The sequence below is a fragment of the Eretmochelys imbricata genome, chromosome 3 (genome assembly GCF_965152235.1).
Source record: "Eretmochelys imbricata isolate rEreImb1 chromosome 3, rEreImb1.hap1, whole genome shotgun sequence".
Classification (NCBI taxonomy): Eukaryota; Metazoa; Chordata; order Testudines; family Cheloniidae; genus Eretmochelys; species Eretmochelys imbricata.
The window spans coordinates 95773615-96061972 of NC_135574.1; the positions used below are offsets into that span (position 1 = coordinate 95773615).

The following is a 288358-nucleotide window of genomic DNA, read 5'->3' on the forward strand; positions in this document are numbered from 1 at the left end:
TGGGGTGGGGGGAGAGAAAACCTTTTGTAGTGGTAAACACCCATTTTTTTCATGCTTTGTGTGTATAAAAAGATCTTCTGTATTTTCCACAGTATGCATCCGATGAAGTGAGCTGTAGGTCACGAAAGCTTATGCTCAAATAAATTGGTTAGTCTCTAAGGTGCCACAAGTACTCCTTTTCTTTTTGCATTCAGCAGACATTTGAAGCAGTTGGTGTAGAATGCTGGCACTGTAAATATGCAATTTGTGTCTGAATGCATCTGTCTATGTTTAGTTTCTTTTTAAATTTTTATTGGTTTGAACTGAGATGCAACCGACCAGAATAAATGAGCATTTGACATTTGTGGAAATATTTAGTAATAAATGTACTTTCACCACAAAAATATTTATTTTTTTACAGGAATTACAGTCCCAAGATGATGGCCTCCATTTGGAACTCAAGCGAAAGGAAGCCAGTTTAAATATGCTGAAAACAGACAGAGAACGAATTAATAACCAGATCAATGTTGCAGTTGGTAATTGTTTTTCAGGAATCAAATGTCAACATCTGAATGTCTACAGTCTTTTTTTTTTCTTCTTAATACCTTGAGGGGCACAAACTGCAGAGTTTCAGGTTCCAGAAAAGCAGCCGAAGTTCTGTAGCAGTTGCTCTAGTGTGGACAATGGGTTCTTTCCTTTGGTGTCAGGTAGAAATGGATCAGTTAAGAGTTGGTGCCAATCCCTTGCTCTTTACAGGCACTCTGTATCTTGGTTGTCCAGTTCCTTTCTGTGTCTCAGTGAATAATTAGAGAGAGAAGATGTGTGAGTTAATATCTTTTATTGGACCAACTTCTGTTGGTGAGAGAGACAAGCCTTTGAGTTACACAGACCCCTTCTTCACGTCTGGAAAGGTATTCAGAGTGTCACAGCTAAATATAAGATTGAACAGATGGTTTAGCATAAGTAGTTAGCACATATTCGAAGGGTGAAGGTGAAGTGGCCTGTTAACACACCTGTAGTCATAGGTCTAAAAGGAGGCTCAGTGGGTGTCACCGGGGTCCCACTGGGGGCCAGCTGAGGTCACTCAATTAGGGTGAACTGCGAAGAATGGGACAGACAAACCCCAAAGCTGGTGGATGTGTCAATACTTATATTTACCAAGCCAGCACTAAACAGCTTCTGTTATACCTTACTGGTTACCCAGAAACCAACAACACAGTTCTCTTAAAGTAACCTAGCCTCAGGCCTCCATCCAGGTACCCAAGTCAAATATTATGAAGATTTCTGAAAATCTTATTTCATCATATTAAAGAAAAGGTTCTACCAATCCCAAAGGATCGGACACATTACCTCCAACGTAATTAATATTCCAGATCTTCCCCAAATACACACTACAGCCAATTCTTATTAACTAAACTAAAATTTATTGAAAAAGAAAAAAGAGACACTATGGTTAAAAGATCAATATCCATACAGACATGAATTCAATTCTTGAGGTTTAGATACATAGCAGAGATGGTGAGCTTTGTAGTTGCAAAGAGTTTTTAGAATTTAGTCCATAGGTTATAGTCCAACGTCCAATATCCTGTTCAGGGAGTACCAGCATAACTGGGATCTCAATCTGGCGACTCAAACTTCCCCTAATGAAGCTTAAGCAGATCTGAGATACAAAGGACTGGGTCCCAAGTATCTTTTATACAACTTCAGGCCTTCTTTGACAAGTTGGAGTCCCTTGGGGAACAATAGGCCCTCTTTTCCTAACCATCATCATTAATTATCACATAGATTAACATAAGGCAATTTATCCATTAGGCAGTCTATCACTGGTACTTAGCTACATGAATTAACAAAAGGCAACTGCCTGTTTTTCGACCTTTCACAGATGATTTGCTATGCATTTTAGAGATGAATGCAGTGATATCCCATGTTTACAATTCATTTAAATGTTAGGATGTTCTTTTGATCTCTGAATTATCAGAATACAGCATAGACAGGGACTGTTGATTACATTGTTGACAACTACCCATATATATGTCAATACACAAAAACACAAACATTCTCTCCCCATATGTCTTTAAGGGTTGAATTTCAGTCATTTATTTTGCAGGATGTTTAACCCTTTCTGGCCATGTGTCACAGTGGGTTAAAGATTATTGTAATAAGCCATAAGTCCAGTGTCTTTATTAAGACCATGATTTTCCCAGGCTCCAATATTCAGTTCTCTGGGAGAAAGCTACTCTCTACTACACTGGAAATTTCAGGTTTTTTGGCTTTCCTGACCAGAAGATACAGCTGTCAACTCCTCCTCCTAACAGCTTAATGGGCCACAGCTATCAGCTCCTCTATCCAGGCCTGGCACCTCCAGTAGTCTTTCCCACTCAGACCAGTCAACAATGAAGAAGAGCTCTATATAGCTCGAAAGCTTGTCTCTCTCACCAAAAGAAGTTGATCCAATGAAAAAATATTACCTCACCTCCCTTGTCTCTCAAATATCCTGAGATCAACACAGCTACAACACTCTCATTGAATAAGCTGGGAAATGCTTCATATTGAAAAATGATCTTTTGATCACAGTTTCAAGGAACCATAGAAGACAGCACAGGCAGAACAGGGCTCTGAGGGAGTTGGCTGATGTGATTGCAGAGCCATTGGCCATTATCTTTGAAAACCTGTGGCGATTGGGGGAGGCACCGGACAATTGGAAAAAGGCAAATATAGTGCCCATCTTTAAAAAAGGGAAGAAGGTGAATCCGGGGAACTACAGGCCAGTCAGCCTCACCTCAGTCCCTGGAAAAATCATGGAGCAGGTCCTCAAGGAATCCATTTTGAAGCACTTGAAGGCGATAAGGAACAGTCAACATGGATTCACCAAGGGCAAGTCATGCCTTACCAAACTGATTGCCTTCTGTGATGAGATAACTGGCTCTGTGGATATGAGGAAAGCAGGATGGGGATATGGGGATGTGATATACCTTGACTTTAGCAAAGCTTTTGATATGGTCTCCCACAGTATTCTTGTCAGCAAGTTAAAAAAAGTATGGATTGGATGAGTGGACTGTAAGGTGGATAGAAAGCTGGCTAGAGTGTTGGGCTTAATGGGTAGTGATCAGTGGCTCAGTGTCTAATTGGCAGCCAGTATCAAGCAAAGTGCCCCAGTGGTCTGTCCTGGGGCTGGTTTTGTTCAACATCTTCATTAATTATCTGGATGATGGGACGGATTACGCCCTCAGCAAGTTCACGGATGACATTAAGATGGGGGGGGCAAGGTAGGTACGCTGGAGGGTAGGGATAGGGTCTAGACAAATTGGAGGATTGGGCCAAAAGAAATCTCATGAGGTTCAACAAGGACAAGTGCAGAGTCCTGCACTTAGGAAGGAAGAATCCCATGCACTGTTACAGGCTGGGGACCAACTGGCAAAGCGGCAGTTCTGCAGAAAAGGACCTTGGGATTACAGAGAACGAGAAGCTGGATATGAGTCAACAGTGTGCCCTTGTTGCCAAGAACGCTAACGGCATATTGGGCTGCATTAGTAGGAGCATTGCCAGCAGATTGAGGGAAGTGATTATTCCCCTCTATTTGGCACTGGTGAGGCCACATCTGGAGTATTGTGTCCAGTTTTGCCCTCCTACCCCGAAAAGATATGGACAAATTGGAGAGTCCAGCGGAGGGCAACAAAAATTTTTAGAGGACTGGGGCATATGACTTACGAGGAGAGGCTTAGGGTATTGGTCTTATTTAGTCTTCAGAAGAGAAGAGTGAGGGGGGATTTGATAGCAGCCTTCAACTACCTGAAGGGGGGTTCCAAGAGGATGGAGCTAGGCTGTTCTCAGTGGCAGATGACAGAATAAGGAGCAATTGTCTCAAGTTGCAGTGGGGGAGGTCTAGATTGGATATTAGGAAAAACTGTTTCACTAGGAGGGTGGTGAAGTTCTAGAATGGGTTACCTAGGCAGGTAGGGGAATCTCCATCCTTAGAGGTTTTTAAGGCCTGGCTTGACAAAGCCCTGGCTGGAATGATTTAGTTGGGGTTGGTCCTGCTTTAAGGAGGGGGTTGGACTAGATGACCTCCTGAGGTCTCTTCCAACCCTAATCTTCTATGATTCTATGAAAGTGCAAATAACCCCCGACTAAGACAACTCTGTCTGTTCCTCTGTCAGAGGGCTGGTACACCTGAAATGTGTAGCCAAGCAGTGGCTCAGTGGTTTACCTGTCCAGCCATCCGCCAGTGACAATGGACCAGGACTGGGTAACCTCACTGCCCTTCAAAGCTCCCTCACTAAATCAAGATCTGGACAGGAGGCTCAGGACAGTGAAAAGGCAGAAATGGTAGGAGATTCTCTCTGATCCTTACTACAAGCTACCTTTTTTTTTTCTCCCCCCCCCGCCCCTTTCCCCCTGAGGGAGAAACAGAAATTCAGTTCAGAGGGCAACACTTAGATCAACAGGCCCTTTGAGACGTACATCTTTGACCCCTTCCTGGTTCATCTAGGAATGGACTTCTTTGTAGATATATATGGGGTATATAAATCCCATTACAATTACATAAAAAGTACAATATAGTAACTGTCAGCACTGCTCAAAACTAGATTTAAGACTAGGCTTTCTCATCTGTGGAACGTAGGCCTCTTTCTCTCTGAATAAGTCACTCCTCTGGGTTTCCCTTTCCAATAGAAGTTGCTATAGGGGATGAACCTAGTCCAGTATCCAGCAGTGGCCAGGACCAGTTGCTTCAGAGAAAGGTGCAAGAAGCCCTGCAGTAAGCAGTTATGGAATAACCTGCCCACAGGGAAAAACAACCCCAATAATTAGAGGATTGGCTTATACCCTAAAGGATGAGGGTATATGTCCCTACCAAAATTCTTGTTTGCTTATTTTTTTAAATATTTAGTGTTGTAACTAGAATCCTGCTAAACTCTTGCACTTGAGATATCCTGTGGCAATGAATTCAAGAAAGCTACCGGTAATTACGCATTATATGAAAAGGTGTGTGTGTCATTTTATCAGTTTAATATTTTCTTCTTTTGACTGTTATGATCTCTGGATTTCTCACCCCCCCTCCGCCCCCCACCCCGGCCAGCCTGACTGCTAAAGGCAGTTCCTCCCTCCCTCTCACCCTGGAAGGAGAGCCCCTGTCCTGGTTTGGTACTAGTAGTCATCCCCATCATCCACACTGGGGACCCAAACCACAGTAGAACAAGCATTTTTACCTACTAATTGGCAAAGCAAATGTAGACACCTGTTTAGGAAGTCCCTCAGGCTAATGCAATTGCTCTGGTTTGAAAGGGATGATGTCAGAATAATTACATAAGAAAGAGTGTTTCTTGTAAGATGTGGATTTATATTTTATCCTAGAGACTGCTGGAGGTGCCAGGCCAGGACAGAGGAGCTGACAGCTGTGTCCCATTAAGATGCTAGAAGGCAGAGTTGACAACTCTACTGCCTAGTCAGGAAAGCCATAAAAGCTGAGGTTCCCAGTGTAGAGTATCTTTTTCCCAAACAAAGAATTGAATTAGAGGTGCCTGGAAAAGGGATTTTTTTTTCCTCATTTTTCAGCCCAGTGAATTGAAAGACTAGAATTGATTGGCTACCTTGCTGATAGGGGAACCTCTCTAGTATAATTCTCTGTCTTTAGTTAGGTCTCTTAGCCATAAAAGAAATTCTGAGACCTTAATTTCTACCTGCAGCAGTCCCAAATACTGGGAGGAAGGGAGAGGCTGGGCTGTTTGTTTTTTGGTTTATGTTTTCAACCCTGGCTGCTTAAAGGAATGATGTTTCCAAATGCAAAGAGATAAGCAGTGGCCCTAGTCCAGTGGTGTTAATTCTTAATGGTAATATGATTAATTAGATGTCCATGAAGGATTTTAGACATGAAAAGGCAGTATATAAGTATGAAGGTTACTGGGTTTGTACATGAACATATGTAAATATTGCAGAATTCATACAGGTTAATGTCACTTTTCAGTGCATGATCACTAGAGTATAATTTAAATTTTCTATACTATATATATGAAGTATATAAATGGGTTCTGTACCTCAAGTGTTCCAAGAATATTGTTGAACAATTTTTTCATATAATAATAGAGGGCAATCAAATAAAACATTCACAAATACAGTATGCAGTTTACGGCTTGCTAAGATGATGTTGAAAAGATTTACCTTTAGTTTTTCTGTTAGTGAATATGGATATGTTTTGCACAACAGCTGTGAATACGGCAGTTTTAATGCATTCTTAGTTGCATCCAATTCTAGTCACATGAAAAAGGAAGAAAGATGATCATAGAGACGTAAAGAAAAAAGGGGATTGGTGAATTTCAAGCAAGTTTAATCTACAAATGTCTGTTATAGTAAACTATAACTGTACGTTTTTTCCATAGAACCACAGAGGTTCACATGCAGCTTAAACAGCATTGCAAAATGTGACTTTTTTGAAAGGCTTTTAAAAAATATATTTGGCACCATCAAGTGGTAAAATTGGGTATTGCCACTTCAGATTAACAGTTCATTGTGCTAAGCAGGGAAAAGCCAGATCAAACCTCATAGTTGGGGCCCTACCAAATTCACAGCTATGAAAAACGTGCCATAGACCGTGAAATCTGGTATCCCCCTGTGAAATCTGGTCTTTTGTGTGCTTTTACTCTATGCAGTACTATACAGATTTCATAGGGAGACCGGTGTTTCTCAAATGGGGGGGCCTGACGCAAAAGGGAGTTGCAGGGTGAGGGGTCTCAATTTTATTTTAGGGGGGGTTGCAGTATTGTCACCCTTACTTCTGCACTGCCTTCAGAGCTGAGCAGCTGGAGAGCAGCAGCTGTTGGCCAGGTGCCCAGCTGTGCAAGCAGCAGTGCAGAAGGAAGGGTGGCAATATCATACCATGCCATCCTTACTTCTTGTACTACTCCCGGCAGCAGCTCTGTCTTCAGATTTGGGCTCCTGGCCGGCAGCTACCGCTCTCCAACTGCCCAGCTCTGAAGGCAGGGCCACTGCCAGCAGTAGCGCAGAAGTAAGGGTAGCAGTACCGCAACCCCCCCACCCTTTCAATAACCTTGTGACCACCCCACAACTCCTTTTTGGGTCAGGACCGCTACAATTACAACACCATGGAATTTCAGATTTACATAGCTGAAATCATGAAATTTATGATTTTTTTTAATCCTATGAATGTGAAATTGACCAAAATGGACCATGAATTTGGTAGAGCCCCCACTCATAGTAATATGCAACATAACTATACATACATGGAGGACTTTTTGTTTTGTTTTGTTCAGCCCTATTTTCTGGGCTTTCTTATTAAATCAAACCGAAAAATTGCCTGAAGTAAAATGTTTCTGTTTTAAGGGTAATTTTCAGAAAATCTTCTTACATTAAGGGTATGTCTACATTGTAATTTAAAACCCACAGCACCTAGTCTCAGTGCCCAGGTCAGCTGACTTGGGGTCACAGGGCTATAAAATTGCAGTGTAGATGTTTGGGTTGAGCCTGGAGCCCAATCTCTGAGACTTTCCCACCTTGTGGGAGTCTGAGAAGTCAGGGTCCAGCCTGAGCCCGCACTTAGATGCTGTAATTTTATAGCCCAGCAGCCCAAGCCCTGGGAGCCTGAGTCAGCTGACCCGGGCTAGCAATGGGTGTGCCATAGGGTATGACTACACTTCCATAAAAAAAAAAAAACTAACAGTTTTAGGGCTAATCAAGTATGCTTTGTCTAGCTAGAGTAACTGGGCTTGGTGCTATGAAGATGCATGAGAGTGTGGGGCAGGATGAGGGAAGAAATCTTTCTCATTTTATCAGGAGACAGAGGTGAATGAGTACAGACACAGGGATGGATTACAGCATCAGGCTGCAACTTTATTCATGTAGCACCTCTCCTCACAGCTGTCTGTCCCATCTACCCATGCCAGACGTTCATGTGGCCCAGAATGGGTTTAGTGGGCTCCCACCACATAACCCATATTTCTCCTCAGCCTACCCCTAAGACTCAGTTCACTCTGCTGAATCATCTTATACACATGCCTCAAAGGGAGACAGAGGGTACTAAAAGCGGGACCTTGATCTGTGAAGACTTTAGGTATCCCCTTTTCTTAAGGTCCACTAGCCAAATTCCAGATCTGTTTTACTTCTGGTAGCTGGCCATTTTGGCCTTTTATCTGCACTGGGCACAGACTACAAGTTCCAACAAGCTAAACAATCAAACAAAGTACTGATATTAAATTCTAAGTCCTATTTCTGTTTAATCTAATTGTGCTGTTCTTGATGCTATGAGGAAAGTGGAAAAATCTACCTTGTCTCTGACAGTTTGGCTCAAATGGAAACCCCAAAACAGGTGATCAGTAAAAACCACAGTATCCTAACAGAGAGCAGGATGGAATAGGAGCTAAAATTGAAATAGGAGTTTCCAAAAATGGTAAAACCATTGGCCAGGGTTTAAATTAATGAGAAGGGAGAGGAGGAAGCTGATCAGCTGATCAGCTCCCCTCTCCCTCTGGCTGTCAATGGGAAGCAGAGAGCTCATGAGGCAGGAGTGTTTATCCCTGTTTCCCTCCGGTAGGCACTTCCTCCACCATTTTTTCACAGAACTTGCCCCCCTTCCTGCAGATTCAATTGAGTTTTCCACCTGTTGAGCCAGGTGGATGATATTCTACCTTTCCCCAGGCCCTGGGCTGTTCTAGCTGTTGCAGCTTTGAGACTGAAGGAGAACCTGTGGCCTTATCACTTGAGGATCCTGTGACCCTGCCCCCACCTGTTCTCTGGTCCCAGTTAGCTTCTGAAGACCTTAGCTACATGCTGTAATTGAGCCAGATCTTTCAAATTATTTGTAATGTGTTTGAATTGCAATAATGCCCTGAATGTGGTAGACACTATAGACACACTTATGGAGATGCATTGTCCCTGCGTTAAAGAGCTTATGTTCTAAAAAGACAAAATAAATATATTGAGAGGTAGCAGGAATAGGAAAAATGTATAATGTTTCCCTTGTTTTATTTTATTAAACTTATAACCAATTCCCAAGTGCCCCCATGTCATTATTAATTTGTAATTCTTATTCATGTTGTTACATGTATTTAATATCCCCCAAGTTCCCCTCTTCTCTTTGAACAAGAAAACATAAAAGAATCATATCTAGGACTGGAAGGGGCCTCTACAGGTCATCTAGTCCAGTCCCCTGCACTGAGGCAGAACTAAGTATTAACTAGACCATCCCCGAGAGCTGTTTGTCTAATCTTTTCTTAAAAACAGCCAGTGACAGAGATTTCACAACTTTCCTAGGTAACATGTTCCAGTGCTCAACTACCTGTACAGTTAGGAAGTTTTTCCTAATGTCTAACCTAAATTTCCTGTGTTACAGATTAAGGCCATTACATCTTGTCCTGTCCTCATTTGATAGGGAGAACAATTTATCACCCTTCTCTTTATATCTGCCTTTTACATACTTGAAGACTGTTATGTCCCCCCTCAGTCTTGTCTTCTCCAGACTAAACAAACCCAATTTTTTCAATCTTTCCTCATAAGTCGTATTTTCTAGACCTTTAATCATTTTTGTTGCTCTCCTTTAGACTTTCCCCAATTTGTCCACATCTTTCCCAAAATGTGGTACTCTGAATTGGATACAGTACTCCAGCTGAGGCCTTGCCAGTGCTGAGGAAAGTAGAAGAATTACTTCTTGGGTCTTGCTTATACGTCCTAGAATGATGTTTGCTTTTTTTTTTTTAAACTCATATTTAGTTTGTGATCCACTATAACCCCCAGATCCTTTTCTGCAGTACTACTTCCTAGGCAATCATTTCCCATTTTATATTTGTTTGATTATTTCTTCCTATGACTAGTGCCTTGCATTTGTCCTTATTGAATTTCATCCTGTTTATTTCAGACCATTTCTCCAGTTTAAGATCGTTTTGAATTCTAATCCCTTCCTCCAAAGCACCTGCAACCCCTCTCAACTTGGTATAGTCAGCAGACTTTATAGCAGTACGCTCTATGCCATTATCCAAATTATTTATGAAGATATTGAATAGAACTGGACCCAGGATAGATCCCAATGTGACCTCACTCGATATGCCCTTCCACCTTGACTATGAACTATTAATAACTATTCTTTGAGGGCATTTTTGCAACCAGTTGTACACCCACCTTATACTAGGTTTGTCTATGCTATATTTCGCTAGTTAGCTAATACAAGGTCATGTGAAACAGTATCGAAAGTCTTCCTAAAGTCAAAATACATCAAATGTACTGCCTCCCTTTCCCCACCATCCACAAGGCTTGTTATCCTGTCAAAGAAGGATATTAGATTGGTTTGACATGATTTGTTCTTGACAAATCCATGTTGACTGTTACTTGCTGAACATATAAACCTGTTTTATTTGTGTAATTTTTTTAAAATACCTTTTCGTTCCTCATTTCCAGTTCCTCATGTCGAGGAGAGTAATAAATGCAGTAATCATGCATCATTTCAGTTAGCACCAATCTGGATACATGTAGCAGTTAGTGTGTTAACTTGATTAAAGAAATAATTGACCCCCATTGGGTAAAATAATATGTAGTTAACCTGCATGACTGCTATATAAATATTGTAATGTAAGCAAACATTGCTGAAAAATAAAAATGTTGACCTATTTATGCTGAAAAAAACTTGAAACCATTAAAATCCCTCTTTCCTTTCTTTAGAACTTCATTCTAGAGAGAAGCAGACTTTAGTAGAGGAGATCATACAACTGAAGAGAAGGAAGGAACAGACAGATGGACAGGCCTCTGAAAAGGAAATGGAGCTATTGCGTGCCAAGCAGGAATTAGAACAGCAACAAACCAGCCTGAGTAATTGTGAACAGAAAATCCTTGTGATACAGTCAAAGGTACGCTGCACAGTATCATTGTTTTATTACATCAGTCAGCAGCATTTATGGGATTTTTATTTCTTGTGTATGATGTTAGGGGAGAGGTTTTAATAGGAATAAGTTATATATTTATTGCTGTTAATATAGCAGATGGAATTCAGTTGATCAGAAAAACATTTTTATTATTGTCTATTAGCAATTTAGATTCTCATTGTTAAATCTACAGCTATTATAATAAAAACTCTTCATAATACACTGAAAAATCATGCTATGAGCTTTGTGTGGAATCACTATTTATTATGACTAGGGGTCTGATCCTGCATTGTAGTGAGTGTCCTCAAACTTTACTGACATTTTTCTGAAAATGGTACAGAGGCTATGAATAAGGTCTAGATGAGCCTCAGGGGAACTGATTTGTACCACCTTGCACATCACCTCTGAATTCAGGCATCCCCATTCCCCCCCCCCCCCCCGAAATGAATTCACACCCAGCACATACTTCTTATTTCATTAGCAGTCAAACCACAATCAGCAGAGAGTCCAGCCTACCACACCTTGCCCCCTCAACATTTCCAGTACAACATGTTTTATGAGGCCTTTCCAAGTAGATTTATACCACAATGTTCATAGTATTCCCTGTACTTAGTATTGAAAGGTATACTGTGAATATCACAGTAACATGAATTACCTGCAGAGGTAATGGTGACTGCTATATGGCTCAAATGAGTGGATTGAGTTTTAAACCTTGATCCTGCAATGACCTTTGCATCCACCTGGGGCCTTAAAGGCCTAATCCTGCACCACTGAAAATATTGGGAGTTTTGCATTGACTTCAGCTGGCACAGGACTGATCCTGTAGAGTGTAAATTCCTTGAGGTAAGGTCTCTGACTTCTTATGTGTTTGTAAATTTCTTAGCACAATGGGGAACTAGTCTTGGTTGAAGCTTCTGAGTGCTGCAATGTTCTAAATAATAATAAATGACAATATTTGACTAGGAATATATTTCTTGAATTCAATCTGTGTATTTATATAAGGCAATAAAAACAATTTAAATATTTTAGGATACTTTTGTGATGTCAAAGAAACAACAAAAAAGCAACAAAAATGCAAAGTAGTATTAGCAGGGTTTAAAAGGTACTAATGCTTTATCTAAATTTTATTTCTCCAGCTAGTTTGAAGTTCACTACTTGCATATTGTAAATGACTGTATAGAAAATATGAAGAATGGCCCAGCACAATTTTTTCTTCAGGAACTGCCACTAGTTTATATATAATGCCAAGGCAAATTCAAATATACTATATAACTATTATATAAATCCCAGTCCATGAAATGTGTACACACACACATAGTCCAGTTGAGTTCAATAGGATTACTCGTGCATTAAATTACTGGCATGTATAAGTGTTTGCAGGATGCTAGTAACCCCTTTCTTATCTTCATTTTCCCCCATCTGTTTTTTCAGTATTCTGGTAAGTGGTTACTTCAAATAAACAGTAGTTCATTGATCAAATATTTGTATGTGTGGTGAAATTTGATAGAGAGACTTACTTGAATTGGAAAAAAAAAGTTTTTGTTGATCAGGAAATGTTAAAAATAATAGACATGTAAAAATATGTATTCCATACTCTCACTATAAGTAAATTTTCTCAAGCATCCATATAATAAACCCTAACCACATACATGCAAACACCACATTCATCAGCTGAGATTGAATTTAGAACTTTCAGCACCAAAAGCACAAGCCCCTACCACTTGAGCTTTATGTACCTGGTCAAGAGTCATCATATAAAGCTGGTAAGACAATAAAGGAATCAGACTACTGGACAGTTTTGCAGTAGTCAAACTAAAACCAGATTACTTTTTGGAACTACTTAATGAGTGATGTATTTTTTTGCAGTTATTTTAGAAATAAACATAAAATAAGCCTGAATCTCAGTATTCATTCTGCTCTAACTTTGTCTCCTTTTATGTATGTGGACACCAAGTTAAAGCAACGGTCAGAGCAGCAGACGGCAGTAGAGTTGCAGCTTTCTGAAAAGAGAAAGGAACTTATGAAAGTGCAGTTTGCTGTGCATGAAATGGAAGACAAAATATTTAAAAAAACAGCAATGATGCAAGACCAGATCACACATGGCATCAGGTATTAGCCAAAGTATTTGGCAGTTTTTTGACAGGTGGTCAGGTATTGATGATTTGGAATTTACTAACCCATTAAGCTTTAGGTTACTGGTTTCTGTCTTCACTACGGATTGGGTCACTTTAAGCTGGCACCCATTTTCTGACACGTTGCAGGAAGTCATGATGTACTGCTTTCAGTTCATCCTCATCTACCAAAAGATATTACACTCTGTTGGCTTTTCAGCAGAAAGACAACAGAGAAAATGGACATGTTGAAACAAAAGGTACTCTCTCTCTCATCCACAGAGGTAGTCCTTTCAGTTCAGGATTGACTAACACAAAGTGTAAGAGAGGTTGCACGGTAGCTCCACTTGTAGCGTTTTAAGGGATAAATGATAGTTTTAGTCCCCATAGTTAACAATTTAGCACCCTTCAGGAATTTGCTTGATTTTAAAATTAGAAGGTTCCTTCTGGGGAAGAGCAGCCAATTGGAACTACTGCAGGAAGCAAGTGGAGCTTTCTCCCTCTCCCCTCAGGAGCAGACACGATTCTCACAGGAAGGGAGGAGGGAACAAAAAGAGCCCAGCAGCTCAGGGCAGCTTTAATCCATCCCCTCCACTTCTGTGAGCAAAGAGACAGCTCTTCTCTGCACACTTCCCCGCTTCCCTCTAACATCTGGCCTGGGAAGGGGCATAGGGGCTGAAGAACTCCTGGGTCTGCCCCACTTGCTCAGCCAGGAAGGGGAAGAAAAGAACACTGCATCAGCCCTCTGCCTCTGGCTTGGGAGAGTGGGATGAAGAGCCCCAGGAATAGGAGAAGCAGTGGTGAGGCTGGGGGAATTCTTCTTGAGTTTCTCTAAAAGGCAACATTTTACTTTTCTTCTCAGCTATGAAAAATAATGAAAAAGTGAACATTAATCCTAAATAATTATTCTAAAAAGTAATCATTGCACCTGATTGGCTCAACAGAGATGTAGTAAACTAAGGGAGTATATGTGAACTGGGAAATACAAGGGACAGGATGGAGAAACGGGGGTGTGTGAGAGCAGGGGAACATGGGAGACATGGGGAGGGAAACTTTTCTGTGTAGGGGGAAACAGGTACAGGAGAAAGAGGGAGACTGGAGCTGTGTGTGCACGGGAATGTGAGGTGTAGGAGGGAGGGGGCAAGTAGGGGGTATGTGTGTGGGCAGGGAAAAGAGGAGTACATGTAGAAGGGGAAAACTAGGGTGTGCACTCCAGCTATTTTGTGCTGCTCTGGCAATGCAAAACAGCTGTAAACCCAGCTTAACTGACCAGTATTCTCTTGTTGCTATGCAGTGCTTGAGATGCCCCAAATCAGTCAGATCAAATCTGACCTCAAAATAGAACATAAAAATTATTTAAGATTGATAGTACAGACTTTCAGATCTTTAGAAATGTCACATGGTAGCATTCTGGGGGGTGATTCTTGTTAGTGTTCAGGTATGAAATTTTTAATAGTTGTAACTGATTTTATCATTTTTACTTGAGTGTCCTGAGGGCTTTTAAATTGTGTAATATATTTTGCTTGAGTAGAGCTAATTTCCTCAATTTCCTTGTTTTGAGAGAAAAAGAGAATATCTGTGTGTGCACACACATTACAGTAATTCTCCATTGTTACAACAGTATGCCCTTCTACAAGCAAGATGTGCCTTGCTAGTGATTCATCCTTGTTTTTAGAGTTAATTCTTAATAAACAGAGCTAGATAGATTGTATAATATAACTAACAATGTTAGGTTGCTTTTTGCCAGATTTAGGATACAAAGTATATGGAAAGGGCTGATTTTAATGAGATAATTCAGAGTATTCAGAAAGCTGTATAAAATGTCCTAACATTAAGATCCTATTATACAAACCTTAAAATTGGATCCTAATGTTAGGACATCTGATACAATTTTCAGAATAATGTCATATATATCTTTTAAAAATATGGCTTGTCATTTTCAGATGGAAAAATTTTTAACAATTAATAAATATTATTTTTTCTGCATTTTTTTTATCAGAAGTGAGATAAGTTTTCTTCATCAGCAACTGAGAGAGAAAGATCTACTGGCAGAGCAGGATCGTTTCTTAAGAAGCAAAATGATGGATGATTATGCATCCCTGACTGCAGAGAATGCTGTGCTGCGTTCCAACCTCTTGGAACTTAACAAGCAACTGAACATAGTAAGAATGGGATAGGGAATGACCAATTGGTCATATAAAATATATATTTAAAAAAAAAACAAAAAAACCACTAACAAACAGTTAATGCTATGAAGACAGCATAGATTAACATGATGTTCCTTTTCCACTGCCTTACATTAAAATAGCTAAGATTCTATATTTTTACACTTCAGTAATGTTCAGACTACACTCAGTTCACTTTTCTTAGTAAAATAAACAGTTGAGACTACAAAGGAAATCTGATCCAAATTAGAGAACATCTTAAAATTTCTGAAGGCACATGATAAAAGTAGGCAATTAAATTCTCTTTTTTCCTCCCTCTCTAGAGTGGTAAACTGCTACTGTTTTTTAAATATGAACACATCAGCATGCAATTCAAACTGAGAAATTAGCATTTTTATTTAAATATGTATGTTCTTATTAAATCAGCAGTTCCCTGAAGCTTGCATTTGCTATTTCTATCTGTAATGCTTTGGCCTAATTTTCACCTGAGATGTTGCTTAAAGACTTCCCTCTGCCTTTTAAATTTCATTTGATGGCTGTGACTTCTGAACCCTAAGCAAAAAATGCTACAGCAATCCTCCATATGTGGGATAGGTGTGAAAAAACAAAGAAGGTTAAGAAGTACTGAATTGACCTGCTCTCAAATATAGAATGAGTTTCAAGTCATTAATTGGAATGAGGTTGTAGAACATAACTGAAAGATGAAGACAATTTTTCAAATGATACATTGCATTCTTTTTCAACTCCTGAGACATTTGGGCCAGATTCATCAAAAGTTTCATGGAAGCGTCTTTGAGCCTACTTCTCATTTCTTCTCCCTGTATCTGGGTTCCTAAATACTCCATACCAAGCGGCTCCTGGGCTTTTTGTGGCTCTGCCAATATTGGCCAAGTGTATTTGATCTCATAGTAGGTGCATGTGTGCCCCATGCATGCGAGTTCAGAATCTATGAATAGCAGCACCTCAGCACTGCGGTTAGAGGAAATCTATTCTTTCTTCCCTTCTCTTGACTACGTTTTCTTGCTGCACCCCATCCCATCGAGCTGGAGATCTTCACCACCTTGCTCAACAAGATCAGAAGCTTGTTCATCCTTTCAGATCAAAACCACTCATTTCAGAGCCCCCAGCTTACCCATTGCAGAGATGGGAATGGCCCAGCCAACAATATCTTAACCAACCCGGTCAACCTAGTCAATCTTATCCATAACAGCTCTCCACCATGGCCATACGGGACTAACCAGGGCTCATCTTCCAGAGCCTCCAGAAGTGAGTCCCCTTCCCAGTATCTCCCGAACATAGAAGGTCTCATTCTTCTTTGGCCTTAGTTTCAAGACCTCCCACAGAAGCTCATAGGAATGGGAATGAAGAACTCCTGAATAATGAAAAAAAGAGTCCGGTTCCAAACCACTGGACTAGGGCCCTTCAACTTCTCCCAAAGACCCATCATTATCATCATTTGCCAAGGAGGCGGTCTCTTTATCTGTAGAACCAGCTCCTGATAATTTCGAGCTTTTCAATAGCTGCTGCCTTGAATTGCTGACACGGAGGACTGGGACTCTTGTGATCAAGGAAAAGCCCCATAAATTATTGGTTATTCTCCACAAGTTAGCAATGCCTATATATGAAAGCATTTTAGAGCCAGCTAAATATCTCTGGCAAACCCCTGCTATATTTACACCAACTACAAAGCAAGCAAGAAAAAAAGATACCAAATTCCAGTGAGGGGCTTTGAAAAATTCTGTACACATCCAATCTCTGGTGGATTGTGTGGTCTGGGAGAAAACTTGTCTTTGATAGGCTAGGCTGACTACTCCCCCAAAAGAGCTGACTACTCCCCCAAAAGATCCCAGTTGCTAGATCTATTCGGAAGGAAAGCTTCCTCCTCCATTTTGTTCAAACTACTTATAGCAAACTAACAAGTGTTATTTGCTAAGTATCTCCCTTTGTGAACAGCATTCCTCCAGAAGCCAGGGAGAAATGAAAGGGCAACTGGAAGCAAAAACATCTCTACATGTGGCTCTGGACGCTTCTGATATCACAGTTCAGTCCATGGCCATGGAAGTTATAACAAGGTATGACTGGTAGTTTTAAGTGTCATGCAAAGAGGCACAGAACACCATAGAAATCTTTCCCTTTGTTTGGCAATTCAACAAAAGGGGACTTACTCTGAAGGAAGCCCTTCAGATACCAATCTCAACCCAGAGTACCTGCTTACTCTTTAACAACAGCCTACTGATTATCCTCTGATTATCCATGTTCTTTCAAAAAAGGCTGTGGCATCATCAAGATAGCAGGGTTGGCATAAATGTTAAAAGTCACAACCTAGACAGACTAGAGTTGTTTTTGAACCCTATCTTTGGATGTCATCTTTCCCTATTCTACCAGACTTTGACTGGAATAACTACCTTAAAATAGATACTAAAAGTTATCTCTCATAGGTAAGGCTGTGTTTTAGTCACAGGTATTTTTAGTAAAAGTCATGGACAGGTCACAGGCAGTAAACAAAAATTCGCAGCCTGTGACCTGTCCATGACTTTTACCATACCCCTTTACCTAAAACTTGGGCAAGGGGGTCGCAGGTGCTGGGGTGGGGAGGAGCGGCCCGGGACTCCCACTGGTGCTGGGGGGCACGGGGGCAGACGGTGGCACTCAGCCTGGGACCCAGTTGGTGCTGGGGGGCTGGGATGGGCAACAGCACGTGGCCTGGGACCCCCGCCAGTTCTGCGGGGACGGGCTACAGCCTGGGAGAGTTGGCACGGGGAGGGTTGGGGGGGCTGGCAGGCTCCCTACCCGGCTCCAACTGGCATGTCCCTGCAGCTCCTAGGGGGGCTCTCTGTGCTGCTCTCACCATAAGTGCCATCTCCGCAGCTCCTGTTGGCCAGGAATCGCAGCCAAAGGGAGCTGGAGGGGCGGCGCCTGTGGTTAGAGCACCTAGCCTCCCCTCCGTCTAGGAGCTTCAGGGACATGCCAGTGGGAGCCAGGGAACCTCCCCACCCCAGGCAAGCACTGTCCCGCACCCCAACTCTCTGCCCCAGCCCTAAGCCCTCTCCCACACACCCAAAATTCTGCTGCTGGCCCAGGGGCTGCCCAGCACTTGGGCAGCCCCTGAGCCAGCACCGGCTGCTGCAAAAGTCATAGAAAGTCACGGGATCTGTGATTTCCATGACCTCAGTGACAGACAAGCACTTTCCTCATGGGTACTGTATTCACTACCAGTCTCTGCCTCCTTCCCATCCCCATCAAGCAAGACACCTTTATATGGAATCAAGGTCTCATGTATGTATTGCCTCTGATCTCTCTGATACCCAGAGTGATATGGAAAGTCAGACAGGATGTAGCTACGCTGATCCTAATAGCCAGAATTGCCTTGGCCAATAAGGAGCTAATGGCTCTCCTCCAAATGTCCATTCAGCCTTCAACTTCAGATTGTCCAGGCATAATAATCATAGAATCATAGGACTGGAAGGGACCTCGAGAGGTCATCTAGTCCAGTCCCCTGCACTCATGGCAGGACTAAGTATTATCTAGACCATCCCTGTCAGGTGTTTGTCTAACCTGCTGTTAAAAATCTCCAATGAAGGTAGATTCCACAACCTCCCTAGGCAATTTATTCCAGTGCTTAACTTCCCTGACCATTGGGAAGTTTTTCCTGTTGTCCAACCTAAACTTCCCTTGCTGCAACTTAAGCCTATTGCTTCTTGTCCTATCCTCAGATGTTAAGAAAAACAATTTTTTTTCTCCCTCCTCCTTGTAACAACCTTTTACATACTTGAAAACTGTTATCATCTCCCCCTGCCCCCGTCTTCTCTTTTCCAGACTAAACAAACCCAATTTTTTCATTCTTCCAACATAGGTTGTTTTCTAGACCTTTAATCATTTTTGTCACTCTTCTCTGGACTTTCTCCAATTTGTCCATATCCTTCCTGAAATGTGGTGCCCAGAACTGGACACAATACTCCAGTTGAGGGCTAATCAGCGCGGAGTAGAGAGGAAGAATTACTAAGTGTCTTGCTTACAACACTCCTGCTAATACACCCCAGAATTATGTTTGCTTTTTTTTGCAACAGCGTTACACTATTGAATCATATTTAGCTTGTGGTCCACTATGACCCCCAGATCCCTTTCCGCAGTACTCCTTCCTAGGCAGTCATTTCCCATTTTGTGGGTGTGTAACTGATTGTTCCTTCCTAAGTGGAGTACTTTGCATTTGTCCTTATTGAATTTCATCCTATTTACTTCAGACTATTTTTCCAGTTTGTCCAGATCATTTTGAATTTTATTCCTATCCTCCAAAGCATTTGCCACCCCTCCCAGCTTGGTATCGTCCACAAACTTTATAAGTGTACTCTCAATGCCATTATCTAAATCATTGATGAAGATATTGAACAGAACCGGACCCAGTACTCATCCCTGCAGGACCCCACTCGCTATGTCATTCCATGCATAATATTGCAGGTCAAATTCCTAATCCCAAACCCTGGATGTAGGCTTGTTAAGTGCTACTCAGAGAGACTTCACTACAGATACAAGGAAAATCCAGCTGCAAAGCAGGAAGCCCTCCATGAGAAAAACTTAGTCCTCAGAGTGGAAAAGGTTTTCAGTTTAATCATGTCAAGACAACCTTGATCTTTGGAGGCTCCTTTTCTTAAGATCCTTGATTACATCCTGCATCTTTGGACTCTGTCAGTTCCATTTAAGTCCACCTTGCAGAGATTTTTGGCATGCAACTCTCACATCCAGCCATATTTTCCCACCCTACTGTAACCTGATTTTTAAAAGGATTGCTTCACACTTATGAATCAATTAGGAGGAGCCCAATCTATGTGGGATCTTAATGTTTCCCTTTCAGGTCTCATTCTTTCTGGATGGTGTCTAGACTTTATTCTTGTGACTGACCATTTGGTCACCATTATGTCAGTCACAAGGGTCAGCGAACACTAAGCTCTCCTCCTTGTTGGAATTCCCTCAGAGACCTCTTTCACTCAGCTTCTCAAGAACTCAATTCGACTCTGGACTTCATCACTCATGCGTCTTTATTTGGCATACAGCAAAGCTACACTGAGTTGATCAGACTCAAACATAGGAGGTGGTTGCAGGGTACTTCACAGATCCAAAGGTACACAGAAACCCTCCTCCTTTATATACATTTGCACATCTCATTAAATTTACTGTACATTGCATCACATGTTTTGGGATTGGCTTGGTTACTTTGCAAGAACCAATTCTCATACAGCATGCTTAGTCCACATGCTATCCATGTATGACTTTACTCTTTACCTCATCCTTATGCTTTCCTGACACATCTTATCCATTTTTATCTTATTCTTAGTAAATGGTTCCCTCGGTGTTTCTCCTCTTATGTTAGCTAGCTCAGACATTCTCTCTCTAGTGCATTGACCCATTTACTTATCCTAGTTAGCAAAAACATTCTGTTTTCAGCCTGCTGATCTATTTACCTCCCTAATCTTGTCTTCCAAGAAATGAGGCCTCTCCTATGTTTAATTATTCATGTCAAGCCAGGCGTACAACACTCCTTACACAAATTTCAACAGAGATAAGCCGTTGTTGAGACCTCATTCTAAGTTTATTCCCAAAGTTGTTTCAGATTTTCACTTAAATGAATCTATTTATCTCTTCATTTTCTTTCCAAAACCAAAAATTGTGCTTCTAAAGAATGAGCCATTTCTTCCCAGAGAATATTTAAATTGATTACGCAGTATATTTCAATATTTTATCACATGGCTGATAACACTTGTCTCTTCAAATATCAAAACTCATTCTACTAGAACTCAGGCTGCCTCAGAAATCACCATATCTGAGATCAGCCATTAGGAATAATCCCCTTGACCTGGCCACAAAATCAGATGACAGATTTGGGTGGGTATTGTTAAAATGACAGTTTAGGTAGTGGCAGCTAGGACTCCTTAGTAACTGAGGGGATGGCAGCTGCTTAATCAGATGTGAAGGTACTAGATAAATTATTAGTTTTTTACATTTTCATTGCCAGTGTGTTGGTTTTTAAAAGAAAAATATTTTAGCATCTGAGAATATTTGCAGCAAGTTAGTAAGAATTTCCGGATATGTAAGATAAATCTTGGCTAAACTTCCTTGACTGACTCCCTTAAAAAGGACTCCTAAGAGTTTTTGTTTTTTCTCCAAATCCAGTTGTGTAGTTTATTTTTACCTTCTATAGAAACAAAATCAGTTCTTCTCAAGTCGTGTCCCTATGAGTGCTCTACTGTAGGTGTGTTTGTGTTCCTGCACTGCTGACTGGAGAACTTTGGTAGCTGTGTCCATTAGGCCCACACACGTGCAGTCTCTCCTTGTGCTGTGCCACAAAGCTATCCAGTTCATGCAGGCAAACCTTCCTCAGTTCCTTCTCAACTGCCCTAGCTAGAGACGGAGGCATTAGCAGTCCGTTAAGTCCATTGTTTAATTTTACATACCTATGGTTAGTCTCCTAGTTCTAGTTGTAGTCATAGTATTCTTCTCCTTCTCCTTATTTTACCCTTGGGAAAAAAACAACCCCGCCACCCTAAACCTTTAATTTCTTTTCCACTTTTTCTCCCCATCAGGAACCCTTTCCCGCAATGGGCTATGCCCAGTCCACCAGGCTTCAAAAAATGCCTTACTTGTAAAGTGGCGATCCCAGTTGCAGACAAGCACTCAGTGCATTTGCTGCCTCAGGGAAGGCAACATACAATAAAAGTGTGGTCTTTGCCAACAACTCCCGCCAAGATCCCTCAAAGATAGAGAGATCTGCCATGACATCATCATGGAGGCAGCTCTCTGACTCCAGTTGCCTGGTAGATGTGAGTCTTCCCCAAAGCCTTCTATAGCTAAGGGCTCTGGGTCAAGGAAACAGGCTATGGACCCCTCTCATAAATCCTCTAAGAAGAGAGTGGGAAGGCCCCACAGTGAGCCCCAAGATAGCCATAAGTGATCACCATCTTGCTCAGTATCATCGGCACTGCCAGCACCAAGACCATCTCAGTTCAGCACCCATGGCTCAGGGAAACCCACAACTGGCACCATTGACAGGCCCACGGACCTGATGGGCATGGGCACCAAGTCATCAGCACTGAAGGACAGGATAAGCACTCCTCTAAAAAGACGCTCTCAGTGTACGACTCCACATCAGCACCACCAGCGATGGCTTGCTCGGTACAGAAGCGACCAGTGCAGACAAGATTCTCCCTTCCCTTCTCCTTCCTCCCAGGCACCACCACCAACACTGGGACGTATTGGTACCCCATTCCAGGGACCTCTGCATGCCAGATGCACTAGAGTCTCTGCCCCTCAGTGCCGAGACCTCTGCACCGAGCCTCTGCTGAATGCAGGAAGTATCCTCGCTGCCATGCCATGCTCCTCCACTCTCTAGCAGGTGTTCAGACAGTGAATCAGAGGAGGTAGTGTTGCATTACTCCTCTGGAGCTCCATATGGTTGTCACTACCAGAAGAGCCCAAGGATATACCCGCAGATGGCCCCACTGCCACTATCTTGGTTACCCATGGGCACCACCACTGGGCTCTATGCCACCACTACTCCAATGGCCATATTGGGAACCTTGGGCAGCGCACCACCAGCATGCCTCTCAGGCTTCGAGCCTCACCTGAGAACCCTTGAGGCACATCCCGTTGGCCACAGCATCCAGGACTTCAGAACTGCCTTAAGACGTAGACAAACAGGAAGCCGGTACCGAGGAGGAAGTGACACCGAGGACCATATCCTCTTCTCCAGCTGAAGCTGTCATGCCTTCCCCACTATCTCTGACAGACGACTTTTGTCTTTTCCAAGAGCTGGCAAAGAGAATGGCAAAGACTCCCTAGACTTGTAGAAAGACCCAGCCAACATTTGCAAGGGGATCCCCTTTTCACAAGCATCGCCATTTTTGCTCCTCACCACCGACACATCATTCATAGGGTGGAACGTGCATGTAAACAGCCTCACGATGCAAGGTAAAGGGTCGCCCACAGAGAGAGCCCTTCACACGAATCTTGAGCTAGAGAGGTCAGGAATGCCTGCACCCATTTCCTCCAACTGATCACCAGATCATGCACAAAGATCCTAACAGACAACATAGCCTGCATATACTACATCAATCAGCAAGGGGGGAGCCAAGTCACCCTCCCTATGCACAGAAGCAATGAGGCTATAGAATTGGTGCATCTCCTACAACGTTACACTTTCTGTGGCTTACCTCCTGCATGCACAAAACTCGACAGTAGGCAGTCTCAGTCACAAATTCCCACATGACCACAAGCGGCAGATACACCCGACAGTACTTCACAACCTATTCAGACAATGGGGGACTCTGTCCACAGACTTATTCCCTGAACAAGAAATGTCCATGCTACTGCTCCAGAGCAGGGATGGGACAACGTTCCCTGGGTGATGATCTCCTCCTCCCCTGGGACAGGGTCCTTCTCTATGCCTTCCCCCCATTACTCCTATTGCTGAATGTCCTGCTGAAAATCAAAAGGGATGGAGCTCATGTCATTTTGATTATCCATTTGGTCGAGACAGACTTAGTGGTATCCTTACCTGTCACAGCTCGCGATGTGCCCGCTGATCTCTCTCCTGGCCATTCTGCATCTCTGTTAGAATAGAGGATGTACCTGGAATTCCAACTTGGGGATTTTCTGCCTCAAGGCTTGGCTACTGCTTGGTTCCAACACCTAGAAAGCTCCTGTTCGAGAGGTACAAGAGGTTCTATTACACAGCAGAAAGTCCTCGACATGACGTAACTTACCTGCAGAAATGCTCCAGGTTACAGATTTGGTGCATGTCCCAATAAATCTCCCCAACATCTGCGACTCTTCCACATTATTCTTTGACCCTAAAAAAGTCGGGTCTATCTCTAAGCTCTCTTAGGGTCCACCTAGAGGCTATAACAGCTTTTCACCAACCTGTAGAAGGGTACTCCATGCTGTCACACCCAACCACTAAGAGGTTCCTCAAGGGTATAGTAACCTCTTCCCTCAACCTGTAATTGCCAGGATCACCTTTGGAGCCTTTCTTAAAAATCAGCATTACCTTAGCTACCCTGCAGTCATCTGGTAGAGGCTGATTTAAGTGATGGGTTACATACCACAGTTAGTAGTTCCTTCAGAACTCTTGGGTGAATACCATCTAGTCCTTGTGACTTATTACTGTTTAATTTATCAATTTGTTCCAAAACCATCTTTGTTGACACCTCAAACTTGAGACAATTCCTCAGATTTGTAACCTTAAAAAATGGTTCAGGTGTGTAAAGACCAATGCAAAGAATTCATTTAGCTTCTTCACTCAACATCCTTGTCTTCCTTGAGTGGTCCTTTAGCACCTTCATCAGCACCAAACTGACTGTTTGGCAGGCTTCCTGCTTCTGGTTAAAAAATTGCTGTTGTTTTTTGAGATTTTTGCTAGTTAGTCTTACATATATTTTAGAAAAAAAGATTTTGAAGTGTAATATTAAAGTTATGTATCTATACTGAAAATTATGTTCTTAAGGTAAGCCAGGCCACCAGGAGGTGACATGCCTTGGACAGGTTCCATCAGGCAAGGAGTAATAGACAGTTATCTTTCTGTATATTGTCCACTTCGCAATGGAAGCCTATTTGTATTGAGCCTAAAGCTAATGAAGAGACTGTGAAATCATGAGAGAAAATCTGCATGAAAAAAATGAAACCACAAAGGGGTATCCTGTTTGAGTAAAGACTTTTGGGGAATAACTGGGGACTACTGAGGCACACCAAGGAGATGGACTGTCAGTGTCTTCTGGCTTATGAAAGGAGGGTTATAGCCAACCTGGCTGGAAAACACTGCGAAGACTTTGGGTGAGCTAAACTTCATTAGACAGGAAGATATCTTGTTAATTAATCCTAGGCTGTAGAATGCGTGTTACGATTTTTTTTTTACAGGTAATCATTTGTTTCCAATACTTTTACTTGTGACTTCTCAAATCTCTATTCTTTAAATACTTGATATTTGTTTTCACTATAAACATAGCTAAGTGCTGTGTGTTAAGAGGAGAAGTGACCTAAGGTCTAACTGGTAAGATGGGGGTACTGTTCCTTTTGGGAACAGCAAATCTCTGAATTCTGTGAGTGTCTATTGGAGTAGGGGCTGGACAGTCCAGGGAGATGCTCAGATAGCTCAGGTTTTGGAGAGTGCCTGTCACTAACTTGCAGAGGTTATAGCAGAGCCTGCATAGGCTAAGAGGGGAGTGCTTGCATTACCTGTGGCCAGTGGAGTCAGGGAATTGACGCATGGCAGGCACAGGCAAGGCTTCCTCATGCTAAGAACAGGTGGTAGCGAATTTCTTCATAATCCTGGGGGCTTCTAGGAAGCATCACAACAACCTTACTTCATTTTAATATATTTTGATCCAGTTGTGCTTTTATGATGTATTTCAGGAGAGAGCCCTCAGGGAAGAGAGTTATACATTTCAGTCTTCCAGCTTTACTCAGCTTCTCACAGTAAAAGACCAAGAAGAGCATCTGAAACATGAGATCAAGATGCACCAAGGGCTCTTGCAGCAGGAAAAGAAAAGCTTGCAAGACCTTATGGAAAAGGTTGTCTCTGACTACACTGGCTTTCTAAATGCATCTTCACTGTTCATCCAAAGATAGGGAATCATATTCTTTTCTTCTAGATTCGTTTGTTAAGAAGAGGTATACTCCACTTTGCTTGCAGGACCTGATCCAGCTCCCATTGAAGTCAACAGGAGTCTCTTCATTTATTTCAATGGGAAATGGAACAGATCCATAGTGCTCCGCCTTACTAATTGAAGGAAGGTCTAGTGGTAAGATTTATTTTTTTCATTTATGGTACTGCTGACCCAGCACCATGAATCAAAAGTGTACTGGTTCTTTCTGTTTGGAGCCGTTTTATTTATTATTCAGAGGTCACGGGCCTCCAGAAGCCATGACTCCAGACTCTTTCTCATGATCTGAAGTTGGAGTCATCTCTTCATGGCTGACTTTGCCATTCTGTGTTTGCCAGTCACTGTGTTTTATCCCAGTTTTCCTGTGACTCCTGCTATATGTAGCTACCATCGCAGCACTTTCCCACTTTTCAGAAAGACAGAATATGCAAAGACAGAATATGACAGCTCTAGGGATGCTGTCAGCCAGTTCGGGGGTTTGCCTTCAAGTAATAGCACCCTTTTTTTTGTTGTTGCCCTCAGATCTTGGTGTTTTTATATGATTGCATAATAAGTCATTAATACAAAATAACCAAGTCCCTGGATTGAATCTTCTTTCTAGCTCTGATTATAGCTAAGGCTACATTTTAGTCACGGGTATTTTTAGTAAAAGTCGTGAACGGGTCATGGGCAGTAAACAAAAATTCACAGCCCATGACTGTCCATGACTTTTACTATATACCCCTAACTAAACGTTGTGCTAGGGGGCTGTGGGTGTTCTGGGGAGGCGGCCCGGGACCCTCACTGGTGCTGGGGAGGGAGGGTTGGCGGGACTGGCAGGCTCCCTGTTCAGCTCTAACTGGCATGTCCCTGCAGCTCCTAGGGGGAGGGGCAGCTGGAGGGCTCTGTACGCTGCTCCCACCACCAGTGCCGGCTCCGCAACTCCCATTGGCGAGGAACCACAGTCAATGGAAGCTGCGTGGGTGGTGCCTGCAGACATGGGCGGCGCACGGAGCCCCCTGGCCCTTACGGCTAGGAGCTGCAAGGACATGCTGGTGGGAGCCGGGGAGCCCGCCCAAGGTATGCACCGCCTCATACCCCAACCCCCTGCCCCAGCCCCCTCCCACACACCCAAACTGCTGCTGCTGGCCCAGGAGCTGCCCAGCTCGGGCAGCCCCTGGACCAGCACCGGCTGCTGCAGAAGTCACAGAGGTCATGGAAAGTCATGGAATCCATGACTTCCGTGACAGACACGTAGCCTTAGTTATAGCTCTTGAAGAAAATCAGTGTTGATTTATTATTGTTGCAGCTAATGGCATTATGAGAACTGCTCCCTGTTATAATAAAGGTAACAGCAAATACCACTTCTAAGGAAGCTCTGAATATCACTTAACAAGTCTTTAGTCCTTTTGATATAGTAGTATTATAATCATAGTACCTAGTCATGGACCAAGTCCCCATTGTGCTAGGTACTGAACAAACACAAAATAAAGAAGTGGTATAGCAGCTCTCTGGGGATCCTAAGGATATGTCCACACAGCTGCTGGGAGCAAGTCTTGCAGCCTGGGTTGACAGTCACATGCTAGAGGGGCTTGAGTGAGCATGCTAAAAATAGCTGCATAGACATTGCTTTGACATTTAAGCTCGAGCTCACGCCCTGAAGCCCACCTCCCGCCCTATGCTGGAGCACAGGCTCTGAAGCCTGAGCTGGAACATCTGTCTCCACTGCTATTTTTAGCACGCTAATGTGGCCCCACTAGCACAAATCTGTAGACTCAGACTGCAAGATTTGCTCCCAGCAGCTATGTAGGCAGACCCTAATTGTCCCAATTGGATACCATGCAGCAAGTCTGTCTGAGGACAAAAATAGAGCTCTGATAACTGGCCCTGAGTTTGGTAATTAGTTGGCAAATAAACCCACTACTGCAAAGTAATTGTCATATATAAAACCAAGCTGGAATGGGAACGTAGTTCTGGATTCTCACACCCCAGGCCAGCAGAACACAGACTTGTCATGGAGGTGGTGGGTTTATTTGGTAAAGAGGTTGTAAGCTGCAGTTAGTTTAACATTCTGTTTAATTTATAGTTCACCATTCACAGTGCTCCTAAAAGTTGGTCACAGTCTGAAAGTAACATTTGTTGATGCTGGCGGCATGTGGGTAGGTGCATAATGAGAAAAACTATGTCTTTAGGCCTCCGAAGTGAGGAAGACCAAACTTTGATTGCAGATGCTTGATCCCAGAGAGTGATCCCAAGCTCAGAAATCAGTATCACCCTTTACTTAAATTGGAAATTGATTTTTTTGTTTGTTTGTTTTAGATAAACAAAATATGGGAGAGGTAATCCCAAATGTTCCAAAAGCTTACATGACAGGAAGCATTTCTGTAAGGAGTCACTTGTATTTGAAATTGAAAAATATTCCAGCTTGCGTGGGCTTGTGCATGTACATAGTTAGCATAAGTATATATTTTTGTCTTTTATGATCTTGACCCTGGCTTGTTCTTCTCACAGATTCATATTTTGGAACAAGGAAGCACATCTCTTGATTTAAATGTTGCAACAATATGTAGTCAAATAGCTGAAATGAAGGGTATGCTGGACAAAGAGGAACAGGATAATATTGAACTACAAAGAGATAAAGCTTTGTTGGTAGATCTTGTATCTAGTTTACAAAACCAGGTAAACTGCTTTGTCTAATCTATATGATGAAATCGAACCTTAAAATAAACATAGGGCCCAATCTAACTTTCATTGAAGTGAGTGGTAGACTGATTAAACGATTTAGTGCATTCCCACTGTCCCTGATAGGTAAGGCCCTACCAAATTCACAGCCATGAAAAATGCGTCAAGGACTGTGAAATCTGGTCTTTTGTGTGCGTATTTCACAGGGCTGACCAGAGTTTCTCAAATTGGGGGTCCTGACCCAAAAGGGAGTTACAGGGAGGTCACAAGATTATTTTTGGGGGATTGCACTATTGCCACCCCTACTTCTGCGCTGCCTTCAGAGCTGGGTGGTTGAGAACGGTGGCTGTTGGCCAGGCACCCAGCTCTGAAGGCAGCACCCTGCCAGCAGCAGCACAGAAGTAAGGGTGGCAATACCATACCATGCCACCCTTACTTCTGAGCTGCTGCCTTCAGAGCTGGGCGGCTGGAGAGTGGCGGCTGCTGACTGAAGACCCAGCTCCATAGGCAGTGTAGAAGGGTGGCAACACCATACCATGCCATCCTTACTTCTGCACTGCTGCTGGTGTCGGCTCTGCCTTCAGAGCTGGGCTTCCAGCCAGCAGCCACCACTTTCCAGCTGTCCAGCTCTGAAGGCAGCGCCGCCAGCAGAAATAAGGGTAGCTCTACTACAACCCCCACCTACAATAACCTTGTGACCCCCCCCACACACACACCCCACACAACTCCTTTTTGGGTCAGAACCCCTACAATTACAACACTGAAATTTCAGATTTAAATAGCTGAAATAATGAAATGTACTGTTTTTAAAATCCTATGCCCACAAAATTGATCAAAATGGAGAGTGAATTTGGTAGGACCCCACTGATAGGGCTTTCTGGAAAGCCCCTGGCACAGGTTCACACTTTCCCCCTTACTAAAACTTCAAATTAGGATGAAGTGGAAAGCCCTACTTTCCCTTTCCCTGGGGGAAATCCCCACTAAGCACAGAAGACCGTAAATCTATCCTCTAGTATTATAATTGCATCCGTTACATCAACTATTCTGTGACTGTTGTCTGCTGTAACTTGTAACATAGACATTTCCTAGGAACCTGTGTTTCTTTATTTTTCAGAACTGTGCTAAACACCACGTATACTTGAGATACAAAAATAAAAAGCAAAAGAACTTAGAACAAGTGAAAATGAAAACTACATTTGAGTTTTTTATTCTCATTTTGAATATGAATGTAAGGGAGTAAATTATAAGTGCTGTGCCCTAAAGTATAACTTAATATTTTCCCAGTCTCCTATTGGAGTAAAAGTAATCAAAGCATGACCTTGGCATTTCCAGCCAAAGCATGTGACTAAAGATGTGTCTACACAGAAAAAAAAAGAAAAATCACAGCTGGACCATGCCAGCTGGCTTGGGTGTTTCATTGCTGTATAGATTTCTGGCTCGGGCTGGAGCCTGAGCTCTCGGACATTCCCATTCTACAGGGTCTTAGTGCCTGGGCTCCAGCCCGAGCCCAGAGGCCTAGACCGCAATGAAACAGCCCCACAGCCCAAGCCTCATGAGCCTGAGTCGACTTGCATAGGCCAGCCTTGGGTTTTTCTTTGCTGTGTAGACATACCCTTGGAGTCTCTTGTCCCACCTATTGGTGGTAGATCTAATTTTTGGCAGGCCTAACAGGAGTTAAGGCTCATCTACTTTCATTGTGGACTGCCATTTTCCTCATGCAGTCTCTTCATGCCTATGCTGCAGCTTCATCCTACTATGTGATCGTTCAGCCCAGGGGACTGACAATCAGTGCTGATATTTTATTGTCATCCTTAGGGCTGTGTTGTGAACCATGCATCACAATCCCTCAGTATTAACTGTGGGAAGTTAATGGGATTCAAGAGTGCTCAGCATCCTGTAGAATCTTGCCCTTAATCTCTCTGCAGAATGGATTTAAGGTTGATCACAAATGACAGACAAACAGAGAACCACTTAAGGCTCTCACTAAACCAAATGGTGTAATTTTAATATATGTATCATCAGAAGGCAAAAAATAGCCTGTGAAATGTACTAAATATCTCTAACAAAATTGAATCACTGTCTTTGATTACTCGCAAAAAGAAAAGGAGGACTTGTGGCACCTTTAGAGACTAACAAATTTATCTGAGCATAAGCTTCCGTGAGCTACAGCTCACTTCATCTTTTTGCGGATACAGACTAACACTGCTGCTACTCTGAAACCTTTCATTACTCTGCTCTGTTTTTAAAACACAATATCAAATGTGTATATATCTATCCAATAACTCATAAGACTTTAAAAATCTTAACTCGCTTGCTTTTGGTTTTGTTCCATCTGGCGTTCTTTTTCAACTGACAATATTTTCCCTGTTACAGCTTGTTGGGAGGGACAATGAACTCTTGCAAACATCTACTAAGATGCTGCAGCTTGATCAGGATATGTCAGCACTGAAATCAAAGCATGTGTTACGTCAGTCTCTTCAGTCAGAAAAATGGCAGGAAATCTCCAAAATGGCAAGCTCGATGAGGAAACTTACCAAATCAGTGACAGATGTAGTGGATAGCATGGGGAAATATTAGGTTGGGTGACACAATTAGAGGTGCTATGCAGTAGATAGAAAATTAATCCTTTAAGTACAACATGACTTTAATTTCAGTGGGCTGTTTGGCTTTATGATCACTTTTGTTTTTAACAAAATTGATTTCAGAGATTTTAAATGCTATCAAAATACTTGTAATGGAGCAGTTTATTTTTCGCTATACCATATAGACATGAGATTGTCTTCATGAAGCCAATAAACAATATAGATTTGGTTCCTCAAATGTATTTGAAATCTAATAAATGTGGATCTAGCTTTGGTGATTGCCAAATATTGTAATTTTGGTGAGTAAAATGTTACTCAGTTTCTCTTTACACAGTAATTAATAAGATTTCTTGTGTGAAAAAATTAGTGATATGTGAGTGAAAAAGATTTCACCCGTAATAAGGCTTCATAAAAATATGAATAAAATAACCTATTTTTCAGCAGATTGAATGGATTTAGATGCATAATTCTCATTAAATTTAAAAGCAAATGTACTAATTGTGCTCTATTCAGTGAAACAGTTATATATAGAGAGGGGTTGCTCTGCCGTTTCACAAATTTCACTATATCCTGGCATTAGTGTATTTTGAATTAAAAATTTCAAAATATCTGTTCACATAAATTAGAGAGACAAGGTCGGTGAGGTAATATCTTTTATTGGACCAACTTCTGTTGGTGAGAGAAACAAGCTTTCAAGCTACACCAAACTCCTCTTCAGGTCCTGAGATACTACCTCACCCACTTTCTCCCTAATATCCTAGGATTAACACAGCTACACCAGCACTGCATATTGACTTAAATAGTATTTCTGTGCAGAGATCTATTTATGGAAGAATGTCTCCTTATTTGAAAAGATATGAAACACTGCAAAATCAGTTTTTCTCACATTCAGCATACTACTGTCACCCTTGCATAAGTAGTAAACTCTTCTGTGCAGTCAAAAGAGATGTATAAATCACAAATGGGGCGGGCTTGCCAGAAAAAAGCTATTCATATTTTACAATAATTCATATTCAAAAGCAGCAGTCTATGAATATTAAAAGGAACTTTTTTTTTTAAATGTATTTGAATTAAGGCTGCCTTGGGCAGATCTGGCACTTTCAAGTTTTGTCTTCAAAAAACAAAGTTGAGCTGTAATATGAAGTTTGTACTTTGCAGTGTTCTAAAATATTTTCCAATAAACAATCATTTTTCTTACTTATAAATCTTCATTTTAGACTATCTATAATCATTTTCATTTAGTTCCATTATTTTTTCTTAAAAATGTTACATCTTGTTGTTAGAGCCACAAATAAGGGTCCAATATGTTCTTTACCTCATGTTACCTTATTGCCCTGATATCTTTACTCTCTCATTTTAGCCTCCAACAAGTCCAGGCAGCAATGTACTGAATGCTAGAGCTGGCTGAATAACAGATTTTTCAGTTTGCTGGCAATTCTAGAAAACACAAAAAAATTGTTTCAGGTTGACCCAGAACACAATATTTTTGTTTCAATTTTCCATGTTATGTTTTAGCAAACCAAAAAGTCAAAAAATTAATTTCAGGTCAAACAAAACGCTTTGACCGGAAGCATATGTTCAGATGTTTGTTTAGATTTTGACCATTTTTAAAACATTTTAACATGTTAAAATAAAACTGAAGGAAATTTCAAAATGAAAAGTTGTTTCAAGTCAAAAAATTCTAACATTTTGTTTAGAAAATGTCAGAATTGTTTTGATTTTTTGGAGAATTTTTAAAAGTTTTTTTTTTTTAAATCAAAGCAATATGCAAAATTGACACAGATTTGCAAAGTGTTTCAGTGTTACCAAATCTACTTTTCTTTTTTTTGCGCAGTTCTGAGTGCCTTCAACTCCCGTCGTGCTCAGTTGAGGTCCACACAATAAGTAACAGTCTCTATCCAACAAATGCATATATAAGAAAGAGGCAACACCTAATTTCATTATATCCTAGCGTCACGTTAATTATGAAGAAAAAAGAAACAAGATTACCCTGGATACTGGACTCAGAAATATTCTGGCATTAGCATAAATTGAAGCATATGTGCAGTCTGCCTCAAACTATGTACTAACAATCTCCATTCTTTAATACACTCACACTTAAACGGGCCACAGCTGCCATTTTACACTAGAGCATATAGAGTGGTGTCCTGACAAACTTTCCATTTTTAGTTAAGATGCTAAATTTGGGTACTCAGCAGAGGCTAGTGTACAGCATAACATCATAGAGTAAAGAAGCTGTGGTTTTGTTAAATAGCTGTGGTGATTGGATAGTGTCTTATAGACATTGCAATAGCTCCATTAAGGAGGGAACTAAACTAGGAGAGTGGCCTTGTCAACAAGCACAGGAAGAAGAATGACTTTCTCTTGACTCTCTGAGCTATTTTACTGGCTATCTAGCACAGCTGAAATAAATGCAATGTAAAAGGGTTACTTTTTTGATATACACAATGCATAACCATTGAAAGGTTGGGTGGGAGAATAGTGTTTCCAAACATAGTTTACTAAACGTAGAATAGAAATTGAAGACCAAGATAATCTAGGCCATTCCCTGCCACTAGAGGATTTTACCAACACTCTATCTTTGAATGCATTATTCTGTCTTAGTTTTAAAGTACACAAGTGATGGGACTTTCACCATTTTCTATGAGAAATAAACTACATTCGAAAACAGTGTTTAAAATAGTTCACAAATGTGGGTTTCCATCAGACCCATCTTGAACAAGCAGAGGGGAGCTGATCTGGATGGACCTTAACAGAGTTCCCATCCTTGTGAATGGTACTTGACTCCTAGCCTTACGGTTTTCTTCAAAAATTGTTTTGAACACAGTTTGACCCTATACACACCAGCCATCTAACAGTGTTCAAGATCAGTGTAGTGGAAATTATGTGTAACTCCATTTTATTAACATTTTTCAAATAGACCTCCTTCTGTTGTTCGAAAAGGCTATTTCGTTTCACTTTTAGGAAATGTTTTCCTAGTATTCAGTCTAAATTTTCTTTGCTTAATTTATTGTATACCTATTTTTGAACTTTATACTGTACATGTATTCTTTTATCTTGGTGAGCAGTACTAGAAATGAGGAGCTTTTGATAGTCCGACTCCTGCAAAAAATTAAGATTTAACGTTATGTATAGATTACATGGGACAACTCATGTGCATAATTATTTTCAGGATTGGGGCCTAAATCTGTCATTGTTGACTGACTTCTGTGTTCCAGCCTGACTGCCTATTGGCATATTTTATTTGTTTAATTTGAATCATTTGGTCTTAAAGAGTCACTGGCAACTTAAAAAAAAAAAAAAAAGCAACTTTTTTTTCTTACTATTGTTACTTGTAGCACATACAATGACTATAACTGAAAGAAATTAGAAATATATGTTCTTTTTTCATTTTGTTTACTTTGTGCATTTGATAGCACTGCATATACTCACTTCCACTGTTTTCACCAGTCAATTTCCCCAAGGGTTTGTGAGTCTTTCACATAGCAACAAGGGAGAGAACTTAAAAAACCCTGAGCTTGTAAAACCACCCAAGCTGACAGTGACACTCAGGAAAGTGTCATACTTGAAATTACTTTTTAAGGAAGACCGTCACCTTGAGATTTGGAAAATTTTGCCATCAAACACCTAAATGACTTACGAAAATAGAACTTATGCTCCTATGTCACTTAGGGTGCAGATCTTCAAAAGTAGTTAGGCACCTAAGGACCTTTGAGGATCTGGGCCTTATGCTCCTAAGTCCTAGTGAAAGTGCTTCAGTGATTTAGAAGTATACGTCCCATTTTCAAAAGTGACATAGACCCATATCGCCACATTTTAAAGGTGCCTAAAGAGACATGTGCCTAGTGGGATTTTCAAAAGCCCATTTTCATTGTGGGAGTCAGGACCCCAGGCACCTTTAAAAATGGGACTTACATACCTAAGTACCTTATGCACTTTTGAATATTTGACCCCTAATTTTTTTAAATAGTTCCAGGTACATCTGCCCCTGAGTCCCCTGCCCTGCCAGTTTTACAATCAGATTTTTTTTTAAAGAGGAAAATTTATTCCCTTTGCTGAATGAAAGACTGGAAGAAACTGACTACCTATAATGAAATGGTGGGGAGGGAGAACAGCAACGTATTTACTAATCTCTTTCAGTCACAGCCATTTTAGGTGTTGCGTGTAACAATAATAAATACATAAAAATCCTACCGGAGTGATTTATAAATTGATAATATCTCTTTAACACATCCAGTGTCATTAAACAAAGATATGTCCTTTACGTGTCTTAAAATAGATTGAGAAAGCAGGTGAAACGCCAGCTCTTACTCCCTGCACAGGTCCCTTGTCAGCAGATTTGCTCTACAAGAGGACATTGGGGTGGTTTCCCGATAGCAGACTTCTGTCCAGGAACTCGCTTTTCATCTTGTGCTGGTGGTGGTTTTTTAATCCAAGCCTGGGGATTCCGTGGCTTCCCAGCTGTTTCCACTCAAGGCCGGAGTGACACCCGCATGGTGCAAGCACCTGTGGGGAGCGGACGGCGGAGAGGCCGCTCGGCCGGTGCCAGGTGAGCAGCATTAGTGTAGCGCGCCGCCCCCGGCCGCGTCTGGCCGCTAGGGGGCGTGGGGCTGCGGCTTCCGGACTCCAGGGCGGGCGGTCGGGCGGGGAAGCGGTAACCAGGGGCCACTTGCGGCGGTTACCGCAGCCGCGCTGCGCCTTTTCCTCTGGATGCCGGGCGGTGCGGGTGGGTGCCAGGCAGCGGCTCCTCCTCAACCTCGACCCGGCCTTACCGTCCCCTGGACAATGGAGGCGCAGCAGGCACAAGGTTAGTCCCTGGGAGGGCGGCGGAGTCCGCGGGAGGCTGGAGCTTTGGGGGTTGTTCTTGGGAGTCGCTTTGTATTTTGCTCTCTTCGCTTTTCCCTTCTGGTGCAGCAGGTCCAGGCTCCAGAGGGGGGAAATTTCATTCCCTTGGCCCCAGGGACGTGCAGCTCCGCCTTGGGGGCTCTTTTTGAGCAAGCGATGCTCCTTAAACTACAGAGATGATGCAGCCTCTCTGTCCCCACCCCTGCAAACAGACCCCCTTCCTGCAAGTAAATCAACTTTGGGTGAGCACCTGAGGGCTAGGAGAGGTTATTTCTGGTGTGTTTGTTCCCCCCTTTTCTTGGGGGAGAGGGCCCTCGTCGTGCCCCCCCCCCTTAACCCAATGCTACAGGTTAGATGAAGAAATAGATTTGGGTTAGTTTAAAACCGAATTGGAGAGAGTTAGGAAACCAGGGAAATGAGACTCTCCTAAAGCATTGGCTCTGCTCCCTCTCTTCACAGTGTTAAAGACCTTTCTGTACAAGAAATGTTTTTTTGTTTTTTCTTTCTTTCTGGCTATAATTTGCTGGGGTCTGCATTAACCTATACTGTACTAAATATATCAGAACATGCTATTTACCTTGCTCTGCAGCTTCCAGACCATTGTGTGGCTTCCTTTATTCCTTCCCCCAATCCATTTCACAAATCATTTGTACTTCAGTCTGTCTTTTATTAATCTGTTCACTGGAACTTTAAAGGTAAATAAAAGCCTATTGGTTACAATACAAAGCACACCCCCATTTTCTGTGTTTGGGGGGTGGTGAATGAAGCCCATTTTGTTGAATAACTAAAGACTTTATTTACCTCTTAGAGATTAAACAGTTCTCAAAGTAAATTGTGGGCTTTTGTGTCACTAATGACATGCTTGTCTGCCTTGTTTAAAAGCAGGGGGGGGGGGCGGGTATTGTATTCTCTCTCAAAGGTTTTGTAGGGATTGCTGTGTAACAGGATCCAAAATGTAGAGGGTGTCCTGATAGCTCCTTGAAAAAAATCTCCCTCCCCATCTTCATGTGTCCTGATTCCAGATCTGTTTCTTCTGGGATCACCATTTTACAGTCTTGCCACTCTAATTTCTGCTTTTCCTCTCACTTCTTCTATGCATCACCCATAGCTACAGTAAATGTAGTACAGCAACATATTAACAGAGACCTTTTTTAAAAAGCAAAGCACTATGTTTATTTAAAACATTATATATAAAAAGAATACTCAGTTTAAACTGGTTTCAGAGTAACAGCCGTGTTAGTCTGTATTCGCAAAAAGAAAAGGAGTACTTGTGGCACCTTAGAGACTAACCAATTTATTTAAACTAGAGCCTTCTGGTTCAGAGTTCACTTCTTTTTGAGCTTTCTTCACATAGAGGAATTATAATCCTGGTCTTGTGACACTGCCAATGCGTGTGAGAGTTGCACACAATAGGCCAGATCATGCGACCAGTTTTTAAACCGATCTCAATTGAGGTCAGTGGGGAGTTCTGTTTAAAAACTGATTGCATAATATGTCCCAAGATATTTTTGTTAGGTTTTTCTTTACACAGTTTTAGTTAATGTTAGTTACAATACTACCAGTAAGATTATTATTTATTTTTTAATTATCTCAGGGTCCAGTTATAGAAAGTATAATTTACACTGGATGAAATTCACCACTGTGCAGAAAGCCAGTTTATTTTGAAGGCTTATGCAGGATTTAAAAGGTGCCTGGGGTCAGCATAAGGCCTTCTTCACATGGATGCATTTCACTAATCTTTCTAACTCCCATTGGCTTTTTTGGGAGTTGTGGAATCTCAGCATGTGGCGGGACAGGGCTCTTAAAACACAAGGGGGAGTATTATCGTTCCACTGAGGGTGGCATGTTTAGAAAACACAATTTAATGGGGATGGACAGAGAAATGGAAGGGTGAAATTTACTGAAGTAAATATAGGCCGCATTCATACTTACCAGAATTGTGTTAAACAGGTGCCCCAAAGGAAGGCAAAATGTTGGTTGTGAACAGGATTGTATGTATTTTCTTGGAGTAACACAATGGGGAATTTGGCCTTTGTTTAGTTTTTAAAGAAAAAGGTAAAATGTCATTGTCGTTAGACGTTCAGTGCCTGCTGAGGAGCAGGGATTCTCAAGTAAAAGCATGTTCTGTAGGCTGCTATTACAGAAGCTGATTGACAAAATTAATGGATTTATATAGCTCAGCTCCTGGACTTTTCTAATGCTCTACATTGAGGCTGCAGTGTAATGTGGTTTATTTTGGATCCCTGTTTCCTAAATTTATCTTTTCAAATGCCATGTTAGGTGATCCTGTTCTTCGAAGAGTTTGATATGACAACATTGCTTATTCTTTTTCTGCTTTGTAGGATTTGTGTAAACTGTCATGTTCCAATTTGTCACTTACAAATATTTTCTCTGTAATTAATAAGACTATGTTAATGGGACAGTTCAAAAAGTCAGTGCAATAATATGTATTGCTAAAGTATATTTCACTTAGCAGCTCTTCATAGCATTCCCCCTGCTGCCATTGCTGACCCAGAAGAGACTGTCCTTGTCAAACTGGTCTTTTACTATGCCTTAGTAGTGTGTGTTGGGTACAGAGATTAAATTAAGCCACTTCACGTTGCTTAGTTTTGTTCTGTTCATGATTCGTTTTTAGCCCTGAGGTTGTCTGGGTCTTAGTGCACAGATACATTTTATATTCTGGTTATAAAAAAGGTACTGCAGTTAATCAGAAAACAAACAGGTGTGGGATGCCCCAAGGTTTCACCCATTTCTTTTTAGGTTACGTTTTCCCACTGTTTTCTCATTTGTATCTTGTGTCTCATTATCCCTCAGGACAGTGTTCACGGTGTAGAGGGAAAAAAAAATCTTCCAGTGATGTTAACATGCAAATAGATCCCATGCTAAAGCTTTTATATCTGTAAATCTTTTATTCTGAGACCTCTGTCTGACCTAACTTTTAACCCTTATTACTGCAGTTATAGACTTCAGTCTGATCAGCAGCATAGCGTACTGAACCTCCATGCTTTTAGCACAGTGGGATTCAATTAAAGACACTTAAATACTGAAAACTGAATATTTTTTGTCCATATTATCTTCTGCAGTTTTTCAGAACATTGCTACTACTTTGTTACCTGCTATAGCTGTTTACTTTGAAAAATCCATTGAGTTCAAAGTATCTGATTAATCAGATCAACATGCACTGCTGGGGGGGACTGCATTCCCACTGAAAGGAAGGTAAATGCTAAAAATTTGCAAGCACTCACAAATGCCCCATTATTTAACAACTTTCAGGAAATTAAATGACTTTTTGCCTGTTTCAAAAATGTCTTTCTACACAATCTAGTTCTTTGTGCCGTTTTATGTTGCCACAGTGTGGGGTGACATAAATCAGTAAAATGTGCAATAAGTCAAGAAATACATACATGCCCCCCTGATACACACATGTATATTAATATAAAATGTAGCAGAGAAAAGGGAGTTGGCCACCATCTTCAGTCTATCTGAAAATCAGCATGTGCTATTATTTGTAGACTATCTGAATTAAATCAGACTTTTGATGGGCTCTGTGAATTTTCATGAAACTTCAAAAAGCCCTTTTATTAATTATTTGCATTGTGGTAGTTCCTGATGGCCTCAGCTAAACTCAGGACTCCATTTCGTTAGGCACTGTATGAACACATACATCAGTAAGAGACCGTCTGTGCCCCAAAGACCTTACAAACTAAATCCCTAATCCCATGTTTATCTTTAAGCACTAGGGAAGTACCATTGACTTAACTTTAAGCACATGAGTAATCTCATTTAAGCGCACAAAAGCATTTGCAGGGCCAAGACAAGATAATGGGAGGGAGGGATGGGAGAAATTATTATTAAAATACATAATTAGATCCTTACTTTCAATTTAAGCAATATTAATTAATAAGAGCCCATCTAAATTAGAAAGGGATACAGGTTTATTCAGATAATAAACATCATGAAATACAAACCGTTCTTCTCCCAATCTTTGAGCCTCTGTCTGCTTTAATCTTTCATCACTGGCAGTCTGAATAAGCATAGGGCTGATGCTGGGAACCTCCCATTCAGTAACGGCAATGCTAAGTGCTGAAAATACCGTAGAATGCTTAATACCTATTTTCCAAATAGTCTGGCTTCAGAAATAAGCATATTTTCAGAGATCGAGGCGTCTGAGGAGAGGGACTTGTGTCTGGAGGGTCAGGCCTGCTTAGCCATCTACAGTTCCCATCATACAACACCAATCTTATTGTTTTGTTCCGACCCAGTTCACCTTCCCATCCTAAATCTCCTGAAATTACATTGTCCCATGAATCCCTTCTGTCCCTTTCCCTAAACTGAGCAGCCTACTTTGCCTTCTGTCCTACCTTCTGACATGGCTTGTGCATAGCCTTCTACCTCTACAGTCCTCTTTTGATTTCTTCTCTAATGGGACTTTGTTTCTAGTTCAGCTGTCTGCAATTTGATGCCTTCTGGCATTGCATATGCCCCAGAATCTTTTGCACAGGCTGCTGTTGCACTTCCATGTAACCACCTTGGCAACTGATGCAAAAGATTTTGGGGTACATAGAGATACTAGACAGGAAACAAGAAAGCTCCTTCATAACAAGCTGGATAAGAGCAAGGAAAAATGGCACTAACTACAGTGAGGTGCTACCAACACTTTAAAGAGGGTTTTCCTTTAATATTTGCCAACTCAGCTGGTGGTACGTGTGACATCCCCTGGGCAGAAGACTCCTCTACCCCAGTTGTTCTCTGTGTTCTCCTCACAACACACACATATCAATTCCATTCTCTCCCCACCCACATCCCATCAATCCAGTATTCTTTTCCCACCCTCAAATGCATTGGTCCTTCCACCCTACCTCTCTAGGCCCATCATGCTTCTTGTCCACCCTAACATCTCATGGAGGTTCTAGGTGGCTCCCCTGACCTGGCATCTCTCTTCCTTACAGCAGTGGTGGAGGTGTCCTGTAGCCTCTGGTAGGCAAGGCAGCCATCTCTCAGCTCCCGCCTGTGGGGTGGGTATGCAATGAAGAGTGGGTCCCATTTGGTGGTGGTTTTGAATGTCTATTCAAAAATGTTCTCTTTAGTTCCTGAGGTGGATGGGATTCCTGGTCAGTGGAGTGGCAGGTTGGCTTGCCTCCTTCTTCCTCCACCTCACATCTGGAGTGACTGACAGGAAAAAAGTGGGAGGACTAACTACATTGTGTCCACTGCTGTACTCCTAGCAGTGATGGTGGGCTTTTGAAGGGAGTGCCTCTTGCAGCAGCTGTTGCGGCTTCAACACTAGTAGGTACACCCTGGCTATGGCTATGAGGGGACTAAGCCAGCTGCTGTTCCTGTTTCCTAAAGGGGGCTGGAAACTTTAACAAGCAGAGTTGGCCTTAGCGTTTTTAAGTCGCCTGCAAAAGTTTTTTGCTGCCCCAAATGTAATCTACCTTGTGGACCATGACCACCCTATTAGGAACAGGGCCTGCCTGAGGAGCATGAGAGGGCTGGTGAAATCCATCTTTGAGAGACACCCCAACCTTTACGGATGTGTGTTATATAAAGTGTGTGTCGTGCGTGAGAGAGAGAGGATAGTGTAGGGTATCTAGCTTCCCCACCCAGCCTCCTGATGCAGAAGGGCAGCCACCAGTTACTTGTTCCTTTTAACCTGAGTGAGTGGCATACATTCCTGAGGCTACTTTCATAAGGAAGAAGGCTAGGTATACAGGGGTTTTTGTCTGGTTTTAATGAATGCTGAGATTTCTCTTCATGGGGCTCAGAAGTCAGCTCTGTTAACCTTGGGCATGCATGATCTACTGTGAGCTCTCTCCAGCTTCTCATTGCCTAGGCTGGGAAGAAAGCAGGAGAGGGGGAACTGCAAAAGGTCCTCCAGGTGGTTGGAGAATTAGCATATTTTCCCCTAAAACTGGATGTCTTGGCTGCTGTGTTAATAACATCACATGAAGATGGGGTGAGGTGAAATCGGTGGGGCTGTGATTTATAAGAATTGAATTTTAAAATATTTATCAAGGTGGCCTAGAGCCTGAGATAGCTGTTCTTTTATCTTTTAACCTTTTTGTACAACTCAAAAGAAAAAATAGAACTAGAACAAAATACCAGTGATTATCCTTGGATTTTAAGCAAATAAACGTCAATAAACCAAATGCAGTACTTTTCTTGCAAGCTTTTGAACCTGTGCAGCTTTTCAGCATGGCTAAGGTACTTGTCATAGAAGTAAGTCCAATTTTCTGAGGCTGAAGAAATTTGAGTGGGATAATGCTAATCCTGGGCAATGAGAATATAATCTGGTTGGATACCAGATATAAACAGACTTCCCCCATCTTAAATAGATTGCCAGTTATACAAGACTTTGCAACTTTGCCAATTTTATAAACAAAGATGATGATGGAGAGAAACAGAATGTGCTCATAAATGCTGGCTGTAATTGTTCTCTGCTATTTTATTATTACTTTACATTGGAAATACTTTTCATAAGAGCTCTTTCTGGGGGGGCAGTGCAAATATGGGTGCTCAATGTAGTTTAGTAGGGTATCAAGAAAGGTTTCTATTAATGTGCCTCCCAAATCAATAAAGTATAGAAATGTTAGCACTTGGTGTTCTGAGGAATTTTGTTTCAGGCCACCTCCTGCTTAAAGGTTGATTACAACAGAGCAGGCTTGGTACTAGAATGCAAAGCAGTAGAAATATGTGGCTATGTTGTAGATGGTAGTATTTAGGAATTTGGATGCTTGTTGTTTAGCAGCATTCTTGAAGGTAGAGTATTCTAGGAATCTTGGTTTAGAAAGAGCATATTCAATTTTCTATTTCAAAAAGTGCCTGAATGGAAAATTAGATCTTTCTGATTTAACAGATATACTCTATGCAGTAATATAGTAAAGGGACTTGATCTGGGTAAGCTAGTTTTATTTGACTTTATTTAAATGTCATAGTGAAAAAACCCAGTACAGTATACATGTAACAGATTAAATTAAAAGTAAATATTTCTTTTGTTGTTACACTGTGCCTCTCTAAAAGTGGGCTCTTTGTTCAAAGAACTTTTTAATGTATCTGGCACTGGAATGGGAGCCAAAAGGCCTGGGTTTTAATAGTAGATCAGTTACTGACCTTAGATATGACTGCAGGCAAGTCATTTTGTCTATATGTGCCTTAATTTTCCTATCTATAAAATAAGGATAATGATACTTAATCATCTTCATAAAGCCATTTGAGTTCTATGGGTGAAAAGCAGAACATAGTGATGAAGTATTATTATTGCAATTACATTTTTATATCCAAGATACAGTTACATGTCACTGGAGATGTGACCAAGGTGTGACAGTCTCTGTCTCAGATCCAAAATCTTTCTCATTTTCTCCTTGCCTTTCTTGTATGTTAGAAGAACATTAGTACCCTCCCCCCCACACACACACCAAGCTTCTATACTGATCAAAAGTAAATATTGAGCCCCACTGCTTCCAAACTCCCATACCAGCAAGTTCAGCATGTAGGCAAGGTACGAGAGAGCATGGTTTTAAGTGTGATCATCATGATAAGCTCTTAGGATCAGATTTGCCTGCACCCCTGCTTGTCACCTTTGCATATACACATAGTGCTCCTAGAAATCAATTTTTGAAGGTTACTTTCGTATACTTTTGTTTTTTTTATATAAAATGTGGTTGCTCCAGTAAAAGGGAGCGATGTCTATCATGTATTCTTTTTTATTTGTAATATGACAGAATTAAGGAACCCCAGTCATGGACGAGGACCCCACTGTGCTAGGCACTGTACAAACATAAAACAAAAAGATGGCCCTTGCAGCAAAGAGCTTACACAGATTTTACCTAGATTGTATGTTCTTTAGTTAGTTAAGAAAAACCTCAGATTTCTTTCACTGTACAAAAAAGGCAAACTTTAGTGAAGGAGTGCCTACTCTCTTTCACATCTCTGAGGACCAGGAGTAGCATTATTAACTTTAGCCAGGGCACTGGGTTCAAGAAGTGGAGGTAACACTGCCATGGATCAAGCTGACTGTTCTGAAGGAAAGAAGACTGATATGAAAAATAACTTGAGCTTATTTACTTTTAATAAGCTTGTCTTACTACCACCCCTGACATGTTTTGTTATGCCAATATTTTTGTTGTCCACCAAATAATCATCAGTGTTCATACAGGTAAACACTGCCCATACATATTGTATTGGCTGTCTACTAGAAAGCGATCTCCAGTTGAATCACCATGAAATTGGTCAAAAGTAAGATTTTGAATTTGGGTTTCGGTAGTCACTTATGAGTGGTGGGTGAAGTGACTTACCCCTCTGTTTCTACCACAGATGCTTCCACGTTCATTCTGTCAGGAAAAGCTAGTGACATTTCCATCTTTGGATCCTCAATGGAATTGTCCTGTAAGTTGTAAGAGGACTAGAAGTCACCTCAGGCTAGAGTGACCTCTGTTTCAGCATGACTGCTTCGCCCTTAATGACTGCTCACACCTTCAACAGGTATCTCCATGCTTTGATATACTCCTGTATAACTTCCTTGGAATAATTGTTGTAATCTTTTACTGGATGAATTTGGTAATAATTGGCCATGCTGTCGTTGAGGCAAATACTGTAAGTACTTGTTTCATTCCTCATTCGTGTTTCACACATTCTATTCACCTTTCTTAACTCCTTCTCACTGACCTAAACCAAGACACTCTGCAAAAGGCCTGTCAGTTGTAGCCATCCCCAGGAGCTCTGCACTATTTAATTGGCATTTATAGGCTATTTTCTGGTAGTTTCAAAACTCTTTGTGCGTGTTCTTTCTGTACATGGTGGATAAGTGCAAAAATTTCATTAAAGGGTGATCAGGGTAATTTGGGAATTTTCAACAAATTGTATAAATATCTGTCTTAGAGGCCTCTGAGACGAATATTATCTGTATATTTTGTGTTCAGAGGGGCAATCATGGCAGGCTCTCAGTGCTTTGAGCAGAAAACATAGTGTATGTCTACACTTCAATGCAAGGTGTGATTGCAGCTCGGGTAGACCTACCCATGCTAGCTTTGTTCACACGAGCATGACTAAAAATATCAGTGCAGGTGTAGTGGCATGAGCTTCAGCGCGGGCTGTACAGGCATGCCGGGAACCAAGAGTGTCTATTGGCATTGCTGAAGCCTGTGCTACTACAACTACACTGTTATTTTTAGAAAAAAGAAAAGGAGTACTTGTGGCACCTTAGAGACTAACCAATTTATTTGAGCATGAGCTCTCGTGAGCTACAGCTCACTTCATCAGAAGTGAGCTGTAGCTCACGAGAGCTCATGCTCAAATAAATTGGTTAGTCTCTAAGGTGCCACAAGTACTCCTTTTCTTTTTGCGAATACAGACTAACACGGCTGTTACTCTGAAACCTGTTATTTTTAGGTATGTTTATCTGCGTTGAAAACATACCTTGGATTGCACTATAGGCAGATGGTAGAAGTTATGGTAGCAGGGAAGAATCAAAGGCATAACCAGGAGGACTGGTATGCCATGTAATGAAACTACCAAATTGTTGCTTTGTGCTGTGCATGATGGATGTTAGTATTTGTGATTGAGGGCACATAGAAAAAGTGAAACATTTGGCATAGTGGAGTAAATGCAGATGATGAAGGAAGGGAACTTAAGCAGAGAAAAAGAAAGGTGATAGTGAAGGACTTGTTTCTTAGAAATATACACTTGCTAGCGTGAGAGGTGATCTTAACTATCAATATAGTGCAACTTTTCTACATAGTTTACATTTTCTCTTTTTACTGAATTTCAAAACAATTTGCAGGGTTAAATAACACCATTGCAGAGTTAGGTAATAAATTGTATCAGCTGGGAACTGAAATTAAGAGGTTATAGACAAAGGAGAAAAATCACATTTTTTTTACCTGAGTTTTGAAATGACTTAAGAGCATAAGAATGGCCATATGGGGTCAGAGCAATGGTCCATCTAGCCCAGTATCCTGTCTTCTGACAGCGGCCAATACCAGGTGCTTCAGAGGGAATAAACAGAACCGGTGGTCATAGTGATCCATCCTGTCGTCGACTCCCAGCTTCTGGCTAACAGAGGCTAGTGACACTCAGAGCATAGGGTTGCATCCCTAACCATTCTGGCTAATAGCCATTGATGAACCTATCCTCCATTAACCTATCTAGTTCTTTTTTTTTTTAATCCCTGTTATAGTTTTGACCTTCACAACATCCCCTGACAATGAGTGAGTTCTACAGGTTAACTGCATGTTGTGTGGAGAAGTACTTCCTTTTGTTTCTTTTAACCCTGCTGCCTATTAATTTCATTGGGTGACCCCTGCCCCCCCGTCCTTGTGTTATCTGAAGGAGTATATAACATTTTCTTATTCACTTTCTCTGCACCAGATTTTATAGACCTCTATTGTATCCCCTCTTAGTCATCTCTTTTCCAAGTTGAAAAGTGCCAGTATTTTTAATCTCTCATACCGAAACTGTTCCATATCCCTAATCACCTTTGTTGTACTTCTCTGTACCTTTATCAATTCTAATGTATTTTTTTTGAGATGGGGCAACCAGATCTGCATGCAGTATTCAAAATGTGGGTGTACCAGGGATTTATATAGTGGCATTATATTTTCTGTCGTCTTATCTATCTCTTTCCTGATGGTTCCTAACATTCTGATAGCTTTTTTGACTGACTGCTGCTACACACTGAGCAAATGTTTTCAGAGAAATATCCACAATTACTCCAAGATCTTTCTTGAGCGGTAACAGCTAATTCAGACCCCATCATTTTGTTTGAAGAGTTGGGATTATGTTTTCCCATGTGCATTACTTTGAATTTTATCAACATTGAATTTCATCTGGCATTTTGTTGCCCAGTCACCAGTTTTTTTTTGAGATCCCTTTGTAGCTCTTTGCAGTCTGCTTTGGACTTAACTATCTTGTGTAGTTTAGTATCACTTGAAAATGTTACCACTTCACTGTTTACCCCTTTTTCCAGATCATTTATAAATATGTTGAATAGGAGTTGTCAAAAAAAAAAGCTGATTTGCAGAGAGCAAATCAATCTTGTAGCAAAATGACACCTATTTTCTCATCTCCCATCATTCAGCCAGGACTCTGTTTTTTCTCTGTTACTGGCTATAGAAAAGAAAATGCCCCTTCCATTTGTGACACATTTTTTCTTTCCATGACCCTTTAGGAAGTTGTGAAGAATGATTAATAAATAGCAAAATGAATGGTACAATACTGTTATTACTTTCACTATTGATATAATGGAAAGAAACCTCTGCTGGCTTTGAACTGTTACATTTCACAATTGTATTATCATACCTACAACTTAAAAATCAAAGCCATCTTTGTTCCCTCAGGCAGCCAAGAGTATTATACTGTGCAGAGAGAGCTAGACGTGATTGCATAAGATGTTAACGGCCATACATGACTAATATGTACACTGGATATTTCAGAAAATGATTTTGGTTGGAGGGTTACATCTTGTGTTGAAGTCTGGTAATTGTTTTTCATTGGTAATATGTGCTCTTTACAGCAGCTGGAATTGTGCTACTTTTACCCACTGAACTGCCGCTTGATTTATCTGTGGTAAGACGGGAAAACTCTTTCAGAGTGCATATCACATCTTAGCATAGAGGTCATGTCATGGAGTATGTTCTGTCATTGGTTGTTGCACAAGCTACCTTCTATTAGGGATAGAATAACAGCCCTCTGGCATCTGCAGCAATTCCTTCTACAGGAAAACAATATTAGGAAAGTATTTTAATGTATTTTTAGCTTCTTTTAATGTGACTTTGTAGCTGAAAACGAAGACCAGCGCTTACATACTGTGACCAGCAAGTTGGCCAGGGACTACAAACAAGTGTTCCACAAACCGTAATTTGAGAATCGCTAAACAATGATATTTCTAAGGCTATTTCCAAATTAGGGCTAGATTGTGCTGCTTAGGAACAGCCTAGATAAGGGGTTGTAAAGAGTACTAGGAGGCATGTTCTGCCTTGAGAAGATAGAATGCCTCCTGGAGCATTGAGCGCACAGAGGCTATGCTCCCAATACTAGCCCCTATGCAACTAGCCAGTGCAAGGAAGAAATTAAAGCACTGGTCCCACCCAACCCCCACCAGTCCCTGCCTTCCTCAGAAGGCTGAAGCTCTAATTCTGCTTGGTCCTTGCAAGGAGTGAAGAAAAGGCTTCTTGTATATTTTCTCCTACGTGCACCCATGTACAAGCCAGGAGGAACCTGGCTTTTGATTTTTCATCCCCTACACTTGCCTCCACCTCTGCCTTCTTTCTTCCTTCAGTTCTGTAAGCAGGTCTAGCCAAGCCACAAAACAGCATTGGCTTCAAGCTTGGAGGAGGTGAGGAAAAATAAGGCAGTACTATCCACAGGAGAACGGACAAGTTCTAGGATGTTCTTCAGAATCAAGCATCCTAGGTCCATATGGTTAGGACCATGCACAGAAGGGAAGTCAGTCTGTGTGTGTGTCTGTGTCTCTCACAGAAATTGTGTGGTCCACATGGACTAGAATGAGCAATGACTCTCTTCCTGCTTGGATCCTCCTGGTGTAATTTAAGGAATGAAAAAATAAGAGCAGTGGTAATTGCTGCAATTTGAACTGGATTTTATGACCACTTTTTAATTTTTATTACAAGCATTTCAGATGTCCCTTTCCTGGCATTGTGTGTTGATGATGAGAAAAAGAATATGAATGACACTAATGCAGTATTACAATCTGGACAGCTCCAGTGTTCTTAATTACAGTTCCTGAAATCTGAATGCTTAATTAGTCTTTTCCCCCTGCTTAGTTTCCTAACAGAAAAAGAAATATAAATGTTTGCCTTTTAGACATTAGGTGTGGTGTAGTGTCTATCTTTCATTAAAGTGCTCAGGGAAACAGAAGATGTAGCTAATCAATATTTGATGCTGTTGTCTCTGGTTTTTATCTTTAAAATGTAACTGAGTTTGAATAATTTGAAGGTAAAACTTGACTGGAAACGTATTTTGGCTGATAATTCCAGCATGTATACTTGCGATTATAACATTTAACCTGACCATTCCCATTCGGATGAGTAGAGGGGTTTCCAAGACCATCTACAGGGAAAAGAGGCAGCAAATACCCAATTACATCATTCCAGCAGTCATAGCAGGATACTATTAAAAACAATTGTATACAATTGTCAGTTTCTTAGAGGCAGCAGAAATTCTGCATAAAAACTGATACTTCTCCTAGGTGACAGAATTGAATTCCAAGAGTAAGAGTGTAACATGAATAAACGAATAAAGCCTTGTCTACACTAGAAAGAGTTTACTGAAACAGCTATACTGGCACTTCCTCCTAGTGGAGATGCAGTTTGTAGTGGAAAAAATTCTTTTGGACTTTTGCCAGTTGAGCCAGTTCCCTGGGTGAAGTAGGCTACATTGGTGGTAGAACTGCATCCAGACTGGGGCATTTGCTGGCACAGCTATGTCTGGGAGGGAGTGATTTTTTTTTTCCAAATGCCTAGCCATGGCTCGGCCAGCAACACTTTTTAGGTGTAGACCAGGCGAAGTTTCAAACTTAAACTAGAGGCTAAGGGATTTTAAAACAACTGTTTGTGGTGGACTGGATCATGTCTGACCCTGCGCCACAGAATTCCCAGAGGGCCATAGAGGCTGATCCCATGACTCTATTCAGTGCAAGGCTGATTGCCATGGAAGCCAAAAGATAACAAATGTAAAAAGAACGAGGAGTCCTTATGGCACCTTAGAGACTAACAGATTTATTTGGGCATAAGCTTTTGTGGGCTAAAACCCACTTCATCAGATGTATGGAGTGGAAAATACAGTAGAGGTATAAATACACAACATATGAAAAGATGGGAGTTGCCTTACCAAGTGGGGGGGAGGGGTCAGTGCTAATGAGCCAATTCAATTAAGGTGGAAGTGGGCTATTCTCAACTGTTGCCAAGAAGGGAGGAAAAATCACTTTTGTAGTGCTAATGAGTTCAGTGTAATCAAGGTGGCCCATTTCAAACAGTTGACAAGAAGGTGTGAGTATCAGCAGGAGGGGAATTAGTTTTTTGTAGTGACCCATCCACTCCCAGTCTTTATTCAGGCCTAATTTGATGGTGTCCAATTTGCAAATTAGTTCCAGTTCTTCAGTTTCTCGCTGGAGTCTGTTTTTGAAATTTTTTTTTTTGTTGAAGAATTGCCACTTTTAAGTCTGTTTTTGAGTGTCCAGGGAGATTGACGTGTTCTAGTACTGGTTTTTGAATGTTCTAATTCTTGATGTCAAATTTGTGTCCATTTATTCTTTTGCGTAGAGACTGTCCGGTTTGGCCAATGTACATGGCAGAGGGGCATTGCTGGCACATGATGGCATATATCACATTGGTAGATGTGCAGGAAGTCACAAGCAATGTAAAAAGGGAAGTCACAAGCATAAGTTGCATAAATGATTGAGTTCTCACTCCATTTCCTGCTGTATAATTAAATGTGGGATTATAAAAATCCCACATAAAAGTTTCATTAATTTAAAGTTCAGATTAAGTGCTATTCACACCACAGGCCAAGTCCTTGTGTCCAGCTGAGAGAGGTTGGTACAAGATCGGAGAAGGGAAACAAAGGTAGATCAGAGTTATCTGTCCACTGCCCCAGTCCTGACGCTGATGGTTTCCTACAGACTGTTTCAGTGGCTGAGGATTGCCAGAATACCAGGCACATGCTTCTCCTGGTTTGCCTCTCAACGTGCCCCCTAGAGCAGGAAGTTGAGTGGGTGTAAGACCAGGCTAGAATGAATGCAGAGCTCTGGAAAGCAGGGGCAGTGACTCCAGTGGAACTCCCAGTAGCAGACTGCAGCCAGCAGAGCCCCGAAAAGCCGGGCTTACCCCTGCAGGGTATGTATAGTCCAGAGTTGCCTGTGCCTTTTGCTCATTAGGGCAGCTGAAAAAGGGACTGGGGAGTGGCATCCATTTCTCTCTCTCTTCCAAGCTATGGTTACATAGACTGACGCTTACCTTACCATCCAAGTCAAAATCACGTACACTATAACAGAATCATTCTTGCTGACCATCACCTAAAAAGCCTTTAATTCTCACACATTCTTAACTTGACGTGGAAGGATTTCATTTCCCTGAAAAGGCTGACTCTGAGCACTACAATAAAATACACATTTTTAAAATTCAAAATTTAGACTTTTTTTCTTATCTACCTTTTAACCCTCTAGACTTTCTCCACAGCTGTTAGGCTGTTTGGTAAGTCCTTCTTAGTTTGCCGTATTGTCTAGACAGAATATAAATTATGCTCTATCACATCACTCTGGTGTAGCCTGCTGTACGTGTTGCATGCAACCACCACAAGCAACTGTATGAATTTAAAAAGCCAGTAGCCTCACTACACATGCACAAAAGCTGATTTGTAAACTTTAACCTTATTGTTTGTTGTTCTACCCAAAGAATTAGGCTATGATACAGATGGTACATACACATTCACTGGATGAAATCCTACTCTAGTGAAGTCAACGGGAGTTTTGCAATTGACTTCAGTGTGGCCAGGATTTTACCCACAGAATTCACTTTAAATAAATAAAAAAAAAAGCAGCAGCCAGCTCACTTGAACTGTATTGTACCTGTAATAGTGCTGCTGAAGTAAACAGAACTACTCGCATGTCCTGATCTGAAGCCTGTAGTAGTAAAATAGTCTCTCAATTCACTTCTTTGGGATTTAGTTCAAGCCCACTGGGTGTGTTTCTTTTAAAAAAAAAAAAAAAAAAAAATCAAGCACATGCATAGATCTTTGCAGAATTTGGGCCAAAATTGTATAAATATTTGATTTTTTAAGAGTAAATACTCTATGTGCCAGGATTAAGTTTGAAGAGATTTTGTTGTTTTGCAGAGTTATCTACTGTTGACATCTCAGTGCATTAACAAGAAAGGGGGAGGGGGGGAAATCCACCCACCACAACTAATATGTCACTAACTACAGTATAATGGCATGACTTGCACAGCTGTAGTAAAATGTAACATAACATGATTATTGTGAAGATTTAAGGGTGAATGAATTCCAATACTGGCAGTAGTCAGCAAGTTATGCATGCTGTTTTTAATATTCAGTGACCAGAGATTATGATAGGAGATCTCGTAAATTAACAAATAAACAGTACAGAAAATGAATAAAGTAAAGTATGCAAGTAAATATTTTGTTGGACTACAGGAGAATTTTTCTATGGATTTCCTGCTTTTAACTCTACAGGTATTATTGTCTGTAGTGCATTATTACCAGGTCACTGTACGTGACATGGCTTGATATGGAGTACTCTACAAAATGAAATTTAAAAGAATGTCTCACTGCACACTGATTTAAAAAAAAATACAGCCAGTAACTTCCAGATACCTGGATGAAGGTTGTACAGCCTACGACAGGACCAGTGAAGCATCATACTTTTTGGATCATTAAAACTCCAGAATACATAATCTTGTTGTTTTAGTTAAATAAAACCATTTAAATGTCTGTCTGGTGGTGGTTTCCTCCTAATACAGCATGGCAAGAAAATCCTCCAAATATTAATGATTAACCTGTTGAATTGGAGATAGTTCACCTCCCAATGACTTCATAAATATCTGCTTCAATTACCTTTGGTAAATGAAATAATCAAACAATTATTCATTTTCTGATATAGCTGTAAACCTAATCTGAAAAGTTTTTTTCAAAATCACTTTAAAAATGTATAGTGTGTACCTTCTAAAAATGAAACCTACATCTGAGTTGTGCATAATATGTATTAAGGTTATAACAACCAACAAGAATGCACTTTTGTGTAGAAATCCATGATTAAATTGAGTCTTCCTGACTAGTAATTTTAAATCAAATCCACCCTGCAATTAACCCTCCAGAATTGACTCTAATCAGAGACTAAGGCAGAGAACGACTTGCTAGCCACTCTCTCAGCTACCTTTACACCAGACTTTGCAATAACCAACACCAACAAAACCATGTCTTCCCAAGAGTCAAAACTTACTCACATACAGGCAAAATAACTTGGAAGACTGTCTGTAACAGCACCATTTGGGTGATGCCTGCCCATGCACTATTATCTACTGCATAGAACAAAATGAAAAGGAGTACTTGTGGCACCTTAGAGACTAACCAATTTATTTAATCTCTAAGGTGCCACAAGTACTCCTTTTCTTTTTGTGAATACAGACTAACACGGCTGTTACGCTGAAACCAGTCATTATGCATAGAACACCGGACACTCACTTCATGATTTAGCAGATTCTATGCTTTTTCCAGGCCATTTTCAGACTTCAGGCTAGGAAGTGGGTAATTATCCTCTAGCTGTAGAGTTGGACTGACTTTCAGAATTTGAAATCAGTCAAATGTACAGGTGCCAGAATCCTAATATGGTCAATTGTTTAACGTCTTTAATTTTGTGCACATGCGGTTAAAACTGGTTCCATTTTGCTGCATGTAAAACCAATCAGTAATTTGGTAATGAGGTAAAATACATATCTGTTTGTTCATTTCATCTGAAAAACTAATTTAGGAATTCTGAAATGTCTCATATTTGTAAACTTTGTGCCTGGGATATATTGGAAAACGGGGCCTGAAATGAATTTAAGGCATAAATATCACAATCTATTTAAAAGGCATAATTTCAATTCACAGTCTCTCATTCTTTCATTAAACTCTAGGGGAAATGCAGCTTATTGACTCATGCTAAAATTTCATCTGGTCTTTTAATTTATTTAGGGTTGTATTCTACCACTTTATCTCATACTGAGTAGTTGCATACTCTGCGTATAGCTCTACTGAAATCAAGGGAGGTATTCCTAGAGTAAGATATTAGTGGATGTGAGAAAGGGGCAGAGTAAGATGCTGTTGAACTCCTAATGGTTTATCTTGTAAATAAGTGTAGCTTTTATAAAAATTATCACACACAAATTGCATAGACAGCCCATTGTGGAAAACAATCCTGGTTTCCTCAAGGGATATTTTAATAGCCAAATAATATTTAAGTAAACAAAAATTGACAGTCAATCAAAAACTAGGCAAAATGTGTTTTGCCCTAGCAAATAAAAGGCCATGTATTCCAATAGCAAAGGCCCTGTGCTTGGAAAGATTAGTCCCAGAAAACAAAAAACAGTATCATCCCAGTTGAATCATAGAATATCAGGGTTGGAAGGGACCTCAGGAGGTCATCTAGTCCAACCCCCTGCTCAAAGCAGGACCAATCCCCAACTAAATCATCCCAGCCAGGGCTTTGTCAAGCCTGACCTTAAAAATATCTAAGGAAGGAGATTCCACCACCTCACTAGGTAACGCATTCCAGTGTTTCACCACCCTCCTAGTGAAAAAGTTTTTCCTAATATCCAACCTAAACCTCCCCCACTGCAACTTGAAAACATTACTCCTTGTTCTGTCATCAGCTACCATTGAGAACAGTCTAGATCCATCCTCTTTGGAACCCCCTTTCAGGTAATTGAAAGCAGCTATCAAATCCCCCCTCATTCTTCTCTTCCACAGACTAAACAATTCCAGTTCCCTCAGCCTCTCCTCATAAGTCATGTGTTCCAGTCCCCTAATCATTTTTGCTGGATGTTTTCCAATTTTTCCACATCCTTCTTGTAGTGTGGGGCCCAAAACTGGACACAGTACTCCAGATGAGGCCTCACCAATGTTGAATAGAGGGGAACGATCATGTCCCTCGATCTGCTGGCAATGCCCCTATGTATACATCCCAAAATGCCATTGGCCTTCTTGGCAACAAGGGCACACTGTTGACTCATATCCAGCTTCTCATCCACTGTAATCCCTAGGTCCTTTTCTGCAGAACTGCTGCCGAGCCATTTGGTCCCTAGTCTGTAGCGGTGCATGGGGTTCTTCCATCCTAAGTGCAGGACCCTGCACTTGTCCTTCTTGAATCTCATCAGATTTCTTTTGGCCCAGTCCTCCAATTTGTCTAGGTCCCTCTGTATCCTATCCCTACCCTCCAGCGTATCTACCTCTCCTCCCAGTTTAGTGTCATCTGCAAACTTGCTGAGGGTGCAATCCACACCATCCTCCAGATCATTTATGAAGATATTGAACAAAACTGGCCCGAGGACCGACCCTTGGGGCACTCCACTTGATATCGGCTGCCAACTAGACATGGAGCCATTGATCACTACCAGTTGAGCCCGACAATCTAGCCAACTTTCTATCCACCTTATAGTCCATTCATCCAGCCCATACTTCTTTAACTTGCTGGCAAGAATACTGTGGGAGACAGTGTCAAAAGCTTTGCTAAAGTCAAGGAACAACACGTCTTCCGCTTTCCCCTCATCCACAGAGCCAGTTACCTCGTCATAGAAGGCAATTAGATTAGTCAGGCATGACTTGCCCTTGGTGAATCCATGCTGACTGTTCCTGATCACTTTCCTCTCCTCTAAGTACTTCAGTGCTTCTCCTCTAAGTTGGCTTTAATTGTTGTGATGAGGTGTAACACAAGAAGTGGTTTCTCTGGTAATTGGGCTTAAAGTACAAGGGCTGAATAATTTTTTTTAATTTTATTATTATTATTTATTAAAGGCTGAGGCCTAAATTCCACAGGGGAAAAAGATGTACCTTTGCACACCTTTGTTTACCTGCTCCATTACAGCAGGTGCATGTAAGAACTAAGTATTTGTGCTCGCATATGTGTAAATGTCTGTGTACGTATTTAATTTTGCAATTGGGGTACATGGTTTCAGTAAAGAAATGCACTCTTTGAAGTGCAAAAATGCACAACCATTTTCTGTGCATAGACCTCAGGTCTTCCACATAAAAGTCCTGGATCTTAGCTGCCTAGATCTGGTGATTTGGGCACATTGGAGCTTTCAGTGAAATAACCTCACCCTAGCTTAATTTACAGTACTGTAACATGGTGACAAATTCTAGGGCCCTTTCACTGAAAACATGTGGGATGGGGGGAAGGAAGTGAGGCAGGAGAAGATCTGATGAGGAACTTGCATGCAGGGGGAGAACTGGGACTGGCAGGTCAAAGACTGGAGCAAGGAGCTGAGTGTGAGTTTGGAACTGAGAGCCTATGAGAATGGAGAATATGGGAGGGTTATGGTGGGGGATTGAGTGGAGGCCATGGTGGCAGAGAGAGACAAATTGGATGAGGATCACAGGTAGCCTAATTCTGGCATTTCATAACTTTGAGTGCTGAACTTTGCCATCTTAATCTTTTTACATAAGTGTGTGTGTGTGTGTGTAACAAATAGATATACAATGTTCGTTCATGTTTGGTTGATATGATTTATAGCTACCAATCTGCTCATTCGCTTCCATTCAACTATCTTTGTTGTTGGGGCATTTCCTGTTATGCTACTAAATTCTGTGACGTCATCCCTCTAGAGCATGAGCTATGTAAATCTCATCCAACATTAAATGCTATTTCAAATAGGAAGCTAGTTGGTTCTCTCTTCATCCTTCTCTTACCTTCTTTTCTCGCTTCCCTCTGGATGCTGTATCTTAGATCAGGGGCCAGATCAGACTCTGGCTGCCCCAGAGTTCATTTTATTCTGCTCAAACTGTGCTGAATTCTGCTTAGCCATAGCTCTGTCTTTGTGGCAGCTGAGTGATGCACATTGTAAAGTATCTTTTGTCTAGGCTATAGCTGACCCAGAGATTTGATTTTTGGTCAGAAGTTACATTGGATACATGCGGCTGTGGATTGGAAGGATACTGGGTTTATCCAGGCTTCCAAGTCTAAAGTAGAAATTTACGGTAGTGGTTGTTTTGACATACTGGTTGATGATGGAGTATTTGAAAGACAAAGCCGAGACCCTTAAACAGTCTTTTTATTTTTTTTTTCTGCTGGAGTCTAACTTATTCTTTCTTTTTCTAAAGCACATACTGGAGCTATGAAAAAGCTGTTAGTAAGACTGTTTAAAATCTCAGAATAAACTGGAAACAATAATTGGCTCTTCTGGCTAATAAAAATAATTTGGAAATTATTTTCTTGCAGTTTGTGTGAAATATATTTTTTTGTTTTGTCAGGGCTTTAAAAATCCATATACCTAGCTTTTCCAAGCAAGCTGGCATGATGTTGTTTCTAAATGATCAATTTCTGCACAATTTAAGCTTTTATTTTTATTAAAAAGTTTCTGACCCTTATGGTTGCAAAGGTAAGCTTCCAACATGAATCAACACAGTGGTCTGTACCTGAGGGTGCCACCAGACAGGTCAGTGCTTCTCTTGCAATTCATTGCTTTGCCAAGCAGCACCAGAGTGAAGTTGTCAAAACTATGGTCCGGTTTACTTTTGCTATTCAGAACCCTGTGAACTGCAGTGTGAAATTGATAAGAAGCAGTTTTGTTAAACTTTGCTATACAACACACAAATGCCAGGCCCCCTAGGCAATGCACAGGGAAGGAGAGGCTGGGGAAGGAGGAGTCTGGTAAAGTTCCACGTTCTCTTTGCAACCCATAGGAAGCATCCACCAGTTATTTAAGCCACCAAATTCCTTGTGACAGTCACTGGATGCCGTTTTTGTAAAACTCTTTCCTGTTGGTGCTTATCGAATAAGACATGATGCCGCTGATCTTCAGCGCACCTGAGCATAAGAGACAAATCATGGCCCTGATCCTGGAAGCAGTTAAGCATGCACTTAAACACCATGAGTACTGTCATTGGTTTCATAGAATCATAGAATATCAGGGTTGGAAGGGACCTCAGGAGGTCATCTAGTCCAACCCCCTGCTCAAAGCAGGACCAATCCCCAATTTTTGCCCCCGATCCCTAAATGGCTTCAAGGATTGAACTCACAACCCTGGATTTAGCAGGCCAATGCTCAAACCACTGAGCTATACCTCCCCCCAATGGGACTACAGGTAGTAAGATTAAGCATGTGCATCAGTGTTTGTATGATCAGGGCTTAAGTGTGACAGCACAGTGAATTAAGCTATCAAGAATAATCAGAAGTATACTCTGCTCCAAGCTTCTGGACTATTCCACTCCCCATACCTGTTGCTTGTACTTCAGACTTACCAGCATTCTGAAACCTCCATATCGCATCATCTTAGGGCTTATCTTCACTGTTAAAAAAGCAGTGATGTTTACCTCAGAGTAAATAACCCATGTGAGCTCTCCTGAGGTAATGACACAGTGAAGACAAGGCACTTTAGTTTCACCATCAGGTAAATCTCAGATGGGGATCCAGAATCATAGAAATGTAGGGCTAGAAGGGACAGTTACTTCCAGTGCAATTCATATAACACTCCCGTTGTTCCCCATTTTGTAGTTGTATATTTGATATTTTTCCTTTCCTAAGTATAGAACTTTGTATTTGTCTTTATTGAATTTTATTTTGTTAATTTCAGACCAATTAGTAAAGATGGTTTTGAATTCTAATCTTGTCCTCCAAAATGTTTGCAACCCCTCCCAGCTTGGTGTCATCTGCAAATTTATAAGCATACTCTCCTCTCCATTATCTGTGATTGATTAATGAAAATTATTCATCCCCTGTGGGAATCCACTAGATATGTCTTCTCATTGTGACCGCAAACCATTGATAACTACTCTTTCAGTATGGTCTTTGAACAGGTTGTACACCCACCTATATAGTAATCTCATCTAGACCACATTTTCCTAGTTTGTTTTGAGACTGTCATGTGGGACTGTGTTAAAAACCTTACATCTTGATTTTTAGTATCACATTTACTGCTTTCTCCCCCCCCCACCATCCCTAGTAACTTTTGGCCAGTATAGGACTGCGCATGATAAGTTTACCTCATGGTAAAACTAAAATGCTTTGTCTTTACTATATTTTTATCTTGGAATAGCTCATGTGCATAAGTCAGCTGAGGTAAAAACCACACCTTTTTAAACAGTGAAGTCAAACCCAGAGGTACACTTTCCATAGTAGTAGTACTCAGTGTGACGTTGCATCCCATAATGCTTCATGGAAATATGCTTATGAATGTAAATATGACAAAACTGGAATATGTTTTCTTCTACATATGCCATGTAACATATCTCTGCAAAGGTTATGATCTACTGAATATATTCATCCTATTTGTATGCATGTATCATTTTTGTATTGTTTGATTTTAAGTAGCCTTAGTAAGGCATTTGGGCAGCTTCTTTAGAAAGGAATTTGCAAATTAAGTGCCCAATCAAGAAACACTTAATGGACAATGGATCTTGTAAGGCTCCAGTCCATATAAGAAGTCTACCTGAGGATGTTCAAGGTAGCTAGTGAACAATGGCTTCTACTTGTAAGTTCTGAGTCATGCATGGACATGTGTGTGACTTGCCCGTGTGACTCTAAAACTCCATCTTGTAGCTGGGATTCTACATGGGGAGAAGGGAGGGGTGTCCACTCACAAGAGAGTCTATTTAAACCCCTGCGAGACCCTTCCATTTTGTCTTCAGCTGGCTCAAGAGAGAGTCTCTCCAACCCCAAAGGATACCTGAAAGAAACTGGAATAAAAAACAGTAACCATGGGGGTGTGAGTGATTGCTGGACCCAGATTAGAAGGAGGCTAGTCTGTAAAAGAGGCTTTTTGGAACACCTCGGAGGGTGAGATTTTATCTGTATTCAGCTTCTTACTATATTAGGCATGGGCTTTCGTGTTTTATTTTATTTTGCTTGGTAATTCACTTTGTTCTGTCTGTTATTGCTTGGAACCACTTAAATCCTACTTTTGTCTTTAATAAAATCACTTTTTACTTATCAATTAACCCAGAGAATGTATTAATACCTTGGGGGGAGGGGGCGTCAAACAGCTGTGCATATCTCTCTGTCAGTGTTATAGAGAGTGAACAATTTGAGTTTACCCTGTATAAGCTTTATGCAGGGTAAAACAGATTTATTTGGGGTTTGGACCCCGTTGGGAGTTGGGCATCTGAGTGTTGGAGACAGGAACACTTCTTAAGCTGTTTTCCATTAAGCCAGCAGCTTGTGGACATTGTTCAGACCAGGGTCTGTGTTTGTAGCTGGCAAGCGTGTCTGGCACAACCCAAGCTGGCAGGGAAAGCAGGGGCAGTAGTAGTCCTAGCTCATCAGTTGGCAGCCCCAAGGGGGTTTCTGTGATCCAACCTGTCACACTCAGTTAATAGTGAGAGGCTCTGAAACATCTCGAACAAGACACACATGGAAAAATATAAAGTGTATATTGATCTACTGTATGACAGTGCTATACTGACCAGCAGTTACATTGTCATCCTTGTTGTGGACATCACACAGCAGTGATCGATGTTTATTTTTTAATTTGAAGAAAAAGCTAGGTTTTTTTCATGTTCTTTTCTTCTATACTGTATCATGCAGTAGTGTTGTATGCTGCATCCAGTGATAATTGATTTCTTGATCTTGTTGGTGCCTTCACGTCAATATTCTACAAAAAATACAATAAAATACTATTTTTCTCCATGTCCATCAAGGTTGGTGCAAGAAGTAATCCGCCTAGTTTCAGCAAGGGAGATCTAGGTTGGTGTAATGAGGTGTGTAAGCCTCACACTAGGACTGAAGGGGTTAAAGAACAATTTTGGGCCCAGCCACATCTGCAGCGCATGCTCCAGGTGGAAATGGAGCTTAAAAGGAAGCCAGACAGCTCAGAAAGGGGCTGACAAGGCAGAGAGAAGGACCTGTCCTGGGTGCTCCTATGAAAGGATGCTGGAGCAGCTCCTCTGGGAAAAGAGGAACCTACCTGGTAGGCCCAGACAGACTAAAAGATGCAGTCAGTACCTTTTTTTTTTTTTCCAGTTTTGCTACAGACTATAAAGCTTGGGCTATGGCATGGGAGGTAGTAAGTGTCCCAGAGATGGCAATCATAAGGCACTCGTGGGTGCCTGGCCTTTGGTAACCCTCATGGGGTCTGGGGCTGTAGCCCGGTGGAGTGGGAGGGCCTGGGCTCCTCTACCAATTCCCTGCTTCATTAAAAAAAAAATGACTCCCTAACCACTAGGTAATGCATCCATCAAGCTCCAGTCATCACAGTTGGATCTTAGGAAAAGCTTTATAACGATAAGGATAGTTAAGCACTGGAACAGTACTTAAGAAGTGGAATCCCCATCATTAGAGGTTTTTAAGAACATGTTAGACAAACACCAGTCATGGATGGCCTAGGTATACTTAACCCTGGCTCAGGCAGGGAGATGGACTAAATGACCTCTTGAGGTCCTTTCCAGCCCTGCATTTCTATGATTCTGTGATTATCTATCATTTGCAATAGGTTTATAAAAGCAAAAAAAAGAGGAATCCAAATGGGATGTATTAGAAAGACCTGGATAACTCTAGTGCATGTAACAAAAGTTAGCCTTTATTTAGGTTTCATACAGTTGGCCACCTTCTGCCCCCTCCCGATCACCACTCAGTGAAATGTATTGTAAGAGTTTTATTGACAGTTACTTTCTTATTTTCAAAGGTCTGCTGGAAACACAGCCATTGCACGAGACAGATGAAGAAACAGTCACTGATATTGATTTCACAAGCATTATTTCTGAAGAAGAGAAAGAAGAGTTAAAGATTGAGCTAGCCAAGGTAATGCTTTTGATCCCCTGGATATTAACTTCCAAATTCCAGAGGTATAAATAATATTAGCAGGATAAAGTGCAGATGTCACAAGTACATTATGTTTCCTTTAATTCTAGACTAGAGTAGTGCAAGATGATTCATTCTGTTGATTATTTTTGGAAAACTAATCATCTATTAGTAAAGATAAAGGCAGAGGTAAAATTAGTGGGTGTGCTATTTTAACAAATGAGCCATGTGTCATTAGTCTTAAATTTGCAGCACATATAATGAAAGACCCCTGAAAGAACCCATATTCTTTCAAGCCCATGGATTTGTGGCATGATGTTTTGTCAAGTGCCTCCTGAGAGCCCCCTCATGGCTTGGAATTGGCTCTGTGGCTCCCTGCCTCGGATTCCCCTCTTCCAGGCTCCCCGATACACCACAACTCATGCACAAAAGGCTTTCATAAGTCCAGTAACAATCACTCTTATTGAAGTATAGTGTGTTTTAAAACAAAGTTCCAAAACAAACATCAAAGGTCTTCCATCCTCCTACCCATTAAAGCTGGGCCCAACTCCTCCTCCCTGAGGTATTGGCTTGTTCTCTGTTCACAGGAGAAGACCTAAGGCCTGGCCTGGCTTGCCGCCTTTGCCACTCCCCAAATGGAAGAGACAACTTTCAGCTGGGTCTTTCTACCCAGCCACGACTCCCTTCCTGAGGGACCACTGCAAGAGAGTCTCTTTTCCTGCTGGTCCACTCTGGAGTGCCTCACTTTAGCTGTTCACAAGCTTCTGTTTTTCTAACCCTCAGAAACCCTGGTTTAGTCACATGACTGCCTGTCAAGTGACTTGACTCATTCATTCTTTCCACCTGGGGAGGCAAATCAGCTGTGTCACAGGTGGGCTGAGATCTCTCTCTCTAGAAGGGCCAGCCAGCCTATGACACACTTACTGAAAAGAACTGATTACATGGTTCTTAGAGAAAACGCCACTGATAGTGGTTGCAACATCATAACACAACTTCTTACAGTACTGCGAAGAGAATTTACAAAAAAATAAATCCCAGATGGCTGAAGGAAGTTGCGGGAGCTTGAACTGGATGAAATTACATGGCACTATTGATTTAGTTTTGGTGGGATTAGGAAGAGAGTCAACATCAGGCTTAAATCCAGTCCGAGTGCAGTCTTCCCCCATGGTGTCTGCTGTATGATACAGAAGAAATAGATGAGGTTCAGGGGCAGCCAGTTAGAAGCATGGAAAAACCTTCATATGGAGCCAGATTGAAAGAATTGGAATTGTTTACTTTAGAGAAGACAAATAAGAGGGATTGTGAGAAAAGTATTCACAGTAAGGAAGGGTAAAGAGAAGGTAGATTGCGAACTTCTATTCACTTTGCCCCTTTCTTATAGTATTATGAGAATCAGTGAAACCAGAAGGTGGGAAATTCAAAACCACTAAAAGTTCCAATTCTAAGGATTTTAATAAGCCAAACGTTTGGGAAGGGACAAAAACCTTCAAGCTTCAGTGCATGAGTAGACACTAACAGTTGGCAGGGTCATAGGAAAGTTTTTCTGTCATTGAACCATCTTCTGGAGCATCTGGTACTGACAACTATGGGAGGTTGATACAGGAGGATGATGTAATTCAAAGGACAATTATTAGCAGAGACTAGACTTTCTCCACTATGCAGTAAAAATATTTAAATTGCAGTTAATAGTCATAAGAACAGCCATACAGGGTCAGCCCGGTGGTCCATCTAACCCAGTATCCTGTCTTCTGACCGTAGCCAATGCCAGGTGCTTCAGAGGGAATGAACAGAACAGGGCAATTCTCAAATGATCCATTCCCTGCCATCCTGCCCCAGCTTTCTGGCAGTTGGTGGTTTAGAGACACCCGGAGCATGGGGTTCCATTCCTAACCATCTTGGCTTAATAGCCATTGATTGTCCTATCCTCCATGACCTTATTTGATTTTTGAACTTAGCCACTGAGAATTTTGTTTGTTTTTCATTCTGTACTCTGACTTGTGATTTCCTGGAGGAGTAAAAGCCAACTGTTTGTTTCTGCCCAGTTGGGCTTTTAAGGCTGTGGGAAGATCTAATGTCTCAAAAATGTTAGGTACATCTTGCTTCTATAGTGCATTTGTACACCTGTAAATAATAGGAAGGAAGCTTACGTATGACTATTAATTATATTTATATATCCGGCTCAGGACATGCAGATGGGGTAGGAGTTATTTCATGTTTAAAGAAAATGTGTGTAAGCTTGCATATTGTAGCTCTTGGATTCATTGATTTGCATGCTTTCCTGGCCAAACAGACTGAAAGAGAGAGAAGGAGGAAAATAAAGAAAACTCCTTATAGTTATCTGAGAATGATGAGTTCCCCAAGAGTCTCATCCTATGAGGTCCTGAGCACCCTTCACTCATTGATGTCAGCAAGAATTGAGGGCACTTGGAACCCACCACACGGGATGAGACCCTTAATTCAAGTATACAAAGACAAACTGAAAGTTGTTCTGTTGTCACTAGAATTACAGTATCTAGGTCGCTGGGCTCATAAGACTGTTTTAAATTGCTCATGGCATTCCAGTGGCATGTAATTATGTTCAAAGGGAAAACGCTTGAGCATTGCATTTAGAAAAAAAGTCTGGAGAATTTGGGGGAGGTTCTAAGACTAAAATTAAGATCAAGTTTCCTGGAAGAGATTTTTTTTCTAAGGGCTTGTCTATGCTGGCACTTCAGAGCGCTGCAAGTTTCAGAGTTGTCAAGGGCAAGTGTAGATAGTGCACCAGCACTGGGAACCATGCCCCTCATCGAGGTGGGTTCTTTTTTTTTTTTTAAGAGCACTGGGAGAGCTCTCTAAAACAGTGCCACAACAGCGCTTTAACGTTGCCAATGAAGACGTGCCCTAAGGCACACAAGCTTTTAGACTCCCAACTCCCATTGAAAGTAACTTCAGTGGGAGTTGGATGCAGCTGCCATTTCTGCTTTTGCCAGTCTCCCCTCTCTGCTTTAGCTTCACGTTCCTGTAGAGCTCTCTTCCACCTTACCTCCACCCTCCTCTCCACCAGTAATGCTAATCTTGACACACAAGCCCAATGGTACACGTCTTTCACAGTTATCTCTGTGCTTTATGCCACATTCTCCTTGTACATGAGGGGTTCTCCCTGTGTCAGTCAGTAAGGACACCTAGCCTCTTCTTCAAATCCTTCCTCAGGGCCCACTTCTTTCTTGAAGCCTACAAGAGATCAGTTAATAGAATGAGTGGCTTTCAGGTATGCTTGATGTGTATTTATTTAAAAAAACAAAATAAGATATGTAATGTGTGTATGCATATATCCGATTATATAAAATATGTGTTGTCTTTTTTCTTTTTTTTTAATTCCCCCTTGCCTTGTATGTTGCTGGTCTTGGGGATGGATCACACACACCCACTAGTTGGTGTGCTTTTCATCATACTTACCACGTTGCTTGTGTAGCGCCCCCTCTCCACCCGGTTACCTTCTTTAATGCCAATCTGCGTACAGGTTTTGATGGACAGGTCTGGGTTCTTCTGGATCCCGCCACCCACTCAGCAGGGTGTATCTTCTTTATTTTTTCCTATGAATTTATTTGGTGGTGCCTCCACCCCCCTCGTTCCTTCCTGGCAGGGTCACCAGGGCAGCTTGGGAGGAAAATTCTAACCACAGGGTAATCCCCACTTACTTGCCAGATAGTTGGAGACTTCCAAGAAATAACACAAACACATACAATATATTCAACGCAATAATTATATTAAACAGGAGACACACATAACCGGGTAAAACACTATATTTAGTTCATCGGTGCCCACGCTGTTAATACCTGTGACTTTCCCCAGTCACGTGACTTGATGTAGCAAATGTAAGATTAGTGTCCCGTTGGTACGCGTACTTTGTTGGAGCCCTTGATGACTTATGACCACAAAATTCTTCTCTGCAGTGGTTTAGCAGTGTGGCTGACTGGGTTCAGTAAAGCCCAAAGCACTCACAAGTGGGAGAAGGTGGTAAATCCTTCCACAGGTTTAATATGCAGCAGGTTATAAAATCACAAAACCCTTACTCCCTGGCTTGGGGACACAGTTCAGGGAGTTGGGGGGGGTCCCCACAACAAATTCCCTGACTGACTAAAAGGTGGTGCACTCTCAAACTCCATGAATGATCCTCAGGTTCAGAGATGACTCTGGACTCCTCAGTCACAGCAGAGGGGCTGATCTCTGCTGGCAGGGATTCTCTTCAGGCAGGAATCAGGTTGCTTTGGTCCCAGGATTTCCCCTCACCACAAAGGGGTGCAGGGCTCAAGGTGCAGATTACACAACTGTACTAAAATCCAAATTGTAATCTACTAGCCCAGCATACATACGTGTGTGTGTGTGTGTGTATATATATATATATATATATATATATACACACACATACATACACAGAGAGAGAGAGCAGGCAGCAGCCCTGAACTAGCTGCCAGAGCAGAGCTGACTATGTGGTGACTGGTCTCACCTAGGGAGCTAGAGGGCAAAATCAGCCTGGCCGGGGAAGTTTCCCAGCAAAACTCTACGAACTAGGAATCATCAGGATAGAAGAAAAAGCCCAGCTGAGGAAATCTTGCTTTCAGGTCCCTAGAGGCCAGTTCTCAGGGGGAACCCTGCATGCAGGCTTGGGACTTATCAGCTCCCCACACAGCAAGTCCTGCACTTGCCCCGGCTGGCTCCAGACTGACTCGAAAATGGCTTCTCCCCTTTCCTGAACTCACTGGGAGGGGCATCTCACGCCCTATTGGTTGCCAGGCAGACTCTGAGTTTGCCTTGGCTCCCCCTCCCTACCAGGACAGTGTGCCTCTCCCTGAGCTGCCAGCAGACACAGCCCCAGGAATTTGGGTAATCTCCTTGTGGGTTACACTTGTATGTTGTATTACACTCCTAACTCCCTTTCTCCTTTTGTCTGTTTTAGATGGTAAGGTTTCCAGGGCATGGAGTGTCTCTTACTTTGCATTTGTGCATTGGCTAGCACAGTGGGGCCCTGATCCTAACTGAGGCCTTCAGGCATTTCTATAGTGCACATAAAAATGATTGTATATTCCTGTAACAATCTGAAAGTGAAAATGTACCACAGGTCCACTTCACATCCCAAAATTACAGCAGACCTGCCCCAAAATTTCACATGGGATCAGGAGTTTCTGTCAGAACGTGGTTTTTGAAGGAAGTTCAGTTATGTACGTCACAAGGAGTCTGAGTTTCAGAAAAAATGTGGACACTTAGGGCCTCTTTCTGCAAACAAGTATGCACAGGTGTAATCTTACTTGCGTGAGTGCTCCTACTGAAGTCAGTAGGAAAGCTAATAGACTATTCAGGGGTAACATAATTTTGGTGGTCATCAGCTTCCTCTGATGGTTATGTGAGTCTCCCAAGTAACAACAGGGGAGAGAAAAAAATAAGATAAATGTGATTCTATAACCCACAAAAATGATCAGGGGGACTTTGTCTCCTCTCTCTGTGGTCCTGACCTAGCACACACTTCTGCACATGCTTAATTAGAAATCCCTAAGCCTTTCAGCAAGTTACTTACAAGTCCCCAGTCATGGTGGTGGTATCTGAGCAACTATCTGAAACTGTTTAACTTTTTTTTTTAAACTGTTGAGATTTCAAGTCGATGGTTTCCTTTAAGAATGGATGGTTTAAAAAACACTCTGCTTTCCTCTAATAGAGTGCATAATGTTGTCCGTGTTTCAACAGAATGCAAAGGGTTAGTGCTTACATAGAGCCTTGAAGACTTAGTTATCTCTCTAACGGAACAAATGGAAAGTAATTTTAATCAAAAAGACTTTGAATGTTCCCACAGACAGGTATGTAATGATCAATTGGTGTTAGTCCGTATGGTAAGCATTAATGTTTAAGTATCTGTAAGTAATATAAGATACTGGTTTTGGCTTAACCTTAAACTGTTTAATAGTGTTAGTGGGGTGAACTGATGCACCCGGAGTTTTGATTTTGGGTGGCAAGTAATTGAATTCTAACTTTCAACATCCAATCAATACATGCATAATCCAATTAGTTTTAAACCAGAATGGTTTATTTTCTTCTTTCTAGAAACACTTGCTCAGTTACTCCTTCACAGAACCTGGTTTCTTCCCTAGTGGTGTTGTTTCTTTGCGATGTTTCATTTTGCTGTTTCTGCAATGGCAAGAGGAAGGAATTCTTAAATTAGTTATTTACGATCCAGTGCCCACTAAATTTACTGGAAAAATGAAAAGTTATTCTGGATCATGCAGATTATAACACTTCGTTGCATCCATGGGTGAAATCCTGCCTGTTGAAGTCAGCAGGAGTTTTTGCATTGACTTCAACAGGGTAGGATTTCACCCCATGTGCCTAGAATTTCTGATTAATTCCCAAGCTTCTTGAATAACTTAGATCCCATGTAATGGCAAATGAGAAACTGAGAGGGTGGGGATTAAAGAGTGAGATTTTTTTAAAAAACCAGTGAACCTTTGATCTGTTTTCAGAGTAAGAGAATGCATTAGTGTGCAAGATAAAAACAGCTCTGGGATCAATAGTATGAAACCAGACTTGGAAGTCACTGCTTTATTCACTAGTGTTTGCCTCATTCTTTGCAGTTTAGAGGGTTAAATCATACAGTGTCCAATAGGATCAAGGGGATTCCAGAACACTTAGATAGGGTTCCCAGATGTCCGGTTTTCAACCAGAAAGTCAGGTTGAAAAGGGAACCTGGCAGAATCTGGTCCGATATACTAACTGGACACTAAAAGTCCAGTTACTGCAGGGCTGTGGGGCAGGGGAGTGGCAGCCTGTTGCCCAGCCCTGAAGTGGTGGCTCCTGTGGCATACATGCACAAGCTCAGGCCGCAAGCAGCTCCTTTGAGGAGTGTGGGGGTCCATGGTGAGCAGGGTGAGGGACTCCCAGTGTGTTACCGTGGTTCTAAACATCCAAAGCTCTTGGTAACGATTACTCTTGGTAAGGCAGTGGCAGGAAATAAATCAGTGGAGACAGGCCGTCTGATAGGTGGTTGGCATGAACAGTCCACCACAAGAGTGCTTTCACTTAAAGCTCCACTTTATTTAGTCTCAAGCGCTTAGACACGTCCGCAACAGGTTAGTAAAATGCCCCCAAAATCAATAATTACCAAAGTCTGGAGCAGTCTTCGAGTGGTACAACAACAGCTGTCCAATTGGCCTGTCACTCAGTTGCCACTCAGGACCCTACGATATGTCCACGAAGTGTTTCTGAAGAGTCCAACTACCCCATACTTTCTCTCCTTATTTATTCGGGGTTGTGTAACAATAACCTGTCAATCAAAAAAAGAACTTGTTAAGCAAGCAATTTCAAAGGTTAAGCAAGAAGCTTTTCTTAAACCATCAATTAGATGTGGTGTGTGTTTTGGTTTTGTTAGAGCCCACATGGTTTGAGGGCCCTCACAAACACATCCCACAGGGCAGATATGGATAAGCTTCCTGTTTTTCTAAAACACATACCTCAGCAATTTCAGATCTTATCAGGAAGGACAGAGGGTCAAATGGCCCCTGCCCCCAGCTGCTTGCTTAGTTATGCTAAGGCCGTTGCAGTGGCTTACTGATTTAGCTGCTTTTGGCAATAAGTATGATAATGCATATCCCAGTTATTGGTAGTGGTCCTGCATGTAGCTCATCCACCAAGATCTTCCCGTAAAAGCAGGCATGGAATGTTCCCCAGGAGGGAAGGAACGTGAGCTGTCCCGCCAGCTGGTTCTTCCCCCAGCCACTCTCTCAGGCAGTTCCAGGGCAGAGAGGGCTCGAGCATGTGGGGAAGGGGGCTGCTGGGCAGACAGCGCCGAGGGAAGCGGGGGCTGCTGGGCAAGAGGGCCGTGCCCAAGCTCACCAGTGGGGCTGCCTGGCTGCTCCTGTGCAGCCGCAGCACTCTTCTGAGCTGCACTGCCAGGTGCCAACTCCAGCTCCAGCATGCCAAGTCCCTTGGGGCTGTTCAGGCTGGAGTTGAGGGGAGAAAGCAGTGAGGGAGGCAGGAGAGGAGTGAGCAGGGCCTTGGGGAAGAAGTGGGGCAGGGCCTTGAGGGAAGGGATAGGTTGGGGGTCTAATTTTCAGACATTAGAAAGTTGGCCACCCTACACATAGATATCTATAAATAGGATACACAGGAAAAAACAAAACCGTTTTAATGGAAATTCTAATTGTGTTGTCAAGAATAACTATATTTGTCCTTCACCACGACTGCAACTTAATTATTACATGGGGCTGCTTGTTCTGTAGGGTAGAGATTGTAAGCCCTATGCAGACTAATGGCATAGAAGATTGAATAAATGGTGAACTGTTTCTAGTTGTCCTCTCCTTAGCCAAATGTCCTATTCGTATGCTAGGTAACCCCATTATTTTGTATAAAATGAAGTCTGAAAAATTGTGTTTGAAAAGATGTCTGCCAGAGTACGAACAGTAGCACCATAGATTGCTTTGGACTGAACATATTCTTTAGAACTTACTCATGCACAAGTTGGTTAGTTCAAGGTCAGTTCTTAGTTTCCTTTTTTCCCCCCTTAACTAAAATGTTACTAAATATTAGATGGCAGATTACAGGGCAGTGTCTGTCTGCTTGTTTTGTGTCTATGCAAGGAGTCCCACTGATTTTTCCCCCACAAGTAAAATTTAGTCTGTAGTTATCAAGTCCAAAAACTTTTCAGAAATAGAAGACTAAAGGCGTAGGCCTTGATTCTCTGTTCCTCCACTCCCAAGCTGGATGTGGACAAGCAAAGTGATTTTAAGACACCTTTTTGCCTTTGGTATTCTCAGGTCTTCAGGGCTGCTGCTCTAGCTTTTATGCTTGGATTGCCCATGGATCCCTATAGCCAGAGTAGAGAGGGCTCTTCAACCACTCCCTTTCTCCCAGCGCGTCCATATACCAGGGGATGTGAGGGAGATGGTATAGCTCTGCTCCGCCTCCTTTTATTATAAAGCAGGAATTTCTTCTTTGCTAGGAAAATTCCTGGTGAGCCCTTCAACTCTCTCTAGTCAGCCCCCTTGGCTGCTGGAGTGACATTAAGGGGCTGCCATGAAGCGGAGAACCAGGCCGATAATGTGTAGCCTGGTCTTCAGCACTATGTTTTTCTAGGCTCTATAGCTGGTACCTTAAATGTAGTGAAGTGTTTTTCTCTAGAAATGTCTCCTTCCCCTTTATCTTGGGATGGGTTGATAAATTACAGGCCAGATTGTTACTAGCCCTGAGGACGTGGCTAGGCTGGGCAGGGAGGTTTATGGCAATGTACACCAAACCCCTTAGGCAAGGGCCAGTTTCAATAGCAGTCCCTGTATCCACGCTATAAGAGTCTCTGTTGTACTCTGACTCATACTTGGCCACCCTTGGTAACATCTAATACTTTAAAAATATATATTTTTATTATTTCAACCATATAAAACAGCAACAGAGATTAAAAGTCTCACACAGAAAAAGCATAATGGTTTTTGAAAAACAATGTTCTTTATTTAAAACCTATTAAGCTGGGGAGCAGTATGTGTATTTTATATGCTCCAAGACAGGAGGACTGTGATACTTTTTAAGCGGCAGCTGTAAATAGGAAATGCAAAGCTCATGCATTCAAAGGAAGGTGGCTGTGTTACATGGTCTTCCCCTGCTACTGCCCATTCCCATTTTCTGTGTGAATCAAGTGCTTGTGTCATGTAAAGACTGGTGATGCCCCCAAGCAGATTTTGCTGCACAGTTGCTTCCCAATGGTGAGAGAACTCTCCCCTTTACTAGGTGTATGTGAGGAGTGTGGGGCCATACATTTAAGGAGATGTGCATTTTGACCAGAATTGTAATAATGGATGTGGTAGTCCAGGTAGCTTCCCAGGGACCAGCAAAATTGCTTTAATTCCCTTTCCCCCACATATGCCTCACTGTCAAATGCAGATTCATGTGAACCTCAGTTGAGATTTTTAACTCTGACCATGTGATACTTATTTATCTTTCCATGACTAGCTAACATTTTTTTTATTCTATTCAGCTAGAGGATGAAATTTCAACTTTACGGCAAGTGTTAGCAGCCAAAGAAAAGCACCTGGCAGAAATAAAACAAAAGCTTGGTATCAACCTGATGAATGAGCTGAAACAGAACTTTAGCAAAAGCTGGCACGACATGCAGACGACTTCTGCGTGAGTACAAAACCTGTACAAATTCATTCCTCTCCACTAAGTAGCATATTATTGTACTTCGTATTTTGGGGCCTCGTACAGTGCTATCTGCTGAAAAATGTGGCCAAACTTGAGCAAGCTGCAGGAATTGACATGGCAGGTTCTTCAAAGCACTTAAGTGGTTCAAAAAAATCCTATGATGACGACGACAAAAATCCTACAGTACCCCACCAAATGCTGCCCATATCACACGAACCCCAGATTAGTGGGAGAATATTTTTGATCTGATGGCATTATATTTGTTTTCCTACTTAGCTTTTTTCTGTGTACCAAAACAGCAGCAGCAACAAGAAACATACTTCTGCTTGAATTAAAAAAATTACTTCCAGTGCTCACAGAACTATTATGTATGACTCCATATGGGCATTTTCTACAGTTTTTCATAGTTTACTTCAGTAACTGAAATCGGGCAATAGCCATAGGAGAAACAGTGCTGTGTCTAGTGGTTAGAACAGAGGGACTTAACTTCATGATTTCTGAGTTTATTTAGAGCTTTGCTATTGGCTTGAAGTTTGAGCTTAGTTAAATCACTTTGTGTGTCGGCTTTTGTTTACCTGTGTGTAATATAGATATCAAGAATACTTACCTAGTTTCCAAGAATGTGGAGAAGCTCAATTTAGGTGAGATCCATGAATTAAAGGTACTGTAGAAATGCAGGGTATTGGTATACCACTTGCAATGTATAAATGATGGTAATTGAAATTCAAGTGTTAACAAACCAGCTCAGTAAAAGTCTGTCTGTAAATCTTTTAAAAAGCAAACCAATAATACTGTAGAACCCTCATGGTCTAGCTCGTTGTTGTCTGCCAAAAGGGTGTGTTTGAAAAAAGGGGTTGCTTGTTTTTAGGGTGGGGATTTTTTTTTGTTTGTGCTGCCGGGTAAAACTAACGTAGGCCTTGCATGGGGAAAGGAGTTACTGATGCATGTAAAGAAAACAGTGATAAGACCTAACCTGAGTCCGCCACAAAATGTGGAGACCTAGGGCAGGAGCAGCACTCTGACTGAATAACTTTTTATGTATGTGAGGTAAAAGCTGACTGGGAGAAATGGAATTTCAACAAAACAAGAGACAGACAAAACAAGCAGCTCTAAAACTGCGAGAAGGCCTACAGTCATTATTGAGGTGCAGGTCTCAGCTCCATAGTTAAGGTTGAGTTTTTCACTTTGAGTGGGAATTCAACATCAATATTTATGAACACATTGTATCTTCCCTAAAATTACAGCACTTGAGTACTGAATGAATAATAAATAAAAAGGAAAATCTAGTGTAGATGTCCCCAAACTGTTGGGTGCGCCCCGGTAGGGGGGCACAGAGGAACGATCCGGGGGTCATGGCCAGGGCCTGGGCCAGCTCTCACGGGGAGTGGGACAGGAGCACCACCCAGCTCGGCTGCTGGCTCCTGCCCTGGCTGCCAGCCCCTTTCCCCAGGGCCCTGGCCAAAGCTCTGATCTCATCCCTGTCCCGAGCTCCAGCTGGGGCCCCAGCCTTTACCCCTTTACCCCCTCTGGACCCGGCTCTGGGAGTGGTGGGGGGGGGCGGAGACAGGGCTAAAGGGGGGGGTAGGAGGTAAAAAGTTTGGGGACCACTGATCTAGTGTAACTGTAGTGTGGGGTGGAAGTTCTCTGTCAAAGCTGTTTTGTGATAGAAAATTGTTGTTTTGGCAAAATTATTTTTTAAAAAAGCAAAAACAAAAATTGTGTTTTCCATGTAAAGGTTTGGCTTTGTGTGCGTTTTTAATAAATGCAAACACTCCAAAACATGGAAGATGTAGTTCAGCCAGGCCTAATGAAAGAATGGGGACATGAGGCACCAGAACTAAAACTTCAGTGAGGCAGCCTGGCAGAATTTCTAAATCAAACTTGTCAGTTTTAAGCTTCTATAGACGGGGCACATAAGCAGGATGATTTGCATGAGACCTGATCATCAGGACAGTCATTACAATTAAAAATTAAGAGCGGTAAGGAAGAGTTTCCAAAGCACAAAGGGCAGTTTAGGCACCTATCTCCCACTGAAAGTTAACTGTAGATGAGTAATAAATTCCCATTTGTGCCTCCCCGTAAAGCGTCCAGATCTGCAAAGTGCTAAACAGCCTGGACTTCTGTTGGTTTCAGTGGGAATTCACATTGAAGGATCTCTCCCGGCAAAAATTTGGTGGTAGAAGATGACCGTAGGTTGAATAAATATTCTAATAACAATTAGGATGACCAGATGTCCCGATTTTTGGGTGTTTTTCTTATATAGGCTCTTATTACCTCCCACCCCCACTCTTGTCCCGATTTTTCACACTTGCTGTCTGGTCCAGGGCTGCCCAGAGGATTCAGGGGGCCTGGGGCAAAGCAATTTCAGGGACCCTTTAATTAAGTGCCTTTTTAATTTTTACTCACCCAGCAGCACTCCAGGTCTTCGGCGGCATTTCGGCGGTGGGTCCTTCACTTGCTCCGGGTCTGTTTGGCGGCTCTGAAGGACCTGCCGCCGAAGACCTGGAGCACCGCCGGGTGAGTGAAAGTGCCGCAGCGGGTGGCGCCTTTTTTGTGATCGCTTCCCCTGTTCGCTCAACCTGGCTACGCCATTGGCCCTTCCATAAAAAAAAGTTGGAATACTATATACTCGTGTGGGGGCCCCTGTGGAGCCCAGGGCCTGGGGCAAATTACCCCACTTTCTCTCCCCCCCCCCTCCCCCGGGGCAGCCCTGGTTTGGTCACCCTAATAACATTATTAATTCAGTGTGGTAGCATGGAGTCAGTGCCTTACCCACAAAGTTTCCTTGTTTATATTTGCCTTCATCCTTATTAAATCAGGAGCCAATTAAAGAACAAAGGCCAAAATATTTGGGTGCCCAAATTTAGGCTTGTAAATCCATACTTAGATATCTTAATTAAAATACCCTGATGTTCAAGCCGAGATTAATGGGATTTGTAGACGCTCAGCATTTCCAGAAATAAGGCTCCTTTTTTAATGTTGGGAGATTTTCAAAAGCGTGAAGAAAAATGCACCCAACCCATCATTGATTTTTAGGAAAGAGCCTAAATGGGCTCCTAGAAATGGGGGGTACCCAAAAATTAGTGGTAACTTGAGCACCTAACTATTTGTGCCTTTTGAAAATCTGCTTGTTGCCTAACTGTAGATATAGGCCCTAACTTTAGGCATCTAGATTTGAAAACATTTTAGATGTTCACCAGCTTCGTTGAAGTGTTACTGATAGTGCCAGAAATGTCACCTTCAAAGGATTCCGTCCAGCAGAAAATGTCCATGGCTTTTCTTCCATACTGTGGAAGACCATAAATATGGGCTACATGGACTAATGTTTCCTATGGATTCAAGCTGCCTGCAAGGTCGCCACATAGCTCTGGGACAGTAGCACACACACAGCTAAATTCTGCCCTCTGTGCACACAGGCAACTCCCATTAATTCCAGTGGGATGCTATATTTACAACAATAGCTCTGGCATTTTGCAGCGAAGTAGCTTTCAAAACGAAAACCCGGAAGGCTATTCAAATCTTTCAGCCGTGAATGCAAAATACCTTCTGTTTGAACTAACTTATTTACTTTTTCCCTTTTTGGGCACCACACTTCAGGAAAGGTGGACAAATTGGAGAAAGCCCAGAGGAGAGCAACAAAAATGAATTCAAGGTCTAGATCTATGAGGAAAGATTGAAAAACTTGGGTTTATTTAGTTTGGAGAAGGAAGACTGAAGGGGGATATGAGAAGTCTTCAAGTATGTGTAAGGTTGTTACAAAGAGGAAGGTGATGATAAAGGCTATGTTTTAGTCATGGGTATTTTTAGTAAAAGTCATGGATAGGTCACAGGCCGTAAACAAAAATTCACTGTCCGTGACTCTTACTAAAAATACTCTCCCTGACTAAAACTTGGGCAGGGCGCCACAGGTGCTGGGCAATGTTCCCTCTAATTTTTAACAGGCTGTGTGCACAAAAAATTTCTTCTGTGCTGCTGGTGAAGTGTGTAAAACAAACAAACAAAAAAAACAAATAAACAAAAGAAAAACCACACACACACAAAAAAGCCGCCACCGAAGCTGGAGCACGCATGGTGTTTCGCCATGTGCGTGGGGTTTAATATCAGTGTGCGCGCGCACAGCTTAGAGGGAACAGTGGTGCTGGGGGAGGTTGCCTGGGACCTCCACTGGTACTGGTGGCGGGGAGTGGCTGGGCCACACCACTGGTACTGGGGGAGGGAGAGTTGGCGGGGCTTCTTACGCAGCTCCGTGTCCCTGCAGCTCCGAGGCAGGGGCCAGGGCAGGGGCTCCACTGCTCCTGCCACAAGCGCTGGCTGCCGCAGCTTCATTGGCCCAGAACCACAGCCAATGGGAGCTGTAGGGGCGGGACCTGCGGGCGCGGGCAGCGTGTGGTGCGGACACCCTTCCACTGCCTAGGAGCTGCAGAGGTGCCATGCCAGGTGGGAGCCAGGGAGTCCCCCACCCTGAGGTAAGCACCCCAACCCCCTAGCCCTGAGCCCCTCTTACACACCCAAACTGCTGCTGCTGGCCCAGGGGCAGCTCCCCTGAGCTGGCACCAGCCACTACGGAGGTCACAGAAAGTCACGGAATCAGTGACCTCCGTGACCAACTACTTGCAGCCTTAGTGATGATTTGTTCTCCTTGGAGTCTGGTGGCACCTTAAAGACTAATAGATTTATTTGGGCATGTCATAAATATAAAGGGAAGGGTAACCTCCTTTCTGTATACAGAACTATAAAATCCCTCCTGGCCAGAGGCAAAACCCTTTCACCTGTAAAGGGTTAAGAAGCTAGGATAACCTCGCTGGTACCTGACCAAAATGACCAATGAGGAGACAAGTTGCTTTCAAAGCTGGAGGGGGGGGGGAAACAAAGGGTCTGTGTTTGTCTGTGTGATGCTTTTGCCGGGACCAGAGCAGGAATGCAGGTCAGAACTCCTGTAAAGTTAGTAAGCAATCTAGTTAGATTTGCATTAGATTCTGTTTTGTTTGAATGGCTGATGAAATAAGTTGTGCTGAATGGGATGTATATTCCTGTTTTTATGTCTTTTTGTAACTTAAGGTTTTGTCTAGAGGGATTCTCTGTGTTTTGAATCTGACTACTCTTTAAGGTATTTCCCTTCCTGATTTTACAGAAGTTTCTTTTATTTTAATTAAAATTCTCTTTTAAGAACCTGATTGCTTTTTCATTGCCCTTAAGATCCAAGGGTTTGGGTCTGTGTTCACCTATGCAAATTGGTGAGGATTTTTATCAAGCCTTCCCCAGGAAAGAGGGTGTAGTGCTTGGGGGGATATTTTGAAGGGGGGGAGGGAGGGGGAGAAGTCTCCAAGTGGGCTCTTTCCCTGTTCTTTGTTTAACACGCTTGGTGGTGGCAGCATAAGGTCCAAGGACAAAAAGGTAAAAGTTTGTACCTTGGGGAAGTTTTAACCTAAGCTGGTAAGAATAAGCTTAGGGGGTCTTTCATGCCGGTCCCCACATCTGTACTCTAGAGTTCAGAGTTCCTTCCCCCACTCTGATGCATCTGAAGTGTGTTTTTACCCACGAAAGCTTACGCCCTAATAAATGTTAGTCTTTAAGGTGCCACCGGACCCTTGTTCTTTTCGGGGATACAGACTAACACGGCTACCCCCTGATACTTTGTTCTCCGTATCCACTGAGGACAAGACAAGAAACAATGGGCTTAAATTGCAGCAAGATTTAGGTTAGACATTAGGAAAAACTTCCTCACTGTAAACACTGGTTAAGCACTGAAACAAATCACCTAGGGAGGTTGTGAAATGTGTCACTGGAAGTTTTAAAACAACCGGTTAGACTGGGGTGGTCTGTCAGGGATGGTCTAGATCAGTGTTTCTCAAATGCAGCCACTGTGGCTGCATGTGGATTTTTTGTGTGGCCACGACAGCCTCCAAAGCATAGGTGGATATTGGGCGAAGGGGCAAAGCAGTGCCCCTCCCTGCAGCACCTCGCTGTTGCTCCTTAATAGCTGTTACTAAGGATAGAAAGCTGCGCCACACAGGTGTTTCTGCTGGTACTACCAGCAGAGATTGGCGCCCTGCATTGGGCAGCTTCCTCGGGGGCTCTGGGCAGTGCTTCTGGAGACGTGGGGCTGGTGTGAGTGGTGCCAGAGGCAGCTCTTGTCTGTGAAGGTAGCTGCGGCCTTTGGTCACTTCGGTGCTCCTTTGGGCAGTTCCCCCGCTCCCATCCGGCCAGAGCACAGGGAACCTGGGATTCTGCAGGCAGCCAGTGAGTTCCCAACTCACCTTTCCTGGGGCTGTGTCTCGCTGACTGGCTGCAGAAGGCAGGGACAGACGGACAGAGGTCAGCATTTCCCCCTCCTGGGGCCACACTCGCTGTTTATAGTTGCTGTTTAGAGTTGCAAGCAGTTGAGTGGCCTCCGCATGCTGCAGGGTTTGGCAGCTCCCGGGCAGAGTGAGGGACTCCTGCTCCATTTCATGTGCTGAGCACAAGAATAGGAGCAAATTCCGGGTAGAACTGTTGTACAGACATCCACATTTTACTAAAAAAGCAAAAGAAACAATAACAAAAAAGACAATGTGCAAAGCACCTTATTGGTGTTTCTATGATGTTGAGGTCCAGTAAAGAATAGAGATGACTGTACATAGGGTTTTGGGGTTTTTTTGCAGACTCCATAATAAAAAATAATGTAAATAAATTACAGTGATTTGGATGTGTTTATGTGCACAATTATTTTTCTCCTAAAGTTAGTTAAGTATTTTTGGAAAAATTGTCAGCAAGAGTTGGTGGCTGCACTCTGAGTCCATCAAAAATTTTGTTGCGAGAAACTCTGGTCTAGATAATCCTTAGTCCTGCCTCAGTGCAGGGGTCTGGACCAGGAAGGTCCCTTCCAGTTTCTATGATTTCTGTCATGACTAGAATTATTTCAAATCTGTTCATAATCAATTTTCTTGTTCATTCTTTTCCTCTGTTATTCTACAATGGGTTGATTTTAGCATAACCTACATGTCTGGGGAGGTGAGCTTTATTTTCACAGGCCTTTTTGCCTATATAAAACATCTGATGAAGTGAGCTGTAGCTCACGAAAGCTTATGCTCAAATAAATTTGTTAGTCTCTAAAGTGCCACAAGTACTCCTTTTCTTCCTAAAGAATAGTTAATCAACTTCATTCATTTCATATCTGTGGTGGTGAGGAGGCATTCAGATAGAAAGATGATTTTCCTGAGCTCAGGTTTGCAGTGAATAGAGATTGCCAGGAATTTGGTTAGCTTAGAGCAGTATGTGCGATTATTTTTTTGTTTAAGTATAAATAATTGCACTTTTTAATGAAGCAGGACAATGTTGGTGGGTTTTAAAGGCAAAGCTAACAATTTTGGATTAAGGTATAATTTTTTTTATTTAGAATGTTCCACTGATAATTTTTAAAATTATTTTCCTAATTAGTATTTTGCTACCCAGGAAAGGGGCTTATGTAATCTGAATTCTTGCTTGGTTATAGGTATTTGCTTTGCATTTGGGTGGGTGAACTTCTTTTGCTTTCATGTTTTGAAATGAATTTTTTGCAGTTCCCAGTATACGATACTAAGCAATAAGAAACACACACTGATCATTTCCATATTGTAACATAAGTCATGCAATGAAACAGTCTGACCTGTACCCCATCGTGGTGGAGCGAGTGTAACATCTGAAGTAGGGGATTGCTCGTTGGAGCTATGCCATCAGCGATGAAGGCTTGTCCGAAATATCGCCTTGGGCATTATGCAAGGTGGATAGATCCAACATGAACCCTGAAAATGCACATGCCGCGAAGATGCAGGACAGAACTGCACCTAGCTACCCAAGTGAAGGAAATTGCTGAGAAAGACTCAACAGCTCGGATTGCATAGCATGAAGGCATTACTGTTAGACCAAGAAAAGGGTCACATTACTGTGCCTCCGTCTCATCGCAGTGGGAAGAGGTGGGGTGTGTGTGTGTGTGTGTGTGTATATATATATATATATTTTTTTTTTGGGGTGGTGGGGGAGAACAATAATTTGCTCTTGCTTTTGATTATGAATAACTTAGCACTCAGCACCAGGGTTAAAGCCCCTGCTTTATTCTCAGCTGTAGATGCCTTGCCAGTGCCCATGTCTTCTCGTTTACTTATTGCACATCTTAAACGTTGGCACAGTTACCTCACTGTCATAGTAGTCTGTGTGTTGATAGAGGAATCTGTTGATTCAGTTGAAGATCATTTTTACGATCAATTGGAACATCTAGTATGCACAGTCCCTCCACATGACAATCTTGTGATCCTGGGTGACCTAAACATACATACTGGCCCCCTGTGAATGGGTTTTGAACAGGTCATTGGTCATTATGGTTCAGGCACACTCAATGGTAACTCTTGCCACTTGCTCACAATCTGCGCCTCCTAGAATCTTTCCCTTCTTGAGTCATGGTTCAAGTGGCGACGCATATGCCAGATGTCATGGATCTCTCATGATGGCATCACTCAGAAGGAGCTGGACCACATCAACACATGGGACAGACGTCTCTTCGCCTCCTGTAGAGTATATCGTGGTGCGGAATGTGCTGAGGACACAATCACCACCTAGTGGTTGCCAATATGGTGTTTGACGCTCTGATGAGCAGGTAAACCCTCGGAGGAGGAGGAGGAGGAGGATGAAGAGGAGGTTTGACATTGACACGCTAAGTGCCAGGTTTAGTCAACAGGTTTTATGTTGACGTTAGCAATAGATTCTCAGCACTAGCCAACTTGCCGGACGACATGGAGGTTGCCTGGTCACTGTTCTCTTCTATTTCCTACCAATCTGCTGAGCAGACTGTTGGCTGTAGGCATTCAACATGTTGACCATGGCTATCAGAGGAGGTCTTCCAGATAATTAAATTGAAGGCCACAGCTTGCCATAGTGATAAGCGCGCTCGTAACCAGCTGAAGTGAAAATTTAGCACCCTGGCACTCTGTGATCGCAAGGCATATTATAATCAAGTGGTGGGCGATGTTGAATTTGGCTCAGCCAGGGGCGACTTGAAGCCAGCATTCCACGCCATTCGCAATATCAGCAGTCAAGAGGTAGTTGCTACAAACAGCATCCTGAACGGCAGCCAAGGCCATCCATACAAATCAATGATGACATCCTCTCATGCTGGGTGGAACATTATCACAGTGCCCTGAACCACCCTCTGGCTGGTGCTTGCTCAGAGCAGACCACTGCGGTTCCAGACCCAGACATTTGTACTGATGCACCAACATTAGATGAAGAGTGCCATCTATAAACTGAAAGATGGACATGAAGCTAGTGCTGATCGCATCCCCTCAGAGCTGCTAAAATGTGCTATTGACCCTATAGCAGAATCGCATCTGGCCATCTTTTATCTGGTATGGAGAACAGGAGCCTTGCCAGCCACCTGAAAGGACGGTATTGTGATCTCACTCTGAGGCAAAGGACCGCACAGCGAATGTAAGAGCTACAGGCTGATCACCTTGCTGTCCGTTCCAGGGAAGGTGTTTACGCATGTTCTGCTGGCACGTTTGGAGCCTCTGCTACATTGGAAGAATTGCCCCCAACAGTCGGGCTTTACGAGGAACAGGTCCATGCCATTTTGGTCCTCCGCCTGTTGTCGGAGATACACCATGAGTTCGGGAAGGCCCTGCACGTAGCATACATTGATCTTAAGGCTACATTTGATTCAGTTGACTGTGTTGTACTATGGAAGGCCTTAAAGGGCATAGGTGTCCCTACCACTCTGCTGGACTTGATCAGAGAGAGGCATAATGGAACCACGGCCCATTTACATCTGGGGAATCGGATGTCAGAACCTTTTAAAATCAGTATCTGGTCTCAGGCAGGGCTGTATCTTGGCCCTGCGCTCTTTTGTCAGGCAATAGATTTCATAATGCAGCATTCAGTCAGGTCCTAGGCATCTCAGACCTTGACTACGCTGATGATATTCTTCTAGTACAGAACCACAACAGGTTTCATGAGGCACTCCAGAAAATGTAGGAGGAGTGGGCTAAGATTGGCCTCCATGTTTTACGGTCAAAGACAAAGCTGCAAAATCTATTCACCCATGACTCCAATCCCTTTGAATAATGAAACTGTCAAAGCAGTCTCCAGCTTTTGCTATTTGGGTTCTATACTCACCAGTTCCTCCAACTCTCACACGGAGGTTCTCCATTGGATTGGCATTGCAACATCTGCCATGGGTTGTTTACAATGAATATGGAATCAACATCATCTCAGCATAACAACCAAGTTCAGGATCTATTCGAGCTGTATCCTCCCTATACTGTTGTATGGCTGCAAAATATGGACACTACGCCACTCAGACGGGGCAAAGTTGGAGGCTTTCCACCCAAAATGCTAACATCATACATTGGGCATAAAGTGGAATGACTTCATCTGTAATGCAGGTGTTTATGGCTGCTCCAGTCTACCGACTACTAGGGCCATTGTCTGCAGATGGCGCCTTACTTTTTCTGACATGTTGCAAGAATGCCACAAGACGTGCCAGCAAACGCCATTCTCTGGGTGGCTTGTAACATCCCAGGATAAAATTCCACCAATCGAGGGATGGAGGTGTCCCAGAGGCAGACCACATGTTATATAGGTTCAAGTCTGTTCCGATGTTGGACTCTGAGGCCATCAAGCCTTCACAGTTGTGCAGAAATGGACCAAATGGTGAACGATCACTACGGCCAACTGTCTGGCTAAGCGTTGAAGAGAGAGAAGAAAAATTATTTCAAGGAATCCCTGTTGAGGTTACAGGGACAAACCATCCCAATGAGTCGAAAGAATAGTAAATATGGCAGGCGACCAGCTTGGCTTAACGGTGAAATCCTAGCGGATCTTAAACATAAAAAAGAAGCTTACAAGAAGTGGAAGGTTGGACATATGACCAGGGAAGAGTATAAAAATATTGCTCGGGCATGTAGGAATGAAATCAGGAGGGCCAAATCGCGCCTGGAGCTGCAGCTAGCGAGAGATGTCAAGAGTAACAAGAAGGGTTTCTTCAGGTATGTTGGCAACAAGAAGAAAGCCAAGGAAAGTGTGGGCCCCTTACTGAATGAGGGAGGCAACCTAGTGACAGAGGATGTGGAAAAAGCTAATGTACTCAATGCTTTTTTTGCCTCTGTTTTCACTAACAAGGTCAGCTCCCAGACTGCTGTGCTGGGCATCACAAAATGGGGAAGAGATGGCCAGCCCTCTGTGGAGATAGAGGTGGTTAGGGACTATTTAGAAAAGCTGGACGTGCACAAGTCCATGGGGCCGGACGAGTTGCATCCGAGAGTGCTGAAGGAATTGGCGGCTGTGATTGCAGAGCCATTGGCTTATCTTTGAAAACTCGTGGCGAACCGGGGAAGTCCCGGATGACTGGAAAAAGGCTAATGTAGTGCCAATCTTTAAAAAAGGGAAGGAGGATCCTGGGAACTACAGGCCAGTCAGCCTCACCTCAGTCCCTGGAAAAATCATGGAGCAGGTCCTCAAAGAATCAATCTTGAAGTACTTGCATGAGAGGAAAGTGATCAGGAACAGCCAGCATGGATTCACCAAGGGAAGGTCATGCCTGACTAATCTAATCGCCTTTTATCATGAGATTACTGGTTCTGTGGATGAAGGGAAAGCAGTGGATGTATTGTTTCTTGACTTTAGCAAAGCTTTTGACACGGTCTCCCACAGTATTCTTGTCAGCAAGTTAAGGAAGTATGGGCTGGATGAATGCACTATAAGGTGGGTAGAAAGCTGGCTAGATTGTCGGGCTCAACGGGTAGTGATCAATGGCTCCATGTCTAGTTGGCAGCCGGTGTCAAGTGGAGTGCCCCGGGGGTCGGTCCTGGGGCCGGTTTTGTTCAATATCTTCATAAATGATCTGGAGGATGGTGTGGATTGCACTCTCAGCAAATTTGCGGACGATACTAAACTGGGAGGAGTAGTAGATACTCTGGAGAGGAGGGATAGGATACAGAAGGACCTAGACAAATTGGAGGATTGGGCCAAAAGAAATCTGATGAAGTTCAATAAGGATAAGTGCAGGGTCCTGCACTTAGGACGGAAGAATCCAATGCACCGCTACAGACTAGGGACCGAATGGCTAGGCAGCAGTTCTGCGGAAAAGGACCTAGGGGTGACAGTGGACGAGAAGCTGGATATGAGTCAGCAGTGTGCCCTTGTTGCCAAGAAGGCCAATGGCATTTTGGGATGTATAAGTAGGGGCATAGCGAGCAGATCGAGGGACGTGATCGTCCCCCTCTATTCGACATTGGTGAGGCCTCATCTGGAGTACTGTGTCCAGTTTTGGGCCCCACACTACAAGAAGGATGTGGATAAATTGGAGAGAGTCCAGCGAAGGGCAACAAAAATGATTAGGGGTCTAGAACACATGACTTACGAGGAGAGGCTGAGGGAGCTGGGATTGTTTAGCCTGCAGAAGAGAAGAATGAGGGGGGATTTGATAGCTGCTTTCAACTACCTGAAAGGGGGTTCCAAAGAGGATGGCTCTAGACTGTTCTCAATGGTAGCAGATGACAGAACGAGGAGTAATGGTCTCAAGTTGCAGTGGGGGAGGTTTAGATTGGATATTAGGAAAAACTTTTTCACTAAGAGGGTGGTGAAACACTGGAATGCGTTGCCTAGGGAGGTGGTGGAATCTCCTTCCTTGGAAGTTTTTAAGGTCAGGCTTGACAAAGCCCTGGCTGGGATGATTTAACTGGGAATTGGTCCTGCTTCGAGCAGGGGGTTGGACTAGATGACCTTCAGGGGTCCCTTCCAACCCTGATATTCTATGGTTCTATGATTCTATGAAAACAGCTCTAAAGAGTTCAGTGCTTGCTGGTGCTGTTTCTTCCATTAAATTTCATATGATGAAAACTACAGATGTCAGGTTAATTTATCCTGCTATGCCTGTGAACACCAATCTCTCTCATGAAGCACTGAATATATCTCAAAAAGATTCCTAGGTCTCTGGTCCACACTTTATCCTCACCGTGGTCATCCAGTCAGAGGTAACTTTGCCTGCAGTTTTGCCCCTCAGTGCCCTTCTGGGACTTTCTGGTAGCAGCAGCAGCAGGACACTCCAGCATCTTGGGTAGCAATAGCATCGGGACTAGTAAATTACCAGGGAATAATTTCTTATACTCAAACTTTTCCTAATGATGATGTGGTGGTAGCTTCTTTCATGTCGCAGTGTAGTCTGATGGCTCCCAAGGAACACCCCAGTTTTACTCCGTCTTATGATGCCTCCAATTGTCACAGAACCTCCTTTTACCTAAACCGCTCATCAAATCAGCTCCTCTTAAATGGACAGTAAGTCAACCCATAGGTCATGTAGCAAAACATGTATGGAGATTCATAGAGAATATTGGTGATTTATTGCATTTTATGAAACTGAAATAAAAAGCAGTAATACTGTTTTAAAAGCCCAAGTCAGTGATTATAAACTAAATTATTAAATAATGAATTATTTAAAATGTCACCGTAGAATCCCAGCTTCATCTTGACTCCTCCCCTTAACCACTAAAAGACAATTTACAGTATGTATTTCTCATTGCAAGTACAGAAAACTACAGAAAATGACTTTTAGAGAAGGGTTTTGAAAGACAAGTTCTTTAGGAAGTGACTGAAAGTTACACGCCTATTCTCTTGCAGATGCCTCATAACCTTTCTTCATGTTTTATTGCTTTTGACTAGAGTTAGTAGTGAAATGGGATCCCGCTCCCTCTCCCTCCCCCTCCCCCTCCCCCCGTGCCCTCCCATGGAAATTTTCAACTTTTTGGCAGAAATTAAAAAACCAAAATATTTTTGCCTGAAAACTGAAACATTTAGATTCATTAATGCAGCTGTGGTGTCTCTTGGGAGTTCTATTTCAGGTACCTCATGCTCCCATTCTTCTCTATAAGCAAGGCTCCCTGACTGGACTTCATCTCCCATGATGCACCATAGTCTGCCATTGTGGCAAGAGAACTTTGATTGCATCATGGGAGATGTTGCCTGGCTGAGGACAACAGACCATAGAGAAGACATGAGTAAACAGAAGTACAATGCCCATGAGGCACCATGGGTGAGCTATCCAAATCAAAATATTTCAGTTTTCAGGCATTTTGGGTGTTTGTGGAAAATTTCAGTTTTTTATATAGAGAGCCAACTTTAAAAAAAAAATTATAGTTAATACCCAGTTTTCTGTCAAAAATGGTTTCAATGGAAAATTTTCCACCAGCCCTACTTTTGAATGAGAAACACAGAGCTGCTTTCACCATTCCTTCTGTTCCTATATTTCCCCCAGTTAGTTGTACCAAAACAATTAGGGGCATAGCTATGAATGTCAATAACTTAAGCTTTGGAAAATATGGCTCTTAGCATGGACAGGATCTGTGGCTTGAATACTGAGCCAGGATGCTATTTAATAGCAAATACTGCTATATAGCATTTCCATATGCGCATCTATATGCCATTCCACTACATTAGACCTCACAAGGAAAAAACAATTTCTCAGGATATTTCACTATTCAGAATGAGGACTGCTCAGTGCAGCTGAGGATGGAAAGCGTAAAGAGTCTTGCTATGATCTACAATGGCTGTCAATGCCAAGGGGCTGTTATAGTAACAACAAAGCACAGAAAAGCTTTGGCCATGTCCCTTTTGGGTTGACACCTCCTGAGATTCAGAAAAACCAGCCACTGGCCAGCTCCAGCCCCAAACAACCTAGGGGAAGGGGAGTTGAAATCATTCTGCAACCCTGTGCCAGGGCACAAGACTGTACCGACAGCCACTCAACAGGCTTGTATAAGTCACAACAGGCTTGTATGGGTTAGACCTACTGCATCTATGTCCATATGAGTTCTGTGGTCTGCCATAATAGTCTCTGCTTCAGCCTTTCTAAAGCTGGCACTGAGACCTCTGACAGCACAGTCCAGGGAAGTCTGCCTACTGTCCCCGCCCAGAAGCCTCTGCCTTCCCCACCCTTCTCCTTAGCTTATCCTCCTGGCTGGTCAGCCTCGCCCTCAGGTGATGCGTCCGTCCAACTTCCTGGCCAGTTCCCAGTGCCAAGAAGCACTGCCGTGGTTTTGGCAGGTGAGGGCTCAGAATTCACACAGCATGGGACCTGGGTACTGGCTGGGCCATGGTGTGCTCCCAGGTGTCAGACATGCAGCTAGTAGTTAAGATCACCATGTGTGTGGCTGCATGTGTGCAGCAAAAAAAAAAAGTGGCATATTGCATCTTTTGACTGGTGACTGGCAAGGTAGTAGAAAAACTGGCCAGATGGCAACTTTAGGATACTTATGAGGGCGACTTTAGAGTTGGTGTTAGGAGCTGCTATCTTGGCTTGACATCACCAGAGGATACCCCTACTCAGGAGTGATCCTCTGAGGGCTGGATCCACCAGTGTAGGGCTGCTTTGTGCTCGTGTAGATCTGCCAGAGTGCCACCCAGGATTGGCCCCCTTGGTTTTGCCTTCCCAGAATTCATGTATTTCTTCTCTCAGCAGGGGCAGGGTTGTCACGTCTTGCGAAAGTGGTGAGAGGTGAAGGGATTACCCCCCTCCAAACCCAGAGTTACCCAAGATGTGCACACATCTCAGCAGATCTACCACAATCAAGGAACTGTGCTCACCACCTTTAGCTAACTGTTGCCATAGCCAACATGGTTCCAATAGGAGACATGGTGCCAAGGCCTCACTCAAATGCTAACTGTCCTTTGAAACCTCAGGGGGTGTTGCATGGTGCAAAGGATGACTTAACTGTCTTTCTGAAGGAACTTATGCCACTTACGTGTGAGTTGGGCAGGGATTAGAGAATCCAACAGACGCCTCTGGCCCTTACCCCCACCTGCAGAGATGGAACAAGGATACCTCCCCAAAATCCTAGTGAGAATCCATGTGGACAAGGTCTCCTCTGCTCACAGGGAACTTCAGGAGAATTCTCAATAATCCCGTGGGTGAGTCAGACCTTACTACTTGTGGGAACCTTTATTTCGTTGTGCAGATTTCCACCTGTTAATGTGAAAACATAAGGGCACGGTATTCTGTGTGCATTTGTAGGATTTAAAATCTGCAATACATGGAGTCCTTATTAATATGACAGTAACTATACAGTAATATGAGATAGAATTCTAATACTCTAGAACAGTCAGCCATAATTTATGGGCAATTGTAGTCCTGCTGTGGAATTTTGAGAATGCAGTGTTCTGAATTCCCACACAGGACTAACAACAAGCAGAAGTAATGATTAGAATGGAAATGTGGGTGTAACTGTAGCACCCTCGTGGCCAAGATGGAGTCTGCTCTGCAGACAGCTCCGGCCAAGAGAGGGCGCGCGCAGGAATGCAGCAGGAAAAATTCCTTCCACCACAGGGGCACCTGTTCCAAAGCCCCCAGAGTGAACAGACTTACCCACAGGGTAAGTACAGTGGATATAACAAAGGGAGATGTTTATTTACAGAGAGATGAGAGGAGAAAAACAACAAGGGGGAGCGGTAGAACAGGGCTGTATCCAAACCAAGGCCCCACAGTCCCAGTGGTAGCACAGTTTGAAAGAGCAGACACTGAGCAATGTCTGCACACAGAGTTCAGGAGTCCTGAGCAAAGTTCAAGTGCAGTGGTGAGTCTTGGGTGCTCCTGGTCGTCTTCGGCGCCAGTGAACTTTCCCCAACAAACCCCTCTGGTGCCGTCTGCTGCTGCTCTCTGCAAAGCCACACAGAGCGACAACCTCCCCACTTAACTAACTAGCAGCTTCCCTCCTTATTCCCAGTGCAGAGTCACAAGCCTCAGTACTCACAGCCCCATGCAGTTCTGAGCAGCAGTGATGCTGGGTCCAGCTCAGCCTGTCCTCCTCGGGCAATTCCTCCCTGGCACAGTGCTCCCCGGGCTCCTGTCCTGGGGTGTCCCTGATCAGCCACCCTGTCCTTCCCAGGCTTCAGGCAGGTTTTCTCTCCTTCACTTTGTCCCGGGCCTCCCGGCTGCAGCCCTTCTCTCCCCGGGCTCCAGAGCCACACCCCAAGTTTCCCTCCTTTCTCTCTCTGCTCCCCCTTCCCAATAGGAAAAAGATTTAAAGGGGCTATGCTCTCTAAACCCCAAGGGGTTACATGGGAATTTTTGCTAGCTATGTGTCACTGCTTTTAGAAGTGTTCTTTAAAATTTGCAAGTAAATGTAGTGCTCTTAAAAGTGATGGAATAATAATATTGGTTCCACCAGCACAAATCCCACTCTAAAGCCCAGTACAGTCATGGGTGTCCTCCTACTGACTTCAGTGAGCTCTGCATCAGGTCCATAATGCAGACAGCTGCTGTTTATACCTTTCTGTAAGCTACTTTCTGCCATCCTTATTCACAACACAACAGTGCCTTACTTAAGAAGTAGTCATGTTGAAATCAGAAGGGACTACTCATGGAGCAAGGCACTATTCAGCGTGAGTGAGGGTGGCAGTATCTGCCCCTATATTTCTATTCCTCTGCAGCTTCACTTCTGTCATGATTTGCCTCCCCCTTTCTGTTCTAGTCAGTCTTGAATAGTATCTGAGAGTTGTGCCAAATATGATGAAGCACAAACGGGGATGAGAATGAGATCACCAAAGGCATTTGAACTTACTTGTTACTTCAGGTCAAAATCAATCGCAAGCATAAACTCACTCTAACCCCTTTTAAAATGATGTTCACAGTATGGAGTATAGATCCTGGATCAGATTCTGCTCTGTTACTCCTGTTCAATCCTGTTGAAGTCTGCAAGGTTGCACAGGTCCGACAGCAGATCACGTCCTTTTGTGACTTTTGTACAAAGAAATCTTAATCACAGCACTCGACTTTTTTTGTACATTACCCACATTCTCTTTCTGGTGTGTCTCACTGCAAGTCTGACTAGATATAAGTTGTGCCTTGATGGCCAACTGCGTCTTCCAATTGTTTTCCCAAAACATTTCACAGTTTTAAATATGACAGGACAGTGGACAGTATTACATATAACAGTCAGTATTAATGTCTCAGTGGACCCTTCTTGATCCTGTAGATTCTCTCCCCACCCTCCCTCCTGCTCTGAGTGGAGATCCAGACAGATGTAATAGGTGAAATCTTGGTCATTTAAGTCAATGGCAAAACTGTTTTGACTTCAGTGAGGCTGGAATTTCATTCAGTGACTTCAGTGTAGTCATGGAGCCGAGGCAGGAGACCCAAGAGGCAGCGCAGAGTGCTGTATGCACAGTACTAGCCTTCGGCAGATCTCCCAGGATCTGCAGGTTTTGTGGGCAGAGCCCTCTGCCCATTTTACAGGGGACAAGGGAAAGGAACTGTACCAAGAGAACATCACAGGGTGTCTGTACTGTTCGCTTTAATGTAACTTGCTCAGAGTTGTAAGGCCATGGCGGTACGCACTTCGTCTGGGCAAGCCAGCCAAGGAATTACCCAGGGTTCTGGGAAGTCTTGTATAGACCACACTGAAGCACGCGCTGCTGCAGCTTCACTGATCCACCACCTAAGCCAGGAAGACAAAGCAAGCTTGGAGATGTGTGCCTGAGCTTCAGTCACACTCGGTGGTTGCTGTATGCACACCTCATACATAAGTCTCCAGACCCTCTGGCCTGCTCTTTAGATTTCTCCATGGGTGAGGGCAAACTGGGGCATAATTCCTTGGAATTATTTGAGGTGGTATTCTCCCTTCAGAGTGCCCATGTAATTTCCATTTGTCTTAATATATTTGGAGAGAGGCTACATTGTTAACAAAAATCCTGTCAGGCATAACTTTGGGGTGGGGGGGGGGGTGTTTGTTTTGTTCCAAATTACAGTTGAAGGACTATATTCTGACCTGGTACAAATGGATTAATTCAATTGATGCTATGAATTTGACCTTTGATAGTGTTGATCCAAATTATAAATACCTGAAAATAAAGGTTTATCCTGAAAGTGCTGATACAGCTTTAACTAGAGCAGTGCCAGTGAATGCTGATAAAAGGGTTTTCCTTTTCTTTAAATATAGATTTTTTTTTTTAATCAATCCCTGATGGGATGCTTCTGGGTGTCATTTTAGTGAGCTGGCCATTACTGGAGACAATTACAATGCTATATTAGGCAAAATAGTTACATTTTGGCTTCACTGCTACTGTAAATGCTATAATAGGTTTCAGGTAGGAAGAGGAGAGAAAGCTGCAACTGCTGTCACACAATTGCAGAGTCGGAATTAAGTTCAGGTCACTGATAAACCTTTGTGCTTATCTGCATGGATGAGATGGCAAGATACAAGCTCAGTCACTGACATTCTTAAGAACATGTTCTTAACTGTGGATTATTAGAATAGACTACTCTTGCAACGTATATCATTTACATGCATTTTAAAGCTCAAATGAAATGTTAGTTAATGCTCTAGTCAGCCCTCAGCTTTCACATGAAATCCCCAGCAAAATATCTATAAAGTCAAGTGTTTTCCAGAAACGCAGCTGCTTTACATTCATTCTAGAACATTTCATTCTTAAGCTGACTAATGCTTTAAACAGAAAAAGAAGCAAGCTCTGTAAGACGTGGCTTCTGCCACCAGGCTCTGTTCTTGTATGGTTTTGTTGTTGTTTGAGTCATCTTGCATCTCATGATTTATCATGGAGGAGAGCTCCTAATGGATTATTCTTTGCCAGAAAAGACCGAAACAGAACAACATTGAATGTCGTTAGCAAAATGAAGGTACATTAATTTACAGTATATGTTGTCATACACTTTACTGAAGCTGATTTTAAAATATTATACACTATTATTCATAGTTTCATAGAATTTAATGCCAGAAGGAATCATTAGCTCATTAAGCCTTCATAACCCAGGCCATTAATTTCACTCAGTTACCCCCTGTACAGTAAATTGGGTTAGACTAAGCATTTCAGTCTTCAGGAGACCGAACTGTTGTGTGCCACAGGAAGAGAACAGGAGAGACCAAGGTGTCACCAATTCCTGAGGCACTTGTAATGGCAGGGACTTGATATGATGAGATGTACATCTTGTTGGATTGTGACCACTGAACCATGCAATTTCAGATCATTCTGTAACAGTAAGCTGTTTTCTTTATTTACAGTCCCACCAATCTTTGTCACCTGCCAACTTTATCAACAAAGATTTCATCTATATCATTGATTTAAAAAAAAAATTTGAATGGCATTGGACAAAGAACCAATCCTGGGAGACCCATTAGAAACAGCCACACTCGCTGTATTTGAGATGTGTCAATGAGCCAATTCTTAATCTAACTAATATGTTGTTAATTCTATAGAATGCAAGTTTTTAAATCAAAATGTCATATCAAATACATGACTTGCCATATGAGATAGAAATAATATATTGATATCCTTTTTCTACTGGCTTATGTTTGAGTCTACAAAGGAAGGTCAAACTTCATTTGACAGTTGAGCAATTCCTTCCTGACATGAGATCAGCTGGTACCTTGAAGCATGAGATTTGATTATCCAGTTTTATTCTGTGTAATTGCAAATGTTGGTCATTTAAGTATCCAGTTACAGTATCTAACTTGATGACCTCATAAATATGTGCAGCCTGATGATACATTGTGTGAAGCAGTATTTTTTGCTGATTACATATTGTGTGAAGCAATATTTCCCTTTATTTGGTTGAATTAAGTCTGCCATAAAAATCAGCAGTAGTGCCTTGTTCTCATCATTCAAGACAATGCAAATAGGCGAGAAGGATTACATAATGTTCAAGCTTGTTAGGTGGTGATATGATCAAAATATACTGTAAGTCTACTTTACGTATGGAGGATATCTTAGCTCCCTGGGAGGTAAGTTTATCCAGCACCACAGTGGCACAATAATTCATTAAGTTTATTTTACTGTACATAGTTTGTGAAAAATATCATCTAACTACATGGTGCATGTCTGCTGTAAGATTGCCTCCAATAATATCATCATGAAGGTTATTGGAATCACTAAGTACTATCTCCTGCAGAGAAAAATGAACTGAGAATTTCATTTAAAAAAGAAGTTTTAAACTAAATTGCTACAGCTGAAGGTAACAAAAGGTAAATACTAGAAATACTCAGATTGAGGCAGTTCAGTTTAAATTACAGATTAATCCTGGTAGTGGTTCATGTACCATATTTGCTCAGGTGTCAAATTCTATTTAACCCCTTTTTGGATAAAGCAAGCAGAGTAAAAAATGGACAATTAAAAAAACAAAAACAAAAAAACCCACCTCCCCCTCCCCGACATGCATCCCCTCTTCCCTCTCCTCTGATACCATGAAATAAATGTAGATGCCTTAAATACAGGAGGCCTGATTTTTATAATTGAATGTAATTCAGGAGTAATTCTATTGAAATCAGTGTCTGATTCTCCTCTTACATAGGCTAGTGTAAATCTGGAGTAACTATTAAACTCAGTGGGTTTACATCAGTGTGAGCATGAAGAGAGGCCTAATAAATTTACCGTGTGAAACTAACACAAGTGAGTCAGTGTTCTTGAATATCTTCACTCTAAATGCATCTTAGGCTTCCCAATCTGAAGACTCAGGGTCATTTGGCCCTGTTTCAGCCAGCTTTTGACCATTTAAGACCTTGTCATTTATGTTCACAGATCCCACGCTGTCACTGCTTACCAAGTAATTATAAATAATGGTCACTTGAAGGCCAATAGTGAAAAGCTGTTATAGATCACATGACTCAGCAGATATGAGCATTCGGCAGTCCAAGGAGGTAATTAATAAACACTGTCTATTCTACACTTTTTTTCTCAGAGCAAATTTGAATTCGCCTTAGTAGTTCTTAACCTGAATACTGAATTTCATTGCTACCCTTAGAGGCTTCTGAAAATCATTTAAATTGTGGAGCGTATTTAAAAAAAAACAGCAAGTAAGTATATGTTACATAAGAATTTGAAAAGAGTTGGCTCATGCTGTTAATGCTGATGAGATGTAATAATGTCCCCAGAAGTCAGAAACACTGCTAAAGAGGTCACCACTTACCAGTATCAATGACATGGTCTAAAAAGAGAGACTTTTATGCATATAAATATGAGGCGCCAAAAGCATCTGAACAAATAATGTTTAATGTTTAACAAATGCACGGTTAACATAGAATTCAGTAACCATGTATAATGAGGCAAAACCACTAAACTGTGTGGACTTGTCATTTGTGAAAAATATTACATGCCTCCTAGTGATCTGAAAGGAGGATAAAAATATGAGGGGAGAAAGCTTTGATTTCATCCCTGTGTTAGATTGACCCTGAAGTAATTTTAGCAGAGTCCAAGTTAAAGTTCCTGTCTCCATAATGGCCAGTGTTGCCTGTTGTCTTGTTGATTTATTGTTTCGTTATTGTTCCTGTCAGTGTTTGACAGTTTCACAAAGCTTTCCTACTCCAGCCCTGCCATTTTTTCCACATCTGAGCTCAGCTTTCCAGAGAGTTGGTGGTGTCATTAGCTCAAAAAATACTATTTGTATAACCGTCTTAGATGGATTTAGTGTTATATAACATCTATAGTATTAGGAACACAAATTCTACCTTCTTCCTAACAGAAACATTAGGAAGGACAGAGTACTTATGGGATCTACAAAAAGTTATATTCGTCAGACTGACAATCTGCCTTATTCATCTGGTCCCTAGAATGAACGTGTGCTCTAAGCGAAGTAGTATTTTATAGACACAAATGAGAGAGTTTGTCATCTTCTATGTATTTATGTTTAACTAAAGTGCTTTTCTGCTGGACACAGGCATTTGGGGATTATCCTTTTAACATTTCAGTGCCATGTGTAGAACTTGCAATACATACATAGATAAGACACCTGGGTGGTTTGTGGCATAGAGCTGCTTATACTCATGTGAAAAAGAAAAGGCATGTACTAGCTGTTTTGTTCTAATATTCAGCTCTAAATTATAACAGTGAGATTTTTTTTGAGTACAGTCACTCTCTCTGTTAAATAACACACTTGCTATTTCCTAGAGGTTTCTTGCCTTGGCTTCCAGCTATATTAAACCCATAAATGAATTCCCTTGTGACATGCTCCTTATATGGCTATCAGGAAGTGCGGACCTTGTAATTATGCTCATCTGTATTATGGCCCTGATTCATTAAAGCATCCCTATTTAAGACAGCATGGAGCTTAGCATTGGAAAATGTAATCATTTAAGACCAAGGTAAGTTGATGGCAGAGAGAATGGAATTTATTTTACCTCTACTGAAAAGAGCCATCAAATTGCATGTTGCTTTTGGCTGGTCAGTTTGGGATAACCTCTAATCCCTAGAAATACAAATCAATTGTTGTGTGTGAATCTGACGAATTTGGGTTGTAGCCTCTGAATTTGTCTCTAATCAGCAGCATATTTATAAAACGTTATCAACTTTCCAGGGGCTTTTGAGGTGTATGTGATAGATCAGAAGTAGAGATTAGAGCAGAGGTGGGCAAACTACGGCCCGCGGGCCGGATCCGGCCCAAGGGATTGCCCCCTGTGGTGCCGCAGGCCCTGCACCGCTCTCAGAAGTGGCCAGTACCACGTCCCTGCGCAGTCCCTGCGGGTGGGGGGGCAGAGGGCTCAGTGCGTTGCCCTCGCCTCCAGGCTCCCGCCCCCCCCCAGCTCCCATTGGTCAGGAACGGGGAACAGCGGCCAATGGGAGCTTTGGGGGAGGTACCTGGAGGAGTGCAAGGGCAGCTCGCGGAGGGGCTGCACAGGGATGTGGTTCCAGCCGCTTCCCAGAGTGACACTGCGTGGGGCCAGGGCAGGCTTGCACAGAGCCTGCCCTGGCCCCAGTGCATGCCGCTGCCACCCCGGAGCCACTTTTCACCCCTCCTGCGCCCCTACCCCCAACTCCTTGCCTGCACCCCAACTCCCTGCTCTGAGTCCCCTGCTGCACCCTGCACCCCTGTGCACCCCAACTCCCTTCCCTGAGCCCCCTCCTACACCCCGAACCCCTCCTCTGCCCCAGTCCCTTGCCCTGAGCCCGTTCCTGCACACCACACCCCAACCCGCTGCCCCGGCCCTGCATACAATTTCGCCACCCAGATGTGGCCCTCGGCCCAAAAAGTTTTCCCACCCCTGGGTTAGAGTGAATTCCATGTGGCAGGCAGGTGTGTGTTTTGTTTTTTTGAGGGTGGGGGGAGCATTTGGTATTTATGTAGCAGGGGGGAAAACATACTGGTCACTCACAGCATCAACCTAGCACACAGTAGCAGTGCCTTGGAGAGGAAATTTAAATTTCTGTTGACTTTAACAGAGCCAAGATTTCAACCACAAAATGCAAAAATGCATTCTTTTGGGGTATATTTTGCTTCCACTGTGAAAGAATGAATCTTCCCATGATGCTAAAATGTTTATATTTGATTTTTTTAATAAAGACAATCCACATAGCTGTATGCTGAGAGCTGTAAAAAGTTATTTTAAGTCCCAATCCTGCTCTCTCTTGCACTAGAGAACATTCATTGATCTCATTTGAATTACATAGGTATAAAGCTGGCATTAGTGATGGGAGAATCACTTTTAAAAAAATAAGGCAAATTAGAAAGAATAATTTAATAAAATAGCATCTCTCAATTTTAAACACATACAAAAACACCCAGGTCTCATTAAATGATAGTAAAAGGTGCCAGATTGTCAGCGCTAAAGAATCGAACTTTCCAGTTATCTAAAGAAAAAAATCTTGTCACAGGAAGCAGCAATTTTTATTTATTTATTTAGTAGTGCTGAGGAGCCCTAGTCATGGACAGGACCCCATTGTGCTAAGCGCTATACAAACCAGAACAAAGACAGTGCCAGCTCCCAAAGAGCTTACAAGCTAATGTGATGGGGCAAGGCCAGATGGCTATAGAAGAGTAGTGGGAGATAGATATATTAGCTCCAGGCTAAATAAATCCCTGGTACCAAGATAAGTGAAATGGCAGCTGCTCCAGATCAATTAAGACACCTGGGGCCAATTAACTTTCCAGAAGGCAGGGAGAATGCTTGGCTTCAGGTGTCCCAATCAACCTATCAGGGGCTGACTGAAACTAGTTAAAAGCCTCCCAGTTAGTCAAGTGGGTGTGCATGTCAGGAGCTGTGGGAGGAAGTTGTGCTGTTGGAGAGACTGAGTAGCACACACCATATCGGTCACAAGGAAGGAGGCCCTGAGGTAAGGGTGAAGCGGAGCTTGAGGAAGTGAGGGCTGCTGTGGGGCAAGTAGCCCAGGGAATTGTACATGTCATGTTTCTAAAAGGTCAGCTACCATAGCTGATACTATTAGGGTCCCTGGGCTGGAGCCCAGAGTAGAGGGTGGGCCCGGGCTCCCCCCCCCACTTTGCCCCATCATTAATCACTGAGACTGGGAGACAACAGAGACTGTGCAAGGAAGGATAACTTCTCCTCACCTCCCTCGCTGGCTTATGATGAAAATGGCTCAGTAGACTGTGACCCTTGTCTCTAGAGAGAGAGAAGGGTTACGTGGAGGGTCACAGTGAGCCTCTGAGGCTAGCAAAATCCGCCAGGAAATGCAGGACTCACGAAGGCAAGGACAGAGCTTTGTCACACTAAGTGGAGCTTCCTTACTTTGCTCCAGCAGTGTGCTAGAACCCCTGGCTTTGGCACCACCTAAGGGTGGTGGTCAGCACTGCTGACCAGGCTATTAAAAGTCCAGTTGGCGGTGCAGCGGGTCTAAGGCTGGCTGCCTGCCCGCCCTGGCTTTGCGTGGCTCCTGGAAGTGGTGACATGTCCTGGTGGCCCCAAGGTGCAGAGGTGGCCTAGGAGGTTCTGCATGCTGCCTGAGCGCCGGCTCTGAAGCTCCCATTATCAGCGAACCACAGCCAAAGGGAACTCTGGGGCCAGCGGCAGGGGGCAGGGTCTGTGAAAAGGGGTGGGGGGTGGGGCAAGGGTGTTCAGTTTTCTGCAATGAGAAAGTTGGCAACCCTATTAAGATGAGGTTTCAGTCGCCATGGTTATTCAGTCCTGGTCTCGTTGCTGGGGCACCCCCTTGTGGAGCCAGTTTTGATGGCATTCTGTGAGGTGAGCATCTGTCTGCTGTGAATTTGAATGAGACCTCCAACTTATTTGGCAGATGTTATCAATCAACTGTCAAATAAAACCTTCTGTCACCAACTTGCAGTGGATTTGAATTGATGACCTGGAGGTTGAAAGGCCAGATATCAGGTCTGCTTAGCAAGCCTGGTTCCTGAATGTGCCTTTGAAAGGTGACCTAAAAATGAGGGAAAACAATGGATTTGTATCCCCCCCCCCTTTTTTTTAAAGCTTCTTGGTTGTATACAGAAGGCCTAAAAGGTTTCTTCATGGTCCACCTTCACCCCCAAATAGTTTATCATGTTGAAAAGTAAAACATTGTCTACCTTTTTTCCCTGAAAGGCTTTCTAAACAGCTGGGGCTCTATCCAAAGCCCATTCAAGTTACTGGAAAGACCTTCCTTTGACTTCCATGGACTTTGGAGCAGGTCTGTGGAGAAGTGCTGGGAAGATTATGGTATTAGAGATACCAAGCAATTAAACATAATAAAATGTGAGGGGAAGTAGTTCTTGTTAAAAATGTTTAAAACTCTCTGGCTTTTGTATGTTTTTGGTAACACCCATTTTACTCCAATATCTAAATATGCAGCTGGGAGAAAAGATTGCTTTGTTAAAGATTCAACATTCCCACCCGCCTCCTTTCAATACAGTGCTGAGAGAGCTCACAATACACATGTAAGACTCAAACCAAAAAATGTGACATTCTTGATATTTCTAAGGTGAAAAACAAGCAGGAGTGGGAAGGGGAGATGAGACCCTTTTAAAAACAAACTAACTTTTGCGCCTTCTTTACATATCATTAAAAAACCCCAGAAAACCACCACCAGGCATAATCCCTGTTCTTTCCTTTGCAAGTCGCTCTTTTCTCCAGCACTTGCAGTCATTATAGCAAAGTCACTTACTGAGAACAGGAGCAGAGCACTGAAGTTCTAGAACTGTCACCTGCTGAATCGTTTGGCAAACATTTGTCTTTGGGGGGACGGAGTATATATAACCAAAGTGTGTTCATTGGGAAAAAATGCAGTAATCAAGTTTGAGATTTTACCAGAGTAAGGAGCACGATTTGCCTGGCAATTCTTAATTCTGCTTCTTTTATCATTATATGCTATAAAAGACATAGCATGGAGGTAATGTGGGTAATATATATGACATACTATATGGTAAATGTGAATAAATTTTATTTTATTTTCTCTCTTTTGTCCCCATTGGCCCCCACCCGCCGAAGCTATATTATTTTCATATGTATAGGAAGTAAGACAACAATTTTCTGCTGAAGGAACTAGGCAATGAGGTTTCCCAACAGGTCTCCAGTGTATGGTTTTCTATGTTTTTTTCTGTTGCATGTGCTGAAAGGATAAATAAGACCAACAAAATAATGCTTTCATGTTCCTGTCCACCAACATAGACCGAGTATAAGGTAATTTATTGCAAGTGCTTTCATTTGTTGTTAGGTCATTATTCCTAATTTGGGGCTTATTTTGCTTCACTGAAAACGTCATGTTATACCCTAGAGAGGGCGGCTTTAATGTGATCAGAACTTGTCTGCTCAGCAAAAGAATTGTCAGTGCAGAAAAGTGGAATGATAAACTGTTTCACAAGTCATAGGTTAAACAGCATTGAGGGGGAATGAAAGCATGACAAGTCAAAGCATGTCCTATAAATCAGAAGTATGTGAATTAAGATGATTGTGTCTGAACACACATGCCATACATTACATGAGTGATTTAAGAAAGATTTCAGAACTGCTTTGAATATGCATCTGCTGTCCAGATTACTTCAGGAGCCTTTTTTCATCTTACTAGCATTTTTATTTCCTTCAGTATCTAATGAATAACAGAAAGTGCAACGCAAAAGATTGGCATTACTTTACCTAATTGAAAAGATAAGTAAAACATTTTAGGGTGTGTTTTAAATAAATATATATATACACACATATATAAAAGTCAAATATGAAGCTGTTATTTTGATAGTCCAATGATATAGAGTAGGACTGAGAGAATTAAGCTAATTTTCTGAAGCGATAAGTGTTTGCGCCTACTCCCATTGACGTCAATGATGTACTACCATTTACTTCAGTGGAGCAGAATCAAGCCCTAAGTAAGCAACACTTGAATTAAAAAAGTAAGATGTAAGGATTAAATACCAGGTTACAAGATTAATAGTTGCAGATAACAAAAAAAAAATTGCACAGACAATGACAGTGTATATGAGCAACTGAGGGGAGTTTATATATAGAGAGTGTGTGTGTGTGTGTATATAAAACTACACATGTATGGAGTGTGTGTGTGTGTGTGTGTGTACAGAGAACAATAAATGTGCTGGTCATCACCCTGATTTTTACTGGCTATGACATACTTAATAAAGGCAAAGTACAAGCTCTTTGTGGCTATGGACTGTATCTTCCTGTAAGTGTAGTGCCGACACACCTTATGTTTTCTATTGCAATATTAATAATATAGGTTGACATTTTTCAAAATTTGATTTTTCATAGGAACTTTGTATTTAGACCAAAAATGCAAGAAAAAGTGCTAAAATTTCAACTCAATTGTTTTTGTTACTTGATCAGCTCTGATGATGATGATGTGTCCAGGAATATAAATTATAAGTCAAGTTGTAGCAAAATTTACAACAGCTTTTGAGATTCCTTGCTTTTCCCATGCACTCAAACAGAAGATGTGTTTTGAGTCATACATTCATAGATTCATAGATATTAAGGTCAGACAGGACCATTATGATCATCTAGTCTGACCTCCTGCACAGTGCAGGCCACAGAATCTCACCCACCTACTCCTGCAATAAACCTCTCACCAATGTCTGAGCTACTGAAGTCCTCAAATTATGGTTTAAAGACTTCAAGGAGCAGAGAATCCTCCAGCAAGTGACCCGAGCCACATACTACAGGGGAAGGTGAAAAACCCCCAGGGCCTCTTCCAATCTGCCCTGGAGGAAAATTCCTTCCCGACCCCAAATATGGCGATCAGCTGAACTCTGAGCATTATGGGCAGTATTCACCAGCCAGATACCCAAGAAAGAATTCTCTGTAGTAACTCAAATCCCACCCCATCTAACATCCCATCACAGGCTATTGGGCCTATTTATCATGAATAGTTAAAGATCAATTAATTGCCAAAATCATGTTATCCCATCATACCATCTCCTCCATAAATTTATCGAGTTTAATCTTAAAGCCAGATAGGTCTTTTGCCCCCACTGGTTCCCTTGGAAGGCTATTCCAGAACTCCTCTGATGGTTAGAAACCTACATTGTATCTTCAGACTTTTGCTGGGATGTATATCTGTACAATACTATATCAGCTGCTGCTGAGGGACAATTTCCCCCTCACTTTACAATGATGGATTTAGTGAAATAGTGTCTGATATTTCTATAAACTGTTTTGATCTTCATTATATTAAAATATATTCCAGAATTTATGGTGTATAATGAATCACTGCATTTCACCTTTAAATGGATGGCACCAACCCACTTAAAGGATATGGTCTCTGAGGGGACCCAGGGAGGGATTCACTCCACTGGAGAGTAATATGGCCATATTAGGGCCAGCCTGCATTTGGAAAGCTGCGTAAGAATCATGCATTGCACACCTTAACCTGACAAACCATCTCCATTCTTAACCCTTCATAGAAATGGTTTTCAAGTTTAGAAATATGGAGAATGAAAATGAATTGCAGCACAGATGAGCATCTGTTGTCTCTTTTTATATGACCAACTTACCACTATTTTGCTTTTATTTCTAGTTATAAGAAAACACACGAAACTCTGAGCCATGCAGGACAGAAGGCAACAGCAGCTATCAGCAATGTAGGAACAGCCATCAGCAAGAAATTTGGAGATATGAGGTACAGAAATTCACTTCTGATTTTATTTTGCAGGGAGGGAGATAAAATACATGGCAGGTTTTTGTCTGCCTTTCTAAAATTAGGGTTTAAAGTATTACTACTGATACTGCTTGTTGTGGTGATTTTTATACATTTTTCAGCCTAAAGGAAAAAATTGTGTATTAAAATGTATTTCTGTTATGAATCCTGGTAGAAAGAAAAGGTATTGCAACTTGGAATCCCTTCTAAATAACTTTGCAAACCTAGGGAGGTGTATAGATAAAAGTGGGGGAAAATGCAGCTAACTTTTCACTACTCTAATTTATTCACAAATGGAATTTTAGAGACAGACCTCTTTCTACGAACACAGGCCTCAGTCTGAACTATTCTTGGAAACATAAATTGAAAAGCATTTTGGGCACTTTCATCAGCTCACTCCAGAAATACAGTGGGTGTAATATAAAAAAATATGGAGCCTGCAGAGAGGTGAAGGTACAAACCCTTTCTTCCACATGAGTCATGTTGACTTCAGTGGGACTCTTTGCAGGACACACACATGCACACGGATCTCTTTGCAAGGTCAAGACGTTAGCCTGAATTTAAAATTAAAGAATCCCAAATGTATCTGATATCTTGGGCCTTTCCAGAGCTAGAAGCAAGTACTGTTTGACCCATTGGGATTCTGGGAATCTTCCCTTTCCACTGATCTAAAACTCCTCTTTCTAGCCTGAAAGGGCAACAAGGCCCCTAGTCTGACACTTGCCACTAGTGCGGAACCTCATATTGCCCATCTTGGTCCTCAGACCCGTTAAGAATTACTAGTGGTACCTTTGATTTTTAAAACAAAGAATATTAAAATACTGTTTGTTTATTCTTTGTATTTCATTGGGCTTAATCGGTATATAAACCAGACTTTAATTTCAGATTCACTTTCCAGTTTTCACATGCTAGCACAAGTCTGTAAAATTTTGGTTGCAAACACTGCTGGGAGTGTTTAGATCCAAAGAAGTTTAATTGAAAATATAAATATTATGAAAATGTTAGGATCTGTGCTTTTTACCAGCAAAGTGTTGGGCTTTAGCTACCTGACAAGTGTATCTTTAAAAAGGTTAATTTCACTAGGATCTCTCAGAATAAAGGAACAAAGGAAGGAACTATAAACAATATGAAGTGTTTTTTTAAAAAAGGGTAGGCGCACAGAATTTCTCCTCCAGCATTTTTAGTTAATAGGCTTTTTGTAGTGATGTATTTTTCTGTATTGCAGACACTAAATTTCTTAACACTTTAGATTTGATGAGTCCTAGCACAAAAAGCCTTGTTCTGTCCTTTCAAAGGGAAAGTTAGTGGACTAACTCAAAAGAAATGTGTGCGCAAATCACATAATTGAGCAGAAAGGCTAAAGATCTGATAGCAACTCAGTTCACCAGCACTGAGATATTTACAGGGGGAAGAGCTCTGTAGAAGATACTCTTGTACTTTGAATCACTTACTGTATATTAGTTGTAAAAGGTAGCACTATTGAAAACCCCAAAATAGATCTATTTTTAAAAATTGAATCACTATACAATGGGGAAATCAAGTCTGCAGTATATTTTTCTCAATTGCTGGTAGACTAGTGCAACCAGATTTCATGCTTAACTGCTCAAGGCTCCAGTCCTGCCATTGGATCCACATAGACGCTTAAACCCTCACAGATGCAATTACAGAATAAGAGCCGCACAAATATTTTTGTGGTAATTGAGCAATGCATGACTAAAGCAAATATAGTTAAATTGCAGCATTAACCCAATTTACAGTATTTCAAATGCAGGCAGGTTTTGCTGTGAATGTTTTGTGTATAATTCTTTGCAGCCAAATAAGGGGTTTTATTTTTGTTTTTCTGCTACTTATTTGTTAAATTTGAAAGCTTGATAAATCCTGATACTCCCTTCTCAGCCCCCTCCCAGCACAGCAAGGCTTAGCAAGCACCAGAACCACTGCTGCTGTTCAGCATGAAGAGAGGAGAGGCCAGAGGCTGTGTAAGGGGAATCTGTACCCCTTGAGCTCTGCTTTGCTGTGACTGGGGCTGTGGCATGTTAGGCTTATGGCCAGGGTCTGGGCACAACCTCCGAATAATGGACAAGCCCTTTGCCACTGTTATAATCCAGAACGTAGAACAGTGGTGTAGTGTGACTATGCCAGTCTCTGCACTGGCACCTGATCACAGGTAGGGAAGATTCCATCCACTCAGCATCTCCCAGTCAAAATCCCTGTCCTTATGCTTTGCACTGGGTTTGAAGTTAGTCTCATAGGGATACTCATAGAGTACTGGAGATTCTACAGTAAAATGCAAGAATCTTGTCAGGTCTCAGCACAGTATGACTTTTCACAAATTCTTCCCTCCTTGTCTCTCAAGTCACTGTTCTCCATGTGTGAATCTGGCTGAGTGAATCTGGCCTTCTGCACTACAGATACAAATGGCTTATGTTCACCCAGTAATTATCTCCACAGCCAGGGCTGACAGGGTTTGTCACGTGTGTTATCTTTAACTGTCCTGGCTTTGTTCACAATGCCTCATATTAGCAGAACATGCCTCCCATTGGTTTCCTGAGCCCAGTGTGGACTGATCATTTTGCATGGCATTGTCAGAAGCCCCCACCCACTCTTTTTTTCCCCCTGAAGATGAAGGGTCCCAGTAGATAATCCAAAAGAATATTCCACCACAATTACCCCTGATGATATGGACAAAAAAAGTCACATATCAAAAGTAGTGCAAATAGCATGTAAAGTGGAGCAAGGTCTGTGCTAGACTCTCTCCTAAGTCATGTTCCATTATTGTCCTCAAGAAGCTGAATTCTCAGAGAAAGCACTGGGAAGGACAGCATTGTGTAGTATGTGGCATGTGTGGCAGGAAAAGGTGGAGTGGGGGCGGAGCAGCGGTGGAGCACCCATCCGGAAAAATATAAGTCAGCACCTGTGTCCGTATGGTAGTACAAGGTCAGGAGTCCAATTGTTAAACCGCAGAAGAGTGGAGAAGCCATAGAATAACACAGAAACAGTAATGGACACCGCCTCCCCAATGTGCAGGAGATCAGACTCTGTTAATAGTGCCTCCTGCATAGATACATGGTAGGTAGGTGTCTCGCTACTATAAGAATCCTGTGGGCAGGTCCTGGTGTTGGCAGCTAAACCAGTGCTATAGAGTGATTGTTTACTAAATCCGTCAGCAAGAGACTCCAGAGCCCATACATTTGGTCAGGATATGTGACATTAATGTCACATGCCAGTAACTCCCATGCAGTCATGTTCAATAACACACCCAAATCCATGAGCTCAGCAGTGGTTGGTTTGTCATGTGTGTTATCTGTAACTGTCCTGGCTTCGTTCAGTGTGACAATGAATGACCTAGTCTTTAATTGTTCTGCCTATATTCTAGCAATACTGGATTCTGTTGTGTGACTGCTGTATTGTACATGCAGTACATTCAGTGTTGTAAGGCGCAGTGTGGCTGATTCCTGCTGCTGACCAACTCTGTGTACTCTTTGTAGCATCTAGCCCCTGTGTCACTTAGCACTAGATTGTGCCATAAGGAAAAAGCCCATAGCAAGGGATAGCATGTTGTTCGACCACTCCAGGACCATGCCATCCCAATCCCCTTTGCTGTGAACTGGAGGAGTAGCAGATGCTGCTTCTCCCAGCACACCCACACCCACAATATGGCTAGCCCATATTCAGGAGCATAGGCATGCTTTTACTTCCCCTTTGTGCTGTGCCAGGGGTATGTAGTCCAAACTGCAATCTAGCCCTTAGTTTGTACACTAGCCATGGGTATGGACTGATGGGATGGTAGAGTCCGTCCTTTAAAATCTTGCATAAAGTGAAACAAGACATGTAGCCCAATAACATGCACTGAGCTACGTCCCTAATCATAAAGCCAACAGAGATCATTTGAGAAGTCTGTGTTGTTAGTATATAGCAGACTGTTTCACCACAGGGTTTATTTTGGTTGTACAGAATTATTTAGAGTAATACATTGGATTTTTAAGACCACTGACAAGAAACTGGCATGTATTTCTCTTTTCCAGTTGAAAATTCATTAATTATAGAATGTAATATCCCAACTAATTGATATGGGAGTTTACATCCTGCATCAGTGTGGAAGAATTATAGCCGTTTCTGGAGCAGTTTTCCTTTTCCTTTTTTATTGGTTTTGGCAGAATTAATTTTCTTTTTTTAGCGTTTTAAAAATTATTATTATTACAATTCTCCCTTAGGATTAAGTTAGGGCCGCTTTGTGTTAGGTGTTGTACAAATGCCTAGAATAAACTGGCATTTCAGAAATAAGGAAAAAATGTGCAACTTTTTAAATCCTTAAAGAATGGTGAATGTTCATCTTCGTTCAAACACACCTGTTTCTATTGAGTCTGCCTTTAAACATCATAATCACTGTGTGTATGGGAGGTTCAACACCGAATAATAGTCCCTTACAATACAGGGAAAAAGTTCACTCAAATTGTCACAGTATTAAAAATGGCAATAAAAAAAAATGAAGGCAGGCAGGAATGTAAAGAGGGGAAAGAAGACGAATACTACTTTACATTTAGATGTGTGAACTTTATATACTAAAAGCTCCAGGTACAGCTGATCAAAACCATTTCTGGTTGATAAGGTTTTCATAAGATAATAGGGTGTCATTGAAAAGGAAATTTTTCATTTTCCAGTTTATTTTATAAATGAAATATGTTGGGGGGGGGGTTATTTATTTATTTATTTTAATTTGTGGATTTTTTGTTGTTGTTTCAAAACTACAGGTTTTTCCCAATTTAATTGCCTTTTTCCAACTTTTGCCAGTTAGAAACCAGTCAAACTCAAGGGAAATCCACTATTTTGTTACTGTCGCCTAAATTTTGGCAGTTGGAAAGGAGTAAAATTGCTGATAATGTTACTTTTAAAAGCAAAAACCGTTTTTTCCACAATTTCCCCCACTGTCTTAGTGCTTCTGAGCCATTTCCAGCTGACAAACTATAACAAAGTGCAAAATGCATATAGTAGCAATGTCCCCATGTTCTCTCGTTTTTCTTACTGTTTCCCAATTGAAAAAAGTTGGGAAACAATAAGAAAATTTAGGAAAGTGGGAACTGAAACAGTTTTCCATATTTTCTAAATTTCGTACAGGGAAAATTTTTAAAGGGGATTTTTGGAAGGAAAAAATTTTTTTGAGGGGAAAAATCCTCACTTTTCAACAGCTCTAGCTACAATTGACATCTCCTGATATGGATGCTCAAAGTGAGGCACCTGCATCCATATTTAGGCTTTTAAATAAGTGGCCTGATTTTCAGAGGTACTGAACAGCTGAAACTCTCACTGACGTCAGTGGGAACTGTGGTTGCTCAGCATATCGGCTGAATTGGTGGAAGGGTGTTATCGTCTTTTACCGATACAGACCAGAAACATATTTGTACCCACCCACTCCAAAGTAAGTGTAAAGCCTAGAGAAGGGTATCTCTGAAGCACAATGCCTCCTGAGACTGGAATGGTGTAATTTAGTCCAAGGCAGTGCTTAAATGCAGTCTACTAGCTGTAGACTCAATGCCATCCACAGCCTCAGAAACAACTCTGACATCATAATCAAAAGGCTGACAAAGGAGGTGCTGTTGTCGTCATGAATAGGTCGGAATATGAACAAGAGGCTGCTCGGCAGCTCTCCAACACCACTTTCTACAAGCCATTACCCTCTGATCCCACTGAGAGTTACCAAAAGCAACTACAGCATTTGCTCAAGAAATTCCCTGAAAAAGCACAAGATCAAATCCGCACAGAGACACCCCTGGAACCCCAACCTGGGATATTCTATCTACTACCCAAGATCCATAAACCTGGAAATCCTGGGCGCCCCATCATCTCAGGCATTGGCACCCTGACAGCAGGATTGTCTGGTTATGTAGACTCCCTCCTCAGGCCCTACGCTACCAGCACTCCCAGCTACCTTCGAGACACCACTGACTTCCTGAGGAAACTACAATCCATCGGTGATCTTCCTGATAACACCATCCTGGCCACTATGGATGTAGAAGCCCTCTACACCAACATTCCACACAAAGATGGACTACAAGCCGTCAAGAACACTATCCCCAATAATGTCACGGCTAACCTGGTGGCTGAACTTTGTGACTTTGTCCTTACCCATAACTATTTTACATTTGGGGACAATGTATACCTTCAGATCAGTGGCACTGCTATGGGTACCCGCATTGCCCCACAGTATGCCAACATTTTTATGGCTGATTTAGAACAACGCTTCCTCAGCTCTCGTCCCCTAATGCCCCTACTCTACTTGTGCTATATTGATGACATCTTCATCATCTGGACCCATGGAAAAGAAGCCCTTGCGGAATTCCACCATGATTTCAACAATTTCCATCCCACCATCAACCTCAGCCTGGTCCAGTCCACACAAGAGATCCACTTTCTGGACACTACAGTGCTAATAAACGATGGTCACATAAACACCACCCTATACCGGTAACCTACTGACTGCTATTCCTACCTACATGCCTCCAGCTTTCACTCCGACCACACCACACAATCCATCGTCTACAGCCAAGCTCTGCGATACAACCTCATTTGCTCCAACCCCTCAGACAGAGACAGACACCTACAAGATCTCTATCAAGCATTCTTACAACTATACCCACCTGCGGAAGTGAAGAAACAGATTGATAGAGCCAGAAGAGTTCCCAGAAGTCACCTACTACAGGACAGGCCTAACAAAGAAAATAACAGAACGCCACTAGCCGTCACCTTCAGCCCCCAACTAAAACCCCTCCAACGCATTATTAAGGATCTACAACCTATCCTGAAGGATGACCCAACACTCTCACAAAACTTGGGAGACAGGCCAGTCCTTGCTTACAGACAGCCCCCCAACCTGAAGCAAATACTCACCAGCAACCACATACCACAGAACAAAACCACTAACCTAGGAACCTATCCTTGCAACAAAGCCCGTTGCCAACTGTGCCCACACATCTATTCAGGAGACACCATCACAGGGCCTAATAACATCAGCCACACTATCAGAGGCTCGTTCACCTGCACATCCACCAATGTGATATATGCCATCATGTGCCAGCAATGCCCCTCTGCCATGTACATTGGTCAAACTGGACAGTCTCTACGTAAAAGAAAAAATGGACAAATCAGATGTCAAGAATTATAACATTCATAAACCAGTCGGAGAACACTTCAATCTCTCTGGTCATGCGATTACAGACATGAAAGTCGCTATTTTACAACAAAAAAACTTCAAATCCAGACTCCAGCGAGAAACTGCTGAATTGGAATTCATTTGCAAATTGGATACAATTAACTTAGGCTTGAATAGAGACTGGGAGTGGCTTAGTCATTATGCAAGGTAGCCTATTTCCCCTTGTTTTTTCCTACACCCCCTCCCCCCAATGTTCTTGTTAAACCCTGGATTTGTGCTGGAAATGGCCCACCTTGATTATCATACACAATGTAAGGAGAGTGGTCACTTTGGATAAGCTATTAGCAGCAGGAGAGTGGGGTGGGAGGAGGTATTTTTTCATGCTTTGTGTGTATATATAATAAGATCTTCTACACTTTCCACAGTATGCATCCGATGAAGTGAGCTGTAGCTCACGAAAGCTTATGCTCAAATAAATTGGTTAGTCTCTAAGGTGCCACAAGTACTCCTTTTCTTTCTACTAGCTGTGTTTCAGTATGCTTAAGCTAAGTGCAAATGAGAGACACAATTATATATACTGCAAACTTTCTGTGGATAACAGTTTAATATTAACCTCTTGGTGGAGTTTGTTTTATGATACAAAACTAGGTCATGTAAATCTCGACTGTCTCAGACAGGATCTCCTTGAAGTCTTTAAAACCCTAGCACTCAATCCCAGAAATTCTTCCCTTTGGTGCTAAGGGGTTAATTGGAATATCTGTGAATGTGTGTTGGTAGAGCTGATATTTGGATATCTTCCAGAATTTTCAGATAGTGAATGATACATCTAGGGAAGAGAGAGAGTCCCTAAAGGATACAAGGGCTTTGGGAAGGCGATCACTTAGTTGCTCTTTGCTTTGACTATCTGGAAAGTGGATAATCAAACACCTCCTTTGAGAAAATATAAAGCCTTTGATTCTGGAAGTCCCTGTGCAGCACACAACAAGGAGCACTAGGGTAACCTATGTGTAGTGACAAGGGTAAAGTTAAGCATTGGTCACAGCCCTCCATGCTGAATGAAGGCCCTTGCATACCTGTTTCCTTACTCTTATGAGGGCATGGTAAAACAGGGCTGGGTTGTAGGAGGAGAATAAATATGAATGAGGAGACATGGCCCTAGATTCTCAGCTATGCCCCATATGCACAGGGCACAAGAGAGCCATATGTTGCTCCCCTGTCCTGGGACCAATTGTATGCCAGACCAGCTCCCAACAGTATTTAGGGCAGCTTCGTGGATTTAGAGACTGCAGATATATTCCTGTTTTCCTAAGCACTGTTCTGGCTGGCAGTTCTGAAAACACAAGCTTCTTAACATTAATGCTCATTATTATTATTTTACTATCCTTTAAAATTTCTTTTTTCTTCTCAGTAAAAATTATGTCCTATAACCCAGTCTTGTTGGCTGTAAGTGTGTTGTACTGTGCTGTCTCATTGAACCCAAGAAAGTCTGTTCAGACAGTGATTTAAAATGAAGATGAAACAGTCCGAGCCAGCACACGGTTTAGTGGACTAATGCTCTCAACTCTGGTACATGCCAAGTATTTGTTTGATTATGTAACACAGAGATAGGTGAAGTTTATTTAAAGAAGGTATATTTGAAGGACTTTCAACTGATCCACATTCTCCAAGTGTAAAAAAATGGATGCATATGACTTTTTTTCTCCCAAGGATTGTTTGGCATTTTAATGGGAGATTGGATTTTTTTTACCTATGTTTTGCTTCATAATATACCAACTCTTAACTCTTGCTCTTCTTTCTTTATGCTGTCCTCCTAGGTCACATTCGACTGGGTAAGATGTGTATTGCCCTTCATAAATACTGCCGTTGTCTTTGGTATGGCTTGTTTAACACTGTGCCCTCTTTCCTTTTAATATTATTATCCCAGATAAAAACATGTTCCAGATCAGCCACAACATCTTGATTTTTATAGTGTGATCAACCTAGTGGGGTTATGGCTGGAGTATGTGAAAAGACCTTCAGATTGGATTCAGAATGTTGTTTACACATTCTTGGATAGATTAGCCAGGGATCTCAAACTCAAATCACCACGAGGGCCACATCGCTGACACCGTCCATGAGGCCCTGCCTCTTCCCATCCCTTCCCTGCTCCTATTCCAACCCCTTCCCCAAATCCCCGCCCTGACCCTGCTTCTTCTCCACGTCCTCCCCTGAGCGCATTGTGTTCCCACTCCTCCCTATCCCTCCTGGAAAGTCCTAAGCCGTGCCAAACAGCTGTTTGGCGGCGGGCAAGTGCTGGGAGGTAGGTGGAGGAGCAGGGACATGGTGCGCTGTGGGGGGAGAGGAGCTTGGCGGCCGCAGGAAATAACTCCGGGGGGGGGGAGTGGGGGTTGGGGAGCTTTGCGGGCCACAGAAAATAACTCTGGGGGGTGAGGGGAGCTTGGCAGGTCGCGTGTTTGAGACCCCTGGATTTGATTCAAAATTCACATAATGGAGTTCAAAACATTGTTTCTCTCAGGCAAATCCATTTACATACAGTTCTGTTATCTCAGCTGTCCCTTGTTATTTGTAGAGGTTGGCGTATAAACAGCAAAAGCTCAGTACAAATTGTGTTTGGACAGCAGAGTTTTGTAACTATCATATCACTGATTAATTACCACCTTTTAAGTGAAACAATAATGCCCAAGTCCTGTCCTAAGATATACTGAGAAACTCCTGTTGCCTTCCACATGCGTCCTGAAGACACATTCAAGGGTAGAACATGGCCCTAACTAATAAAAATAAGCAGGTGCTGAGCCTGCAAAACACACACAATTGTGTTTAAGTTCAAAATGTTCAAAGGGCTTCCAGTAGAGTTGGGTTCCCTTTCACAGCAAATATCAAAATTTGGGGGCAGGGGGAGTGTTTCTGAATCAGACTGGAACCAAATATTGAAACCCTTTATGAAACAGAATTACCATTCTCCACCGAACTCTGCTCAGCACCTAACGGGTTGAAGCTCCCACAGCTGTACAGGCCCCTTCTTAATAAACTCACTAGAGTTCTTTGGTGTCTCATGTAACGTTAACAGCTGCAACAGTCACCATTCTAGGCCAGAGCTTCTCTCATCCTATAAATTCAATAATTTGGAGTGGCAAGAATACACTCTCCTTATTTTTCTTTAAAGAAAATAAAATTGCATTGGTATGAGGAACTCAGCAAATTTTCTCCATACTCATGGCATCCATCACATGGCCCCTCCCAATGAATCCTGTTTTAATGTAATTTTGGATTAAATAATCTTTTTGTTTAGAGCTTATATTTGGTACATGTCTATGATAGTTGATGAGCAGCCTGCTCTAAATTATTCGGATAGGAAAGGAGCAGAAAACTGGAGCTATGTGGCACAAGAACAACATGGAAAATATGCTTGTTTCATTTAACCTGGATTGTTAATTGTTGCAGGCATTAGTAGGGGGTTCAGGAAAAGTGTATGTGATCCATTGCATTTGTGGAATGCTTGGGCTGTAGGGTTTGTACTTTTTAAGGTTGAAAGCAGTGTGAAATAGTTGAATGTTAAAACCTTGTTTTGCGTTTATTACTGAATGGTTATTGGTGTATTACAGTATGTTAGGGTTTTTAAACTATCTTAACTAGAAAATATACAATAGAGAACATACCTGCATTGGCAGGAAGATGGGTTCATATGCCCAAATAGATCTTTCCACGTCTAATTTTTTATTTTATGTCTGTGTGTGTGATTTCTCCCCCTCCACTTACAGCAGTTTCATAGATAGACTATGTAAGTGCATGTCCAATTTATAAGGAACATTATAATGTACAATTTATGTGACTGTTTTTGTGTTTTTAATTGTTATAATCACTTTGGTTTATAAGGCTCAAATCCTGGTGCCACTTAAGGCAAAGCACCCATTGTAAGACCAGGATTTGGCTGTCAATCAATAGTGAAAGTAGCAATAAATGGATTTTTGGTATAGTACATACTCTTCCAGTATATGAAGTACTCCTAGCCTGCATATTTAAATGTAGTTGGGAGCCGTTCTTAATTTCAAATAAGAGAAAGTTTTATGTTCACTCTTAAATCCTAGAATTTCATTTATTCACCACCTACGGAGTTCTTTACAGGCTTTACTCTTCACAGGGACTAGAAAGGCACTTTCATACCCCTCTGCGTGATATTAGACTGCACATGCCTTGCTTTTGTGAACTGAAAAGGTTTGATTCCATTATTGGATTGTTAGCAGGAGATACTCTGTGCAGTTCTTCTGAGCCCTATTCAGCCTCTTGATCAGGTGCAGAGGTGGTGGTGCACAGATGTTCTGTGATCAAAGTGAGGAGAAGAGCTCTTTGCAGCAGGAGCTGAGTACCAGCGCTCTGAATTAATAAATTGCCGTGTAGACTGTGTGCTGATCATGTTGCAAACTGTTGCTCATAGTGCTGTCTTTTCTCTTTCCTCTCCCTTGCTTTCACATGGCAGTTACTCTATTCGCCATTCCATAAGTATGCCTGCTATGAGGTAATAATGTGCCAACATTATTTGTATACACTAAGCTGAAGTAAAACCATATATACTTTATTTGGGGATTTGCTTTTCTTGGTCCTGACCTTTCAGCTTTTACTTGCATAAGTAGGCTAGTTTAAATCAATGGGATTACTCATCTGAGTAAGGGCTGCAAGACTGGGCCCTTTGGTGGCTTTTAATTTATTAACTATTCGAGTACTGTACAGGCCGTTAGACAAATGAGAGGGAGCTGAGAAGAATTTGAAGTGGATGTTTATAGATCCATATTATCGAATGTGAAATTTAAATATTTTCACTGCATCTGGGAACTGTGCTATCATGTCAATGGGAGCAGTATCTGGCCCTTTTCTTTCTAAGTATATTTATTAGACAAATTTCAGTAAATAGAAAGGAAAAAATAAACCTTAAGGACTAAATACCTGATCAGATATCTGCTTCAGTATTGTTTGGACTTACAGGGATCAATAGACCATGTCTTCTCTTCACTTGTTACAGTAAATGAAGAAGGGCAATATGTACCCAAAGGAAAGTAGTGATGCCAGAGGAGTCTGTTAGACAGTGGGTCATGATTAATAAATCAGAACACTGTAAATGGGTGGCTAAGTTGTAGAGTTAGGAGCAGAAAATGAGGGCACTAACTGTGCCATTCTCTTACTTCTCCAGGATTACATCTCCTGGCTCAGCTGTGAAGGCCAACATGTTTCTTCCCACTCCCCAGGCCTGCTTGCCTATACCCCACCTATCTGCATGGATAGGGAGTAGTAGCCCCAGGGATGTTGCTGTAACCATGATGGGAGTAGTCCAACTAGGAGATCAAGGGAGCACCTTAATCCCTCTGCTTGGGTGACTATGATCCATGGTCTCACCCTAAGACAGAGCATATGCTTATCACATCTCTTACGCCCACAGCGTGATTGTGATCAATACATTTTTCTTTTCCGCTGGCAATATTAAAAATCAAAAGCATTTTAAAAAAAGCTATGTTCAGTTTTTGAATAAAATAGGCTGGCTGGCAAGAGGACTGTCACTTGTGCTGACTAAAAAATCAGACTCCTCATGTTCATTTTATTTCTTCTAAGGTATTTTCACACCCATGACTCTCACTCAAAGGGCTCATTTCTACCCTCTTTGGAGTCAGAGACAGAACATCAGTTGATTTGGTTAGGGGCCGAACTGGGTGTAGATAGATGCACACTAAGGGCTTACTGCCACTTAGGCACTTTAGGTGCCTAAATCCCAGAATCAGGCTCCATTGGGATTCAGAAACCTCCTGCTCAGCTGCTTCCAAACAATGCAAGTGTCTAAAACTGGTCAGCACCTACATGTTTGTTAAAAGTTCCATAGGCGCCGGTGTTTGTCTGTGTGCGTGCATGCATGCTGCAGCCGCATGCCAGGTGTCCCGACGCCCTACCAGTGATGCACCGATCAAGGGGAAATAGGCATTCTTCTGCTAACGTGCCTGCAGGCCCTGTTCTAGTGAGCAGGCTCAGCGCTCATCTACTGGACTGAGCCCCCACAAATGAACTTACACAAAAGTTATGAAGGAGGTTCTCCTTCTCTCTTCCCTCCAGCTTATTGCCAAAATGGCACAGGCGCCAAACACCAAGAGACAGCTGCCGCTGCGAATCACAAGCAGAAGGAGGAACCTTTCTGCAGCTGGAACTTAGGTGCCCCTTTTCTAGAGGGGGCAGGGTTTAGCACACACCTCGGTTTGGCATCTCCCATTGATTAGCTTAGTCAAGGAGCTCCCTAGCATGCTGGCTTTTGTGAACCCCATGAGGTGCCTGTCTGTTCCCATTCATTGTATTGGAAGCCAAGGAACCTAACCCAAGATTTGTGAATCCCAGTGATTTTCTAGATGCTTAAAAGTTAGGTGTGGCAATGTTCAGTGCTTCCATGCCTCAGCTTCTTTGTCTCTCTAGCCCCTAGGGCCTGATCTTGCGAAAGGCTGAGATCTCTAGTTTCCATTTGAAAGCAATGGGAATTGAAGGCGCTCAGCACTTTGAAGGATCAGGCACTAAATTACAATGATTTTTAAAAAGTCATTTTCATTGAATTTCCTACTATTCACAGACAAGTTTATTTCAGGGGGACAAAACAAATGGCTAAAATCAAGGAAATGCAGAATTAAGGCCAGCAGTCCCTTGGATCTTAGGAGGATACTATAAATGTATCACAGCATAGAGTAGCTGTCATAGAATAGTAAATATTCAGTTTAAATTATTACACAGATTCTGCTCTTGCAAATTTGTAGCTTAAAAAAATTCTCATCAGATTAGTGCAATTGGATTTGAATGACAGCAGCACAAGCGTCTGCTAGTAGTACACTACTGATGTGTGGTTGCACACTGATAACCAGTCTTCGCTCTGTGCTGGGATCATTGTCTAGCAGAAATTGGGAAAATAAACCATGCCATTACTGTACACAGGTTCAGAACTGACACTTTCCTTTTTATCGTGTTTTTCCTCTTAGGAATTCTCCAACTTTCAAATCGTTTGAGGAGAAGGTTGAGACCACTATCACAAGCCTGAAGGTAATGATTAGGAGCTGTGCTTGTTAAAGTGACAGCTTAGTCATCACTGTCACTTGTGTCAAAGGCAGATTGGATTTCATCCTTCCATGAAGGATTTCATAGAGCTGTAGTGCAAGGAAAGAAAAGGAAGGCAATATGCAGAGAAATATTCTTTCTTTGCTTCTGGAATGCCAAGTAACAAACTATATTGTCTGTCCGCTTAAATAAACCGTCTCAACCAATGCCCCCATTGAAACAGGGAGGGTCGGGTGCTTAAATGGGGTGAACTGATGGATGGATCTATGCCGATTTACACCAGCGTTGGATCTGGCCCAGAGTTTTGAATGTCAAGTACTAACTTCCCAGCTAACATCAGTCTTTTCTCTGGATTGCCTCAAAACTGTGTAAAAGTCTGTACTGAAGGAAAAGTAAAGTATGACAACCTTGAGCTACCCCAATGATTAACCGTTGAGAGATCAGACATGAGGCAGTAGCACCTTTCCGTGTTACCACACGAGCAGAGCAGAGCCGGGCACATTTGAAAGGCGCTAGCCTTTGCACCATGCGGAGGGTGAGCAGAGAGGCCATCTTCCAAGCTGTCTCGTGCTTCTGATGATGATGCGTGCATAAAAAATGCTGCTTGGTTCAGTGTGGTGTAAAGATTCAGTGGGATCACAAAGTGCATTCTTTCTTTGTGCTGACTAGAGCTATATTCATCAACCTTCAGTCTTGAGAAGAACTGAAAATGTTTGTTGCATGGGTGCCAGTGTCCCAGCCTCACTCCACAAGTGGGAAGCTAAGACGCACACAGTCAGCACTGGGAACTGAAGTCAGACCGCCAGGCTCCTAGGCCAGTGCCTTAAATATCCTCCCACCTCCTTCACTCCTACCACACTTTCACTTATCTCTCTATGCTCAACTGCCACAGTCACCCAAAAGAAACCCTTTTAAAATTGTACATTATGCATGAATGAGCTTGGAATTGCTGTCTAGTCGGGGCTGTGTGCGCATCCTGCTTAATCTTTATCCTCCCTGACCACATGCTTAATTTATAATGAAAGGCTCAAGCAATTAATTACAGGGGCTCAAGTAATTTTTTTTACATTCATAACTGATGCAGCAAGCCTAGAGGTGCCAGGGCTCAGCCCTGGCCCAAATTAAGTACTGCTCCCAGCATACACACCTGTATAAGGAGGTGCAACCATCACATGAGCCCCCATGACCCCCAAAGGCCATAGCAGGATTCTCTGGGGTTTCCATTGTTCTCATGTCAGTCCCCCTTATCCATCGAGTGGGTTTTGTACATAATTATTTGCTTATAGTGAGGGTAGTTACTAGAGCTAGTGTTAGGCTTTTTAGTCCTGTTCGGTATTTATACTCCTTGTTAAGGCTTCACTAAGCCTTTCCTGCAATGTTGAGGGCCTACCTAAGATGGCCAAAGCCAAGTCTACTGGTTGAAAGCTGTGCACCTCCTGCTGCTCCATCACTGTCAAATGTACTTAGGGTCTGCTTCAGCAAGGGGCAAGTCCCCAATCAGGGCCCAGTGTGTCAACTACACCAAATGAATGCAGGCAAGTCACCTCAGCTCACTTCTTAGAGGCCGTTCTGAAGGCATCAGCCTCTGACACTGATCTGCCTGTGGAACGGACCCTGAGATCCTGGTCTAATTCTGCTAAGTTTGGAACAAGTAGGCAAACAGGGTCTTAGCTAAATCATCCCATGTTATTGAGTGCTGAGGGTGCAAGTAAACCACCATCTAGGAGCTCTTCAGTCTCATAACTGAGGTCCTTAACCCTAGAGTCATGGGTAAGGGATCAGCTCCTATATCCAGAGAAACACTGAAGTCAATGCCAAGCCTTCACGGCAAACCTACTGCGACTTTCACATACATTGTATCTCAGCATTGTTTTTCTCCCTTGGCACCAAGGAACAAGAGGAAAAAACAGTCATGATTTTTCAGCACCATGGTGATCAGGGAGGTTGATGGTGGTGATAGCTGTGGCCACTGTCTCAGTATCAAGTGCCTCTCTTCCCATACATCTTGCTGTCTCTAGCCTCCCTACCTCTTCAGATAAGGCTAAGGCCTGCAAGGGGCCAGAACTCCTCTACTTTCAACAGCAGCAGACTTTCCAGGGAGTGGGTCTGGAGGCGAGCAGAGGTCATTCTCCCATGAAGAGTGACCTAATGAGGTCTTGAGGAGGGGAGAACTTCCTTATAAGCCTTCCTGCAAAGAAAGGGGATGGAGGCATTTATTTTATTGTATTTTAAAAAGCAAACACTGGTCTCCAGCAGTCTGATGATGTCCTGTTGTAAGATTGCCAGAGCTGATGTTCCTTGGTGATCTCACTAAATCAAATGTTAATAACCTTGAAATTAGACTTTAGGCTGGACAAAGGGGCCTGAGAGTTATTGCCCAACTCTCCCTGAAAATCAATAGGGGCTGGGCATCTAACTCCCTGGAGTTCCTCTGAAAATTAACCACAATTTACAGATGAGACACAGCGGTGGGGGGAGGTTGGAGTTGCTAACACTTTGGAGGATAGAGTTAAAATTCAAAGAGATCTTGATAAATTTGAGATGTGGGCTATAGACGACAAAATGAAATTGAACAGACACAAATGTAAAGTGCTATACTTAAGGAAGAAAAATTAAATGTGCAAATACAGAATGGGGGATAATTGGCTTGGCAGCAGCACTGCTGAGAAGAATCTGGGAGTTGTGGGGGATCACAACCTCAACAATGCGATGCTGTTGCAAAAAAAGCAAATGCAGTTTTGGGTTGCATTAACCGAGGCATAGTGTGCAAACCACAGGAGGCGATAAAACCACTCTATGCCGCGCTGGTTAAGCCTCTGCTGGAGTACTGTGTCCAGTTTTGGTCACCAATGTGTAAAAAGGATGTAGAGAAACTGGAAAGGATCCAGAGGTGAGCCACAAAGATGATCAAAGGGATGGGAAATACAGGCCATATGAGCAGAGGCTGAAGGAAATGAGTATGTTTAGTTTGGAAAAGAGGAGATTAAGGGGGGATATGACAGTGGTCATCAAATACTTGTAAGGCTGTCATTAAAAAAAAGAGAGAGAGAAAAATTGTTCTCTTGCCACAGTGGGCAGGACAAGAGGCAATGGGTTCAAATTACAGCACAGCAGATTTAGAGTAAATCTCAGGGAAAAACTTCCTAGCTGTAAGAACAGCAGGACAATGGAACAAACTGCCTAGGAAAGTCAGGGAATCTCCTTCACTGGATGTTTTCAAAAGGAGGCTGGATAGCCATCTGTCTTGGATGGTTTAGACGCACCAAATCCTGCATCTTGGCAGGGGGTTAGACTAGATGACACTTGTGGTCCTTTCTAAACCTATGGTTCTATGAACTACACACTGGATCTCAGCTAGGGGAATCCAGTAAAGCGGCTTTTATCTGTCACCTTAGTTCTGTTTTTTAGCTATTGTGGGCCAAAAAAAGAAAAGAATTGTAACTGGATTTAACAGCTGCATTTTTAGGGTGTCCAAATTCAGGTGCCCCATTGTCTGAGTTGCTTTAAATTTTGCAGAAAACTTCTACATCAGTCCTAGATCTCAGGCCAACGTGACTTGTGGCTTTCAGAAATGGGTCCAAAATAAGGCTTATAATGGAAAATCATTTGCAGGCTTAATCATGGAGCAACTGCTGCCTGTTCATAACATGTGTCCATATCTATGGTCAGCCAATGTTGTTGTTTTTTTTCTTAAAACATCATCTATTTCCATTTGCAAATATCAGTAAAGAGGGAATGTTTTGTAAATGCTCCTAGAATTCATAGAGATTTTCCAGCTGTGGCCTGTATTGCTCTGGGCAAGGTACTTACAATCCTGTACCTTATTTTATAGCTCTCTCAAACTAGACAAGCTGATCCTGTTCTTCATCATGTATCAGCAAATGAAACAAAGGATTACATGGGATTAACCCTTTGGAGACAAAGGACACAGAGTACATTTAATTATAATCATCTTCCTAAGCATTCACGTGGCTGAGCGTCTGGAAATGCTGTTTCAGCTGTAGAAAGGGGTAAAAATATCCCACTCTATCCACAGACCTGAATCCACTTGCAGAAGTGCTGCCACGGCCACAACTCAGAACTAAGGGACACTCTCAGGTTAATTCAAGGCAGCAATTACTAGTTTAATTAAGTCTAAATCTGCTGTTTGTCCAGCGGAGGAGTAGTTAAAGAAAGCAAATGCTTGGATGAGATGAGGGGACAAATGTGCTAGGGTTTGCCAAAGCTTTATTTACAGATTGAACATCCTAGCCTTTGCTAAAATCTTGTCAGGAAAATGCTGCTTCAAACAGTTTTATACATAGTTAGTTACTTATTTTTAGTTCTTACACTCACTGTTTCTCCATAATCCATGTCTCTGGAGACAGGTTGATGCTGTGCATTTCCCTCAGGTGCCTCATTCATGGGACTTACTTCAGAATTTATTCAGAAAGTAAATTTAAACAAACTTGGATCTGATTTTTTTAAAAGCCCTTAACACCGCTTTGTTTTCTCCAGTTATCAAATTGATTCTGTTGACTTCAATGGGTAACATCTACTCACTACTGCCCAATTCTGCCACCATTACCTACATTGAATGGTAACTTATTTTGCAGAGAGAGCCGTTGCTTTAATAACACAGTGAGCTGCAACTCAACATATTAAAGAGAGGAAGAATCTAGTCCTACTGAGAAATACAATAAACAAAACATACTCATTAAAACAACAACATACACCCCTATGCTAAGGCTGAAATTTTCAAAGCACCTAAATGATTTGGATGCTCAGTTCCCATTTAATGTAATGGGCACTTAATTTCCAAATACCAGAGGCAGCTTTGAAGAACTCAGCCTTGATATTTTAAAATGTTGTTTTTAAAAAAACAAAAGTATCAAAAGCTCTGAACACAAGCCCATTGTGTGCTTTGAAGTGCTACCTACTCTGCAGGGTATGAGAACATACACTTCCTCTATCTCCATAGAAAAGTAAGTCAAATTCCTTTTAAAACAAAACATTGAGTGTGTGAGGGGAGGGGAAATAAGCAGAATGGAATGAGAAAAAAATCACTGTTTTCTTCACTTATTTGCCATATTTCAGACAAAGGTTGGAGGGACAAGCCACAGTGGGGGGAGTTTTGAAGAAGTTCTCAGTTCTACTGCCCACGCCAGCACTCGGGGCTCTATCACAGGCACTCCGCTTCCTGAGAACGACGAGGAGGAACTTCAGTGTTAGACTGTAGCCCCTTGTGGCCAGCTGTATCCTACCTGGTGAGACTTAGCCCCATAGTTTTTTCTATGCTTCCTTTCTACAGCCAGCTTGAGACATATGGCTTTGTAACCTCTTGAAAACGGCCTTACCCATGTGATACTGTGGTCATTCTTCCAAATGTATTGGTATTTTTACCATTAAGCATTTTTATACTCCATAGAAATTGCACACACCATCATTTCTTAATGTTCCAATTTCTATAATGTAACCAAACAGTTCTTGCTTTATGGTATTTTTCTCTCCACACCTCTGATCCAGTTGTTAATTTCTTTGATTATTTATTTATTTAATTAAAGGACTGAATGTGTTTTTAGTATGCATGTTTCCACTGATGATGTAACCCCTCTCATTGACACAACAGACAGATGGGTCTAGGACTGTGTAAGGATTTCTGTTGCCAGCAATAGCCTGTCCACCAGCTGTCCACCAAATTATACTATGCTCTTTACTGAGAAGAATACAAACATGACCTGAGCTGCTTAAGGAGTCAAACAGAATCATTTCTTGTTATACTGGAGCCTCTATTCCTTTTTCACTTCCGCAGTCTGTCTTTGAATTTCCTCTCCTAAAGAGGAACCCAATTATTCAGATGCAGACTAAGTTGATCACAGTTACTGTCCCAGAGCAGGAAACGCTACAGTTGAAAAACATGTTCTGTTACTTGCTGTTTGATAAGACTTTTGATGCTGGGAACCAATTTCAGTATTAAACCAAAAACACAAACTACCTGTTTGCCTGCATACCATCTCACTGGATGAGTATGTGCTTCAGACTGGGCCAAATTGTCCTGGGTTACTGAACTTCAGGGCATAATTCAGATCCTTGAATGTTAATTGCTTAATCTCCAAGAAACCACAATCATCTCTTGGATTAGATGCAGCATGATTTGTTGCATTATTTTAAGAGAAGGAACAGTAAGGTTATTATAGTATTGTCTGCCAGCCAGCCATTGGTGGCAGCAAAAGAAAACTTTGTCTAATCTGCAGCCTGGTTCCCCAGACTGAGATGAGCACAAGCCTATCAAGTATGAACATGAATGTGGGGGAGGGGAGAGAGGAATTTAGCCTGCTTTTAAAATAGGCCTCTTTAATTTCATCATACTGCAAAGCTTCAAATCAACTTTAGCCATTCTGTATCCTAGGCTTTGCTAAAAGCTTGTCAGGAAAATCCTGTATCAAAATGGTTTTTACAGGTGTTCAGTTTTTTTTGTTGTGTTTTTAATTTCTTACACTTAAAATTCTCCCATGTGACAAGTTGATTCTGAACGCATCTCAAATGCCTCTTTAATGTGATTTAATTTGCTTTTTGTGTAACACATTAAAAAAATTTTGTGACAAATTGCAAGTTTCTGTTGCAGCATTAATTTTTATTTAAAAAAAAGTTCTAGTTTGTGTAAATGAGTTTTTTAAAATGTGTGTCTGCCTTGTGTGTGTTTATTAGCAAGATGCCCCTTGTAATAGTTTTGTTCTAATAAGATGTTACAATGGAAATACAAAAAAAAAAGTTGCAGACAGATGGTTTGGGCCAGCCACACAGTTTATAATATCTATCTGAAATGGGTTTATTTTTCCCCCATCATCAATAGTTAGAAACATATAAACCTGATAATAAAATTCATGCTTTATTATAGGCATTTCAAATAGGACTGTACTTGCTACCTGCACAGTGTGCAAGAGTTCTAGAAGGGCATTTTTATACCCAAAAATTTTGTGGATTTTCAACAGCATATTTAAAAACATCTCCCCAGCCTCTTTTCCTAACTATTAACAAAGAGTGGTAGCCAACTGAGACATCTCTATGGTTTTGTCTACCCCAAGCATTCCAGAAATTAAAAGCAAAAAATAACCCACCAGATTTAAAAAAATGAAATTCTTTAAATCCATTTGGATTTAATTATTTTACTTCCTCATTTTTCAACTTTAGGATTCACATGTTCAAGCCTTTCCCTCCAACTATGAGTGCTTGAAATCAGATTCTGGTGTATTCTCATGACTCTAGGGTCTAGGACTGTAAGAGAGAGTCACAAGATTTGCAGTGCAACAGTAAGTAGAAGACAGGGTCCCATTGCTGTAGGCCTTCAGGCTGGAGTTAAGTTCGTTCTTCTAATTCAGTGTATTTATGACAGTAATACATCTTTGGGAAAGAAGGAAAAAATACCCCTAGCTTCCTAATTATTGTTAGGAACTGTTACAAAGGTAGACTCCTCTTTTGCTAGACTCTGAGATATCTGTGGCTGGAATCAGAATTCCTTCAGACTTACCCTGGATAGTTAGTTAGGCTACATTTGGGGGGTTGGGGGGGAATAGTTGCTGCTGATTGGCTACAAAGTGTGCACCCACCTTATCTAGTCTTAAAACTTCCTATTGTTTTCATTGGTTCCTCTCCAAACCCGCTTGTTTGTTTCATCCACTTACATCTTTTCTTTTAGACAGCAAGCTCTTTGGCAGAAGGAACTGCTGCCATTCACTAGTAAAATAGGGCTCCAACCTGGTGCAGTCCCCTAGGCACTCCCACACTAGAAATGATTAATCAAGTTAAACTCATCAAAAATATTTAGCATGATGAATGTATTTGGCCTAAAAATTTTCCATGCACAGTCTCAGACCAAAGTTTTGAGGGCTTCAGAAACTGAGCAAAGCCACAGGAGAAGGCAGAGTACACTTTGCCAGCTCTGTTAAAAAAAATTCTTGAATAGGCCACAGCCAAAAAAAGTCATTGGGGGCCTTATCCCCCCGTATAGTGGTTCTGATTATGCTGGCTGTTTTTGCTGAGCTCACTAAGTGCACACCAAAGATAGAAGTGTGCATGGACCAACCTATTATATGTACACCTATACCATCCCCAGCACTGGCTGGAAGGAATACATCCAGTCAAAATTCGCAACCCTTTCAGTAGACTGGGCAGGGGCACCAGTCAACCTTACGTGTTTTGTGGCTGTTAAGAAAAAGTTAACTTACTCTCAGCAGAATGGGTACCACTGAATATATAACAAAGTGACTGTATTGCAGCCGTACCATGCTAAACAAGGAAATTATGACTTTGTTTCTAAGATAACAAGTAGTGGTTATTAAGAATGTTTTGTACAATAGCACCAAACAGTTATATAGCCTAAATTGGCCTATACCCTTACATTAGCTACATACTATAATCCTCTTCTCTAATGCTGAAGTATTATAGGATAGAGTAAACTTTGGCTTAAGTAGGTAGAAAAGTTGTCAGGGTCAGGACATATGATCATTTTACCCTAGGAACAAGTAGGGAGTTATTCTCACAGACCAGTACTGGAATATCCCAAGGGAATAGGACAAGACATATGATTGCTCTATGCTAGTACAAACCCAGGTGGTGCCATCATGCCCTTTGGTATCTGGAATGCATGTGGCGAGAGCTAAGGGGTACACCATGGTACTGGAAAAACAAGGTAGAAAGCAGCTTGGTTAAATCTAGTTTTAGATGACCTTTTTACTTGTAAATAATGTATAAAAAGATAGCATTTGGAGTGTAACTTTGGGAGCACACATGTAAGGTAAATGTAACAATGCCACATAAGATGGCTTCTTGGAGACTGGCATCATATGGAACCTTTTTCCATAAACCGGACTAACACTGGTTATTTGATCTCTTGAGGATACAGTAGAACCTCCAAGTTACAGACACCTTGGGAATAAAGGGTGTTCATAGCTCTGGCTCCAGCAGTTCACACTCCAGGCCAGGTTCCAGAGGCAGCGTCTTGTCCAGGCCAGCTTGTCCCCCTCCCGACTGGGGGTGAGGAGGAAAGGATGCTGGTGAAAGCAGCATAGACCCCAATGTTGCTTCTGCTCCAGCTGCCTTGGGCTGGCAGCAGGGGCTCACAGCTTTGCCTGCACATCTCAACTCCTACCTGGGAGTAGGTGCCCCACACATAGGGGTGGGGACAGGCAGCCCAGATGTGCCTACCTTTAAGATGCAATATGGGCACAGTACCATATTTGCTTTTTTTTTGGTCTCAAGTGGTGTCTGGTTGACCAGTCAGTCCATAACTCTGGTGTTCTACTGTATTTCATGATGAACCAAAACTGAATCAAGCAATTGACTAAACAGGTTGCATCAAATTAAAAAAAAGATACAGGATGCCAAACAGTATAAATAGGACGATGATATCAAATGCAAAATTTATCCTATTTTGCTTATCTAGATTTTTCCATAGATTCCAAGCAATTAATGGAAAGAAAAAAAACTGTAAAACTTAGTGATGCTGTAGCAGCAAAACACTAGAAGGAGTAAAATAAATTTTAGTTACAGAAGTTTTAAAATGCCTCAAGAGGGTGGCTCACTTGTTGTAGCAGCTATTTTTGCATTTCTTTCCATATTAATGGACGACACAAGTTGGACTACTTCTGGGTGATTAAATTTTCCTGTAAAACGAAAGAAAAGAAACAATTCATTATCATGCTTTTCCCTTTATGTAACAGATTATACTGTTTCTCCAGGCACAAACTATTATATCACAAAAGAAACCATTAGTACATATGTTCTCCCTTTAATTGTGAACACTATCTATGATGTTTCAGGAATAACTATAGAAGAGCAACTGTTCAACAGTTCATCCAAGTATTTCCCCAGAGTATGTCCTGTTCCATACACTATTTGGAGGGAGGAAGAGTCTGAATATGAAAAATTCATGCTATGGACCCTGATTCAGATCGTATTTAAACTTAAGGCTCATGTTTACATCTCCCTGCAGTCAATGTGCATTCGTTCCATCTTATCCTTTGGATTTGGAACTCGTGCTACTGGACAAGCGTGTCCAGTTCTGGTGCTCACAGTTCAAGAAGATAAACTGGAGAGAGTTGAGAGAAAAACCGCAACAATAATTAACGGATTGGAAAACATGCCTTACAGTGAGAGGCTCAATCTGTTTAGTTTAACAAAGAGAAGGTTAAGGGGTCACTTGGTCATCTGTAAGTACCGATATAGGGAACAAATGGTATAACAAGATGCAATGGTTAGAAGTTTAAACTAGACAAAGTCAGACTAGAAATAAAGCATAATTTATGAACACCGAGGGTAATCAATCACTGGAACAATTACCAGGGGTAATATTACCCTTCTTGCCCTAGAACCTATGAATCGTGATGGCATAAGTACATGATTTCTTTTCTGAACTGGAGCTATAATGACATGTAAAAGTGTAAAACAGGCATGTTTCATGGTATGTTATGCAGGCCAGTTGCCAAGAAAACTCATTGCATACAGACTTTCTGAAGCTTTCCTGGCAGGAGAAAAAATTAAATCTTTGGGTAAAGGCTTGGCAGCAAAAGCTTAAATTAAAATTTGTCCGATGATTGGGCAGAATATTTGATTATAAGAAACTATTTCATTTCTGGAAAGAGAAACACCAGATCAAACTGCAGGTTCACTGAAATAGGTGGTGAGGGGTAGCATCTCCAGTTTCACAATATTGAGTTTGGAAGTAGGAACACTAGTAAGATCACAGCTAGGGATATAGTTACCACTTACACTTTCAAATATTTCATTCTGATGTTCCCCCTCTATATACTGATCCAATGGGAGTCTTTCCACTGACACTGTGTCTAACTATATAGTGCCGGTTCTTTTATTCTTGTGTTCTTATTTTTCAAGACAAGTTGAGTTCTCTCTCTTTTTGAACACAGCCCTTCATTACTGTTAAACTCTGTATATAAAATTATCTATTTTCCCTTATCTTGCAGAGATTAAGTAAAATGAACAATAGTAAATACTATAGAAGGGAACCAAACACAATACAAGCACATCTGAAGCAACCTGTTCACTAGGCTTGATTCTCATTTATATTAAGACTATTTCACACGCTCTTACAATGTAAAGAGCCTTTAAATGTGTCAATGTAGTTTATCCCCACTTTCAGGCCTCTTTACACTGACAGCAATGTAAAGGAGACTCAGGCACCTATCTGCCACTTTAAATCCAAGAATCAGGCCCCACTGGTATTCAGACACTCCTCTCTCTCGTTTACAAAAATCAGATTTCATACCTGAAGTTGAATCATAAAAGTCCTGCAGTCTTCCAGGCATTTTTTCCAACTCTTCATACTCAGATGCTTGGAGTATCATCTCACACTGATCCAGCTCTTTTACAAATCTGGCTTCTGCTGTAGACTGGTGTTCATATTCCTGAACAGATGTGCAATTAGAGAGATTTGATTTGCTATGCTGGAACACACAGTGCCAGAACTAAAAGCCTTTCTTAGACTTAGTATTTCTTCATCTGTATCACAGATATTCAAGAGTACAGTAGACCTCATGTCTTTTTAAGGCTCTGATTCAGCAAAACATTTCAGCACATGCTTAAGTTCCATGAGACTTTACACTTGTTTATGTGCTTTACTAAGTAGGGATATTATTATTCACATGCTGAAATGCTTTGCTGAATCTGAGCTCATATAAAGAAACCCCAAAATTTACAGATTCATTAAAAATCCTTGGGATGCAGGCTTCAGAGAGCTTCTGGAACGTTGAGAAAGTAATTCCATGCCTCCTCCACTTTCAGATCCTCGACTTCTTTAGTCCAGTCCACTTCCCTAACTAGTTCCCTTAATTTTTTGAAGTTTGCCCTTTTGAAATCAGGGACCCTAGTTGCAGACCTATTTTCGTTTATCCTTCCATTTAGTTTAAACTGAATTAGCTCAGGATCACTTAGACCAATATTATCCCCCACAACTAGTTCTCTACGAGGTTGAATCTAAAATGACATCACCTCTTGTTGGTTCAGTGATTATCTGGTGAAAAAATCTGTCAGTTATCACATGCAGGACAATATGGGCCCTACCATTATTAGTAGCACTTGCCCTCCAATCTATTGCTGGGAAATAAAGTCTCCTATAATTATAAAACTTCCAGTAGTATTTATTTAATTAAAACATTAGAGATCTCTATCCATACCCAAATCACATCTTGAGGGTCTGTAACATATCCAAAGCACTATCCCAGGGGAGCCTTTGGCAGCCTTCTTCCCCAGTGATTTTGACCCAAACAGACCCTTTTATCTATTCCATCACTTCTAATTTCTTTACAGTCTACCTCATCATTACACTCCACCACCTTTACTTCTGTCTTTCCTGGACAGCAAATACTCTTCAATAACTGTACTCCAGTCATTACTACTATTTCATCAGGTTTCTGTTATCCCTGTAATATCTGGGTCCACTTCCTGCACCAGTGGTTCTAGTTCCTCCATTTTGTTATCCAGCTCCTTGTATTTGTCACTGTTCTCAAAAGGTATTTTTTAAACCTGTCATTCCTTCTTGATCATTTTAGCTTAATCTGTCTGAGCTGCTAATGTATTTCTCTCTCTTCCTATTTTTTTCCTTTTAAGTCCTTTGATTTACTTGCTATTTCCGCCCCATCTCAATTGCGTGCAACAACTCCCACTGATTTTGATGAGAGCTGTGCACAAGTGAAAGCAGAATTTCACCTACTGACCAGAGAATAGGTGCCTATTTTGGCAGAGCCTTGAAACAAACAAAGAGGAAAGTGGGCTACTGTTGGAACTCTCAGCCCTTAAAATAGAACTTCTAGTTCCCATGATTTGGGAAGCATGAACACTGATTAATATACATCATTTCCTGCCTCTAACAAGATAATAGTAGAGCTGTCATGCCTAATGGCAAGATCCTAATTTGTAATTCCAGCACAGTTGTGTTCAGATAATGAACTTGTCATGCTTACCTGGATGTGTGACATATTGCTAAAAATCTGCACATTTATTATGTTCTTTGCTGTAGGTTCCAAATTCGGGGATCTGGATTTTGACGGCAGTGAAATACTAGTGTAAGAATCAATTTGAATTCAAATTACATTTTGAAATTTCAATTAAGCTTTAATTATTAGTTGATTTGAAGTCTTCATTTTAACATTTTTTTCAAAAGATTTTTTGAAGTCTAGGGCTTTTCTTCAATTTACATTTTAATTTAAAATGCTGTTCAACACTGCCTCTTATTTTCGTGAATCTGTTTAATCCTATTATTTTCATATTCTGCATTTTATCCATTCTGTTTGTCAGTAAAGTTCACATTTTTTTTGGCAACATCATAAATGATAACTTTATCATGGTCGGTAAAGAGGGAAGTAACTCAGTGTGCTAATGTCCTCATTTGCCTCCAGTGAGTTACATTCACATCTTAAATTAGGTTACAAAGTGAAAACAGCTTTGGTGGTCTCTTTCTGGTACCCCTTTCTTCACGCTTCAAAACCATCCACCCGGTTGGCACAAATGGAAACAAGCGACGGTCGGTTCAAGGACCAAGCTAATGAGGATGTCACAAGTCAGGTACCAACTGTACTGTCAGAGCTGTGGGAGGATCTTCCACAGACCCTGTCCACCCTACCCCCAGCTCAAATCTGTGCTAATTCGTTCTCACTTTCCATAGGGAACATTGAAGTCCATGGTATTGCCTTTGTGTAATTGAGAGTAGATTTTTGATTGAATATTTCAGAGATTTTTTATTTTTTTTTTAAATAGAACTAGCTGCTTAACAGCAGTGAAGGCTAGGGTTTGTGTATATTTTCAGTGTGGTACACTGACACTCCTATGCAAGAAACCCCATGCTGATTAAGTTACCCTGAAGGTAGAAACAAATATAAATAATACAACTAACAATATGAACTAAAAAGTGTGCATATGAGAAATGATATTTAATGAGAAAGGTAAAAAGCTAATGTGTGCTGTAGTTAGGTTAGGTGGGGATGGGGAATCAGCTCCTGTACAAGTCGGGACAGGAGCCGAAGGCAAAAAAAAAGATGCGAGAAATCCCATGGTATAGTTTAACTCTTTCTGTAATGGCTTCCTGCCTCTCTGCTAGAGGAGCTTTCCAGTGAAAAAGGCTAAAGGAAAGGGCTAATTTTATGAATACTAACTACAGTTTTCCCAGATTCACTATTTTAACTTTGGAATGTAACTTTAAAAATCCAGTTCTGCTGTCACTTAAACCAACACAACTCAATTAAAGTCAATGGAGATATAACTGCGGGCAGAATTTGTCTTCAAATATCTGGAAACCTATTTAAATACAATCCAAGTGGAACAGGTAAGAATGTCAATATTAAATGCAGCCTCAGGTTACAGAGGTCAAGGCTTCACAGCTACCTGCTTACAATAAAATACACAAAAGCAGAAAATTGGTGAGGGAAAGTTACTATATAACGGAAACATATGTTGGCGGAAATATATCATTATTATTATTTTTTTTTTTTAAACACAAAGTTTTGGAGAAAGCAGCCTAATGTTTCCTGACTTGCAGATAATACAAGATCTTAGCCAAATAGCAAGAGGTCTCTTTGCAAGATCACAATATCCTAGCAGATCACCTCTGTATGTATAACAGATTCTCTAGTACAGTGGTTCCCAAACTTGTTCCGCCGCTTGTGCAGGGAAAGCCCCTGGCAGGCCGAGGGACGTACTGGCTGCTGCTTCCAGTGGCTCCCATTGGCCTGCAGCAGCAAACTGCAGCCACTGGACGCCGCGATTGGCCGAAGCTGCGGACACCGCAGGTAAACAAACAGGCCCGGCCTGCCAGGGGCTTTCCCTCCACAAGCGGCGGAACAAGTCTGGGAACAACTGCTCTAGCATAAAGATAAGATATTTTCAGGTCAACATGATCATTTTTCAATTTAATCCATAATTTTAATTTAATTCAAATATCACCTATTATTTCACTGTATTACTTCCCAATTCATATTTTCATTTAGTTGAAATTCTCATTTAAGACACTGTCAAAGATAAAACCATAGTCCTTTTTAAGGTTATGTTGCTTATGGAACAGCACTGTCTGACCAGGTAAATATACATACTGGGACAAATCCCACCCTCAGTTATGTAAATCAATCCCTCGAATGCAGTGGGGCTACACAGGTATAAGAGCACAATTTGGGTCATTATACTGAATTATTTTGTTTTCTTTATGAAAAAGAGTTGAGAAAGTTGCTGCCATATAAACATACCCCCAAAGAAAAATTCCAAACCCATCTTGCTCTAAAGGTTTTAGAATAAAGATTATGAACTTCAGTAGGCACCAAACACCATGAATATAAGACAATCTGTTGGTCCTGTTGCAAGCAATAATGTGGAATAAATGCATCAAGTGATGTATACTTACTTCCCAAAGTTCATAGACTTCTTTTCTCAGATCTTCTGATAGCAGCTGTGTCAAATGTTTCATAGCTGCCTGAAAGACAGACTCCTGCTTTCATTTGGCCATTATCTGAATATAATATCTTTCCCTTTGTTTTCCAGAAAACAATTTGTCCACCACCACCTTTGCATAAACACTGAATCATCTCTCGCTCCACAGCTGCACACGTACAGTACTAACTCCGCTGATGGAACAATAAAAGCAATGGGTACAAAATAATTTCTGCACACCAGACCTGCTCAATAAATTGTAGAGGACTAGCCCCAAGCAGCAGAAAATAATCTAAAGCACCATCCAATAACTGACTCCAGTAATCTAGAAATGACCTCTGAGCAAAATGAACAAACTCAGATGCCAGAGCACTGACCCCAGTTACCAGATACAGTTTAACACTGTTTTGATGCAATACCAAATTATTGGTATGAACAGCGGAATCCTCTTTGCATGTTGTTCCAACTAATCAATTTCATTCGAGTCCTACTCTGTTTCCCCAGTAATACTTAGGTCCTAATTGAAAACAACCAACCATAAAAGAAAGGCCAAGTTTTATGCCAATATACAGTTACGTTGAAACTTGCCACTCAAGGTGTTATTTTATACAAAGATAGCACTTCAGAAGTATAACTATTTAGGGCTCAATCCTGCTCCCAAAGAAATCAATGACAAGACTCCTATTTGCTTTAATGGGACCAGGATGAGCAACAGGCACCTAGGGCCAGATTTTTATCGGTATTTGGTGTTCTAAAGATGCAGACAGCTTCCTAGGCCTTTTTGAAACTTCCATTAGGCACCTACCTGCCTCTTTAAGCACCTAAATGCCATTAAGAAGTCTGGCCCTTAGTGGAGAAACATTCCCAGCAGGCATTAGGGAAACCATTTTTATTTTTTTTTAAAAAAGCACACTCCAAACAGGTACACAGTAGAACAGAACAGTCAATGTTACAGTGAATAAAGATAGCATTTAAAGAACTCTGAACAGCCCTTTAATCTTTTAAGTCCAATCTTCTTTTCACCAGGAACATATTGCTAGAATTTTTTTAAAAAATCTAAGCATAAGAGTGGCAGAGAATTCACTGTAAGACTGTTTTTCTTTTAGACTCTTTAAACAACTTATTTGTATCCATTGGAAAAGATTATCAAGTAAGGTGGTGCCCTCTACCTGTAATTGTAGGAAAACTTTTCTTTTAGCTTTAAATAACACAGAGAGCCAGAACTGACAAAACTGTGATTAATGGATATGTTTGTGGCCATTATTAAAGTCAAAGATTATGTACTCAGACAGTTGCATTTGTTTGTCAGGCTCACTGATTACCTGCCACACAGGGGTACGATAAGAATAATCAGGTAAAGTGTGTGTGATACTTTGGAAGTGTCTAGTGCAAGGGTTCTCAAACTGGGGGTTGTGACCCTCAGGGGATCACAAGGCAGTTACATGGGGGTCATGAGCTGTCAGCTCTGAGGGGCTGACAGCCCCGATCCCCCATTACATTAAATTACCCCCACCTCATTTTTAATTTATAAGGGGCAGTCACACTCAGAGGCTTGCTATGTGAAAGGGGTCACTAATACAAAAAGTTTGAAAAATACTGGTCTAGTGCCATGTGTCAAGTATTAACTATCTGTCCCTCTCTCTTCTGATCTATACCTCTGCTCCCCAGAAAATAAGCATGGACATACACGAGCAACTTCACTAACATCTCAGACTACTGAAAATCCACTCAATTCATTTGGCAGGTGCCTAATGTTTGGGTTCTTTCAAAAAACTTCCTTTTTATTATCTTGCACTTTGTGGTGTTACTTAGACAAGTCAAATTAGCAGGGGTTTGTAGTGCTACTCCTTGGCATACATGCACAAATACATGTTCTGTATTTTGTTGTTTTGAGGGTCTCCCCAATAACTAGTTGTTCACCTCTACAAATAAAATGCAAAGCCTTTACAAAGTTCTACAGAGTACCAACCTCCTCTCGCTGATGTTTCTCCTCTTTGGAGATGTTATCTGCAGGTGCTATATCTCCAACAATGCATTCAGCCATATCATGAACCAGAGCTAGTCGTACACATCTGATAAGGAGAGAAACACTGCATGATCAGCCAATAAACTTTATAGTTACACTTTGTTTATTAATAAGCAGTATTGATAAACTCTCCCTTCTCCCTTGTATTTAATAGATCGGTATTAGTGAAATAATTTTCTATCCCATAGTATATTTGAATCCCAGTTGCTAGTTACTGTTATGTATGAAAAGATATTTGGATAGATATCCAAAACCAAAAAGCCTTGTTTTTTTTTTGTTTTTGTTTTTTTTGGGGGGGAGGAGGGAGGAAGAAAGCAAAAGATACTAAGTGACAACAGTGTAGTTACCTAGCAGATCATTTACCAACCCCTACCACATAAAAGCTAAGGACATTATACACTACTCAGATGATAACAATGTTTGCATTTACTAAGTATAAAGATATATGGAGCCCTGACAAATTCAAAATGCCACCTGATAATATACACATATATTATGTAGCTAAGTTAGCAACTCATGGTCGTGGCACAGCCCAGCTTTCTTTAACAGAGTGCAGTAAAAAGTATTAAAAGCAATCAGCAAGGTAAGTGCAAGTTGCAAGACTAGAACACAGATCTAGGGAACGCACTAGGGCTCACAGGCTTCCAGCCAAGTCAGTGAACCTCTCTGTGCCGTAGCAACCTCTTCCAAAAAAATCTGGCTGTCAATGATGCTTTGTGCTCTGACCCTATCCTGTAGATCTCAAAGCACTTTACAATGGTGGGTAAGTATTACTAGTCTGATTTTTCAGTTGGCTTCAAGTTCATTCATTCCTCTGGCACAATGAAATAAGGGTGAAGCTTGTTCCTGCAGGAGACAGAGCTTCTCAGGGTCCAACCAAAGACTGTGGAATGAACTCCCCCAGAATCTAAGAATGATCACAAACCTCACCACCTTCCAATCTACATGCAAGGCACATTTTTTCCCCACTTTGCCTTCTCTAGCATATACCTATAGTGGCAAGGGGTGGAGGAAGAGGAGGGGGAAAAATGTATATTTTATTTTTAAAAAACTCCAAAACAAAACACTCCACTGCACGGTCTTCCCCCCAGGGAAAGAATGAGAAGAAAAACGTGACCGATGTTAGTAACGTTGCTTAATGCACTGAGATACTACTGTGATGATCATGCTAATAGAACAGGGCAATTATCAAGTGCATCCAGTCCCAGCTTCTGGGAGTCAGAGGTTTAGGGAGACCCAGAGCATTGAGTTGCATCCCTGATGATCTTGGCTAAAAGCCATTGATGGACCTATCCTCCAGGAACTTATCTAATTCTTTGTTGAACCTAGTTATACTTTTGGCATTCAAAACATTCCCTGGCAATAAGTTCCGCAGGCTGAGTGTGAGTTGTGCAAAGAAGTACTTTTTTATGTTTGTTTTAAATCTGCTGCGTATTAATTTCATTGGATGACCCCCCTGGTTCTTGCGTTATGTGAAGGAGTAAATAAACCTTCTTTATTCACTTTCTCCACACTATTCATGGTTTTATAGACCACTATCACTCCCCTCTCCCCCTTAGTAATTTCTTTTGCCTGGTACTGAAATTAGGCTTACCAGCTTGTAATTACCAGCCAGGATCACCTCTGGAACCTTTTTTAATAATCAGTATGTATTTTAGGTATCCTCCAGTCATGTGGTACAGAGGCTGATTTAAGTGATGGGTTACATACCACAGTTAGTGATTCTGCAATTTCATATTGGGCTTTCTTCAGAACTCTTGGGTGAATATCATCTGGACCTGGTGACTTATTACAGTTTAATTTATGAATTTGTTCCAAAACCTCTTCTACTGACACCTCAATCTGGGACAGTCCTCAGACTTATCACCTAAAAAGAATGGCTCAGGAATGGCAATCTCCCTCACATCCTCTGCAGTGAAGACGAATGCAAAGAATTCATTTAGCTTCTCCCCAATGGCCTTGTCTTCCCTGAGTGCTCCTTTAGTACCCTCAATCATCCAGTGGCCCCATTGATTAAGTGCATCAAAAGCAGGAAGCCTGCCAGTCAAAAAAAAGTTGCTAATAGTTTTTGTATCCTTAGCTAGTTGCTCTTCATATTTGTTTTGGCCCACCTAATTATACTTTTACACTTGACTTGCCAGAGTTTATGCTCCTTTTTATTTTCCTCAGTAGGATTTGACTTCCAGTTCTTAAAAGGTGTCTTTTGGTCTCACCACCTCTTTTACTCTTGTTGTTTCGCCATGGTTTTGGGGTTTTTTTGGCCTCTTGCTTTTTTGGGGCCTGGGAGGGGCAGCAGAAGAGAGGCGGGAAAATACATTTAGTTTGAGCCTCTATTATAGAATTTTTTAAAAGTTTCTATGCAGCTTGCAGGCATTTCACTCTTGTGACTGTTCCTTTAAATTACCATTTAAGTAGCTTCCTCATTTTTGTGTAGTTCCCCTTTTAGAAGTTAAATGCTACTGTGGTGGGTTTCTTTGGTACATCTCCCCTTCCTCCCTCCCCACCCTAGAGTTGTTAAATTTAATTACATTATGGTCACTATTACTGCACATCTTGGACCAGATCCTATGCTCCACCTAGAACTAAATCAAGAATTGCCTCTCACCTTTTGGGTTCTAGCACTAGCTGCTCCAAGAAGCAGTCATTATTTGTGTCTAGAAATTTTACCTGTGCATCCCACCCTGAGGTGACATGTTCCCAATCAATATGGGGATAGTTGAAATCCCCCATTATTGTCGCATTTTCTGTTTTTGTAGCCTCTCTAATCTCCCTGAGCATTTCACAATCACTATTACTACCCTGGTCAGGTTGTCAGTACAGTAGAACCTATAGTTACGAACACCTCAGGAATGGAGGTTGTTCATAACTCTGAACAAAACGTGGTTGTTCTTTCAAAAGTTTACAACTGAACACTGACTTAATACAACTTTGAAGCTTTACTTCAGAAGAAAAATGCTGCTTCCCTCCCCCCCCTTTTTTTTGTAGTTTATGTTTAACACAGTACTGTACTGTATCTGGGGTGTGGGGGGGTTTCTGTTCTCTGCTGCTGCCTGATTGCATATTTCTGGTTCCCAATGAGGTGTGTGGTTGACTGGTCAGTTCATAACTCTGAAGTTCTACTGTAGTATATTCCCACTGCTATACTCTAATTATTCAAGCATGGAATGTCTATCCATAGAGATTCTATGGTACAGTTTGATTTACCGTTTTTTTTTTTAACTATATTTGACTCTATGCTTTCTTTCACATACAGTGCCACTCTCCCACCAGCACGACCTACTCTGCCATTCCTATATATTTTCTACCCTGGTATTACCACATCCTATTCCAGCAAGTTTCTGTGATGCCTATTATATCCATATCCTCATTTAATACCAGGCGCTCAGGTTCACCCATCTTACTATTTAGACTTCTAGAATTTGTATACAAGCACTTATAAAATTTGTCAATATTTAGTTGTCTGCCTCCATGTGATGTAACTGAATGGGACTTTTCCCTTTGTTTCTCTTCAGTTCCTATCTGTATTTTGTCAACTACTATCCTCTCCTCTTCACTAGGATGTGGACTGTCCCCGTTAACAGAGCGTCTCCTAAGGGATGCCTCTGTCCACACGGTGTGTTCTTCTGCATCTGTCAGCTCTCCCCCAGCCCATAAGAGGAAATCAAGAATCTGTTCCACCTCTGCCACAAACTGGCTATGGAACTTCTGCCATGTCATTCAACTCTCTGGGCCTGATTCTACAGTGCCTTGCACCTCAAAGTTATTGACACCTGTGCAAAGCAAGTCTAAATTGCTACTATTATGATGCTATTGTTTTAGAACCTTTTCAATCTCACTTCTCACTGATGTCAATAACTTCACAACAAATAAGGCAGTAGACAATCAGGCCCTGTGTTTCTGAGTTATGAAAGTAGCCATGCATGTTCTCTGCTAGGCCAATGGACCATTGTAGTGGACAGTGCAGGAGTCAGTGTCAGTAACATGATTTAAAGTGGTTTATACTTCCTGAAGCTTCATTAGAAAAGATGAGTTCCAAGTTATAGAAGTCTATTATCATCACTTCAGGAAGGTGACAAAGCAAATATGATACTGTACCATTCTTGACAGGTGATACAATGCTAATTATGTTTTCCTTTATACGCTAAATTAATTACATTTTTTTTATTTCTCTCAAGTGTTAATAGAATCTCTATCAAAAGCTACATAAAATATGGATTTTGCTTCACCATGAACTTCAAACTCCTCTTTGAACGGGATTCTTCAGCCTTCTTATGTACATCTCTTGAGAGAAATCAAGCTGGAAGCTATTCTGTTTTAGCAGCCTGTCCAAGCCTCCACTTTTAGCTAATAAAACAATTCCTCAGTCCTCAACTCCAGAAGGCACATAGCAACTTGTGAAAGAATGGAAAAAAATATCAATTTTGATTCCCCCTCCATATTCTAAAACTCCTTGCCAGGGTGTGATGAATATTTAGTTCTCAGTTCCCAAATCTCGAGACAGGCCTGATCATCACCATCAGTATTCTTACCTGTCTTTATTAAGTTGTTTATCTTCAGTTACCAAAGCCATGACTGCCATCCTGTACATATGATCTGATACACTCTCTGGTTTCTCTACATTCCTGTACACCCAGCCTGTTCGTGGTACTCTCTGCTTGGAGAAAGTTTTAACAATAATATAAAACATTTGAATAAATGTTCTGAAGAATTTAGCTTAAGAGATACCAATGGAAATTTGTTCCATTAAGGGTAACCATTTCCTTCTCATGCATAAATGAAGCCTCAATTTAATTGGGGATTGGTCCTGCTTTTGAGCAGGGGGTTGGACTAGATGACCTCCTGAGGTCCCTTCCAACCCTGATATTCTATGATTCTATGATTCAAGGTTAGTGAAAAAATAAATGTTACAAAGCCAGAGTTAGTTTGAAAGTACAGATGATTGATCCTGTGACAAGAGTCTATTGCAATATACTACAGTCATAGCACACACCACCAGAAAATCTGTCCTTTTCAGCTTTCAGAGACCATTTCAGCTTGATTGCCCACACGCATTCAGTATAAATAAATAATATTCAGCATTTAAATAGCACTATACTTCTTCAAAGCATTGGTCACACATTAACTACTGTAATTAATCTTTATCTCTGCAATGTAGGTGTAATTTGTATTATCCCCATTTTACAGAGGTGGAAATTGATACTAGGGACAGTTAAAGTACTTGCTCAGAGGAACTAGAATTAGATGCAAGAGCTTCTGAGGTAAGCCCCAGGCTCAGTCAATGACATTTTTTGGATCAGCCTTCCATCCCTCAGCTGTCTGCCAACCTGCACCACTGGCAGTGTTTCTACTTCAAACGGTTTCTGCCAGGACTACTCTGTTCTCCACTGGGAGCAAAAATCTTTGGCTTTGGCTAAAAACATTAAAACAGGGACTAAAGAATTTTTCAATTGTTCTCATATCTTAACACAACCATGGTAGTTAAAGCCAAGTCCAGAGAAACGTGTGTGTGTAGCCATCTATAGGGACTTGAATCAAGGCTGTAGTCCTATAACCCCCTGAGGTATCACAAGACCAGTGGTACAGGCAACACAAATGAGTCAAGGAAACACAGGAGCAGCATATGCTTCAGGCAGGCTCAAGCAGGTAAACTCCTGCAGGAACAGAAGGTGAGCTGCTGCACTCAGCCTTCGCTGGAAGCTAACAAACTAACATACAAAATAAGATACAGCAGCAGTGGGGTTCTCTAGCAGAATTTTCTCTAACAGATCACAGACTGAGTTAAGTTTCAGAGTAGCAGCGTCTTAGTCTGTATTCACAAAAAGAAAAGGAGGACTTGTTGCACCTTAGAGACTAACAAATTTATTTGAGCATAAGCTTTCATGAGCTACAGCTCACTTCATCGGATGCATTCAATGGAAAATACAGTGGGAAGATTTATATACACAGAGAACATGAAACAATGGTTGTTACCATACACACTGTAACGAGAGTTATCAGGTAAGGTGAGCTATTACCAGCAAGGGGGAGGTACGGGGGGGTACCTTTTGTAGTGATAATCAAGGTGGGCCATTTCCAGCAGTTGACAAGAACGTCTGAGGAAAAGTGGGGAGTGGAAGGGGGGGGATAAACATGGGGAAATAGTTTTACTTTGTGTAATGACCCATCCACTCCCAGTCTCTATTCAAGCCTAAGTTAATTGTATCCAGTTTGCAAATTAATTCCAATTCAGCAGTCTCTCGTTGGAGTCTGTTTTTGAAGTTTTTTTGTCAAAGTATTGCCACTTATAGGTCTGTAATTGAGTGACCAGAGAGATTGAAGTGTTCTCCAACTGGTTTTTGAATAATTCTTGACGTCTGATTTGTGTCCATTTATTCTTTTATGTAGAGACTGTCCAGTTTGACCAATGTACATGGCAGAGGGGCATTGCTGGCACATGATGGCATATATCACATTGGTAGATGTGCAGGTGAACGAGCCTCTGATATTGTGGCTGATGTGATTAGGCCCTATAATGGTGTCCCCTGCATAGATATGTTCCTGGGTTAGTGGTTCTCGTGTGTGGTTGCTTGTGAGTATTTGCTAACAGAACGCCACTAGCCATCACCTTCAGACCCCAACTAAAACCCCTCCAACGCATCATCAAGGATCTACAACCTATCCTGAAGGACGACCCATCACTCTCACAGATCTTGGGAGACAGGCCAGTCCTTGCTTACAGACAGCCCCCAACCTGAAGCAAATAATCACCAGCAACCACACAACAGAACCACTAACCCAGGAACCTATCCTTGCAACAAAGCCTGTTGCCAACCGTGTCCACATATCTATTCAGGGGACACCATCATAGGGCCTAATCACATCAGCCACACTATCAGAGGCTCGTTCACCTGCACATCTACCAATGTGATATATGCCATCATGTGCCAGCAATGCCCTCTGTCCCCCCCCCCCCCTTGCTGGTAATAGCTCACCTTACCTGATCACTCTCATTGCAGTGTGTATGGTAACACCCATTGTTTCATGTTCTCTGTGTATATAAATCCCCCCCACTGTATTTTCCACTGAATGCATCCAATGAAGTGAGCTGTAACTCACGAAAGCTTCTGCTCAAGTAAATTTGTTAGTCTCTAAGGTGCCACAAGTCCTCCTTTTCTTTTTAGGCTGAGTTAAGTTTTTTATCCAGAGACTTGCACTGACATTTAGCTCCAGGGCTCTAGAGAAGACCCACCTACTGACATTTAAAATGGGAGTCGATGGAGGAAGGCATGTGGACTCAAGTGTGATCCTGCAGCAGGGGGTCTATTAACTGACAAGGAAAGCAGGCACCAGGGTTTGGTAAACTGAGCACAAGGCTGGGAACCTAGAGCTCCCGATTTCTAGCCTCAGCTCTGCCTCCCACTCGCTTCTGGGGCTTTTGGCCCAGTCAGTTCCGCGCCCCCCTGGCGGGCAGCTCCGGAGCCCGGCCCCGGCTTTGCTACAAGGGGGTGACAGCCCGCACCGCGCACACTGACTCCAGCGGGCACCTGGCGCGGCAGCGAGTCACGCAGCCAGTACCTGGCGGGCTGGGTTTGGTTTTCATCCCGCGCCCGGGTGGGTGGGCGGCTGAGCTAAACCTCGCCCCCGACCGGCCCCTCCCCGGCCCTTGGGCTTCCCGCCCCGTGGCCAGGGCCTGGCCTTGGCTCTTCACGGCCTCCCGTCGCCCTCAGCCCCATCACCTTGAGCTGCCCCACCAGCCTCAGGAACTGCAGCAGGCTCCCGGCGGCGCCGCCCAGCGGGGCCGCGGCCATGGGGCTGCCGGCGGAGCGGGCCGAGAAAGAAGCAGCGGGGCTCGCGGAGGCCGCCTCCCGGGGGCTGCTGCTGCTGCCGGGACCCGCCTCCCCGCGCTGCACAGGGGGGACCGAGCCCCGCCCCTGCCGCTTTGTTCCGGGCGAGCTGAAGCACCCGCCGGCGCCTTCTCCGCGCCCCCCGCTCCCGCTGAAGGGCGCTTGGCCCAGCCGCCTCCTGCGGCGGGACCTTGCTGCCTTGACTCCCGAGGAGGGGAGCCCAGCAATGGCTGAGACGCGCCAAGCGCTAGTGCAGGGATGGGGCGGGCCGGTGAGCCTCCGGGCTCGCTCTCCCGGCCCTGAGAAGTGGCTGAGCACGTTTTGCCCGATCTGCCGGGAAAGCGAACAGCAAGGGGCGGGGAAAGGTTGCAGCCCTGACCAAAGCAGAACGTTGCAGAAAAGCTGCAAGGGTGTAATAACGGAGCGTTATCATGCAGCTCGGAGCAGTGGCGAATGGACTAAACTAAACCAAAGTGAACTGTCTCCAGAATGTAAGATTTCGTGAGCTACAGCTCACTTCATCGGATGCATTCAGTGGAATCCACTGAATGCATCCGATGAAGTGGGCTGTAGCTCACGAAATCTTATGCTCAAATAAATTGGTTAGTCTCTAAGGTGCCACAAGTCCTTTTCTTTTTGCGGATACAGACTAACACGGCTGCTACTCTGAAACCTGTCTCCAGAATACAATCCCTAGAAACCTGGGTAATAAGAGTCAGGCCAGACGACTGAAGAGAAAATGGTCAATCGGCTAGAAGCCATAGTCAGACCAGATCCTCATCTCTCACTGCAGAATGTCCAAGGATGGAGAACTGGGGACATACTTCTTACTTTGGCTGTGGTGTGAGGCCTGTGGAGAATGCTGCTTTGGAAATACTGTACAGTTTTGCCTTGGAAGTTTCAGCACCCTCTCTCTTGCTCATGGTTAATTAGTGAGTTAATTGCAACTAACTAGCTACTAATTACTTAGTGTGTGTTTGCTCTAAAAAAAAGCTACAACATGAAGAAGCAGAGTAGACAAAAAAGGGCTGAGAAAATTAATTACATACATTGTTTTAATTTAATCAACCCCACCAGGCATTAATAGACAGAAATGCAGAGGTAGGGCTTAATTCATCTTTGTGCCAGTGAGGGTAATTACTGCATTGTTTCTTTAAGCCAGTCAGGATGCTCAGGCATTAAAATATTTAGGATTCTATGCACGTCAGAGTTTTGGCTCAAACAGGATGTGGGGAAAAACTGGACTCTTCTCATGTATGGTTGCCCCATATTGTAGTGTTGGCACCAAGACTGGGGAGAAGCTCATGACAGTCTAGTATATGTCAGCATTAAGTGTGGGATGTAATCCTCAAACTACAGTCCAGTGTTGGATACTTTAGGAGTGGCTATACAATTAATTGACTCTGGACTACATGATAAGTAGGCCTGCTGGGAGCCTGGGAACATCTAAATTGGCAGAAGACAACTGGGACAATAGAAAGGGGGTAACTTTAGATTTGGGACTGGTTATTTAATATTGAAATTAGCATATTGGTGGTATTCTTGGTGGTGGTTAGTGTTCTTCACATACAATGAAAGGTAACGTTATCACTAAGGTCATCCTTGTGTTTAAGTAGGGAAGATTTATATCAAACCCTGTAGTGCAGGGTTGGGCAAACTTTTTGGCCTGCAGGCCACATCAGGTTTCCAAAATTGTATGGAGGGCCGGTTAGGGGAGGCTGTGTGTCCCCAAACAGCCAGGGGTGGCCTGGCCCCTGCCTCCTATCCGACCCCCTCGCTTCTCACCCCCTGACAGCCCCCCCAGGACTCCTGTCCCATGCACCACCCCGTCCCCTGACCAACCCTGGACCCCCGACCCCTGACTGCCCCCCCCACCCCATCCAACCCCTCCTCTCATTCCTGACTTCCTTCTGGGACCTCTGCCTCATCCAATCACCCCTTCTCCCTGTCCCCTGACTGCCTCCGGACCCCCCACTCCTGACTGCCCCCTGCCGCCGCATCCAACCTGCCCCTCTCATTCCTGACTGCCCCCCGGAACCCCTGCCCCATCCAACCCCCCTGTTCCCCACCCTCTGACCGCCCTGACCCCTATCCAGAACCCCGACCACTGACCACACCCTCGAACTCCCCTGCCCTCTATCCACCCCCCCCCCCAGCCCCCACTCCCTTACTGCGCTGCCTGGAGCACCGGTGGCTGATGGTGCTACAGCCGCGCCACCCAGAGCACTGGGTCAGGCCGTGGTTCTGCAACTGTGGCACGCTGAGGCTGCGGGGGAGGGGGGAAACAGCAGGGGAGGGGCCAGGGACTAGCCTCCCCGTCCAGGAGCTCAGGGGCTGTGCAGGAGGGTCCCGCAGGCCGGACATGGCCCACCTCTGCTGTAGTGGGACTAGAGGAGAATAGCAGAACCCTTGTGGGAATACATGTTCTTGCATCTGGTCAGAGATTCAAAATCTAGAAGCTCGTTTCAGGAGTCTCTGTGGTCAAGGCTGACTTAAGGACTAAGGCCTCGATCCACAAAGGGATGTTGCAATGCTTTTAGGCACCTTGAAAGTCACTGGGATCCACAAAGCCTGAGTTAAGTGTACACAGGCTCCCTATACAATGCATAGGGAGATATAGGTGACTTTGGCTATGTCTACACTACCTTGGTAAATCGCCCTAAATTACACAACTCCAGCTACGTGAATAACATAGCTGGAATTGACATAGCTTAAGTCGACTTACTGGTTCGATAGGAAACACTCTCCTGTTGACTTACCTTATTCCTCTAGTTCCCAGTGGTGTACTGCAGTTGACCCAAGAGTGCTGTGCTATCGATTTAGCGGGTCTTCACTAGACCCGGTAAATTGACCACCAGTGCATCGGTTGCTGGAGCATTGATCCCAAAGTAGTGTTGACTCAGCCTTAGAATGGGATCCATAAAAGCCAGCAAACTAGCTGTCTAAACCAGACAGTGGTAGATTCCGAAGAAAGGGTTATGTCCTAAACCCTACCCCTCTCATAGAGTTAGATGCCTAAATAGGTTTCAGAGTAACAGCCATGTTAGTCTGTATTCGCAAAAAGAAAAGGAGTACTTGTGGCACCTTAGAGACTAACCAATTTATTTGAGCATAAGCTTTCGTGAGCTACAGCTCTGAAAGCTCACGAAAGCTTATGCTCAAATAAATTGGTTAGTCTCTAAGGTGCCACAAGTACTCCTTTTCTTTATGCCTAAATAGGACTGCCAACATTGTATTTCCGAAATATGGGACAGACCTCAGATGTCCTGACGTGAGCCTCTGAAGGCAAGTCCCTTCTCCTCCCTCATCCTTCCTAAGGGTTCTCTCTCTCCAGCTCTAGGATCTGCAGTGAACCCAGGGCCTCAGGCACTGGGCTGGGTAGCCACTGCAGCTCCTGTTCAGTTCTGTACAGGTGCTGGGAGCGGAGTTGGAGGCTGCAGTTGCTAGTCTCTGCCGCAGTGTGTGCATTGCTGGAGGTAGGGGTTGAAAGAAGGTTGCAGACTGGAGGAAGGCAGCATCTGGAGGAGGCTTTGCAACAACCAGCAGGGATACCATTTCAGATTTCGGGGAGGGGCATTCAGTGGAGATCCAGGGATGAAGGGGCTGGTGGGCCAAATTGAGTGGAGTTGCAACCCTATGTGCCATCGTCAAGTTGCCAGCTAGCAGCACTTTGCAAAGTGTCGGACTGCTGCTCCATCCTGGATTTCAGATGCCAGCTCGATGCTCCAGTACCAAAACACCCCTGGCTGAAATACGGGTGAAATGGCAGCCCATACTGATTTAGTAAGGGACAAGCAATTTTTTATTTAAACAAGGGACATCCCTTATAATACAGGACTGTTGGCAACCTGATATCTGGGCTGCAGGGAGACACCTATCTCTGCTTGTGATCCACAGCCAGGAGCCCCTCCCCTGGAGTCAGATGATTGCACCTAAGCCCTTGCAAGAAACAGCATAGGCACCTGCCCACTTCCACACAAAATGCCCAGGAGGAGGGGAGTTTAGCTCAATGGTTAGGGTAATTTTGTGTGGAGTTAGGCATGCTTTGAGCACTCCTACAGGATTTGGGCCCCGCAGACAAGCTGAACAGAGGAATTCCTATCTTCCCCTGCTTAGAGGGTCACGCTGGGGTTTAGGCAGGAGACAGGTGTCCGGATGCATACCCAGAGGCAGAAACTTAGGTGCCCAGGGACTTTTACAGTAACAATTTAGGCATGTACAGGGTCAGGTGGCAACTGAGCAAGGGTTTTGTAGATCACAGTGGTGACTAAAACTGGGACTTGGACATCTAAATCCCTTTGTAGATCTGATCCTATTGTTTTAACTAACTGGCTTTTGTCATTTGAGTTAAGGTTCCTTCCTTACAATATGTATGCAAAAAATAAGAACTGTACTGTTATTCTGAGCATAAAAATGAAATATGTTGGAGTCCAGTACAGTTAAACGCTGGGGACACAAAATGAAAGGGGAAAATCTTTACATGTCAAAGAAAGAAGGAGCAGAGGTGGACAGCATCCAGGAAGCAGAGTGGGACTGAAGTTAGAGGTAGTATTGTTTGAAGCAAATTACTGGGGGACTATACAATAGACCACTAAATCAGAAAGGGCAAGTGGATGATTAAAACCGCCAGTATGAAGTGTAAGGTTCTCGGAGCTGGGACAATATCTCTTTACGTTCTTTGTACAGTGTCAAGCATCAAATACGCTGGCACCTAGTTAATAATAATAATAAAGGGAAAAGACAGTATTGATGGGGGAACTTAAAACAGTTTAGATAAAAAATTAGGACATAAAGGAAAAAAGTAAGTGAGCAAGTGGTCCTTGTCTGTTTCCTTACACTACATTCCTTACAGGCATCCTTTTTAGCACTTCTATAAACTGAAATAAATACACACACTATTTTACTTCACACTCAATATGTTTTAAGCCCTCAGATTTCTTTGCTAAATTTCACATTGCTAATTAAAATGTCAGAAAATGATCTGCACGTGGCAATTTTTTTCAGAGTTTTAAAACAGAACACCACTAGCTTTCTGGAACAGTTTGATGAAGTTGGATCTGTTTTTTCTAAACATCCAGCCATCAACAGATGGCAAAGCATTTTTTTTTTGCTTGCATATTTAAACAGCACTCCTAAATGAATTATAAAAACCAAGTTTTTTTTTTTTTTTTAGAGTCAATCCTTTAAATGCTGTCACCAGGACTCCAGCAAGTAGAGGCCATGTGTCATAGACCCAAAGGCCATCATATTTGGCTTAATTTTCTTTAAACTTGTCAAGTACGTTCTGAATTCTAGGCTGTTATGAAGTGACATGGGAATTTAATAATATGAGGTTGGCCAGGATGATGTGTCCCATTCAACCCTGTTTTATCTTTAAGGGTAGCTATTAACAGCACTGTCACTGCTGTGACCAATTTCTCTCATCACTTTACAGAAGGAGATAAATCCATTCCCTTTAAGCAGCAAAATCACTGATTTTTTTAAAAGTGTTTAATGAAACTAGTCTTTCAAAGTTTGTATCAATTAAAACACATATGCAACTTATGTGGGATAAAATTGCCTTGAAAAGCATGTAAAAGAATTAATATTCTTTACAACTTGTATGTAAGCAAAATTCCATTCTTTATTTTGATCTGCTCTTTGCCAAATCACACAGATTTTAGCAAGTCTGTAGCTTTATGCATGTGAGTAATTCCATTTAACTGAATGGGACTTCTCAGATGCTTAAAATTAAGCTCATATACTTAAGTCTTTGCAGCATCAGGACCTGTACTTGTATTCAGAGAAAGGCAATGTAGAATCTTTCCCCAGTAATCATTATCCTTTTGAAAATCCCCAGCTTCTTTTCTTTTTAAGCTACCCTTATTTAATTCTACAGGCCCTGAATTTGCCATGAAAAGCACTGACCTATGCTAATGCGGGGGCTAAGTTCCAGGGGGACTTGTGTTTCGGGGGATGAGTCTATACTAGACATTTTTTTCTTTAAAGTCCTCTTCATTGCTACCACTGCACGAATGGTAGTGATGATGACAGCGCTAGTGTTGACTGTCCACTAGCACTTTAACTACTATGTCGTCTAAACCTGCTCAATCAGGATGACATGGTGGTTAAAATATCTGTGGTTATTAGCATCTTGACTACACTAGCCCTCAGGGGACTGGTACCAGCACCTGTGGGAAATATTAAGAAAAATATCTAGTGAAAAGAAGGCTGGGCAGGCACAACCTCTCTCCGAACTCCAGAGTGTGTAGTAGAGTGTACATGCTGCATTATCTACTGAGCACAGCATGCGCTCCTCTCTGCATGTGACAGCCCCTATTCATGTGAAACCCAATTTCTGAGCTGGGTAACCCAACAACAGAAACACAGTCAGGGTTTCTGGTTTCTTGTGATTACTGTGCTACTTAATGCAGAAACCTTGACAGTGGACTTTAAAGCTTTCCCTACAGGCAGTCAAGATAATTGAAAGGTTTAAGGCTCATTCTTGTTTGTTTAATTCCATTTTTTTTTATTTTTTGCTTCTTCTTGAATAAAGAGAACATCAGATAAAGAAAATACCAAAATGCAATATTCAAGTTTTTAACCCAGTGCTTTGTGCTGAGGTAATTCCTGTTTAATGATGACAGATGGCGCTCTCTGCCAACAGATCTTTACCTCAGACACCTACTAGCTGTCAAAAGACTACCAGGCTTAAATCACTTTTTAATCCTTGTAACAAAATAGGTTTGGTGTATGCTTTACACATTTCAAACAATAACATGGAAGCCCCAAAAGCCAGAAGCTAAAAACTCCTCATTTACTGCAATTATGGATATATTTAACTGTTCGCTGATGAGATTCATGAAAAGGCATTTGGAATCATTTGTTGCCAGTTGACAGAAAGGGAGGTTATCTAGTTCATTATATATCATGCTATGATGACATTTCATAGGCTTTAATAACCAGAGGCAATAGCCTCTCATCCTGCATTTAAAAAAGCATTGAAGAAGACACTCACCGCAGTCTTTTACTCCCCACAGTAGTGCTATGTTATTCCCTCTGTGAGGCAATCTCAGCAACAGTGCATAAGAGATTAATGCAAAATCTGATTATTCCAATAATCCCCAGGTGGAGACAGGCCAAGTAATATGGATACCAGGCCTTACACATACAAGTGATGTGGCTCTGGTCTCCCCGTATCCGCACCTTACTGCTAGTAGCATGGCTGGCCTTACATCTGTGGTGCTTCATGTATTGGCTCTTCCCTTTGAGGGCACTTCTGCATAACTCTGTTATGATGACTCCTCTGATGGGGGTGGAGGGTTGCACGGCAGGCAGGTAGGCAAAGTTACTGTTACTATGTGGAAAATATCCATGCCACATAAAACAGCTGCAGAGCATTAATGTAATGCCTTTTGTGGATACCAGGCCAAGTTCAGTCTTGATATAGATGGGTGCAACTTCATTGACTTCCATGGAGTTTTGCCCATTAAAGCTAGGGCTGAAGATAGTCAAAGATCCTGTGCAGTGCTTCAGTACAGTCAAGCTGTATATAGGTGATATATACCATTTAGACCTGTGTAAGTATAAGTATTGCCAACATATGTACATGTATACATTCACATTTTGCCATATTAAAATGCATATTGCTTTCTTGTGGCCAGCATACCAAGCAATCAGTGACCTGCCCTCTCATTATTTACCACTCCCCCAATTTTTGTGTCATCTACAAAATCTATTAGGAGTGATTTTATATTTTCTTCCAAGTCATTAATAAAAATGATAAATAGCGTGTGGGCAAGAACTGATCCTTTCAAGACCACACAAGGAATGCACCCATTTCCATGGTGATTCCCCATTTACAATTACATTTTGAGACCTATCAGCCAGTTTTTAATCCATTTCATGTGTTTTTATATCTTTTCTAGTTTTTTAATCAAAATGAGATGCCAAGTCAAATGCCTTACAGAAGTCTAAGTATGTTACATCTGCACTAATATCAATCAAATTTTTATCAATCAAAACTTTATCAATCAAATTTATAATCTCATAAAAAATATATCAAGTTCGTTTGACAGGATCTATTTTCCATAAACCCATGTTGATTGGCATTAATTATATTGGCAGTCTTTAATTCTTTATTGAGTCCCATATCAGCCACTCCATTATCTTGCTCAGGATCGATGTCAGACTAACAGGCCTATAATTACCCGGGTCATCCCATTTTTTAAAATACTGACACACATTAACTTTCTGGAACTTCCCTAGTCTTCCAAAATTTATTGAAAACCAACATTAGTAGTCCAGCAAGCTCTACAGCCAGCTTTTAAAACTCTTGGATGCAAGTTGTCCGGACCTGCTGATTTAAAAATGCCTAATTTCTATAGCTGCTGTCAGGGGTGGCAGGTTTGTATAATTTTTGGTTGTGCCCAGAACAGATCCAAGGCCCACTCTCTCCCACCTCACCCCCATGAGAGGGGTTTGGGGTGTGGGAGGGGCTCAGGGCTAGGGCAGAAGGTTGGGGTGCAGGGTGGGGCCAGGGATGAGGAGTTTATGGTGGAGGAGGGGACTCAGGACTGGGGCAGGGGGTTGGGGTGTGGGGGGATGAGGGCTAGGGGTGTGGGCTGTGGGGCAGGGCCTGGGATGAGGAGTTTGTGGTGCAGGCAGGCTGCCCGGGGGCTGGGGCCAGAGAGGAGGACTCTCCCCAGCCCTCTCCCTGCTGGCAGCAGCAAGCTCTGGGGGAGGGGCCCTCCTCTCCTCCCCGGCAGCACACTCAGCCCACACCTCTGTCACTGCACGTGCTCCTACGGCACCTCTCAGGTCCAGGAAGCCCCCTCGCCTCCCCTGTGGTGGGTGCCCAGGGGGAGGGCTGCCATCACATGTGCGCCTCCTCCCTCCGCAGGCAGCGGCTCAGCGGCCACCTCAGCCTGCTGCCAGCAGTGAGGGAGCACAGCGTGGAACGGCAGGGCAGCCAACCGCTGCCCAGGGCAAAGGCAGGGATGCTCCAGGGGAGGCGACGGGGGGTGGAAGGCGGGGCTGGGGGACGCTCTGGGGGAGATGAGCAGGGCGGCAGGAGGGGATGGGGGAGAGACCCGACCCCAAACATTGGTGGACCCAGGCCCCTGGGCCCTGAATGTTGCTGGACCATGGGCACCACGGGCCCATATAACTCGCCAACCCTGGCTGCTGTTTAACATCTTCCTGAGATCCTTGCCTGCATTTCAGACCTTCTGCATGTAGTGTTATTGTATCCAACAGTCATTTAGGAAACTGCATTACCTGCCAGTGACATAGTAACAGAAACATGCAAGATAACTAGCATGGAGCAAAGTGTCCTTCTGATCACTGCCACATGGAGGGGGAGAGGGGAGAATAGATGGGGTTTCTATCCCTCTGATTTTATCAGGACAGTTAAGGAGTAAGTTACCATGAACTATGAAAGAAAAAAAAAGTTGTCATTTCCTACGAATACATTGGAGTAACAGTGGAGTGGATAAAAGGTGAGGTTCTCAGAAGATCTTGAGAAAAGAGAACCCAAAACTCAAGAGCAAATCAATCCTACACACTCAGAAAGTTTCTAATGTAAAAAGACAGCTGAATTAAAGGATTAGGTCACACTGCCTGATCAACATCATTTGATCTTCAGCTATTGAAAAAGTCCCATGCCTTTCTAAGCCACTGGGCTTCTCACAGGATGGAAACAAGCACACTTTAAATGAAACTACAAATCTGACAGAAGAAAACTGTTAAACTGAAAACAACTCTCCTTGCTTCAGTAATGATCAGTTTCTCTTTGCTATGAGAGGTTGCATCCAAATCATAACACAGAAGGCCTCTGCATTTTGATATGACAAATAGAGGTTACAAGCTGAATGGAAGCATCTCAAATCTCTGCGAGGTTCACAATCTGTGAAGATTTTGTCTCTCTGCCTTATTTTTTTTAAAAGGTGACTTGCAAGGAACGAAAATGTTTGCATGTGTGATTCCTTCTTTATGGTACAGAGGTGGCTAGATTTTTGCTTTCTCTTTATTTTATTGCTTGTTTTATTAAACACACAAAAAGATCTAGTCCTGTATGGGCCACAAGAATATGAAGCCTGGAGAACTAGTCCATTGGTAACCTTTGTTAAGAGAGTAAAAGTTGCGCAATTGAGAAGGAAGGAAGTTTGTGTCAATCAGGATAGGGTTTTTTTTGTTTGTTTGTTTGTTTTTAAATAATACCTAAATGTTAATTACAAGTTAACATTTTGAAAAAAGGAAGCCTTTGTTAGAGCTTCAACTCCATCATCCCTTCAGTTAAGTTTGGACAATAAACATTCTATAGGCCTCCAAGTAAAACCAAGTGAGACCACACTTGCCATTATTGATTTTTCTAAGATAAAAACAAGCAGTAAGAAATCTTTAAAGGAAATTTAAGCCCTCCTTTACCTATGAACAACAACAAATCCTTTGCCAGGTCTCCTTGTGCAGTCTATAGTCCTTTCACCAGTTACATTTTAAAATGAGTTTAGAAGGAGCTTTTCAAAAGGCACAAATGGGAATTAAGTGCCCAACTGACACTGAAAGTCAATGAGACTTGGGCGCCTAACTGCACTTTGTACCTTTCAAAATCTCCCCTTTACTCCTGGTGAAATGTGCCAGTTTAGCAGCACTAGAAACTGAAGTTCTTTATCAACAGGAAAAAGCTCAATGCAGAAATGTACAAACCCCTTCCCCCCACCCACATGCCTGACATAGGGGTAGCTTCTATGACTTAAAAGTTAGTTCAGTCCCATTGTTTTGTTCAGTCCTTCATCTCTCTGCTAAGGCTGCCATTAACAGTGTCAACTGTGGTGGTAATGTGTGTATGGGTGTGTGTCATATTTGTGCTGTCTCTTTTTTTAATGTGCACTTGCCCCCTATGAGCTGGAATGAATCAAATTAATTTCATGTAGATCATCAGGTTGCTTTCAGATAGTAGCAACTTCTAGTCACTACCAAGGTAATACAAATAATAAACAATAATAATAATAATGCCCTTTAGGTGCCTGTTCTAAAATATTCTGTTTGTTCCTCTATCCTGCCCCAATGTGTTCACAGAGTAATGCAAGTTAGCATTTCAGGTGAATTAACATCAATGTGCCATATTATTTTCATAGTCTATTCTCACATTGTATAAGCCATGCAAACTATGGGCTATGATCTACCCACAGTCTTTGAGCACAACTCCCATTTATGTCAATAGGAATGCTACATATATTATTTGTCTTTAATACAAACATTAATGTAGTGCAGAGAGGCCTTGGTCAGAAACAGGGCCCCATTGTGCTTGGTGTGCCTGGGCTGCTCTTACCTGGGGCAGGCTCCAGCTTCCAGGCTGGCCGGGGCCTTTGGGGGAAGAGGAGGGGCAGGGGGCTGGGCCCTTGGCAAAAAGCGGATAAGACAAGCTAGGGTTGTTAGGTGTCCAGTCGGCAGCGCAGCAGAGCTAAGGCAGGTTCCCCTCAGCCCCAGCCCGGAGCCCCCTCCAGCACTCCAAATCCCCCATCCCTGGCCCCACAGTGGAGCCCTCACCCCCTGCACCCCAACCCCCTGCCCCAGCTCGGAGCCCCCTCCCACACCCTAAACCCCTCATTTCAGGCCCCGCCCCAGAATCCATACATCCAGCCCAGAGCCTGTACAGCCTCCCACACCCCAACCCCCTGCCTCAGCCCGGAGCCCCTTCCCCTACTCTGAACCCCTCGGCTCCACCCCCCCAGCCTGGAACACCCTCCTGCACCCCAAACCCCTCATACCTGGCCACACCTCAAAGCCTACACCCCCAGACAGAGTCCTCACCCCCTCCAGCATCCCAAACCACTGCCTCAGCCTGGAGCCCCCTCCCACACCCTGATCTCCTAATTTCTGACCCCACCCCAGAGCCTGCACCTCCAGCCAGAGCCCACACCCCTTCCCCCCTGACCCAGCCCAGTGAAAATGAGCGAGTGAGTGAGGGTGGGGAGAGCAAATGACAGTGGGAGGGGGAATGGAGTGAGTGGGCGGGTAGGGCCTCAGAGAAGGAGCAGGGCTGGGGGGGCCTCTGAGGAGAGGCGGGGCGGGGCGGGGCAAGGGTATTCAGTTTTGTGCAAGTAGAAAGTTGGCAACCCTAGGACAGGTCCGTCTACTTTCAAAAGTGGGAGGGCCATGGCCCTTTGCCCCGCCCCACATTCCAGCACCCCTGTGTGCCACTGTAAGGTCAGTAGTGTAGACGTAGTCTGAAACACTGAACTAATCATGCGGGGCCTATGTAGTAATTAGTTTTGCTGGCATTTAAGCCATACAGAGCTCAGTGTTAGGTCAAACAAAATTGTCGCACTATAACAACTTTTAAACAGTTGTTTCTGGCTCAATTAGTGCTGTATAATTCCTTAAGAAAAACATTTCTAAACTGACAGCTACAAAGAGAAACCCTGTATAGGATGTTTGGCTAATCCCATCCCTGTTGTCTGTTGGAGTTGGTGATTTTTGGTTTTCTTCTAACATTTCAGGGTGTAAAGTAACTGTTTAACTTCTCCATATTTTCAAACTTCAGTGCTCAAACTCCAAGGAAAACCCAAGGAGTTGCAGTAAGTAACTTCAAAGGAGAATTCTATGGTCTTTCAGGAAGTGGTTTTAGTGACTTAGGGCTGGTCTACACTAGAAGTACTGCTACTCCGATGCAGCTGCACCACTGTAGTGCATCTGGTGAGATGCTCTATACCAATGGGAGAGCGCCTTTCTGTCAGCATAATTACTTCACCTTTTTGGGAGGCGGAACCTATGTCAGCAGGAGAGCATCTCCTGCTGACATAGCGCCGGTGTGGACAGTGCTTAGGTCGTTGTAACTTGCACTGCTCGGGGGGGGGGTGTATTATTCACACCTTTGAGCGACGTAAATTAGATTGACTTAAGCTGTAGCGTAACCCTGCCCTCAGGAGGTAGCAGCTCTGCTGAGTTAATGTAGAACCAATGCCCATCATGGTGTTAGGGGGCACTGGGCTGCTAAATTGCCATCTTTAACTGAGACAGTGACCAATTGCGCTCACTGAAAAACCTGATGCTACAAATAGGGCTATGAAACATAGTATGCTGTTCAATTTCAGGCAGGATGCCAGCACTTTGCTATCTAAAATATACACTGTACATTCAGTGGGTTACAGTATTAGTCAATTCGTGGGTTACTATTATTGACAGTGTCAGAGGATTCTGTAGACCCCCCCCCTCCGTCATTCTCTGCCTCCTCCCCAAAGTCTTGCACAGTGGCAGTTTTAGATATCTTGCTGGGCTGCCACTTTCAACTTTGTCTTTCACTTTAAAAAAAATTCTCCACTGCTCAATTTTGGTGACTGACATGGTGGTGGTAATTAATGTCAATAATCAGCAGGTGACAGCATTTCCAAAGCTGACACTTGATTAGAAAGTAAAGTATTAGTGATCTACAGAGGGCTGTAAAAACAAGCAAGAAATGACATGTATAAAAGGGACAATGCAGACCTGTTTGAACCTGTAAGGGAATAAAGCAGAACTGACAACAACCTACCATACTTATTTTTCCCAGTGAAAAAGCTTGTTGCACCCACTTAAATCAGGAGTCATTTAGACCGTTATATTTCATAGTCTTGGTTATTCTGAAACATCTATTGATCAGACTCTTCTCTCATACAGGTGTAAATCAGGAGTCATTCCACTGAAGTCAATGGAGTTACACAAGTACAAATGAGATAAGAATTAGACCATATCTCTTTACCTTTAGCAATATATGTCCTGATTTCCCTCTCACTCACACAGGGAGATCAGAGTATGGAACTGATTGATGCTGAGGAGTGGGGGAAGCACAGAATTGGTGGATTCGGATTTGTAGAAGGGGGACTATAGCACTGATGGAGATTTTTATTGAGGGTGGACTATGGGTGGGATTGGCTGAGGTGGGCAGAAGAGTATTTTATTCAAGAAATACTACATTTATTGCTGACTAGGCCAGTGCCAGTTTTTCAGGGAGTCTTAAAATTTTGGCAGCATATCACCGCCTACTACATCTTGACCATTTGCATGAGTATTTGGGGATATCCGGGTGTAGGTTGCACACCTTATTCTAGATATAGCTTTGTACGTATCTTTTGCCCTCACAACATTAACATCACTTAGAAGGTTACAGTATTAGTCGCTAGAAACTATTGGGGCCTTTTTGGTTCTAAGTCTCTCTTATCATATACAAACCCTATATACATAAATGTAGATCTGTTAACATATACTTAAGATTTATGTGGTTTACTAATAAAATACGTGGCTTTCATCTCACCCTTTACCTGTTTAAGGGCATCAAGTCTTATGAGATTTGTTTGTTTCATCTATTTCCAGTGAATTTTTGCATAACTTACTTTGCTGAAGGTGGTTAGAAAATCCTTATTAATCTAACTCAATAGTACTAACCTGAGACTAGGCAAAAAAAGTGGGGGAAGACAATAAGCTTTTAGTTAACTTTCATTAGAATATATATTTCTTAATTTGATCCTTGGTGTTGCTTTTTGTAATAGAGCTGGGAGGCTTTATAGGTGCTATATAAAAATATGAATGATTGACTGACTGGTTGAAAGCCCTATAAAGATGTGAATATCCTTACCAAGCATGGAAACACCCCTGACTGCTGCCTCACTGAGGCTGCTGACCCTGCTTGTAAATCTTACTTGTAAGGTCATTTCCTTTCCTGATTAGATCAAAATAGTGGCACCAATGTGAATATGTCAACATGGAGATTTCCTACTGGGCTCATTTTCCTTTCAGTGATAAATGGATGTGTGGGCTTTTTTTTCAGTTGAGAAACAACTTTACTCACGTAGAAATATATCTCCAAGCTGCCAGAGGAGTATTCAGAATGATTTAACTTAACAGTTACGATCCATGGTAAGTATTGCATAGTCTTATATTAATGACTAACCAATTTATTTGAGCATGAGCTTTCGTGAGCTACAGCTCACTTCATCGGATGCATCATCTGATGAAGTGAGCTGTAGCTCACGAAAGCTCATGCTCAAATAAATTGGTTAGTCTCTAAGGTGCCACAAGTACTCCTTTTCTTTTTGCGAATACAGACTAACACGGCTGTTACTCTGAAACCTCTTATATTAATGCACATCGGAGAGCAGCAAGAGTCCTTCTGATCAAGGTGGGATGCCTTTCTGGAAGCTATGCTTTAACCAAACACAAACACAGGTTATTGGGCTCACTACAGGGGTAACTGAGTAAAATGTAATGGCCTGTGGTTTACAGGACATCAGACTAGGTGACCTAATGGTCCCTTCTAGCCTTAAACTCTAAGACTCTACTTGATTTAGCATTTGACTTTGCAACCAATATATAGTACAAAGGGTATATAAAGACTTCATAGAAAAAGAACGGTCACCATAAAAATCAGTAATTACAAATCCCAGTCCAAGAAATGTATAAACAAAGGCCAGATTCACTGCTGACATGGGACCAATCCTGCAAAGTTCTCTGTGTCTACAGCTTGCAGTGGGAAGCTGAACACTCTTAGCACTGTCCAGAATCAGGCCCTTGTGTCCAATGTAAGTCAATGACTTCAGACAGCAGCTCAATAGTTCTGAAACTAACCAGAGCAACAAAATGGTTCCCAATCATTTCTTGATTGTTAAAAAAAAAAAGGCAAGGAGTTCTGCTTAAAAGTTCATGGGACAACGTGGCACAAGCATTTGAGGAACGGGGAGAAAAGGCTTCTTGTACTCATAGCCAGGGGCAACTACCAATATGGCTAGGAAGTGCAGGTGCTGTGCTAGACTGCATCATTGTTGGTGTTAACCTCTTCTAATAAGGCAGGAATAAGCCAACTGCCTGGTGAAAGAGGGTGACACAGGTCACACCTGTTTACAAGCTGACAGTTTCCACCTCAGCATGCTTTTCCTCTGGAGTCTCAGCAGGAATTGGGCTGAGTGAGACAGAATTTCTCTTGCGGTGTTAAACCATCTGAGAGCTCCCCTGTGCAAAGCGAATTCTCCATTCTCCAGCTATGGCTAGAATCAGACCACTTTTGGGTACGTCTACACTGCAGCTGGAAAGTGTAGTTTCCAGCTCAGGCGGACATACACATGCTAGTTCTGATTGAACTGGCATGCTAAAATTAGAAGTATAGCTGTGGGGGCATGAGTGGCGGGATTGGCTAGCCATTCTGAGTATATGCCTAGGGACTCAGATGGAATTTTATTCAGGGTCACTTGCCCATCCCACTGTTCACACCACAATTCCACTTTTCTGCTTTAAGGATGTTAGCTCAACCAGTGCTTGTGTGGTTACATCAACTGAACTGGAAGTTACCCATCCAGCTTATACCCTTAGTGGACCAGAAAATCTGGTCCAGATAATGTTGAAAGAAAGAAAATGGAGATAAAAGTAAAGAATGAATGTGTGAGATGGTATGAGAGAGACAGAAGGGAATGAAGTGGAAAAGGTATCATTTTTAGCCAAGATGAGCCAAGAAGGGTGGGTTTTGATTTGTACAAAATTTGAGAATCCAATTTTGGTTTTGCAAAACCTAAAAATATCATCTTCATATCTTCAAATTTCATTTTATCCAAATTGTTAGCGTGTGACAAAGAAGGATAAGGAGGGAGCAGATGAAAGGAAATCAGTAAATACTAATAACAAAGGGCCGTACCTATATGACAATGAAAATAATAAATGTTTGAAACAAACCTCCTGAATTGTGTTCTTATATCTAAATTGTATTTCTTTGGCCAAGAGAATTCAGACAATGGAAGTGAAAAGGCACCAGCGAGAGTCTGTGGCGAAGCTTTGGGTGAGAATCTGCATGTTTGTTTTGTTCAATTCTCCTTTGTTAAACACACAGATAGACACAAACATTGAAGAGGAAGACAGATTTTTTAAAAAAAGTTATTTCAGGACAGTTATATTAGATCCGTATGTATGTGGACAGCAGTAACTCAGTCAATCACATTTAGTTAACTTTAGTTCATTTGCATACTGTACTTATTCTATTGGTTGAAATGCTTGGCAACAGCTGTCTTGATTTCATATGCTCTAAAGAGTCATATTTGATTACTATGATATCAGGTCATGAATTATATCTCTCAGATAATATTATGGTCTTTTGTTACTATCTGCCAATGGGGTTTTTGTTACATATATGTTTCATGCCAGGATGTTATCAGGGGGCTGTAATTTGTATGGCCATACCACAGCCATGAAATATAGATATATGTATTTTGAGGTGTGAGGAAAATCCAAGACAGCTTATTCAGCATTCATCATCAGTAGAACTGCAGTGTGCATGACAAACTCAAATAAGTGACTGACTGGAGTATAACTTCCAAGTAAGTTAATCAGCCAACAATGAGATGTCCTGAAATACAACTTTTAAAAATGTAAACTTGCCTCTCATTCTTCTGTGTTCACCATTCTTCCATAGCAAATAAACTTACAAAAAAATCAGGGGAAATTTTGTGTAAGTTCAGACTAAAATCGGAAAAGGGCTTTAAGTGCTCTCTCCATGAGGCTCTGCTATCCAGGTAGACACCACTGGAACTCTGGGAGTAGCTTCCTAACCAGCTCCCCTAAAGATTCTCTCCCCTCCTAAGCCTTTATTAGGCCCACATTCCTTACCTATAACTGCCATCCAACTACTTAGGCAATTAACTATCACAGGTGGAACTGGGTTGGCTCATTCTTACTGGCTCATTCAGCCTGTCACATGTAGGCTGGGTGCTTGACTCCCGCAGGGGCCAGCCACACAGGATACTATCACTTAAACTTATTTCAGTTGAGTACAGAGATATGAGTAGGATGGGTGGAGAACATAGTCAGGATGCATGCACACTGTAATGTTTATTTGGAAGTCTAGTGTATTAAAAATCAGACATTTATGCAGTTAATGCATTTTAAACTCTAGTCTAGTGGTGACGATGGGTAAATTGAACAAGATTTGTTTCACAAATTGTCTGGGAAAGGAAACAAAAACGAAAACTCCCTCGCCCACACTTCACCCCCCACAGCCTTGTAGGCCCTGCTTCTGCAAATACATGTAGTCAATGGGATTATGCACATACTGAAGTAAGCACATGCATACCAATCGAAGGAATGAGGGCTTTAAAGACTACAAGTAGCAGCAACTCCTACTGTCATCTTTATAAGGGGTCTCCACTACATCCCTACTCAGAAAAAAAAAAGTTTCAGGATCAGATGAGATATAATAAGATTTCAAACATTTTGACATTTTGTTTTTCTGACTCCATGTTCTTGGGTTATACGTAAAACTTTATGCAAGAATTTTCTGAAGAGCTTTCTTATACCGACATTCTTTACCGTTTCTTTGCAAGTGGATCATACATTTTCATTTGCTTTTAAAGCTAAGATATGCAGCCATGTAAAACAGAAATTCCCAGAAATTTCAGAATATGGATTGTCTTTTGTAGCAGATTTAAAGGGTAATTGTTTCATGTTGGAAATCAACTACAGTAATATCAACCAAAAATTCCTGCTGAACAGAAAGCTATTGATTTTCATAGATTCTAAGGCAGGAAGGGACCATTGTGATCATCTAGTGTGATCTCCCTGGATAACACAAGCCATAGAGCATCCCCAAAATAATTTCTAGAGCAGATCTTTTAGGAGAATCCACCATAAACCTTGGCAAATTGTTTCAATGCTTAATCACTCTCACTGTTAAAAATTTACACCTAATTTTAATTTATCTGCCTTTAAAACTAAGGTTCTTTACATGGAACAAGTATTCAGAGACCGAAAGAGACTTTGTTTTTCAAAATAATTTAAGCTCTCTATTATATTGATTGCCTTCCATTTCCCAGCCTTTGTTTGGTATTGTAATTTTAAATGTAAGTTTAAAATCATTGTACAGATTGCGTGGGCATATGTACACTTAGGAGTTGTGCTTTCTTGGTCACAAAATTTGGAGTGCTGCACATGTACCTTAGTGTGTGCCAGTTACATTTTATTCCAAAATAATATGTATTTTGTGGTTTTTGGTTTGGATGTCAGTGCATTTTGCAAAGGAATAAGAATACTGCATATCATCATGAGTATGGGCTGGGAGTACAGTGTTGGGACCTTTGAATGTGCTAAATTGCATTGCAAATATACAAAGACTCAAGAAAGCATTTCAAGACTGCTGGTATTCCATTGCAAGGCACTCCTTGATAAACTGCCATGCAAACATGTTTCATTACAGTGTACTGACAGGTCACTGTGGTGACATTAGGAAGATGATAGTAATGCTTGAAGAATGATCCAACATGAAAAATATTCATTGCTTGGTGGTTACTTGCAGGCAATTCCAAATAGTGTTACACAAGGGTCAAATTATAAAGCTTTTTCAGTGACATTCATAACTGTCTAAGATAATACAATTGGCTGACCTTTTGTCAACTAGTTACTATTAAATCCAAGACGTGATAAAGCCCACCACCTCTGACTCTCCGTAAACTAGCTTCGTTGTGTTACACTTTTCCAATAGGATAGACTTTTACAAACCATGTCAGTAAGATCCTTGCTGCCTAAAAGCAGAATATGCTCTCATTTTGAACAAGTGAAAATTTCAACCAAACCAAATATGACAATTTAAAGAATTGCAGATGGTTAGGAGGCTGGATAGTTCTGTTAGTCTAATTTAATTAACAAACAAAAGGCGTCTTCTGGTAGCTGACACCAGTTCAGACTTGCTAACTGAGGGATGGATTTTATTTTATTTTTTAAACTACGTCAGGCAGACAGAATTCATGGCTTAGTGTTTCGGGCCCTCCCTGGACTGAATTCTGGTTCTACTGATGGTAAGCATTTCATTTTACTAATTTTTAAAGGAGATTTTTATTGGAGAGCTTTAAATCAAAAACTGATTGTCCAAAGCAAGCACATAAAGCCATGATTCCGCTTGTTGGTTTTATAGAAGTTTTCTGTTCTTTGAGTTGTTTAAGGAACAAGTACTACCTCAGAGATGACTTAAACAATGGTGTCAATTACACTTCGGTAAAATTGTCTAATTTATTTTTGAAAGGGGCAGAAGAATGGGGTAGCAGGGAAAGAAACTAACAGGAAGGTGTAGGAAAGTGCAAGCTGAATCCCCACTGCACCCACCCACAGAAAACCTATTTTACACCCTCCTGTCAGCTGCTTTTCATGCTACCACCCTGCCCTTCTATCACCATTTATGTCCCTCCTGAATTTAGCCCCAAATATTTATGTTATGAATTCAGGTGACTTGGTGAATGAGAAGGAAACAATGGGGGAATCTTATGAAGAGTTATAGAATTGCAGCTCCAGTTCATCCTACTTTTAGCTTCATATTTGTGGCATGTCACATATGAGAGGGACAGTCTTTCTAAACAAATCGTCTTTTATATGGTGGTATATTCATAGCCGTAAATCATTCATTCAGATAGGGCTAATTGCTACCCCAGCTGTCTTCACCCTTGTGCTGGGCTGCAGGGAGCTCTTAGGAGCCCTGTGACAGTATTTTGCCACCACATAGAAGAGAAGGTTGGGATGATTTTGTGTCTGAGATGAACTGACCCATCTCTGCACACTGCTAAATAAAACTGAGTGAACACTACCATGTATTTTGCAAACATTAGTTGGAATTTTACTCTGCTTACATCACTTTTTTGTTTGCTTTGGCAAAATATTCTACCAAACCATTTGACTGGTTCACAAAAACAGCCCATATTAAGTGACTACTGGAAAATAAAGGTGGAAAGGGAAATTTGAATTCATCATTGCTAGTATTCACCCCGAAGCCTGGTTGTAAGTGTTATTCTTGTCCAGTCAGGGAACAGAAGTATACTCTGTGATCTATGTGTCAAATCATCAGTTCATATTTACAATATCAAATTTTCACAACTGCTCTTGAACAATCTACAGACCAAAAGTTATTTGTAGAAATGAGTCTGAATAATTTCAACTAATGAATATATTTGAGAAAATTGCAAATTCTTGTGGACAATTCACAAACACCAAAAGAGGCACCATGAATCAAATAAATTATTAATGGCAAATCATTTTCACTGCTCTCCTACTCAGTCTCGCTAGAAGTTATTTATCCTTGTGACTCATAAAAATACTTCTGAGGAGCATTTTTTCAGCCATGGAATAAACCATGTTGCACAAAATGTCATATTTTCAAAAATGTAACAAAGGAAAATTCTATGCCAGACTTTCCATAATGTCTGCAACCGCACTAGAATTTCACAAGTTGAACTCAGAACTATTAATATACTCCATGTATTTTTCAGAAATAAAGTATAAACATTTCCTGTAAAATGCTATGTAATATATTTGTTTGCCCAGTGGCACTGCCTTCTATTTTTCTTATAAGAAAATATTTGTTTAAATGGGAAAATAAATGAATAGATTCTCCAGTCTGTAATTCATCCTCTGCAAATGCACGCAGTTCTGTGAGCAGGGTTCTCTGACACACTAAAGGGAATGACATTTTTGTGGGAGCACATTGTTGCTTATGTTTGCGTATTAGAAGTGTGCCACTCATTTGTCCCATCTCAAAGAGACTTCAACTAATCTGAAATTTTTCAGACACTATTGCGTATTTCCTTTTTGTAGTAGGTGGGTAGATTTTATTGAAATAGCAATATTTTATCATTCCTCTTTGAATTGTCCAGAGAATATTATATCTATTGGTGCTGATTTGACACAAATGTTAGTTACAGAGGGGGATCCTAGATGCTAATAGTAATTAATTGCCACAAACACTTCTATAGCATTACCCATACCTTTTGTGTGCCTTTGTGAAGCCTGCAGTGTGTCCAGATAAACTAATTAACACTTTTATACAACTGGAATTGATTCCCATTCATTATTCCTCCCTGTTTATCAGGCATTTTGCTTGGGAATTATGAATGCCTCATTGGTTACCCAAACTCAATACCCCAGGGTTTCGTCTTTTGCCATTCAGAAGTGGTTTAATCAAAGTCAGAGTGATGACATACTGCGCTGCCTTTGTAATGCTATACTTGTGAGACAAGCATCTGGGGCATTACAATATAGTACTTTTACATATATAAGTAATAATAAAAAAGGGGTTGGGTGGGAGCCATAGCCTTATATAAAAGATCAAATACTCCACAATATTAGAGTATCTGTAATAAGGGTGGAGTCCACAGAAATGATCTCAGGTCACTAGATTAGCTCAGATGACTGAAGGAAAAAATGTGAGTACAAGTGCCCTGTATATGGGTCCAAACTAGGAAATACAATGGAATCTGTAACGTGATGTATTACAAGCAGCAAATTGGTGCAAACTTATCCTGTGACCTGGTTATCTACAGAAAGTCGGGACTCGATCCAGGAACTTTGATCTTCCTAGAAACAAGGGAATGCAGCATCACATACAGCTAATTTAGTAGAGTTCACCTAGAGTACAACTCAAGTCCTAACGTGGGCTTGACTGTGTGACCCCAGCTGCTGCGTGCAGAAAATCGCATGCCTTCCTAAGCTAGACTCCTTTATTCAGCTCATGAATTTTCTTTCTCAAGATGCAATTTTGGCCCTAGCAATTCTAGAAAGAAAGAAAGAAAGAAAGAAAGAAAGAAAGAAAGAAAGAAAGAAAGAACATTGTACTTTTCTGTCAAAAGAAAGACCCCACCTCCTTAACACAGTAGTTCTCTGTTTCAACAGATGTATTTGGAAATCTTTACAGCATTCCACTGGAACCAATGTAACTTTGATGCTTTATTTCTCTGAGGCACAGCAAGTATGGAACATATTATCTTACTGGGGAAAATCCTGACTTGTATTATTGCCTTGGCACTTTCCGCGTGGTCTTCATGCAGTGTATCCCAAAGTGCTTTACAGAGCAATAAATTATATTACTAACAGTCATTATGACCTCAGTAAGATCCACATACAGCCAAGAAGAGCTACATATTACTATCAGTTAATTAGTGGTGGTATTCATTAAATGAGGCAGTGCGATCCAGGAAGCTATCCTTTACTCTTTGTGAACAGTGTCATGGGATGGTACAAAAGCCATCCAAACTACTGGCAGCAGGCAGAAGGGAAGCTGAATATCTCAAAGAATTTGTTATTTTGGCACATGCTTATAGTACATGCATGTGCACACGTACATTCACCTACACACACTCAGACCCCCACACGCGTTCTCTCTCTCACACATAGGGCTTGATTAGCCACTGCCTTGCACCCTGTAATTGATGCCTGCACAGCTTGAGTGTAAATCACCCATTGAGAGTGTTAGTGTGCTACCCCCCTTTTCACAAGTATAAATAACTAGACAAGATGCAAGGTAGTGGAGAAATTGACCCATGTCATGCAACACAAGCTGTACCTGAGAGGACAAGGCACTGACTTCCATTATATACTAGATCCTTGAGTAGTACATAATCCACAGCATGCAAAGGGAGTTTTGCTGTTCTTTCCTTGTATACCCCATTGACCATGAATAGTATATGCCTTCAGGTTAGAGATACTCCAATCCTGAAAACAGAACTGTAACTGAAATGTATTAAAAGGGGTTTGGTTCTATACGAAGCTTTCACCGCAGTCAGTCTATGAGCCTGAATGCCATGTTCAGTTTCAGAACCTAGTATCACACACATTCAGATAATGCACTTCGGGATATCTCAACCTGACCTGATGGCCTTGATCCTTCAGCTCTCTCTTAACCACCTTCTTACACTCCTATCCAGATCCTAGAATACCTTCTTATCGCCATTCAAAGTTCACATACTTATTACAGTAAGGGACTGGAACTTAGGCCGTGTGGCCTAGCAGTCACAGGTGGGCTGGGATACACCTGTCAAGCACAGCCATAAGGTGGCAGTCAGCGAGCAGGGATCAGCAGGCAAGAGTCAGAGTCAGGCTGGGGTCAGAATCCAGAGGTAGTTACTAGGCTGGAATCAGGAGGCGAGAGGCAAGGTCAGAGTCAGACTGGGGTCAGAGACTGGAGATCAGAAAGCAAGGCAAGGCTGGAGTCGCAACAAGCCGGAAGCCTGCATGGTTGCCCAGACAACTTCCTGGGCCATCCTCCAGGGTTAAACAGTAAACATGGGCCAATCAAAAAGCTGCAGGATGCTGTCACTCTGGTCCCTTGGAGTGGTGCTTCCTGCAGTGCCTAATCTCCACACTAACATTAGATATAGCTCTGCATGGACTCCTCGTGGGAATGTGGAAACGTCAGCTGTCCCAGGCTCTGTAAACCCAGATTCTAGTCTCACGGATCCTTCCAACTACCCCCTCAGCTGCTTGAAACCCTCCTTATCCTCGAGTAGAGGACACCTATCTGATTTCTTCCTACTGCATTTTAAAGTTTAAGAAATGTCTAATACATTTCCTCTTTTCTAGCATTCTGCTCCATTTTGAATATTCTGGAAGTCACCTTCAGACTACTAGTTAGTGTTATCTCTATAGCACAGCACTGGGATTATGTCACAGCCTTCCTCTTTTCACTAGAGAACTTCAGATCTGAACTTCTTTAAAGCTCAGATGTTTGGCATCTGAGCTTTTGACTTGGGCCCCTCTCTATTTCTCACATCCGATCCCAGAAGGTGATAGAGGCTGTTCGCAGCACAGAAAGCCAGGCCTTCAGGATATAAATGACAAACAGTAAAAGAAAAGTCTTGGTACTTAATTTTTTTAACTGGCTTTTTTTTTTAGGTGAATAGCATCACTTTTTCATTTTTACTCCAGCCACAAATTAAATGGTGCTCACTTGGCTTTTGAAAATCTTGATGGGCAAAGTCACTCCGGGAGGCCAAGGTTAAACAATCCACTATCATGGCAAACTCTGACAAGTTCTTTTTGTCACTGCAAAGGACCAAAACTAGTATAAAGTGGATGAGGATATACATGCCGAGACATAACATTTGGCATTTTGCTGCTTTCCCTGCACAGTGGATATAAGAAAGGCCAGTTTAAAAACACATCTGGAAGTCACAGTGGGCTGCTGGGAGGTGGAGGGGTGAACAGAATAAACATTCTTGTTTCACCAAAGTAAGGCTGGACAGATCTGGTTTATTTTCAGGTCAAGATGCAACCTGCTCACTGCAGGCAGATGAGACTTGTTTCAGAGCATTCATCAAAGCATGGGCTGCATTCCATTTTGGTAACATGGCATCAGACTGCTCAGGATTACATTTTATACTGTTAGACACCTAACGCAAGGCCATCAAAGCTTTCAGCTCTCCTCAGTGTCCCCTCCCACACTACCACCTTAGGAGATATTTCTCTAGAGAGCCAGCAGCTCAGACTTGGTGTCTATCAGGAATGAATTGCTGTGCAAACTTCACGGGGCCCTTCCGTTGTCAAAACAATAATAGCTATAATTCTCTCTCTCTCTCTGTTTACAGGAAACAAGATCTTCCTTCCTGTCCTCTGTCTATAACAGAAGATCGGGCACTCTCTTGGTTTGTCTGACACAGCAGATGAGTAACAAAGGCCTCCGAGTTACTGCAGCTTTCTACGGAGCTGTTTTGGTGATAGATTATTTTTAGTCCATTTTGTTGCACACTGACAGTCACATCCCTTGCTTTCTCCCCTCTGTTTCTCTGTGTGTCTTTGTAACTCCTTCCTGCTACTGCGAGATGTGTGAACTATATATGGCCTGGGAAATCTGTGGCAGTTGCAGTATTTTTAAACTGTCCTGGCCTCCGGTTTGCACGCTGCTGTGACGCAGAGAAGTTAATGTTGCAGAGTTTCTCATGGGTATCCAGAGTGCCCAGCAGTAGTTCAGAATGGCTGGGTCGTGTGTATATTTTGCCCCTGACAATACAACCCTTGGGTCCTGATTTGACATCTTTAATCTTGGGAAGCAGCAAACCTTGTCTATGCACAGGGAAGGGTTTAAAGCAGGCTGTCGTCATGGTAGTGCTTCTGGATGTCAGCTGCAGGCCTGTGAAAAGCTGTAACTTTTCCATCTGGCCAGATGCTATGAACTAACCTGGCAGGCTGGTTACAGAAAAGATGTTCATGAACATTGTAGCATCTGTCATCCATCCTACTGCAAAAGCTGTATCTCAGATATAAGCCTTTGCTTGCTCCTCCTTAGGAGAAAGTATTACTTCAGCCTACTGCAGGGGATTAGAAGTCAGAACTGGGTTCTGTTCTCCAGTCATTAACCTACTGTGTCACTTTAGGCACATCTTGTAACCTTCTGTGCACCAGTGTCCCTATCTAAATGAGGATAATAAGACTTGCCCAGCGTGGCATAGTGCTTTGACATCCTTGGAGGAAAGGCAGTGGATGTATGTTCAAAAATTGGGGTTGGGATTTTGTGTGTGTGTTTTTATTAATGAAATGTATATGTAGTAATAGACATCCCTGTCCCACAGGTTTACTACCTCAACAGACCAGGCAGATGAGGGGTGTGTGGGGGAATAAAAGAGGAACAGAGAGGCAGGGAAGGGGATAAAATGCTAGTTTCCTGACCCCAGACAGTGCCCTCTTCACTGGACAGCACTGTGTCTCAAGAGTTAGAGCTGTAAGAATCGGAGGGGAAAAATCCCAGAAAATGGGTAAGGACAGCTTATCAATGTCAAAATACAAAGTGAGGCAAATGGGTCTGGTGGTTACAAGAGTCACATTTTCCCCACCTAACAGAACCTTGATATTGAAAAGAAAATATTTGGGCCCAGTCCCTGCAACCAACCCCGTTTACACAACAGGGCCACAGTTTGGCTTTGTGACATACAGGATCAGAAGTGGCACACTCAGAGAGGCCTTTCTGTATTTTCTAGTTGGGTAGGGACTGTAATATCTTACCATTTGGGGTGGGATAGGATGTGTTAAAATACTCTTTCCCCCTCCCCCGTTAAATATCACCTTCTAGGCAAATTCCTTCCTCCCTTCTTTTCATCACTAGTCCCCAGCTCTTACCTCTCTAGAACATTTGTCCTAAGTCTTGTCTTTGATTTGTCTTGTCATATTTAATTTGTAAAGCCTTAAAGGGAAGAAATATGCTGTATCTGTCTTCTGTACAGTATATTTAGTCATAACTGCCTTCCATCTACACTATAAGATTGAGGAGACCTAGGTACGACAAAATTATCCCTTGACACAGTTAAAACACAGCACCCTCTTGTAGCATGGAAAGAACTTACGTTTATTTCAACCAGACCCTTGGACTGCACTACAGCCCTGTTTGGCCCAAGGCTGTAGCACAAACTGTATACATAGTTAAAACACGTGAGTCCTATCTGCTGTTCACCACAAGACAGAACTCTATTTTAACCATATCAGGGGACAATCATCTTGTAACTAGAGCTATGTGAATAACTGATTTTTTTGGTTCACAGTCTAATTCAGAAAAAAATGTTTTCTGTCTACCTAAAACTAAATTTTAAAAAAGTTTTTGGCAAACCAAAAAGGAAAAAATGTTTATGGTCAAACAAAACATTTCATTTGAAACAAAGTGTTTCATTTTTGAAATTTAACTTTAATAAAATAGAAGCAAATTTTGAAATTAAAAGTGATTTCACATAGAACAAAATATTTCATTTAAAAATATGTTTGTGTTTTCAGTTTGTTTTATTGTTGTCTTTTGACCTAAACAACTTAGTGAAGTAAAACAAATTCACAACATGTTTTGGCTGATCCAAATCTACATTTATTTTATTTTATTTTATTTTATTTTGGGAGGTCTGAAAAAAGTTTCTGCCAAAAACTTCACCCAGACTTAGCTGTCACCCAATCTCCAACATGACAGGCCCTTGATATGGACTTACTCTTACATCTGCCTCTCTGGCATTAAACTACCACCTAGTGGGCCAGAATGACCTAACCACCACAGGAAAAAAAAAAGGGAAACAAAAATGGAGCCAGAAGAGGTATATAAAGTGTTATAAAGGGGTGTGTCAGAATTTAATTTATCATCATCTACACCAAAAAGCCTTTAGTCCCATTTCCCCATAGTCCTCATACATGTAAAACAAGCCTACAGTTTCCTGGGGAGGGAGGCCCCAGTCTGTACTCAACTCCCGCCAGACTCAATACCCTTTTCCCAGCAGGTGTTTGTCTCGTATCTTGCCCCTTTCTAGAGCTGTTTTCCTTCTTATGATCTATTTCAGCCTCGCAGTCTTCTAGAGTGCTACTTCAACCTTCTCTTTCTCCCCTTGCAATGATCTGGGTCTGGATTCCATAGGACCAGACTCCTCCCATTTCCGGCAGCCTCTGAGAGGACAGCTTATTTGGAGTCAGCTGATTTGATTTTTGTTGGTTTTCTCCCCTTTCCCCATGTGACAGTTCACTGTCATACTCACTCCACAGCCGGCCTTGGCCTTTGAAGATGGTGCTGCTATGGAGCGAAGGATCCCGTATGAATTTTATTTGTCACCCAGTTTTCTACTGAACCCCAAAAAAATGCTGTTTTGAGAATCTTTCTGCTGGAAACTCCCTGACCAAGAGCATTCCTGAAGCCTTTTTTCTGAAAATGCTGTGAGAAAGGGCGGGAGCCTTTTGCATTGTTTTCAGTAGCAGCGTCATGAAAACCCATTTTCTCATGGTATTTTGCCTAAGAGAGCTTTCCAAAGGTCAAGTATATGTCTAAGTCAATCATATCCCTATACGGTAAAAATTTCAGTGTATCAGATTGTTCTGTGTGTAGGTATAACTTCTCTCCTTCTGTTACTTTTGGATGCTCTCTCTTTTAATACTTTCGATATATTTAAAATCAAATGAAAGAACTCATTGGGTTAAGTGTGCTGTGCAATGTTGATTATACCACAGCAGAAGGACATGCTTTCCTTTTAGCATGTGACAGGCTTAAAAAAGAAAAGCTACAACTGTTATTGCTTCTCATGCTACACCTCATTAGTATGAGAGTAACGACACTGCTGAGAAAGCAGTTTGGGGCCTGATCCAAAACCTACGGAAGTGAAGTCAAAGGCCTATTTTACTTAAGGTGTCTGGTGCTAGCAACATGCAAGTGAGAGTAATTTTGTCAAAGTCATACTTACAAGGTGATGCAGGTTTATACTCCCTTCCCTCGTCTTTAGAGCCTAAGCTACCATTTGAAAGAGCTCTCCATGCAACCCATTTTAGCGCGCCAGCACAACCCTGCACTAACCTGAGTCTGGCATGGGAGGCTCATTGGCACAGGCTGCGTAGACATATCCTTAGAGGCCACCAAGCCTGACTTTAGCCACCTGAGAAGGTAAATAATGAACCCTGACTAAGTTATCTTGCTTCTGTTATGGAACTTACACGTAAAAACAAAACAAACAGACTATGCATTAACTGTATGCAGTGTTGTTGTAGCCATGCTGGTCCCAGGATATTAGTGAGGTAATATCTTTTGTTAGACCAACTTCTGTTGGTGAGAGTGACAAACTTAGAGTTCTGTGTAAGCTCAGAAGCTTGTCTCTTTCACCAACAGAAGTTTGTCCAGTAAAAAATATTACCTCACTCACCTTGTCTCTCTATGCATTTACTGGGTACTCTACACATGGGTGTCCCATGACTAGTAGCCAGAGAAGTCTCAACAGCATCCATTATTCTTAAGCCATTTAATGCTGTTCTTTGTGAATCAGTATCCCCTGTTGCGATAATTGGGCCAATAAATTTACTCTAATTGTGAGCTCAACTATAAAAATAAGTGAAAGTTCATAAGATGTCACAATAACAAATGTTGAGGGGAAAAGATACGGAAAGGCTGAATTAGTCTAAACAATGGCCTACTGACATGACTCATGGACCATGTCAAGGCTGGACGTCATAAACAATAAGATATGGTTCCAGAAATTTATGGACTAAAATTGGTGTAGCAAATATTAGGCCTAACTGGTGGACAAAATAATGAGGGGATGAACTATGCCACCCACTTTTTCCTTTTGGGGGGTTCTTAAACATAGACTTTGAAAAAAAAACTCATCCCAACACATCTCAATGAATCTGAGTGCTCTTGTCTCATCCCAACTGATCTCATCTTCCCCAAGACAGAGGGAGCAGACCAAACTGAAGGATTTCCTTCCAGAGAGGAAGACCAACAGGCCTTGCTCATGTTTAAGAACTTTGTTTTTCATTTGTAAGTCCCAAAAGTCATCATATCATTATGACATTCAGTCCTCAGCCCATCAGTGGGGATACCTAATTGCCAGCACCCCAGAGGCATGTAAGATCTTGTTGTCTCCCTTCCCTGTTGTTACTTTCTGTCCTTCTCACCTCTTTCTCTGCCTCTTGACACTTCATCGAATCCTGAAGTCTACTGTCCTGGATCAGCACGGAGAGATGAGATGTTTACAATCCTGCCCTGTCTAAGAAGAAATGACCCAACTGGATGACATCCCTGACTGGAATGTGAACAAGGGTCCAAGCAACAGCTGTCGTGGTTGATTTGCCAGCCAAAGAATCTATTTGCAATTGACCAGCCACCCAGCATTCCAAAAACATCCACAAAGGCTGTATTTCCCCCACCTTTTCTATCCTGTCTCTCCTTCACCTTGTTTCTGTTTATTAAAAACAGAAGAAGAGAATACCCTTCAACAGAGTAAAATTTACCCTTTCCTTTTCGTCAAAAAAGGTTGTTGACGAAAACAAGACACTGATATTTTTCCTCCAAAAGGATAGAGACTTTAATAGGTTTTGATTAAGTTTGTTTTGGATAACCACTCAATTTTGGTTTCAATATGAATGCTTATTTTAATTTCATGTTCTTATGTTTGCTCAATAAACTTTCAACTTTAAAATGAATGCTTTTCCATGATTGCTAAGAAACAGAGTAAACCAAGGCCTTTGTAGTATTCTGTCCCCCTCAACCTGTGTTTCGCTGTTCCAGTGTTGGACAGTTAAAGTATTATAAACTCTTTCACTCTTTTGGCTCTTGTGATCAATACCACACTGCTGTATCTACTTTTCTGCATAGAATTTCCAATTTTCAGTTATTCCTACAGATTGACTGTGACAGAGAACCACTCCGGGCTGCCTGTGTCAGATGCAGCTGTAGGGAGGAGTGCCCTGCAATGTATACTCAGGGTGTACTTAATATGGTCACTTTGGGGCTGTGTTTGTTCCAAGTAGATCTGCTACTGCACTTTCAATGGGGTTAAGAGAAGTCTACGGAGGTTTCTGGAGCTGTGGTGAATTCACAATTATTCTGTTATTGCTGATATTAGCCAGCTGGAAGTAACCACTAGAATTTTTATAAACTGGTCTGAAGAATTTATCCAGACTTATAATTACCTGATGACACATTCCCTAATGAGGAAAGCTCAGAAGCTGGCATTGATGCAGCAGCACAGCGGCAGCTAGGACTTGCATAAGGGTGAGGAATGGGCCATCTCTGCCTTATATTGGGATTGATGAAACAAGCTCAAGGTTCAACTTGTGTTTGCCCGAAAATCCCTCCCTAATGGAACTGAGCCTACATAAAATAAGGGGAGATTAGGCAACTCTAGGGTTATAGAGATGTTGGAAGAAAGTTGGTTTGTGCCAGAAAGTAGAATTCTCAGGTATTACTTTTCGTTCTGGGTGACTAGGACTACCCACAGGAATAACTGTAGATAGCTGTAGAGTATAATCCACATGTTTGTTGTTTTAACCTCTGCTCTTCTGTTTGTTTGCACCAATAAATCAACCCTTCACCTAAGAGAGAGAGTGTTGGACATCTGATTTTCTCTGGAACAACCCCAACAACACACTGACCCTCCACAGCCCTGCCTGATATTTGAGCTTGGAAACATTTCTGAGTTTTCTTTAATTAAATCTCTGATTTGGGATTCGTAGATTCATAAAATCAAAGGCCAGAAGGGACCATTGGGATCAATTGGTCTGACCTTCTGTATAACACAGGCCATAGAACTTCCCCAAAGTCATTCCTAGAGAGTTTCTTTTAGAAAAACATCTGATCCTGATTAAAAAATTGTCAGTGATGGAGAATCCACCCTTGTTTAGTTGTTCCAATGGTTAATTCCTCTCACTGCTAAAAATTTCCAGTCTGATTTTGTCTATCTTCAACTTCCATCCATTGGATCATGTTATGCCTTTCTCTGCTAGATTGAGGAGCCTGTTGTTAAGTATTTGTTCCCCAGTCCCCATGACTGTCATCAAGTCACCCCTTAACCTTCTTTTTGTTATTGCTCAAGCAAGAGAAAACAAACATTGTCCATGTCATAAAAATAAAGGGTAACCACCTTTCTGTATACAGTGCTATAAAATCCCTCCTGACCAGAGGCAAAACCCTTTCACCTGTAAAGGGTTAAGAAGCTAAGATAACCTCGCTGGCACCTGACCAAAATGACCAACGAGGAGACAAGATACTTTCAAAGCTGGAGGGGGGGAAACAAAGGGTCTGTCTGTCTGCGTGATACTTTTGCCGGGAACAGATCAGGAATGCAGACTCAGAACTTCTGTAAAGTTAGTAAGTAATCTAGCTAGAAATGCGTTAGATTTCCTTTTCTTTAATGGCTGGTAAAATACGCTGTGCTGAATGGAATGTATATTCCTGTGGTTGTGTCCTTTTGTATCTTAAGGTTTTGCTTAGAGGGATTCTCTATGTTTTGAATCTGATTACCCTGTAAGGTATTTACCATCCTGATTTTACAGAGGTGATTCTTTTACTTTTTCTTTAATTAAAATTCTTCTTTTAAGAACATGATTGCTTTTTCATTGTTCTTAAGATCCAAAGGTTTGGGTCTGTGTTCACCTGTACAAATTGGTGAGGATTTTTATCAAGCCTTCCCCAGGAAAGGGGGTGTAGGGCTTGGGGGGATATTTTGGGGGAAGACGTCTCCCAGTGCATTCTTTCCCTGTTCTTTGTTTAACACGCTTGGTGGTGGCAGCATACGGTTTAAGGACAAGGCAAAGTTTCTACCTTGGGGAAGTTTTTAACCTAAGCTGGTAAGAAAAAGCTTAGGGGGGTTTTCATGCAGGTCCCCACATCTGTACCCTAGAGTTCAGAGTGGGGAAGGAACCTTGACAGTCCACTACCAGCATTAAGATTCCCTATGTATTTTCAGTGTAACCCAGGTGTCATAGAGAAAACTGCTCTGAATATAGCAATCATGACCTAATAAAATTTGTAACAAAAATACAACAGTCAGTGATCTAGCCCAGTAGCTATCTTTATACATCTTGCTTTCGTATTTGCTTGCAGAATTGACTTGTTTCCCGGAATTTGATATTCTAATTTGTGGTGGGTTTTTTTAAATACTTCCCCCAAGCTTCAGAAAAGACTTGGCACACAGTATATCACTCTATGAATAAATAAAGCATACATCCCTTTGTTTCTAAGGCAACAGGTAATAGATCCAGCACACTGGCATCCTCTCAGCTGCTTACACTCAGTGTCAGAGCATGCTGGTTGCCTGAGGGGGCTGGTGGGAGGCTGTCTGTCAGCATTGATCTTGTGGAAATGGTGTCAAACAAATAAGCCTGACTTTTGCGCCCATGTCAGCCCATTGTGTGTGGGTTGCCATTCAGACTGCTGAGTCCTCTGTTCCTGTCTGCTGTGTGAATGGAGGAAGGTTAGTGCCAGGGCTGGTGAAAGATGAGGCAAAGGCTGGATTAGAAGGGGAATTCAAGGGCTGAGGCAACTTTAAACAAGAGGACTGAAATAAATAGCTTCCTCCTTACAGGACTAGAGCTCGATCATGCAGGAAGAGGAACAAAATTATCATCTCAGGAAAGAGGAAACATTTTTAGCAGTTGTAAGTTTTACTAAAATAGATGAAAGGAAAGGCTTTTCGCATCAGTTTCTACAGCCTCTGAATTCTCTCAGTCATCTTGCATAATTCTTGAAGTGAGATGGAAATGAAACTTAGAAGCTTAAGCAGAGTTAGAATCATAGAATCATAGAATATCAGGGTTGGAAGGGACCTCAGGAGGTCACCTAGTCCAACCTCCTGCTCAAAGCAGGGCCGATCCCCAATTAAATCATCCCAGCCAGGGCTTTGTCAAGCCTGACCTTAAAAACTTCTAAGGAAGGAGATTCCACCACCTCCCTAGGTAACGCATTCCACTGTTTCACCACCCTCCTGGTGAAAAAGTTTTTCCTAATATCCAACCTAAATCTCCCCCACTGCAACTTGAGACCATTACTCCTTGTTCTGTCATCTGCTACCACTGAGAACAGTCTAGATCCATCCTCTTTGGAACCCCCTTTCAGGTAGTTGAAAGCAGCTATCAAATCCCCCCTCATTCTTCTCTTCCGTAGACTAAACATCCCCAGTTCCCTCAGCCTCTCCTCATAAGTCATGTGTTCCAGTCCCCTAATCATTTTTGTTGCCCTCCGCTGGACTCTTTCCAATTTTTTCACATTCTTCTTGTAGTGTGGGGCCCAAAACTGGACACAGTACTCCAGATGAGGCCTCACCAGTGTCAAATAGAGGGGAATGATCACGTCCCTCGATCTGCTGGCAATGCCCCTACTTATACATCCCAAAAAGCCATTGGCCTTCTTGGCAACAAGGGCACACTGTTGACTCATATCCAGCTTCTCATCCACTGTAACCCCTAGGTCCTTTTCTGCAGAACTGCTGCCTAGCCATTCGGTCCCTAGTCTGTAGCGGTGCATTGGATTCTACAGTCCTAAGTGCAGGACTCTGCACTTGTCCTTGTTGAACCTCATCAGATTTCTTTTGGCCCAATCCTCCAATTTGTCTCGGGCCCTCTGTATCCTATCCCTACCCTCCAGCGTATCTACCTCTCCTCCCAGTTTAGTGTCATCTGCAAACTTGCTGAGGGTGCAATCCACACCACCCTCCAGATCATTTATGAAGATATTGAACAAAACCGACCCCAGGACCGACTCTTGGGGCACTCCACTTGATACCGGCTGCCAACTAGACATGGAGCCATTGATCACTACCCGTTGAGCCCAACAATCTAGCCAGTTTTCTATCCACCTTATAGTCCATTCATCCAGCCCATACTTCTTTAACTTGCTGGCAAGAATACTGTGGGAGACAGTGTCAAAAGTTTTACTAAAGTCAAGGAACAACACGTCCACCGCTTTCCCTTCATCCACAGAACCAGTTATCTCGTCATAGAAGGCAATTAGATTAGTCAGGCATGACTTGCCCTTGGTGAATCCGTGCTGACTGTTCCTGATCACTTTCCTCTCCCCTAAGTGCTTCAGAATTGATTCCTTGAGGACCTGCTCCATGATTTTCCAGGGACTGAGGTGAGGCTGACTGGCCTGTAGTTCCCAGGATCCTCCTTCTTCCCTTCCCTAGAGTTGCCTCATCAACACCTATTGGGAGGTTATTCCAGAACCATACCTCTCTGATGGTTAGACACCGTATTCTGAATTTGTTCATGGACAATTTATATCCATTTGGTCTTGTGCCAACACTGTCCTTTAGTTTAAATTGCTCTTCACCCACCTTGGTATTCCCCTCCTAATATTTATAGAGAGCAATCATATCCCCTCTCAGCCTTGGTTTTGCTAGAGTAAACAAGCAAAGCTCTTTTAGTGTCCTCATAATATAGGCCCTCCATTCCCCTGATCATCCTAGGGCCTCTTCCCTGCACTTGTTCCAGTTTAAATAATCTTTCCTGAACATGGATGACCAGAATTGTTCACAGTATTCTAAATGAGGTCTTACCACTGTTTTGTACAATGGCATTAATACCTCTCTATACCCCTGGGAATGCCTTTCCTGATATATCTAAGCCCTGGTCTCCCCTAAAAGTTGAGGTCGAATTTAGCAGCATTAAATCAATTTAACCCTGCACCCATCCACACGACAAAGCCCTTTTTTTCGACTTAAAGGGCTCTTTAAATAGATTTCTTTACTCCACCCCCAACAAGGGGATTAGTGCTGAAATCGGCCTTGCTGGGTTGAATTTGGGGTAGTGTGGATGCAATTCAACAGTATTGGCCTCCGGGAGCTATCCCAGAGTGCTCCATTGTGACCGCTCTGGCCAGCACTCTCAACTCAGATGCACTGGCCAGGTAGACAGGAAAAGACCCTTGAGGAATTCCACCATGATTTCAACAATTTCCATCCCACCATCAACCTCAGCCTGGACCAGTCCACACAAGAGATCCACTTCCTGGACACTACGGTGCTAATAAGTGATGGTCACATAAACACCATCCTATACCAGAAACCTACTGAACGCTATGCCTACCTACATGCCTCCAGCTTTCATCCAGACCACACCACACGATCCATTGTCTACAGCCAAGCTCTACGATACAACCGCATGTGCTCCAACCCCTCAGACAGAGACAAACACCTACAAGATCTCTATCAAGCATTCTTACAACTACAAATACCCACCTGCTGAAGTGAAGAACCAAATTGACAGAGCCAGAAGAGTACCCAGAAGTTACCTGCTACAGGACAGGCCTAACAAAATAAATAACAGAACGCAACTAGCCATCACTTTCAGCCCCCAACTAAAACCTCTCCAACGCATCATCAAGGATCTACAACCTATCCTGAAGGACCACCTATCACTCTCACAGATCTTGGGAGACAGGCCAGTCCTTGCTTACAGACAGCCCCCCAACCTGAAGCAAATACTCACCAGCAACCACACACCACACTGCACAACCACTAACCCAGGAACCTACCCTTGCAACAAAGCCCGTTGCCAACTGTGTCCACATATCTATTCAGGGGACACCATCATAGGGCCTAGTCACATCAGCCACACTATCAGAGGCTCGTTCACCTGCACATCTACCAATGTGATATATGTCATCATGTGCCAGCAATGCCCCTCTGCCATGTACATTGGTCAAACTGGACAGTCTCTACGTAAAAGAATAGATGGACACAAATCAGATGTCAAGAATTATAACATTCAAAAACCAGTCGGAGTACACTTCAATCTCTTTGGACACTCGATTACAGACCTAAAAATGGCAATTCTTCAACAAAAAAACTTCAAAAATAGATTCCAATGAGAGACTGCTGAATTGGAATTAATCTGCAAACTGGATACAATTAACTTAGGCTTGAATAAAGACTGGGAATGGATGGGTCATTACACAAAGTAAAACTATTTCCCCATGTTTATTTCCCCCTCTTTCCCCCCACTGTTCCTCAGACTTTCTTGTCAACTGCTGGAAATGGCCCACCTTGATTATCACTACAAAAGGTTCCCCCCCCCGGCTCTCCTGCTGGTAATAGCTCACCTTAAGTGATCACTCTGGTTACAGTGTGTATGGTAACACCCATTGTTTCATGTTCTCTGTGTATATAAATCTCCCCACTGTATTTTCCACTGAATGCATCTGATGAAGTGAGCTGTAGCTCACGAAAGCTTATGCTCAAATAAATTTGTTAGTCTCTAAGGTGTCACAAGTCCTCCTTTTCTTTTTAAATACCACTGTCCCTTTTTTTTTCTCCACCAGCTGCATGTGTTTCAAGGATCACTGGATCTTCTCCTTCCCAGAGGCTAGCGAAGATTAGAAAGCAAAAAAAATGCACTCGCAATGAAATGTTCTCTGACCTCATGCTGTCCTCCCACGCTGACAGAGCACAGACGAATCTGTGAAGGCAGACAATGACAGAGTGTAGGAAAGCACAAAATGACCAGGAGGAGAGGTGATGGGCTGAAGAGAGGGCTGAAGCTGATAGGTGCCGGCAGTGTGATGAGAGGAGGCAGGATTCAATTCTGAGGCTGCTGGAGGATCAAACTAATATGCTCCAGCATATGGTTGAGCTGCGGGAAAGACAGCTGGAGAACAGTCTGCTGCTACAGCCCCTGTATAACCAACCGCCCTCCTCCCCAAGTTCCATAGCCTCCTCATCCAGATGCCCAAGAACGCAGGGGGAGGAGGGCCCTCCAGCCTCCCAGCCACTCCACCCAAGAGGATTGTCCAAGCAACAGAAGGCTGGTATTCAATAAGTTTTAAAGTGCTGTGTGGCCTTGTCCTTCCCTCCTCCACCACCCCACATGGTGCTTCCCTCCTCCACCACCCCTCCTGAGCTACCTTGGCGGTTATCCCCCTATTTGTGTGATGAATGAATAAAGAATGCATGAATGTGAAGCAACAATGACTTTATTGCCTCTGCAAGCGGTGATCGAAGGGGGGAGAGGAGGGTGGTTAGCTGACAGGGAAGTAGAGTGAACCAAGGTGGGGGGGGTTCATCAAGGAGAAACAAAACAGAACTTTCACACTGTAGCCTGGCCAGTCATGAAACTGGTTTTCAAAGCTTCTCTTATGCACACCACGCCCTCCTGTGCTCTTCTAATTGCCCTGGGTTCTGGCTGCATGTAATCAGCGGCCAGGCGATTTGCCTCAACCTCCCACCCCGCCATAAACATCTCCCCCTTATTCTCACAGATATTGTGGAGCGCATAGCAAACAGTAATAACAATGGGAATATTGGTTTCGCTGAGGTCTAACCGAGTCGGTAAACTGCACCAGCGTGCTTTTAAACGTCCAAATGCACATTCTACCACCATTCTGCACTTGCTCAGCCTGTAGATGAACAGCTCCTGACTACTGTCCAGGCTGCCAGTGTATGGCTTCATGAGCCGTGGCATTAAGGGGTAGGCTGGGTCCCCAAGGGTAACTATAGGCATTTCAACATCCCCAACAGTTATTTTCTGGTCTGGGAAGAAAGTCCCTTCCTGCAGCTTTTGAAACAGACTAGAGTTCCTGAAGATCTGAGAGCCATGTACCTTTCCCGGCCATCCCACACTGATGTTGGTGAAACGTCCCTTGAGATCCACCAGTGCTTGCAGCACTATTGAAAAGTACCCCCTTGCCAGCTTGGTGCTCCGGTGCCAAGATAGGGATACGGGTTCCGTCTATGGCCCCACCACAGTTAGGGAATCCCATTGCAGCAAAGCCATCCACTATGACCTGCACATTTCCCAGAGTCACTACCCTTGATATCAGCAGATCTTTGATTGTGTTGGCTACTTGGATCACAGCAGCCCCCACAGTAGATTTGCCCACTCCAAATTGGTTCCCGACTGACCAGGAGCTGTCTGGCGGTGCAAGCTTCCACAGGGCTATTGCCACTTGCTTCTCAACTGTGAGGGCTGCTCTCATCTTGGTATTCTGGTGCTTCAGGGTGGGGAAAGCAAGTCACAAAGTTCCATGAAAGTGCCCTTACGCATACGAAAGTTTTGCAGACACTGGGAATTGTACCAGACCTGCAACACTATGCGGTCCCACCAGTCTGTGCTTGTTTCCTGGGCCCAGAATCAGCGTTCCATGGCATGAACCTGTCCCATTAGCACCATGATGCCCACATTGCCAGGGCCTGTGCTTTGAGAGAAGTCTGTGTCCATGTCCTCATCACTCTCGTCACCACGCTGATGTCGCCTACTTGCCCGGTTTCGCTTTGGCAGGTTCTGATGCTGCATATACTTCTCGATAATGTGCGTGATGTTTAATGTGCTCCTAATTGCCAAAGTGATCTGAGCAGGTTCCATGCTTGCCGTGGTATGGTGTCTGCACAGAAAAAAGGTGCGGAACGATTGTCTGCCATTGCTCTGACGGAGGGAGGGGTGACTGATGACATGGCTTACAGGGTTGGCTTACAGGGAATTAAAATCAACAAAGGAGGTGGCTTTACATCAAGGAGAAAAAAAAACAACTGTCACACAGAATGGCCCTCTCAAGGATTGAACTCAAAACCCTGGGTTTAGCAGGCCAATGCTCAACCCACTGATCTATCCCTCCCCCCCGTATTCCAGGCAGGACTGAATCTCCATTAAACTTTTCAAGGTGCCCCGACAGACCTCACCAAAATGATTGTCGGCCGTTGATTTCACAGAGGGAGGGAGGTGGGAGCAAATGAATACAAAACAAATCTGGTCTATTTCTTGTTTTGATCCACTCCATTTATATTTTACATCTTTGGCTTGCAGCAGATGGTGCAATAGGACTGCTAGCCATCCTCATCTCCTGGCTGCTCGCCAGAAGATGGTACAGGACTAAAGAGAATGACCTGGTCGAGTCGCTCCTATTTTAGTCCCTGCACCCATGTCTGCCCAGGCGCTCCTGACCAACCTTACCGAGGCAGCCATGAGCACCTCGGACATGATGATGATGGTTATCAGGCCTATTGCACGCACCACCTGCTGCCACAAGGCAACAAGCTGCTGCTGTGTAGCAATGCAGTACCGCATCTGCCAGCACCCAGGAGACATACAGTAACAGTGAGCTAAGCGGGCTCCATGCTTGCCATGGTATGGCGTCTGCACAGGTAACTCAGGAAAAAAGGCACGAAACAATTGTCTGCCATTGCTTTCACGGAGGGAGGGAAGGAGAGAGGGAGGACCTGACGACATGTACCCAGAACCACCCGGGACAATGTTTTTGCCCCATTACACATTGGGATCTCAACCCAGAATTCCCATGGGTGGCGGAGACTGCGGGAACTGCGGGATAGCTATCCACAGTGCAATGCTCCGGAAGTTGACGTTAGCCTCGGTACTGTGGAAGCACTCCGCCGAGTTAATGCACTTAGAGCACTTTGTGTGGGGACACACACAATCAAATATATAAAAACAATTTCTAAAAAAACAACTTCTATAAATTCAACCTAATATCGTAGTGTAGACATATCCTAAGGATCACATTTGCCTTTTTCACAGCTGCACCATTTTCATGACCCATACTCATCCTCTGATCTACCCACACGCCCAGGTCTCTCTTCTCCTCAGTCGCTTCCAACTATAAGCCCCAAGCTTGCAGTAGAAATTCTTATTAGACCTTAAGTACATGACAGAGCACTTTGTACAACTGAATTTCATCCCATTTCTATCACTCTTTTCTTCAGTCATCCAGATCTTCCTGTATAATATTCCAATCCTCCCAACTTTGTAACATCAGCAAATTTCATTATCACACTCCTACTTTTTGCGCCAATGTCATTAATAAAAATATTGAATGAGATTGGTTCCAAGACCGATCCTTGAGGAACATCACTAGTAACCTCCTTCCAGTCAGATAATTCTCCTTTCAGAACAACTGCTTGCCATCTCACCTTTAGTTTGTTTTCCACTTTACAGTTCTTGGGACCTTTACAGCACCTGGGACCTTTGCAGTTCTTGTACTGATCCCCATCTTCCCTATTTTAAATAATAATTTCCCCTGTGGTACCATGTCAAATGCTTTATTGAAATCCAAGTAAATTAGACCTAGTGTACTTCCTTTATGAAAAATCAGTTATTTTCTCAAAGAAGGAAATCAGGTTAGTCTGGCATGAACTACCTATGGTAAACCAATGTTTCATTATATTACCTTTACCATTTACCGCCATGAATTTGATTATTCTGTCTTTCACAATTTGTTCTAAAACCTTGCACTACTGAAGTCAGACTAACAGATTTATAATTGCCCAGATCACTTTTTTCCCTTTTCTTAAATGTTGGTACAATGTTCTCCAGTCACATAGTACTACACCCAAATTTATAGATATATTAAAAATCTTCACTACCAGAGTAGCAATCTCATCTGCCAGTTTTTTGGCATTCTGGGATGGAAATTATCCACCCACACCTCCACCCCCGATTTGAGTGTATTAAGCTCTTTAAGTTTTTCTTTTACCTCAGATGTGGTAATTTCCATTTCTGATTTCCATCAGCTGTCCTGACTGCATGCATATGTTCCAGATTATCATCCTTATTAAAAAGCGAGGCAAAGTATTCATTTAGTTTTTGGGCCATGCTTAGATTATCTTTAATCTCTTTCCCATACACACTGCATTATGGCCCAACCCCATCCTTCCTTTTTTATTAATAGAACTAAAAAACCTCTTATTATTTATTTTCATTTCCTTGGCAAGAGCTAACTCATCTTGACTTTTAGCAATTCTCCCTTTATTCCAACTATTTGCTGATCAACCCCCTTTTCCATTCCTGCTAACTTCTAATAACCTTTTTGAGGTGGTTATTCATCCAACTGGGTCTGGAGCCTTTCCCTACAAGTTTTTTTTTCCTCTGTTGGGATGCAAATTTCAGATAGTTTTTTTATAGTTGACCTGAAGTAATTTCAATCTTCCTCCACATTTAAGTTCTTGTGCTCTTCAGTCCAATTGACTCCTTATCTAATTCTCCCTAATTTCCAAAAGTCTCCCCTTTTGAAATCAAAAACCATAGTGGACAACCTGATTTTGATTATCCTTCCATTTAATTTAAACTGAATCAACTCATGATCACTCTATCCAAGGTTATTTACTACAACCAGCTGTTCTTTGATGTCCTCACTAGTTACCCAAACCAGGTCTAAAACTGAATCACCTTTTGTTTGTTCAGTGACAATTTTATCAAGAAAACTGCCATCTATCACATCCTGGAATAAGTGGTCCCTACCAATATTAGTAGCGTTTATTCTCCGATTATATCTGGGAAGTTAAAATCTTCCATTATGACACAATTCCCGAACATATAACAGGCAGGGAAACATCTAAGAGAAAAGTGGCATACTAAAATGACAGTGGCATTTTAGATTTTGATAAGGAATAAAAGATTCGCTGCTCATATACAGTAAAGTAATATAATTAGAATTCTATTAAGCTGTGTGGTCTAGTTCACTATACTCACCCTAATCCTGTCTGAGTTCTTGAGTTCCAATCCTGGCTGTGCCACTGACTCTGTAGCCATAGATAAATTGTTTAGAGCCAAATATTCAAAAAGCAGCCACTGATTTGTGGTGCCTCAATTTTTGGGTGCCTAATTTGGAATTGATGTTCAAATGTGCCAAGCACCCAGAGCTCCTACTGGACTGTAAGGAACAGGTTTCAGAGTAACAGCCGTGTTAGTCTGTATTCGCAAAAAGAAAAGGAGTACTTGTGGCACCCTTAGAGACTAACCAATTTATTTGAGCACAAGCTTTTGTGAGCTACAGCTCACTTCATCGGATGCATTCAGTGGAAAGAGTACAAGATCTTTTTATATACACACAAAGCATGAAAAAATACCACCCCCACCCCCACCCTCCTGCTGGTAATAGCTTATCTAAAGTGATCACTCTCCTTACAATGTGTATGATAATCAAGTTCGGCCATTTCCAGCACAAATCCAGGTTTTCTCTCCCCACCCCCACCCCCCACACAAACCCACTCTCCTGTTGGTAATAGCTTATCTAAAAAGAAAAGGAGAACTTGTGGCATCTTAGAGACTAACCAATTTATCTGAGCATAAGCTTTCGTGAGCGACAGCTCACTTCATTGGATGCATACTGTGGAAAGTGTAGCAGATCTTTCATACACACAAAGCATGAAAAAATACCTCACCCCCACCCCACTCTCCTGCTGGCAATAGCTTATCTAAAGTGATCACTCTCCTTACAATGAGTATGATAATCAAGTTGGGCCATTTCCAGCACAAATCCAGGTTTTCTCACCCCCTCTCACCCCCACACAAACCCACTCTCCTGCTGGTAGTAGCTTATCTAAAGTGACCACTCTCCTTACAATGTGTATGATAATCAAGGTGGGCCATTTCCAGCACAAATCCAGGGTTTAACAAGAACGTCTGAGGGGGGGAGGGGGGGTAGGAAAAACCAAGGGGAAATAGGTTACCTTGCAATAATGACTTAACCACTCCCAGTCTCTATTCAAGCCTAAGTTAGTTGTATCCAATTTGCAAATTAATTCCAATTCAACAGTTTCTCGCTGGAGTCTGGATTTGAAGTTTTTTTGTTGAAGAACTGCAACTTTCATGTCTGTAATCGTGTGACCAGAGAGATTGAAGTGTTCTCCGACTGGTTTATGAATGTCATAATTCTTGACATCTGATTTGTGTCCATTTATTCTTTTACGTAGAGACTGTCCAGTTTGACCAATGTACATGGCAGAGGGGCATTGCTGGCACATGATGGCATATATCACATTGGTGGATGTGCAGGTGAATGAGCCTCTGATAGGGTGGCTGATGTTATTAAGCCCTGTGATGGTGTCCCCTGAATAGATATGTGGGCACAGTTGGCAATGGGCTTTGTTGCAAGGATAGATTCCTGGGTTAGTGGTTCTGTTGTGTGGTATGTGGTTGCAGGTGAGTATTTGCTTCAGGTTGGGGGGCTGTCTGTAGGCAAGGACTGGCCTGTCTCCAAGGATTTGTGAGAGTGTTGGGTCATCCTTTAGGATAGGTTGTAGATCCTTAATAATGCGTTGGAGGGGTTTTAGTTGGGGGCTGAAGGTGACAGCTAGTGGCGTTTTGTTATTTTCTTTGTTAGGCCTGTCCTGTAGTAGGTGACTTCTGGGAACTCTTTTGGCTCTATCAATCTGTTTCTTCACTTCTGCAGGTGGGTATTGTAGTTTTAAGAATGCTTGATAGAGATCTTGTAGGTGTTTGTCTCCGTCTGAGGGGATGAAGTGAGCTGTAGCTCACGAAAGCTTATGCTCAAATAAATTGGTTAGTCTCTAAGGTGCCACAAGTACTCCTTTTCTTTTTGCGAATACAGACTAACACGGCTGTTACTCTGAAGCTTATCTAAAGTGACCACTCTCCTTACAATGTGTATGATAATCAAGGTAGGCCATTTCCAGCACAAATCCAGGGTTTAACAAGAACGTCTGGGGGGGGGGGGTAGGAAAAAACAAGGGGAAATAGGTTACACCTTGCATAAAAAAGCAACATCACTTGCCCCATAACCTCAGCCGTGCGGAACACAATGCCATCCACAGCCTCAGAAACAACTCTGACATCATAATCAAAAAGGCTGACAAAGGAGGTGCTGTTGTCGTCATGAATAGGTCGGAATATGAACAAGAGGCTGCTCAGCAGCTCTCCAACACCACTTTCTACAAGCCATTACCCTCTGATCCCACTGAGAGTTATCAAAAGAAATTACAACATTTGCTCAAGAAACTTCCTGAAAAAGCACAAGATCAAATCCGCACAGACACACCCCTGGAACCCCGACCTGGGATATTCTATCTACTACCCAAGATCCATAAACCTGAAAATCCTGGGCGCCCTATCATCTCAGGCATTGGCACCCTGACAGCAGGATCGTCTGGCTATGTAGACTCCCTCCTCAGGCCCTACGCTACCAGCACTCCCAGCTACCTTCGAGACACCACTGACTTCCTGAGGAAACTACAATCCATCGGTGATCTTCCTGATAACACCATCCTGGCCACTATGGATGTAGAAGCCCTCTACACCAACATTCCACACAAAGATGGACTACAAGCCATCAAGAACACTATCCCCGATAATGTCACGGCTAACCTGGTGGCTGAACTTTGTGACTTTGTCCTTACCTATAATTATTTTACATTTGGGGACAATGTATACCTTCAAATCAGCGGCACTGCTATGGGTACCCGCATGTCTCCATAGTATGCCAACATTTTTATGGCTGACTTAGAACAACGCTTCCTCAGCTCTCGTCCCCTAATGCCCCTACTCTACTTGTGCTATATTGATGACATCTTCATCATCTGGACCCATGGAAAAGAAGCCCTTGAGGAATTCCACCATGATTTCAACAATTTCCATCCCACCATCAACCTCAGCCTGCTCCAGTCCACACAAGAGATCCACTTCCTGGACACTACAGTGCTAATAAACGATGGTCACATAAACACCACCCTATATCAGAAGCCTACTGACCGCTATTCCTACCTACGTGCCTCCAGCTTTCACCCTGACCACACCACACGATCTATTGTTTACAGCCAAGCTCTACGATACAACCGCATTTGCTCCAACCCCTCAGACAGAGACCTACAAGATCTCTATCAAGCATTCTTAAAACTACAATACCCACCTGCGGAAGTGAAGAAACAGATTGATAGAGCCAGAAGAGTTCCCAGAAGTCACCTACTACAGGACAGGCCTAACAAAGAAAATAACAAAACGCCACTAGCCGTCACCTTCAGCCCCCAACTAAAACCCCTCCAACGCATTATTAAGGATCTTCAACCTATCCTGAAGGATGACCCAATACTCTCACAAATCTTGGGAGACAGGCCAGTCCTTGCCTACAGACAGGCCCCCAACCTGAAGCAAATACTCACCAGCAACCACATACTACACAACAGAACCACTAACCCAGGAACCTCTCCTTGCAACAAAGCCCATTGCCAACTGTGCCCACATATCTATTCAGGGGACACCATCACAGGGCCTAATAACATCAGCCACACTATCAGAGGCTCGTTCACCTGCACATCCACCAATGTGATATATGCCATCATGTGCCAGCAATGCCCCTCTGCCATGTACATTGGTCAAACTGGACAGTCTCTACGTAAAAGAATAAATGGACACAAATCAGATGTCAAGAATTATAACATTCATAAACCAGTAGGAGAACACTTCAATCTCTCTGGTCACACGATTACAGACATGAAAGTTGCGATATTACTATAAAAAAGCTTCAAATCCAGACTCCAGAGAGAGACTGCTGAATTGGAATTCATTTGCAAATTGGATACAATAAACTTAGGCTTGAATAGAGACTGGGAGTGGCTAAGTCATTATGCAAGGTAACCTATTTCCCCTTGTTTTTTCCCCCGCCCTCCTCAGACGTTCTTGTTAAACCCTGGATTTGTGCTGGAAATGGCCCACCTTGATTATCATACACATTGTAAGGAGAGTGGTCACTTTGGATAAGCTATTACCAACAGGAGAGTGGGTTTGTGTGTGTCTGGGGGGGGGGGGGGAGAGAAAACCTGGATTTGTGCTGGAAATGGCCCAACTTGATTATCATATACATTGTAAGGAGAGTGATCACTTTAGATAAGCTATTACCAGCAGGAGAGTGGGGTGGGGGGAGGTATTTTTTCATGCTTTGTGTGTATAAAAAGATCTTCTACACTTTCCACAGTATGCATCTGATGAAGTGAGCTGTAGCTCACGAAAGCTTATGCTCAAATAAATTGGTTAGTCTCTAAGGTGCCACAAATACTCCTTTTCTTTTTGTAAGAACAGTTTAGTAATATTCAGGATAATGGAAAGCTTCAGGGAATTTATTCCCAAGAAATACTAAGTAGTCTTAACTGCAGTTGCACCAAATATTGTATTCACAACTTGCAGCCTTATTATGGAATGCCTGATATAGCCCAAATCAACACATACTCCCCCCCCCCCCCAACACACAAAAGCTGGCTATTTTCAGTCTGCTACAACTCTCAATAATGATACTGATTACAATACAGACATTTAAGTTGTCAAAACTGGGCTTCAGAATTAATACCCCATTTAGATAAGTAGGACAAATAAAAATCTCTCTTGGTGCTATTGTCAAGGATAATTTTTCAACTAGAAGAATAAGAAACTATCTTCCTTAAACAAAAGGGTTGGGTTTAAATTACAAATAACATAAAAATCTGAGGATGAAGATTCAGGAAAATCCTAAATCCTTGGAGTTCTCAGAGAGTAACCTGGGGAGGGTGGAGGAGGTGGTACAAAAGTCCCTGACCCTAGACCAGCACTGTGCCATGAGGCTCCCAGTAGTTTAGAGCAGCTGGATGGCTGTTTTAGTTACACTAGCTGTGAAAGGGATATAGGGACTAGAGGGATGTGGGAAAACCCTATCCATGCTCCTTTTCCCATGTCCAAACCCCTGTGCTGGCTGCAGCAGATGGGCAGATCATTGGGTATGTCTACACTGCAATGTAAACCCAGGGTTAGTGGGACTTGAATCAGCTGATCCACGTTAGGGAATCCTGGGCTTAAGCATCTACATTGTATTTTAACTCTATGTTAAGACTTTTCTAACCCGTGCTCGAATGTGCGGCTCTGGAATCCACACTGCAGTGCACAGACCCGAATCAAAGGCCTGGTCTACAGTACGCGATTATGTCGAATTTAGTCACGTTAGGTCGAATTAAAACTAAATCCGTCCACACAACCAATCCGGTTTTGTCGACTTAAAGGGCTCTTAAAACCGGTTTATGTACTCTACCTCGGCAAGGGTAGTAGCGCTAAAATCAACATCACTGTTCCGGATCTGAGGTACTGTGGACGCAATTCAATGGTATTGGCCTCCGGGAGCTATCCCAGAATGCTCCATTGTGACCGCTCTGGACAACACTTTCAACTCAGATGCACTAGCCAGGTAGTCAGAAAAAGCACCAGGAACTTTTGAATTTCATTCCTGTTTGGCCAGCATGGCGAGCTCATCAGCATGGACGGAATGGGAGGTACTGGATCTGCTTGCTGTATGGGGAGAAGAATCCGTGCAGGCAGAACTCCGTTCCAAAAGACGAAATGACAATATATATATATTTATGCCAAAATCTCCAAGGTCATGGACGGAAGCCCGGGCTGGGCAGGGCTGGTGGCTGGGACCCCGGCTGATAGGAGCCGGCGGCCGGAACCCCAGACTGGCAGCGGGCTGAGCTGCTGAGCCCACTGCCGGACTGGGGTTCCAGCCGCCAGCCCCACTCAGCCCACTGCTGGCCTGGGTGAATGGAACAAAAATCGGCATGTGTGCTGCAGGTTGCCGACCCCTGCGTTAAATGAGTGCAATGAGAGGAGGTAGGAGTGCGATTAGAGGAGGCAGGATGCAATGTTGAGGCTAATGGGGGAGCAAACTGACATGCTCAGGCGTCTGGTGGAGCTGCAGGAAAGGCAGCAGGAGCACAGACCATCTCTGCAGCCCCTGTATAACTGCCTGCCCTCCTCCCCAAGTTCCATAGCCTCCTCACCCAGACGCCCAAGAACATGGGCGGAGGGGCAGGGGGGGAAGGGTCCAGGCACGCAACCACTCCACCCCAGAGGATTGCCCAAGGAACAGAAGGCTGGCATTCAATAAGCTTTGAACTGTAGTGTGGCCTTGTCCTTCCCTCCTCCACCACCCCACACGGTGCTTCCCTCCTCCACCACCCCTCCCGGGCTACCTTGAGTGTTTTCCCCTATTTGTGTGATGAATTAATAAAGAATGCATGATTCTGAAACAACAACGACTTTATTGCCTCTGAAAGCGGTGATCGAAGGGGGGAAGGTGGTTGGCTTACAGGGAAGTAGAGTGAACCAAGGGGGCGGGTTTTCATTAAGGAGAATCAAACAGAACTGTCACACTGTAGCCTGGCCAGTCATGAAACTGGTTTTCAAAGCTTCTCTGATGCGCAGCGTGCCCAGCTGTGCTCTTCTAATCACCCTGGTGTCTGGCTGCACGTAATCAGTGGCCAGGCGATTTGCCTCAACCTCCCGCCCTGCCATAAACGTCTCCCCCTTACTCTCACAGAGATTGTGGAGCACACAATAAGCAACAATAACAATTGGAATATTGGTTTCACTGACTTTTCCTTTCACTTTTTAACCATGGTCCTTGTATGATTCTTACAGAGAGTAAGAGATGGGGAAAAGGGAGGAAAGAAAGTGGGGAAAGGGGACAGAGGAGAAAAAGGAGTGGGAAAACACCTGCAGCTTCTTGTATAGCACTAGGGGCCCAGAGTGAAACTTCCCCAGGAGTGGAGGGCTCTCAACCTGCCCCTGCTGAATCCTTGCTCGAGGACTTGCTATAACAACGTCCACCTCTTTGAGACCTAGTCAGGAAAGACAACTCTTTCTGCAGCCCCTGAGACTGGAGATTGGGATTCCTGCCCCCTACTGCAAGGTTTAGATCCTGCTCTGCTCTCCTCTGATCACTGCTACACCATCCTCAGCAGCTTCTCACATTGAACAGCTGCTGGGTCCGAGCTTTGAGAGAAGTCTGTGTCCATGTCCTCATCTCTATCCTGATCGCGCTATCGTCACCTCCTCACCTGCTTTTGCAGGTTCTTCACATACTGCAGGATAATGCGCGAGGGGTTTACAATGCTCATAACTGCAGCGGTGAGCTGAGCAGTCTCCATGCTTGCAGTGCTATGGCATCTGAGCGGGCAAGCCAGAAAAAAGGGCGCAAAATGATTGTCTGCCGTTGCTTTCACGGAGGGAGGGAGGGGCGACTGACGACATGTACCCAGAACCACCTGCGACAATGTTTTTGCCCATCAGGCATTGGGAGCTCAACCCAGAATTCCAATGGGCAGCGGAGACTGCAGGAACTGTGGGATAGCTACCCACAGTGCACCACTCTGAGACGCTAGTCATGGTACTGACTTAATGCGCTTAGTGGGGACACACACAATCGACTGTATAAAATCGCTTCCTAAAAATCGACTTCTAAAAAATCGACCTAATTTCATAGTGTAGACATATCTACACCATAGTCACCATATCTCAGAGTTCCTAGCTCCCCCTCCCTCCAAAATGTGGCTTCTCTAGCCCTAGGACCATGGTGCACTGCAGGAAAACTTTACTGCCCACCCTGCACGTTACCAGGAAGAAGCTCACTTTGCAAAAAACTTGTTCAGTTCACATTCCATGGGAAACCCAGGAGGCTCTATGACAGTGTGTTTGCAGATCAGTGATCAGAAGAGACTGGGTTAAAGCTGACCTGATCTGCTGCCGTTTGCAAAGGGTGGGGGTGGAGGAGGGTGGCTTGCATTTCAAAAGAGTGGATTGCAAATAGTTGGGATAGAGAGGAGTAAGAAAGTTGTCCCATGGAATTGTAGGATACTTCCAGCTGACTTCTGGGACCCGAGTCAAGCAGGGTTGCACCTACACTGCAAAGCGATAGGGCTCAGACCCTGGGACCTGGCTTAACTTGAGCTCATGCCCTCCAGCTCTGCAGGGTCCTGGGACCCTGGGTCTGAGCCCTGGGTTGGCACAATTGCAGTGTAGAAACAAGGAGGGTTAGGCTTCAGCCTGGGCTCAAGCACAGGCTTACATTTGCAGTGCAGACATACATACCCATTGAAACCACTACACCTTCTCTACACTACCAGAGGATCCCTTACACTGCAGTGACTCTGTCACAACTGTAGAGTGCTGAAAAGACCCTAGCCTCTGGTCTACTGGCAAGGTGTTCCTGTCAGTCTCCTAAAGTGATGTTGCTTCAATAGGTTGTGGAAGACTTGTCTCCTTATATCAGTATTTATTAAACACCGACAATGTGCTCAGCTTTCTCCAGGACACTGCGAAAATACACTTACTGCCCCAAAAGGACAGACAGTCTACTTGGGAAATGTTGTTACTGTTACACTAAAGCTTGGAAAAGTGGCCAAGGGAGAGGGTGCACTGTAAACATCTGTAACAAATGATAATAAATGATTTTTCAAGAAACCATCTGGGTTTTTCCTCAACTTAGAGGGTTTTTTAAAATTATTTTAAAATAAAACAAGATAATAAAAGCAGCAGAAAAGATTTATTGTAGACATTACCAACATGAAAGTCAATATGGAAAAAAAAAAGGTAAGGTGAGATCCTGGTCCCATTGAAGTCAATGGGAGTTTTGCCTTTGACATCTATGGGGTCAGGCTTTCACTCATGGCCTGATTTTGAGAACTGATGCTTAAAAAGAGCTACATAAGTGATCCAACCTTTAGCTGCAAATAAAGTCCCATCCTGTGAACACTTATTACTCCTAGGGGGATTCTGTGTACTGAATGTGTGCATAGTTAATGAGACACACATATTTTTTGTGCAGAAAAAAGCTTCCGCTGAAATGTTGCTGCAGTTCTGCCTTTGGCCCACCAGCGGGAGCTTTGGCAATAGAATACAACAGCAACTCCTGGCCAGCAAGGGAAGAGAAAGAGCCTGCCTTCTTCACTTCGCCTGCCAGGCCAGGTCAGGAGACAGAGGCTATGGGGAGACAGGCAGTTGGGTTGCTGAGGGTGGGGGGGTCAGATAGGGGCTCATAAGGGCTAGTTGGGGAGGAGAGACTGGGGCAGAGGATGAAAGGGAGTGGAGGCACAGGGCCACAGGGGGAGGAAGGTGCAGAGCCACATGGTGATGGGGGGGTGCAGAGCTACATAGGGACAGGGGAGTGGCTGAGTAAGGACACAGAGCCACATGGAGACAGGGGGAGGGGGTACAGAGCCACATGGGGATGGATGTAGTGGATGTCTGAGTGGGGGTGGAGAGACACATGTGGACATGGGTGCAAGGATACATGGGGGTGCAGAAACACATGGGGACGCGGCAGATTGCCTGACTGAAGGGGAGAGGCTAGGAGTCAGCCAGGGTCTGCATGGGGGAAGCTCCCTAACGATCCCTCCTTGCCCCCCCCAAAGGAGACCTGTTCCATACTTTTCCCACCCATACCCAACAATCCTCCAAGTTTACACCCATGCTCCTTCCCAGCAATTTACTTCCCTCTCCCTCGGCTCCTCTCCAGTGAACTAATCAAGACAGGGGGTGAGGTTTTCACGGCTACTCCAGCCCCTTTACACCAAGTAAAGCAGCTGAAATGGCATAAATGGGTCATAAAACCCCCTATAACAACGCAGGGGAAGATTTGCCCATCTCAGGCATTTCAGGGACATCTGTAAGGCTTCACTGAGGACCCCTTTGCAAACTCAGGCATAGGGAATGGGAGAGGTTTGCCAGGGAATGAAGCTGTGGTGATTCCAGGCAGTGCTACAGCCCATAGGGTAGCCCAGGGAGGCTGACATAACTTAATACAGGCCCTCAAGACTGTTCAGTTTAGGCTGGGGGCCCTTAATTAACTTGAGTTAAGAACACACCTAGTGAAAACACACCCTAAGAGGGGCATCTCTGAAGGGGGTTCACCACCCCTACCCTTGCTGTGTGTTCTGTGCTGCCCCTCTTACAGCACATTTTTATTAGGAAAGAGGTGTTTTCTTAACTCAAGTTAGCTAACACTAGATAAAATCCTAGTAAAGACAAAGTAGACTGTATTTTTCAAAGAGTTAGCAAGTGAAGGCAAGACTATGGGGAAGAAGTCTAGGGTCCACCTTGATCTATTAACTCATGTGAAAACTACAAACCACCTTTTGTTCATCAGAATTTTATCTCGAGTTAGCTCTCATGCATCAGCTAAGTTGGAGTAAAGAACACACTCCTTTTTCCCAGGGTATGTCTATGTAGCCTGCTGCAGCAAACCTCCCAGTCGGGGTCGACAGACTGGGGCTAGCAGGCCTTGTGCTAGCGCTCTAAAAATAGCTGTGTAGACAGTGCTTTGAAGTTGCGTCTGGAGCTTAGGCCCCAAACCAGGGCCTAAAAAAATAATGCAGTGATATTAACAACATCCATTGATTTTAAGAACGTAGACATCAAGGGCTAAATTTCCAAATGATCTAATCTAGGTTTTCTAATTTTGCAAATTCAGTTTAGCATCGATTAACCGTAAACAAACAAGATGGAATTTAACTATTTACCTAATCCCTGACTTGTGGGATAGTTAGTTAGCTAAATCCTATCATCTTGACAATTATTGGGTAGTGCAGAAACACAGGTGCAAGTCATTGCTGGTGCAAAACTGCATGTGCAAAATGAGAGACTGTCTTTCCAAAAACAAGCCCTTTGCAGTAACTAGAGATGGGCAAAATTCTTCCCACTAAAACTTTTTTTGCCTTCTCCCCCTATGCAGATTTGGACTGGCCAAAACATTTTGCAAATTTGTGTCAAATTTGCCAAAAACAGTTGTCATCTAACAAAAATGTTTTGATAAAAATAAAAAAAATTCATTTTTATATTTTCTAAACATAACTTTTTTTATTCCAAAGGATTTTTCATTTCAACTTTTACCTCAATTTCATTTTTAAAAGGGTCAAGAAAACTCAAACAAAAAATGTTTGGTCCCAAATGAAATTTTTCAAAAACTTTTTTGGTTCAGCCACTGAACTAAGAAAATCAGTTATTTGCACAGTTCTAATAATAACCAGAGATAGCAGAAGTTTCTGGTGCTCCTTCTCAGAACCACCAGAATTGTGTTCCATTACATGCATGGATTTTCTATTGTCGCTTCCTACAGAGACTTGGAGAAACTTGAATGTCTGTTGCTTCCCTCTATAAAACAACCCATCTTACAAGTTGTTGCCAGCCAGTAAATTAAAGGTGTATTTTACTCTCGTTTCCCAGTCTAAAACTGACTACACTCTGCTTGTTGTAATATAGATGGAAAAATAGGGGATGGCAAAATAAACTTCTCTCTAAGGCCTGTTCTCGTGTTCATAGGATTTCATGCCCATTGGAACTCTAGTGAGTTGGGCAAGAATACACCCAGCTTTAAAGTTCTGAACATAACCCCATAAGTAAAAAAGTCTCCTTCACTATTGAGCTATCTGTCCAGTTGGGCTGTTTCTATATATCCTGTCAGGCAGGGAAAGATGTTCATCAATTGCCGTCTCCAAGTCTGGCACTTAAGGTGGCTCTGCATAATTCACTGAGTGTGTATGACAGGTTTCAGAGTAACAGCCGTGTTAGTCTGTATTCGCAAAAAGAAAAGGAGTACTTGTGGCACCTTAGAGACTAACCAATTTATTTGAGCATGAGCTTTCGTGAGCTACAGCTCACTTCATCAGATGCATACCGTGGAAACTGCAGCAGACTTTATATATACACAGAGAATATGAAACAATACCTCCTCCCACCCCACTGTCCTGCTGGTAATAGCTTATCTAAAGTAATCATCAGGTTAGGCCATTTCCAGCACAAATCCAGGTTTTCTCACCCTCTACCCCCCCACACAAATTCACTCTCCTGCTGGTGATAGCCCATCCAAAGTGACAACTCTTTACACAATGTGCATGATAATGAAGTTAGGCCATTTCCTGCACAAATCCAGGTTCTCTCACTCCCTTACCCCCCTCCAAAAACCCACCCCCATACACACACAGACTCACTCTCCTGCTGGTAATAGCTCATCCAAACTGACCACTCTCCAAGTTTAAATCCAAGTTAAACCAGAACATTTGGGGGGGGGGGTAGGAAAAAACAAGAGGAAATAGGCTACCTTGCATAATGACTTAGCCACTCCCAGTCTCTATTTAAGCCTAAATTAATAGTATCCAATTTGCAAATGAATTCCAATTCAGCAGTTTCTCGCTGTTAATTTAGGCTTAAATAGAGACTGGGAGTGGCTAAATCATTATGCAAGGTAGCCTATTTCCTCTTGTTTTTTCCTACCCCCCCCTCCCCCCCGATGTTCTGGTTTAACTTGGATTTAAACTTGGAGAGTGGTCAGTTTGGATGAGCTATTACCAGCAGGAGAGTGAGTCTGTGGGTGTATGGGGGTGGGTTTTTGGAGGGGGGTAAGGGAGTGAGAGAACCTGGATTTGTGCAGGAAATGGCCTAACTTCATTATCATGCACATTGTGTAAAGAGTTGTCACTTTGGATGGGCTATCACCAGCAGGAGAGTGAATTTGTGTGGGGGGGTGGAGGGTGAGAAAACCTGGATTTGTGCTGGAAATGGCCTAACCTGATGATTACTTTAGATAAGCTATTACCAGCAGGACAGTGGGGTGGGAGGAGGTATTGTTTCATATTCTCTGTGTATATATAAAGTTTGCTGCAGTTTCCACGGTATGCATCTGATGAAGTGAGCTGTAGCTCACGAAAGCTCATGCTCAAATAAATTGGTTAGTCTCTAAGGTGCCACAAGTACTCCTTTTCTTTTTGAGTGTGTATGGATGTTCTTGGAAGGCACAGCAGTGTAGTCATCAAAGAGGAAAGCAGGCAGAATCAGAGCACAATCAAAAGTAAAGCCTGACACCACCCTCTCCTCTCTTTCACACACACACACACACACACAATGTGAGAAGGGAGAAACGTAAGGCAACTGGGCTTGGAGGGTGTCATGGGCAGAAGAGGTTTTATTGTTGTATCTTCTTTACAACTATAAGGATTTAATGCTATGTTAATCTCTAGCACTCTTCTGATCACAGTGTTCTAGTTCCATTTGAGTCAGTGTTCCCAGTACAAACCTATTTTCTATGGGACAATTTACTCCATGCAAAAAGCTTCTCATATTAGATTTCAACTGGAATAATAATGTTTATTCTCTATTAAATCTATCTGTTTTCAAATTAAAAGCAACACAGAAAAAGTGATCACTGAGAGATTTTTAAGTTCCAATAACTAAAACACTTCTCTTTTTTTCTGAAATTCAAAAAGTACATATTTTGCACACCCCAAAATGCCCAAGTTAAATATATTTAGAAATAGATATTGTGCATAAGGATGATCAGCAAATAGAACAAGGGCCAAATCCTTTTCCTATTGAAGTCAATGGCAAAAGTCCAACTGGCTTGTACGGGAACAGGATTAGGCACCTACTCTACCTGTAGGCTGCCACCTTGTGCTGTACTCACATGAGATTCCACATATTTTGTAGGGTTGGGCTGAGAATACTTGGCTCAGAGACCTCCAAGAACACCAGAGAGGTGCAAGATGTGGTACTGTCTCCTTCTGTTAGTAGTAAACTAATCCCCCAGCATAAGGTCTGGGGGTACCATGCCGGTGGAAATGGTATATTTTGCATGAGGTGCAGATTATTAACATTTCTTATCTATACCATAGTGGTATCTTGAAGCTCAAGTCAGGATCAGAACCCCTTTGTGCTAGATACTGTAAAAACACATAGTCCAAATATGACAGTCCTTGACATGAAGGGTTTAACAGATGAATGTCCCAGTCTTGCAAGTTGTTCTGCGTGGGCAAACTCCTGCACCTACTTGTAGCCCAACTGATGCGAACTGATCCAACTTGCTGGATCAGGGCCTAATTTAAGACCAGACAACACTTGGGTGTATCAAAGAGTCAGAGAGAATGGTGGAAGGAAGATGAGGGAATAGACTCACTATAGGCTTCTCTGCATTAGGGGTGTATAAATTCTAGCCTGCACTAGCATATCACACACTAACTGGCCTGTGGGGACCCTGCTGGCACACACCAAAAGTTCTCTAGTATACATTAATGTCGTACTCTTTGCAACAGGACTACATTAACATGCACTAGGGAACTTTTAGTGTGCGCCAGCAGGTTCCAAACAGGCCAGTTAGTATGCAACCCATTGGTGCAGACTAGCATTTACACACCCCTACTGTGAATTAACACACTGTATAGACAAGCCCTCTGTATACACCCATATCCTTCTCAGTAAATGTTTAAAAGATTTAAAAACAGATAAATGAAATAAATATCAGTCATTCCTACTGGCTATCTACCTAGCTGAGAGTCGGACCATGTATATGGCTATTACATGGCAGTTTTTGTAAGACTAGGGGTCTTAACCTTAGTCCTGGTCAAATTTCATCTTAGGTACCCAGATTCTGCCCACTTCAATTCTCCACTGCAATTTCAGTTGGAAACAACATTCTACTATATTCCTCTTGTGTGGTGTTGCTTTGAGCCTTTAGACAACCATCACGCTCCACTGTAGTCAGGAGTCTGCATTTCCAAGGTGGGTAAAAGTGATGCTACCGCTAACATATGGATGTTTGAAGCTTGGTTACCTAATGTTTGCAAAACATTTTGAGACCTGCCTGATAAAAAGCCCAATAAAAGTGCAAAGTATTATGATTATTATTATTATCATCATCATCATCACCTATGGCAATAAGACTAATATACTAGCCTGTAAAGTCTCTATTTGGTCAACAATCTGCAAATGAAAAGAGCTGGTACGAAACATGGTAGACACACATGTATTAGTGTAAGTCCTTGTGCTAAAAAATGTGTCATTCACATACTAAATTGCAACAGCTCTATACCATTGAACTTATTTTACAATAAAAAAAAAAAAGGCTTTGGAGAAACGCCTGAATACTGGTTTACTCTAAAGCCAACGTTTGTTCCACATATTTACTGGGTAAATATGTGGAATTTACTGGGTAAATATGTCATTTTTGTGTTATTATGTAAAAGGGATTTAAAACCATTTGGAAAAGAATCCCAACTTGGACAAAAATAGTGGGTTTAGAGAGTAAACTGGGAGTGTAAAATCATTCCTCCTTCCTTCAAGCTGTGGTTTCTGGTGGCCTGTTCAAACACTGAAAGCTTTGGTCTTGTAAACCGTGATGTGTCTGAAGGCTCAAGAAAATAATGTGCATACTTACAATACATGTATCTAAATATTTGGGGCAAGTTGTCCCTTGTGTGAGTTCTCTTTCACATATGAAGTATGAGAACTGATCGCCTTTATGACTTTATCCCAGCTGAAATAAATGCTCATGTTGTTCTATTTGTACGAATGGCTAATCCAGTTTAATATACTTTTCTTTTGACGCACGCAAACAGGACTTTCGCAAGTTAACAGAAGTGCCTCAGCTGTGACCCTCACCCTTTTGTGGTCTCCCCTCCACGCCAGCTTAAGTTACAGACAGGGAAATTTATCTTTGTGCCATTGCTAACAGAAGGGAATTATTCAGGGGCTGCTGTGGACCAGTTTGATACCTTGATGGCTGCTGTACTTTGCACCGCTTCTGCACTGGCCCTATGCAGAATCACTGGGGCATAAGAATCCCTTAGATATTCCCCTTTCCAACCCCAGCCTACCCAACAATGCCCCCTTTGCTGGGACCTGCTGTGGGCAGATTATGGTAGAGAGAGCCTTTTGCACTAAGGTATTGCCCAATGGCGGCACTTGTGCAAAGGGATCATGGGGCAATGATGAATCGGGCAGAGAGTGACAGCTGTAACTTTGAGTCTCCTGGCTCAGTTATTTGTATCACATCTTTAATATTCTCCCTCTGAATAGTAGCAGTTTGTACTGAATGACAGAAAGAACAATCTAAAACTAGACATAAAATGTAGTAAATGTCACAGGACCTCCTATAGTACACTGACGTGAAATTTATTAGTAAGCTTTAAAAAAACCCCTATTTTTAGAGTAACTGCTTTAAAGAGATGACAAAACTTCAGCCTTCCAGAAGGTGACACGGCTCTCTAAAATTCCCCGAATTTTAATTTAGGGCAACTCAGAAGGAAACTACGTACTTAAACATTTCCAAAATTACCACATTCGTGCTCAAGATTGTCCTCAGCAATAACAACCAAGAACTCTTACTACATTTTAATTATACTCCGGTATTCTGGGACAGCAATGATGCAACTGTGGCCTCATGCAGCAAGAGGTTGCTGAAAAACATCAAGATAGCAGTCAGTAACCTAAGGTTTGGAGTTACTGATGGAAACTTAGCATTTTTCTCAGTACTGATTATTTCAACATGGCCTCTATCCTGAGCACCCAGCATGGGTTATAACCAACCAATGGGGTGGAGCGACCAATTTTCCAAAAAAGCTTTGCTTGCTGTAAGTAAACTAAATTTAGCAATTACTTTGTAGCAATGCAGGATTAGTTGGATCCCCTTTGCAGCATTTATATGCATAGATATTATTACGATAGGTATCACCAGATGGCTCCATTACACATAGTCTTCTAAGGTCTTTTTCTTAGTGTGCAAGCAAAGGCTCAGTCTTGGAAAGACATGCTGGGTGGTGGTGTTAGTTTTGTTGTGCAAGGTTCTTGGGAAAAGCAATTGTGCAAGTGGCAGGAGAGTTTCTGCCTTCGTCTCTGATTAGAATCAGTTCTTGAATGGTTTTGGGCCGTGGTTTCTGGAAGAAGGGATTGCCTTGCTTACTCGTTGACCATCTCTGCTCCTGTGTAAGTAAAACAAGTAACACTTAGCACATACCCAAACTCTGTGTCACAGATTTCTCCTCCACTGGCAAGCCAACATGCAAGGCCACAAACATTTGCTACTGCTCCTCAGACAGGCAATATTATTACATATTACAAGCTCCATAGTCATGTGTTATATGTTGTTGTCACTGGCACAGATTAACTGCTGTAAGAACAGGCAGCTATAGTCTTCCTCTCACTGTGTCCTGGAGGGCATTTACTCCAAGGCAGGCAGGCAGTGTTTCTAGCACTGCTCTCCTTAGTTATTCCACTGGGAAAGAACACTTCAGTTTCTGCCAAGGGCTCCATAGAAACCTCCCCACCAAAGGCTGCAGCAGGCTACACTGAATCAGAGCATCCTCAGAGCAGAGCTGTGCAAAATGTTCGTTGCAAGCTGTTGAGCAAACCTAGTCCAAACTGCAAGAGAACCTGGTCTGAATTCACAGGTCTGCACTGAAATCAGGCAGGATTCACTGTTTCACATGGTTTGACTGAGTTTTACATTGAAACTGAGAGTTTGTTTAAACTTAGCCTCAAAAAGAAACTCAGGAATGTGAGTCCACATAGGCTGAAATGAAATAAAATGGCTTAAATGCTTCACAGGTATAAACTGATCTCTGATTAGCCTCTAAGTTTACTAAAATGTCTCCTCAGGCAAGAGACCAGACATGGAAATATATATTTAAAGAAAGTTGATATGGAAGTGGGGTGGACTAAATCTCAGGTTTACGATAGAAAGTCTCATTGTCTAACCCTAGTTATTTCTTAGTTTTAACTCGGTCTTTATTCAGTCAAAGTTTCCATTAATTTCCATCAGCATTTGCCTGAGTAAGGACTATATAAAAACAGGACTGCAGGATTTGATTCTTTAACAAACAAACTTTCAGTGAATTTCAGCTTTGCTTCAGTCTTTCTATGCACTTTGTATTTCAGTGCAATATAATCAAGAATTTAAATGAAAGTACTTTCTTGATTATATGATCTCAGTAGTTATATTGTATGGACCATCAATAATTCTTTTCCTTCAGTTGTAGGCCTTGCATTTCTTTGTAGACTAAAGTGAGCTGCAGATTAATTTACAGTAATCCCTCCAGAGCAGGGGTTCCCAACCTTGGCTTGCAGCTTGTTCAGCGTAAGCCCCTGGCGGGCTGCGAGACACTTTGTTTACCTGAGCGTCCGCAGGTACAGCTGCTCACAGCTCCCACACCACATCAAGTTTGGGAACCCCTGCTCTAGAGAATGTTCCTCTTTATGTCACTCTGAGTCCCTCCGACTTGCAACCCACTTTAATTCACATATTTGAATTCCTTTTATTTTTCTAGTATCCAGGATCACAGCTCTTTTTTATTTAAATAGAATATTTACTCCCAAAAAGTTCCATGTGCCAGACTCTAATGAAATCCAAAGCTTTCCCTGTTAGTCCAACCAAACCTAATTTACAGTGGGCCAGATTTACCTCATGAACACACGGTCATGCTGTCTGGAGTGGCTCACAACTGTGAGTGGCTACCTCAGTGCAGACTGTCAGAAAACAAGGGCAGACACCCTAAACTATAATTAGATTTCACCAAGCCAGTAACAAATGTGAACTTCTGGACCACTATATCAATCTTACCATAGAGTCACTGACAGTCCCCTTAGACTCTCCAGCCTATCTTGCCAGACAGACAAACTGAACTTTGTAATAACGGTTATTTAAACCATAAATCACACCACATCAGGTTTCTCTCTGTCCCAAGAGACCAGTCACTTACCCCAGATCAATTGATACTCCAGATCTTACACCAAAGACAACACTGGCAGCCAATTCTATAGTAAACTATCTGAAGACTTATTAGCTAAAAAAAAAAAAGTATGAGAATTACTGAGAGGTTAAAGCAGGTAAAATATATGTACAGGTGAATCACAGTTTGTAGCTCCAAATGGTGTTAATGCTGTAATAAACTGCCAGTTTCCCAAAAGTCTTTCAGGGTACCCAACTTGTCTCTGGGGATCTCCACTATGCATCTGGTGCACTTCCCTGTAAGAGTCCAAACAGTTCAGAGAAGAAGGATCTTTCTTTGGATCCATTCTTATATCTTCTTCTCACAGAAGACAAGCCGACAGTCACTCGACCCACGAGGGGCTTTTCCTTTGATGGGGCTGCGTGAGAACTGCACTTTGAGCCTCTGACCTCAGGTCGTCACACACAGTGGCCATTTGCTTTGGAACTAGGTCCTTTTCTCATAAAGTCCTTCATTAGCAGTCCACAAGGCTTCTTTGATGTCCGATGAGTTATTGAGTTACAGGCGTATTTACAATGCAAACGTTTGCTATTACACTATGACAGGACACAGATAAGTAAAAACAATGCATGTAACATCCCATTAGTTTTATAATATTTAAACACTCAAAACACATGTACATTTAACAATTGCTTTGATCTAATACACAAGTGAATTGGCCTGAATACACACTGACATGACCTAGTCTGCCAGTGTCACACACACATTATGAAGTTACACTAAGGATGAATTGGTCCAACATACACAACAAATTCTGCCTCAATTTCTTCAATTCCAAGTGACTCACACACAAAAAAAAGAGTAGCGTTGATGTGAAAAAAGGCAATTTTCCAAAGTACAAAGAGCTTGTTGTGCCCAGTTGCTGTACAATAAGAAACAGACAGAACATTTCCCCAATCATATTACTTTAACCTTCTGAGGGCAAATGTTGTATATGGAACAGCCTTATAATCATTAGTTTCTCTCTGTTGTAGGGCAGGTATACCCCGTCACCCCTTGTGGGAGGAGAGAAGGGTGGTATAGCGCTGTGGCTGGGTCCAAATAACCGCTCCTTTCCTCAGGGTGGTATTGCCTAATGGTCAAAGTCAATGGGCCTGCCCCTTGATTCAGGGCAGTGGTGCCCAGCAGCCAGAGTCAGTAGGACTGGCCTTTGCCTCAGGGCAGTATCACCTAATGGCCAGAGTCAACAGGACCGCCTATCAATGCAGGGCAGTATGGCCCCGTGGCCAGGATCAGTAGGGCTATCTTTAGCTTCAGGGCAATCTTTGGCTACTCCTTAACGTGAGGATGATGTCTGCCAAGGGGGTTCATTGATCGGTTTTTAGGTGGCTGAGGAGCCCAGTTCGTGCCCTATAGATTTTCCCACAGAAGTGATATGTGTAATCTTGGAGGAGACATAGTTGTTGGCTGGAGTGTTGTACCCTTTCTTTCCTCCTTTGTCGCTTCTCTGTCTCATGAGCACGTCTGTTCTCCTCAAAGTGAGCTGTGGCTTGGCGTATGGTGTGGCACCACTTGTTCTGTTCTGCGCCAAGTCCTCCCAGTTTGTTGGGTTGGTGCCTCCCTTTTTAAGGTGTACTTTCAGTATGTCTTTGATATGTTTCTTCTGCCCCCCGTGAGCCCTTCTTCCCTGACTTAGCTGAGAGAACAGTACTTGCTTCGGGAGGCGAGTGTCAGGCATATGTACACAGTGAGCAGCCCAGGGGAGTTGATGTTTCATAATCTGTGCTTCTACACTGTTGATGTTGCCTGCAGAGAGAATGCTGATGTTAGTGCGTTGGTCTTCCCAGCTGATCCTGAGAATCATCCTGAGGCAAAGCTTCTGGAACCACTCCAGCCGCTTGAGATGTTGTCTGTAGGCTACCCAGGTCTCACACCCATAGAGAAGGCTGGGGGTTACAACTGCCTTGTAAACCAAGATCTTGGTGCCTATTTGCAGATGCCTATCATTGAAAACTTGTTTCAGTAGTCTTCCAAAGGATGTGCTGGCACAATGGATCCTGTATTCGATTTCTGTGTCAGTGCTGGCTATTTGGGACAGGTGGCTGCCAATGTATGGAAAATGGTCCACATTTTCCACAGGTTCTCCGCTGATGGTGATTTGTGGAGTATGAATAGTAGTTTGTGCAGGTGAGGGCTGGTAGAGTACCTTCAGAGAGAGACCCAGGCTGTGACAGGCATCTGCAAAAAAGATTTAGGGTGCTTTTCAGATCAGCCTCTGTGTGTGCGAGAATGATGCAGTCATCTGCATACTGAAGGTCAGTGATGCCAGTTCTCATGATCTTAGATTTTGTTTGGAGATGTCAGAGATTGAGGAGTTGGCCAGCCATATGATACTCAGTCTCGATTCCATCAGGAAGGTGGTCATGGATGAGAATCAGGATCATGGCAAGGTAAATGGAGAAGAGTACTGGAGCAATGGCACAGCCCTGCTTGGCACCAGTGTGAATGATGAATGGTTCGGTCTCTGAGCCGTTGCACAGAATGGTGGCGGTCGTCCCATAATGAAGTAGTCTGATGGATCTCAACCTTGCCATGGTGGAGAGGCTTGCGTGGGCTAAAGACCCTCAGAGCTATACTGTCCGGAGCTTTCATATTTCTGGTAGGGTCACCCTTGGTGAGCAGGTCTGAGGCAAGGCTCCTGACTAACTGCGGTCCAAACTTCACAAGACCCCAACAGTGGAACAGGCGCATACAGAGGACCTTCTAGTACTCTGTGGCTGTGTAGGCAGATGAGAACTGTAGCAGGAGAGAGGCCCCTGGTTGTCTTGGATCTCCTTGTCACTGGGTCAGGCTTTTCCTCCTGTCAAGTCTCATGTGGTTACCGCCTGCACACCAGTTTCCCCGTGTTAAAAGATTTCACATGCAGCCTCTGCCAAAGGGCTCACACCCGCACAAAGCCCTGCCACAACGGACGAGTGGCAGGGAAGACAGGAGCAGTGATCTCTGGGAGTCTTTAATCACAAATCTGCATGCAGGCAGCAGCCATGTGATGGTCATCTTGTGATTGGATGAAACAGAAGTGCATTTCAGCAGCAGCAGCACCTGGGATGTCCGCACCCTTATGGATTCTCAGCACAGTGAATGCCCAGAAAGAAGAACTGCCATAATTGCTAGAGAACTGGCAAGACTCAACATTGACATTGCAGCCCTTAGTGAGACACACCGGGTCAATGAGGGCCAATTAAAAGAGGATGGAGGTGGCTACACCTTCTTTTGGAAAGGAGCACCACCCTAAGAGAGACACATTCACAGGATTGGCTTTGACATCAAAAATAAGATCACCAGTCAGCTGTTGGAGCTTCCCATGGGAATCAACGAGCATCTCATGACTCTTCGGCTCAAGCTCAGCAACAACCAATAAGCCACAGGCATCAGCGCATGCATCCCAACACTCGATGATGAGGAAGACAATAAGGAGCAGTTTTATAGCACTCTCGATGCAGTCCTCGCAGTCAAACTCATCTTCCTGGGAGATTTCAATGCCAGAGCTGGATAGGACTCCCAACTCTAGAATGGCACAATAGGCAAAGATGGGGTAGGAAATGTAAACCCCACTGGTATTCTCCTCCTCAACAAACGTGTGGAGGATGACCTGCTCATCTCAAATACCATCTTTAGGTAGAATAACACATTTAAGACCACTGGAAACCATCCTCAGTCCAAACACTGGCACTTCCTCGACTAGTCAGAGCCAGAGATTACACTGATGTCCATATAACATGAGCTATGAAAGGTACAGATCACTGCTGGAAAGACCATCCATTAGTATGATCAATCGTGTATCTGCAGCTCGCTCCACCACACTGCAAACACCCAAAGACTAAACGAAAATGGTACAACGTCAAAGCACTTCAAGACCAAGCCAGCTGCGAGACGTTCCAGCAACACCTGTCTGAGAAACTCTCTAACTTGCCTGACAACATCAATGATATTCAAGAGCACTGCGATGAACTTAAAAATACCATTCACAGTGCATGTGATGAAACCATAGGATATTCCACTCAGTAGCACCAAGACTGGGTTGATGAAAACAATGAGGAAATTCTAGAATTAATTCAACAGAAAAGAAATGCATTCTGTAACTGGCAAAATGATTCCTCTAACCAACGAAAACATGAGGCCTATCACCTGTTCAAAGCCAAAGTCCAAAGGAGGCTATGTGATATCAAAAGCAAGTGGTGGCAAGAGAAGGCCTTTGAAATCCAGGGTTTCATAGACCAGGATTATATGGGAAGCTTCTTTCAGGCAACAAAAGCTATATATGGGCCAAGCTCCCAAAGGCCCAATTGCCTTGCATTCCCAGGATGGCTTCACCCTCCTCAAGGACAATGCAGCCACTAAACAACACTGGAAGGAGTGCTTTGAAAGCCTACTAAACCATGAATCCACGGTCTCTGAAGCCACCATCGAGTTTATTCTACAACACTCAGCAATGGAACACCTTGCTGATCCACCATCTTCTGAGGAAGCCCAGCATGCCATCACCTAGACAAAAAAATCACAAGGCACCATGCCCAGATGAGATTTTTAAAGCACAAATTTTGCCAACTCCTTGACAAAATCTGGACCTGAGAAGAAGTTCCACTTGACTTTAAGAACACCAACTTTGTAACAATATTCAAGAAAAAGGAAAAATCTGGCAGGAACTACAGAGGTATTGCCCTCCTCTCTGTCACAGGGAAGATCCTTGCCCGGATCCTACTTAACGCCTCCTCCCCCTTGCTGAGGAACTCCTCCCCTAATCACAGTGCGGCACTGACATGATCTTTGTGGCACGACAGATTCAGGGAGAAATGCAGAGAGAAACACCAGGAACTGTTCGTGGCATTCATTGACCTAACCAATGGCCTTTGAGTCTATCAATCATGATGCCCTATGCAAGGTGCTGTATAGATCTGGCTGTCCACAGAAATTCATTTCCATCATCAGACTACTCCATGATGGGATGACTTCAGGCCAGTATGGCCTAGTGATCAGAGTCAATAGGGTTGCCATTGTATGCAGGGTGGTGTGGCCTAGTGGCCAGAGTCAGTGGGGTCATCCTTATGTGTGGACAATGGGGCCTAGTGGCCAGAATCAATAAGATGGCCCTTCTAAGCAGGGCAGTAGGGTCCTGTGGTCAGGTAGAGGATAGGCTACTATCCAGGGGTGGGTTGGCATCCTGGGTAGTGGGACCCGGGCCCTCTCTACTGCATTGGGTCCCAGCCAAGGGACGTGTCAGCAGTGAATGTATTCACCACTAGATCAGCAGGGATCTGTCCTAATCACACTGCCTCTGTTTCTGGTTCTACAACTGGAACAATGTCTAGTTCCCCTGGGTTACTTCCTACCCTATCTTCCAGAGCCATAGTCCACAGGTCCTCTGGGTCATTGGCCGGTGAAGCTCCCAATGACTCCTTCCCCTTATGGGCTTTCGTGGGCAGCTGGGTATCCACTTGGGTTTCAGCATGTCTGGCCTCCATGGTCTGGGCTCCAGCAGCTCCTGGGAGGGTGCCTGCAACACGCATTCTCTCTCCTCAGCAGTCAGCATGGACTGAGTTAGACTGCTACCTTTTATACTATGGTTCCAGTTTGAGCTTGCCCAGCAGGGGTGAGGGACCATGGCTTCTTCAGCCCATAGTATGGGGTTAACCCCTTCCTGTCCAGTGAAGGGCAGGTATCTCCTATCACACTCTCTCAAGGATGACATGAGGAAAGGATTAGATAAATAATTTTCAAAACTTAGAATCATAGGACTGGAAGGGACCTCAAGAGGTCATCTAGTCCAGTCCCCTGCATCCGTGCCCAAGAGGAATTCCTCAAGAGTATACATATGGAGACATCCAGGGCTGAGGAAGCTATCCAGCAACAGAGGACTGCTGTCACGCCATCATGGGAAGAGAATATGGCTGTCACAGGAAGGACATCTTGGGCCAAATTTGTCCCTGATGTAACTTAGAATTGTAGTGTCATATCATGTAAACCAAGCCACATTTACCTGTGACATAGATGTTTTTTACAATATGCACTGGCAGTTTTAAATATATCTTGAATATTGTAGCACCTTCCATTCAAGAATGTGTATTTTTCTGTTAGTTACATATTTAGTCATTCTGTGTTTTACACAAAATTTTCCAGTTATTGTTGGAAACCTGAACAGATTTTAGAGATGCTCTTTATTCCTCATCCCTATTTCTTTTTAACTATGCAATTATCCTCAGTTTGTTTTTTGAAAAATTACAAATCTAGCATATGAGATGCAATCCCAAAAGTTGAGAAGCAGATAGTTTAGATCTGATAATAAGGTTTCATAAACGCTATTTTTACTGATCGGGCAAAGGGACAAAATTCATCCCAGGCCCATACTTGCCAAAGCTTGAAGTTGTTTGGATCTTGAGTTTTGGTTCAGTCCATTATAAAGATAGAAACCAACCACAAAATTCAGATCTAGATTCAAACTTTCACAGAATGTGGGTTTGAATCTGTCTCCATGTACAAAAATATTCATCCTGGGGTCTGTTGCTCATATCATATAATCCCTCAGCCTGGCTCTCTAACAGGACTCAAGGGAATATGTTAGCCTTTAGTAAGCTAAAAACTTTAATTTTGAAATCATATCATATTTATTACATTTAAATTCTATATTTTAGTGTGTTTTTGTTTGCATTGAAAATATACAATAAAATGTGGTAGCAGGAAGACTCACAGTGAGACATAGCTCAGTGGTTTGAGCATTGGCCTGCTAAACCCAGGGTTGTGAGCTCAATCCTTGAGGGGGCCATTTAGGAAATTGGGGATTGGTCCTCTTTTGAGCAGGTGGTTGGACTAGATGACCTCCTGGGGTCCCTTCCAACCCTGATATTCTATGAACATTCCAGGAAACTGAATCCTCATATTAATTAATAATTAGTTTGCTTTTTTAAAAAAACTGTAGAAACATGAATTTAATTAACCCAGAATAGGATGCAGATGAGATGTACAGCTGAGAACAGACTTTTATTAAAAGGCAAAGTTAAGAACCATATGCAAGAAGAATCCTATTTTCATGGTCTAACTGGTTGGACAGTGATAAGGAGAGAGAGGCAAAACAATGAAACAATCCAGGTTTTCACATCAGTGACAAGTATTGAAGTTGATGCTCAGGAAGAAATACCAAGTAATAGACATGATGTTGTAAAATGGACCTGGCAACTGTAAAGTACAAATGGCCCATTGAAGTACTCTTTCATTATGCAAGGACCAAAATTAGAGATGAAAAGTAATTTAAGAAAACAACAGAGACTGGGATTTCTGGAAATAGACACAAAAATGCAAAGGATAGTGTTTGCACAGGGAAACAATATGAAATCCATAACAATTACTTGAGACATGAAAATGACTGTCAGACGGACCAGGTGGCAAGATTAAAGACAAATTATTTTTATTGAGATGAAGAGATGCAGAACTGCTGCTACGGTTCACTTAGAACCAGTAACAGTCACAACATGTATAATATTTCAAAGAGGAAAAAAACCCCAAACACCTTAAAAGGTGACATGGAAAGGAAAAATGTGTTTTGCTTGTTGGTATGTAGAAAGAAAGAAAGCCTGATTTTTAACCACACACACACACCACACACATTTGCTTCCTGATCATTTTTATCTTAAAAATAATAGTATATCAGAAAAATAGGCCTCCCTTGCTTTTGATGAAAGTCTTCTTTGGCGCGGATTGGGTGCTTTCTCACTGAAATGAGAAACGAATGGCTCTAACAAATGAATCTTCTCTCTCAAATATTTATACAGCACTTGAGTTAAATAAATAAATAACATCAACAAACACCACCATCCTCTCTTCCCCTCTCACCACCCCCGCCCTCAAGTTTTAAACACTCTGAATGAAAATCACCTTCCTTCTCAATTCATCAGATTTCATTTTGTGATGTCATAATTCTATTTGTTCTCGAGTCAACTACATATTGTTTCAAGAAAAACATGATAGGCCAGTCCAGAATTTGTAATGTGAAACACATGAAGAAAAAAACCAACACCTTAAAATAAAGAAAAAAATCCAGCCCTTCTTTTATACACAATAAAAAAAAATCAAACCCATTTTTATTATTAATGAGCCATACTAATGACTGCCACCAAATTCTCTCCTAGGTTGTATGCATGGAGCTCTCACTTGAGTCATTGTGAGTTGCATGCATGCTAGCAACAGCAAAATTTGACTTACAGAGGTAGATACCATGAATGAGATCAAATGGAGCCTGAATATAAATATGACATAATTACAGTAGAAAAAAATGACCATGGGAGCCTTGTCTGTATCAGGGCTCCAAACATCGCTAACATCACTGCAGCATCACCAAGATTAGCAACAGGGAGAACATTTTAGAAAATTTTCCTAGTGTACAGAAGGCTACAGAGAAGTAAAATAACTTGTCCAAGGTCACAAAAGTAGTTCGTGGTAAATTTGGGAATAGAATCCAGATCAGCTGATTTTGAGTTCTATGTCTTAACCACAAAACCATTGGTACTTTCAATTCACATCCCTACTAAACTAAAACTAAAAAAATCTTGTGTAAAAGCCTGTCTCAGTTCTATACAACAGTCCCTGTAGTTCTTTTATGTTCTCTGCATTAGTAGGTGTAGTTGCTAATAGCAGCCTAACTTAGGTTTATTTCTGTACCACTTTGTGACCATTAGCCACTTCCCCAATAGAAAACCATGCTGAAAATATATGACCTCTATATTCCATTCCTAACACAAACAAAACATAGATTAATGTTATTTAAAGAGTTTATTATTACTGAAAAATAACCCCCTAACCACAATGAGGAAGGGGAAAGGAGCTGCATATGTTGCAATCCTTGAAGGAAATTGAAATCTGCATTTTGACAGAGACATGCTTCAAAAGAAAAAACTCACCAAGTGGTGAAAATGTCCTTCGTGCTATTATTAATGACTGCCAAAAAGTTAAATGGGAAATACTACTGATATTTTTGTGTGTTTGTTATTTAATAAAAGCATTTAAGCTTCCGCTATCTTCTCCAATGGATTAAAGAAGGACTTCACCCTGGATCAAATCTGATCAACTTGTTTTTAGTATACTTCATACAGTGGTTGACACAGAATGTCTTGTCTGGTGCCTTATTTAATGTTGCTTGTCTAGGAAAAAAAGTAGGTTGCAAAACAAGATTTAAATTTTGTACAAAATACTTCATACCCTTTATATTGTATAAGAAAACAGAGGATGCAGGATTACTATAAAGTTTTGTGTCTTCTCTAAGAGCCTGATCAAGTTTGGGCCTACTGAAGTCAATGGAAAGATTCACATTGACTTCAATGAACTTGGATGAGGCCCAAGAAGAAAGTGAATCAATTTCAGATCTTATTTTAAAGCTCTGGCTTTTCCAAACTGCCAGCCACATAAATGCATAGGAAGATGTGTGTGTGAGTGTACACATATCTCTGCAGCCTGCAAGGGGTTATACAGAAAACATAAATGAAAATCTTTATAGTGTTATTGAACCAAACATTTCTACGTCTCTGCGGATGGCTTGTCTCTATTGCTGAATAAGAGCAGTACAATAGACATTTGGTCATTACTGAAATGGGATGGATCTGAACGGTACCCCAAGATGAAAAGCCCACTGCCAATTTCCTGAGCAATCAAGTTCCTCTATGGATAACTATTTCTGAAAATTACCCTTTGGAAATCTTCCCTTTGAGGCTACTAAGAATACTTTGAAAATCCCTTTGTCTAAACCATTTTTTCATAAGTATTTTGTGTAAGACAGGCAAAGTTTCCTTTCCTTAAGTTTTAAGACTCTTGTACATATTAACATGTTTTCTTTCATTGCATTTCTCAAAGCCTTTTACTGTAGCCTGTGGCATGGCACTCTGCCAGTAAGCATTCCAGTGTCAGACACCAGTTTGGCACACAGACCCCAGCTGTCATCTTGTCTACAGGGAGAGACAGATAATGTACTACATGCTCCCAGCACAGTCTTCTGTTCCACATTGGTTTCAAAGCCCTAGGTACCCATATGTTAAAAGATATGAAAACCTCATAATAAAATTAATTTTAAGAGAAGAGAAACTAGGGAAGTGTAAAACAATTCCAGATCCTACCTACTGAGGATATATAAGCATGCTACTGTATTTAGTAAAGGATAATGATAATAAAATCTGCTGCCTGTCACCCAACACACTGTAGATGTATGAAAATATCCATAGAGAACTAGGAAACCATACCTGACATTCATGCTTAATATTCCCAGAAGGCAACACTTTATGCTACCAGTGCAGATTTCTGAGAGATGCTTGACTTCATTCAAAGCTCTAGGTATCTGTTTGTAGAATTATCATATAACAACAATCGGTCTAGTCCTGAACTCCTTACTCAGACACAAGCCTCAGTGAAAGCAGTCAATCATATTTTGGTCTGGGAAAGCAATTTTGGGATTGGGCACAATAAAGAAATAATAATTCATATTATTAACGTAATAAACATTTACACTTACTTACAAACATTCCACTCCATCCCTAACAACATGCAATCCAGCTTTTAACATTTCAGCACATAAAAAGTTAGTTACTTCAGTCTCCCTTTATATTTTTACCATGTCATGTCCTGTACCAAATGGGCAGAATTATTTTAACTAATTTCAGCCTAAAACTTCATGAGTTCTAAATTTCAACTTGAATTATATTGAGTTTGCATTGTGCTAATGGAGGGACTGAGATGAAAGGGGAAGAGAAAAATTCCAATGAAAAAGGATTGTGTATGTGTCTATGTAATGTACATACAATATAGATATTTTATATGGGGCACCCACTCATGTCATTGTCTGCTCTCCCTAATACAGCGATCCATGTATTTTTCATATCTAGACTGGATTATTGTAACACACTATGTCTGGAGCTGAGGTGGCAGCAATGCAGAGGCCCCAGATTGTGTAGAATCTGGCAACACACCTCTAGAACTGGATGGGCCTCCTTGAACACATCCCCCCAGTGCTGTAGTCTGCTTTTGTTACCGGTTCAAGGCCTTTCTCCTGTCTTCAAAGACCTCATCAGATCAGACCCTGGTACATCAGTGATCACTTCTCCATCCACAGTAAGCCAAGACAGCTATGATCCTCTGGGACTATGCAGCTCATAAAACCCAGGATGAAGTGCATGAGAACTGGAGACCGCTCTCAGTTGATGGTGTCAAAGTCAGATTCAAGGCTCACAGAATTTGTCAGACCACTCTGTTTATTAGCAAAGCGCTTTGCCAGTGCACCCAGATATGTGAGCCCTGAATCTGACTTTGACAATTTGGAGGTCCCACCGAGATGGCAACCGTCTTCACTGGGGCCGTGTGACTCCTGACCGTTCTTAGGACGGCCGTGGCAAGCCGGCACCTGAGCATTTGGCCCGAGCGGTCCTCCACCAGAACGGAAGGGTGCATGACCACAGTGAAGTCTATGCCATCGAACCTGTTGGTTCCCACTCTGTTCTGGTAGGGATCCCGGGATCTGACATCAGGAATCTGGTCAGGTAATTATTTCTGTGTTTTGTCCGGACTGAGGACTGTCTTGTCTCTGTGTCTATCTGTCCTCCCTGTGGTGTGTTTGAGTCTGGGCGCCGTCTCTGTCCAGGGATTGGCTGACCAAAGGGTTCCTGTCCCCACGGTCTGAGTGAGTGAAATCTGCACAATCGCAGCCGCACCGCGCCTTGGGTAAAATCCTTGGTATGAAAGCAAGGGCGATTGAGGCAGTAGCCTGTGGGCTCCTTTTGTGTGTTGCACCGGGCATCACTCTGACATACCCGACTTTCCTTCTAGTGTGATTGGTGTGTAATGTCCTCCTGTATTGGTAACCAGATGTCTAAGTCGGGACAGTTCCCTAAAGGAACACCGGCTCATTTTATGTATTTTTAGGAAGGGTCCGGACTCCTGTAAATTACTGAAAAAATGGTCTAGGCTAACTCAGGAGAATCCCAAAATTCAGTGGCCACTGTTAGGATCTTGGGACAAAGACCGAGTAGACGTCTTAAAAGACAAACTCGGCCAACCTAAAACTAAATTGGCAAAAGGAGAGGTTGACTGTTTCATGCAGTGGTGGGAAGAGGCAAATCATAGGTGAACAGAATCAAAACTTGCCTCTCTCAAAGATTCTGGCTTCTATCCCACCAGATGCAACTCATCGTACTGTTGTTGATTTGTGCTCTGCTTTCTTTTCTGTCCCGGTTCACCCTGACTCCCAGTTCCTGTTTGCCTTTTCTTACAAGGGGCAACACTACGCATGGATCACACTGCCCCAGGGATACTGAAAGCCCATCATATTTTTCCCAAGCATTAGCCCGAGACCTTGCTGACCTTGTTTTCCCGTCCAGGTCCACACTAGTCCAATATGTAGATGATCTACTCCTCGGTTCCCCTTCATTGTCTGCCTCTGAAACTGACTCTTTAGTGCTCCTTACTGCCCTAGCAAATAAGAGTCACAAAGCTTCTCGCTCTAAACTACAACTCTGTCAAGCTTCTGTCACATACCTTGGCTTTCTCCTCTCCCAGGGTTCCCGTGCACTTTCTCCCACTCGTGTCCAAGCTATCCTTAGCTTTCCCCGACCCCGCTCCCCACGCCAGGTCCGGAAGTTTTTAGGCATGGCTGGATTTTGCAGACAGTGGATTCCCCAATATGCCTCCCTTGCAAAACCTCTCCAGGAACTCACTCGGTTCTCTGTGCCTGACCCCATGCCGTGGCCCCCGAGGCCAGTTCTGACTTTGTTTCCCTCAAACAGGGTTTGGCTTCTACCCCTGCTTTAGGGCTGCCTGACTATTCTAAGCCTTTTACCCTTTTCTGCCATGAACAATCTGGGTGTGCACGTGGAGTTCTCACTCAGATGCACGGAGAAAAGAACCGCCCAGTGGCTTATTTCTCTGCCACTTTAGACCCTGTTGCCGAAGGCTTACCCCCCTGCCTGCGTGCTGTGGCTGCTGCAGCGCGCCTAGTCGAAATATCTGATTCCCTTGTTCTCCGCTCTCCTCTTACCCTCCTGGTCCCTCACTCTGTAGAAACTCCCCTGCCACAACGTAACACAGGCCACCTCTCCTCTGCCCGCCTTACCAGATACGAACTTTTACTACTATCAGCTTCATATATCACCATAAAGCGTTGTTCTCAGTTAAACCCTGCCACTCTCCTTCCTTTGTCTAATGACGGTGATCCCCACAATTGCCTTGCAACTGTCTCTGAGCTGTCACCATCCCGTGCTCTGACCCTTCTGATGTCCCTCTCCCTAACTCTGACCTTGTTTTATTTACTGATGGTTCCTGTTTTCAAGACGACCAAGGTCGTCTCCTTGCAGGATACACTGTAGCTTCACTCTCTGAAACCCTGGAAGCTGTGCCTTTACCTTCTGGAACCTCAGCACAAGTCGCTGAATTAGTTGCCCTCACCCGTGCCTGCTTTTTGGCGGAGGGACGCTCCACCACCATTTACACTGATTCCCGCTACGCTTTTGGGGTTGTACATGACTTTGGTACCCTCTGGCAAACTCGGGGTTTTTCTTACCTCTGCTGGTAACCCTATTAAAAATGGGCCCTACATCGCTGCCCTCCTGTATGCAGTTTTACTTCCGTCTGCCCTAGCTATTGTTAAGTGCCCTAGCCACTCAATGGCGGATACTGATGTTGCTAAGGGTAACGCATTTGCTGACGCCTCTGCTAAACATGCTGCTGCCATAGAACCTTCCCCAGATGCATTTCTAGGTTCCCTTTCTGTTTCTATACCACCGCCGTCCCTCACTGACCTCACCCTGCTCCAAGACTTTGCCCCAGAAACCGAGAAAGAATCCTGGGTTGCCCAAGTTTGCTCTCTACATCCCGATTCTCTTTGGCGCTCGCCTACTGGCGCCTTTGTAGCCCCCTTTTCACTCTACCCATCTCTGGCCGCCCTGCTACACGGTGTTTCGCATGTCGGAAAGGAGGGGATGGTCTCTGCTGTAACTAAGACAGGATCGTGGGCCCCCCATTTTAGCTCTTTTACAGCCCGCCACTGTGCAGCCTGTACCATTTGCCAAAGCCATAATATTGGTAAACCTGTAAAAGTGGCCCAGGGGTTCCGGGGCCTGCCTCAAACACCGTTCTTGCATTGGCAACTTGATTTTGTACAAATGCCTAAGTGTCAAAAATATGAATTTATATCGGTTATGGTATGTTTATTCTCTGGTTGGACTGAAGCCTTTCCTTGTCGCAAGGCTGACTCACTGTCTGTTGCCAAATGTTTGTTAAATCATATTATGCCTGCCAAGGGAATTCCTGCTACTCTGTCCAGTGATCGGGGTACACATTTTACTGGACAACTTGTTCAACACCTGGACCGTATATTGCATATCAAACACCTGTTGCACGGTCCCTACCACCCACAGAGTGCAGGTGCAGTTGAAAGACGAAATGGTGTACTTAAGAATAAGCTTGCTAAAATTTGTGACTCTACAGGATTAAGCTGGCCAGTAGCCTTACCATTAGCCCACTCCATCCCACAGGCATAAATTAAGTCCCTTTGAAATGGTTATGGGATGCCCTATGCGAGCTATGACTACCATTACTCCCGTTCCAGATTTGAACTTGACTCACAGTGCGCTCCTTCAGTATTACAAGGAACTAATGCAAGCTGTAAGTCTCTTCCATTCACAGGTTCGAGCCGCCTGGCCCACGGAACCCACTGCCGACGCTTGCCATAACCTCGAGCCTGGTGATTGGGTCTACGTACGGCACCATCATCGAAAGCACGCCTTGGAGCCCCGGTGGAAGGGTCCTCATCAGGTACTGTTTACTACACAGACGGCTGTTAAACTATCTGGCATCGCAGCGTGGATACATGCTTCATAGTGTGAGAAGGCACCATCCCCAGAGAACCAATCATCACCTCAGGACAACACAGAGTCAATTTTGACTCCAGAAGAAGACGTAGAGGAACAGTCTGCAATACCTTACAATCTACGCTCTCATAAGGATTGCCAGAAGCAGACTACGAACAAAAAAAAGCAGTAGCGAGCCTAGCGCCTACTGCCTGGTGGGCGTAAAACCGTGACTGCAGTTCCCTCAGTTGAGGTTGTCAGAACCAGAAGAGCCTTGCCTCCAACATGCACCTCTGCCTGTTCCTTGGCGGCTGGTATCTTACGGTCTGGGGAGACCATGATGACAATTCTTTTATCCAGCAGCAGGTGTGGATAGCTCAGACCCTTAATATTTCTAATTGCTGGGTCTGCAGCCACATCCCAGCCCACTCTCAAACTGGTGTTCCTGTCCTGGCTATCCCATTCAAGTCCCCAGACCTCACTGGAGGGCCTCGTCCATTTAACAAAATATGGAACAGCAATGACACTTGGGAAGCAGTGGGAATAAATGCATCTAAATGGATAAGTGTGGTGGAGGGAAAAGGTCATTGGTGTTGGGTGTGTAATGGGACGGGCTGGATCTGGGGAAAAGCCGTTGCCTTCAGCATATTGTGGCCAATGGTGTATGGGATTATTCAAACAAAACTAAAAAGTGGCGGGCCGGATATGGAGATATGAATTTTTTTCTCAACCTGGAATCAAACAGAGAAATTAATCTCATGTTCCCCCTACAGTCATGCAAATAACACCACTCCTCGTAAGGAGAATTACCCTGTACCCTTTGGGGGATACTCCTCCTCCTTTGCAAACACCTATATGACAAATGGGTGCAACCGACCCTTCCCGGCCTTAATAGGCCATCACTGGGTGTGTGGGACCAGAGCTTATACCGCACTACCAGCTAATTGGTCAGGAATCTGTTATCCCGCCCGACTCTTCCCGAAATTCCAAGTGCTAGGAACCTTCCCTCAAGAACGCCTCTGCAATTTCAGGCGAAAAAGAAGGGACTTAACAGATGCCCAATGGTATGTAAATAATATAAACCCCTTAACCTGGGAAGAGGCCATTGGCAGTTCCTTCATACCATTAGGGGGAGTAATACACCATGCAAAAAGGCTCCTAAGGTTACAAGCAGTAGTTGAAATAATGGCAAATGAAACCGGAGAAAGTTTAAGAGCCCTGGCCAAAGAAACAGGGGCAATCCGACAGATGGCCCTCCAAAACCGTCAGGCAGAGGACATAGCGCTGGTGGCAAAAGGAGGGACTTGTGCTCTCATTGGAAGAGACTGCTGTGTGCATATACCAGACAACACCAATGAGGTAATAGATCGTGCTAGCCACTTAGAACAAATTGCATATCTTCCCCACAAAGAGCCAAGTTCTTTATGGAAGTGGCTAAGTAACCTTTTCAATTTCTCTGGCATAGGAAACTGGTTGTTTCAGGGAACCCTAACTCTCCTGTTTGGAATCCTATTAATTTTTGTATGTTTTCAGTTACTTTCCTGTTGTATTGAAAATTGTGTCAGGCATGCTACACAGATAACTGCCCCAAACCAGAGTGCTAATTTGATGATTAAATATCACTGATGAACAAAGAGATAAAGAACGATTGATATGTGGAACCCAGTAATTGTTGGTCATTGCATAGCTTGACCAAAAGGAGGGATTGTGAAAGTAGAATGAATTATATTTAAATTATAATTCATTAAAGAAATGCTGCTTGAAGGGTTTGTTGAAATATAGTTGTCAGGAAGAGAAACATTAAGGAGTGTGAGACAATGGGTCCTCAAACTAATTAACTTAGAGCTCCTACTGAGCTAGGAGATTGGTAAATGTTAGTATGCAAATAAGATATGTATGTATATTTGTCAGTTTCTCTTCCTTTTGACTCTTATGTTAAATTGGCTTTCGCTTATCCGTATAAATAAGTTAGCTTGAGCTTTTGCAGGGGGCTCACATACCTGGGTGCATTGGCAAAGCACTTTGCTAATAAACAGAGTGGTCTGACAAATTCTGTGAGCCTTGAATCTGACTTTGACAATGGCATATGGCTGTGGTATGAAATTCCAGAAGAAATCGGACTAATCCAGTGTTCACCAGCTGCAGGACACACTGCAAGACCTTCATCTTTGATTAAGCTTTCCTGCCATGGCCAGAATATTAAAAAATGGAAAGTGAGAGAGAGAAATACTCCATGCACAGCTTCCTACATTAGGGAAGGGAGAGCAGAAGATGCTCTGAAGTGCCCAAAGTACCTGATCCAAAGTCCACTGCAATCAGTGGGATGTTTTCCATTGGTTTCAATGGCTTCTGTATCCGGCCCTATGCACCTTACTATGTAGATCTAATTTATGTGGAGAGTAATTACAAAACCTCAAACTCCATGAGGATCAACCATGTCTCACAATAAATAATCAACAAGGGGGATTGTTTGCTGTTCATGACCAGCTATGTTAAGGGACAGAGGTCATTTATTGCCTGACCCTGCACACTGAAGCGGGTGGGGGTTTTGCCATTGACTCCACTGATAACAAGATCAGGCCTTTACTTCCAGGATATGCTCTATCCATCAGTCACGACTGGGGAAAAAACATCTGTTAAACGAAATACTTTAGATAGGAGGGAAGAAGACTGCATAAAGCTGGGATAATGGAGTTCCATTGCAGCCACAGCACATTTGGTTTCTAGTGGAAGAGCTTTCCTGCAGCTTAGGCACTTGCAGCCAAAGACCAAAAAAAAAAAGTCCCCATTTAAAACACGAGAGACTAAAATCAGGAAATTCAAAATGAGGACATATAGATCTGTGCTTAACATATGTTGCTCTGAGAAAACAAGACTCATGTGCTGTGATATTTCCTGCATTTGTCTGCTGGTAGCTCAACATTAGCCCTACATAAATGCCATTTTTTCATATTCAATTTCCTTGTTTTAATAAAGGCCAAAGAAACTGAAGTTTTGCTAAAAAGGCCAGTATGTTGCATGTTTGTCTGACAGTCATCACTCAAATGCTTATTACTCGAATATAAGAAACTTTTGGTCATACACGTATAGTTGCTGGTATATCAAAATCAAGATTACAGCTGAGTTTCCATTAGAAACTTAGATCTTTCCCAGCTCTCTAAAAATCTGCAAACAAAGGAATATTGTCCTTAAAAATGACAGGTTACAAAAAGTCTGCCTCAGCCACAGACTTATCAAACATATTAAGATTTTAAATAACATTGTTGTGGGGGCCTTAATACCAATAGGCTTAAAATGGAGCATCAGAAGGCTGCTAAATTGTAGTTGTTGTTAAAAGTCAGTCCCGAACCCTATTCCTTGCAGAGAGAGAGAGAGAGAGAGAGAGAGAGAGAGACCTCAGAGTGTAAGCTGATCCCCTGCAGATGCTCATCAATGAAGAACGGGAAACATTTCCACCAAAATGGGAATTTGCAAATTCAGGCATTAAAACAATTGAGGTCACCACAACTACATTTGTTAACACCTTTTTGCCAGCTCCTTATCTTGAAGATAAATTATGAGGCATTTCAAGTTAAGATTAGCTGATTCATCTATTTGACAGAAGTGTGGGTGGGGTTGGCGGGAGTGTCTCCTCTCCACTCTGCTGCTTTCTACTTCCTCTGCTGTCCTAAAGATGCGGGTTCCATGACCACCGCTCCCAAGAGAAGGAGGCAGGTGGTAGTGGTCGGGGACTCTCTCCTCAGGGGGACTGAGTCATCTATCTGCCACCCCGACCGGGAAAAAAGAGAAGTCTGCTGCTTGCCAGGAGCTAGGATTCATGATGTGATGGAGAGACTGCTGAGACTCATCAAGCCCTCGGATAGCTACCCCTTCCTGCTTCTCCACGTGGGCACCAATGATACTGCCAAGAATGACCTTGAGCGGATCACTGCAGACTACGTGGCTCTGGGAAGAAGGATAAAGGAGTTTGAGGCGCAAGTGGTGTTCTCGTCCATCCTCCCCGTGGAAGGAAAAGGCCTGGGTAGAGACCATCGAAACGTGGAAGTCAATGAATGGCTAAGCAGGTGGTGTCGGAGAGAAGGCTTTGGATTCTTTGACCAGGGGATGGAGTTCCAAGAAGGAGGAGTGCTAGGCAGAGACGGGCTCCACCTAACGAAGAGAGGGAAGAGCATCTTTGCAAGCAGGCTGGCTAACCTAGTGAGAAGGGCTTTAAACTAAGTTCACCGGGGGAAGGAGACCAAAGCCCTGAGGTAAGTGGGGACATGGGATACTGGGAGGAAGCATGAGCAGAAGAGCGCGAAAGGGGAGGGCTCTGGCCTCATACTGAAAAAGCAGGACAAACAGCAAGTTATCTCAAGTGCCTATACACAAATGCAAGAAGCCTGGGAAACAAGCAGGGAGAACTGGAAGTCCTGGCACAGTCAAGGAATTATGATGTGATCAGAATAACAGAGACTTGGTGGGATAACTCACATGACTGGAGTACTGTCATGGATGGATATAAACTGTTCAGGAAGGACGGGCAGGGCAGAAAAGGTGGGGGAGTTGCATTGTATGTAAGAGAGCAGTATGACGGCTCAGAGCTCCAGTATAAAACTGCAGAAAAATCTGAGAGTTTCTGGATTACGTTTAGAAGCGTGAGCAACAAGGGCGATGTCGTGATGGGAGTCTGCTACAGACCACTGGACCAGGGAGATGAGGTGGAAGAGGCTTTCTTCCGGCAACTAACGGAATTTACTAGATTGCAGGCCCTGGTTCTCATGGGAGACTTCAATCACCCTGATATCTGCTGGGAGAGCAATACAGCGGTACACAGACAATCCAGGAAGTTTTTAGAAAGAATAGGAGACAATTTCCTGGTGCAAGTGCTGGAGGAACCAACTAGGCGTAGAGCTCTTCTTGACGTGCTGCTCACAAACCGAGAAGAATTAGTAGGGGAAGCAAAAGTGGATGGGAACCTGGGAGGCAGTGACCATGAGATGGTCAAGTTCAGGATCCTGACACAAGGAAGAAAGGAGAGCAGCAGAATACGGACCCTGGACTTCAGAAAAGCAGACTTTGACAACCTCAGGGAACTGATAGGCAGGATCCCCTGGGAGAACAACATGAGGGGGAAACGAGTCCAGGAGAGCTGGCTGTATTTTAAAGAATCCTTATTGAGGTTACAGGAACAAACCATCCTGATGTGTAGAAAGAATAGTAAATATGGCAGGCAACCATATTGGCTTAACAGTGAAATCCTTGCTGATCTTAAACACAAAAAAGAAGCTTACAAGAAGTGGAAGATTGGACAAACGACCAGGGAAGAGTATAAAAATATTGCTTGCGCATGCAGGAGTGAAATCAGGAAGGCCAAATCACACCTGGAGTTGCAGCTAGCAAGAGATGTTAAGAGTAACAAGAAGGGTTTCTTAGGTATGTTAGCAGCAAGAAGAAAGTCAAGGAAAGTGTGGGCCCCTTACTGAATGAGGGAGGCAACCTAGTGACAGAGGATGTGGAAAAAGCTAATGTACTCAATGCTTTTTTTGCCTCTGTCTTCACGAACAAGGTCAGCTCCCAGACTACTGCACTGGGCAGCACAGCATGGGGAGGAGGTGACCAGCCCTCTGTGGAGAAAGAAGTGGTTCAGGACTATTTAGAAAAGCTGGACGAGCACAAGTCTATGGGGCCGGATGCGCTGCATCCGAGAGTGCTAAAGGAGTTGGCGGATGTGATTGCAGAGCCACTGGCCATGATCTTTGAAAACTCATGGCGATCGGGGGAAGTCCCAGACGACTGGAAAAAGGCTAATGTAGTGCCCATCTTTAAAAAAGGGAAGAAGGAGGATCCTGGGAACTACAGGCCAGTCAGCCTCACCTCAGTCCCTGGAAAAATCATGGAGCAGGTCCTCAAGGAATCAATTCTGAAGCACTTAGAGGAGAGGAAAGTGATCAGGAACAGTCAGCATGGATTCACCAAGGGCAAGTCATGCCTGACTAATGTAATTGCCTTCTATGACGAGATAACTGGCTCTGTGGATGAGTGGAAAGTAGTGGACGTGTTGTTCCTTGACTTTAGCAAAGCTTTTGACACTGTCTCCCACAGTATTCTTGCCAGTAAGTTAAAGAAGTATGGGTTGGATGAATGGACTATAAGGTGGACAGAAAGCTGGCTAGATTGTTGGGCTCAACGGGTAGTGATCAATGGCTCCATGTCTCTTTGGCAGCCGGTATCAAGTGGAGTGCCCCAAGGGTCAGTCCTTGGGCCGGTTTTGTTCAATATCTTCATTAATGATCTGGAGGGTGGTGTGGATTGCACCCTCAGCAAGTTTGCAGATGACACTAAACTGGGAGGAGAGGTAGATATGCTGGAGGGTAGGGATAGGATACAGAGGGACCCTAGACATATTAGAGGATTGGGCCAAAAGAAATCTGATGAGGTTCAACAAGGACAAGTGCAAAGTCCTGCACTTAGGACAGAAGAATCCCATGCACCGCTACAGACTAGGGACTGAATGGCTCAGCAGCAGTTCTGCGGAAAAGGACCTAGGGGTTACAGTGGACGAGACACTGGATATGAGTCAGCAGTGTGCCCTTGTTGCCAAGAAGGCAAATGGCATTTTGGGATGTATAAGTAGGGGCATTGCCAGCAGATTGAGGCACACGATTTGACATCAGTGAAGCCTCATCTGGAGTACTGCGTCCAGTTTTGGGCCCCACACTACAAGAAGGATGTGGAAAAATTGGAAAACATCCAGCAGAGGGCAACAAAAATTATTAGGGGCCTGGAACACATGACTTATGAGGAGAGGCTGAGGAAACTGGGATTGTTTAGTCTGTGGAAGAGAAGAATGAGGGGGGATTTGATAGCTGCTTTCAACTACCTGAAAGGGGGTTCCAAAGAGGATGGATCTAGACTGTTCTCAGTGGTAGCATATGACAGAACAAGAAGTAATGGTCTCAAGTTGCAGGGGGTGGAGGTTTAGATTGGATATTAGGAAAAACTTTTTCACCAGGAGCGTGGTGAAACACTGGAATGTGTTACCTAGGGAGGTGGTGGAATCTCCTTCCTTCAAAGTTTTTAAGGTCAGGCTTGACAAAGCCCTGGCTGGGATGATTTAGTTGGGGATTGGTCCAACTTTGAGCAGGGGGTTGAACTAGATGACCTCCTGAGGTCCCTTCCAACACTGAGATTTCTTGATTCTACTTCAGAGTCTTGTGATAGCCTCTGTATCCCCTTTCTGTGGACCCCTTAAAATGCATGCTTCCTGTGGATCTTCAGATGTCAGCAGGAGATGTGTGTGGGAATGACTTGTGGTTGTAGGCTGGGGAGAACATGGAACTTGGGAGGTCAGTGGAGAAGGAGGGCATGGAAGGTGCCAAAAGAAAGTGGGCCCATAGAGAAGGGGGTCAATAAGATGGGACTTCCCCTATGGACCCTAGGTAGACTTGATGCCTCTCCAAACCCCTTGCGCGTGCGTGCGTGCGCACACACACACACACACAAACTGAAGCCTGAAGACGCTCATGGAGGTTCTTAACAAACAGCTTCATCCAATGGGAGCTTTATTAGGTTTAGCGGGTCTCAAAAAACTTAAATAGTGTCATGAGATCCTGGAAAGATTAAACAGGATCATGCAGTGATTGATTTAGGGTTGTTGGGTGGCTGACTGTCAATTTTAGTGTGACAGTCCTAAAATATCCTGGATAAACGTTACTGAATTAAATTAAACCTTATTGAATTAAGTTTAAAGAACTTTGGGGTCCATTATATTAAAAATGTAATTGTTTGTGTTATCTTGAGACTGCATGTAACTTCTAGGAGGAGAGGGTACACTAATGGAAATCCTGAAGCTTCACACTGAGGAGGAGACACATTGTCTGGCTGATTACCTATTCACTCTCTTCAAAAGATTCTCTGAGACCAGCAGACAAAGAAAGGACTTTGGGATAAATAACCTGTTTTTAAACTGCTTCAGGGCCTTCTTCCTGACCCAGCAAATGGACAGGACCTGTGGTCCATGCAGGGCCCCAATCCTTAGAGAAGAGTTGGCAAGGCTTAGGCCTACTGAGGCCCCATGAAACTGACTTATTGCTCAGAGCAAAGGAAGTTATGAACTTGAAACCACAGGAAAAGATCTGAGTGAGGTTTGAAGGAGTAATCACCAAGCAGAGCCCTTGTCACTTTAGTAAAGGGGGTGATCTCTGGAAAGCTTGTTAGCATGCATGTAGGTTCTTTTATTGTTTATGTTTTCCTTGTAATGCTTTATACCTTAAAAATAAACGTGCTTGCTTAGGGTTAACTGTGTAGTAATTTAAAACCGTGGGCAATCACACTGTTACTAGCCTCTGAAGAGAAAGCAAGCAGACCTGCTTAGGCAATCTGTTTTATGGAGGAACACCACAGAACAGGCTGGGACCTGCGTTGCCTGGAGATACAGTGGTCAGGATGGAGAGAGATGCATGTCTCCACACAAGAGAAGCAATGGCCAGGGGACCCAGAAGCCTGAGAGTGGGTGCCCGTGCCAGACCACTGGGGAGAAATAAAGGTGCAGTTGCCCTGAACTGTGACATGTAGCTCACTGTGGATTAACTAGCTGCCTATGACTTACGGTGAAGGGAGGGAAGGATCTGCTTGGGCTGTGAAGAACATCTTTTGGTTTGCAGGGAGGCAAAGGTGGGGGACCCACCAATAGAGCTGTGCCAAAACTTCATTTTTTGGTTTGACAAACTGAAAAATAAAAGTTAATTGTTTCAGATTGAAACTTACCAATTTGATGAATTAAAGAAAAAACCTCTTCAGTTTTTTAAAAATAGTTATACTGCAATTAAACTGGGCCCTATCTGTGGTTTAAGTGTATGTTACCTTTTAAGAACATCTGAATTAAAATAAAATAGAAAACCAGAAAACAAGGGGTTAAAGCTGCATTTCTCAAAAAAGTATTAACCTCACACAGATAACCACCACAGCCAGAGATCTGCCCCAGTAGAGATAAAACAATGTTCTATCATAATGAAGTGCAAAGTATGGCACAAGGTTTGTCTTTGGGAGTTTTATAATTGATGTTATGGTGTCTTATTGCAGGTATGGGGAATTCTGCCACTGATGACACGATATATAGCTGCCTTGCAGAACTTCAAAACTCCTTTACTGATTTCTCTTCCTGAATTCCCCAGAAAAATTCGACCCTAGGATAAGATCAGGCAGGTGACATTTCAGAGGAATTAAAAATTGGGCTTAATAAGAATCTAGCTTTAACTTTAAGAGTGTAGCAGGTACTTCTTCATCTTGTTAGATCCTGAACCAAAGCAGTGCCAGTGGGCATCACTAGAATAATTAGATTATACATTTTAAAATGGTTTTATTCAAGTGAATTAATTATAAATTCTGCCTGGCAGTGTATTTTGTCAGCTCACCTAATTAAAGGCCTAATTCTGCTACCCTTATCCTCACTGACTAGCAACTTAATAGTGTTTACATGTCATTCCATTGACTATAATGGAATTGCTTGTGTTAAACAGTAAAATATTATGAGTAGGGGTAACTGAATCAACCCCTAAATGAGAAAATCCTGTCCTTTGAGTCTACATAAAATTCTCTTTCACCTTCTACTGTTGGGAAGCGGTCTCCATTTTGATTACTGTAATTTACTAAAAGGCAGCAGTGAATGATGGAATAGCTCTCGTATCCTCAAGAAATTATTTCCATACCATTTAGATTTGCTGGTTTGGTCGCATTGGAAAGGGCATTGTCCCACCTGAACTCCTTGAGACAATAAAAGTCACGGAAGAAGACTGAAGGAAATTAGAGACCAAAAAAAGCTACTATCCTAAATCTAGTCCATATAAATTAATTTTAGGGCTGTCAAGCGATTAAAAAAATTAATCGTGATTAATCGCGCAATTAAAAAAAGTAATCAAAATTAATCACACTGTTAAACAATAATACAATACCATCTATTTAAATATTTTGGATGTTTTCCACATTTTCAAATATATTGATTTCAATTATAACAGAATATAAATTGTACAGTGCTCAGTTTATATTTATTTTTATTACAAATATTTGCACTGTAAAAAACAAAAGAAATAGTATTTTTCAGTTCACCTAATACAAGTATTGTACCGCAATCTCTTTACCACAAAAGTTGAAATTACAAATGTAGAATTATGTACAAAAAACCTCTGTATTCAAAAATGAAAAAAAGTAAAACTTCACAGCCTAAAAGTCCATTCTGTCCTACTTCTTGTTCAACCAATTGTTCAGACAAACAAGTTTGGTTACATTTGCAGGAGATAACGCTGCCTGCTTCTTGTTCACAATGTCACCTGAAAGTGAGAACAGGCGCTCTCATGGCACTGTTGTAGCCGGCGTCACAAGATATTTACATGCCAGATATGCTAAAGATTCATGTGTCCCTTCATGTTTCAACCACCATTCCAGAGGACATGCATCCATGCTGATGACGGATTCTGCTCGATAACAATCTAAATCAGTGCAGACATGTTCATTTTCATCATCTGAGTCAGGTGCCACCAGCAGAAGGTTGATTTTCTTTTTTGGTGGTTGGGGTTCTGTAGTTTCCACATTGGAGTGTTGCTCTTTTAAGACTTCTGAAAGCATTCTCCATACCTCATCCCTCTCAGATTTTGGACACCACTTCAGATTCTTAAACCTTGGGTCAAGTGCTGTAGCTATCTTTAGAAATCTCACATTGGTACCTTCTTCACATTTTGTCAAATCTGCAGCTAAACTGTTCTTAAAATGAACAATGTGCTGAGTCATCATCTGAGACTACTATAACATGAAATATGTGGCAGAATGTGGGCACAGTAGAGCCGGAGTCATACTATTCTCCCACAAGGAGTTCAATCACAAATTTAATTAACGCATTATTTTTTTAACTAACATCATCAGCATGGAAGCATGTCCTCTGGAATGGTGGCTGAAGCATGAAGGGGCATACGAATGTTTAGCATATCTGGCATGTAAATACAATGCCGGCTACAAAAGTTCAATGTGAACGCCTGTTCTCACTATCTGATGACATTGTAAATAAGAAGTGGGCAGCATGATCTCCCGTAAATGTAAACACACTTGTTAGTCTTAGTGATTGGCTGAACGAGAAGTAGGACTGAGTGGACTTGTAGGCTCTAAAATTTTGCATGGTTTTGTTTTTGAATGCAGTTATGTAATTAAAAAAATCTACATTTGTAAGTTGCACTTTCATGCTAAAGAGATTGCATTACAGTACTTTTATGAGGTGAATTGAAAAATACTGTTTCTTTTGTTTACCATTTTACAGTACAAATATTTGTAATAAAAATAAATATAAAGTGAGCAGTGTACACTTTGTATTCTGTGTAGTAATTTAAAACAATATATTTGAAAATGTAGAAAAACATCCAAAATATTTAATAAATTTCAATTGGTATTCTATTGTTTAACAATGCAATTAAAACTGCAATTAATCGCAATTCAATTTTTTAATCGTGATTAATTTTTTTGAGTTAATCACGTGAGTTAACTGCAATTAATCTACAGCCCTAATCCATTTCATACCCTTGGTGCCAAATGACTTCTACAGTCAGTGTACAGAGAGACACAAACCACAGCAGTGTCTCACCATACATTCCCCCACCTTTTCTTTTTTAAATGTTTCAGCAACTGGTGACTTAACTTTCCCTGGCTTCTGTTGCTGCTTTTCCAACTGACTGAAGGAGCCTCAGGAACTTTGTAGGCTCTTGGTATGGGTGATTGTAATGGGTTTCCACTCACTGCAAGAGCACCCCACCTGGTCAAGCATGGGAAAGCAGCTTTCTTTCGGTATGGTGCCCTGTGCCGATGGTCAGTCTGTTGCTGTGGTGATCTCTCTTCTTGTAATTCATAGTGCTCTCTCTTTACGACTCTGTCCTCCGGATAGGTCACTATATTGCTCCCACTTCTGGGATATCAAAGTGTCACCAAACCAGCTGTCCAGATGGCACCTCCAGCAGTCCTGCACCACTTCACAGTGGCTGGTAGGGTAAGCCAGGCCCTTCCTCTACACTGGGTTCCAGCCCAGGGACCCTATAACCAGCAGCCAAGGTCTACACAGTCACCCTCCATGTTGCTAGTTCCCTGGACTGCTTCCTACCCTTCCTTCTCACGATTTCTTTCTTCACAACTCCTCCGGGGTTGACCCTTGTTCCACGGCTAGGATCCCAGACTTATTCTCCCTCCTGGGTTTCTTCCCTCCACCTTTCTGCTCCCAGAGAGTGACTACAGACTCTCCCCTTGTAGTCCCCTCACTATTACTCTTTATATTCCTTACCCAGCTTTCCCCCAGGTGGGCTCCATCAGGAATTAGTTTTTATAAATCCCAGGGCCTCCCATCAGGTGCAACTGCAAAGGTTAATTGGCCTCTTCTGGGCCACCTTAATCCCTTCAGGGCTGGAGTGGGGTGAACACTCATCACAATAGTATTTGAGATTTGCTTATCTACTTTCTGCTATTTTTACCTTGAAATAGGCTGATCTTTCCTCCATTTTCAAGCTGATGTTATTGCTTATAGGGTCTTTGTCAAGTTTGTTTTCCACAATTCCTTAATTCACTTTCCTTGTTTAATCATTTCAGAAAAGTAACTCTCTTTCTAAACTTTTCACTTCCAACTGGCAAATATTACTACTCCCTATATCTTTTATTAAGTACAAATCAGCCTGACACCATTTATTTCCTTATTTGTGGCCCAGCACTACGGAATACAGCTGCATTACTCAGGGTACAGTATAATTATTGGTTTTAACATGTGTTCACTCTGACTGTGGTACAGGTGTGTGTGTACAGGTATGCAGGAGAACACAAGTCACTATAGGCCCTGTTATTATTTGTGGGGTTTTTTTTATTCCTCTGCAACAACTTAAAAAAAACCCTCAACTCTGACTCCAGAAGGCAGAAAATTGTAACATTGCTGAGATTAGGCTTTGTGCTGTGATCTGTTTTAAAGGTACGCTATACTCTGAATGCATGTGACAATCTTATAAACGACTGCATGTGGACAAGGCAAGGTTTAACAAACCAAACAGCTGAATTGTTGAGACAGTCAATGGTTTCTGAGTCAACAGTGTTCAGCTTGGGAAGATCTCTGGGGAGCTCACCACAAAAAGTGCAACCATCCAGTATGTGTGCAGCATCCTCCACAGCATGACAGATGCTCCAGACGTGGTCGGTCTTGACACAGCAAACCATGCCACACCTGAACCTATTAAGCTGCCTCCAGAATCAGTATGGGAGCCCAAAGCCAGATAGCCGTTCATGTCGTCTGGTGATGATGTGGGAGTTCCTGGTAGTGGCAGCAACTCCTCCCCCACCACAGTGAGCTGATGTAGTTATCAGCTGGTTGGAGATTGTGCAACACTGTCCAGATACAATTACTGCTACACAGTCAGTGGCAGGGTTCATCACATCCCATGTATCTCTGAACAGTAGCAAGTGTGGCATATGCTGTACTTGGTGATCAGTTTGTTGGTCGCATTCTGATGCTGGATGTTAGGTAGAGGAATATTGGCAAGGACTGGTGACCATACAAGTTTTGTTGGCTTCAACATGCCTGTCCAGGTATGATTAAGATGTGTGTCTACTAGTCTAGTGTGGGCAGAGTTTAACTAAATTGGGGCACAATATCTCCAAATGAGTAGCAGCGCAAGAGCCCCAAACTGCAGTGTTTGTGCATTGGTTCCCCAGGTGGATCCTACCAGCTTATTCAGTAGACAGTTTTTGCTCTTGATCTTTTGAGCTCCTTTAGTGAGATGGTATTTGCGTGGGAATGTGAGATCTAGGGTGACTCCTAGATACACTGGCTTAGGATCGTGTGCCAACTGCTGACCATTCAAACAGAAGTTAAGCTCAAGTTGGCTCTGAGCATGGTGTAAGTCGAAGTACGTTGACATGTCTGATGTACTTGGCTTGTGTCTCCATTTCTTGCAACAGTCAGTCATGGCAGCCACATCATTGTTCAGGTTCTCTTCAATCCTTTGGAAGTCACAGTCACTTGAGGCCAAACAGATATTGTCAGTGTGCCTGAATTTCCTGGAGATGGTGTTCAGTAGGTCATTGGTGAATACATTAGATAATGTTAAATTAAATGTCAATTAAATCATGTTTCTTAGTGCAGTACAACTAAATGGAGGTGACAGTAGTCTGAGTCAGTAGATGTGTTTATACTATAGGTATGTCATCAACCTGGAAAATCTAATTTCTAATACCAATGGACTAAGTCATTGAATGGTGCTGATTATCTTAGTTAACTACACTCAGATGGCTGCCACTGGGAGGATTCTACTTTGAGGAACACTGCAAAAATATTACTAAGAGTATGGCATCTGGGAAAAGGACTAAGTTCCCATGAATGCAATGATTACCACCCTCTCCCAAACACAAAGCTTTTAAAATTAAAATATAAATCAGAGGAATTTCAGTTTTTATTTTATGGTCCAGCTTATTGCTTTTTAATCACTCAGTCCAGAGTGGCTGGGAAAATAGCTCTAGGCATTTAAAAAAAATGTTTAAAATGTAGCTTTTGTATTCAAGAATGCACTCTACCGGCACTGCAAAATATGAAAATGGAACAAAATCTAAACTGAAACCCTCTGCCTCTTCTTTCTCCACCATCCATCTTTTTACCTGTCCTTCGTGTTTGCCACCTCCAGTTTTCTGCTTCTGCAGTTTAGTGTTTTCTCTTTTTTTCTATTTTCACTGTTTACATTTTTACTCTCATCTTTTCTTCCCTTAGCTAAATTACCTCTCCCTCTGCCTACTTTCTCTCTCTCTCTCTCTCCCCATTTCACCTTCCTCCTTTTCTGGAATGATGTCATTTTGAAGATGACTTTGTTGGGAACAGACTCCAAACCTGGCAAGCAATCTCTGAGCTGAATGACAGTGAAAGCACAGTTATTCATTCTGGGGCTGGGGTGACAGTAGGTAGCAGTTCCCAGTTCTGTAACTGTGCCACTGGTAGTTAAATTCAAACTGCCTGGTTGTCCTGTTTCTGCCTGTGGTCCAGATCTTGAATTCCTCCCTAGTCCATCATTGAGAAAGTGTCCAGATGCTTTCCCACCAAATGTCCATAGTTTGATAAAATCCTGGAATTCCCGTATGGTCTTCACAACCATTTTATGATGATTGGGCAATGAAAGGCTATTGTGCTAACTAAAGTCAATGAAAGCTTAGATGTTGTTAGCTGAAGTCAATAGGACTCTTGTGCTTGGAGTAGCTTCAGATAATAAGACTATACAGACATCAAGGAGGAAGAGTATTTTCACTTACATCTGTTAAGTCACTTGGATTTTTCATCTGTTGAAATTGTGTCCTCTGCCCTACAGGAAATGATTCTCTTCTTTTTGAATGGTGTTGTCTTTACCCCTTTCCCTCTACGTAGCACCATGCAGGCAAAATTCAATGGGGAAAGAAGTGCTGAGACTGACAGTGATGTTGCCTTCTTCAGAGCTATAACAAGGAACTAAGATGGTTATGTGGAACATGTGGTTACCCAAGTGAAATGTTTCTCCAGGACAGCCAGAGCAGGGAAAAGCACAGCCAAGACTCCTTTCTGATTTCAACATCTGAACGATTCAGTAAAGTAGGTTGAAGAGCCTGTTATCCATTATAAAGTAAGGAGAGTGGATTATGGTATCATCTGGTTTAAAGATCCAGAGTTGTTACCCTTTTCCATCAATGATCAGATGTGGGCAACATGAGGTTTTATATCATAAACAAACAAAAAAACATTGCCCACTGTGGCAAGAAAAGCAGGAGAGCTTTCATTGTGAAGGAGGACTGACTGCAGTGTCTTAAAGAAACTATTGTAAACAAAGAAGCAGACTGGAGAACATTTAACAGGAAAATAGCATCCTGACCCTCTCTGGGTTAAATGTTATCAATCAAGTTTAAATTTAGCTCCTACACAGTCCCAGATGAAAAGGAGGCAGCCAGGGCAAGGAAAGCTTAACGCCTGAGAATATTTTTACTGCAGGATAAGGAAAACAAGCCTAAAGTCAACAATGGGCGGCCTGTAAAAACAAATAGCGCTGATGAGAACAGCACTGCCACCAGAAAGCTCTTTAGCAACCAGATGCTGCCACCAGAGCTTTCTCTCTGCTGTTTCCTTGCTGACTACCCATCGCCCAACTGATACCACAGCAACTCTGACTCAGCTGCTGCTTCCCTCTCTGTGTAACTAATGAGCACTTGCCAATACCCACACAATGCACGCCCTCAATGTAAAAAGCGTTTCCCTAGGGTGGACTGGGCTGAGGTGGTTTACGTGAGAAATTTGAGCAGGAAATGTCTAAGCAGTTGCAATTATACATATATATGTAGTATGTGTGTATATATATTATAATACGTAAGTACGTACACACACACGCACAATATACTGGACTTTCTCTGAGAGTGTGTGTGTGTGTGTGTGTGTGTGTGTGTGTGTGTGTGTGTGAGAGAGAGAGAGAGAGAGAGAGAGAGATCTAACATAGATAACTGTCCTTACCTTCCCCTAAGATAAAGCAGAGGGAGGGGGAAGTCTGGACTTAAAATGATTACACCGAACACTGCAATGACCACCCCAGCTCCCCAGCAAACATGCACATTTTCAGAAATCATGTGAATTCCAAAGCAAAAGGCCCTTCTGTCACCACCTATTCATTGACTAATACGTTCTGTCAGAGCACACTATTATGGCCAGACGGTAACTTGATCCTCCACTTCCTTCTGGGGTTCCGCATCGTATTTTGTCCACCCCCTCAAGGTATGGGAGAAACACAGCCATGTTCTGGCATGGAGCTGGGATATTTGGTGAATCAGTAAAGAACAGGAAACTATTTTCAGCCAAAAATATAAATACTAAAAATCAGCATTGAGGTACCGCAACATTTAGACACCCAAGTGTCCATTTACACACTTAATTTTGAAATACGGGCCCTGTGGCTGTCATACCGAGTCACAAGTATTTCCTTTTTTGAGACCAGCATACAGTGTAGTATGGCTTCTTAAATTGTGGTGCAGTGTCAGGTCCTACACAAGTGGGTTACACCTGCAAAAGGTACTACTGGATACCAAGCATGTTATCAAATTCCCCTACCACTTTTGTCCATCCCACCAAACTCCCATGGACATGGCTGTAACAATTTCTCGGTAGGACCCCAAGTAACAAGAAATGTAAACTCCTTCTTGATAAACTACACAACTTCTCCGCCACTTCTCTATATTCCATGTCTTCCCTCTCTCTGCACAACCCTAGCAAAATATCGGTTTCATCTCTGACTCGCCACCCATTCATGCCCACAAGCAGACAACACCACAGAGATAAGACATCCTAGGGCCTTGGCATCTTACAACCCACACACCCATTCCCAGTCATCCTCTATAATCATTCATATCCACCTATTGGTAGAGCGCTGCGCGGATACAAAATTTGTATCTGCATTCGATCCGCAAACATGGTCTGAGGATATCTGCAGATTTGCTGGACTCTTCCCATTGGGTTTCTCTAAATTAGCAAAAACATGTTAGCTAACCTTGATCTAACCACAACATTTCCCCTCATGTAGACACAAGTTAATACCTTCTAACTTTGATTGAGCTGTTCAAGGTCAACCCTAGACATTTTAGATAAAGACATGGTTCAATCCTGTGCTGTATTTGAAATCAGTGTTAAAACTCCCATTGACATTAACAGAGTAGGATCTGCCACTAATTTTATCCTTGATTTTCATATTTGATGCCCTGATATATTAGAAAATCTAAGAGGAAAGATCACCTCACAAAAATACACTTGTTGTATCTCCATATGTATTATATACATGTACATATACTTTGTATGGGGCCATAGTCTGATTTTAGCTATATTGGTTGAAATCCAGAGTCTTACTGTGAAAGTCAACGGGGTTACTCAGGAATCAAATACACTTATTTATTTGTTTAGATTTATGCAATAAAAAAGGGGGCACCTATCCAAGGATTGGACCAACCCTGCCACAAATTACAAAAACAAATAAAATTAAATAGGGAGAAGAACAAAAATATAAGTGAGATCAGAATTTGACTTGTATCTTTTCAATACACTTGAAGTCAAGTTTATTGAAAATCGATCACTCTTATATATGCACCAACAATTTACTTTTTGGGAAAGAATTGTGTTGTAGCAGCCAGTTACAGGGTAGCTTAAGAAATACAGGTAAAACATTAAACACATTTTGTCATCAAAGAAGGAAGCCTACTATTCAAGAATCTCCAACTATACTTAATAGAGGCAGTACCTTAGTTTTTTTCTGCCTTCAGCTTGATTTTCTCATTAGTATGAGTTGCTTGATAGATGTTAACATTCTGCAATTAAATGCAGATTAAAATTAAGGGCCTGATCCTGGCCTCACTGATATGATAGTTTTGCTACTAACTTCAAAGGGAGCAAGAGCAATATCAGAATGGTATTTTCTCTCAAACTCTTTCCCTACCTCTGCTGCTTGCTTATCTCTTGGTTGCAATTGGGATACTTCTAATGTTTGCTGTGGGGACAATTAGGACACCACAAACTGAGAAAGGGCAGGGCAATAAAGAGCAAGACCAATGAGAAAGTTTAAAAAGATCCTACTGTTCCGCATATGTTCTTATAACATATGATAACAAAACTAAAAAAGAACCCTGTGATGGGTCTGGGACCTTTGGAGTGTCATCTGATGTACTGGGATGCCACTGAGTCAGCCTATTCTGCCAGCCTGGGTCCCCTTTACCTGGCTTGCTGGGTTAGGCTCAGAAGCCTCTTCCAGCCAAGCACACAGCAAGTCTCCACCCAACTGCACAGAGAGACAGACATCAACCCGGGAAAGATTCAGCCTTAGGGGCTTGCCCCAATGCTCTGGTGCCCACTCCCTTTAAGGGGTAGAAACCTAAAGGTTTTATTAAATTCGCTCCCTCCCTCAATGTGGAGGGAGATATGCACAACTTCTTGCTCCCCCCGACTCAGTTAAAAATTACATAAACTGGGTTATATTATAAACAAGAAATAAGTTTATTAACTACAAAAGGTGAATGTTAAGTGAATATAAGAGATGACAGAACAAAGCATATTACTGACCAAATAAAGCAAAATATGCATGCTAAGCTCAATATCCATAAGAAATAGGTTACAAAATGTAAATTCTCACCCTAAATGTTATTTTAGGCAGGTTGCAAATTTTCTGTGGTTTACAGTTCCAGTTATATTCCTTTTCAGACTGGACCCATCTCAGTCTGGACTCCCCCCTTGCCTTCCCTTCAGGTGGCTTCAGCAGTCTTTCTTCTTGGGCAGACAGGCCATGGAGAGGAGGAGTTTCATTTCCTTTCTCCCCACCCTTAAATAGGATTTACATAAGGCGGGAATCTTTTGTTTCCCAAACTTGACCCTCCCCCCGCCCTTCCCTTCCAGTGGAAAGTTACAAGAAGTCCCAGGTAATGTCTAGTATCAGGTGATAAGACCGCCTGACTCTGTAGTATCACAGCGTTCATGAGTCAGTGGCAGTATGGAGTGGCCGCAGGAAGGCCAAACCTTTTCACAGTCCATTGTCCTCACTGATGGACCATCAGCCCTGTCTGGCTTTTCCATTGTTGTACCTGAAGTACCCAAAGTAGCATAGTTGAAATACAGATACACAGTCAATATTCCTAACTTCAGGTACAGAAATGATATAGGCATACACATCGGATAATCACATTCAGTAAATTATAACCTTTCCAATGATATCTTACAAGACCCATCTTGCATAAAGTACATCTCAGATACGTCATATTCATATTGTAACAATATTTTCATAAAGACTATGGGGTGAAACGTCACAACCCTTTCCTCCCCAAAATATAGACTATCAGTAAATTTGTTCCTGTTCAGAATGTTTCAGTTTTCCACAATATAGCAGCAGCTCTTTAATATTCATCTTGCCCCAGCAGTAGAGCTATGGCTCTAGTCAAACTAACAGTCTCTCTCTTTTTTTTTTTTAAAAAAAAGTGTCCTCAGCTACTGAAAAACCGCACAAAGTTGACAAGGGGAAAAGGTTGAAACTTCCCCACATTATTACTGTGAAGAATGCGGGAAAACCGTAGACAGCACCAGACTGAATGTTTACTGTCAGGAGCATTTAAAAAAGAATCACAGTTGAAATGACATGAGAAACAGCTTTGTCTTCGTATGTCTAGTGGAAACAATGCCAGCAAAAAGCCTTCAGAAGGTCACAGGAGAGCTTTTGGGCACTGGTAAAATGAGACATGCATCAGGCAGCACCACACTCCCTCTTCACTTTTACACCTGCGCACAGGAGGACAGTAAACATGCATCTATTATCAGAAAGAAGCGTCTCTCCTCTCTTGGCAAATAAGAGGATCTGGAGCGGGGGAAAGATGCAAAAATGCAGAATAGGGGTAGTTTAGTCTCCATGCCCATCAATCCTTGACCCTAACTTTTGAGACTCTCAACGAGAGTGACAATTGACACTAGCTGCTGTGGTGATTTTATACCTTATAGGACACCTACACCTATGCCAAGTGGGTGTAAACCTCAATCATTCTGATTTCTTGGTAGTACAATGGTACTGGCAAATGACAACACTTGGTGTAGGGTAGCGGAGAATCAGGACCAATGGATTTACTCACCTTACACTGGAGCCCTCTCTCCAAAGGTGCCAGACTTTTTAGATTCTCAGTCTGGAAAACTTCTCTGGAAACTTCTATCATTTCGATTCAAACTCAGTATTTCAGAAAGAACATTATTAGAACCGTTGAAATCTCATATTATTTTGCATACATTAATTAAACCATCATTAACTAAAGATTTATCATTAATTTATCATTAAAGATGGGTAAACTGAGTCTTAGAAAGTTTAAGTAACTTACCCAAGGGCACAGCCAGGAATAAAACCTACAAGCCCTGGCTCCCTGCTCCATGCTTAAACCACTAGAAAAAACTTCCACATGGGGAACCTGCACTATGTGACCTAAGAGGGTGGATGTGTGAAGGGCATTACTTGCATTGAACTCCTGTTACAGGTCAGTTATTTCCCTATGCTGTACATTGCCTAAAAATATCCAAACCTTGTGGCTTTTATAGTTATGCAGCTTCATGTCTCTGTTACTCCTTCCCGGGAGGAATGAGGTATGTTGAATTGCTGGCAGTTAAGTTGTATTTAAAGACATTTTTATTTTCTGAATCAGATTCCGCATGATGCTTGTTTTAATTATGTTTTATGTGAAGTGCCTTAAGATGCATGCATGAAAGCAGGTCCATAAATAAACATGACATTAAAAGTCCACATTTATTTTTCTTGAGTTAATCCCTGCTGCTTTCTTGAGGTGCACAAAAGCTAAGATATATAGTCTCCAAAACCCAACCACAAAACCCAGACACCACACTATTTAAAACAAACCCTTCTCCCAGTCAACCACTTTGTTGACTGCTGCTGTGAGGTCTTGATTGTGACACCGTGCATCAGGGATGAATATCTTGGGTCTTGACTTTCTGGCATGGAAGGAAAAGATCCACTACTCTCTCTTCTAACTATAGTTGAAAGGAGCAAGGTCTGTCTGCCCTACAGAGCTGAGTGAAATAGTGCAAACTGCTGTACTTGTAGGACAGACAAGCACTCTCAAAAGGGTAGTCACACACCCTTAATTGCTACTGTATGAAAGTAAAAATCAGCCAGTGAAAAATACGTGGGTAAATACAATATAACTGACCAAATCCTACTCACCATATTCCTAAATAGCTACAGTGGGGCAACTTCTACAAGAAGTTGGTGTAGTACATAAGGCTTTGCTTTGGAAGCAAGTATTACCTTATAAACACACAACTGTAACCAGTGCAGTGACAAAGGCAATTCTGGTAGCATTTCAGTCAGTGGTGGAGGCTGAAAGCCCATTTGTCTTTAGGTTGTCTGGGGTTCATTCGAAGCACAAGGGGCGGGAGCAGACGTGAAAGGCTGACACTTGCTGGGAATGTCACCTGTTGCCTTGTTGAGGGCAAGCACTGCGGGCAGCGGAGGTCAGCTTCTCAAGTGGGATCAAATAAAAATGACAGGCGTAGGCCTGCCCATAAAAGGACCTCTTTGAGGTCAATAAAAAAAGCAATTCATTTTCTGTTCCCAGTTAGGCCCCTTGGAACAGGCAAGTATGAGAAAAGGCCTGTGAACAGTTCTTGCTGGAGAGTCGCCAACAGAGGCCGCCCAGCCATTTTTCACAGGACCTCTAGCTGCCACTGCTAACCCAGAGGCAGCTTCAATTGCAGCTAGTGCTGTGCTGCCTTCAAGGGTTTCGTCCTCCCACCCCACGCCCTGTACCCCCCAGAGCTGTCTGCTGAACAACACATGGCTCTGCCAAACCAGCTGTCTGCTGACTGGATAAAATAATCTAGGATCAAGGACAGGAAACTAGATTCACACAGGCAGGCAAGATGAAAAACTGATGTTTTGTAACAGCCACCCCATTGACTTGCTCCCTTCATTTCTCCCTTCTCCCACCCTGACCAATGAACAACCATAGAACATTTTCATCCAGTCCAGTTTTATCTTCCTAGCGAAATTAGTGGCATTTCTCTGACACAAGAGGCATTGTGTTCTCATGTTTGATTCCCACGAAAACCTGCTCTCTCAGAAAACACGTGGCTGTTCAAATAAACAAATGGGTGTGCTGAAAAGTGTATAACATGAAAAATAATCAGCAAAGGTCAAAGAGTGGGCAGCAGTCATCCATGACTGTGGGAAGCACCAGTGATTTGTTTCATATTCCCACCCGTGCGCATCTGTGCTTCAGCATTCCTGCTTCCACTGAATGACTCTTTCTACTATTGGTGTACCCCATGCAACTGGAAACATTTTGAGTGACAGTCAAGTCCACTGTTGCTTTAAAAACACCTTTTATTATATTTCATTAATAGGAATCAAAGCCACAGCTGTTTTGGAGGCTGCTAGCCCAATTCCAGGCTTGCTACAGGATGGTTCATTATGATAGGATACCCAATTGCAAGGAATGACTAGAACCATCTGCTACCTCTGTACTTCCTCCAACCCATGCAACCTTCAGGCGAATTTCAAATAGAGGTGTCTTGAGTGGTTTAAAGTTATTTTCCTAGCAAAAGAATTAAGTATTTGTCAACGTGTGAACAAGGTGCAGGGCTGTCTGAAACATTTGGATTGAGTGTATAATTATTATTCAGAGAAGCCTATTTTAAAATTGGTCTGAAAAATGGCCTGAATGGGAAGCTGGGATTTGGGAAGAAAGACTTCTCGGTTAGTTAAAAATTATGTTTTTCTTTTACTTACTTATATTTCACATGTGTTCTTTGTCTCCATCTCTGTACATCCACTTTACTTATTTGCATACGAATTGCTGACCCCACTTTCATACAGTGATGTGTGACAGTAATATCCTTGTCTTGTTACTGTATTAAATAGCCATGTACAGGAGATAGAATTCTGGATCAACCAATACCTCTTAACAATAGGCTCTTTTATCTCCTAACATTCATGAGATCATAGTGATACATTCTTATTTTGGTTTCATCACTTCAAAAGTCCTAAGCATATCAACCATATGTTCTTGGAAAACTTTTAAACATCAGAGGACTGGAGTGGAGGGGAGTTGCCTTTTGCTTCTCAAGAAAATGCGTTTTTAATGCATTCAAATACAAATGGAATGTTCATACAAAGCCATAAGGATGTTCCTAATTTCTTAAAGATGTTCCTTCATCTGAAGAAGAATCATCTGACCCAATAAGCCAACATTAGCTTGTGTTTGTATGTTCACAAAAAATAAGCATTGCCCAATGACCTTACCACTTACCACTTCCTTGCCTTTTGGTTTCAATGTGAATGAATCCCATTCAGGGGAAATGTTAAGAATGATATTTTTAGATCCCCGGACAATATAGGATCAGACCACAGAATTTAAGTATTTCTCTGTCTTAGGATCGCTTTCCTCTGTAAGTATTAAAAAATACTTGGATCAAATCAATTGTTTCCTTTGAATGGAGCTAGAAGTGAATTAAATGCTTAAGCATGCAATTCACTGATATTTTAATTTGAGAACATTTTTAATATGAATATTTTAAAAGGGTTTTATGTTATTTAAAGTACAAATTCTAATTATTACTCTGGTTTTGTATATACGTAGCGTTAGGACGTGTTTGGAATTTGTGTCAAAAAGTTCATATTCTCTTGGGTTTTATGTAGATGATGAGAATTTTCCCAAGTAGCTGAACAAGATAAAAGTACACTTCAGACTTCATTATTCTGCCTTGTTCCATCAATTGCACCTTCAGTCCATTTTCCATTCCTTTGCTTCTTTCAGGGTCAACACTAATTTTAAACAATAAAGTTTACTTGCAGGTGTGACTGTGTGGGGGAAAGGCAAATCCTTACTAACAATGGCAATTGTTTCTTTGTGGTTGTTGTTGTGCATTTCTTTGGCTATTGTCATTGGAAGCAAAGGTTGCTCAAACTAGCTAAAAGACTTCTGTTTGCAAACTGGTTGAAAGTTAGCCGTGACAGTTTGAGTCACTGGTCTTTTTGTTGGCCAGTGGTGCATTGGTAAGCAAAATGCTCAGGGAAGTGCTCACCACATGGGGATTTTGGGGGAGAAAGGATAGGAAGGGGGATTCATTTAGAAATTTGGATTGAGGGGTAGATAAAAGAGGGTTATTTTAAATTTCACCCTCAAAATGTAGGACCTGATTCTCCTCTCACACACTCCATTGACTCCAGTGAAGTCATTCTTGATTTATAAAGCTGCAGGGAAGAGGAGACTCACCCCCTGCGCGCCCCGCCCCCCCGCCGCCCTGCAGACACCATATAAGTTTTGTAACTAAAATGACAGTTTGAGATCCAGACCCTTCAGGAGAGCTTTCTACCTAACCCTCTGGCTATGCTCCATTACAGTACTAAAATAATCTATTTCTTTAGTCCACATGCAGCTCTGGATTAACTTAAAACAATATTAAAGCTCAGTGTCATAATTGGTATTTTTAATAAAATAGAAACTTTTTATGATTAATGATCATTTCAAATGGTGTTGTTTGGGTGATTAGGTGATTAATGCATTAGCCGTTTGCATGTGAGAACACAGGCTAAAAGCCTGGCCTAGGCAAATTTGGGGCAGCCATGGGCAGTAGTCCTGGCAGTGAGACTCTATTGGAGCAGGGGGCTTCACATCAGATGTGGAGAGGCCCAAGACCACCACAGAGTGCCCTGTACCTCCAGCAGATTCCTCAAGATCCAAACACTCTCAGCACATCCAGGGGTTTCATGAACTAACACCCTGATCATCCTGTGGCTCCCCCATCCCCTGGACAGAACAATTCAGTGAAAGTTTTACTAGGGGAATAACTATACTTTTCTCTCCCTACAAGACATCCTCCTTCAGTGTTCCCTGGAAGAGGGTAATCAAAGTGAGCAGGAGTATTACTGACTAGAATCTTCCTTCCTCAAGCAAAAAAATCTCTGTTGGCTCCAAATGGAAGAGAGAGAACACTAGCTGCCTTCTGCTGTGATTGGCTGCTCTTCCCTAAGAGGCAGGGAAGTAAGGAGGCAGCCTAATGGGGGCGGCTTTCCCCTGGCGGTCTGAAAATCATGTGAGAGCCAGAGCTTTTCAGGTCACGAAGAGGCTGCCTGCAGCAGAGGCCAAAAGCTGTTACTTGTGATTAAATGATGAGAGATGGCAACACTGAGGTGCATTGGAAGAGATCTATTTGAGTAATAGATGCACTTCACCTGGCCTGCACTATGTCTGACTGGGTCTCATGCTATCCATTTCCTATTTTCATTTGGACCAAGTATATATTTTTGAATGAGGGGGAAGAAGCATTTAAAATAAGTCAGTTTAAAGCTCAGGCTTTTGCTGAGGTTCTCTACTCTTCACTTTACTGAAAATATCACTGTGTAGTCTGAGAGATTGAGAGTGAGAGATTTCGCCCTCTAAGAACATATGTCCTTCCTGCTTGTTCAGACTCAGATTATAATCTCAGTTGTTTGTTGTCATAATGTGTAGCTATGGGAATAGGTACACAACTTTAATAAAATCTGAAGAGAATAATTATTACTGATCCAGTGTTAAATTGGGAGACGGTGCCTTGTGGGGTTATTCTGTGTCCAGTAATTTCATGAATGACTTGAAAGAGAGCACATTAATTGGATGTACCGATGTGCAGCTGGGAAGGATTGTAAACACTCCGGAGGACGGGAATAAACTACAGCACAACATTCCTAAACTGAAGAAAGAACATCCAACTGACTTTATGTTCAAAGTGTTACCTTAGGCTATTCAGTGAATACTTATGAACACACATTTACAGAAATCAGGACAGAACTGAGAATGATTCAGCAACAGACAAAAGGCCTAAATTGATGAGATAATTTGTTCTCGATAAATAATTGGACTAGCTCTATAAACACCATGAAGAAACTGAAGTGTTGTCAGAATTGGACATTCAATTCCCGAATTCATGTGATGGTGATGTAGATTTAGTGCTGTTATATTATGTGGTTATTTTAGCAGAGTATATGAGAAAGTAATATTTACAGATTAACTTGGTCCACGTAGTGTTGCCAATGTCTTGTTCTTGATACTCTTAGATAGCACTACTAATACTGAATATTTATATGGAGTTCTACATTTTCAAAGCACTGTTTAACATTAAACCAGTCCTCATACCACAACCCACTGGTCTTCTCTTATGACCTATGAGCAGCTTCTCCTGTCTATGGTCATATCTTTCCATTTTCGTGAACAGGCTCCTTTCTTAGAATCTTCTTAGTTATGAATACTGGCAAAATTGCAAGAATCACACATGGATGCTGCAATGATTAATGCAAGTCACGCACAAAGAGATAGCTTAGCTAAAGACATTTTTGCATACTCGGTGCATTGATCCTTGTATATATGATTCTTGCACTTTTGCTAGTATAGGTAGATAGAAAAGAGACCCAGTAGATCACATGCCCCATCTCCCTGCCTATGCATGATTGTCCTGCACAGTATATTCCTAACAGTGCTTTGTCGATGTAAGCAGAGTCAGGATGAGCTCCACCCTGACATCTGGTGGTGAGGTGTGGCAAGTTGTGGAAAAGAACTTCAGGGGCTGATCTCATTTGCATAGGCACACCCACCCCGCCTAGAATGAGGCTATAGCTGCCCAAATGGTCACTTTGGCTGCTGTGGGATCCCCAGTGTCTCTGTTATTGGGGCAGGAAGAATAAATTGTTATTACCCTGATTATGGGAACTGTACTTGGCCTTTTGTTATGATGGAGGTACTCACCATCAACTAAGTAGCACTCGCTAAGCAAGGGACATGGGTTCCAAAATTCTGTGAATTGTGAGAAGCTTAAGACAGGCATTAGTACTTGGTGGTGTGGGTCCCTTTGTGAGGGCCTGAAGCACCAATTGCACCTCTGTCTCTCTCTACTGTGGAATGTCAGAGCTAATTTTGGGTCTATTAAGAGTCTTGCTACAGGTGCTGTGCTGAATTCACTTTGGCCTTATGGTACACCAGCACTAAGGCTCCCACTATTATGAGCTGAAATCACTGAGAGCTGTGTCAAGTAGTGGGGAGCCGGAAGATCTAGAGTGCAGTGGTGCTGTTCGTGGATAGGCTGGCAGAGCGTTCGTGAGAGGGCGAGTGGAGCTGAGCAGAGCGGAGCCGTTCGTGAGACGGCGGAGTGGAGCCCTGTGGAGCTGTGGGGCAGTCAGTTTCAGGTCACGTAAGGTGCCCCTTACCTCTTCTTCCCCCCCGCTGCCCCCAGGCACATTTTTAGCCAGAATGGGGAGTAACGCTCTGCAGATGAACTTTTGAATTCTGGGGCTGGACTTTTTGGACTTTGGGTGATTTTTTTGATTGCTGGACTCAAGAGACCTTTGGGTTGTGGGACTCAAGAACCCGAGGGAAAGGATGTGGCCCAATTTGCTGGGGTAGGTCTTTGCTCATGGTTTGGTTAATGAACACTAGTTGTGGTGTTTTCCCAATTTAATGCTGATGTTGTTTACCTCATGTTATTACAGATTCTCTGCTACACCGGAACCCTGTGCTTGCAAGAGGGGAAGTATTGCCTCTTTGAGGTGCCCAGAGGGTGTGTAGGATTTTCCCAGGTCACTGGGTGGGGGCTCGAGCCAGTTTTGCATTTGCTTTGATGAGAGGGAACCCCTGTGTACTGAACCCGGCCCTTGCTGCTATCAACTTGGCCTGGCAGAAGGGTTACATCTAGTTCAGTTTTAAATGATTGAATGGAACTACTACTATATTCTTTGGGAGATTAGTCCACAGTGCAAAAGGCCTCACATTTAGGAACATTATTCGGTTCAGCCTGTTTTCTTTTGCTGAGTTTCATCCCACACCCCATTATACCATCCTGAACAATTCCTTTCCCTCCATGATGACTGACAGCTTTCAGATGTTCATAAACAATCACAGCCCTCTAAATTGTTGTAGTTTGCCTAAATTAAACATAGTCAGCACTTTTAATCAATGGCAGTACAGTCTGCAGAAAAGAGCACAGGAGGGCCTGAGTTCTCATTCTAATCAGCCACTGATTCATTATGTGGCTCTGGGCAAGTCACTTTACCTCTCTGTCTTTCTTAGATTCCTAATCTATAGAACGGGAATAAAAATACCCACATACTTCAGAGAGGTGTTATGTAGCTAGTGAACAGGAGCAGCAAGGGAGTTTCCTAGGTGAAGGAGAAGCAACTACATGACCATTGGGGTGAGTGTGTTGTCTGTTGTTGTGTGCTTGTTCGTTGCCCTGTGTCTGCCTGATTGAAGTTTATAATGTGGTTTCTCTAGGGGGCTGTGAGCTCAATCTTGGGGCCTGCTAGACAAGGCTGAGAGCTTTCTAACGAGGTTCTGGTCTCCCATACTTAGATCCCTAATCCCTTTAGGATCCATTGACAAGCCAGTGGGGGTTAATGCAGAGAGAACACAGTTTTAAAAAGCCAACTTATAAGTTATCAGAGGCAGGGCCAGCCCCAGCTTTTTTGCTGCCCCAAGCAGCGAAGAAAAAAAGGAAAAAAAAAAAACACCCAACTGAGTGCTGCCGAAGTGCTGCCAAAGAGGAAGGGAGGGAATGAAGGGCTCACCGCTGAATTGCCACCAAAGACCCGGACATGCCGCCCCAATGACGGACGGAGCGCCGCCCCTTTCTATTTGCTGCCCCAGGCACCTGCTTCCTTCGCTGGTGCCTGGAGCCGGCCCTGACCAGAGGAGCTAGCAAACAGGAGCAGCAAACAAGGGCATTTTACGAGGGAGTTTAGAGACCGAGCATGAGAACCAGATACACCAGATATACAGATATACACCAGATACACCAGATATACAGATACCAGATGCACTCTCCAAACTTAGGCCAGTACTGTCCCTCCCCACCCCTAAAAGAACACTCCCCTCCAGACACACAAAAAAAAACCCTGTACGAGTAAAAATAACGCAGGCAGAAGTCCAGCAGCAGAATGGGGGCTATCCATGTATGATTACCTGCTTTGTGGGCAGCTGGCATATATGTGAACTCAGAGCAAGCAACTCATGGCCCTCAGAGACTGAGTAGGGGATCTTGAGATCAGAGTGGCTGAACTGGAGGCGCTAAGGGAAACAGAGAGGTAGATAGAGACGACTTTCTGGGACACTGTGGAATAGTCCCACTCCCAGTCTGACAGCCTCTGTGCTGTTGAGGAGGAGGAAAGTCTCAGGGAAGGAGAATGTCAAGCTGGAATGGAGGGAAACTATCCCATAGTTGGGGCACTGCTTCCAGATGATGTCATGGTGTCCTCTCGCACTGAAGATGCCCTTCTGGGGAATGGGAGCCCTCTTATTAGGAAGAGGCAGGTGATAATAATGGGGGATTTAATTATTAGACAGAGATAGTTGGGTTTGTTATGACTAGGAGAACTGCACGGGTATGAAGATTGCAGACCTCTTGAGACATCTAGACAGACTTAAGGGGAGGAGCTGGTCATAGTGGTATATATAGGTACCAATGACATTGGGACAGGTAGAAAAGAGGATCTGGAGGCCAAAATTTAGGTTTCTAGGTAAGAGATTACAGTCCAGGACCTCCATGGTATTATTCTCTGAAATGCTTCCAGTTCCACATGCAGGGCCAGTTTTAGATAGACAGCACTACAAGGTCTCAATGCCTGGATGAGATCATGGTATTGAGAGGAGGGATTTAGGTTTATTGGGAACTGGGAAACCTTTTTGGAAAGGAGCAGCCTATACAAGAAGAATGGGCTCCACCTAAATCACAACACAACCAAGCTTCTGGCATGTAAAATTAGAAAGGACATAGAGGGCTGGGGTAAAGCTGACAGGTGCAGAATAGCACAGAGGGGCAAATCCCTTGGGGGAGGATCTATGAATGGGGATTCTCAGTTGATAACATATAGGTAGAAACTAAAGAGAAACAGTCAAAGAAAAAAGAATCCCATGAAAAAAAGAGTCACATGAAGTCAGACAACTGAATATTGACAAATTTCATAGTGCTTGCATACAACTGCTAGAAGTCTAAATACTAAAATGGGTAAACCTGCGTGCCTGGTATTAAATGAGGATATTGATATAATAGGCATCACAGAAATTTAGTGCAATGATTATAATCAATGGGACATAGTAATGCCAGGGTACAAAATATTTAGGAATGACAGAATAGGCCATGCTGGTGGGGGGGCACTATATGTGAAAGAATGCATAGAGTCAAATATAGTACAAAACTTAAATGAATCAAACTGTACCACAGAATCTCTGTGGCTAGAAATACCATGCTTGAATAATAAGAATATAACAATAAGAATATTACCAACCACCTCACCAGAATGGTGACAGTGACTGTGAAATGCTCATGGAGATTAGAGAGGCTACAAAACAGAAAACCCAATAACAGGGGATTTCAACTATTAAATATGTCACCTCAGGATGGGATGCAGAGATAAAAATTAGTAGACGCCATTCATGACTGCTTCTTGGAGCAGCTAGTCCTGGAAACTAAAAGGGAAGAGGCAATTCTTGATTTAGTCCTAAGTGAAGCACAGGATCTGGTCCAAGAGGTGAAAATAGATGAACTCCTTGCTAATAATGACTATAATGTTGTCATAAATATAAAGGGAAGGCTAACCACCTTTAAATCCCTCCTGCCCAGAGGCAAAACCCTTTCACCTGTAAAGGGTTAAGAAGCTAAGATAACCTCGCTGGCACCTGACCAAAATGACCAATGAAGAGACAACATACTTTCAAAGCTGGAGGGGGTGGGGGGAAACAAAGGGTCCTCTCTGTCTGTGTGATGCTTTTGCTGGGACCAGAGCAGGAATGCAGGTCAGAACTCCTGTAAAGAGTTAGTCAGCAATCTAGTTAGATAAACAAAACAGAATCTAACGCATAACTGGCTGATCAAATAAGTTGTGCTGAATGGGATGTATATTCCTGTTTTTGTGTCTTTTCGTAACTTAAGGTTTTGCCTAGAGGAATTCTCTTATGTTTTGAATCTGACTACTCTGTAAGGTATTTCCCTTCCTGATTTTACAGAGGTTTTTCTTTTACTTTAATTAAAATTCTCTTTTAAGAACCTGATTGCTTTTTCATTGTTCTTAAGATCCAAGGGTTTGGGTCTGTGTTCACCTATGCAAATTGGTGAGGATTTTTATCAAGCCTTCCCCAGGAAAGGGAGTGTAGTGCTTGGGGGGATATTTTGGGGGGGAGACGTTTCCAAATGGGCACTTCCCCTGTTATTTTTGTTAGACACTTTGGTGGTGGCAGCATAAAAGTTCAAGGACAAAAGGTAAAAAGAGTTTGTACCTTGGGGAAGCTTTTAACCTAAGCTAGTAAGAATAAGCTTAGGGGGTATTTCATGCAGGTCCCCACATCTGTACCCTAGAGTTCAGAGTGGGGAAGGAACCTTGACAAATGTAATTAAATTAAACATCCTTTTTGTGGAGGAAATACCAAAGAAATCCACCACAGCAGCATTAAACATCAAAAAAGAAAACTACACAAAAATGAGGAGGCTATTTACATGGAAATTAAAAGGAACAGTCACAAGAGTGAAATGCCTGCAAGCTGCATGGAAACTATTTTAAAACACCATAACAGAGGCTCAAATTATACATACACCCCAAATTAAAAAAAAACAGCAAGAGGACCAAAAAAGTGCCACCATGGTTAAATACCAGTGTAAAAGAGGCAGTTACAGACAAAAGACATCTTTTAAAAATTGGAAGTCAAATCCTACAGAGGAAAATAGAAAGGAATATAAACTCTGCCAAGTCAAGTGTACAAGTATAAGGCCAGAAAAGAATTGGAAGAGCAACTAGCAAAAGACACAGAAACAAATAGCAATTTTTTTTAAATACATCAAAAGCAGGAAGCCTGCCAAACAATCAGTCAGTGGGGCCACTGGATGATCGAGGTGCTTATTGACACTCAAAGAAGATAAGGCTATTACAGAGAAGCTAAATGAATTCTCTGCATCGGTCTTCACTGTAGAGGATGTGAGGGAGATTGCCACACTTGAGCTATTGATTTTAGGTGACAAATCTGAGAAACTGTCCCAAACTGAGGTGTCAATAGAGGCAGTTGTAGAATCAATTGATAAATTAAACAATAATAAGTCACCAGGACCAGATGGTATTCACCCAAGACTTCTGAAGGAACTCAAATATGAAATTGCAGAACAACTAACTGTGGTATGTAACCTAGCACTTAAATCAGCCTCTGCGCCAGATGACTAGAGGATAGCTAATGTAATGCTGATTTTTTAAAGAGGCTTCAGAGGCAATTCTGGCATTACAGGCTTTGCATCAGTACTAGGCAAATTGGTGGAAACTATAGTAAAGAAGAAAATTATCAGACATATGGATGAACAAGATATGTTAGGGAAGAGTCAACACAGCTTTTTTAAAGGGAAATCATGCCTCACCAATCTATTTGAATTCTTTCGGGGGGTGGGGGGGAGGGTTCAACAAACGTGGACAAGGATGATGCAGTGGATATAGCGTAGTGTACTTGGATTTTCAGAAAGCCTTTGATAAGGTCTCACACCAAAGGCTTTTACGCAAAGTAAGCAGCCATGGGATAAGGAGGACCAGAAACTGGTTAAAAGGTAGGAAACAAAGGGTAGGAATAAATGGTTAGCTTTCAGAGTGGAGAGAGATAAATACCAGGGTTCCCCTGAACAGTTCAAAATATTCGTAAATGATCTGGAAGAGGGGGTAAACAGTGATGTGGCAAAGTTTGCAGATGATACAAAATTACTCAATATGGTTAAGTCCAAAGTTGACAGGGGAGAGTTACAAAGGAATCTCACAAAACTTGGTGGACAAGGCAACAAAAATAACAGATGAAATTCAATGTTGATAAATACAAGCTAATGCACATTGGAAAACATAATACCAACTATCCATGCAAAATGAGGGAGTCTAAACTAGCTATTACCACTCAAGAAAGAGATCTTGGAGTCACTGTGGATAGTTCTCTGAAAACATCTGCTCAATGTGCAGTGGCAGTCAAAATAGCTAACAGAATGTTAGGAACCATTAGGAAAGGGATAGAGCATACAAACTATAATACCATTATATAAATCCATGGTACGCTCACACCTTGAATACTGCATGCAGTTCTGGTTGCCCCATCTCAAAAAAGATATATTAGAATTGGGAAAGGTACAGAGAAGGGTAACGCAAATGAGTAGGGGTATGGATCAGCTTTGATATGAAGTGAGATTTAAAAAAACCTGGGACTGTTCATTTTAGAAAAGAGATGATTAAGGGGGATATGATAGAGGTCTATGAAATCATGAATGGTGTGGAGAAAATGAATGGGGAAGTGTTATTTATCCCTTCACGTAACCCAATAACCAGGGGGTCATCCCGTAAAATTAATAGGCAGCAGGTTTAAAACAAACATAAGGAAGTACTTCTTTACACAATGCACAGTTAATTTTTGGAACTCATTGCCAGAGGAAGTTGTGAATGCCCAAAGTATAACTGGGCTTAAAAGGAATTAGATAAATTCATAGAAGACAGGTCCATCAATGGCTATAAGCTAAAATGGTCTACACTATGAGTTTGGGTCTAATTTAGCTGCGTTAGATCGATTTAACTCTGCACCCATCCACATGACTAAGCCATTTTTGTCAACTTAAAGGGCTCTTAAAATCGATTTCTGTACTCCTCCCCGACGAGGGGATTAGCGCTGAAATCAGTATCACCGGGTTGAATCTGGAGTAGCGTGGATGCAATTTGACAGTATAGGCCTCTGGGAGCTATCCCAGAGTGCGCCATTGTGACCGCTCTGGACGGCACTTTCAACTCAGATGCACTAGCCAGGTACACAGGAAAAGCCCCGGGAACTTTTGAATTTCATTTCCTGTTTGGCCAGCGTGGCGAGCTCATCAGCAGAGGTAACCATGCAGAGCTCATCAGCACAGGTGACCATGCAGTCCCAGAATCACAAAAGAGCTCCAGCATGGACCGAATGGGAGGTACTGGATCTGATCGCTGTATGGAGAGATGAATCCATGCTATCAGAACTCCGTTCCAAAAGACGAAATGCCAAAATATTTGAAAAAAATCTCCAAGGGCATGATGGACAGAGGCTGTAACAGGGACCTGGCTGCAGCAATGCCGCGTGAAAATTAAGGAGCTCAGGCAAGCCTACCAAAGAGGCAAACGGCCGCTCCGGGTCAGCACCCCAGACATGCCGCTTCTAGGATGAGCTGCATGCAATTCTAGGGGGTGCCCCTACCACTACCCCACTCCTGTCCATGGACACCTGCAAATGGGGAGTCTCATGCAACAGAGATGAGGATTTGTGAGATGAGGAAAATGATGATGAGGAAGAGGTTGAGAATAGCGCACAGCAGGCAAGTGGCAAATCCCTTCTCCACGACAGCCAGGAACTGTTTATCACCCTGGAGCCAATACCCTCCCAACCCTCCCAAGGAGGGCTCCCGGACCATGAAGCCGGAGAAGGTACCTCTGGTGAATGTACCTTTGTAAATATAATACATGGTTTAAAAGCAAGCGTGTTCAATGATTAATTTGCCCTGAAGACTTGGGATGCATTCGCAGCCAGTACAGCTACTGAATAAGTTTGTTAACATGTCTGGAAGATTTCTGCTCCATCCCCAGAGACATTATTAAGGGGACATTCAGAGGTAGCTGTTCCTGCTGGGCTGTCTGCCTGTGGCTGAAAAGAAATTATCCCTGCTTTTAACCACATGGTGTGGGGCCGGGGGGGAGGGGACATTCACGCTGAGCTGTTTGCGTTTGGCTGGCAGGGATCTTTCCTGATCCTAGTCACTAGTTGGAAGGAGAGGTGAAGCCATCATTTTAAATGGCCAACCCAATGGGTGCTTGGTATGGGAAAGGAGGGCACTGGTGTTAGAAACCACTCCCACATGTTATGAAGGTTGAAGAAGCCGAAAGATTGTGGCTTACCTTGGCTGCCTGCAAGCCGAATACTGTTGCCCGGCCCTGCGTGTGTGATCGCTCACACCAAACCGGCAGGCCCTCAATATAAGAGGCAAAATGCAACCTTGTACCGAAAGCACATCTGCTATGTAATGTTAACAGCTTGGTTCACCGTGAAAGAGTCTACCCATTGTTTTCTAAAATGTGTCTCTTTAAATACTACTCTCCCTTTTTCAACGCTCCCCCTATCATCTCCGTCCCAGAGGCTAGCACAGATAAGAAGGCGAAAAAAACCGCACTCGCAATGAAATGTTCTCTGAGCTCATGCAGTCCTCCCGCACTGAAAGAGCTCAGCAGAATGCATGGAGGCAGACAATGGGAGAGTCCAGGAAAACAGAAAATGAACACGAGGACAGGAGGGACGAGCAAGATGAGAGGTTGCGGGAGCAAGAGGAGAGGAGGCAGGATGCAATGCTGAGGCTACAGTGGGATCAAACTGATATGCTCCGGCGTCTGGTGGAGCTGCAGGAAAGGCAGCAGGAGCACAGACCGCCGCTGCAGCCCCTGTGTAACTGCCTGCCCTCCTCCCCAAGTTCCATAGCCTCCTCACCCAGACACCCAAGAACGTGGGGTGGGGGGGCTCTCCACCACTCCACCCCGGAGGACTGTCCAAGCAACAGAAGACTGGCATTCAATAAGTTCTGAACTGCTGTGTGGCCTTGTCCTTCCCTCCTCCCCTCATCCACCACCCCACCCAGTGCTTCCCTGCTCCCCCACCCCTCCCGGGGTACCTTGGCAGTTATCCCCCTGTTTGTGTGATGAATTAATAAAGAATGCATGATTTTGAAACAACAATGACTTTATTGCCTCTGTAAGCAGTGACCGAAGGGGGGAGGGCAGTTGGCTTACAGGGAAGTAGAGTGAACCAAGGATGTAGGTTTTCATCAAGGAGAAACAAACAGAAGTGTCACACTGTAGCCTGGCCAGTCATGAAACTGGTTTTCAAAGCTTCTCTGATGCACAGTGCGCCCTGCTGTGCTCTTCTAAATCGCCCTGGTGTCTGGCTGCGCATAATCAGCAGCCAGGCGATTTGCCTCAACCTCCCACCCCGCCATAAATGTCTGCCCCTTACTCTCACAGATATTGTGGAGCACACAGCAAGCAGCAATAACAATGGGAATACTGGTTTTGCTGCAGTCTAACCAAGTCAGTAAACTGCGCCAGTGCGCTTTTAAATGTCCAAATACACATTCTACCACTGTTCTGCACTTGCTCAGCCAAGAGTTGAACAGCTCCTGACTACTGTCCAGGGTGCCTGTGTCTGGCTTCATGAGCCATGGCATTAAGGAGTAGGCTGGGTCCCCAAGGGTAACTATAGGCATTTCAACATCCCCAACGAGTTATTTTCTGGTTTGGGAAGTAAGTCCCTTCCTGCAGCTGTTCAAACAGACCAGAGTTCCTGAAGATGCAAGCGTCATGAACCTTTCCCGGTCATCCCACATTGATGTCGGTGAAATGTCCCTTGTGATCCACCAGTGCTTGCAGCACCATTGAAAAGTACCCCTTGCGGTTTACATACTAGCTGCCAAGGTGGTCTGGTCCCAAGACAGAAATATGTGTTCTGTCTATAACCCCACCACAGTTAGGGAATCCCATTGCAGCAAAGCCATCCACTATGACCTGCACATTTCCCAGAGTCACTGCCCTTGATAGCAGCAGCTCAGTGATTGCATTGGCTACTTGGATCACAGCAGTCCCCACAGTAGATTTGCCCACTCCAAACTGATTCCTGACTGACTGGTAGCTGTCTGGCATTGAAAGCTTCCAGAGGGCTATCGCCACTCGCTTGTGAACTCTGAGGGCTGCTCTCATCTTGGTATTCTTGCACTTCAGGGCAGGGGAAAGCAAGTCACAAAGTTCCATGAAAGTGCCCTTACGCATGTGGACGTTTTGCAGCCACTGAGAATCATCCCAGACTGCAACAGTATTCGGTCCCACCTGTCTGTGCTAGTTTCCTGGGCCCAGAATCAGTGTTCCACGGCATGAGCTTGCCCCATTGCCACCAGGATGTCCAAATTGCCGGGGCCCGTACTTTAAGAGAAGTCTACGTCCACGTCCTCATCACTCTCATCACCATGCTGCCGTCACCTCCTCACCTGCTTTTGCAGGTTCTGGTTCTACACATAACGCAGGATAATGTGCAAGGTGTTTACAATGTTCATAACTGCTGCGGTGATCTGAGCAGGCTCCATGCTTGCTGTGGTATGGCATCTGCAGGAGAGCAGAGTTGCAGTCGAAGCGGTGGCTGACAACAGATGCCACAAGAATAGATATTTATAGAGAACGACGAGAGGACCTGCGAGGTGGATTCATGAGAGCAGGCGAGCAGAGTTGCAGTGGAAGCGGTGGATGACGACGGTTAGCACTGGGCACATTTCCAGAGGAAGAACACACATACCCGGGAGCCCATGACAGACAACATGGAGAAATTTGCTATTGAGACAATAGCAGCAGAGCAGAGTTGCAGCGGAAGTGGTGGATGATGATGGTTAGCAGTCCTACTGCACCGTCTGCTGAAAGCTGTATGGCGTCTGCATGGAAAAAAGGCACGAAACGATTGTCTGCCATTGCTTTCACGGAGGGAGGGGCGATTGATGACATGTACCCAAAACCACCCGCGACAATGTTTTTGCCCCAACAAGCATTGGGAGCATAACCCAGAATTCCAATGGGCAGCGGAGACTGCGGGATAGCAACCCACAGTGCACCACTCCATAAGTCAATGCTAGCCACGGTAGCGAGGACACACTCCACCAACTTAATGTGCTTAGTGTGGACATACGCAATCAACTGTACAAAATCGATTTCTAAAAATAGACTTCTATAATATCCACCAAATTTCACAGTGTAGACATACACCCAGGCTCTCGGTGTCCCTAAACCTCTGATTGCCAGAACATGGGACTGGACGACAGGGGGTGGATCACTTGATAAATTGCTCTGTTCTGTTAGTTTCTAGTGAAGCATCTGGCATTGGCCAGTTTCTGAGGACAGGATACTGAGCTAGACGGACCACTGATCTGACCCAGTATGGCCATTCTTATGTTCTTATGATTCACTAGTTAATGTCTATACTGTGCTTTGAACACAAAGTACAATATAAATACAAAGTATTGATCTCTCCAACTCTTTCTTCAATTTTCTAACAATCCCTTTTGCCTCTCTTATCTAAATTCTCTCTGTTTTAATGCCAGCTTTCTGATATTGAGGTGCCTAGAACTAAATCTGATATTGTAGCTGCAGTCTCACTAGACCCAGAAAGAGAAGGACCATCATCAACTGGGACCATATTGTCTTGTTCCTTTGTATACAACCCAGATCATATTGGTTTTTATTTTTATAAACCCATTAACATTTCTAATGAAACTGTCACCTTCATTTTTCCTCATACTCCCTGTATCTCTCAGAGTTACTTTCTCCTCTGCCCCGTCTTGATTTTTTTCTATCCATTGGTTCACCTGATAAACTGTATACTAGATAATCATAGCACTGAACTTAGCATAAGAGTACAATTACTACTGCTTGCTATATGGTTAATCAAGTCTAATGTACGTTATGCAGGAGTAAGAGCTCTGTATTCTCTTTGGCTTAGATACTTCACTTGTGACTTAACTAAGCTAAACAAGGAAAATCTGCCCAAATGAAGAAAGATGGAATGCGTTGTTTCCTAATAGTTTTTATACAAATTTAGCTTCTGTGGTGAATGTTGCTGGTTTCTCTGTCGCCTGCTCAAAACAAAGAAGGCACAAGCGGTATGAACAATGTCCTCAGCTTTGAACTCATTGACTTAACCTCAGTGCACCAAAAAAGGAGAATCACTTTTTTGGCATGCAAATATTGTTGTGAAATAGGAAAAAAAGACTAACGGAAAAAAACATAGGCTATGCATGGTTGCTTTTAATGGAAACGGTATGATGTCGATTCTCCTTCTCCTCATGGTTTGCAGTCAGTGATCGCTGGAGAGAAAAGTCTGAAGTTGTAATGAAAAGGCATCATTTCAGAATGCGTAAGTTCCCTCGCCTTTTATGTTCTAGGAAGGGAAAATGTTTTCACTGTATGTGGGTTTTTGATATATGGCTTTGAAAAGAATACTCAGTCCTTCCATGAAAAGATTGAATATTCTGCTCTTTGTTGCGCAAAGGGACTTTTCATTCCTGAATTACATTGAAATCCCACTCCCTAGTTATTCATAACTTGTAGCAGCTTTCTGGGAGGCTTAAATATGTAGCATTTACAAAATATCAGCTTACAATAAACACTGTATTGCAGAACAAGCAACACTTGGAGGATTGGGGCAGGGATCTTTTTTTCTCCAAGGAGAGCATGGTGTGTTTTTATGGCAGTAAAAAGGTTTATTTATGTGAAAAAAAGGTAGCTGGTGCAATGCTTTTCAGACTGGAGGAACAGCCAGAGAATGTGATACATTCAAAAGGCTGAGAAAGATTCGTTCACATGACGCTGTTATTCATTTTAGCAAACCTTAGCTCAGATAGTTCTTAGCAGCAGATTGCTCTTTGGTTAAACCTCCCTAATTAGAAACATGGTTCAGTCACTATAGCCATGTCTGTAGAGCCTTCATCATTTACCCCTCCTGAGTTGTCAATGAGATTTTTAATTGACCAATATAAAGAAACAGAATTTATAAGGAAATATAAAGATAAAATGAATATTGGATCTCAGATAAACAAGAAAGAAAGAGTTATATGACAGAATATAAATATTCAGGAAAACTGGGCAAATACTGCCAAAATTGTTACAATCTACTCCTTCCAGTCCAGCTTTTTTCTGGCTGCAAGTCAGGTGGCTTCCTCCTCCATGCTGCCCAGGCACCAGCAGGGGTCATGGAGAGCACAGCAGAGACAGGCTCCCTTCTATCCGTTCAAGTGCCCAGCATCACCCTGACCCAGAATAGCCAAGAGAAGCAATTACAGGGAAAATCCAATTTCACCTCTGTATCTCTGGGGTGCAGCATGTTCAGTTGCTCTGTGGGAATGAGATATGCATAATCCAGTCACATGGAGGAGTGCTGAGGAAATGGAGCATGGTCCTTTGCCATGTGGGGATGGTAGATGTGCAGTCCAGTCAGCACTACTAGCTGTGAATGGCTTAAGCATGCTCAGTGAAAATGGAATCTTTGGCAATTTTAGCGGCTACATTTTTCTGAAAAGTCTCTACTGAGCATGTGCAAAGTGGTATTTTTCAAAGTCTTATAACTTGGCATTTGTGTAAATTTTCAGAGGAACAGCACAAGGCACATACCTGACACCCCCCCTGCCAAATTTAAAGTCCCTGCTCCAAAGCATGAGTGCATTACAGGTTCTCAAAGAAAAGGTCACCAGAATTTTTTTAAATGGCAAAGCAACATATTTTCCCCAAATTTCACTCTCAGAAGTGGCGAACAGTTTTGATGGATATTTCCAAACATTGCAGACTGAGGCAGACACCCAGCATGGAAAATTTCAGCCCATTATGAACAGAATTATTTCAGCAGAATTATGAACAACTGAAAGCAGGGTAACTGTCACAGAGCTCTTCATCTGCATAAGCTGTTTACCTAGAACTCCAGGTGGACATAATGACCTGGAAGAGAACAAAATCTTTACTGATAAAGTCTGTAGATGACACAGAGATTGAGGGTGTAGTAAATAATGAAGAAATAATGATAGGTCACTGATACAGAGCGATCTGGATCTCTTGGTAAGCTGAGTACGAACAAACAATATGCATTTCATCAGTACGGCCAAATGTAAGGTCATACATCTAGGAAAAAAAGAATGCAGGCCGTACTTACAGGATGGGCAACTCTGTCCAAGGAAGTGGTGATCTGAAAAAGACTTGGGCATCATGATGGGTAATCAGCTGAACATGAGCTCCCAGTACAATGCTATGGCCAAAAGGGCTAATGCGATCCTTGGATGTATAAACAAGGAAATATTGAGTAGGAGAAGAGAAATTATATTACTGCTGTATTTAGCACTGTTACGACCACTAGTGGAATACTGTATGTGTCCATTTCTAGTGTCCACAATTAAAGAAGGATGCTGAAAAATTGGGGAGGGAGTCAGAGAAGAGACTAGAATAATTAAAAGATTGTAAAACAGGCCTTATAGGGATAGATACAAGGAGCTCAATCTATTTAGCATATCAAAGAGAAGATTATGGGGGTGTCTTCATCACAGTTTATAAGTACCTAAATGGGGAATGGAAATTTGATAAGAGGGCTCTTTGATCTAACGAAAGTATAACAAGATCCAATATCTAGACACTGAAGCTAGATAAATTCAGACAAGAAAAAAGGTTCAAACTTTTATCAGTGAGTGTAATAATTAGCTATTGGAACAAATTACCAAGGGTTGTGGTGGATTCTCCATAACTGGCAATTTTGAAATCAAGACTGCATGTTTTTCTAAAAGATATTCTGTAGTTCAAACAGGATTTAATTCAGTGAAGTCCTATGGCCTACTTTATATATGAAGTCAGAGCAGATGATCCTAGTGGTCCCTTTTGGCCTTATTATCTATTAATGTCTGAATAGGAAAAGCTGTGTTTTTCCTGTTATTACTCTTTTTCAGGAAGAGATCACTAATAATAGCATATATCAGTCTCCTACTATCACTATACACTTCATAACCATTGACATTTGAACCTCACCAATAATTCAACATTAGCTCAGCCTCAGCCAGTAAAATGCTTTCTGGGCAAAGCTCTGGTTTCTGCATCTAGGTTTGGACTACTTTATATACTTGTCAATTAATTAATTTTGGTAATTGAGTCTTGGTATACATTCAAGAGAATGTAATCAGTCTCAGAGCCATTTTATCACAGAGTAGCATAACATTACACCATTTTCAAATATCCCACCATGTATATGACTAAAATTAGAAGGCCTCATGCATGAAATGCTGCAGCAGTTAAGTGGTTAAAGGAATCCAGTAAAGTCAACTTGCATTTGGATATTGGAAATTTGAGTCAGCATGCTCTGGTAAGCAAAAATCATGTACTGTATGCCAACATAATATTAAGGCTCAGAATGCAAAGCAGAGAAGCATAACAACTCGATTACTGACTTCCTTTCTATAAAGGAAATATTGTTTTAAGAAAGCTGTTCCAATGATCAAGTGTACCACAGGAATGTGCCGGCAATTATAGCAATCAACGCAGAGCACTTTTTCAACATTACTTTATCTATCATCCACTAAATACTAAGCGTGGCAATGTCCTATGGCCTTGGGCTACACAGATGAAAAAAATGTTGGAAGCCTACTTTTAATTAGTCCACAAAGAACAAAGAACATGCACACTCAAACTGCATTCTCCAATCTTAAACAATGGCAGGTTTGAGTAAGGATGGCCTATACCAGAGGACCATGCAATGTAAGTGGCATTCAGAAATCAATTACTTATAAGAGAATAAGGCAGCTGTCAGCTTGTATTGACATACTGCATCAACTATGAAAGGGTTACCAGAAAACTAAGAGTGCCAATAAAAGTGGAGTGGGCAGCTAAAGAAGGTGTGTGCTACGTGTGTGTGTGTGTGTCTCTGTGTGTCTAATTTAGCTGTGTAATGAAAATTATAAAAGAGTGCACAATTTAAGGTGGATGTAGTTCAGTCTCTATAAGGTGTGAAGAGGTTAGGGAGGGCTCCTACACCCTTTGGAAGAAATGCAGGGGGTAAGCCAAGGGTTTTGCAGGAATTGGGGTCCTTGGCTTAGTCTCTGAGACCCTTGAAAAATATAAGGGTGACAGAGAAAGCAACTACACAGTTTGTGAGGAGCACAAGAAGGGAAAAGAATTAAGGCTGCTATAACTTCCAGCAATAAGGCAATCTGATTTCTTAGGCGCGAGCTGACAAGTAAATACCCCAACTTCATAAAGGGCCTAACTATCTGCAAGCACTATTGAGAGATCATGCTAGAGGCTTCAGTCCTGCTCCTTCCCCCAAGTAAAAGAGCTTATATCACCTTGCACTTTGTAAAAATTTTAAACTAGGTTAGTATACCACACGGGATATAGAGAATACTATAGGTCTTTTCCAACTTTAATTACTATTATATTAGGCAGCTGCTGCAGAGAGATTACCAACTGTGCCAAATATGCAGTGGCTTTATGGTACTGATCTTGACAAGTATTTACTGGCAATTTGGATGATATTATTTGTGACTTAATCAGGACTGGAACCAAGGGTTCCACATGAGAGGATTCTATGGCACTGTCTACAATAGCTATTTAATATAACTTTTTAAGGCCCTTTTAAGGTACATCTTTCGTAATGATTACCCAGTGAATTGCATAGACCTATCCCCTCATCTATTACCAATCCTCCTTAAACCAATATCTTTGAGGTCCCAGGTTTTCAGGCATTCCATAGAAATATTGAGGACATTTAAATAATTGTAATAGCATTACAGTATTCAGGAGCTATGGTACTGTACTTCACACCCAGAGCTGATCAGAAGGGAGTAACAAACAAATACTTTATTCCCCAAAACTGGGATACAAAAGAAAATAATTCAAGGTTATGTTTTGTAATGAGTAAAACTGAATGTAGGTCATGCTATTTGAGTCTGGTGGTGTTATAGGAGTCTCAGGTTTCATTCTTTTATAAATCTTAAAACTATCAAATTATTTTGACAAAAGGGATTTTTAGCATATGAACAGACATGCAGGCGAGTGAATAGGTGAGCAAGCGAATGAACAGATGGCTGAATGAATAGGTAGACCACCATACAAACTCTGAACTGGTGGGTATTTCAGATTTATGCCACAGAGTTGCTGGAATGCAAGAAATATTTCCGGATTAGCTCACTGAATCATCATGATTCTTTTCTTTGGAAGTCAGGGAAAGTGACAGGAGCCTCGCATGGGCAGCAGAGAAACAAAGAGGAAGAGGGAATTAGGCCTCAAAACATCCCTTTCAGTTTTTCAGCATTTCCTCCAAAAGGTCTCAAAGTGGAAACAGGGAAGTATGTATTGAGCCCCAAGGCAATGGGCTAGATGTTCATCTCAGCTATACTGGTGTAAAGCAGGAGTAATTCCATTGACTTGTCACAATTTACAATAACATAAATGAGAACAGAATCTGTCCCAATGCCTTTTGCTTAATGAAAAACTTGCTGCAGAAAAGAGAATGATAGCGATTAGCAAGAATTAGAAAAATAAATGCTAAACACTTATAAAAATTACATGTGATTAGCTCTAAATATTTTCTGTGGCTCACTGTAACTATGTCTCAGTACAGAATATGTTTTTCTTTTCAGTTTTATATTGATAGATAGTATAATTTCTATCAATTAAAAAAACCACACAGAACTATTCTCAGTTCCCTCAACCCTAGCTATTATTAGTTGACAATTTCTTGCTGACATCATAGTAGATATGGATCTTGAGGAGGGATTTGAAGAAAGAGCGGGTAGTCACCTTACACACTAATTGAAGGAAGGCATTACAGAAAGTGGCATCCCAAAAAGCAGGAAGACTGTTACAGGAAAAGTAGACAAAAGATGAGACCAACACTAGGCTTGTTCTCATAGCTCTGACAATTTTTAATCTTTCTCTCAGGGTCCATCTAGACCTAGAGGTGTAATGTCTGGCTGGGGTAGATGCACACATAAATCATAGGACTGGAAGGGAGCTTGAGAGGTCATCTAATCCAGTCCCCTGCATTCATGGCAGGACTAAGTATAATCTAGACCATTCCTGACTGGTGTTTATCTAACCTGCTCTTCAAAATCTCCAATGATGGAGATTCCACAACCTCCCTAGGCAATTTATTCCAGTGCTTAACTACCCTGACAGTTAGGAAGTTTTTCCTAATGTCTAACCTAAACATCCACTGCTGCAATTTAAGACCATTGCTTCTTGTCCTATTCTCAGAGATTTAAGAACAATTTTTCTCCCTCCTCCTTGTAACAACCTTTCATGTACTTGAAAACTGTTATGTCCCTTCTCAGTCTTCTCTTTTCCAGACTAAACAAACCCAATATTTTTAATCTTCCCTCATAGGTCATAGGTTTTCTAGACCTTTAATCATTTTTGCTGTTCTTCTCAGGACTTTCTCCAATTTGTCAACATCTTTCCTGAAATGTGGTGCCCAGAACTGGAAACAATACTCCAGCTGAGGCCTAATCAGCGTGGGTGTAGAGCAAAACTCCTGCTATTTATATCCCAGAATGATGTTTGCTTTTTTTGCAACAGCGTTACATTGTTGACTCATATTTAGCTTATGGCCCACTATGACCCTGAGATCCCTTTCCGCAGTACTCCTTCCTAGGCAGTCATTTCCCATTTTGTACGTGTGCAACTGACTGTTCCTTCCTAAATGGAGTATTTTGCATTTGTCCTTATTGAATTGCATCCTATTTACTTCAGACTATTTCTTCAGTTCGTCCAGATCATTTTGAATTATAATCCTATCATCCAAAGCACTTGCAACCCCTCCCAGCTTGGTATCACCTGTAAACTTTATAAGTGTATTCTCTATGTCATTATCTAAATAACTGATAAAGATATTGAACAGAACCAGACCCAGAACTGATCCCTGCGGCACCCCACTTGTTATGCCCTTCCAGCATGACTGTGAACCACTGATAACTACTCTCTGGGAATGGTTTTCTAACCAGTTATGCACCCACCTTATAGTAGCTTTATCTAGGTTGCATTTCCCTAGTTTATTTATGGGAAGGTCATGCGAGACAGTATCAAAAGCTTTATGAAATCAAGATATACCACGTCTACCACTTCCCCCCTATCTACAAGGCTTGTTACCCAGTCATAGAAAGCTATCAGGTTGGTTTGACATGATTTGTTCTTGACAAATCCATGCTGTTACTTATCACCTTATTATCTTCTAGATGTTTAAAAACAGATTGATTAATTATTTGCTCCATTATCTTTCCAGGTACAGAAGTTAAGCTGACTAGTCCGTAATTCCCCGGGTTGTCCTTATTTCCCTTTTTATAGATTGGCACTATATTTGCCCTTTTCCAGTCATCTGGAATCTCTCCTGTCTTCCATGACTTTTCAAAAATAATCACTAATGGCTTAGATATCTCTTCAGTCATCTCCTTGAGTATTCTAGGATGCATTTCATCAGGCCCTGGTGACTTGAAGACATCTAACTTGTCTGAGTAATTTTTAACTTGTTCTTTTCCTATTTTAGCCTCTGATCCTAACTCATTTTCATGGACATTCACTATGTTAGACATCCAGTCACCACCAAAATGCTAGCTTTGATCGCATTAAAAATAGCAGTGTACCCACAGTGGCACAGGCATTGAGACAGGCTAGCCACCCAACATACTCAGTCTCTAGCTAGTGAAGACTACACAAATATTTAGAAAATAATAAAATAGCTATTTTTCTTTCATATCTTCCCTTCTCAGTCTTTCTGATGCTCATGCCTCCATCCACAAGTGCCAAACAGAAAAACCACACTCAGAGCCACAGAATTTAGAGCTGAAAAAAGACCTCTTACATCATCTTCTAGAACAACCCCTGCCAGTGCAAGATTGTTCTTACAATATATCCTGAAGTGTTTTGTCCTGTCCAGTTTTAAATGACTCAAGTGACGGGTCTTTCACAACCTCTCCCAGCAGGTTATTCCACAGTCTAAGAAAAGTGTGGTACAGTGATTTCATTGCGTATATTGCTGTGATGAGGTGGGACTGTTCTTGATGTTTCCTCTGAGTGTTGTAGGGGTGCCTCAGTTTCCCCTATGAAGTTCTTAAGTATCTAGGTGGTGGGGTAAGGGTGTATGATCATTGCAGAGCCTTAGAGGGCAGGTGTGTGCAGGAGTCTGGACACAGAGAATGTTTCCTGGCAACTGATGGCCTGGGCCCTTCCCCCCTGCAAGGTGAGAGCTAAAGGATTGGAGAACAAAGGAATCAGGTGACCTCCTGGCCTGGGAAAGCCCAGAGGAGGAGGGGCTGGAGGGAGTTCCAGTTTGGGGCTGGCTGGAGACATGGAGTGAAGGGCAGATGTGGTTGTCTGGCTCACTGCCCCCAAAATGGACCCAGCTGAGGGGTCTGGTTCTCTGCACCTACAAACTGTTTTAGACCATGTTCCTGTCGTCTAATAAACCGCTGTTTTACTGGTTGGCTGAGAGTCAGTCTGACTGCGAAGTTGGGGTGCAGGACCCTCTGGCTTCCCCAGGAGCCCCGCCTGAGCGGACTCGCTGTGGGAAGCGCAAGGAGGGGCAGAGGATGCTGAATGCTCCGAGGTCAGACCCAGGAAGGTGGAAGCCGTGTGAGCTGTGTGTCCTGAAGACAGGCTGCTCACAGAAAGGAGATTTCCCCAGAGTCCTGACTGGCTTCATGGGGAGCAGTTCCAGAGCATCGCCTATGGACTCTGTGACAATTGCCTTAGTGTTTCTGCAGTCATATTGGCTCCAGGCTGCATCTAGGACAGTGTGAACCATTTCTGGTGATTCCATGGAGAATTCTCCTGTTCAGTTGCCATCATGAAACTTATGGCCTAGCCACAGCAAGCCAGGGCACAGATGAGCCAAAATCATAAGTCAGCTGGGTTGGAATAGATCCCACTCTATAATGTGACCCTCAAGTGAATAGCTCCCTGTAGCTCTATGTGAGTTTGACCCCGCTCTCTTTGAAGCCAATGAGTGCAGGAGCAAGACCACATGTTGTAAGTTCCAGGGCAGCACAACGCCTACCCTTGTACTGTGACTAGCAGATTGTGGGTGCTACTTTAAGCAAGTAAATAATAATAAATAAAAAATAGTTGTCATAATGATTTACGTAGTTCTTTCAGGGTTCAGAGTAACAGCTGTGTTAGTCTGTATCCGCAAAAAGAAAAGGAGGACTTGTGGCACCTTAGAGACTAACCAATTTATTTGAGCATAAGCTTTCGTGAGCTGCAGCTCACTTCTTCGGATGCATGCAGTAGAAAATACAGTGGGGAGATTTTATATACAGAGAACATGAAACAATGGGTGTTACCATACACACTGTAACGAGAGTGATCAGGTAAGGTGAGCTATTGCCAGCAGGATGTGGGGGGAGGGGGGGGACGACACACTTTGTAGTGATAATCAAGGTGGGCCATTTCCAGCAGTTGACAAGAACATCTGAGGAACAGTAACTCATTTGAGCATGGGGCAACACTCACTTTCTGTCTTGTGTATTTGCATGTGTAAGTAGGTACATGACCAATCTAGCCAGTCCCTTGACAATTGAGTCTAAAGCATCTTTTCTTTAACCGCAAAGGCACAACATTCAGAACTCTGAAATGTTGGGTGTAAGGCCATGTCTACACTAGCACTTATGTCAGGAAAACTTTTGTCATTCAGGGGTGTGAAAAAACACATCCTGAACGACATAAGTTTTCCCGGCATAAGTGCTTGTGTGCACAGCGCTGCATCAGCTGGAGATGCTCTCCTGCCAACAAAGCTACCACCGGTTGTTGTGCTATTTTCATTTCGTTGACTAGAGAGCTCTCTCCCATCAGGATAACGTGGCTACACGATCACTCTTACAGTGGCACAGCCGCATTGGTACAGTTGTGCTGCTGTAAGCTTGGAAGTGTAGACATGGCCTTAGTTCAGCTGGATCAACAGACATAATATTAGTTCAGTCTTCTTAAGGTCTAAAGTAGGCCTTGACTTAATTCTGTTAATTCTGGGAGAGTTAGCATTGACTGAAACAGGCACAGAACTAGGCAAATGTTGAGCGCTTTTGAAAATCTCATCCTTAGTGACTTATCTCTATGACATGCTGTAGCTAACTTCCACTGGAGCAGCCTTGGCTACTAGTACATTGGCCATTTTCAAACCCTTTTACTCCCTTCATCTGTGCATGAGATCTATAAATAAATTCAAGTATTTTGGTTTCAATAAGCTCCATTCATAACGGCACTATCCTTAAATGGCCTGAATTCTCTATAGTTATATAATGAATTCTTTTCTGTGAATTGTTTGCAAGTCGATTAAGTGCGATCACAGTGACTTAGTTCAGTATTCTTCCACTATGGAATACATTAAAAAACAAAACACTGTCATCCATGAAGGACTTCATAAAATGTCCAGCCTGTGAAAGGCAGTCAGCAATCTGTGCAAGTCACGTTACAAACTATTGTTTGACAGACTTCCCCAAAGATTGGCAGAGTGTTAATAGAAACTGTATGTGGCATTAGAAAAGGAAGAGAGTCAGCTGATGTATGGGAGACCTGAACGTGCAATTCTTCCCACAACCTACTAGATCACATAAAATTTGCTAAATCTCACATTTTTAAGCACCATTTAATGTCTGATAAAAATCTCTCAGGCACTGAATATTCATTACTCAGTAATTTATTGTCCCTTACAATAAACAGGTCAAGAGAGAGATATTTGAACTGTACAAATGGCATGTTTTTGTATAGAGCCATTAAGCATTCAGAAGTTTTCAGTGCAATATTCTACTTGTGCCAGGCATTTAGTTCACTCTGAACAGGATACAGAAGGATTTATTTTTGTTTATACTTCTTCTGGTGGTGTCATTGTTTTAAACACTCACTCAGTCTTCTCTCCACTGTCCTCACCTACACTAGGCGGGGTAGTTCAGACAGGCTTCCTCTGGATTTAGTTCTTGATTTGCAGCATATCAGGCTCTGTTGACTCAACCACAACAATAATCACTCAAGCCAACCTGAGTGAAATTGTCCATTTACAGAACAGTTTTCTCCTTGCCATCTATTAGTAATGTAACATATTACTTAAAGAATTGCAAGATGCTCCTTGAAAATCTTTAGCTGAGATTTTCAAAGCTAATCAACGGATGTAAATGCCCAAGATCCAATCCCCTAATGTAGCTTTAAAAATCTCAGACTTTGCATCCAGTCCCATAGCCCGGATATCAGTAAATCTCCCATTGACTTCAATGGGAATTCTTCCCCGGTCAGGACTGCAGAATCAAGCTACAAACATTTGCTTTATGTTAGAGCATTAGCCATAAGATTTGCAGGATTTACTGATGAAATCAACTGGTTTTGCTTTTGAAAACTTTATTATTTTGCTTAATTTAGCATCAAGTTAAAAATCATGAACCAAATTCTTCTCTCAGTTACACCACCACTGAAATCAGATAACATAAGAAGCAGACCAAACATTATTCAGGTCTCAGAACTATCCCAACCTCTTTTGAACTGTTCTTGGGAAAAAAGTTAGGTTTTGCTTCTTCATTCTTCGTGTTCACACATCTCTGCACTTTCTTTTTCCAGAAAGAAAAGGAAGCAGAAGAGCAAAAATATGGAATGAAAAATCAATTCTCATGACAGACAACTGCCAGCACAATCTCTTTATCTAAAATTTAGAACAATTAAAAAGAAGGATATGTATTTTTTCAGTGTGATCTGTAGGTCTGGATGTAGGATTTTTTAAAACAGCCTTGTAATAATGTGTTTTTAAAGTTTGCACACTTGCTATCAAGTCCCCCCAAAACAGTAAGGCACCCATCACAGAACCTTCCTGTAAAGCCAGTGTGAAGAGTTTCTCATGCATATTTTATACAATACTCATTCTCTGTCTACAGTGCAGACTTTAATACTTCCCTCAGGTCCTATTGAATCTGAGGACCAAGGGGAAAAAAGGAACAAATCCTCCTTGGAACTGGCCTTGGCAACCTCTTCTCTGCAGTGCCCTGATGCAGCAGAGGACTTTAAGCACATGCCTAGCTTTAGGCATGGACTTCTGTGCTTTTCTGGATTGGGACTCAGGAGTGGGACAATGCTTCTTGCTCCACCTCAAACTTCATGTATCAGTGGCATATTAGCAAGACGACACTGAACTCTGCAAACTTTTAATTCCACACGAAAGCACAGTGTGACGGGTTCAGTCACAGAGACCCACTCGGGATTGTCACCTGATGTGCTGAAGTTACCTCTGAACCCATTTTCCCTGCCAGCTTGGGACTCCAGAACCCTCTCTTGTTGAGCCAGACACGCTAGCCTGCTACAACACAGACCCATGGTCTGGACCATGCCCCCCTAAGCTGCAGGCTTTAAGTGAAAACAGCTCAACAGGTTACTTGCCTCCAGCACCCAAACACCCAGCTCCCAGTGGGATCCAAACCCCAAATAAATCCATTTTACTGTGTATAAAGCTTATAAAAGGTAAACTCATAAATTGTCTGCCCTCTATAACACTGATCAAGAGATATGCACAGCTGTTTGCTCCCCCAGGTATTAATCACTTACTCTGGGTTCATTAATAAAGTGATTTTATTAAGTATAAAAAGTAAGATTTAAGTGGTTTCAAGTAATATCAGACAGAACAAAGTAAGTCACCAAGCAAAAACACGCAAGTCTAAGCCGAATACATTAAGAAACTGATTACTGGTAATCTCTCTCTCTCACACACACACAGAGATGTTCCAATAAGCTTCTTTCACAGACAAGGGTTCTTCCTAGTCTGGGCCCAATCCTTTCCCCTGGTACAGTCCTTATTACTTCCAGCAGACATCTTAGGTGGAAAGCAGGGGCTCTCTCATGACTGGCAGCCTCTTTTTGTTCTGTTCTACCCCCTTCTATAGCTTTGGCACAAGGCAGGAATCTTTTGACTCTCTGGGTCCCCACCCCTCCTTCTAAATGGAAAAGTACCAGATTTAAGATGGATTTCATTATCAGGTGACATGGTCACATGTCACTGTAAGACCTCATTCGTCATTACCCACGGCCTGGCCCACACGTACACAGGAAGGCTAGCAGGTAAATAAACCATCCACAACCAACTATCCTAGTCAATGGGAGCCATCAAGATTCTAAACCACCATTAATGGCCCACACTTTGCACAATTACAATAGGACCTCTGAGTTATACTTCATATTTCTAGCTTCAAATACAAGAATGATACATGCATACCAATAGGATGAACACACTCAGTAGATTATAAGCTTTGTAAGGTACCTTACAAGAGACCTTTTGCATAAAGCATATTCTAGTTGCATTACAGTCACATTCATAAGCATATTTTCATAAAGCATATGGAGTGCAACATCACACACAGAAATTTCCATGCCATATATTTCCAGTGGCCCTGCAAGAACTCTATACACACTCAACTATCAGACAATATTCATGCAGAAATCCACAGCAACATCTAGTAGCCTAGATTGATCACTTCATTTGTCTGGCACTGCATAATAATTCATTTTTAAACAGAACTCAACCACCTACTTTAATATTTAATACTATTTTAGATTTATTTATCTTAGGCATTTATATGGCCTCCATCATCATAAGATCTGAGCAGCTCACAATCTTCAATGTATTTATCCTCAGAAAACCCCTGTGAGGTGGGGAATTATTATTAGTCCCCTTTTACAGATGCGGAAATAAGGCACAAAGAGACTAAGAGTTTGTCTACATAAACATTTAGTTCGCTGCAAACTGAAATGTGAATCTTTCCCACATTGTACTGCTGCAGACTAACTGCCTCTGTGGACCCTGCTGACGCACATTAACAGTTTGTTAGTGCAATTTGATCTACTCCTCTTTGAAACAGAAATAAATCAAAGGGCAGGCAGCTAGTCCTCAGCAGGCTAGTGAGGGGCAGATTCACACCCCAGCTTGCCACCAACTAAATATTCCTGTGGACAAGGCCTTAGTGACTTGCCTAGGGTCACACAGCATGTTTGTGGCAATAAAAATGAAGTTGGGTCTTCCAGAGCCCAAGCTAGTGCTTTAACCCCTGGACAAGCCTACAGATCATATACCCCCTACATGATGAGTGCGCTTCCCACATGGTGAGGGATATTTTTGGGCCAGGATCATGGTTCAGATTATATTTTTGGTATTATTAAACTGGCCCATACAACTGCATCATCTACATCACTAGTAGGCTCTTCTGCCTTGCCCTTCTAACAGCAAATGTGTATGAAAAGTCATTCCATTTCTTTTCCCTTGGTTACAGCAAATCTATGGATACTCTACTATCATCTGTAGTTATGGTTTCTACTCCTTTGCCAGCAGAGTGATGTCTGAGGTTCTCTATTCTTCAGTGTTCAAACTGAACAGGCACATCCCAGAATAATGTAGACAATTGGTTGGATTCTACATATAAGGCTTGGGTAGGGTCTCTCTGCCTCCCCTACGCAATGTATTTCAAAAGCACAGTATAGCTGTTGCTCTGGAAGAAATTTGGTAGGGAAACACGATGAGTTTCCATTCTCAAGTGCTGTAATTACTACATACAGTATCTACACTGATGGATTTGAATGGAATGGGAGTAAAATACTGGGACTATAAAAAGCTTACAGATATTATGATATATTTCTTCAATAATGGAGGTAACTTCTCTATTCTGTGAACAATATTTTACACAGTCCTAGTTAAAACTTTCAATATTTCATTTACTAGCATCTTTATTTGTAATAAATGGGATATCCATCTCCCTGAAGGTGTTCTGTGCAACAGAACAAGGGTGCCGTGTTATCCTGTTCTAAAGTCTGAACATGTACATACACTATCGCCTGATTTTTCCAAATATATTTCCAGTTTTATATTAATGTATACACACATGCACATGAGAAAGAGATGCAAATATGGGTGCTGTAACCACTGAACTGTGTGATATTCTGATATGGTGCCCCCTCAATTTCTCCTGTTGAAACTATTCTACTTTGGATCAAATACTTAGAGTCACTGGACCCAAGAGACTAGGGCACCCACCTGCAAAGTTGGACACCCACAGTCCAGTCCCCTGCTCCAAAGACTATTTATTTCTTCAAAATGGAACAGCTTTAACAGGAGAGACTTAGGGAGCCCCACATCAGAATAGACCATAGTTCCGTGGTTACAGAGAGAGGTGGATTAAGATATACTGGGGCCCCGGGCACAAAGAACTTTGGGGCCCACACATCTCCCCCCGCAATGCGGCCCTTCCCCCAATTCCTCCTCTTCCCCCCACAAGGCCCCATACCCTGGCCTGGCCAGAAGCTGGAGCCAGACCATGGAAAGAGCTGCCCAGGGAGCCCAGGACCCTCCACCTGCCCTGGGGCCTAGGGAAACAGGCCAGGGGTTGCTCCTGGGCACCCTGGTCCCTCCATCCAGGGCAGGTCATTTGTTCCATTTGCTCTTGCCAACTGATTATCAGTTGGCAAGAGCAAACAGAATAAATGCCCAGTTTTGCCAAAAATGGGCTCGGAGGGGTGAGCGGCAGGGCTCCGTGCATGGGAGTGGGGCGTGGGCCAGCTCCAGGTGGGTGGGGGAGGGAAAGAGGGCATCCTTTACATGGGGGGAATATGGTCACCCTATCACATCTAGGCTTCAGCTTCTGGCCTGGCAAGGGCCTCAGGGGGAAAAGGAGGAGCAGGTTGGCGGTGCCCCCAGGTGGGGAGGAACAAGGGGTGAGGCCAGAGTTCTGGAACTCTTGTAGGGGTCCCCAAATTAGTCAGGGCCCCATGAGCTAATGCATTAATCCACCACTGCTTACAGAATTCCACTGAGAGGTATGGGAGACCCCTGTTCAAATCCTTTCTTCCTCTCAGTCGCAGGGGGAAAATAAACTTTGGTATCTCACATCCCAGGTGAGTGATCTAGCCACAGGGCTAAAAGTCAGAAGGTGGGTGGCAGCACCTTCTTCTCCTTCTCCTGTCAGACCTTGAATGTGATCTGGTCTGGTAGGCAGCTTCTAAGTATACCTACTGGATTGGGTCTGACGGTGAGATAAGTGGAGGAATGCCAGTCTATCTCCAGACTGAGGATCATTCTGGGGCTTAAGTAGGAGATAGGCATCCGATGCTGCATTGACAGCATCTGCTGCAGTCCCTTGTGCATGGAATGGAATGGTTATGCGTCAAAGTAGCTTTGGGAAGCTTTATCTTTCTCGCTTTTCCACTTCTTTTTGGAGGGGAGTGTATTAAGTAGAACTGGATTTAAAACGAGCTGGGGGGGGGGGGGAAGAAGTGTTACAAACATTTTCTTCAGATTTGTGTAGATATTTCATTTCAAAGGAAAGTTGCTGAGCAGCTGTAAGGCTTTACATGGCCCTGCCCATTTTATCTACAGTGCACCCTAAAAAATGATGTGCACTACATAATGCACCTAGCACTCCTCTTACAGACTCCCGTGTGCTTCCATTATGAGTATTTTGCATTTATTTGTTTTAGAGGAATGGATACAACTTGCTCAGTGTTTGTCAAATGAGTGCTGTGCAACAGATCAGAGAAACAGGCCTCTGTGACTTTATGTTAAACGGGAATCTGTGTCTGTCAGCTTTTTTATTTCTAGTGCCAGTGATAATGACAAGGCAGATTAGGAAATTGAAGGAATAGATGACGAGGAGTTCAGACAAAGATGAATAGGAAAACATCCAAGCAAGAGGCAGCAGCAAAGGATTTCATAATTTAATTAAGTAATGAAAAGAGTAATGGGTCAAGTGATGAAAACAACAATACAGTCTTTCAAGGCAACAGGGATTCCAGAAACCGTTTTCCAACTCAGACAAATCAGTCTTTCACAATTACTCTACTGTTAGCAGAATGACTTCTGTTGATTAAATTAGCATGCATCAGGACATTGGACATGCTCTAAGATCTGTAATTGCAATATATTTTAGCAACTATGGCAAATTTGAAGAGGAATGTTCACTATAGTTTTATGCCCATGAGATACTTATGGAGCACCAGTGTGGGATTGAGTTTGCTAAACAAAAATGTATATTAAGAGAATGACATTAAGAGAAGGTTGTACATTTCAGCACAGAAAAAACAGGAAATATCAAAAGGCTGCACAAGCAACTTGACAAATGGGAAGAGTTGTGTATACATTATGATACAGGCTGTCAAATTTAGTATACAGACCAGCAGCTGTTGTATAGACATTGCAGTACCAAAGCTTGCACTGATTTCTGACAAGAGCTCTTCAGCTGCGTTACTGTGCCCCATCCCACTCCTTACTGTCCTCCAAACAAAGATGGTAGGTCCACTTGGCATTTTAACCTTTTCTTTAATTGGGCCTTCTCCCTTTATAGGCACTTTAGACATGACATGGCTCAGACATTGTCTGGTTTTAATTAATATAGGTGTTTTAATTCCCTTATGTTCAAAGAGCTCTGAAGAATAAAGCTTCCAAACCTGCAGAGCAATATTTGTAGCTTTGAAAAAATGGTTCTGAGGTCTGCCTCCTTCTGAAGTTTGTTCTTAACAAAGATGGCTACCAAAAATGTTGTTAAAAGGGAATACAAGGGTCATCTAGTCTAACCCCCTGCCAAGATGCAGGATTTTTCAGGTCTAAACCATCCAAGACAGGTGGCTATCCAGCCTCCTTTTGAAAGCATCCAGTGAAGGAACTTCCATGGCCTCCCAAGGCAGTCTGTTCCATTGTCCTACTGTTCTTACAGTTAGGAAGTTTTTCCTGAGATTTAATCTAAATCTGCTGTGCTGTAGCTTGAACCCATTGCCTCTTGTCCTGCCCTCTGTGGCAAAAGAGAACAACTTTTCTCCATCTTTTTCTATGGTAGCCTGTGATGGGATATACTCTCCACACTGGCCCTGAGAGGGTAAATTAGGCCCAATTACCTGCCAAACTGCACCTGGAGGAGGAGCCAGAGAACAGGGGTTGATTAAATGAGGCTCAGCTAGGTAGGAAAAGGAGGGGCCTGAATAAAGCCCAAGAGCAGCGAGCAGAAGAGGGCTGCAGGAAAGTAGGCTGCAGTCACTCAGAGGAGTCAGGCAAATCCAGACAGGGAGGAAGCCAGGAAGGTAGGAAAGGCTCAGGGGCAAAGCAGCAAGGTAGGACAGTGCAAGCCTTGGATGCTGACCGGAGGGCCACTGAGCTGGAACCTAGAGTAGAGGGCAGGCCTGGGTTCCCCTACCAGCCACTGGGGATGTGGCACTGACCAGGCAGAGGACAGTTGCCTGCCTGATTTGTTGTGGAAAGATTTTGTTACATACCTCCCTAGAAGGGGGAACCATGTAGTGACCAAGCCAGAGGGCCGAGTCACGAAAACAAGGCTGCAGTTCCTAGAGCAAGAGTGGTCTACAGAACGATAGGAGGAAGGGAGAGACTCCACTGGTGGAGGGCACAGTGTCTGGCCAGAGCTAACCCCAGACGGAGCCAGACGGAGGCGCCACTAGCAGTGACTAAACATCATGGCACAGTCTTTCAAGTGTTTGAAGATTGTTATCATGCACCCCCTTAATGTCCTTTTTTCTAAACTAAGCATACCCAGTTTCTTCAGCCTTGATCATATGGTTGGCATCCCATCCCCCTGATCATCTTCGTCACTCACCTCTGGATCCTTTCCAGTTTCTCTACATCCTTTCTACACATTGGTGCTCAAAATTGGACACAGTATTCCAGCTGAGGCCTAACCTGTGCCAAATAGAGTGGTACTATCCTCTCCCATGACTTGCATGCTATGCCTCTGTTAATGCAACCCAAAACTGCATTTGCTTTCTTTGCAACAGCACCACATTGCTGACTCATGTTGATGTTGTGATCCACCACAACTCCCAGATCCTTCACAACAGTGCTGCTAAGACAGTGCCTCCCCATTCTGTATTTGTGTATTTGGTTTTTCTTCCCTAAGTGTAGCACCTTACATTTGTGTCTTTGTTGAATTTCATTTTGTTGTCTATAGCCCAGTTCTCCAATATATCAAGATCCCTTTGTATTTTAGTTCTATCCTTCAAAGTGTTTGCAACCCCCCCCCTGCTTTATATCACCTGCAAATTTGATCAGTATGCTCTCATTCCTACATCCAGATCATTAATAAAGATGTTAAACAACACAAGACCCAGAACAGATCCCTGTGGAACCCCACTTGAAACCTCCCTCCAATCTGACATCATTCCATTAATAGCTACTTTTTCCATCACTAGATAGATCAGCAGTTGCCATCAGCTAGCACATAGAGTTATCGCAGGTAGCACAGTCATCTCAGGTCCTGTGGTAACTTTTGGCAAATGTTGACTTTTTAATGGGGAACACTAACAGGAACAAAAGACATGTTCTCTCCACCAACAGAGGCAAATGGCAGGAGGATATTAACAGGAAAAAATCCCGGTTATCTAGTTTTTTGTAACTGTTGTTTTTCGAGGTGTTTTGCTCATGTCCATTTTATGTTAGATATGTGCATGCCCATGTTCACAGTTGTCAGAGTTCTGCCTCAGCGGTACCCGTAGGACTGGCTGTGGCACCCCCTGGGGCGGTATATCAAGCGCCGCTGGCCTTGCACCCTCTCAGTTCCTTCTTGCTGGTGTGGCCACTACATGGACCTTGATTCATGAGAGGGGCAAGCCTTGGAGCTTGAGATGCAGGAAGTAGTCTAGAATGAGCTGCAATCTTGATCAACAATGCAGCAGGTGAACCACTTCCATTTGGCCATGTAAGTTGCTCTGGTGGAGGGCTTCCTACTTCCCAACAGAACACGCTAAACTTCAACTAAGCACTGCTGCTCCTGCACGTTTAGCCACACAGCAGCCAAACCATCAGATGTAACGCCACCAGGTTGGGGTGCAGAAGACTGCCATGGTTCTGGGACAATAGGTCTGACTGGAGTGGTAGTTGGAATAGGGTTGCCACCGAGAGGCCCAGCAGGGTGCTGAACCATGCTGGCACTATCAGTATGACCTTTGCCCTGTCCTGCTTGATCTTCATGAGGACCCTGGGCAGAAATGGCAGTGGACGGAAGGCGTACATGAGATCCCCCAACCACGGAAGGAGAAGGGCATCAAACAGGACTCCTCTGTCCAAGCCCCCAATCGAGCAGAAGACGTGGGCCTTCCTGTTCTACCTGGATGCGAACAGGTCCACCCGGGGAGTGTCCACCTGTGGAAGATGGAGCTGACCACCTGAAGGGACCACTCGTGGAGAGATGAGAGCGTCCTGAGGAGGTGATCTGCCAAAGCATTCTTGGACCCAGGAAGGTGAGTGGCTACAAGATGGATATTGTACTGTAGACAGGAGTCCCAGAGCCAGAGGGCTTCCTGGCAAAAGGCCTAAGACTTGGCCCTGCCTTGCCTGTTGATAGAGAAGACCATCACCGTGTTGTCCATCAGGACCTGCACCACCCTGTCTTATATGAGAAGTAGAAAGGCCTTGCAGGCCAGGCAAACCACTCTGAGTTCCCTAAAGTTGATATGCAGGGAACAATAGAGGCTAGACCAACATCCTTGAGTGTTGAGGTCACTAAGGTGGGCTCCCCAGCTCAGGTCCAAGGCGCCTGAGACGAGGGTCACCGAAGAGGTTGGGGCCACGAAGGGACTCCTTCCAACACCGATGCAGGATCTTGCCACCAGACCAGGGATCCCAGTACATTGTTCGGAATCCTGATCACCCAGTACATGCTGTACCGGTTGGGGACATAGACCAATGCCAGCCATGCCTGGAGAGGTCTGAGGCGGAGTCATGCATGCCGGACCACATAAGTATATGCTACCATGTGGCCCAGCAGTCTCAGGCATGAGTGGGCGGTGGTGAGCGAGTGGGCCCACAGGCCCGCGATGAGGTCCACCATGGCCTGAAACTGAGTTTCGGGGAGGAAGGCCCTGGCCAGAGTGGAGTCGAGGACCACTCTGATGAAACCTCTGTGTTGCACTGGGGTTAAGGTTGACTTGGTCTCATTTATTATCAACCCCAGGTCGCGACAAGTGGAACATACCAAGCCAAGATGCCTCTGCACCTGATTCAGTGATCGGCCCCATATCAACCAGTCGTTGAGGTATGGGTATATTTTGACTCCCCGACGTCTCAGGTAGGCATCCACTGGTGCTATACCCTTTGTGAATACCCTCAGGGCCGACGAGAGGCCAAAGGGCATTGCTTTTAACTGGAAATGGTGCCCTCCCAACATAAAGCAGAGGACACGCCAGTGCCCCAGAAAGATGGAAATATGCTTCCTTCAAGTCGAGGGCAGCATACCAGTCTCCTGGATCCAGGGAGGGAACAATGGAGGACAGGGAGACCATGTGGAACTTCAATTTCTGGAGGGACTTGTTCAGGCGACGCAGGTCTAGGATAGGCCGATGCAGCCAGGGAAGGCTGGGTGTAATAGACCAGCAACACCAGCACCCCCACACTGATTCCAGTACTGCCACTGGGGAGGGGGCCATGGGCCTTGCTGCGCCAGGACCATGGCAGGTGCTGCCTCAGACTCCCGCGTCAGGGGGAATCGCCTCGCCTCAGTGACGGGCTGAAGTCATGGGCCGACCCCAACCACTGACCCTCTGGTGATCATGGTGGAGCCATGAGGCCTGAGTCTGCCTACTGACTGTCACAGGTGAGTGACAAGGTGATGGGGAGTAGCGCCACTTGCCAGAGGAGCAGTACAGAGGTGAGTGCGACTGACGCTGTGATCCCGAACAAGCCCTCCAGGACAGGGACCAATGACAAGGAGACCTCCTGGGAGGGGCTGTTTGGGGCCTATGCCTTGGCAACTGATGGCCAGACGGTCATTGGTACTGGTGACATGGCGAGTGTCTCCATGATTCCGGCTTCCCACTTCTGGAAGGTGGGGATCTTGACAGAGATATAGGCTGTCTGTCCGGTGAGCTGGGGCGCAGCACTGGGTCCCAAGGTCGCAGTGAGAAGGACTTGCGTCTGCGATCCAGCAACCTGGGGTGTTCTGCCAGATCATGCTGCAGCAACCTGGTGGCCTTCCCCTTTAGTGCCGCCAGCAGAGCCATATTGGTGACCTGGCGCAACATTTGTGGAGTCGGTCAGCCTTGCTCCTTGGCCACCGAGACCGCTTCGGGCACTGCGGCCTCCTTCACATGCTGTGGTCCTCTGCCTGGGGCAGGGGACGGGTCTCTGGCAGGGCTGATGGGTCCAACCTTTGCAGTACCCCTGTGACTCCCTGTAACAGGCGCATGGCCTGACAAAGGTCCTTTGCCCAGAGCACCTCCCTCCATCCATGCTGAGGGGCTTCTTTTCTTAAGCACCGGTGAGACAGAGGGGTGCCTGGCTGAGTCCGCTGCCAGCGGTGCCGCTGCAAGCCAAGGCCAAAGTTCTGGGAGTGGGTACCACGGTGGAGGGTTCCGATGCTGGACAAAGAAAGCAGCCTCCATCAGTAATGCCCTCAAGCGGATATCCCGCTCTTTCCGAGTCTGTGAGCAAAAGTTCTTACAGACACGGCACCTGTCCTTGCGATGGCCTTCCCCCAGACACTTAAGACAGCTCTCATGCAGATCGCTGATCAGCATCAGCCAGCTGCATGATGCATGTGGCTTAAAGTCAGGGTAGCAGGGCATGCCCCACTCGGGGCAAAATCCCAACTGGGAACTCTCTGGCTGACTAATACTAATAATGAACTATAGAGAAAATATGTACACCACCACCACCACAAAATCAAGGGGTAAACTGCTACTGTTCCTGCAAAGCAAGACAAGGTGCTCCAGCCATCAGAGGTGGTAAAAAGGAACTGAGAAGGGTGCAGGGCCGGTGGTGCCCGATATACCACCACATGGGAGAGCCTCTCCAGGGGGTGCCACAGCCGGCCCTATGGGTACCACTAAGGCAGAAATCTCGACAACTGCATGTGGGTGCCCACACAACTAAAATGGAATTGACATGAGCAAGCACTCAAAGAAGAACACCACTTGCTACATTCCACTTGCATGAATCTGTAGTTTTGTTAAATAAATTGGTCCACCATCAAATTGAATGAAACAAATACACCTCCTTCTCTAGTAGTAACCGAAGTGGATCAATGAGCTGGTGCTTTCTCCTAGAGGCTCTATGTTGTGTTCCAGAACCTAAGCTCTTATATAAAAAAAGATAAGCCTCTAGCCTTAATGGTTGCAAAGATATCCTTCAAAATGTAAAGACGTAAATTAGCGCAGTAATGTCTGCTTGAAAGAATATTTTTAGGAGGTCTGAATTGCCCCTATCTATGGCTAGGGGGTGATAGCTCTGATGCCTAATGATGCTAATCTAAACAAATTTTGTTAATTATTTCATTGTTAAACAAAGAACTCAAGAAAGAAAAGTAGTATGGTAATCATAGGGTTTTACTTTGATCAAAATAAATAAAACTAATTATGCAACGATAATACAATAAAGTACTTAGAGACAAGGTAGATGAGGTAATATCTTTTATTGGATCAACTTTTGTTGGTGAGAGAGCCAAGCTTTCTGAAGAAGAGCTCTGTATAAGCTTGAAAGCTTGGCTCTCCCACCAACAGAAGTTGGCTGAATCAAAGATATTATCTCACCCACTTTGTCTCTCTAATATCCTGGACCTGCACGGCTACAACACTACATGTAACAGATACATGACTGATATACAACGTTGTACGTCACCTTAGTCTCCCTCACAGTTTTTCCTACATCAAAAATACACCGGTCTTGTATTTTTACATCTACAATTCAAGCTGATAAGATACAAGAACAAGACATACCTAAAAGTGAAGAGGAACAGCAAACAGCACTGTGTTTAGTGCACACATGAGCTACAATTACTGAACAGATAAAGGAAGGCTTCTTATCTTTTACTTTGGAAGCCTGAATATGCTATGAAACTCAAGAGTTTAAGTACCATACTAGGAACAATCTAGAGAGCAAGAAACACTCCCACACAGTGCCAGAATTATCATTCTGTCACAGTCTTACCTGGACTGGGTCTGAGACAGAAGACTTTGCAAGCCTGGGAGTGCCAGATGTGCAATCAATATTTTTGACTGGAAGCAGTTTCAACTACAACATTAAAACTGATACTCTTTTCAGTTACCTTTTTTAAAATATAAAATATTGAAGATTACTAACCATCATTCCCTTCGAGCGGGCTGACTTTTTTTTTTTTGAACAAGAAGTGTTTATTAAAAGACCTTTTCTAAACAAAAAAAATCATGAAAAACAATTGACATTTTCCAATTTTTTCCTCTCTCATAAAATTTTTTTTTATTATTGACTTTTTTAAAATGTTAATTTTGATCAACATTTTGGTAAAATTTCCAATTAAAAATGCTACTTAAAAATACCAGGGGTGAGAAGCAGTATTTCCTGCTGTCCAAAAAGAACTAACTATCCTCACGTTAAAATAACTGTAGAAGAGTCTCTGTAGAGTCCTGAAGTTAGGAGCCAGATTCATAGCTGTTGTAATCAATGTAGTTCCACTCAAGTCAATGAAACTCTTCCAATTTACACCAATTGATAATCTGCCTGTCATGAATTGTGTAGCAAGTGTCCTCACTTTCTCTGCTCACCCCCAAAAAATACCATTTGCAATTACTGGTCAGCCAAACATTTTCAGCAAAACAGGGATCTGCGTATTGTAGAATCACTTATGCAAATATCTTTGTCCCAGCTAACAATATCTTTAACACTGAAGAATTTTAAAGTTTGATGATATGCTACCATGTGTGAAAGCAACTCATTTTTACTAAGTAATATACACAGGATCTGGAAATGCATCATCTGAGCTTTTAAAACATGTTTTTCAACAAAGATCTTGACTTTTAAGATGGGGGTGAGCAGGAGTGTCTTTTTAGGTTCTATGATTCTGACTAACTTTTTTCCCTTCAGTTCCCAAGCTATTTCCAGTTTCACAGTATTTTTTTTCAATCCCCCCTGCTTCTTTTCTAACACCCCCTCACTAGAATGTAAGATCCATGGAGTCAGATTCTGTTCTCTTCTTTCCAGCAATACAAAGGAGCAGATTTTTTTCCATACTTTATCAGAATTAATTCTATCCTCTTAAAAGTTCAGCTAAAAAAAAACGGCAGTATAATTAGCATACTGTGGAAACACTAAGACAGTCTACATTTTTATTACTCACTATATACAGCAATCAAGGTGGGCATGGAACCTACAATCAAAGCCTCAATCCTGCAAGTACTTATCCACATGATTAACTTTAAGCAGATAAGTAGTTCCATTGAACTACAGGACAACCTCTGTGAATAAAATTAAGCATGTGTTTAAGTGTTTGCCAGATTGGGCCCAAAAACCCAATCCTGCAACCTTTACTCACTCACATGTTGTCGTTTCTTAGATGATAATTTTAAACTATGAAAGGCCATCTCTTAAATAGAAACTGAATTAATTTTTAAAAGGGAGAGAATGTCCACAATCTGAATGAAAGCCAAGAATGTCATATATAGTCCCCTAAAAAGAAAAAAAAAGTCTTATTGAAGAAATTTGTGTTTAATGGTAAATGCCTAATCTTTATGGAATCCCCGAGTTGAAGGCTAATTTCACTCTTTTAGTTAAATATATAAATTATAATGTTAGCTTGAAGTCCTCACCCTTGTATCAGGGTGAAACAAAACCACAAACACCTCCAGGAGAGAATAAGATTTTAAAATGAGGGGCACTGTGCTTTGACATTTGCTCTTGAGGACCCACAGGAAGAGCACAGTATTACTAAGCAGAACAGCACATTCCAGTAAACTGCTTTGTAATTTAAAGTTGCATATCTATGCTTGTAATGTTAGTAACATGCAATTGTAGAAAGCAGGGATGACACCAGACCAGTGTGGGAAGGAGGGAAAGTAACCTCCAAAAGGTAGGATTGTTTGGCTAATTGAAAGACTGTTGAGAAGTAAATTGTACCCACGCTCATTTTTTATGAATGCAGGTAATTTAAACCTGTGACATCTTTAGATGAAACTCACTAGGCTTCCTGTTAGACTTGGCACTCAAGGTTGCTATTGTGCACAAATTTACAAGAGAAGCAAATTCCGTGGAGGCAGCAAGCAGTCCTTGCTTGTCGTTTTCAGTATACACCTTAAGACCTGTGATTAGGTCTTCTCTTTCCAATACACAAATCCTTTCCCTATGAAAATTCTTGTAAGGTTTCCAGAACCAATCTACTGACGCAGTTTGCTCCACTGATACTCAATAGAACAGTCTCATAGCTTAGTGTGCAACATCTCCTAATTAAACTACCAAAAGCTGAAAGCCATTTGCTGTAAAGGAACAGCGCCTACTGCACTCATTATGATCCAAAGTAGACATCCTGACATTAGAGTTTGCTATTTTCTCCATAGCACTACTGCTGATATCAGTCCCACTAGGACGAGGACTTAAAAGACCTGTCTGAGAGAGATGACAGAGGGAAGCACTAGAGATTACTTCCATCATCAATCTAGTCAGTCTAACACTATCATCTGGAATTTTTTTAAGCATGATGGATTCTTTAATTAACTTCAAAAAGTGTATCTGTTTCTCAGGTATGTAAACATGGCAGGGCAAGAGTCTTCATGGTTTTGCTTGGGGAATTGTCAAAACATCAATTAGGAACAGGGAGGTTTGTTTAATGAATTCCCAATTTGACAATAGGAAAAAATATACTCTAAACAGTTTTTCTTCCCTAAATGATCACACCAAGCAGCTTTTCCACACTTAATCAACAATATACATTTTTGGAAATTGATGGAATTCCATTCAGGTTGGTGGCCGTGATTCAAACCAAATATGCACTGGCTTCTCCCAATATATTTCAGGACTTAGTGAGCCCCAGGAGTGAAAAGTTTGCACAGAGTTGGGTTACAGTGACTCCCAAGATGCAACCCAGCCCTGCTGATTGGCTCCAAAAGTGGATTTGCACTGCTTAAGGTGGAAGCATTGCCAGGGCAGATGGAGGATGAGCTGATTCAGCACACTTCATGGCAGTCTCCATCTGCAGGAGCACTGGACGTAGTTTCAAAGCTGCCCCGGTCTAGTGGAAACGCTAGGGAGGACAGTGGTGTAAACATGATTTGGTCTTCTCGCAGGGGTGAAGTTGCCTGCAGTATAGGAATGTAAATGCTGTTTAAAAAGTGAACAGTTTAAATGATTAAAAAATATTTTGTTTAAACAGCTAACCAATTAAGCAGCCACTGTGGCCAGCCAGCCTGGAGGTTAACGGTTAAGGCGGGTTAACTGGTAAAACTAATGCTTACCGGTTAACATTTTACATCCCTACTTCAGTAGCAAAGAAAGTGCAATTTGTAACCCGCTGCAAATTGGGGGGGGGGGGGGGGGAAGAGTCAAGCCCTGTGATTTTGATGGAACTGCAGCAGGTTCTATGGCTCAATGTGTTCATTACTAAAACATGAGTAGGAGTTGTCCTTGTTGCTGGAGGGGCTTTGTGATTAGGCTTCTTAAATTGATAAAACTGCTCAAAGACCATTCTATAATAAAATCTCTGTATGATCACAACAATAAACATTTTGAGACAATTAACCAAAGGATCCGGGGTTTTGACAGAGGAGTATGATGTGTGTTTGTGTGTGCGCACATTCATGTTTTTATTCATTAAACATTTTAATTCATGTTTTTAATGCAAATACAGCCATTAGACTATTAGGCACATACTTCCACTACTATCCTCAACATGATGTTTTCTAGCCTCATTCATTTTTAGGTCTGTGGTTTCAATGAAGGAAGTGCCATTTATTATTGTTGTTTTACCATGCCCAAAAGTATGCTAGCCACTTTGTGGAACCAATAAAAAGAGTCATGGGGTGAAATCCTGGCTCAGCTGAAGTTAATGGCCAAACTCCTACGGATTTCAATGGGGCTGGCATTCATTCATAGTCCCTGTTCCTAAGCATCTGTAATCTAATTTGAGATGACGGGATAAGGGAGAGTAACAAATAGTAGGTAAAAGATGGGAAAAGGAATGTTGAGGGTCACAGCAATAAGATCACAGGATTATTCAATTTAGGCACATGCACATATTGATTAATATGTTCAAGGTGGTTGTTGTTCTGGAGCAAGCACTGAGACACTACCCCTTCTGGAATCTCAGGGAAACGTTGCCGGAGGTCATGGAGTACCTGCACATCAAGTTGCTGACTACCCTGCGCCATACCAGACTGATGTTGTTCTGGGATTCTCAAGAATGGAAGTCAATAAGCCTTCCAGTGGATACGATCTTCTGATGCTTCAGGCATTTTTCTTTAAAGAAAAGAATAAATCCCCTTAATATCTTCTTAAGTCGTCATATTTCCAGGAGTGCATCTCTGCTGATTCACTAGCAGCATCGTTCATCCTGATTTTACAGAGGTGTTTCTTCTACTTTTTTTTTCTTTATGACGATTTCACAAATATTAGTTTCAGTTACCATGTGGTGGGGGGCGGCGGCGACAGCAGCAGCATGCCCGGCTTCCCCTCGCTCTCTGCAGGAGAGGGACAGGGACTGCCGGGACGCCCCCCTCTTCCTGGGTCTGGCGGGGGTGGGTCCCCCCTTTCCGCTCGTGGAGGCAGGGGGGTGGGAAACTGGTCTCTGGGCAGTGCAAGCTCAGAACAGGGGGGAGGGATAGCTCAGTGGTTTGAGCATTGGCCTGCTAACCCCAGGGTTGTGTTCAATCCTTGAGGGGGCCATTTGGGATCTGGGGCAAAAATTGGGGATTGGTCCTGCTTTGAGCAGGGGGTTGGACTAGATGACCTCTTGAGGTCCCTTCCAACCCTGATATTCTATGATTCTATGAATAAATGAAAAAAGTGTTTAAAAAATAGTGTTAGATCCACTGGCTGTTGCCAACCTTTGTTCCACTAAGCAAAAATTTGTGTTAAGGAGCTAAATACTGTTGCATTTTATTTTCCTGATCTTAAAACACATCTTATTGAACAGCACAATACAAAGCTATCAGAGATTGGATATTTAAGTAGCACATGCCTCAGAAAAGATAAGATTAGAGTCACGGTACAAACACTGTACATTTACAGACTTAAGGTGAGAAGAGAACGAAAAGGCATCTCAGGAAGTCTGTCAAAGGAATTTGAGTTTGACAAAATAATTCAGAGAAATGAAAGTCACATCAAGCATAGGTCTCTGTAATAGATGAGTACATAGCTTGTACGTTTTACTAGATGGGCTAGATTCCTTAAACTGGCATCCATCTTTTACTTTTTTATACAGTAACTCCTCACTTAAAGTCATCCTGGTTAACGTTGTTACATTGCTGATCAATTAGAGAACATGATCATTTAAAGTTATGCAATGCTCCCTTATAACACTGTTTGATAGCCGCCTGCTTTGTCCACTGCTTGCAGGAAGAGCAGCCCGTTGGAGCTAGCTGGTGGGGGCTTGGAACCAGGGTGGACCGGCAGCCCCCCATCAGCTCCCTGCTCCCCGAAGTTCCCTGTACAGCAGCCGCCCAGCAGGCTATCAATTGCCAGCAGTTCAGCTGTCCCTCCCCACACTGCCATGTGCTGCTCCTGCCCCTCTGCTCTGGAGCTGCTCCCTGGAGCCTTCTGCTTGCTGTGCGGGGTGGGGGGGAGGGGGGCTAATGTCAGGGTGTCCCCCTCCCCCCTGCTCCTGCCCCCCACTTACCCCTTCTCCATACAGAGCAGGGTGGGGATATGACAGGGCTTAGGATGGAGGGAGCTTGCTGGCCGCAGCTGCTGTCTACTTAAGCTTCCTGATCTACTTAAAAAGGCAATGTACTTAGAGTGATGTCAGCGTACTTAAAGGGGCAATGCGCATCTCTCTCTCTCACACACAGGGTGTGTGTCTGTCTGCCATGCTATCTCCCCTCCCTCCATTCATGCTGCCTTGTGGAGTGTGAGGCTACATTAATAACGATCTGTTAACCCTTGAGGGCTCAGCCGAATGCTAGTTCATCATTTAGCAGGAAGGCATTCCCTGAGAAATATCCCACCCTCTAACTTCACCACCTCAACCAAGCATCATCATCATCATTGCTGTGTACAGTATTAAATTGTTTGTTTAAAAAAAACTTATACTGTGTGTGTAGATATATATAATATAGTATCTACATATATAATATAGTTTGGTGAAAAAAACTTCCATGAAACTAACCCCCCCATTTACATTAATTCTTATGGGGAAATTGTATTCGCTTAACATCGTTTTGCTTAAAGTCACATTTTTCAGGAACACAACTACAACATTAAGCGAGGAGTATTACGGTATTTTAATTCTTAGTTTATTTATAATCATACAGTAAACTGGTGCAGCTCCATTGACTTCAGCAAAGCTATGCTGATTTCACACTAGCTGAGGAGTGGGACCCCAAGTGGGATCTGGGCCTATAGAAAACTTCACATTTAGTTCCACTGACCACTCAACTGAATTAGGGGAAATTTGACCTTGTTTAAATGTGCATGTTTGGTTTAGTTGTTAAGTATCACACATTCCCCCTTCCATGAACAACCTCACAGTACTGAGCCATCGTATCTAATAGATCACCTAAAGCTTGAGGATGAAGACTCTGGTCAACAGCTCTCTTCCTCAAGCACAATGACACTTTCTACCAGAAAGGTAACGTTCACCCATGTAGGTGACAGAGCTTTCTAGGGGGGCCAGTCTGAGACTGTGGAACAAATTCTTACTGGAACTAAGGACCCTCACACACTTCACCAGCTTCCATTCCACATACAAGGTACACTTCTTTGACCTTGCCTTCTCCAACATGAACAAATAGCAGTGTGTTCATTTAAAACCAAAAGCCTCTATCAAACCAAACACACACAATTCTCCCCCTAAAAGAGGGGACGAGAGAGAGAGAGAGAACGAACCACACATGAGAGATGTTAGTCACATTGCTTTATGCGCTGCTGGAAGGCACTCGACCTCATTATGATGAGGGTAGTATAAGAACTTATACAGAATAAAATATATTCTGTTACTGAAGTTTACCAGATCCCAGAAAGAACAAAAACAAGCGTATCATAAGGAAACTTTCCACTGACCTCACTGGGAGCTGGACTGTGCCCTTATTTGGTTTCCTTCCCAACCGGTGAAGAGGGCAAAGACAGCAAGGTATCTTCTCCCAGGAGACTGAAAGCATCATGTCTGCCTCTCCTTCAGAGTTCTGAAGTATATTTAAAAGCTTTTAAATTAAAATTCTCCCATACAACAGTATGTCATTTCCTGCTGAGCCGGGGTAGTTACAGATCCAGGATTAGAGACTCAGCTGGTGTAAATTGGGATAGTTCTATTGAAGTCAATGGAGTTTAGCCAGGTTACATCAGTTGAAGGCCTACCCCATAATGTTGTTCCCCAAGTATAAATTTCACTCCACTTCTCGATCCACCACCTCCATTCTCAAGAACCTGTATATTCTAAAAAACAGAAAATACAATAATTTGGGGCATGAACTGTCTTTCAGTATGTGTGTTTACTATGCCTAATATAATGGGGCTCAAATACATGATGACGGGCTGCAGACACTAAGTAAATATTTATTCATGTCTGAATATTGGTGACATCAAAGCAAAATTTTCAGAAGCCTTCATGATCCATTGCTAATTTTGAGTGCTCAGCAGCTGACCTTCCAATGATCTGCTGTACACCATCCATCTATCTCCTCGCTGGTCATCTGCTACTGTAATGACCCACCACCATTGCTTCTGTAATAATTTTCTCAAGGATTTTTTCCATTTCTACACCTAATGTGACCAAAGTACATAAATTTGCATCTGTTGATTTTCAACATCAGGATTTGATTCTCTCCAATAATACTTCTAACATAGGCATTCATCTTTTTTCTATCCAGGAGATATACAAGAATCTTTGCCAGCACCACATTTCAAAAGCTTCAGTTTTCTTCTTGTCAAAAGCATTAAACTTCCCATGATTCACATCCATAAATTGCTAAGGAAAAAGTTAGGATTTTTTACTAGTCGCATCTTCGTACATTTCAAAAAGCCACAATTTGTCCACGCTTTCAGGGAGGCCATAGTCGGGCATTACCACAATACAACTAATAAATAATTATATTTGATCAAAGCAATTCCTCCATATGTCATGAGATATTAACCATGGGAATTATTTAAAGTCTGAAAGATGCAATAAATTCACTCAAGTCTCCGTCTCCTTATATATAGGATAATCTGGAGATTAGAAGGGACTCCTAGTGAGTCATTCACCATCCATTCCACTGCTTCACAAAAGCTAAATAAAATTCATATCTCCATCTGGGGTACGCTATATGGTAGGTTCTTGGGAATCAGGGATAACAATTTTATTATTACATTGTAGAACTTTATACTAACTTTTTTATACAGCTATGAGTTGAGCATCTTGAACTTCATGTGATATTATTATTTACTGAGCACAGTCAATGTGCTCTGCAGTGTACGCTCAGATAAGACAAGATCTTTGTTTCCAGGAGCTTACAACCTAATTTAGACACTTTTTAAAAAAAAAAAAAAAAAAAATCATTGCTTCATCTAGACTCTTAGAAAGCTGGCTAACTAGCTAAACACTTGCTATTGCAGCCACACCCACATCTCTGATACTTTAGCTAGACCTCTTAAAATCATCACAGTTGCATAAATACAGATATTAGGCATCAGACAATATAAAGCTGTGCACAATTGATATTTGCCCTGTGTTTTTTCTCGACAGAGTGCTAACAAAAATATAGCCTTCCCATTTTTGTCTTGGAGCCAGGGATTGTAAGT

General features: G+C 42.6%; 3 protein-coding genes and 1 long non-coding RNA gene across 5 annotated transcripts in view; 2 read left to right on the forward strand and 2 right to left on the reverse strand.

The window, feature by feature from the left end:
* Window positions 1-236: 236 nt before the first annotated feature.
* LOC144262384 (uncharacterized) lies at window positions 237-31373 on the forward strand. Its single transcript, XM_077812144.1, has 9 exons — window positions 237-515; window positions 10639-10823; window positions 12793-12947; window positions 14949-15111; window positions 17068-17186; window positions 23720-23858; window positions 25513-25671; window positions 28254-28421; window positions 30798-31373. The coding sequence occupies exons 1-9, from the start codon at window positions 308-310 to the stop codon at window positions 30999-31001; spliced, it is 1500 nt and encodes a 499-aa protein (XP_077668270.1). The 5' UTR covers window positions 237-307; the 3' UTR covers window positions 31002-31373.
* A 4343-nt stretch (window positions 31374-35716) lies between these two features.
* TPD52L1 (TPD52 like 1) lies at window positions 35717-120715 on the forward strand. The gene is made up of 9 exons (XM_077811729.1): window positions 35717-35813; window positions 61195-61310; window positions 71299-71447; window positions 98798-98809; window positions 101148-101249; window positions 110229-110243; window positions 112889-112927; window positions 115407-115467; window positions 120559-120715. The coding sequence occupies exons 1-9, from the start codon at window positions 35717-35719 to the stop codon at window positions 120691-120693; spliced, it is 726 nt and encodes a 241-aa protein (XP_077667855.1). The 3' UTR covers window positions 120694-120715.
* Window positions 120716-124855: 4140 nt separating this feature from the next.
* HDDC2 (HD domain containing 2) lies at window positions 124856-140754 on the reverse strand. The gene is made up of 6 exons (XM_077811731.1): window positions 140629-140754; window positions 137443-137564; window positions 132857-132959; window positions 130862-130930; window positions 126743-126881; window positions 124856-125123 (listed from the first exon to the last, which is right to left on the reverse strand). Exons 1-6 carry the CDS (start codon window positions 140698-140700, stop codon window positions 125026-125028), a joined length of 603 nt encoding a protein of 200 aa, XP_077667857.1. The 5' UTR covers window positions 140701-140754; the 3' UTR covers window positions 124856-125025.
* Window positions 140755-199833: 59079 nt separating this feature from the next.
* Window positions 199834-288358, reverse strand: part of LOC144262096 (uncharacterized) — a 103968-nt gene continuing 15443 nt past the window's right edge. The window contains exon 3 of one of the 2 annotated variants that reach the window (XR_013345487.1): window positions 199834-199979. This is a non-coding gene — a long non-coding RNA (uncharacterized LOC144262096). Of the gene's footprint in view, window positions 199980-286958; window positions 287015-288358 lie in introns of those variants that run through there. The other variant, XR_013345488.1, reaches the window with a different exon arrangement.

Excerpts from the sequence above, each read along its gene's own strand:
- HDDC2 (XM_077811731.1), bottom strand. The coding sequence starts at position 140,700 with ATGGCCGCGGCCCCGCTGGGCGGCGCCGCCGGGAGCCTGCTGCAGTTC. Across the intron at positions 137,565-140,628 it reads GGCTGGTGGGGCAGCTCAAG|AGAGTACCACGAACAGGCTG; the intron begins GTGATGGGGCTG and ends TTCTCCAAGCAG. Across the intron at positions 132,960-137,442 it reads AAACAACTTAATAAAGACAG|ATGTGTACGACTAGCTCTGG; the intron begins GTAAGAATACTG and ends TCTCCTTATCAG.
- LOC144262384 (XM_077812144.1), top strand. The coding sequence starts at position 308 with ATGCAACCGACCAGAATAAATGAGCATTTGACATTTGTGGAAATATTT. Across the intron at positions 15,112-17,067 it reads TTAACAAGCAACTGAACATA|CATTCCTCCAGAAGCCAGGG; the intron begins GTAAGAATGGGA and ends CTTTGTGAACAG. Across the intron at positions 25,672-28,253 it reads TGCAAGACCTTATGGAAAAG|ATTCATATTTTGGAACAAGG; the intron begins GTTGTCTCTGAC and ends TTCTTCTCACAG.
- TPD52L1 (XM_077811729.1), top strand. The coding sequence starts at position 35,717 with ATGCCGGGCGGTGCGGGTGGGTGCCAGGCAGCGGCTCCTCCTCAACCT. Across the intron at positions 61,311-71,298 it reads TAAAGATTGAGCTAGCCAAG|CTAGAGGATGAAATTTCAAC; the intron begins GTAATGCTTTTG and ends TATTCTATTCAG. Across the intron at positions 112,928-115,406 it reads ATAAGTATGCCTGCTATGAG|GAATTCTCCAACTTTCAAAT; the intron begins GTAATAATGTGC and ends TTTTCCTCTTAG.